Here is a 277854-nt window from a genome sequence, read left to right on the forward strand (position 1 = left end):
ATTATGCGGCAAAGGAGGAACAAATTATGTGGCAGAGCAGCTAACTAAATTATTCAGCACGAAAAAGCTAATTATGCAGTGTAATGCGGCACACTTTCACAGTTGTACTTAATTTACTTTCTAATTTTCACCTATTTTATCACTACCTTAGCAAAGGTTTCACTACATTACCGACACTTTAACAGTCTAATGCAGTAATAGGCGTATGAAATGTGACCGCCCAGCCCTCAGCAAAGGCCTCCAACTGAGCTTTTACACATCACTGCATTTTTAGATGTTCTCATGCATTCAGAAGAATTACACATTTTGACATCTATCACATTATTAACTTTGATACCGACACTATGGGCTGCGTTATGAGCTCTCCTGTAGTGCATGTCAATTCGGTTTGCCTTTTTGAATGTTTCATGACAATATATATTGTTTTTAATGAAAACCCCAGGTTGTGTAATCGCAGCCATTCTGTAGGTCCTGTACCTGCACTTCTGACGGATTCCGCCTCCCCTCCCCTTTAAATTACAATTATTAAGCAGGGATGCAGAAAATGACAAGAACAGCCTATAAGAAATGTTTATTTAGGTATCTGTACCTTTTCAAGGTTGTCTCCACCTTTCTCAGGGGAAAACCCCGAACCCGCTGAAACACCCACTGTCCGAGTTTCAGTTTCGGTCACATGTATTTTCTCCCTGATGCTTAAGAGACTAAAATGCTTAGAAAGTAGTGTATTGCGGAGGGGTTAGCATCACACAATCTATATCCTGGAAAAGTGTCTTTATATTTGTTCAATAAACATGTTTTAGACTTCAATCAGGTTTCAAAATGGAGGGATTTTTCCTTCACATGTAGATGGTAACTCCACCCCTGCTCATCCTGGAGCGACAGTTACCAGGGTCCCAGCAACATCTGGAGGGGAGGGAATTAACAGAGGTGTAATTACACCCCCCCCTTTAGATATTAAAAAATACATGCGAAATCAATCATTCTGCTCTCTATTCCCCTGCTGATTTCTAATTTCCCTCCATGTGTCATCCAGAGGCTCCGTTATCAGACCGCCTGGTATGAAAAGGGCACGTGTAATGCAGGTTTTAGGTAGTTGGTACATTATTTGTACTGGTGCTTTAACTAAGTCCACTTCGGGCATTGTTAGGGCAAGACAAGTGTGGTGCTGTCATCTTGGCTAGCACTGGCGGGTTTTAATTCTTAGAATGAACGTATATTCCGTTATGCTGTAAGGATTGCACACTCTGTTTCAGTTGAGCCATGGGCCCTTACGTGTCCTGCATGGCCGTTCTGTTCCTAAAATAAATGACAACAGCCTCTGATCCAGACACTTCTACATTCGTGTATTACGATGTGACAGTGGTGGTGGCCTTGACAATTATACCGAAAACATATTAAGCAATATTAAATAAAATTCAATATAAAAAAAAGAAACATAACAACATAACAATAAAAAATGTAGTCAAAAACCCTTTCAGAGGGCCACAGAGCAAGCAGGAGCTACTGGGCCAAACCGTGGGGGTCGAGGCATTTCACTTCTGATATCCCAGGGCTCGACTTACTATGGGTCCCGAGCAACTAGGACAAGTATCCATCCCTTCAGCACTTGATGCCCAGTAGTAGCGTGGGTTATTGTGTTCTGTCCACGTGTCGTCTCCCCCTCTTTTCCTAATGCTGTGTTTGTTTTCTTTCCTAGCTGCCACGGCGTTCCTCTGGGGTCTTTGTGGTGTGGTAAATAATTTAATTACCGGGACTTAATTTGATACAGAAACATAATAAAATAGCTCAGTAAATAAGAGGCAGAATCCGTGGTATTAGAGGTTCGGAATGGGCTTTATTCCAGTGGTCGATTATAATCGGTTGCTCCAGGTTCCATCACCACGAAGGTTCAGGAAGTGAAGTACATACGTTATTGACAATCAATTACTTTTATACAATAGGCATTACAGTGAAGCAAATACAAGAGGCGTAACAATTGATAGTGGTGATGATATATTCGTACGTAGCAAAAATAGGCGTAACTGGGAGTGATTTAAAGAACGTCATCAGATGTGATGTCATAAGAGGGTGGTTACATGAAAGAATTTCGCAATGTCAGCAGAAATACTTGGCAGATATGCGCGCGCAGCAGCATGACGTGTGATTGACGTGCAACTAGGGGGTGAAGGGGACTTGACATTTAGCTCTACATGTGGCGACAGAAGTCTGGAGGGTCAAGTCAACCTAATCCCAAATCATATCTAACATCCTATGTTTAAAGAACTGTGTTATCCAAAAAGAGAGGTCTCTTAGGATAGAATCTTATTCTATACTGACTATACTGACTAGTGCGTGTACAAGCGTCTAAGTGTCTACACTAAATGCGAGGGGGTAGGAATACTCCATGGTAACAGGGCTATGAATTACTTGCATGAGGACAGAGAAGCCGGGCCTTTGCTCGGTAGCTGGCAGAATGTTTACTTAAACTACTAGACAGGAATGCATCGGGCAGGGAACGGAGCAGATAATTTCGAAGGTGAAATACAGTTTTTGGCAGACAGCAGGCTGATGTCAGGCTTCGTGAGCCGCGCAGAGAATGAGACAAAGTTCATGGTCACAGATGCAGGCTCAAACTGGAGCTTTCAGAGGCAGAAGGCAAGAAGAGTTCGATGACAGAATCAGGGCCTACTTGCCTGGACTGTAAAATGGCATAAGTGAACCATATAAAGCCGGTGGCCTTTTGTACTTATGAATGGAATATCCGGCCTATTCATGGCGGATCTGAAAGAGGACATGTTAACGGTGGACGCACATGTGTTTGCGTCTTCATAACTGGAACTGGAGGGAACATACATGTACTTGTAACATGTACATAGAACCGTTGGGGTCCAAGATAGGGGACATAACTGATCAGAAAAATCCATATTTCCACATTCCCTCCTTGTCCCCTACTTGCCCGTCAAGAGACATCAATCTTCATCAATCCATTGATCTGTTCATATAGCATCATTTGTTCTTCTTTCTTCTTCCGGGATTTTGAACGAAAATCTTGATGTGGAATGCACGATGTGGCACACAGACCACAAATCGCTGGTCCACATTGCAGGCATAAGCAGCAACTGAATAATATGAGAAGGCCAATACCTAGGAAGGATAGAACTCTCCATCCCCAGGCTGATAACACGCTCCAAAACCAACCGGACCAAGTCCAGGTGCCTGGATTCTGGTGTATCTGGCTTACAATCTTATGAAGGCGGGTTATGGCTTTATATACAGATGGCGAATTTTCTGGTATGAATATGCAACAGCTTGATCCGATGACCCTACAAGCTCCGCCCCTATCAGCCAGGATGACGTCAAGGACAAGACGATTTTGAAGCACAACAATCCGCATAGCAGACTGTTCTTCTGTTAAATTGCCTAAGGCAGAAATAGTTTCGTTCACTACTGCTTCAAGGGTTCTAGTCAATCTACGTATCAGTTTACTATTAGTAACGGTACCTATATAGGGAAAGAGACATTTATTGAAATCTGTGTATTTTTCCCATGCCGTTTCAGTGTAATCGACTATTGGGAGATCTCTCCTTTCTCTATTGTGTACTAAATGAGTATTTCTGTGATAATCAGGAGGAGCTAGGAAAACAGGTGGCAAAAGGAATCCAATGTAGCAGGTACCATCCCAATCTAGAGGCAAACGTACATATGCTGTCTGACCACATATAAAATAGGAATGGCGGGAAGCTCTAAATGTAGACTTGCCTTGATCACTAAATTCTACTACAGTGGTGCATCTACTATGGCCCATATGTATGGAACCATTCTTTCTTACACATAATTCACCTTTTACTGGAAATACTGACATGGCGGGCAAGCTTGGAGTGACTTCGGATTCGACATTCAAGATCAAGAGATTAAGCGTAAAATTACCTAATCCATATACTTCATTTTCTAGATCAGTTCCTGTTCTTTTGGGAAGTCCCTCCTTGTTGGGGTGGCAGACTTTAAGTAAAACTAAGTTCAGATTTCCCCATACCCAGTTATCTTGATAAACTGCAGAATTCGAATCAAGGGAATTAATTAGACTAAACCATGCTCCGCAGGAGCCATTGTGTGTGAACGGGTATGGAAAAAGAGGTAGAATTCCTTTATAGTTCTGATAGGGAGGGAGTCGGCCACATATCCAACAATTTGTAGCATTGCTAACCTGATGGGAATGATGTAACATACTAATAAAAGTGTTATTGCGCAGCGCAAATCTGTATGACAATTCAAGCGGAGGTAATTCACTAAAAGAATGTTCAGCAGTAACATTGTAAACATGTCTAGAAATAGGATAATATATGTGCAACAATATACTTGCGGTAATTATTAAAAGACTTAAGAAAAACAAAATTAATAACGTCACTATGCAATGACTACGCAGTGATTTACAGTACGCCTGTCGTTTCAACATTTTTCGGGTGCTTTCTCTATTCAGGTCCAAGGGATACATGTCAGAGACAATTCAACCGCTTCACCTTGGAGAGGACTTAAACAATCAAATTGCTCGACTGATTGGGCCTGAGCTTTAATTTATAATGTTCGGAATCACTTTTTTCCACAAAAGGAAGTTTTGAGTCAATGGGCGAAGACACACAAGGTGTGGTATTCACATCTGCTGGTAGTCCATGAAATTTCTTGATATGACTTGAATGAATCCATCCTTTTCTGCCTTCGATCTTCACTGCTGTTCTTGTGGTGAGCAACACCAGCTGAGGTGACCTCCACCTAGGTTCCAGCTGAGTCTTTCGATCAAAGTTCCTCACGAGGACCAAGTCTCCCGGAACCACGTCATGGGGTTTCACCTCATTGTTGTCAGGAAAAGCTGCAGCTACCTGTGAACGACAAGATTGTAGTGCAGACATCAAGGAAGCCAAGTAATCTGTCAGCATGTTACAGTCAATATCAGTTATTTTGCGTGGTATAGGCGTCCCCCACATATTTGGTGGTCTGCCGAAGATCACTTCATACGGGGATAGCCCTGTTCGCGAGTGTGCTACCATTCTTGTGTAAAAGAGTGCAACTGGTAATGCTACTACCCAGTCGACACCTTTCTCTCTGCATATTTTGGATAATCTTATTTTCAGAGTCTGATTATGTCTTTCTACGAGACCTGCTGCTTCGGGGTGTCGGACACAGTGGAATTTCCACTGATAGCCTAACAAAAGTGAAACGTGTTTCATTAATTCGGATGAGAACGGCTGGCCGTTATCTGAGTGAACAACACGTGGTAAACCGTATCGTGGGAAGAATTCTCGAACCAACTGTTTGGCAGTAGTCGGGGCAGTGTAATCTGAAACCGGGTATGCCTCCGTCCAACGGGAAAGAGCACACACAACTACGAGAACATATTTGAATCCTCTACATCGTTCCATCTGGATATAATCCATCTGGAGGACTTCAAAAGGATGATCAGGAGGATGAAATCCACCCTGTTCTACGGGAACGCTTTTTCCTGGGTTGAACTGGCAACAGATCATACAGGTACGAACTTTTAGTTTGGCTGCAGCTCGTAAATGTTTATTAAACCAAATGTGTTGAATGCTATCTAGCATAGCTTTTTCTCCTAGATGTGCTGGACTATGTACAGTGTTAATTATAACTTGGACCATTGAATCAGGAAGGAACCACACAGACTTTTCCTTCATCATCCATCCTTGATCGGTTTGGATCCCTCCTAATTCAGTCCATTTCTTTATTTCTTCTGGTGTAGCATGTGTCTGTATATCAATTACGTCAAGAGTAGGATCTTTAACCGTCATACAATGTGTTGGCGTCGGGACTATTGTCTTTGTCATGTCGGATGTTTGAGTTTGAGCAGTCTGTTTAGCTGTTCTATCAGCTAAATCATTGCCTTGAGAAATGATATCAGTAACTTTCGTATGAGCTTTACATTTCATAATTGATATTGCAGTGGGTAGATGTATTGCATCTAATAAAGCATGAATGAGGGGTCCGTGCTGAATGTGGGCACCGTGAGAAGTTAAATAACCTCTCTCTCGCCACAGCACGCCGAAGTCATGTACGACTCCGAATGCATAACGTGAATCAGTGTATATGTTGACTTTTTTATTTGTGGCTTGAATACAGGCTTGTGTCAGAGCGACGAGCTCTGCTGCTTGAGCGGACAAGGTATTTATGCAATTTGTTTCAATGATTTCAGTGTCTGTTGTGACTGCGTAAGCGGCCACTAGTTCTCCTGTACCTTTTCTCATACATGAACCATCTACATACAACGTCAGGTCTGGGTCTGATAATGGGACATCGGTTAAATCTTGTCTGGGTTTCGTCGTGATTGTAATAACTTCAATACAGTCATGGGCTAGTGGGTCTGTTCCATTTACAGGTAAAAGTGTGGCAGGATTCAATGTGTTACAACGTCTGATTTCTATATGTGGCTGAAACAGTGTTAGTTCATACCCTGTAAGTCTTGCTATAGTCAAATGTTGTGTTTGCGTTCGATTCACAAGAACCTCCACTGCATGTGGTACTTGTACTGTCAATGGATGTCCTAACACTATGGCATCGCTTTGTCTGATTGCTAAAGCTGTCGCTGCCACTGATTTTAGGCATGCAGGCAAAGCCTGAGCTACGGGATCTAATGTACTAGAAAAATAAGCACATGGTTTGTGTGCTCCTGCTTGTTCCTGTGTGAGTACTGACAAGGCAGTACCTTCTCGTTCTGTAACAAAGAGTGTAAAATGTTTTCAGTAACATGGTGTTGCTAAAACAGGTGCTTGGCATAGAGCTTTCTTTAAGCTTTCAAAAGCTTGTGTATGTTCCTGAGTCCAAGGGAGAACAGTCGATGTGGCTGCCTCCTGTGTTGTCAACTGAATGAGTGGTTTTGCTAGAAATGCATACTGAGGGATCCACTGCCTACAATATGAAGTGAGGCCTATGAAAGCCCGTACCTCCTTTTGTGTCTTGGGTATTGGCATGTTAGCTATTAACTGAATGCGGTCGGGTGTAAGCTGCCTTCCCTCCTTGGACAGCGAGTGTCCAAGATAAACAACTCGCTGGACACAGAATTGCAGCTTAGAAGGGGACACCTTGTGCCCCTTTTCGGCTAGAAATTGTAAAACTGTCAGTGATGCTTTCTCACATTCGGGTTCGCTTCTAGCGGTGATCAGCAGATCATCGACATATTGAAGCAAGGCAGTGTTAACTGGCATGTGGATACTGTCGAGTTCTCGTTTCAGTGCTTGGCTATAGATGCTGGGGCTTTCTGTAAATCCTTGAGGTGCGCGTGAGAATTTGAAGCTACGTCCATTTAAACTAAATCCGAACAAATATTGGCTTTCCGGATCTATTGGGACGCTGAAAAAGGCATTTTTGAGATCAATTACAGTAAAGAATGTTGCTTCGGAATCAATAGCTGTCAGTAATGATGAGATATCGGGGACCACAGGGAATTGTGGCACAATACACTTGTTCAATTCGCGCAGATCAATAACCAATCGATATACTGGCGGGGCCTTCGGATCTGTTCGTTTGAGAATCGGAATTATCGGTGAATTACATACATTGGAGTCTGTTTCTACAACCACTCCTTGGGCAATGAGTTCGTCAATGATTTGCAGTAAAGCCACTACAGCATCTGGTGGTAACTTGTATTGTCGCATTCGTGGTAGTACCACTCCTGCCTTTAGTGTAACTCGATATGGTGTAATATTCATGCAACCAACATCAGTAGGGCCTTGTGCCCATAGATGTGTAGGTAAAGTCTGCAATCGGGGATCCATGTCTCTAGACACATAATGACCTTTAAAATCACGTAAAAACAATCTTACTCCTTCCGGAGAACAACATATTATAGCTCCTAGAGCTTTCAATGTCTTTATTCCTAACAGGTTTTCTGGACATGATTTAGTAAGCAATAAATCTGTAGTTCGAGTCAAAGGTCCTATCGTAAGTGGAAGAGGTTGTGACACTTCATTAACAATAGGTTTTCCTGAAAAACCAAGGGAAATATTCTGTGAGCCTGAGAGGGGTGCCCCTGGAACTTCACTACGTTTTATGGTTGTTCGACTTGCCCCTGTATCGAGTAAAAATTTTCTGTCTTGGCCTAATAATTCACTATGTACATAAGGTCCTTCTTGGTCTACAGGGACCTCGATAAGGGGTAAGTCAACTTCCCTCTCCAGGCTGGTTCATGCGTATCGTTGATAATCAGGATAATCATACTGTGCGGTCTGGTACAGTTGTCGTGTCGTGGTTTGTGCGGCAGCAGCCGGCAGCGCTGGTGCGGCTGGCACAAACTGTATAGACTGTGGTGGAACTGGCATGGACTGTGCATGTTGCGGAGCTCCTTGTTCATTCTGATCCTGTCTGGGTGGCCGTGGTCTTTCTTTTGTATTACCTATGGCGATATTATGTTTTAAAACTGGACAATCGTGTACGTAATGACCTGGCCTTTTACAGTAATTGCATGTCCCTTTTACAGGTCCTGGTGAATCACCGGAATGTGTCGTACCCTTTTTATGTCCTTCAGCTGGAACTGTCTGAGAGACTAGCATTTTCATTTTCGTGTCTTTCATGCGTCTTTGTTCATGTTCTTGCTCTTCTCTAATTCTATTGTAATGGTACTGTAACATTTGTAACATTTGTGATGGAGTGTTACCTTGCCAGGTACTCTCGAATTTTAATACTCTATTCTTCACTTGGGGCAAGGAATTTTCAACTAATTTTGTCACAAACAGATGTGGGTATGATTCGCTACTTGCTTTTATGCCACTATTTATACCGAAACATTTTTCAAATCGTGCATAGAAATCACTAGTGTCTTCATCTTGCTTTTGTTTACAGGCTGAAATTGCACCCCAGTCTTCCTTTTTCGTGGTTAATAAACCTGGTAGTGCTTTAGTTTTGTCCCCAAGCCCCGAACCTGGACCTCGGGCCTTTTCTTCATTTTCTAATGCTGTCCAGTCTATCTTTTGGTCTCCCACCTCCCACTCTTTTTCCTTGAGTTTTTCATAAATGCCAGCAGGCATCAATACCTTTAATATGGTCATAATGTCGGGATAGGTGTACTCTCCCATGAGTAACATGTCTTTAATTTCTCGGTGGAAACCCGCTGGGTCTTTGTCATGACTGGGTACCACTTTCTTCATTTCTAACAATTCTATTTTTGATATGGGCGTATATACATATACACGTTTAAACTGATTGTCCTCGCCCTTTATTGGGTGTACTTCTCGTAAGGGATTCTGTCTGTCCATGTAATACATCGGTCTTTCCTTGATGGGCAATGAAACATGTTCTGGACATATAAAAAGAATGTACTGCTTTCTTGATTCTAGTATTTCTTTAATTAGCTTAGTACCTGAACCTCTCCATCTATTCGTGAGTAATTCAGTCAATATATCAGGTAAGGGACCAGGATCTGAATGTTGGCTTTTATATAGTATAAGAAGTTGTTGAATCATATAAATCCCAGCTAAACGCTGTTCATCTGGGGTGAGATTCAAAAATGTGTGTGCTACTGTATCATCACTATACTTTCCGGGACTGTCAACCCAATGGACAGCTGACCTGGCTAATTCTTGTTCATCCATAGAATCGAGAAAATGATAACCCCTTCGTTCTCGGAGTAATTTGTCAGCTGCTTGGAATGAATGCTCGGGGGACCTTATATTTATTATAGGTGTTTGAAAATTCCTGTTATTTTCTAGACATATCGGACGTATCGGATCAGTAAGACATCTAGTACTATTACAAGATCTTCCTCTACCTACATAGGCTATGGTTTCTGACTGTCCTGTGGGCAGTCCTGATCCTTCCTCCTCCTCATTTTGTTCAAACTGGTCTACCGCTAATCTTTCTTCGTGTAGGCGTTCTATTTCTTTACGGATCTTTCGGCACATGGCTATTATACAGTTTTGTTTATCATGTCTCCCTTCTGATATATTCTGGCTCCATCTGGTAAGAATTTGCATTGCTTCCGGGTCTACCCCCGGTCGGTCTTGATTTCTGATCACACAATTTATGAGGAAACGTAACAGTTCCCCCTGTATTTCCACTTTCTGGTATTCCATAGCTCTGTTAATACATTCAGAATCTCGCCCTGTTTGGACAAAATGGTATATATTATCTAGATGCACAGTCATTCCTGGTAACTTCCCTAAATACACCGCGGCTCGTCTGATGCGTAATGATGCCAGGGTCATTTCGTCCTCTTTTCCGGGCACAGGGTCATATCTACAATCTATAAGAAGTTCCTTAAGCGTACGGGCATTTATGAGTTTGGGGGTACGTGAATGTGCTGACTCTTGAAAAGTAAGTTTATTTATTCTGGGTGGCGTAGAAAAAATATTGGTAGCACCTCCGGTAGCCCCGTCTGGGGTATCGGGTGTGAAAGGATTCGTTGAACGTGATACAGCAACTATAGGTGTGGATACAGCTATAGAAGTAGCTGTAGGAACAGATGCAGAAACAGATGTGCTTGCCGGAACTTGTGTCAGAACTTGTTGCTGTAGGGATACGGGTACTGGATCTTGGCGTTGAACCTCCCTGGCAGGCGGTCTATGTGGGGCGGGATTAGCATACTCGGGAGCTGCGTCATCTAAATATGAGGAAAGAAAAACATCTTCTGCGGTTCTAGGATGCCCCTTGGGATGTATCTTTATTGGAAATAACGGGGGTGGCAGGTCTTTTGGTATCCCCGGAGTAGCCTTAGGTAATCCTTCGGCCAGAAGGGGATACATACCCTTCATAAGGGCATGTCTTTGTCTGTTTACTTGTTCTGATTTCACTTGTGCACCTTCTTCAATTAATAGATTTTCTCGGACTTCATTTGAATTCTCTTTACTCTTCTCTTCCTGTCTACGTGCTTTTTCTGTACGTCTATGCGATTCTTTACGCCATAATTCAATGGCGTCTTTCTGTGATTGTCTAGCTTTCTTTTTCCATAACTCTTCCTCTACTTTCACGATGCACTCTGCATCCCAGGTCCCAGCTGCGGGCCACCTCTGACTTTCTGGTAATTCCTTAGTGTAGTCTACCCATAAATCAAGAAATAATATAGCGTCTAAGCCATGTTTATGATACATGAAGTGCCCTGGAGTGTCCCTAGGAGGAATAGGAACGGCTTCTTCGAGTACCCCTTTTCTAGTTGTGATCTGTCTTAATTTCGAAAAGAGCGGCATATTGAGAACTGATCTGATACTTGATCTTGAACAAACTTAATACAATAAACACAATAATGAACAGTCATTCATACCACAATATACAGAACGTATTTAAAACATTTAACATTTAACATTTAACTGGGCAACGATGATGATGATGATCTAAGAAAAACTTAATCACTAAACATAATACTCGACTTTAACTGAATTATTCTGAATTCATATACTTGATATACTAGATATACTGCTAAACAGTACAGTTACACTGCTGAAACAGTGCAGACCGGATTTGTGTACCCAAATCCGTCTTGACCGGCACAACCTATGTGCACGTCAGAACGCCTCCCCAGTAATGGTACTCACCGGGTAGCTCGGAAACGGAAGGCCTCAGAAACTGGACTGAACTTGAACCGGACTGGACTCGACTCGAACGCTTCGGACACTGGACTCGACTTGGGACTTCGGAAACTGGTGGGCCTCTGTATACCTCGGATCTTGCTCTCTCAGCTAGGCTCTGGTCGGGATACTTCGCACTTCTCACCGCCTCGTCTGGGTGTTGATCGCAGCCTCAGTCGCCCCCGCTTGACCGGAGGGAGATACAGGAAATCCTGCTGGTACGCGTTATTGTCCGTCCAGCTGTGGCAGGAGACCGGGCCTGCAACGCACCGCCGGCGCGTGAGATGAGAAAGTGTCCCTGTTCGGGCGCCATTCATGTGGTAAATAATTTAATTACCGGGACTTAATTTGATACAGAAACATAATAAAATAGCTCAGTAAATAAGAGGCAGAATCCGTGGTATTAGAGGTTCGGAATGGGCTTTATTCCAGTGGTCGATTATAATCGGTTGCTCCAGGTTCCATCACCACGAAGGTTCAGGAAGTGAAGTACATACGTTATTGACAATCAATTACTTTTATACAATAGGCATTACAGTGAAGCAAATACAAGAGGCGTAACAATTGATAGTGGTGATGATATATTCGTACGTAGCAAAAATAGGCGTAACTGGGAGTGATTTAAAGAACGTCATCAGATGTGATGTCATAAGAGGGTGGTTACATGAAAGAATTTCGCAATGTCAGCAGAAATACTTGGCAGATATGCGCGCGCAGCAGCATGACGTGTGATTGACGTGCAACTAGGGGGTGAAGGGGACTTGACATTTAGCTCTACATGTGGCGACAGAAGTCTGGAGGGTCAAGTCAACCTAATCCCAAATCATATCTAACATCCTATGTTTAAAGAACTGTGTTATCCAAAAAGAGAGGTCTCTTAGGATAGAATCTTATTCTATACTGACTATACTGACTAGTGCGTGTACAAGCGTCTAAGTGTCTACACTAAATGCGAGGGGGTAGGAATACTCCATGGTAACAGGGCTATGAATTACTTGCATGAGGACAGAGAAGCCGGGCCTTTGCTCGGTAGCTGGCAGAATGTTTACTTAAACTACTAGACAGGAATGCATCGGGCAGGGAACGGAGCAGATAATTTCGAAGGTGAAATACAGTTTTTGGCAGACAGCAGGCTGATGTCAGGCTTCGTGAGCCGCGCAGAGAATGAGACAAAGTTCATGGTCACAGATGCAGGCTCAAACTGGAGCTTTCAGAGGCAGAAGGCAAGAAGAGTTCGATGACAGAATCAGGGCCTACTTGCCTGGACTGTAAAATGGCATAAGTGAACCATATAAAGCCGGTGGCCTTTTGTACTTATGAATGGAATATCCGGCCTATTCATGGCGGATCTGAAAGAGGACATGTTAACGGTGGACGCACATGTGTTTGCGTCTTCATAACTGGAACTGGAGGGAACATACATGTACTTGTAACATGTACATAGAACCGTTGGGGTCCAAGATAGGGGACATAACTGATCAGAAAAATCCATATTTCCACAGTGGGATCCTCTTATTCTTCATCGAGTAAGTGGGGATTGGAGGCCTCCTCTGTTCACATCTCTCCTCCATTACTTTCTTCCTTGGAGATAACCTGAAAGGAAATCTACAGTGGTTTGTTTGCTTCCCTTCCGATGGTATATTTTAAATTGGATGGGTTGTATGGACAAAAAACACTAACACTATGGCATCATTTCCTTTGTTTTGCGACATCCATTCCAATGGGGCGTGATCAGTTAACAGATCAAACTCCTATCCCTTGGAGTGATATCGGAGGGTCTCAATAGCCCATTTGACTACCAATCCCTCTTTCTCGACTATAGCATATTACAGTCTCTTGGAGATAGCTTATGGTTGATATAAACCACAGGTTTCTCAACCCTATGTTCGTTCTCCTGGGAGAGCACTGCTCCTAACCCAAACCCTGAAGCATCTGTTCATAATATACATTTTTTAAATAATCAGAGGTACGCAGGAGCGGTTATGACTTAAGGACATTTTGTAACATTTTAAAAGCATTCAAGACACTGGGTGAAGGATTCCTTAACTCCTTGTCGGCTTCTCAGATGTTTTTCAATAGGGCAATCAAGTGAGCGGGCCAGTGGGAAAAGTTTGGAATGAACCTTCAATAGTATCCCACAAAACACAGGAATGCCCGTAAGTCTTTTTTTTTCTTTCAGAAAAGGAACCTGTAGGATGGCTGACACTTTCTCTGCTTCGGGCTAAAACAGTCACTTTCTCCAACAAGTACCCCAAATATTTTACTTGTTTTGTTGTTAAATGGCTCTTCATAGGTTTGATCGTAAGCCCTACTGTAGGTGTAGGTGTCCCATATGCTCCTCACATGAATAAATGTGAATAATTAGGTCTACGTATGCCGCTGCATACGCCCCATGAAGTCTAAGTATTGTCTTCATCATCCTTTAGAACATGGCTGTGTTCTATGTAACCCAAAGGGTAAGATAATAAGCTGATACGGCCTGCCAGGCTTGGAAGGCCGTTTTTTCTTTATTTAGGAAATACTTGTTCCTTTGTGCTTAAGTACTGCAGCAGAGTGCATCTTTTTCAGCTGTCTCCTGTGTGGACTTCTATTCCCTCCATGTTCTGCCCTCCCACATTCATGTTACTTGTCCCCACCACCCTCCCTCCCTCATCTGTATTGCTTGCCCAAACCCACACTTCCTGCTTCGTTCTCTGTGTTGTTGCTTGCCTCCACCTGCCCTCCTTCCAGTGGCGTGGGGTTTACCGCCCGTGGCAGCATTGAAAAGCGGGTGAGGGAGGGGGGGCGGTGCTGGCAGCTTTCCGGAACTGCTGCCCCGCAACAGCCGCAATGTAAAACCAGGCAGGGGTCTGGCAATTGCTGCCCAGCACTGCAGGTAAGAGTGGCAGGAGGCTGCTGCCCCCAAAACTTGTGCTGCCCGGGGTGGACCGCACCCGCCCCCTTTGCTACGCTACTGTCTCCTTCCTTCCATTATCAGTTTCATTGCTTTCTCCCACTCTCCCTCCCTCCTCCCACTGTATATGTTGTTGCTTGCCCCCACTCTTGATGGACAGAGGTCAAATGTTGGCCTGTCTTCTGACACGTTGCTGCTTCATCTTTCAACCTTGGGACGGTGCTCGCTTTTCTTTCCGGCTGTAAAGTGAGGGGAATTTTTAAAGTGAAGGGTGACAATCTAGCTGGGTACCGGGAGTGTGAAAGGAAAGGCTGTAGGATGTAGTGATTTGTTCTAGCGCACAACATTTGACTACCTGCAAAATATATCTGCAGAAATGAAACGCATATCTTTGGAGCTCTGATAAGGGATGTAAAAGATTGTGATCTGATCATGACACATTGTGGTGTGTAAATGCTGAATGTTCACTGAAACTAGTTTCCCACACCATTTGTGCGATACGTAGTTTGTATTATTAAAACTGTACGCCTGTGTAAATTTGGTGCCCATTTAAACAAGCATTTGCAATGCAATAGGTCTCGCATTTGCAAGAGTTTGAGCTATTGGCATTGTATATAACTATGCCTTTTATTTATGTGTTTTGAAAACCTGCAAGTGGTGCGTAAATACGCACTTTGTACAGATAGTCCTTGCCGACGAGAAGCAAGGCTGGCAGTAAAAGAGGCGCAGATATTGCCAGCCTTGCTTCTCGTAAGCAAAGGCTATAAGTACAGAGTGCCTATTTACGCACCTCTTGCAAATTTTCAAAACAGATAAATAAAAGGCACTGTCATTTATTACGCGAATAGCTCAAACTCTCGCAAAAGCGAGACCTATTGCATTGCAAATGCTTGTTGCTTCTTGTCGTCATGTGCAGCACTAGCAACATAGTGGCCCAGACCTTCAAGCTCAGAAACACCAATATCAAAGGTGAGGTTCTTGCTTCTAGAGGTTGAGAACAGCTCTAGAAATGGAGAAACTAATACTGCATGTGCACACAGCTTGCAGAACAACACTAAAGAAAATAGATTCCAATGAAAGACAATTATGTTATATGTTAAGGACTCCTAAAACACCCAAGAATTACTATGTTTTATTGCATACCCCTTCTGATATACTGCATCATGAAAGAAACCCTAATTCAGCAGAGGAGTGCCTTTCTCCCATCCTCATTATGTTAAGTGGAGCACTGTTCTCATTAAAAGACTGAAGCTAAGAAAATGTTGTTTATAACCACACGTTAGTAAAGAATGATATGATCGAGTTGTTATATAGATATTGGAATCAGGACACTGTGGGCCTGATTGAAGAAGTGCCTCATTGCGGAGATTCCACCCCAAGTGCGGAGACTCCCCACGACTGTGGGGCCTCCGCCACAAGTGCGGAGGCCCTTTGTCAATCAGGCCCCTAGGTTCTAACCTGAGCTTACCCCCTTGAACGAAAGATTGTAATAATGGGCTAAATACATTACCTCCTTTTGTTGTAAAATGTTAATTTAAAATCTATACAAGTAGCTTTCTCGTACTGCCCAAATTGCATGACTCTTTCCCATGCCATTCTAGTTTCTAGAATTAGGTCTCAACCGAACCCCACACATTATACTTTTCTACATACATTCCTGTAACTAGTGATCACGATAATCCTGCTATAGTAAACAGTTGTCTGTCGACTGTTCCCCTGCTCCATGGAGTTAGATCTATGTTCCAACAAATGCCTCAATTAAATAAATAAGCAAGACCAAGACTTGCATCTTATATTTCTATCTGCACACAGAAAGATCTCATATGTGACTAACTTGTCTCTCTTCCTTATGGACGCACTATGAGAGTGCAACGTTAATCTTTACATATTGTGGTATATTACACCTCTACAACTCCAGCAATGGAGAAATTGCTGTGTTAAGAATGGGTAGGACCATGGCATAGTAGGTTTCTGCATCTTATACTCAAGTACAGTTATATCAATGGGGTGGTACCGATATGCTAAATCACTGTAGTAAAATACAAGATCCTGCTTCTTATGGAGAGGCATAGCTATTGCAAAGAGTTTGACTTTTCGCATGGTCAGTTGCAGGTCAGATAGCAGAAGCTATTTTGAGAAACAGATACTTCTGGTGGTCTGAAAAGGCTTCTCACGTGGAAGAGTAGGTGATGCGTGTCAACTGATGCTCCCAGATTAAAGCACCTATAAACTCTGCAAGTCGTCCGAAGAAACACAGGAACATTTTGGGGGCTGGATTGGGATCCCCTTTCATATCTCACTGGGTTGACGACACCTGCAGCCTCTGTGCAATTGTGTTTTACCGGGTATAGTTGTTAATAAACTGCATAGGTTCTGGTCTGTTTTCTACAGGCTCAAGATGCATAATAGATGCAGCCTCCTGCAAGATAATTCAATAAAAAATGTTAAGCAAACAGGTATATCTCAATGTTAAGAATTGCTCTAGCAACAGAAGAGCTGCTGCTTCTCATAACGAGTCACCATTAGAGAAAGCGAGAGGTTACCAAGAACACAATAGATACAGAGAGGTTTTGCTTTTCTTGGTAAGGCATACCTATTCTAGTCAGTGATTACTCCATCTCCTACTATCAAGAAGTTTCAATAAGATTTAGCAAGAGTCATAAAATTCCACCAACTCACTTTCCTTGTACAGCTTTTCAAGGTAAAAAATATATATATTATTTGCATTACAAAAGTGAATAACTATAATAACAACAAGAGCAAAGTGTTGAGATGGTCTTCAAGGCAAAAGACAGTTCAAGTGGATGAGCAACAGAACTATAACAAACTTACTCAACACAAACCAGACTTCGATAAGCATAAAATATCAGTCATTCATAGAGTTAAGCTTTCAAAGTTCCATAATCATAAAAAGAACAATTATGATATAATACAATTTTGAGGCAACAATCTGAATCTACAACAAATTACAAAGCAGGTCAGAATTCCTCAGGAGCCCTTCTGAAGGGAATCTTTCACCAGATAGTCTTGCATCTAGTGAATCACCATTTGCAGTTGTGTCCCCAGTAATGGCCCTACTACCCACTTGTATGATGCAAGTGTGGGTTTTCAGGCATGGGCACGCAAACCCTTTAAAGCACATGTATCTTATATTGTGCATAGAGCCAGTAAAGGTCTACTTTCATGTTTCAAAAGGTTCTAATATACTTCTACAGTACCACAATACAAAGATCTATTTGTATCCCGTTAAGATCCACTACCATTATTATTGTATGAGAGACTTTGGAAATCACATTGCTATTGTTGAAAGGAATACAATTTGACTGAGGCTGAAAGGCAATTGGGCATTTCTTCTTCGAGACGTAATTAACCATCAAAATCAGTAGGTTCATAAAAAACTTTTTTCCGGCAGATGGTTGAAAAAATGGTTATAGTAGGACTACCTAGATGTATGTGCTCTTTGCTAAACAAGTGATGCAGTTAATGAGACAAGAGGAACTCACAACAGTTGGTTCTCTTGTCTTTGTGTTGTCATTTGATGGAGAAAATAGAAATAATTTTCAGAGATTCTGAAGGATGATCATGTTACACCATGTCTCTTGAAATTGACTGAAGTACGAACTATGCCAGCTTGATGTTGAGGAGAACTGTTGGGGGCGCCCTTTACACCTGACCAGATGCAACCAATGGATATGGTGAGAATGGTTCTCATACTCGAGAGCATCTGCAAGAAGGGTCTTTTTCTGCTATATCTCATGTAGTGGACAGACAAGCAGAAGTAAAGGTCACAGTCTGATTCAAACCCTACAGGGTTATTCCTTCCAACATTAGTAGTCAGGAAACCTTCAGGATTCTTTGTGCAAACTTCATCTCATGCTGTTGACTGAAGACGTGGCTGGGAGCATATTGTTCAGCTGACAGTGTAGGAGAGGTCATACTGGGTTGACATCACCATATTTCCTGGGTGATAGACGAGGATATAGTGTGGTACTGACCAGCTCATGCAAGAGGCTGTCCTTATACACAAACTCATGCCGTGGACTGATGTACAGTAGGTGGGATTGAGGTGTTGAGCAAGTCCTGCGGGAGGCTCTCACGAGCTAACTGCATCCTCCTCCGTGCCCTTTGGAATGCATCTACAAATAAAACAAGACAACATTATGGACAAGGTCCATATTCGGCTGAATAAGGTTTCTGTACTGCTGTTCACTGACACAGACAGACACAAAAATCACTGCTTCTCTCCCATGTTCACAATTTACACTACAGTGCTTCCTACAAGGAGAAAGATGCTCACCATAGGAATTTCCAATGTTGGACTATGCTCCCTGATTTTGTGCCCGATCTATCTACTGATGTGCAGCCTCTTGGGCAAAATTCAGAACTAGCCATCCAAACCAGATCTATTTTTTGTAGTATGCTTAACCTGCTTAAAGCATACCATTTCTGTCTTCTTTTACTCACTGCTCTCAACCCACCATCACAGACCAGGGATGTGAAGTGGACGTAGTACCATACCAGTAGCTCAAAGCGATTAGTCTGATCACACATTCGGCTTGCTTCCGTCCATCGATAGTCATTGATTTAGTGTCCTGGTTTTAATTTCCCTCTGGTTCTAATTATTTTCTGATTCTTGTGTCTATTTCCTGAGCTAGCGCAGTTTAGCAGCATATCCTCAGTGCTACATTTTTCCATGAGCTAGCACTATTTTCACTGCACTCATATTTCTTAACCTTCCGTTGCTTTCAGTGGATATCCTTTCTGTAATCCTGTCTTACATATTTCTTCTTACTTGCTTTAAAAATTTCCAGCATGCTGCATTCCTATCCCCTTTGCCTCAGTTACATGCTTCCAAGTGTGCTGTGTTGGCTTGTTCTTTGTCAAGTGTTACTTCCTTTTTCCCTTTGTTGCCTCACTTGCATCTTGCCTATAACGGCTATGTTATAAGTTCTCCACATGCACCCGTAATAGGATATTTTATGGAACAGATGGTAAATTCTGCAGCATAGCGTAGTTACATAATTTGAGGCATTTCGCATAAAAAGTGTAATATGAACTACTGGAAATTACACCGGCATTATGAAAATTTAGCCTGGGCCTAATATTTTTCAGGCTACCTATGATAGTAATGGTGAGTGAGAGCTTAGTAAGCTTCAGTTTAACCACGTGGAACTCCTAAGTGCTTTTACAATGCCACTCTTTGTTACCCTGCACAGGACTTCCCTATTGACCCCAATCACCTTTGACTGCCTGTGTGATCCTGGGTGCTCTCTCTTGCCAATATTATATTCTGTCAGACCTTTCACACCCCATGCATTCAGCACTGTGAAACTAACATTCAGAATTAACTAACAAAGTGCACACCAATCCAAAACCCAACATATCTCCAATCATAAGTAAGAGAGTTTTAACGTCAATAAATACACCAGTACCTATCAAACTGTTAGCGTAAATGTTAAGATGACTCCACATCCTGTAACATAGTCTACTGTTAAAGCATCCCTAGAATCACCAGCATCCGAGAAGCAACAGATAAATCACACAGGCACCTCTTTCTCCTTCATTTATGGTAAACCAGTCAATATGAAACCCACACATTATCATAGCACTATGGTGGAAGCAGGCAACGATTTCCATTGGAATGATTCTGTATGATGTAGGTTATTGTAAAACTCAAACATTCCAATTGACACACTGGTCTGTGAGACAGGAATAGGAAGGTAAGAATCACAGTAGGATGAGTTAGAGGAAGAGGACACAAAGAGAGAATCATACCCAGAACATTGTGAATTGAAGACTCCTGGCTGAAACCGCCCAGCCGGTCCAAAACGCTTTGCATCCTCTTCTTCAGTGAGCTGGAATCCATGAACGCCCTGTGGAAAACGGAACAATTTTTAGAAGGCTGAAATGTAATCTGCTGTCTAGGGAAGACAACAACTGTACTTTGCTATTCAAACACTAGGGCATCATTGCTTGGATAGATCTAGTCTTAGGGTTTGAAATCTCAAGACTCAAGCATAGCATACAGACCAGACACCTCACTGGCAATTTATCCTCTCAAGATCAAAGGCAAGTTATTAAAACAGATACCGCCTAAGACCTCCAACATCTTAAAACGTAAACGTAGTGTTCTGGGATAGATCCAGGGCCAGAAGTATAGCATGTCAAGAAAGAAGCCGGCATAATCTACAAGATAATATCAGTGAATAACTTGCCATTGAACAAGACTTGGCTAAAAAAGACAGATTCCTATCCTTTCAAGACAAGGACCAACATTGGTGTCAGACTGCCTCAGAGCTGTACCCTCGGAGGATCAGTACCCATCTTAGGAACAGCACAGGTAGTGTAAGACATACATATGGTATTTGGACTACACACAACCTCGACCTCTAAACTATGATGTACTGAGCTTAGACTGATAGGCCAGGCTATGCAAGCACGCTAAAATGTATACCTGGACGACATCTTGAAAGTTCTAATCTTAAAATATTCAAACTGTGGACACTGCTCTAGTGTTCTAGCTCTTCAAAACATGCACTGCCCTACTTGGACAAACTCCATGGCAGACACATAATCTTTAACACCAGGTACAGTATCAAAGCTGTAATCTTTCAGAAACTCAACCTAGGGGTACTCTGCAAGTGATCTTCAATGTATTAAAGTCTTATTAACTAGACATACGGGATGGCTGAGAGGGATGAGTATAGTGAATATACCTGGATTGCTGAATACAATATAACTTGAACGTGACACTTCCAGTTGTTTCAGTTCGAAAACCATAACGGCTCACACGATCTCCCTGTACATAAAAAAAGAGGATGTTTTAAATCGCAGTCCACTGTGCCCTACAGAATCAACACTGAATAAAAAATAAAATGTTGTGAGATTGTAATCTAGGGATAAAGATACATAAATTAGTCACTCGCACCAATCGGACAGAGTTGGGAACTTCTTATTAAGCTGTCAGAGCCGTGCGTTCCTAGGTAATCCATATAATATGGATTTAACACCGATCACACAGCTCTTTCTCTCTAGTCTTAGGCCCTTGTCGATAACACTACAACTTCGAAAGAGTTATTGGAAGAGTTCAGATTTCTTTAGCTCACCTAATTGGCCCTCTTAACTTTCACTACATTACCTGTGCACTTATATGCAGACCCGGGAAATTGCAATTGCTAGATGGTGCTTTCCTTTAGCAGCGAATCACCACCAAGCGCACTGAAAATACTGCAGTTAACATGCAAATTAGTTCTTCATATAAATACTAGTTGCAGTAGGTTAACTGGTGTACATGGCACTATAAGTACGTGCTTGCAAATCAGGTAAAATAGTTATCTTGTAATAAATCCTGCAGTCCAACATGAACTAAATAGGAGGTGGAATCATTTTCTGTGGTAGTACATGCATCTCCTCTATGCTTCCTCTTTCCAATCATCTTTAAAGAGGATACTAGGATTGACATGGGGCTCGAGCAAAGAAGGATGCTCCAACCAGGGCCCTCAAAGCTTGGGAGGAGGCCCACAGAGCTCCAACAGGAAATACTCCAAAGCAGAGAGGAAGAGGAGGAGGCGGATAGCAGAATGGTCATCGAAGCAGGGAGGGTGGGACGATGTTGTCGCAATCAACACCAGCCAGTGGTGAGCTACTGAGCTAGCAGTGTGAAGCTCCTTCAGTAGCAGGACGTCACTGTAAGAGGAGATGACAGCTGGTGAGATTATATGGTGTACATTGGTAACTGGGATGCACATGTGTTACTTTTTCACTTTCACAGTGAGGTGCCTACATACAATGCATATGATATACATTTCTTCAGGGGCTATGTTGATACTCGTACTTATTTCAATAAGGGGCGTGGGTTTTCTACCAGCATTTCATAATGCAGGATTGTTGCAACAAAAAAAAGAAAAAGGAAGAGCTTGAAAAATAAAATTTTTAAATAAACATCATGGGATACGCTGTGCTTTCTCCAGCTTAAGACCTTTCAACAGAACTGGATGTAGTAGACGCTAAACTTAAAAAAAATGTTTACAAAAAAAAGAAAATTGGGTTTAGTATTTAATTGCTGAGATTGCAGCTTATGAGCTATATTGTCCAATCCCAGATACCTGTACTTTTTGTATGAAATCAGTCACTCATTTGTTCAAGTTACACTTTGGTGGATGGCACTGTCGGTTTTGAAAGCAGTCCATCAACCTTTTATTGTTCTTCAGAAACACACGTCCAAAGGTGGGAGTGTGTTTCTGAAAGACAAAAACAAATAACCCCCACATTTCTTGGACGTTTCCTCCTCAGAATTGAGGGGTCACCGACTGTTTTTTTCTGATCCTCTGCTGGTGATGGATAGAAAAATAGTTCAGTATCCTGTGCACCCGAAATAGGGCAGGCAGTGTAACGTCCTTCCCCTGAAGGCCCCTACTCTGTTGTGGCATTGAAGGAATCTTTCAGTGAAAGGAGTCAGCAAAGGCTCTGTCAACAGATAGCTTAAGGTCCTCCCATCTCTAAAAGAGGCAGGCTGACTGAACGTTTGCCATAGTACTCTGTGTCCATTTAAATCAGGCCCTTAGTAACAGGAGAAGGGAAGTCATCTCTGATATTACAATCCCCTGAGATAAGTAGCCTGGAGACAGAGAGAGCGTACAGAGGGATTAAGTGAACAAAACCATAGTCAAAGGTCATTGTCGCTCCAGGACCATGGCAGATTAATACATCAGTTACAGAAGAAGTGGGGCTAGTGGAAAGATTAAAAGTAAGGATATTTCTACTTGCAAAAAACATAAGAAAAACTTTGGCTAACTTAAGGTGACGGCAATATTAACTGCCACACAACCTTCTATACTATTTTCATGGTAAACAGGAAGAATCTGAAGGGACTCCAGGACCTTGATGACAATATCAGGTGCAGGGGAGGCACAGAGCCAAGTTTCCGTCACAAATAAATCAAACCTATGATCCAAAATAAGGTCACATATTTTTATACAATGCTTAGACAGCGGTCTCACATTGAGGAGGGCTGCCAAAGGGCAGCAAGATACAAGTAGAGGGCAAAAGGGCCTTTAAATCCTAGAACAGTCTGCTCAAAGTTCATGAGACAAAGACCTCAAGACATTTGGTAACATGACTACCATTGGTTGAATTCTGTAATCAAAGGGGCTCTGCAGTTGCTAGATTGGTCGCAAATGGACGCAGATGGATGTGCCTTTGGCGTGCCCACTGTATGGATGCCCTGCTAGTGCCTTTATATAGTCCCTGGAAGGCTGGCACATGACAAAGTAAGAATGCTAACTGCGTTCTCACAAGGTATGGAACCCGTTGCAATGATGAGCTCATTTACAGGAGTCTAAGTGGAAACAACAGCATGCATAAACCTCTCTCCTACACACTCCATCACCAATGACTAATGTCACCTGGAAGAACCCAGCATAAATGTACAAATACACTTGCCTGAAAGGTCCCTGGAATGCGCACGTAGCTGAGATCCTCCAGCTCTGGAGATCCACCGATGAAGAATCTCCTCAGCTCAGACACTGTACCAAGTACAGTAGGACGCCAGGTTCTAGCAGTCAGGACGTGGAGGCCTGTGACAACATCAAAGGTACATGAGCATCTCTCTGTTGTTTGTGCAGGTATAGGCATGTGTACTTGTGTAACAATGCATGTGTGTGAACAAGGTCATCATGCAGGAAGTGAAGCATCCTCCCAGCAACATTGGAAAAATCAGTAAGCCTTCTGGGTCATTAAATCCATTAAAAGACATTACACCACTTTTCTAAAGCACTCTAAGCTGGAGGTCTATGCTCTTTCGCTGAAGTGCAGGGCATTCTTTTGGTTGTTTTTATGGCCTTATTTTGTAGGCTGAAAAATGTTAAAAGAAGGATTCAAAGATAGATGCTTTTTTTCAATAAAACTTTATTAAAATGTTTTTGACAAACACTTTTATAAAACATTGCACTGTGTGAAATAATAAAATATGCATTTGATTATAAAAATTGGTGATTTTCTGACAAAGACAATAGGTCTCCTTTATATATGTTGATATGCTGACCCCTTCATACTGCCAATAGGCTCACTTTTAACATGTTGTTGTTTTTATCCTTTGAAACAGTCAGTAGGTCTGCCTTACTTAAAATGATACCATTTATATTGAAAAAACACAGTCAGCCATGTGTGCCAGCGGGGGTTTGTGTGCCAGGCCCTGCATCCAACCCCCACTGGCAACACGCAGGCAGTGGGACTCAATGCCAATTCCAAGCCGCACACGACCATCGGCCATGAACGGCATGGGGTCAGCATTATATATGGTAATAAAATGTTTACTTTTTTTTTTAAAACTAGAAATTACCTTGAAAAAACTAAGCTTAAAGTGATGATATAGTTGATAGTAATGATATCTTACTTTTTAGTAAAAAAAACCCTTAGAAATGTAATTAAAAATAAACTAAGGTTAAGGGGACGGTATAGTTAGGTGAAGTTAGGGTATAGTTAAGTGGCCTGCCCAATTAAGATGCCCCAGGACTGTACATCTTTTTGCAGCACACTTCCAGACACTTTGCCACTGTCCAAGTGGAAGGCCCAAGCATTGCATTTTGTAGAAGCTGCCAACAGACAGAGGGGTTCCGAGAGACAAAGAAGGGACTGTCTTTGATTGCTTGATATTTGCTTAGACCCATTGTAAGGATTTCGGGCTAAAGGACGAGTGCAGGCATCACTTAAAAAAAAAAAAAACGAAATTGCCCAAATTCTATCTCTCTGGAGAGCTAAACACATCTCTCTTGTCTGTACCAGTCCTGAATTGTGTGTATTGTGCAGATTAATTTAGATATTTTTCTGGTGCAGTTTTCTTGAACCAATTCTCGGTCTTTCTTTTGCAACTTTGAGGTAGTCCATAGTTGCTGGCACAGTGCCTTTCTTCTGGTAATCACACAGTGAGTTGTATTGCCTAGCAGAGTTGAAGAATCCATCAATGTCCTGTTTCTGCACATTTCGGCACACTAGCTGATTGGTATCTTGCACGCCTGACATATATATGATTGTAATCTTTGGAGTGTGCTGCAGTATAGGTGCAGATGTGGCTGATTATTTAAGATCAGTACATCTGATAGACACATCTAGCCGCATATTCCTTAACTTTGAATTCTCTCCAGGTGCAAGAACGGATCCTTAACTTTTTTAGCAGTAGGACGGTGTTGTAGAACTCCGTGATGACGTTGACTCCGGTTGTGACGTCAATGGAGTGATACAAGTCTCCTCCGGCCTGCATACATCAGTTTCTTCTTTTCCGCGCTGTAACGCGGCTCCGGTGAAGCGGTTCGGGCCCACTTTTTCAGTTTTTGTCGATTGTAAACAGTGCTCTTTTCTTAGGTCTTCAGAATTTAAGCCTTGTGGGACTTGTATTCAACAAATGTTGGTTATCGACCACACTCAGTTTGTATGTGATATTTAGGTTAACACCAGGACTCTGAAGACTGCGGCTCCTGCCAGAAGCTGAAGCCGAAGGCGCTAAAGGAACACTGTATGTACCGTTTAGCAGCGCAGATGTCGCAGTCTACAGAGACTTCACGTCGCCTCGGTCTCCTTCTCGTTTTGAGATTTGCTCCTGGGGCCATTCCAGGAGTCTGCGCCGTTCACAGGGATGCCACTCTCTATCAACGTTCCAAGGTAAGCACAGGCATTTGAAGTTGTGGCACCCCCAACTTTGGCGCATGGACAATCTGTCTCCCATGGCTCCTCCCGCTTGCTGGTTGAGTAGGCCTTACATGGCTCCGCCCCACGCCTCCCCGTCTTTCCAGGAGCTGGGGCGTCGATGGCCTAGATGAGAGAGTACTACAGTTCTCTACATCTTATCTTTGGGCCACCACCTTCCTCTGGTGCACCATGGGCCCCATGGAGGTGAGAGGAGCCACACTGGTGGGTTCGCGCGCGGTGCAATTTGGACTGTCGGAGTCATTGGGTCAGCACTGGCTGACTTAGCTTTGGAGCCTCCACCTTCGGCATCCATCCTTGATCAGCCGACTCTGGCATTGATGTCGGCGGCGCAGATCGAAGTCATTTCCCCTCTTCCTCTCGATGTTGCTTTCTCGGTGTCGGGTATGTAGTTGGTAGGGCCAAATGAGGAGAATTTTATTTTTCCACTTCCCTCTCATGGTTGGGCTTCTGGAAGTCGCCTTGTAGTGGGTGAAACAGAAGAGTCTGGGCTGTTACAGCCTATTCTGGAGACTGTTGCACCTCTTATAGAGGGGAATTGGCTACCTGCACTTGGTGAGGCTAATGGGCCGGGGGTTACTTTCCCCTCCTAGTCCTAGTCGAGTGGCTATGATTTTGGAATTATCTCTGCCTACGGCGGAGTAGTCCACTGATCCCCTGAGAGATGTCCTTTATCAAGGTCAGACAGGAGTGAAGCCTGTTCTCTCATGTAGTGAGGCCCTATACAACATACTGTTGGGCACTTGGGCCAAGCCTGATGCGGGGGTCTTGGTGGATTGGGCTATATCTCACAGATACTTGCCTGCTCCAGGAGATCCAGCTCATCTCCAAAAACATCCTACCCCTCGTAGTCTGGTAGTTCAGGCTGCTTCAGTTTCAGAAAATATGGATTCTCTACCATTGGATAGAGATTACAGGAGACCAGATCTGTGTGGCAAACATATTTTATTTCTCGACTAGTTCTGCTTTAAGGCCCACCAGCATGTCTCGTGTTCTTGGGCATTTTTCTCATGGCTAGGCTATGTCTGTACCAGATAATGCGTTACCGAAGGTAAGTAACTTGTTCAATACCATACATTTGATTCCCCTATTTGTCAGCAGCTTCCATACACATTTGCTTTGCCTGTTTGTACCCTTTTTAGATTCCTATTTTACACTCTCAGTTTACACCTTTACAGGATTGTTTGTTAAATCTGTCCCAATTACAAATTCTGAGTTTGCTTTACCATATTATTCCTCCACACATCAGCATCTTACACAAAAGGCCCTTGCACACAGCCTTTGACAGGTCGTTCACTTGCAAACTGTTGCATTCGTGGCTACATTATAGGTGGTCCAGTTGCCCTCTCAGAACTTCATTTTGTGGCTATGGATGGTGAGGAAAGGGAGACTGATAACGACATATGATAACTAGAAAACTATAAATACAACATGTCTATGATAGAAGCACTGTAGCCAACTGTATACACTCTACAATAGGGCTACACAAAGTAAGGATGACAAAGAAAATGGTCTTCAAAACCTAGATCAATACTTAATGGTACTGCATAGAGTGGAAGTGTGACTGGAATGCTGACAGGAGTCTAGAGGTTCCCAAAAAACTGGAGTTACGAAGAACAGCAGGCTATAGCACCTCTTGTATTACCTGAACAATGGGGTAACCCTGTGTCCCTCAGAACCTGGGTATGAATATTATAGAAAACAATGGTTCTGTCGGGTATGATCAAACAATTACTTTGTTCTACGGATGGATCAAAAAACACTGAATTTATCAATCAGAAAATGAAGAAATCAATCATAGAGAAGAGTATTCCCTTTTTGAAAGGACCACATAAATTATAAGGTACACGGCTGACGTCAGGGTAGTGCTCTCAGACGCTCACGATGGCCTTCAGCTGTCCCAGGATCTTGACGCGACCGGGGTTGCTTGGCAACCCTTACGGTACGTCACTTCGCCTACGTCATACAGGGTGGAACTAGCTTGCTTACATATAGCAGCCGCTTTGTCATTTGCGGTTCCCCACCACAACGAAAGTTGGCTTGGGAGCGTGATTAGATACCGCTTGACAGCAAATCTTTGAATTCCCTCAAAGTGAGTATTATCCTAAAGCGTTTTACTTTCTTTTTTCACTTTGCCACGAGCGTATCATTAAGCGTGCATTTGTCGTTTTTTGTAGACGCTGGCAGATTGTTTTAACGACTTTGACATCAGATTGGATCTGACAATATTCAACCAACATAGCTTTGCAGCCAGTAAGTTGCAGTTAGAGGTGAGCTGCTTTCAGTTTTTTAATCCGTTAGGGCTTGGGTTTCGTAATTTATATAACGAGACTGTTACCGTTGGCTTCAAAATCGAGCCTCCTTATAAAGAACTCAAAAATTCTTGGCCTCTTTTATTTAATTTTCCTGAGAGCAGTCCGCTTTTCAGCATGGTCATATTAACCCTAATATGTCACTTATGTGTTTAGCGACGGTTCTAACGGGGCTATTTTGTTTGTTTAATCAGATACCGTTTTCAGACGCATTTCTTGCTCTGTACTGGTATATGAGTTTCCCTTCAGTGTATAACGATGCACTAGGGGTTGTCTGAATATTATGAGTCCCCTTAATCGCTGGTGGAGCCCCTCAGTAGTATTATGACTATTGGTGATGACGGGATGATGATTTCATATCTAATACCATCCCATTTTTAATTTTCAGATACCCCATTGGATGAGTGACTCGTTTCTATAATACTTGAATGTTAGGCCTTCCTAGACTAACGGCTAGGTGAGTTATGGCTCCTTTATTGCATCTTTGTAGACTTAGGACCACATACATTAGACTATTAAGTGCTACACATTGATACGCACTTTACTTGCTTCTGCAGGTTGCCATTGTTTATTTTAAAGTCCTGATGAAGACTCGCATGATGATTTAATATCGCTTGTACTGGGTTGAAACGTCGACGACAATAGTTAGGACCAGTTCAAGACCCGGTTTCACACATATCTTGATTTATTCGTGGAAACTGGGTCATTGTACCTTTCTTCATAACTGGCCCCCCTTTTTATATCGTGTACATAAAAAATCTTTTGTATTCAATTTTTGTACATATTATGCACAACTTTGTCACTTATGTCACTATTTCACTGATTCACGAATTCACTTTATGGTTTACTACTTTGGTAACCGTGCTTTGTTATAAATGATATGGGTGTCAATATAAATGATGCAATTTATATATAAAGAACAGCATGTCACCCACCAAATTTGATTTCACCGTGATTTGTATTTTGTATTTTGTCATTTGTTTATGCCATGTGTACCTTATAATTTATGTGGTCCTTTCAAAAAGGGAATACTCTTCTCTATGATTGATTTCTTCATTTTCTGATTGATAAATTCAGTGTTTTTCGATCCATCCGTAGAACAAAGTAATTGTTTGATCATACCCGACAGAACCATTGTTTTCTATAATATAGCACCTCTTGAGCACTAGCTGGATATGACCCAGGGGCACAGGGAGTCCTTGCTTACGAGGAAGCAAAATATTCTTTTGTAACCAGCACCTGGTCCTCCCTCGACTAGAAACAAGCATCTTAGGACCAGTTTCAGGGTATCACCCCCTCATCAGCCAACCTAGCTTGACTCCAGTGGCATGGAGAGCACGGGACCCAAGCCTGGGCATACTCGTCACACTCGGGGTGACAAATGCAAGAAGAACAATTGATGGAAATAATGCTCCAGTAGAGAGCTGGAGTATGGTGAATGGCCCAGAGACAATAGTTGAACCTTGTTTACACCCCATACATACTTTGCAACTGTGCGAGAGTAACTTTGACTGTTTAGGCATAGGTGAGATAAAGAAATATCTGTTTCCGTCATTGCAGATGAAAAAAGCCTGACAAAACTAGATACCCAAATTCTAAAAGGCAAATTAGAATCTCAACATACAGTTAAGCTCTGTACTTCCTTCAGCAATCTGCTTATAGGCTCTGTAAATTGTGAAAGGGATACTTACATATTACTAGTACTTCAATCTAAGAACAAATTAATATTGACTCAAGCAGTCTTCATTTTCAGGCTTTATCCTGGTTTATGACCTGCCTAGTCTACAAATATACTCGCCAAGCTCCCGCTCCACTACCTGATGCCATGGTTCATGGCAGTGCGGTGGAGCAGGTTTTATTGTAGAATTTTTGCAATGGTGCTTGCTTCTTCCTGGTTATCCTCAGTCGGGAATCCTGGAGAGCAGGCATCAATGTTCATATCCACAGGATACTCTCCCCTGAGTTACGCCATCACAGGCATCATTTTGGCAGGACAAATAATTGCAATTGGCGGAGACAAAGTGTAAACGACAAATATCAACTTTTACGCCTTTAGAGGTCTCCTATGGTAGATAAGATACTATTGTGTGGCATTTGTTGTGCCACTGAGGGAGCAAGCCCGGGACTGGTATCAAGTCTGCTAGAGTTGCTGGTCATTATTCTTTGCCCCGGACACAAACTATGGTATCTTAGAGCTTCTGGGAGCCCCTGGACTTGACTTGGTGCCAGAGCTCCAGCATGGCACATCCACTATGCCTCCTGACTGGCTCTGCTACCCAGAGCGTGATTCTAAATGCACCATAACAACAGAGAAAGGCACTTGAGACACATCCAGAAACACAACTTGACAGCTGCCTCCTACTAGTATAAGAAGAAAGTTGTAAGGTACAAGAAAAGGCCACAAATTTTGTGACCATTCGGAACAACTCTGAGGATACTTAAAGTATGTAATGTCTTTCTTTGGTAGAGTACATTCTATTGTTTAGCTTCTGTTAGGTAAAAATTGAAATGCTTCTTTATCTCAGTAAAAAAACGCTATCTTTTTCTCACATATCACATGCGTCGCACAACATTTTGAAAATAAAAAAATATGAGAGACTTCCAGGGTTCTTACCTGGCGACGATGGAAGCACAATGGATCCATAGCCCTCCACACGATACCTTTGCCAGAAGTCTAGAGAAAGGACTTCAAAGTACAGCACGGGCCACTGAGGGAGCGAGCCTGGGAGCAATGTAGAGAGGACATGAATAGGCAGATAGAGGGTAGGAGCAGGAGAGGAAATAAAAAGGTGCATGAGGGGAAAGCAAAAGAAGGAGAGTGGAGACGGACGGAGTAAGAAGGAAAGAGAAGGATTTCATAGAGGAAAGATAAAAAAGTAAGGATAGAGATCAAAGAGTAAATGGAAAATAAATAAGGGAAATTAAAGGGGGAGAAATTAATTGAGGATGAGGACAGACATAGGGAAAGAAACGGAGAAGGATGAGATATGGAATAGAACAGAGAATGGAACAAGAGACAATGGGAAAGAAAGGAGAAAGAAAAAGTAAGTAGTAAGTAGGAATGGGAGAATTACATATTCAGTGAAAATAGAGAAAGAGAAACATGTGGGAGGGCAACGGAACAGTAAGTAGGCTCAGAAGGACAAAATAAAAATGAGAGTAAGATAAATGTGAAAATAAAGACAGAAGATGGATAAGAGAAGGGTATAGTGAGGAGACAGGAGGGAAGACAAAACGATAAAATAACAGGTAGAAAAGATAGGAGGCAGGAGAAAAGAAGAGTAAAGTGAATATATTAAGAATGTATGATAAACAAATCCAGGAAGAGTGAAAGAGGTTGGTAGGTAACAATCATGATAGACATAAGCAAAAGATGAAAAAAATGTATGAGGGAAGAGGAAAGAGTGAGGTACAAGGGTGAAACAAGCAGCGTGAAGAGAGGAAGACAAAATATAACTTTGCTTATACAATATTAAGATATTTAATACAATTACGTCAAAGCTAACTCAATCAACAGGAAGGTCATTTGTCAACTATGATACAGTTCTTGCATTGTTCATGTCCAGCAGATCCCACATATGAAATCGGTACTGGAAAAGACCAGAAATATTGCAACTTGACTTTCAGTAGTGATACGGACCAAGAGACTTGCAACTCCTGCTAGACATCACTGTTCTACATGTATCCAGTCACAATTTGTGTGCTTAGTTTTACAGGATGTCAAGGTCAACAAACCAGAAAGAGTGTGTAAAAGGGAAAAAGAAAGATGGAGGAGAATCAGTCAAGAAGATTTAGAGGTAGAGTCTGCAAATCAAGGTGTTTTGTAAAGTATCTTTACCACAGACCATTTTACTTTTTTAGCACTGATTGCTCCCCCAAAATGTGATCCTGACTGCAGAGTTCTAACAGTAGCTCTGAAAAGGTGTACAGGATCTCAACGAAGGTCATTAGCAGATCTCCCACAATGGCCCATGCCCTTTAAAGAATGGAAAGTGGTCTCTGGTCTTGGGGACACTGGTGCTAAACTTTGATGCAAAAGAAACATACAAAACTGTGGAGTCAGCGTTAACCTTATAATTAAAGTATTTATTATGTTTGGAGCATGTCTTATTAAGCAGTTATTCTGATATAAAGGATCTAAGGTTTTTTGGTTAGCCTAATTACGGAAGGACCTCTGAGTAGGTCATGCTCTCTCTCCATTGATGTACTGCAGCTCCAAGCAAAACCTGTTACAAATGGTCTGTGCTTCTGATCTGTGTAGTCACACACCAACATAGAAAAGTGATAGTCTGAGTAAAACAAAAATCTAATCTAGAATTAAAAAATAAAAGCATGAACACCAAGTGCGAATATCTACCTATGGTGGTGGGTAGGAGTAGGGAGAATTGATATCTCACAAGCCCTGTGTGCCTGCTTGAACATCTTCAGATTAAAACCTTCCATTATCTGTACTTCCCAGCTCAGCCAATGTACTGCAATACTGATGTGCAAAATCTCATAATACCTTTATTGTCATTCAGTACCCCAAAGTAAACAGGTAGCGGTATGTCCAGATGTGTCACTTACTTTCTGATTCATCCTGGTGTGTAAAGAAAGCCTCAAATGTGAAAGGGTAGCAAAAATAGGACACATTCTCCTAAAAGGAAAAAAAATAAATCATAAGACCAGATGCTCCGGTCAGTGGGACTACATAGGCAGAGGTGGTGGCTGAATGTCAGATATATGAAGGAGATGAAGAAATCAGTCACACAGTGTTCTAGTTAAAGTCTGACAAACCTCATAACATTTTATCATGGTGATAACGCATTTCCTCAAACATACCTGCATCACCGATATATTTATTCAGCTATGCCTTGTTAAAGTGTCTTTAAGTTGGATTTTCGAGCATTTTTTCTCTATACAGAGTATAACAAACTAAATAAAATCTTCTGAGAATAGTATGTTAATCCAAAGCTCTACAGTACCAGAAACTAGAAAATGACACACAGGAAACCTTATGGCAAGCACAGAAGGCTATAAGTCTTATCAATTCCATCTCAATTAATCAAAACATACATATTGGACAATCCATGTTAAAAAATATGATGTCTAAAACCACGCCATTGTTTGCTGCTGGAACAGGGCATCAAATACAAGACAACTCCACTCAACACCAACCACATATTTCTATGTACCATCTACCCGTGAAGCTAGAACACTGCATCATTCCCAGCTTGGATCTTCACTAATTTGCCAATGCTCTCATTCAATAAATCCCACAGTCTAATTACAATGCTCTGGGAAAATCCTAGGACCCCACAAAGGTAGATGGTCAGGTCAGAAAACATTATTTTTTCATTTATTGCAAATACATAAACAGGCTGACAAGTCAACAAAAGGCCATAATTAAATGGATTAGGAGTACGAAGTCTATCTTTTTGTGGATTGTTTGGTTCACTCACCACTCTACTCCTCATAGAGAAATGGAGCCATATATAATAATCTAACCTGCTTGGAAGGAACATGTTCAATCCATGCAAGTTAAGGGAATACCCCAATCTTCTTTTCTGATTAGCAACCCAGGCATCTGATTATGTATGGACCATGGCATTGGCATGTAGGATTCCACCTCTGCAAAGAATTAATTAATCTACCCTCTGTGACTGGCTACAATCCCAGGGATGGTGGCCTGCAAGGAAAATGGGCTGATTTAGAAAAAGTTTTCAATTTCGAAAAATATCACTGAGGGTTACCATTAGACTCCTGAACCACTGTCCATTCCCCTCAAAGTTGACACCCCGATACACAAAGTGGAAGGGGCCTGAGGGGGGACCCTTCCCCTTTATGAATCAGTTACCACCCCAACTTTTTGAAAATCTGTTATCTTGCCAACTTGGGCCAGCAGCAACACATCCGTACAGGCGGAGAGGTCCCACTCACTTTTTTCCTGACAAGAAGAGCATCTGTCAGGCTGAGTGAAGGTCTGCCTGACAGACACTCTTCTTGTTCAGGTCAGGCAGCTAGGAGCTAGACATGCGCTAAATGCCCTCAGCCTGGCAAAAGTGCCTCATGATGGGGAGGATCATCACTGATTGCCTTGGACCTAGAGCTTCAGTTTTATGAATTAATCGTTTTTATTATCAGAAGACATAGTTAGTAGACACAGCTTCCTGCCTACAACGTCACGACGGCAGAGCGATCATACAGTAGAGTACACAGCGTGTAAAGCCAACAACCCGGAGGCAAGCCGCGTATTGAGCAGGGCCGTTTCTGAATCATATGACAGCTTCCGGATTTTCAAACATAAGGAAGAACATCACCTGAAAACAGTACAGATGAAAAAACTAAATCTCTCCCACTCCACCCGGCCCACCCTACACCTTCTCCACACCAGCCGTTGCCTCATTACTAAAATACAATTTGTAGTCAGAATAACAAGAGTTGCTAAACAGATTATGCAGCCTAAGACTGGGCCTTTGACTCCTGGTCCAATGGTATCAATTGAAAAATTTGCAGATATTTGGGGCAAGTAACTTCTCTCATGTCTCTCGTCAGCAAGTCCAACAAGCATTTGCAATGCAATAGGTCTTGCATTTACGTGAATTTAAGCGATTGGCATTGTAAACGACAATGCCTTTTATTCATGTTTTAAAAAACAAAAGAAATAGGCATTGTCATTTATAATGCCAATAGCTTAAACCCGTGTAAATGCGAGACCTATTGCATTGTAAATGAAATGCTTGTTTTAACTCGCACAGCAAGAAGGGTCCGGAGAAGAAGGGAGAAAAGAAACATGAGGGCAGTGATCCATCCCTACTCCCGTTTCCCTCATAAATTGTAACACTAAAACAGTCCCGGATGCAGAAATCCTGCTTTTCCCAATAAGAGCTGCAGTTCCCGTCATTGTTTCCTGCCCCTCGTCTGTGAAATCTGTCAAAGTCCAGTCACAACAAAGTAAGTTCATAAAAAAAGGCAACACAGCTGGCTCGACGCACAAGTCCGGGCAGGGTGCGAGGGTGAGTTGGCATTGATGTCAGGCTTCCCCTCTTATTATTATTTTATGATCATTGTTCATTTTCACCCGCATATTTTTTCTCTCCCTTTGTCTATAGAGTGGAAAGCTTTCTCGGTTTGTTGGAAGTGTTATTGTTGTGGTTCTGCAGTCGGGATCCCAGACATCAGTTGTGTGCTGCAGCGGTGGTGGATTCTGCAGTGCTTGTTTGAGCCAAAACGGGACAGCAGTGATTTAACCCGAAGATATGTGTCTTTATTGGGTGCAGCCAGGGCCGCTAATTTTGTGATAAAACTTTTAAAGAAATAGTTACCCATCTCCGTGACAGAGTGGCGCGATTCACAAATATTGGCACGGAAGGGAGTAATCAGAAAAAATAAAATAACCTTCAGCCTCAGCAGTAACAAAACATCAGTGGGCGCCTCGCGCTGAAAGTAAAAAGCAGCAGGGGGAGGGGATAGAGGAGGGAGCCTGGGCCCGTTTCCCTTGCGGAAGCGAGCAAGTTAATTACAAACATATGGTTTGAAAGCTCGCTCCCGCAAGGGAATCGCCAACCGTGCACACGTGCATGTTTTTGCCCGCAAAGCTGTGCCGATTACTAAAGGTCTTTTTCCTATGCAGCGCATGCGCACTGTGTATGCGAGACCTAAAAAGGGCACCTACAGTTTAGCAAAGTCTTTACCTACTCCTGCCACTCTCATAGACATACGTTCCATGGCTAACAGGTGCCATGGAGCTTCAGTTTTAAGTCCTGAACTGCCCAGGGCCAAGAGTCAATCAGTGCCACCTCGTCACAAAGTGGGGTAGGGTCCACTCTGTGACAACGTGAGGGACTGCTGCCTCTTCTCATTGGCTGGCCTAAGGTCAGCCAATGAGAAGAGGCAGAAGTCCCAGGCTTCGGTCTACGGGAGCTGCAACGTAGATAGGTTTTATGTTTTTAAATGTTTGGTGCGTGCGTGCATGTATGAATTTGTTGTGAGTGAGTGTTGTGAATGGGAGTGAATGTGTACATTTGTGAATGAATGGGTGTGAGAGGGAGTGTATATGTGTGTGTGTGTGGCCCACCTGACCCCTCCCTGCCAAAATTACCATCCACCGCTGAAGTAGGCATCAGTAGCTGTGCTATGGTTTGCAAATCACTGATACATATGGAACCGATTTGCAACCTGGAAGGATCGCCCAAACAAGCCCCTTACAATTGGTAACCATTTCTACACCCATTGTACAAGTCGGTATAACTTTACCGATTTGTAAAATGTGTAAATAGGAAAAACTGATCTTGCGGTTGGAAACCCTGTGAATTTGATAATCGTAGGATTTGCAACCATAAAATCCATTAGTACATCTGGCCCCAAGTCTTCATTAGACCATTATTATGCAGTGATTCTCAAATAAGAATCAGAAAGGGTTATTCCACACCCACCTGCCTGCATTTTTGAAATCCGAGTACCTGGTGCGCTTACATAAAATTTGGATTTAAATTACTTGAGGATACTGATACAAGGAAGCGATGTCATACAATACTATCTGAAAGAGGCTGTCTGGTACTGATGGAAAATTATCACATGACCAGGTGCCTTCAGATTTCCATGGTTGTATAAGGAAGCAAGAATGACCAAACAGCAAAGCAGAACCCCAGGGCAGTGTGCCTTGATACCTAACCAGCAGCAAGGGTACTTGGGAACGCACACCGTGGCCGAGGCCCTGTATTCGCTCATTACTCTTAATCTTAATGATGGAGGTCAACAGCTTCTTCAGGATTGATGCACCCTTAATCTTCATGAAAGACAGGATTGGTACACTGTCCACACAGACCTCCCAACAATAGTGGCAAATAGAATGCAACTGTACTCAGATGACTGTTCCCCCGAGATGCAGAAGTGATCGGAGTCAGCTGCACGGCACAGTGATGAAGGGATGTGCACAGCTTAAAGCTGAAGCATTGTACTGTAAGTTATCCAAGCTGAAAGAATGGAAGAGGAAAAACAGCTGGAAGAGACTCAAAAAATGCAGACCGTATCAGGGCCAGGGCTCTGCATAGGGACCTGCTGGTCGTGGAAAAAGAAGTTTACAACTCACAGTCTGGAAAAAAAAAAGAACTGATGAAGTGATACTGTATATACATGCGGGAAAAGGATAGGCCTTGTGCTATGCACACACAAATCCTCTGTAATAGTGCAAAGTTTGGACTTAACAGCTTTTGAACTACTTTCCAGTTCCGCCACTAGATGGCAAATGGGAAAGAGTTAGGATACAAAAGAATACATACGAATGGGTGAAAACAGGATGTATGACCTGATATTGGAAATATCCTAAATTGTGTTATTTATGGGACACATCATTAAGCTACACTTTCATGTTCAACAGATACTTTTCTCGCAAAGCTTCATATGGGTGGTGGGGTAATGCCTTCATTCCTTACTTTTTCAAATACAAAAAAAATGAGAAACTGTACAGCTGGCAACCTGGTATTTTCCCTTATTTTCAATAAGTCTGCCCAAGAAATGCTAAATATTTGACTTGATAAAAAGGAAGTTCGGAAACAAAAATATTAAATATGTAAGTGTTTTTCAGCCAAATGGCCCAGCAGGATGGTAAAACTCATTGCCACATTTACTCAGAGCCAGAGGCAGCGAAGTACGATGTGAAAAGTAATAATCGCTGGTAGCAGAAAGAAATGAAGCACAGAAGGGAGAGGTATGTGGGATATTGAAGAGAAGTTTTCCCAAAAGGTAGGAAGTTCGGCACTTCCTCAGGAACACCTAACTGATACCAACTGTTAACTACATGTATCAGATTTTTCTGAACATAGAGATTTAAAGGAGATGTACTAGCTAACCCAATTCACAGATTTCATCTCTCTGACTTTCTATAATCTTTTCCTCAATAATCTATTTAGCTCCCACCTGCTTACACAAGGCACTCTTACTGTGGCACTTTTACCAATTTATCAAACATGAAGATTGCCGTGAACCCCTGTTTGGTGCCAGGAATCATTTTCTTTGGACACCTATAGTTATTATCAGTATTATCACCTACTGCTACACTCCTTCCAAGTAAAATGAGGCAATTCCAAGAATTAGACAAGGTAGGCTCACTCACATAATGGCACATGCTTCATCACTTGCCACCCAGCTAAGGTGATACTGCCAGGGCGGACTGGACCTCAGGTTGGGGCTGACCTAATGGAGTTCTTCAAAATTACTTATATTTTCTGGATCAAATTTGGATCCAGTTCAAGTTCCAATTTCACAGGTAACAGAAATTGCACTTCTTCATATTTAGCTGAGCTAAATGTGATGACTAAAAGAATCCAGCAGCTCCTACTTAACCAATACAGCAGGATCAATAGGTGCGTGATTTAACCAACGAGGCTACCGAGTCTTGTTTCTTTGGAAATGGTACACAGTCTCATTAGTGCAATCCCAGGAATAAATGTTAGCAGAAGTATTTCCTCATCTGGATATGGAAGAACACCATACATTTGAATGAATAAAAAGTCAAATGAAAGGGAGAGTATGCATCAAGTGAATGAAAGCACGTTTCCTGGGTTCGGATACTGAAAAATGACCCTCGCCGTTCCTGCACTACCGACTCTGTTCTTAATCTGGAGCATGAACAAGATAGAAAAGTAAATCAGTTAACGTAGAGAGGCGAGAACAGCAATGAAAGTAAGAGCTTCAGCACCTAGAGTGACATGTCAATTTCTCATTTTCATTACTTTAGAATACAATAATCTTCGGGTAATTAAAATGAGAAACCCCAAAAAAGAGAGGAAAATCAATTCGGATACAGGGAAGAAAAATGGTATGGAGAAGGGTAAAACTAATACTAATGGAAAGCTACAAATTAAAGGAAAGGTTTACTTTAAAATGAAAATATTAAGTATGAATTAATGGAGTACAAGGGGTATCCTTCAATGAAGAAAAAGAATAGAAAAACAATAAAAAACGAGAAGGGTGCAGCAGAAATAGCTATGTATACAGTAATAGGCCAAGCGGAAAGTATAGCATTTGGGAAGAGTTTACTTTAAAATAAACATGGAGAGGTAGAGGTTAGGGGAAACAGAATTGTACAGGGATGCACCCGTGGTGAAGAAGAAAAAAAAGGAAGCATACACATGAATAGTAAGCTTGATGGGTAAAAGGGAACAAGCATTTGCAATGCAATAGGTCTCGCATTTACACGAGTTTGCGCTATTCGCATTGTAACTGACAGTGCCTCTATGTTTTGTTATTTATAACAAATAAAAGACATTGTCAATTACAATGCTAATAGATTAATCTCTCGCAAATGCGAGACCTATTGCATTGCAAATGCTTGTTATTGCACACTACAACCACAAAGCCAATAACAAATGGAGAGATTAAAGTGATTTTCACAGAATCTATGGTTGATGTTAATTTTGAATGAAAGGTCCTAAAAGTACAAATAAAGACATTACAAATTATAAGGGAACTAACGGCCTTTGCTGCGAACGCAAACACATGGATTTTATTTCCACGCTTGTGATGTTTTTCTTTGCATGTAATTCTGTAGATCAAGTACTTGCAGACTTTAGTTCGTTTTATATTTTAATGCCTGTCCATTGCTTTCCTGCCACCAGCCCTAAACATTCTTTGGTTCTCATTTCACCCTGGACTATGCACTGACTTTAAAACATGACAGCATCTCCGTGAGGCCTGATAAATATCCCATGATGCGATGCTCTGCTCTGTACATGGGGCTCGCCATCTTCAAGGCGCCAAAGCAAATTAATTATTCCGACATAGTTTGGCACAGCCTAGGCAGAAAATACCAGTGTCAATTCGCTTAGCAAATTTAGCTCTGCGTCCATCTAGCACATCCCTGGATATTAACTGTACCTAACTAACCAAGTGACAATTGCACAACAATTTGGATGAGACATTCCAAGAGTGACAAGAATACAGGCTGGAATGAATTGCATGTCAGAATACCAAGCACAAAAATATTGCGATGCAAAAATATCATACTGACTGGGTCTAAAGTAAACGAAGGTGGGTGGTGTGCAACATAAAGATGGATAGGGTTGATATTAATGCAAAAATATCATAGCCAGAGTATCAGACTGCCAAAATACCGGTAAGTAGACATAGGGCAATATAGATTTAATATAGGTAAGCCCACATGTACCTTCCAGAACGTACGTATTTGTGGAGTTAAGTATTATGAAAGTATACTTAACTATGTATATTTTCCTTCACAAAATGTTGGTAGCCGAAATTCTGGCAACCATATTTTTGTAAAACAATATTTAAAACTCTTTTCTGGTAAGATACCTCTGAGGAGCCAGGGTCCTCCCTGTAAGGCGATTCAGAAAAGGCTTTTATATGTGGTTTAAGAAAGCTGGAGGTTATATTGATAGGCATAAAGAGCATAGAAAAGGCTATCTACGAAACGCTGCACGGTAAGAACTCGCGTTAGCATGTACAGCCTCGGGGAAAATCAGACGGCTGGACATTCAAGATTTGGTTCGGTGAGAAGGCGTAGGCAACCAATTCAAACAGGTGTGTCGATTGGCTAGGAGTGCACGCTTTAAAAAAAATCATTTTTATAGTAAACATTTTGTCGATTGAAAACACATTCTGTGACAAAGCATCATCGCTCAAGACAGAAAAAGAAACTATAATAAACATTTAGCACATCACATCGGAACAGTATTTCCACTCGGAAAAAATATGACGTCAGGTGGCCTATTAAGCATGAAGGCGGGGCTACCTCTAAATTGCCCAATAATGGGTATTTATTTGTCTGGCAACAGGAGAAGGAATATATCAGAAAAGGCAAATTTATGAACTTAACGTTGGAAACGGATTTCACAACCTGGAAGCGGTAGTCGCCATTAAATATTCTTCACTTCAGCGGGCCATTCTTTGGGTAACTGAAAAATATGCAACTGGCTTCAGGTCAAATAAAACTAAAAAAGGGAGCGCAAGCAATCAGCCATCCCAAAGATGGAGATGAGGAGGAGCGGATGTCACTGACGGCTGGCGACAGCTGCGACACCACGAGAGATCAGAACTGACAGTAAAAGAGCATGCAAGACAAATACGAGACCTGCCTGTTTATCCTGAGCACCAAAGCGTCTCGCGACTTCCAAAGATGGCTTAAATACAAGTGACTGGTGCAGAAATAAAAGATCTCCTGATTACCATATCAATAGCAATGGCGATAGACATATGGGTAAGGCCAATGATAAGTGTGCCTTTTGGAAGATCATAAACTCCTTGTGCTTTAAATAAAGTGTATATACACCTGATCAAATGGCCGGCCTTCCTGCAGTCTTCCAGCACAGCGTTGAGCCTTTTACACGTTTGTGCTGCTTGAAGAACAAGCACGGAAAGACAACTATACGCTGCTCTCGGAGGGCGAGGTTGTGGTTCAGCGGTCAGAGCTGCAGACTCGGGCGCTGGGGACCAGTGTTCAAGCCTTATTACCAAATCTGAAACCGGATCTAGCACTTTAAATTACAAAAATAAATAAATGGCATCTCAGAAGGGCAGGGGTGGGATAAAGATAAAGCAAGCGAGGGGCTGCTTGGTAACTGAAGCACGCATCGTGCGCTGAAAGCATGTGGTGCCTGCAGTAGGAAGAACTCATTAAAGAAAGCAGTGCTTACAGATTAAATAACATGAACCGTGTAACAGAAGTAAAACGGCCAGTAGCCATGGGAGACTACAAATGAAGCCGAGGCTGTACTACGGAGGGACTAACAAACCGATAACTGAGTTAAAAGCCAGCAGCATTTACGAAGAACAAAGTCACAAGACAATGAAAAATATGGGTGGAGAGTGAGTGGGGCTTCTCTCCCATACTCTACTGCAGAAGTCTCGCTGACCAGCGCATAGAGAAACAATCTCTCGGCATGCTGTGGCGGGGGCGGGGGAGCGCATTCCAGGCGGGGGAGCGGACCCTTTGAAGTATGATGCCGAGGCTGTGGCTACACGTGCACGCGCCAGTGGGCTGAAGCGCTTCCCCAAACGGATTGCATGGCGGCACGATGCACGTGATTGTGTGCGTGCTCGCCATGCAATCCACTTTTGGGAGCACTTTGAAATGCTCCTCTTACTAGAGTCTCGCATAGCGATTGCGTAAACGCAATAGCTAGGCGAGACCTAAAAAGGGAGTAGCGTTAATTAAGGGAAGAGAGGGAGGGAGGTACAAGCAAGGAAGATCTCCCCCATAAATAAAGATGAATAAGATAGAATTCTGAGATTTAGAACGAAGATCCTGAAAAAAACAGTGATTAATGAACAATTAATCATTCCTTGACTAATCAAATAGAAAAACATAAACTAATGTATCAACCGGAAAAAGAAATATCACATAGTCCTGTTGATAAATAATGATACCTTGGCACATTTCCAAGTTTTGAGAGGTGGAAACAATGGGTCTGACGAGAGAGGAAAGCAAGGGCCTCACAAGAGGCAGTGGGAGGGATGCACGGAGAGTCTTTTTAATTGGACTTTGACCTCTCTACTATGGAACTCATGTAGGAACCAATGGGTGGCAGTGCACCTATCGGCTGAGAATACATGAGGGCAAAAGACATTGAATACCCATTTTGGCAGGGCAAATGGGTATTCATCACAGTAATGCTCATGATGAAAGGCAAATCATGCTGAAGAGGAATGTCTGGATGTTGCAAAGATTCTCTTGGGTTAGTAATCAGGGGCACCAATAGTTCCCTATTGACAGAATTCAAAGAACAGCAGTAGTTCATAGTCATTAATTGATGTGAATTCTAATGGTTTTACAGTATGTTAGGAGAACCAACAAAATATAAATGTTCGTATTTCCTCTAGAGAGACTAAAGCATTCTGGGTAAAATCAATACTTTATTGCATGATTAATAAAAACCTTTCCAATTAATTAAACAAATATAAAACAAACTTAATCCCCGACTTAAGTGCCAATGTCCCAAAATAAAAACAGCAACAAAATATACATTCAAATAAAAAACATGACCATTTCGTATTCAAACATGGCCAAGATTCAATGCTATATGCAAAGAGCTGATGTGCCTGGGAGTTTGGGATTGGAAGCAAGGATAATCTAAAATTAAAAAAGCCAGATAAAACTAATAACAAAAGCACAGTCATTTTTGGGACTTAAAATTTCTTCATCCTAAATAGTAAAACTGGAGTCAAAAATCTCCTTGACTTCACTCACCATTTTCCAATTGGTTCAGTAGATGCGAAAATGCGGACATAAATTTGACCAGCCTACCATTCAAAGCGGTCTTTAGTGGGTTCAGGACTTCTATAACGGCCTGCCTGAATTGCGAATGTTCAGGAGGTTAAATTGTTGGCGTAACAAATGTCTGCAAGGTACTAGCAATGCGTTGCGGAGCACCAAACATGTAAAATGGATTCTAGCTTCTCACTGAAGAACCTGCATTTCTCCTTAGGTGGTCGGGGTTGCCATCACGATAAATGATTAAATGTTGGCATGGCCCAAAACGAAATGCCAGGAATCTATTTATTTATGTACCTTTGAAAATGTGCCGATAGGTGAGCTGGTTTCCCCAGTATGCTATATGTTGATAGTACAATCCAAGCATGACATTTCTGTGATAAAGCTTCTTGGTCAGCTTGTCTGCTCAAAGCCCTGGCCTTTACATTCACCACTTTTTAAAACTCATTTTGGCTATCATTGACCATATCTCCCGGGCATGTAAGGCAGTTAACATGAATCCATTTATCGTGTACGAGTAAATTTGCCACTGGCAAATCTTATTTCGTTTCACATTATACTGTCAAGCATGCCCGACACTGTTGATCTGATCCTATGACATAGCTTGATAAATGAGCTTCGGCTAGCTATGGTCTGCTGGAGGAGGCCGAACTGCAGCCGAACTTGAGCGGGAGACGCCGACTTTGGGAGGTGGAGAGTGTGTTTATAAATTTCTATCACCAAAGCATCTAACACTCTGGTGTAATTTCCGAGCATAATATCACTTGCATTAGTAAAATCAGGTAAAATGTTAACCTGAAATATTTGTGAGATTGGATCCATATTAGGGCTCCACAATTTCTATCCCAACGTTCGGAGGGGGGCCTGGAGGACGAGTGCTTTATTTCTAATGAATCCCTCTTGCTTATGAAAAGAACCTCTCATCTAACCGAACTTCTAGATACTTGTATTCTGACACGTTCTTAATGCTCGCTCCTCCCATATGCCATGAGCCTGGTTTATTCATTCTTCTCCCAAAGATGATCATTTTAGTCTTTTGTCGATTCACATCCAGCTTATTTAACTTTGTTTATTCATAGAGGCCTCTGTAGGCCCACTCTTGTACGACTTAACAGTACTAAGCCATGCGCATAAAGTATGTTAGACAGGCATTGAATTCCAAGTTTTTATGAGTGTGAATTAACTGTGCTCAGCTTCCCTGTAAGGTCAGAGATGAACAGATTAAAAAGTAGGGGGATGAAGACACATCCTTGCTCAAGTCCTTCGGTAGTCAATATCTTCCTTGGGAGAAAGGTGTTATCTCCTATTTTCATATGCAGCCAAGTTTCAGACTATATTAGCTCTTTCGCTCATAGAAGATTTGGTGGACCACTCCAGGTTCTTAACTTTCCCCAGAGGTTCTTTCTTGAAATTCTATCAAATACCTTCTTGAAATCGACAAAACGCCCACACAAAGCTGAGTGTTTCTGGGCTGAAGGGGTTATTAACATGGAGATGGCCAACAGGTTTGATGTGCTGTCCTGATTCCAACGGAATCCAGTTTGATTCAGAGGAATACTCCTTTGTTCATTTGCCCAGGTTTCGAGGTCAGTTAACAACAGGAGTGCGAAGTATTTAGCTTCAGCATCAATCAGTGCAATCAATCAGTAATTGTTAGGATTTGTCATGTCTCCACCTTTATAAATTGGCTGAATTATCAAACCCCTCCAAGACTCCGGAATTTCTTGTGTCTGTAAAATATGTCCGTAAAGTACATTGAGCCTGTCAGCCTAAAGATTAGGGTCTTTATAAATAGCAAATTAAGTCACCAATTTGGGCCTCGCGCGCAGTCAGTGCATGATTTTGTGATTTCCTGAATATCTTCGCTAAAGAAGCTTAATGAGTCATTGTCGAACCTACTGCATTCCAGCTGGGCCTCCATATTTCCTTTAGGCGCAGCTAGATTTTGAATTGTTCGACACTCACAAGTCATTACGTCAGCTTTGACTTCGTTTTGAATTGTTTTATACATGAGGGTGAGGTATTCATCCCACCTGCCCATATATAACTGTTCTTTTTTTATATGGTGTAGATTGCTTGGTTTATCCTCAAATGCCGACAAATGGTTTGTTAATGGCTTGCCCAGGTCTCTTCACTGAAGTTTGCGTTATTGGATTTCCTTTGTGCATGCTCTTTCATATTGATCATTCGCCAGAAGCTTGCGGTGTCCTTATTTTTACTGACTAAATGAGTTTTGTCCAGAAGTCGTGTTTTGCTTTCTTAAACTCCCAAAGCTCTTTTTTCAATTTACTCCTTTCTCATTTTATTTCCATTATTAACGCTGGGCACCTGTGGAGTAAACTCTTAGTTGCCGAAGCAACCGAGTCATGAGCTTCTTCGAAGGCTTCACTTCCGGAGGCAGTCGCTGTCTTGCCAAAACCGTTAAAGAATGGGCTTTATTACAGCTTTTCCTAGAGTATCCCTTTATGATGTAGTTTGTAGATTCCAGCTAGCTACTAGTAGGGTACCCCGGATCTGTATTATTTTGCACAAATGCAGCAGAGGAATCTAGTATTTCTGGGGCTATAGCTTCATCCCATCAAATTCTCTTCAGACTCGTAGCATGTCCGTCATACAACAAAGTTTTTGACTTGTGATAGCTTTGAATGTTTGTCAATAGAGTGATGATTTGTGGAATGTGATTGCTTTCTGAGCACTGGAATTATGCGATTGTGCAGCCGCAAATTGTAAATTTGCCACATTTGGTACATACTCCATTATCTGCTGCATAATCTGCAGATTTTAACAAAAGAATTTTTTGTAGTTCAAACGGTTCCAAAGATAGAAAAAATGCAGCGACACGTGCTGCCACACAGTGGAAGACCCTTTGAAAAGGCTGACAGGTCATTTTTCTGTTACCTATTGTTATATTTGGATGTCTAACTGTTACTAATGAGGTACAACTAATGCCCACATAGTGTTAAAATTCTTTAAAATGTTAACGTAATGAAGTAATATAATCACAAAATGTGCAGCATAATCTGATTTTTATTACTGCATAATTTGCCACTCTGCTGCCGTGTAATTCCAGTGGGCTTGGCAATTGTCAATACGAAACTCTTGGATGTAACTAAAGAGAGCTATATTTATCAAAGTATAATCCAAATGAGAGATTCAACGTTCTATTATCCGGGTCCATACTGAGGGATTATCACTAAGAAACCTGCCTTTAAGGTCCCTTAGCCCAACTGAGGAGCAAGAGTTGAATGGTTTTTTGCCAAGTTTTTACAACTTTTTGTCGGTGGAAGTGATTGGAACTGGAATTTCTCCTCCAGTGCCCAGTTCCTGCAGGCCCGCTTCATCTTCCTGAATATGAAATAGGGTCAGATGTAAATCTTCGGTTTTAACTCTATCTGCGTCAGGATGGGCATCCTTTAATTCCATTATGACTCGGCACACCTTCTCAACCCCAGCTCTTTTTAGTTTTTGCGGGATTTAAATAGATGCTTAAAAACATAGGCCAGTGTTCCCTTCTCCTTTTCAGCCTTTTAGAAGGACTGCAAGGAGGCCGGGTTCTGATAACACAAGAACAGGGTTTTTTATCTTCGTGGCCTGGTTTACGTATAGAGAATTGTCCTTTGGGGTAGGCAAATTGTTTTGCCTTAATCGCCGAGCTGAGATATTCAATGTATCGTATTAAAGGCACTACTGATTGAGAGCACTCTTCTTGAAGAGCTACGATGTAGAATTGCTGCAAGAATGTTATGAGGTTGATGTCATCAATTTTATTACTTAAACCCATGATGTTCCATGAGCAGATTAGTGCCCATAATTTTGTGACTAGCCGACTCCTGGTGTCATTGACTTGTTAATGCGTTTAGACAGGGCAGCTGAAAGCCAGGTCCAAATTAGCTCCTGGAAGTTTAGCTGTCTTCATTTATGTTCTTTTTATTCACCACATGGTCTCACCGCAACAAGGAATTTTGTCAACTGGTTCCCAGGGCATTGAGATGGATCCCACTGCACCCCTCAGGGCTGAGATCTTATTATGTCGACCCCTGCCAGTAAGGTCCTGAGTTACTACTGGCAGAGGGGATTCCCAATGCACCAATTGATCTTGATGCCCCAGTTTCTAAAAATGGTTTTATGCATATACACTTGTGCGGTGTGCTGGCATGACAGAATAGTACAACGGTGGACTCCGTTTGCTAAATTCTACGCAGCGTTATAAATTATATGAAAGCTATATTGCAAGATATAATGCCTGCCTGGTCCAGGATTCCCGTCAAGATGTTAGTGTGATTTAGCACGTCATGGTTGCCCCTTGTTTTATATCCCGGGTACCATAAGACTTTATTTTTCTGAGTTAATATGGATGGTTCGTTGGCTGCCTTTCGCATGTCAATTTGTTTTTCCTAACACTGGAACTTGCAGTCCTTGGTGAAATGTGTTGTGGAGTTTGCAATCCTTCTTGTGAACTTTACATCAAGAAGTCCTGTACAGTTTGGAGCTATGGGCTTATGCTCTTAGACGCATGCATCTGCGATTATTGAACAATCCTACTGAGTGGGCCATTCTGTTTGGCTTTCTGTAGTTACTGAAGTGGTCAGCTCTGTTTAAATTTCTGTTGTTGCACGTGTAAGGGTTAAATTATTTTGAATTTCTTTCTGGCAGGCTATTTTGTTTGCTTGTGGAACCAGCTTTTGATGATTGTAAAGTGGTCATTCACAGCTCGTTTGCTTTGTCTTCGACATCAATCTAGGGGACTGACTCCCCTCTTTCTTAGGGACAGGACCACTTACGTTTTCTTTATTGAAAAGGGGATACAACCTTCCCGTGTTATTTTCTACAGTTGATTTGAACTGCCTTTTCCTACTGTTACGCTGCTTCTTCCTCTGCCCCTTACTCAGGCGTAAGGGGACTTCTTCAGTAGCTGTGCTTGTGGTGTTCCCTGATGGATTCCATGAGTGGTTTCCCATTTCGTGATTTGCTCATTCATTGTACAATAGGTACATTCCTCAGCTTTCTTGTTCTGTAGGGCTGTGTCCTGTTTAGTTCTTACTTGGCTTGCAGGAGTAACCTCACCCTCAGCACCTCGCTTATTGCTTTTACGGTTTGCTTTCCTTGACGCTGCGTTAGCGAGCTTTGCTTCTTGGATCCTTGCCCCATGGACTTCTGCCGTGATCGTTATTTGATGCCAGGAGAATGAGTCTGGACATACAGGATTTTCACTCCTGTTCATGACAAGAAAGTCTTCCTCTTCTCTCTAATTGGCTGGATTGCATCACCCATGGGGTTAATCCGGTTTGATTTTACTTCCTCAAAAATGCCTTTTACAATCGTGGGTCAAGTTGTTAGTTTATCCAAGATGGGCCACAAGAACAGGGGGCTTTTTGATTTTAGCTGGCCACCGTCTTAGCTCTTGTAATAAGTGAATTAAGTTGTCCTAATTTTTGGCCTATTCCTGTCACATTAAGGGCCAGTGTAGCTAGCAGATTGACTTGGATTTTCATTTAGTCTGAAAGGTAGTGTATTGCCTCAGCCGTGGCCTGCATAGTATCTGAGATTGCTAGCTAAAACTCATACGCTTGGGTAGTGTGTACTCATACACATGGCTGGGTAGTGTGTAATGGGGTCTTTTCAGCTTCTTGAAGAACACATGACTCAGAATAAACTTTATCGGATGAGAAGTGCCATGACTTTCTGCGGGCAGCCAAGCCATCTTCCATTGAGTTCAGGCTATTCACCAGTGTGGTACTCCGGGCTCTTAATTATGTGGGTTGAGAGGCTAGATGCTGCTTGAGACTCTTCGGTTTCACCTTTCACCCCTCTCTGGTTTGTTAGACTAGAGTTGGGAAAGCCAAATCAGGATTCTGCACGGTCTGGCTGGTGTTTTTTAAAGGTGAAGCGGTGTAGCTTAGTTGCATTTTTTCTTGTTTAGCTGGTGCGATCTCTTCTTACAATTCACTTGATCTCGACTCATTTTTCAGGATTGTTGATTGTTTTTCATGCATTGACTGATCCTTATCATTTTCGTTTCTTAGGGGAGGTGAGTGAGGAGTCAGTGGTTAAAATAATGTAAAAATCCTTGGCATACTCAGAGACATAGTAGAAGCCACTCCCAATGAAGGTTTTGTTAAATTGGTTTCCTTTACATATGTACTCTGCAAGCTTGCCAGACTGTGCTGCAATCTTCTGCATTTTTTACCTGCTATAGGTGTTGATTGAAATCTTCCAGAACGCATTTCTTAGAGGTCTTAACTGTACTGAATGCTAGTTTATGGCCTGTTGGTTAATTACTTAATAGCTTTTAAGGCTTTTAGTCAGGATTGTGCTGAACTGCTACCTCGGCTTCATAGTTTTTAGGTGTTACGCACCAGAGGCCGCATTATATATGCGGTGCTTTATCCTTTTGAAAGGTGCGCCCAGTGCAATGAAGAGAAATGCGCCTTACTGTGATGAATGCGCTGCCCTCAGGGCAGCCACAAACTCAAGCTGCCCTGGGGCAGCGCATTCATGAGAAAAACGGAGCGCCTGCTTTGAAGTCGCTCTGTGTTTTCACAATGAAGGCGGTCACCCGCCGCAACCTTTAACAGGGATTAGAGATCCTCTTGCATGCTGGGTGCAGTCAGTGACTGCACCTGCCAGCAAGGGGATTTCTGGGGGTGTCCATAGGAACCCCTTCCCCCTCCAGAGGGCTGTGCCCGCGTCTGTAATATGGTGGGGGCGCAGAGGCAAAGGGATTCCCTCATTTGCCTAGGGGCAATCCCCCATGCAAATGAGGGAACGTTCCCTGAATATAGCACTGGAGGTTTATGTGTACCAGCGCTATCGGTATTAGGAAGGGGCCGCGCAAGTGTCTGCGCCCCCTTCTGCAATACCAAAGTGCCCCGGGGGCGTGCAAAGCGGGCACTAACACCTGTTACGCCCCAGAGCACTTTGTGTAATACAGCCCCTGAACCTTTTACGGTGTTCCGTGAGCAATCCTGGCGATGGAGTACTTCAACAACGTTCCTCTGTACACCCTGCGAAGGCTCCCCAGTAGTGATGTAAGCTGTCTAAGGTAGCTGCTCGCCACCTCAAGGGGGCCACTCGTTTGCCACTCTTCACGCTATCCGCTTGCCGTCTGCAGACTCCGTTCTGCTTCCACTATTATCTGTACTCCTCCTCCTCAGTCCTTCCTTGAGAATGTGAGCGGGGCGCGAAAGTGCAAAGGTGCAAGGTGATGAACAAGGGATGCGCCAGCAGCCACGTGGACTATGGAAACAGGGCTCCAAAAGAGCACAAGCTTGTCCAGCCACCACCGCGCACCTACCACCCTCTCTGGCCTGCAGCACCAAACACTGCCAGGTAGTAGCCACCTCTAACACGTCGCTCTCTCGTGCCCATTGGGGATGATGCGTACACACTAGAGATGATGTGTGAGGATGAGGCTGAGAAGTGCGACTCATGCATGCCTGGACCTTAGGTGGGTTGACAGCGAATAGAAGGGGGTGAGGGAGAATTGGATCGGATCCGATAGTGTTGCCAGAGCAGCAGTGACGTAGTTGCTGAGCACTGGGCGGGTGGAGGCAGAGGCGAACGCAGATTCCGGCACCACCAGGGTAAGGGCCCACTGCTTAATTCAAGCAGGCAGTTTTCGGTGCTTCGCACTGGCACCTATGAGTCTGCCACATGGTGACGCTGTCTGCCATATTGGAGTATGAGCACAACAACAGCTATTTATTAATTTAATATGCATTAACAATCACTAATACGTGCCACACCCTTTGGGGGCCTTGTATACTATCAACTGTCACACTTGTAGGAGTCTGAAGTTTACTAGCTGTGTTGGTACTGTAACTGGCAGCGCTGGCAGGGTCAATGAATGGTGCAAGCTGCCTCTACCTCCAGACGCGGGCCCTTCACATACTGTTTTACAAATTAACCACTGTGTCAGGCTCTGGTGCTGTGGCGCTGTATACCCGGCACCTGACTCACCTACTGCCTCCCCCCTCCCCATCACATACTTCGCCAGGCCACGCGCAAGCCCCGACAAGAGCACAGAAAGCACCAGCACTATAGCAGCCTGCACGCCCTGCTCTCATTCCTCACTCTTCCTCCACCACTCGCTTCCACTTCCTGAGTCAAACTCCTATTGCCAAGGCATTCACGGATCCTACTGAGATGAGGCAAGGATGAGCAGAAATACTATGTGAGGGCCGTACTATTTGTAGTCTGCACCATTGGCGGGATAGCAGACAGCTTTCCTCTCCCAAAAAAAGAGTGTGGTACTATGGACAATCTACTGCTGGAGATCAACGTTTGGTAATGTTGATAATCAGTGCATGATTTAAAGATAAAGAAAACGAAAATCCACATCATAATAACAATTGTAAAAGAACCAGAGAGGAGCAACCATGTCTACTATGTTGAGCAATCTGGTAGACTTAATGCTACATTGTGCAAGGTATAAACCACCTCTAGACAGCCTTGCTTGAAGCCAATATAGTTCTATAACTGACAGGCAGGAATCTGTTCTAGCTGTGGACATGTTGCACATCTCTTTACATCCCTTCTACAAAACATTGTCCTTTCCGTCCCTTTGCATTGAACTCTTACCCGGCCTAGGGTCTTGCTGGCACAGGTCTGAGTAACACCAGAAAGCGGCTGAAATGGCGCACTTGTCCAATCTGTCATGCAAGAAATAAGGAGAGAGTGAGAAGGTGGGAAAGTAAGTGAACGACAGGTAACAAAATAAAGACATATAACAAACTGCATAGGCAGAAATCACATTTCACACGAGCATTAGATTATTACTGACACAAAAGAAGACAATTAAAAAATGGATCAGTTGTCAAGATCTAGAAGTTGTGAAAGACAACTAAAAAGGTTTCCTTCAACTGTCTTTTGATAGAAAGAGGGGGACATATCTGATGCAAACAAGCAATTTGGTTTCAGCCATAACATTATTAATTTATATAATTGAAATTTCAAGATATGTTGTCAATTCCATGTGTTGTTCTCCACATAGCCCTGATGAAGAATGGTATCTGTGACCAGAGTAGCACCAACTAACAGATGACTCCAGTAGAGGACAAATTAAAAGAGTTTGAGGTGGAAAACTAGGATTGTAACAGCTTGTAAGGCTGAGTGAATCATTCCACTTCAGCCCTGGAGAAGAACAGAGGACCCAGCAAGGAGACAGCAGTAGCATAAATGCAAAGTGTGCACCCGCTCCACTGTGGAGATCATATAGGATAAAAGAGGATAAACAAGGGCTAGAAAGAACACAGGTGTAGTTGAGAAAAACTGAAATGGATGCAGTCTCTCTTCTATAGTACTGATTGCCACTATTATCTTGAAATTATGTGTCAGCCATTTTGAATTGGAAAAGATAATCACTGCTCTCTCAGACAAAATGTCACCTACATTATCTTCTGCAAAGACAAGGAGCAAAAAAATATAGGGATGCAATTTTGAAAGGAGGTGAAACACTGCACTACAGATGTTGTAGTTAGGGTTTATAGAATATGTTTAATCTGTTTGTTATTTATGAAGAGATCATCACTAAAATAGAACTACAGAATGGCTGGTGTTTGCAGTTGTGATATTGAGGCATCTCCTGTGGTAATTAACAAAAAGTGAGAAATGCACATGAAGAACCTAAAAAACTCCACAAATAGCAGGAAAGCACCGGTGCATGGCATCTATCTTTCTTCATTTTGTCACCAGTCTCTCTGCCATCTCAAATGTACTACTGCTATATTCCCCAGTCGCAAATCTTGAATGCACAGGCTTTGACTGTCACTCCACAAACAGACCAGTTTGCCACTGTCCTGTTTCGTATGATAGATTTGATCACCACTGTCCTGTTTCACATGGTAGAATTTTTCACCACTGTCCTGTTTCGCATGGTAGAATTTTTTGTACCTTAGCTTTTATGCTACCTTTAATGCACATAATCCTAGCGGTATCAGCCCAGCTGGTCATCCATTTAACAAAAATAAATTGAGTATCATTATAGTGGCAAAGACCGTGGTAGCAAGCAATATGCAAGAAACTTATTATTGCTAAATATATCCTTAGCATTTTTCAAGTGTCTAACAATTCTCCCACTTTTAACTTCCACAAAGAGAGTAGATATTTCAATGGAGTTGCATACGGTTGGTTTCTGTCTCAGGTGGCATAGTGGGTGAAAACCAATGACTGGAATGCAGTTCGAGCGATTAATGGCTGAAAGCTTTGAAGAATTTCACGCATCACCTCTGTTTTCCTCAGTGTGGCTGGTATGTTCGGATGTGTCCCATGCATCCTATGCCCCAGGATTAAAGCTGTACTTCACTGATGACCAATTAGGGGTATGCTGTGTTCCAGTTCAGAGAGGACCTGGCCTGGCAGTTCAGGCAGGCTTGTTCCTAATAGAGCAGGACCAAAGCAGGTTTGCAAGTAGCTGATCACTGTATGGAGTTGACTAAGTGGATAAAATTGATAAACTGAAATGTGGCCTCGACTGACTGACAGTGATGGAGACTTCTGTAAGTGTTGAATCCATCAATGTGTGTGCTTTCCGTATTTTTAGAGATTGCTTTCCTAGGTGTCGTCAATTTGCCATTTCATGTTGACTCTGATAGAGGCTTTTCATTTATGGGCTTTTATAAGGTTTTCAGGCAGAGCTATACTTATTCCTGCCCTTTGCCTTGTCATGCAAATCACAAACACCTGAAAGTCCCTGGGGCCTAGAAGAAGTGGCCTTTACACCATTATAATATTTCTCTCTCGCATGCGTGTCCCTAATTTTCATTTTTTGACCTTTAGAATATTGGACTTAAAAACCTGGAGAACCTGCGGCCTTCATAGGTGGGGGAATCATGTTACTGTAACATGTTATACACAAATCGTGTCATTCGTAGTTACCTTTCCCCTGCAGCCACAGCAGCTGGACAGAAAACTAGAGATGATAATTTAGCCGGAGGCACTGAGGAAACATGAACTGTAATCTGACAGAGCTTAAAATACTTACCTATGTTCAAAACAATGTTGGGATGCTCACAAATTAAAATAAAATAAAAAAACACCCAAGTCTATCAATGGCCAACAGCATTAAAAAGAGAATGTGCCACATAAGTATCAGGTACAAACACCTTCTTATCCTTTTCAAAATGAAAAAAATACAATGTACAGTGGAGGTAGAGTTGGAGGAGGTGCACCCATAGGTCTATCAACCCTTGTTCAATGTCTTTAGCTTTTAAACTTCAGTCTATAACTGAGCATAGAGTTTACCACTGTCAGTGCCAGTTGCAATGACCACAGTAGAGTGTCTATCACTCCGAGTCGCGCGGTCAGATAAATCATCGAGATCCTGCGACTATAACTCAGTCCCCAATGAGAATTAAGTAATCCTACGTTCTGCTTCGGATCAATTACATCAAACTCATTAGCAGAACACTCCAGACAGGTAGACTGAGTTGAGGTCTTATCTTGGTTGGTTACCTGCACAGTGGCGTAACGAAACTTGAGGGGGCCAGCCTCCAGACTTAAACAGGAGCTCTCGGGCCAGGGTACTGTGCTGAGGGGGACCCCTGGAGCTCGGGGGTGGGGAGCAGCACTGCGGGGGTCTTTGTTACGCCACTGTACCTGCCTTTTTGTGTGGCTCTGTAAAAATCTATCTTGCAGCCTAAATTAAGTTTCTAGAACACTTTTGCAGTCTACGGTGCAGCTAGCACTATAAAAGCTGAAAACAGGCTGCCCAGCACTAGGAGCAAGATGTGCACCCAGCGGAAGAATGCCCCTCGTCCTCGAGGAATCAGTCCTCCCACAAGTGCCCAACTGTATGAAAATTAAAGGGTTTGCATCAATCAACCTGGGGCAGCTCCGTTTCAGCAGAGAAGCGTCGCCCCACAGAGAAAAGCCCCAGTCCAGGGCTGACAAATATAAAGGAGACAAAGTTTATTTATTACCATTTTATTTTTCAGCAACCAGCCTATCCCAAACTGAGTGACAGGACGAGGTGGGCCAGTGCTGCCGAGTGGCAGCAGGGACCTGTGCGCTAAAGTTTAAAATGTGCATGTCACTTTGGCCGGCAGTCTTGCGACGGCCAGCCAGATATGCACATTTGAAACTTCTCTAACCTAGTTATCTTAGATAGCTGGGTTAGAGAAAGTGTAGGCCCTCCAGTGCTCTTGAGAGCGCTGAGTGAGGCTGCTCCCTTCACTCCTGGCGCTGCTCTCATGCTGGTGAGAGCAGCAGCAGGATTTTTTAGGAGAGTTGGTTGGGTCCCACGTTGAAGTCTGCCTTAAGAAAAGACCGAAGGAGGAGGACGTCGTGTAGGAATGTAAATGTATTTTTTTTTCTTTTTCATGCATCACCCACCTCACCACCCTCGATACAAGCCAGCTGCCACTACAATCAACCCGAAATAGTTATTTCTTCCTCCAGCTTTCTCTTCATATTTATACTGTGCATGAAAACGGAATAGAGAAATCCATGCAAGAAGAGCCTGTCTGCAGTGTATGTCTTGTCATCTAGGTTTTGACTTCTGAGTTATCCTCACAGAAATAAAATATGCCGTAACATCCAGAACGGTTATATAGTTTGACCTAAACGGCTCTAGAAACAGCAATCTAAATATCTGTTTGCGCAACATTTAAAAAATATGTTCATATACAAAACCTATTATACTCATGTACTATTCAAGTCAAGTCAAGTCAAAATTGCTTTATTTCGATAGCCAATATCTTAAAAGCGTTTCTTACAACTTTCAATTTATAAAAACCATAAAAATATTTAAAAAGAGACAACAATTTAAAAGGAATAAGATCCAATAAAACATTAAGTCATTAAATTCATCAATTTCTAGTTGCCCTAACGACTGCAAAAAAATAGTGGTAACAAGAATGAGCTTGGGTAAGTAATATATAAAAATTCATTGCAAGCCCTTCTTCACATAAAACCCTCTTCGCCGCCCCCCACTGGGTTGTTCTTGGACCAGATAAAGGGAATAAAGTGTCAGTGCATAATATCATGTGCAAACCTTTAAGATGAGAATATAGAGACATAGTTCATTAAAAAGCTCCATGCAAAAATTTGAACCTTACAATCCAGGCACAAACAAGATATTTGGCTACACCACAGGCAAAGAGAGACCGCGCGTCGGCCTTTAGAATACATAGAGCAATGCGGTATTCGCGCGTCTTCAACTCTCTGCAAATGGGTTTAAGCCATCTGGTTCTTATGCTTTTGTAAGCAGGGCAGGCAAACAAAGTGGGCTATGGTTTCTACCGGTGTTTTACAACAGGGGCACCCTAGTGGTGTCTGATGTGGGGTGCTCCATTTCGCAGTTAACTCTCTAACCGGCAGTGAGCCTACCCTAAACTGTATATAGAGTGCTCTGTCCCGTGGTATTTGGATAAAATCTAAATACGGTTCTAAAAATGTATATTGCTTGTGGAGATAAAACTCCTCCGTCAGTCTGCCTACTCCTGGATTGTTGAGCTCTTGGGCATTAACCCAAGTCCAGTAGCATCTTTTGAGGTCGGCCTTGCTAGGGGGGGGTTTGTGTATCCCAAGCTTCCTTTAGGCCTAATGCGTTGAGAGATTTTTTGAGATTGTATACCCAACTAATTCTTTGGTTGACATCTAAGGCCATGACTTCTGTTAGCGCGGCTGCGTAGCTAGTTAATTCTGGGGTACGGCATAAGCGAGCCCAGAATAACAAGGGTCGTAACCTAGCTATGTCTTTAAAGGAATGCCTACCCATATCTTTTAGCAACGGTTTCAATGGCACGCTGCGTGGAAGCATCACTAAATTTCTTAAAAATGTATGTTCAGACATGGAAAGACATGTACTATTCATATGCAACAATCGGAGCCACACTACCTACAGTTTTAAAAATGAAGGGCCTGATGTAAGAAAGGTTTTTGGGGTTCGAAAGCCTTCGTTTTTCATAAGTGAAGACACACTATGTACTAAAGGTACATCATGACTCCTGAGGAACCACTAGGAAATGGGGCATGAAATGTTGTCTCCCTTCCTAGCAAACTGCGGTCAGAAACCACTGATTGGACACTAGCATCAGAAAAGGGGTGGTATCCATCTACAAACTGAAAGTAGATAGGAATTTGCACTTAGGAGAGCACTGAGCCACTTAGAGGACAACTGCATGCTCCTCACAGAACCCCTTGTCTGCCATTTCTAAGGAACAGCTTCCATTCAGGGAATGCCTGTTCATGATTGGTGGTCTTCTGTCCCTCGCAGGAGTCTATTCTTGTGTTCACAGCCATTGCATGGGATATAGAAAGGGAATACTGACTCATTAAAAAGCATGAGGCCGGATGTCAAGGAATGAATGTCAGTTTTTGCGCTGTGACTGGTTAGTAAATTATTCCACCACAAAAATATTGTCAAGTTGCAAACCAGTCGCAGTGCAAGCCTGAGAATAGTACAATAGGACCTATTTGAGTTGCTTAGTTTAGCAATAAATATTCTACCAAAGCAAATCAAACATTTACATACATGCTGTCATGCAATATCATGATTGCTTGTCAATCTGCTCATAAATGCATGACTTTCGAACATTATATTTCGGGTTTGTACCCAGACCTATTTTACCACTATATATACACCTATGCAACTGCTAAACCAAATCAAGATGCTATTAATTATGGACTGAAGGTATTTTGACGCTGGGGAACACTTCGTCTATCTCCATCAAATTCTGCTGTCTCCAAGAACTCCTCCCTGAAGTATTTTATTCTTTTTTCACGGATATTTTTCGTCCACCCCAGAAATGGTAAATACACTCCAGGGTACCAAACATTCACATTAGTCACCTTAAGGAACGTATGTATTACGTTATTATGACTCGATATCTATCACTAAATTCAAGTGTTCTCCGCATACTTGGTGAAGCCATGCTTGTATGTTTTACCGGTCTACATCACTACATATTAAATACTGCCTGATCCGACAAATTATACTCCATTTTCCTTCCTCATACTTTTTAATTTTGATGCATTTTTTACTGCAGGCTTTTGACTTTTGTTTGTGGACACCTGACTCCTGCCACGACACAGGGTTATCGGCATTTTGCTTCTCTGCCTTATTTTTTTTTTTTTTAAGGAATAAAACACTGATTCCGGGCTGTACTTTTAGACGACCCACACACAGCCACAAAACAATACACATACTAAGAATGAGAAGATTAGACCACAGCAAGACCTTTTCCTTGAGATGGCTAGTATGCACCTATTTTACGCCTCCACTTTTTTGGACTTGATCCTCACATTTAACCAATAGAGAGGTGCACTGTGGTCTCAGCTTCATGCCATGGGGTCAGCCATGCAAGCATAAAATTGCTTTTGATAGATGTTCTTATAACCTTTTTCTGAATAGCTCCACTTTAAGTGCACCCCATCAAATGATTTTGCAACATACTGTCAGCATCACATTATCATGTGACTCAAAGCCAAAGTGCCTGTTTTGACAGAAGTTTGGTGAATATTAGTCTTCAGGTATTAAGTTCCTCGCTATTGAAATGCTACACATTTAACCACTGTTATGGCGTCATGCGTTTGGATGTACATGTTAGGAACAGTAATTTCCTTCTTTTCCCAAAGTGAGATGTCAATAACAAGTAAAGACAGATTTTTGGGACATCCAGTAAGTATATAAATTATTATCATTTACATTAATTGTGCCTAAACGTAGTTCATATGGAAATTCTCTAAGAGCAGCATAGTTCTATCCCTCCAAGACCAACGAAAAGTAACCTTGCTCTATGGTTCATGGTTAAAAATAAAATATAAAAACTCCAGTAGCCTAACTAGATAGATAGGCTATTGGAGTTCTCCACTATTTTTAACCAAAACACACACACACACATACATACATACATACATACATACATACATACATACATACATACATACATACATACATACATACATACATACATACATACATATATATATATATATATTACCTACTGGCGGTCGCCAGTAGGTAGTTATAGTTAGGACCACGTTTCCATAGGAAATCCGCAACATTCTATTTTGAATAACTTTGGCGCCGGTCGACGAATCCTCGCGAATTTTTCGAAATAGGTGGGGCGCTACGCTCCGCTCCTACCCTGAAAGTCTCGGGGGGATTCGTCAAGCGGGGGCTGAGATAAAAGGGGGGTCCCAAAACGCGTTTTTCCCATGCATTTTTCCATAGGACCTTTAGACACAGCTACAGCCCGAACGGCTGAACAGAATTACTTGAAATTTGGCAGAGAGGTAGTCCTCAGGTCAAGGAAGTGCCTTTTGTAGGTTTGGTGTAAATCTGTTCAGTAGATTCTGAGAAAATAGCCTTTAAACCAATATATATATCTGAGCCAGCTTACGGTGCGCTTACGGTGCGCTTACCGTACGCGTACGGTGGCGTGCGTGAGCGCGATTCTGATTGGCTGTTAGATCTTAGTAAACATTCGAATCGGTCGAAACCAGGAAGCGGCGGCCGCCATTTTCTCTCTCGCTCTCTGAGTTGGGCAGCAAAAACGAAGCCCAAAAATGTGTAAAGAGGCAGTTTCTTGAGATCCTAACCACCCAGGATTGATATAGGGGTCCCCAAACAACCCCCAAGCCCAAAAAAAAAAATTTTTTTTTTCGGAAATTCGCCGATTACGCTTACCGTACGCGTAAAAAAATTTTTTAAAAAAAATTATCCACATTCTCCCCACCCCGTGTGCAAATGGTGCCCGCAGGGCACCATTTGTGCATGGCCTATCACAACTATGAAATTAACAAAAAATACATTTCACAAAGATGCGCATAATATGTCCCCCATGTGCGCACAACGCACATGGGGGACGTGGTACGCGCAGCGCACCGCGTGACCACCGTGCGTGCACGGCACTAACTGCGTAAAGTGGGCGCGCGGTGCGCGAAGCGCACCGCGTGCTCACTGTACGCGCACGGTGCGCGAAGCGCACCGTGCGCGCACGGAACGAACTGCGTTAACTGGGCGCGCACGCCACCAATGGCGTAAAGTAACTTAGCATTTAAAAAACCGTACAAATTCACTGAAAAAACCATAGGTTTCACACACGTTATAGTTAGGAATTAGCATTTAAAAAACCTTGCAAATTCACTGAAAAAACCATAGGTTTCATACATGTTATAGTTAGCTGTACATTTCACTCGTAAAAAACCAATGAAATTCCCCCGTTATAGTTAGTGCAGGCAACTATAACTCACGCGACCGCAATCTTCTGCTGATGACATATGTGTCTTTATGAAAAAAAAATATTTGTAATATATGTATAGCTAAAATTTAATGGAAGAAGACAGGGGCAAATAAGTGTCTAAATACAGTATTAGCATCAGCAGAGGATTGCGGTCGCGTGAGTTATAGTTGCCTGCACTAACTATAACAGGGGAATTTCATTGTTTTTTTACGAGTGAAATGTACCACTAACTATAACATGTATGAAACCTATGGTGTTTTCAGTGAATATATATATATATATATATATATATATATATATATATATATATATATCGTGAACAAGGTATTTGGAAATACAGAAACGCGTAGGTCATCTCGCCTGTATCCCTGTTAATGGAATGAAAAGGAGAGAAAGTCTGCGGGAGTGTGGCCCATTTTCCCTCTTGATAGAAGGATTGTGTGTATATGTGAATATATATATATATATATATATATATATATATATATATATATATAATCTACTGGCGGTCGCCAGTAGATAGTTATAGTTACAACCTAGTTTCCATAGGAAATCTCAAAAATTCTATTTTGAATAACTTTGGCACCGGTTGACGAATCCTCGCGAACTTTTCAAAACTAATGGGGCCCTCCGTTCGGCTCCTACCCTGAAAGTCTCGGGGTGATTCGTCAAGCGGGGGCCGAGAAAAAGGCCCCCGCTTGACGCAAAACGCGTTTTCCCCATGCATTTTTCCATAGGACCTTTAGTCGCAGCTACAGCCCGAATGGCTGAACAGAATTACGTGAAATTTGGCAGAGAGGTAGCCATAAGGTCAAGGAAGTGCCTTTTGCAGGTCTGGTGTAAATCTGTTCAGTATTTCCTGAGAAAATAGCATTTAAAAGCATATCAATATCTATACGTGCGCACCGTGCGCGCACTGTGCGCGCACCCTGCCGTGCGCGAGCGCATTTCTGATTGGTTGTTAGATGTCGGTAAACATTCGAATCGGTCGAAACCAGGAAGTGTCGGCCGCCATTTTGTCTCTCGCAGTCTGAGGGGGTGAAAAAAAAAGGTGGAGAACGTGAAAAGGGGGCAGAGTGGACAGTTCCTGACCCCCTAGCCTTGGTCAGGGGGTCACAGAAGGACCCCCAAGGGCGAAAAAAACATTTATTTTTTTTAAATTGCGAGTGCGCGCACGGTGAAAAACCTAAATAAATAAATACATAACTTAGCATTTAAAAAACCGTACAAATTCACTGAAAAAACCATAGGTTTCACACACGTTATAGTTACGAATTAGCATTTAAAAAACCTTGCAAATTCACTTAAAAAACCATAGGTTTCACACGTTATAGTTAGCTGGACATTTCACTCGTAAAAAACCAATGAAATTCCCCCGTTATAGTTAGTGCAGGCAACTATAACTCACGGGACCGCAATCCTCTGCTGATGACGTCAGATATTACATCACTGATGACATATGTGTCTTTATGAAAAATAAATATTTGTAATATATGTATAGCTAAAGATTAATGGAAGACATGGGTAAATAAGTGTCTAAATACAGTGATGTAATATCTGACGTCATCAGCAGAGGATTGCGGTCGCGTGAGTTATAGTTGCCTGCACTAACTATAACGGGGGAATTTCAGTGGTTTTTTACGAGTGAAATGTCCAGCTAACTATAACATGTGTGAAACCTATGGTTTTTTAAGTGAATATATATATCACAGTTAATTATGGCAAAATACGACTGCCTGAAATTAGGGCTGAGGGCAAGTTGAAACAAATCAACCTTATTCTGGCACAGGATTTGTTGCTGTAAGATATGGCCACAGTGCATGCCTGAGTTGTAGGTGACCATGGAATTGCGATGGGAGAAGCCTAATTTCTTCAGTATTCCTGCAAAGGATTTCATGTAAAGTACTGTAAACTCCTTATCCACTTTGGCGTTTCCTTTGCCAGTCAGTTTGCCCAACCCATAATGCTTAGGGCCATTCTAGACCTAAAGAAAAAGCCTAGAGGCTGGGGTGATGCTTGGTGGTGGGTACCCATTAAATAGGAAGTGTAACAGCCTATTCTTATTTTGCAAATGAGTTTACAGTTGGATTCACAATTTGCAAATGTAATCGCAAATTGTGAACAATTGTCTCGAACCAAATGATAACATCACAACCAGGAAGTAATGCAGCACATGCTCCATGCAGCCTAGGACAACCAACTGGAGAGGAGGAGAGCTTGTGTACAATCCACTGCAATCACTTCTAACCCTGCACAATCCCTGTGTATCATGGACAGCACAAATCCACCAAGAAAAGAAGGTGCAAGTGAGAGAAAGCCTAAGTTCAGTGACAAAGATTTAGAGATCCTGAAGAGATTTATATAAATATAAATGTTTTGTTATATGATTATTTTAATAATTTCAACAAATATTTTTTATAAATATATCTAAATATATGTGTATACATTTATATCTAAATATATGTGTGTATATATCCACATATATGTGTATATATTTATTTCAACATATATGTGTATAGAAATGTACCTATATAGGTGTGTATCTATATATATGTATCTATATATATATATATCCACCAAGAAAAGAAGGTGCAAGTGAGAGGAAGCACAAGTTCAGTGACAAAGATTTAGAGATCCTGAAGAGATTCATATAAATATTTTGTTATATTATTATTTTATTAATTAACAAAAATTGTTTTTGTATATATATATATATCTACATATATGTGGAGATATTTATATCTACAGAGAGAGAGTGAGAGAGTGAGTGAGTGAGTGAGTGTGTGTGTGTATGTATATATATATCAAACACCATGTTGTCCCCAACTGACAAAGCCACAACTCGGCGTGGTATTCCATATACACAGGTAAGTAGCAGCCCAGCGATGTACACATTTCTGCCATACGCGTTTCGAGCTAGGTTCAGCTCTTGTTCACTGGCGGCAAGGAGACAGGAAACGGGATGCAAGAACATGTGGTTTATTTGAATAAAAAGTCCCGCCCTAATAGGCACAGTGGAATGCTGGTCAAGGTAGTCTCTGTTCATTAACCAAGTGGCTCCGTGCCTGTCTCCCCATTAAAAATAAACACCCGATTGGGCATGCGCTCATTGCCAGGTTTGCAAAATTCATCTTGCCTGAGTCGGCCACGCCGTCCCTCCAGTGCCTCTGAGTATCCTGCAGAGAGGTCCCGCATGTGTAGCGGTGGGGCTTCGTCGCGGCTGGAACTGCCGCTAAACATCAAACACCATGTTGTCCCCAACTGACAAAGCCACAACTCGGCGTGGTATTCCATATACACAGGTAAGTAGCAGCCCAGCGATGTACACATTTCTGCCATACGCGTTTCGAGCTAGGTTCAGCTCTTGTTCACTGGCGGCAAGGAGACAGGAAACGGGATGCAAGAACATGTGGTTTATTTGAATAAAAAGTCCCGCCCTAATAGGCACAGTGGAATGCTGGTCAAGGTAGTCTCTGTTCATTAACCAAGTGGCTCCGTGCCTGTCTCCCCATTAAAAATAAACACCCGATTGGGCATGCGCTCATTGCCAGGTTTGCAAAATTCATCTTGCCTGAGTCGGCCACGCCGTCCCTCCAGTGCCTCTGAGTATCCTGCAGAGAGGTCCCGCATGTGTAGCGGTGGGGCTTCGTCGCGGCTGGAACTGCCGCTAAACATCAAACACCATGTTGTCCCCAACTGACAAAGCCACAACTCGGCGTGGTATTCCATATACACAGGTAAGTAGCAGCCCAGCGATGTACACATTTCTGCCATACGCGTTTCGAGCTAGGTTCAGCTCTTGTTCACTGGCGGCAAGGAGACAGGAAACGGGATGCAAGAACATGTGGTTTATTTGAATAAAAAGTCCCGCCCTAATAGGCACAGTGGAATGCTGGTCAAGGTAGTCTCTGTTCATTAACCAAGTGGCTCCGTGCCTGTCTCCCCATTAAAAATAAACACCCGATTGGGCATGCGCTCATTGCCAGGTTTGCAAAATTCATCTTGCCTGAGTCGGCCACGCCGTCCCTCCAGTGCCTCTGAGTATCCTGCAGAGAGGTCCCGCATGTGTAGCGGTGGGGCTTCGTCGCGGCTGGAACTGCCGCTAAACATCAAACACCATGTTGTCCCCAACTGACAAAGCCACAACTCGGCGTGGTATTCCATATACACAGGTAAGTAGCAGCCCAGCGATGTACACATTTCTGCCATACGCGTTTCGAGCTAGGTTCAGCTCTTGTTCACTGGCGGCAAGGAGACAGGAAACGGGATGCAAGAACATGTGGTTTATTTGAATAAAAAGTCCCGCCCTAATAGGCACAGTGGAATGCTGGTCAAGGTAGTCTCTGTTCATTAACCAAGTGGCTCCGTGCCTGTCTCCCCATTAAAAATAAACACCCGATTGGGCATGCGCTCATTGCCAGGTTTGCAAAATTCATCTTGCCTGAGTCGGCCACGCCGTCCCTCCAGTGCCTCTGAGTATCCTGCAGAGAGGTCCCGCATGTGTAGCGGTGGGGCTTCGTCGCGGCTGGAACTGCCGCTAAACATCAAACACCATGTTGTCCCCAACTGACAAAGCCACAACTCGGCGTGGTATTCCATATACACAGGTAAGTAGCAGCCCAGCGATGTACACATTTCTGCCATACGCGTTTCGAGCTAGGTTCAGCTCTTGTTCACTGGCGGCAAGGAGACAGGAAACGGGATGCAAGAACATGTGGTTTATTTGAATAAAAAGTCCCGCCCTAATAGGCACAGTGGAATGCTGGTCAAGGTAGTCTCTGTTCATTAACCAAGTGGCTCCGTGCCTGTCTCCCCATTAAAAATAAACACCCGATTGGGCATGCGCTCATTGCCAGGTTTGCAAAATTCATCTTGCCTGAGTCGGCCACGCCGTCCCTCCAGTGCCTCTGAGTATCCTGCAGAGAGGTCCCGCATGTGTAGCGGTGGGGCTTCGTCGCGGCTGGAACTGCCGCTAAACATCAAACACCATGTTGTCCCCAACTGACAAAGCCACAACTCGGCGTGGTATTCCATATACACAGGTAAGTAGCAGCCCAGCGATGTACACATTTCTGCCATACGCGTTTCGAGCTAGGTTCAGCTCTTGTTCACTGGCGGCAAGGAGACAGGAAACGGGATGCAAGAACATGTGGTTTATTTGAATAAAAAGTCCCGCCCTGATAGGCACAGTGGAATGCTGGTCAAGGTAGTCTCTGTTCATTAACCAAGTGGCTCCGTGCCTGTCTCCCCATTAAAAATAAACACCCGATTGGGCATGCGCTCATTGCCAGGTTTGCAAAATTCATCTTGCCTGAGTCGGCCACGCCGTCCCTCCAGTGCCTCTGAGTATCCTGCAGAGAGGTCCCGCATGTGTAGCGGTGGGGCTTCGTCGCGGCTGGAACTGCCGCTAAACATCAAACACCATGTTGTCCCCAACTGACAAAGCCACAACTCGGCGTGGTATTCCATATACACAGGTAAGTAGCAGCCCAGCGATGTACACATTTCTGCCATACGCGTTTCGAGCTAGGTTCAGCTCTTGTTCACTGGCGGCAAGGAGACAGGAAACGGGATGCAAGAACATGTGGTTTATTTGAATAAAAAGTCCCGCCCTAATAGGCACAGTGGAATGCTGGTCAAGGTAGTCTCTGTTCATTAACCAAGTGGCTCCGTGCCTGTCTCCCCATTAAAAATAAACACCCGATTGGGCATGCGCTCATTGCCAGGTTTGCAAAATTCATCTTGCCTGAGTCGGCCACGCCGTCCCTCCAGTGCCTCTGAGTATCCTGCAGAGAGGTCCCGCATGTGTAGCGGTGGGGCTTCGTCGCGGCTGGAACTGCCGCTAAACATCAAACACCATGTTGTCCCCAACTGACAAAGCCACAACTCGGCGTGGTATTCCATATACACAGGTAAGTAGCAGCCCAGCGATGTACACATTTCTGCCATACGCGTTTCGAGCTAGGTTCAGCTCTTGTTCACTGGCGGCAAGGAGACAGGAAACGGGATGCAAGAACATGTGGTTTATTTGAATAAAAAGTCCCGCCCTAATAGGCACAGTGGAATGCTGGTCAAGGTAGTCTCTGTTCATTAACCAAGTGGCTCCGTGCCTGTCTCCCCATTAAAAATAAACACCCGATTGGGCATGCGCTCATTGCCAGGTTTGCAAAATTCATCTTGCCTGAGTCGGCCACGCCGTCCCTCCAGTGCCTCTGAGTATCCTGCAGAGAGGTCCCGCATGTGTAGCGGTGGGGCTTCGTCGCGGCTGGAACTGCCGCTAAACATCAAACACCATGTTGTCCCCAACTGACAAAGCCACAACTCGGCGTGGTATTCCATATACACAGGTAAGTAGCAGCCCAGCGATGTACACATTTCTGCCATACGCGTTTCGAGCTAGGTTCAGCTCTTGTTCACTGGCGGCAAGGAGACAGGAAACGGGATGCAAGAACATGTGGTTTATTTGAATAAAAAGTCCCGCCCTAATAGGCACAGTGGAATGCTGGTCAAGGTAGTCTCTGTTCATTAACCAAGTGGCTCCGTGCCTGTCTCCCCATTAAAAATAAACACCCGATTGGGCATGCGCTCATTGCCAGGTTTGCAAAATTCATCTTGCCTGAGTCGGCCACGCCGTCCCTCCAGTGCCTCTGAGTATCCTGCAGAGAGGTCCCGCATGTGTAGCGGTGGGGCTTCGTCGCGGCTGGAACTGCCGCTAAACATCAAACACCATGTTGTCCCCAACTGACAAAGCCACAACTCGGCGTGGTATTCCATATACACAGGTAAGTAGCAGCCCAGCGATGTACACATTTCTGCCATACGCGTTTCGAGCTAGGTTCAGCTCTTGTTCACTGGCGGCAAGGAGACAGGAAACGGGATGCAAGAACATGTGGTTTATTTGAATAAAAAGTCCCGCCCTAATAGGCACAGTGGAATGCTGGTCAAGGTAGTCTCTGTTCATTAACCAAGTGGCTCCGTGCCTGTCTCCCCATTAAAAATAAACACCCGATTGGGCATGCGCTCATTGCCAGGTTTGCAAAATTCATCTTGCCTGAGTCGGCCACGCCGTCCCTCCAGTGCCTCTGAGTATCCTGCAGAGAGGTCCCGCATGTGTAGCGGTGGGGCTTCGTCGCGGCTGGAACTGCCGCTAAACATCAAACACCATGTTGTCCCCAACTGACAAAGCCACAACTCGGCGTGGTATTCCATATACACAGGTAAGTAGCAGCCCAGCGATGTACACATTTCTGCCATACGCGTTTCGAGCTAGGTTCAGCTCTTGTTCACTGGCGGCAAGGAGACAGGAAACGGGATGCAAGAACATGTGGTTTATTTGAATAAAAAGTCCCGCCCTAATAGGCACAGTGGAATGCTGGTCAAGGTAGTCTCTGTTCATTAACCAAGTGGCTCCGTGCCTGTCTCCCCATTAAAAATAAACACCCGATTGGGCATGCGCTCATTGCCAGGTTTGCAAAATTCATCTTGCCTGAGTCGGCCACGCCGTCCCTCCAGTGCCTCTGAGTATCCTGCAGAGAGGTCCCGCATGTGTAGCGGTGGGGCTTCGTCGCGGCTGGAACTGCCGCTAAACATCAAACACCATGTTGTCCCCAACTGACAAAGCCACAACTCGGCGTGGTATTCCATATACACAGGTAAGTAGCAGCCCAGCGATGTACACATTTCTGCCATACGCGTTTCGAGCTAGGTTCAGCTCTTGTTCACTGGCGGCAAGGAGACAGGAAACGGGATGCAAGAACATGTGGTTTATTTGAATAAAAAGTCCCGCCCTAATAGGCACAGTGGAATGCTGGTCAAGGTAGTCTCTGTTCATTAACCAAGTGGCTCCGTGCCTGTCTCCCCATTAAAAATAAACACCCGATTGGGCATGCGCTCATTGCCAGGTTTGCAAAATTCATCTTGCCTGAGTCGGCCACGCCGTCCCTCCAGTGCCTCTGAGTATCCTGCAGAGAGGTCCCGCATGTGTAGCGGTGGGGCTTCGTCGCGGCTGGAACTGCCGCTAAACATCAAACACCATGTTGTCCCCAACTGACAAAGCCACAACTCGGCGTGGTATTCCATATACACAGGTAAGTAGCAGCCCAGCGATGTACACATTTCTGCCATACGCGTTTCGAGCTAGGTTCAGCTCTTGTTCACTGGCGGCAAGGAGACAGGAAACGGGATGCAAGAACATGTGGTTTATTTGAATAAAAAGTCCCGCCCTAATAGGCACAGTGGAATGCTGGTCAAGGTAGTCTCTGTTCATTAACCAAGTGGCTCCGTGCCTGTCTCCCCATTAAAAATAAACACCCGATTGGGCATGCGCTCATTGCCAGGTTTGCAAAATTCATCTATAAATTCATATATATATATTATGTATACATATATATAAATAAGAGAGAGAGAGAGAGAGAGATATAGATATTTATTTATTTTTTGGTAACATATACAACAATGTGAAGAAGAACCAGGAGTGAAGGATCGGGATATGGATAAGATGCCATGAGGTAACAACTCAATCAATAGACACTCCATTTCTATCAAGAATTATCCCAGCAGCCTCCAGTGAAGATTCACATGATCAACAAGACACTCAAAGAATACAAAGATATGCAAGACAAAAGCAGTTTCATGCAGACATCAGACTTTATTTAAGAGATCTGTAAATAGAGGACATGCCAACAAAAACACTGCGGGTGAGGTTGGAGTCTTAAACAATGCAACAACATTTAAAAAAAATTATAAACTAATATTGTTCGTTCAGAATAAAACAATGTAATGTGTTGGAAGACAGTCCAATAAAAGTAAGTTGGCTTTCCAAATTCCTTCAACGTGGATAGCGGGTGAGCATTTCTGTGTAATACTGCTAACTGTTTGCTGTTGTATCAAATTGTATAACGTGACATACTGCCCAAATTCCGTAATGTTTAGGATGAGGTGTACTGTTACCCATTGGAGGAAATAAATAAGCGGCTTTGGCCGCTTGCCATTATTCTCTTTCTCAGCTGCGGCCGTGTAGTGCCCTGTACCCTGTGTCTGTCATGTACTGATATATGTTGCAAAATTTTAAACACTATTCTGGCCTCCTAGTTTTTATGTTATTATGTTGATATTAAACATGATTAAAAAATATTATATTTGTTACATACTCTAGTTTTATTAAAAAGTATTTGTATACATTGTATATACAAAAATAATACACAATTACATTTATAAAAATAAAGCAGAAACCAACGTAAGCATTTAGTTTAATATGTAAAATGTATTTGACTTTTATAACGTGAATAATAAATGTAACATTATAAATGTGACAATACTAAAGAAAAAAACCTGATTTATAGATCATCTAAATAAAATATGTTACTTAGTCATTTATAAAATACACTACACATAAGTAAAAATATGTTTTGTAAAAATTATATTTGTAAGAATAATTATCAATAATAAAAAGATATTCTAAAATTATACATTAGAACATATTCAAAAATAAAAAATGACAATCTGGGAAATGTTTATTATTTTGCAGACATTTACCACTGGTTTCAACTCCAGGTTGATAATCCATGGTAATCTGCAAGTGCAAAATCATGTGTTTGACTTCCCTATTAGCGAATCTCTAATGCATATTGTTACTCATTCCTTAATATGAAATCAATTTTAGGAAATGTAACAAAATAACGATTTTGTAAAACTATGGTTTCTTTCGCTATTTTGCGACTATTCCCAACAAAATACTTTGATGCATAAGAGATATACGTTTTTGCGGTCACAAACAAGTTGCCGACTGGTTTGAGGGTCGTGAAACTTCACACAACTAGCCCCAAATTACTACAAAAGTGTATGTTACTACTAAAGTGTAAGGGACTGCAAGTGTAAGGCAATGCGCGAAGCGCACCGTGCGCGCACGGAACGAACTGCGTTAACTGGGCGCGCACGCCACGAATGGCGTAAAGTAACTTAGCATTTAAAAAACCGTACAAATTCACTGAAAAAACCATAAGTTTCACACACGTTATAGTTAGGAATTAGCATTTAAAAAACCTTGCAAATTCACTGAAAAAACCATAGGTTTCATACATGTTATAGTTAGCTGTACATTTCACTCGTAAAAAACCAATGAAATTCCCCCGTTATAGTTAGTGCAGGCAACTATAACTCACGCGACCGCAATCTTCTGCTGATGACATATGTGTCTTTATGAAAAAAAAATATTTGTAATATATGTATAGCTAAAGTTTAATGGAAGAAGACAGGGGCAAATAAGTGTCTAAATACAGTATTAGCATCAGCAGAGGATTGCGGTCGCGTGAGTTATAGTTGCCTGCACTAACTATAACGGGGGAATTTCATTGGTTTTTTACGAGTGAAATGTACAGCTAACTATAACATGTATGAAACCTATGGTTTTTTCAGTGAATATATATATATATATATATATATATATATATATATATATATATATCGTGAACAAGGTATTTGGAAATACAGAAACGCGTAGGTCATCTCGCCTGTATCCCTGTTAATGGAATGAAAAGGAGAGAAAGTCTGCGGGAGTGTGGCCCATTTTCCCTCTTGATAGAAGGATTGTGTGTATATGTGAATATATATATATATATATATATATATTCACTGAAAAAACCATAGGTTTCAGGGGTGTTATAGTTAGCTGGACTTTTCACTTGTACAAAACCATTGAAATTGCCCCGTTATAGTTAGTTCAGCTAACTATAACTCGCGCGCCCGCAATGCACTGCTGATGACGTCACATATTACATCACTCATGACATGGTCAGTGACATCACTCATGACATCACTGATGACATCTCAAATGACATCACTGATGACATCACTGATGACATCATCCAGTGAATGTGTGTTATTCTGAAAATTAAATATGTTTTATATATGTATATCTCAAGGTCGATGGAAGAATAAATGGGTATATAAGTGTCTAAATGGATGATTTGTTTTTGAAAAATTGATTGTGTAACTGACTGATTAAGTGTATCATAGTGAATACATGGCTTAGTGAGTAATGTTTAAATATGTAAATATCTGTATCAGTCTCTCACTTTGTGTATAAGTGGCTGCATGGGTTGGTGAGTAGCTACATGGGTGTCTATATAGGTTATTAGTTGGTTTTTTGAGTATCAGTCTGAGTGTCTGCATGGTTCGGTGGGGGGTATTACGTAGTGCATAGGTGCATGAATGAGTGACTCACTGTTTGTATGTGTTGAACACAGTATGTGTGCAGGACTGTATGGGTGGATGAGTGTGTGTATGGGTGTGTTAGTGAGTGAATGACTGTCTCAATAGTGTCTTTATGAGTAACTACATATGTTTTAAACTAGTATATGTGACTATTGGTGTATATATGTGAGTATATGTGAGAGTGAGAGATTGAAAGAGTTCCTGTATGAATAAGTATGTGTTTCTATAAGTGATTGTTTAAAAGACTAAGTATGTGTAAGTTTCTGTAGAAGTAAGTGTGGTGGTGTGTGTATAACTGTATATGCAAGTAAATGTATGTTTGATTCTTTATTAGCATGAGTGACTATGTGTGTGAGTAACTCTATGGATGAGTGGCATTGTGTAACAGGATGTATAGGTGTATGAGTACATATGCTGAGTGAGTACATGTATGAGTGACTGTATTGGACTGTTGGTGAATGAGTGGATGTGTATGTGGATCTTAGAATTACTGAAGAGGTTGTTGTAACTGGTATTGGTATGTCCATTGTTTTGAAAATTTTAGTCTCTATTTTTGAATGTGTGTATCAAAGGTTATATTAGGGTGAGAGGAGGTCTGCCACTCTATCACAAGGATGATGTCATCAGTGATGTCATCAGTGATGTCATTTGAGATGTCATCAGTGATGTCATGAGTGATGTCACTGACCATGTCATGAGTGATGTAATATGTGACGTCATCAGCAGTGCATTGCGGGCGCGCGAGTTATAGTTAGCTGAATTAACTATAACGGGGCAATTTCAATGGTTTTGTACAAGTGAAAAGTCCAGCTAACTATAACACCCCTGAAACCTATGGTTTTTTCAGTGAATTTCTGAGGTTTTTTAAATGCTAATTCCTAACTATAACGTGCCTGAAACCTATGGTTTTTTCTGTTAATTTCAAAGGTTTTTTAAATGCTAATTTCTAACTATGCCTACAGAGATAGGACATGTGAAGAAAGAAGAAAACATGCACAGAAAGAAACAAAAGAAGTGCAGAAAGAAGCAACAGAAGTCCTCAAATACGAAGATAAGTGCAGGAAGAAGGATAACGTGCAGAAAGAACAAAAAGAAGAGCAGAAAGAAGCCTTGTTGCAAAATCATCCTGTACCCTCAACTTTTTCAGACGGATACTGGTGGTAACTGAGTCTGACTAACCAGTCCTAGAGCCAGTGCTATGTTAAAAGACACTTAGAATACAGTGAAAACACCTACATACACTAGGGAACATTATGCGTTGGGGTCCCCCTGTGATTAGCCTTACCTCCTCTATAAGCCCCTAGTATATAATAGGGCATGGGGATTAAAACTACCTCTTAAAACAGGCCACAGGGCGTTTTTGCACACGTTAACTCAGGCCCCGTCCCCTCCTTTCACCATTGTGTAAACACGCCCTGTGTCCGTTTTTAGTTGGGAGATTAAGTTCATTTGAGTCCTGAGGGTCCCTAGGGTCCAACTAGCCCACTAGGTACCTCCAGTAAGTGCCACAGAGCTGCGTTGCAGAGAGGTGTAAAAAGTGGCACGGCCTGGACCACCTCTCTGCAATGCAGCTCAGTGGCGCTTACTGGAAGCACTTGGTGGGCTAGTTAGCCCCCAGGGGCCCTCAGTATTGAAGGGAAATTATATCCCCAATTTAAAACGTGCCATGGTGCGTGTTTGCACACGTCACCTCAGGCCCCGTCGCCTCCCTTCACCACTGTGTAAACGCGCCCTGTGGCTGTGCTAAGTTGAGAGATTAAGTCCCCTTGAATCCTAAGGGTCCCTAGGGTCACACTAGACCACTAGGTACCTCCAGTAAGTGCCACAGAGCTGCGTTGCAGAGAGGTGTAAAAAGGGGCTTGGCCTCAGAACACCTGTCTGCAGCGCAGCTCCCTGGCGCATACTGGAGATGCCTGTTGGGGGCGCGTTTGCAGAGTGCTGCATGGAGGGGGCATGGCCTCCGGCAAGATGCCAGTCTTTTATTTATTTTATTTTTTTAAGAAGGGGGGCTGTGTGGTTCCCCTTCTTATTCTAATTTATTGGCCCTGATGACCCCATCCCCCAGGGCCTGTCTCCTAATTATATTTTTTTGACCCCAATCCCCAGGGCCGGCCACTGTTTTTTATTATTTTTTAAAAATATATATTTATAGACACACCTAGGACATGCTGGACAAACCGTACGTACCTATCACCATGACGATTTGCGTGATATTCATTAAAAGGCGACTATGCATGCAATTAATCCACGTGGAATGTATTTACACCACTAGTGAAGCTCTGACATGTCAGATGCTCTACCGTGCCTAATCCCGGTAGACACCCTTGTCGTTTATTTATACAAACATGGGTAGCTATTGATGGGCACATTTAATACACATGCACACCAAGCCATTCAAAGGGGATTCGACAAAAATTCGACCAAAACTATGCAAGAAACCCCCCTCACAGTTAATAAAACACACATCCACTGCCGGATGTGTAATACTTTTTATTTTACTCTCTGGAAAGGGGACGAACATCACTTGCGAGTCACAGCGCGCTCCTGACAGAGCCCAATGCTGTGTTACACCCACCATTGCCTGCCGAGTGCCACACACCTCTGTATTGTATTCCACTAGCTAGTGCATATGCTATGACACTCTCTAGCCCATGTGCACTGGAACACCACCCCGTGAAAATGTCATGCCACACTTGTCTTCGCACGGGTTATATTGCCCCATCTAACGTGCCTTCCTCGATGCCTATGTTATAACGCACAGTGCTATGCCATACATATTACAATTTGGGATCCATATCTTTGTCACAGTGCATATGCAACGTTACACTCCCCAGCACATATTTTACAACTTTAGAGACTAGTTAGGTTACACAACACTGCCCTGTGCATATTACACTCCAAGGCGCATATCGCATAGCACGCGCTAGTGCCTGTGCTATCTCGCGCTCTCCAATGAATCTGTCATTGCGCACAATGTATTGCATATTATATTTCACGCCTGGTTCATCTTATATCACACTTTTTGGTGCATAGTTTATACCATACACTATATCTAGTTTTCATTTTCAATCGTGCTCTCAGGACTATGTTCTATATAACACTGTGTTCACCTACCCTTTTCACGGGCATTACATTTTGCGATAGGGGGTGGAGGGTCAGGGGGTGTTTTTGCCAAGTGAGCCCGGAGTCACAGTCACTAACGTCTTCTTCTTCCTGAATAAAAGTGAGATTATGCTGCATACTTGTTCATATTTTAAGTAGTTTGCACAGACAAAATGTTTTAAAAACAATAAAGTTTCTAATACCCGCCTTCTCTGAACAGTTAGCTTGCTGCCCCATCCCCCTCCTCCCTATCCTCTGTTGTGTGAATCCATGGACTAGCCTCCTCCCTCCTGCCATGCATGGTCTGATGTGCTGCCACTGCCCTCAATTTAGTATGATGTACCAGTCCACTCCTCCTGCCCTCCATTGCCCAATTCTATGCCCCATCATTGACCTCCTGCTTAAACTCTGTGCTTAGCTTGCTGCCCCTATTCTCCTTCCCCCTGCCCTCCGATGTCTTTGTGCATGCCCCTGCTCCATCCTTTTTGCCCACCATGTCCCATGGACCTGCCACTCCTATCTACTCTGAGTGCTCTGTTGAGCTGCCACTCCCCTCCCACCTGCCTAGCATTGTCAGATGACTGTAACCTGTCCCTGCCACCTCCACCCTGCCTGTCCACATGCCATGCCTCTATCCTCTTGCTCCTGTCCTACATGGTCCATTGTACTGCCACACCCTTCTGCCCTCCCTGGTCTGTTGTGCTGCAACTGCTCCTCCTGCCTGCCCCGTGTGGTCTGTTGTGAGGCCCCTTCCCCTGAACTTTCTTGTCTGTGCACAGGTCCTGACCCTCCCTTCTATCCTCCATCGTCCTTTGTGCATGCCCCTGCACCCTCCTTCTTGCCCATCATAGCCATTGTGCTGCCACTAACCCTCCCACTTGCCATGCATGGTCTTCTGTGCTGCCATGGCCCCTCCCACCTTCCCTGTGTGGTCAGTTAGCTGCCCCTGACCCCCTCCCACCTTCCCTCCATGGTCTGTGTGTATGCCATCACAGTCTCACTGTTGCTCTTCATGTTGTGTCTTGCTTCTAGTGCCCATCCTGCCTGACCTCCATGGCTATCTTGCTGCTCCTGCCCTGCCCCCTTGCCCCCAGCCCTCTGTTTACATGTGCAGACCCCTACTCCCTCCCTCCTGGCTTGTCTGTTCCATTGTAATGCCCCTGATCCGTCCCTCCTGCCCTTTATGGTCTGTTATGCTGCAGCCTTCTCTCCTGTCTGTCCATTATGGTCAGCTAGCTACCATTGCCTCTTGCCCCTCTGTTCTCTGTTGTCCATGTGCATGGTCCTGTCCCCTCCCTCTTTCTTTCTATGGATTGTTGTGCTGCACTCCCGTCCTGCATGCCCTGTGTGGTGTATTGTGCTGCTGCAAACCCTGATGCCTGCCCTGCAGGGTCAGTTTGGTGCACCTCTCCATGTCTCTCCTGTCCTCTGTTATCCAAGTCCATGTCCCTATCCCATTTCCTTCCATGATCCAATGTACCATACTTGCGAACATTTTGAACTTGGTAAGAGGGAGATTTTGAAAAAAAACTGGGGTATTGATTTTCCCCTTTGAGTTACATTGAAAAAGAGGATATTGTAGACAGGAGACAGATCAAATAAAGCCCATTTGAGCTTAAAAACATTGGACGTTTCCTGGCTGAATCGGGTCTGTTGGCATGTATGGTTGTACTACCATTGCCTCTTCCTTCTGCCCACAATGGTCTATTACATTGCCACAGCCTTGAAGGAGGGTAGATTTTGTATCACAGGGGGCCCCTGGCCCGTTCTGTCCACACCTGAAGTATGAGACCCTTGTCCTTGCCCTGCCAGCCGCATTTGTAGGCCGTATTAAATTGACCAGCGGGTCCTGTGTTGCTATATAATTATCCTGAGACATCCTTACCACTCAGCCAGCATAAAACCCCTGTGTAGGCCCTTCTGTTCAATATGTAGGCCTCTTTGTTAAATTGACCATAGCTCTGCAATTTTAGTGTATAGCAGTCTGAAGGCAGGTCTGCGAGGCCTTCTGCTCCAAACTAGTAGCCCCCACCCTACCAGAGTGCTCCGTGCTCGGTATCAAAGTTCAACATCCCCCTGAAGCTGTCGACATACAGTAGGCTGCATCCTGGACTGGTACTTGCTTCCTGGGCAGGTTTCCCGCTTTTAAGGAAGTGGCAACCGCAGAGCGTCAAGTTAGGAGAACTGAGGAGATTTTATACATGAATATATTGAATTCCTGTACAATACCCATTATTTTCTGCTTGCTCTATGGAACTTACGATAAGCGATTGGCCTGAGAGACTGACCTTTTCACCCAGTCCATTGTCAGCATTAAGTGGGTAAATGACGAAATGTCTGGTAAAATCTGCAGACGAAGCTTTTGGGTAGCATACGTAGGTAGATGTAGCGTGCAAAGGAGCCCACAAAATGATATAAAAAGGGAGCACCCACAGATATCGATGGACAACCTCGCCGTCTGTATGTAGGTTAACAGGCTGTGCAGGTTTTCCCCAAGAACTGGGAGCTCTTGTCTTCCTTTGCTTAAAATGTCTTGCTCTGCTTTGCTTGAAGTATCTTATTCTATTTTACCTATATGAAATGTCATGTTATGTTTAACCATTGTTCTCTTTACTTTTGCATTTAAAAGATGTTGTATTTTAATTGCAGGAATGCTTGCTCTAAGAGTAAATGTGAGTGTCCCTAGGTAACATTTTCCTTGGTGTAACTTGTTTCTCATGATGCATTTATAGATGTGTTTTCTCTCTCTCTCTGTCAGTCCATTAATTGAGATACAGAGAATATCATGACAGCTGTATGATTATCTGGATTCTGTATTTTGTACTTTATGTCTCTATTCTGCGGTTTCTTTGAAGTTGCATCTTCTCATTAAACTGCCATTGTATTCTGCCTCCAATTCCATGTCTCATATGTCTGTTTTCTTCATTTTTGGAGCAAGCGTTCCTAGGCACCCCGGCTCAAATTAAGGTGCCCCTTTTGTCCCTGACTCACTCTCCTGCTCAGTTCTGTGGTGGCTCCCGGGGCTCTGGGGACCGCCCCTAGCTTCCTTGACCCGTAATAGATCTTCCCTCCAACAGCCTCTCTTGCAAGTCCTGTATTGTTGGTTTGTTGCCCCTGCCCCCCTTTCCACTGCCCTCCATAGTCTGTTGTGCTTCCACGGCCCTTCCTGCCTGCTCAGTGTGGTTAAATTGTTGCCTTTGCACCCTCCTACCTGCCTTCAATTTTCAGAGTCCGTGCCCCTGGCCTCTGCCTCTCAACAGTATCCTAATGAACAACTAGATTGCTAACATTCTATATTTATTACAAAAGTGTGGAACGCCTGACATCATCTTGATGTAATCAAAACTGTAATACCTAGAGCATTCCTTTAGAAATTACATATATGAGAGGGTCTTATTGGCATCAAAATTATGGTTAGTGCTCTAAAAGACTAAAATAAGGACATATTTTCTGAGTTTTCAAATAGCGACAAAGCACTTTTAAATTATTTGTTATCTTTATGTTTTTTTATCTAGTTGACAACTTGATTAAATGTTGCACTTAGGGGAGAGGATGTGGTGTTACTTCCAGAACTGCAGACTTTGCAACTGGGGAACCAGGTTGAAGTTTCTGCTTCAGCTCGACATTCTGTGATTCTGGTCAAATCACTTAGTCTCCCCATGTCTACAACCAAAATGAATTTGTTCTTGTGTGATGTAACCAATGCTCATGTAAAGCACTCCAATACCTGACAAGTCTGCACTATATAACACTGCAAAAACACAAAATAATAAGTGTTTTGCACACTTCTGTCATTGGGCTATATTTGGGCTATATCTGGGTGATTTTGGGCTACATTTGGGCTCTTTTGTCTCCGGTGGCCATCTTGGGAGATTTATTTGTTATGAAGTTTCCTAATTTCCTCATGTACTGCAGTCTCCTCAGTCGGAAATGCTTTCAGTTTTTTACTTTGATTCCATCATGAAGGTATTCAGATATGTCACACATTTGCCATAAATTCTGAATGTTAGCACTCTAGTTGCTCATTAGATCACTGTAGTAAAACTACTGTTCACCATGGAAGTCTGCTCCTGGTATTAAAAGTGCATGTTTCAGTCTGCATGTCAGAATTTTTTAATGAAATAGAAGAGGATTTGAGAAGTCACTCAAAATGTGCCCTCATTTTCTTTCTTCAGCATTAATCATAATTTCTATGGCAAAATGAACCCCCTCATTGTGTTCCTTTTTAAATTAAATGTTTTAAGTGTTACCAGTTTATTCCAATCAAGATGGCTTCAGGTGTGCCATACTTTTGTCATAATGAAGACAGTAAGTGCTCTAGTTGTTTTTAAGAACATTCTTGGACATTCTGTCATTGGGCTATACTTGGGCTACATCTGGGTGATATTTGGGCTACATTTGGGCTCTTTTGTCTCTGGTGGCCATCTTGGGAGACTTATTTGTTATGAAGTTTCCTAATTTCCTCATTTACTGCAGTCTCCTCAGTAGGAAATACTTTCAGTTTTTTACTTTGATTCCATCAAGAAGGCATTCAAATGTGTCACACATTTGCCATAAAATCAGAATGTTAGCACTCTTTTTGCTCATTAGATCACTGTAGTAAAGCTACTGCTCACCAGGGAAAACTGCTGCTGGTATTGAAAGTGCATGTTTCAGTCTGCATGTCAGAATTTTTTAATGAAATAGAAGAGGATTTGAGAAGTCACTCAAAATGTGCCCTAATTTTTCTTTCTGCAGCACTAATCATACTTTTTATGGAAAAATGAACCCCCTCATTTTGTTCCTTTTTAAATTAAATGTTTTAAGAGTTACCACTTTAATCCAAGCAAGATGGCTTCAGGTGTGCCATACATTTATCATAAGTAGGACGGTTAGCGCTCTAGTAGTTCTTTGGAACACTCTGGAAAGCTGCAGTAGAACACAAAGGAATCAACTGACAGTCTCTGCCCTTGTTGGATGTACATGTTTTACTGAGAATGTCAGACTTCATTCTCACATGACTGAGAAAGATAATGTGAATTTACAGAAAATAAGCTCTCAGTTTAGCTTATAGATCACCTTCCAAACCTCTGTGGTAAAAGCATGAGAAAATATTTTTCTCTCAATCATGATATCCCAGCAGAAGGCTTTTTCACATGGTGAAATCACCTTAGAACATACCACAATTCCTAAAATGAGTATGGTACCATCAACAAATGATTTATAATGTAACTAAAGTCTTAAAACCTTCTATTAACTGCAATGCTTTTTAATGAGGTGCTATCATGTATATTGGTCCCAAGATGGCTGCCAACACTTCTTGGATGAAGTGCTGACAGCCAATCAGATCTCAGGATGAGATGTGTGGTTAGGCTCCGCCCACATATATATATTGATTTAAATGCTATTTTCTCAGGAACTACTGAACAGATTTACACCAGACCTACAAAAGGCACTTCCTTGACCTGAGGACTACCTCTCTGCCAAATTTCAAGTAACTCTGTTCAGCCGTTCGGGCTGTAGCTGTGTCTAAAGGTCCTATGGAAAAATGCATGGGAAAAACGCGTTTTGGGACCCCCCTTTTTTCTCAGTCCCCGCTTGACGAATCCCCCCGAGACTTTCAGGGTAGGAGCGGAGCGTAGCGCCCCACCTATTTTGAAAATTTCGCGAGGATTCATAGACCGGCGCCAAAGTTATTCCAAATAGAATGTTGCGGATTTCCTATGGAAACAGGGTCCTAACTATAACTATCTACTGGCGACCGCCAGTAGATTATATATATATATATATATATATATATATATATATATATATATATATATATATATATATATATATATATATATATATATATATATAATCTACTGGCGGTCGCCAGTAGATAGTCATAGTTACAACCTAGTTTCCATAGGAAATCTCAAAAATTCTATTTTGAATAACTTTGGCACCGGTTGACGAATCCTCGCGAACTTTTCAAAACTAATGGGGCCCTCCGTTCGGCTCCTACCCTGAAAGTCTCGGGGTGATTCGTCAAGCGGGGGCCGAGAAAAAGGCCCCCGCTTGACGCAAAACGCGTTTTCCCCATGCATTTTTCCATAGGACCTTTAGTCGCAGCTACAGCCCGAATGGCTGAACAGAATTACGTGAAATTTGGCAGAGAGGTAGCCATAAGGTCAAGGAAGTGCCTTTTGCAGGTCTGGTGTAAATCTGTTCAGTATTTCCTGAGAAAATAGCATTTAAAAGCATATCAATATCTATACGTGCGCACCGTGCGCGCACTGTGCGCGCACCCTGCCGTGCGCGAGCGCAATTCTGATTGGTTGTTAGATGTCGGTAAACATTCGAATCGGTCGAAACCAGGAAGTGTCGGCCGCCATTTTGTCTCTCGCAGTCTGAGGGGGTGAAAAAAAAAGGTGGAGAACGTGAAAAGGGGGCAGAGTGGACAGTTCCTGACCCCCTAGCCTTGGTCAGGGGGTCACAGAAGGACCCCCAAGGGCGAAAAAAACATTTATTTTTTTTAAATTGCGAGTGCGCGCACGGTGAAAAACCTAAATAAATAAATACATAACTTAGCATTTAAAAAACCGTACAAATTCACTGAAAAAACCATAGGTTTCACACACGTTATAGTTACGAATTAGCATTTAAAAAACCTTGCAAATTCACTTAAAAAACCATAGGTTTCACACGTTATAGTTAGCTGGACATTTCACTCGTAAAAAACCAATGAAATTCCCCCGTTATAGTTAGTGCAGGCAACTATAACTCACGGGACCGCAATCCTCTGCTGATGACGTCAGATATTACATCACTGATGACATATGTGTCTTTATGAAAAATAAATATTTGTAATATATGTATAGCTAAAGATTAATGGAAGACATGGGTAAATAAGTGTCTAAATACAGTGATGTAATATCTGACGTCATCAGCAGAGGATTGCGGTCGCGTGAGTTATAGTTGCCTGCACTAACTATAACGGGGGAATTTCAGTGGTTTTTTACGAGTGAAATGTCCAGCTAACTATAACATGTGTGAAACCTATGGTTTTTTAAGTGAAAATATATATCACAGTTAATTATGGCAAAATACGACTGCCTGAAATTAGGGCTGAGGGCAAGTTGAAACAAATCAACCTTATTCTGGCACAGGATTTGTTGCTGTAAGATATGGCCACAGTGCATGCCTGAGTTGTAGGTGACCATGGAATTGCGATGGGAGAAGCCTAATTTCTTCAGTATTCCTGCAAAGGATTTCATGTAAAGTACTGTAAACTCCTTATCCACTTTGGCGTTTCCTTTGCCAGTCAGTTTGCCCAACCCATAATGCTTAGGGCCATTCTAGACCTAAAGAAAAAGCCTAGAGGCTGGGGTGATGCTTGGTGGTGGGTACCCATTAAATAGGAAGTGTAACAGCCTATTCTTATTTTGCAAATGAGTTTACAGTTGGATTCACAATTTGCAAATGTAATCGCAAATTGTGAACAATTGTCTCGAACCAAATGATAACATCACAACCAGGAAGTAATGCAGCACATGCTCCATGCAGCCTAGGACAACCAACTGGAGAGGAGGAGAGCTTGTGTACAATCCACTGCAATCACTTCTAACCCTGCACAATCCCTGTGTATCATGGACAGCACAAATCCACCAAGAAAAGAAGGTGCAAGTGAGAGAAAGCCTAAGTTCAGTGACAAAGATTTAGAGATCCTGAAGAGATTTATATAAATATAAATGTTTTGTTATATGATTATTTTAATAATTTCAACAGATATTTTTTATAAATATATCTAAATATATGTGTATACATTTATATCTAAATATATGTGTGTATATATCCACATATATGTGTATATATTTATTTCAACATATATGTGTATAGAAATGTACCTATATAGGTGTGTATCTATATATATGTATCTATATATATATATATCCACCAAGAAAAGAAGGTGCAAGTGAGAGGAAGCACAAGTTCAGTGACAAAGATTTAGAGATCCTGAAGAGATTCATATAAATATTTTGTTATATTATTATTTTATTAATTAACAAAAATTGTTTTTGTATATATATATATCTACATATATGTGGAGATATTTATATCTACAGAGAGAGAGTGAGAGAGTGAGTGAGTGAGTGAGTGTGTGTATGTATATATATATATATATATATATATATATATATATATATATATATATATATAGATATATTATGTATACATATATATAAATAAGAGAGAGAGAGAGAGAGAGAGAGAGATATAGATATTTATTTATTTTTTGGTAACATATACAACAATGTGAAGAAGAACCAGGAGTGAAGGATCGGGATATGGATAAGATGCCATGAGGTAACAACTCAATCAATAGACACTCCATTTCTATCAAGAATTATCCCAGCAGCCTCCAGTGAAGATTCACATGATCAACAAGACACTCAAAGAATACAAAGATATGCAAGACAAAAGCAGTTTCATGCAGACATCAGACTTTATTTAAGAGATCTGTAAATAGAGGACATGCCAACAAAAACACTGCGGGTGAGGTTGGAGTCTTAAACAATGCAACAACATTTAAAAAAAATTATAAACTAATATTGTTCGTTCAGAATAAAACAATGTAATGCGTTGGAAGACAGTCCAATAAAAGTAAGTTGGCTTTCCAAATTCCTTCAACGTGGATAGCGGGTGAGCATTTCTGTGTAATACTGCTAACTGTTTGCTGTTGTATCAAATTGTATAACGTGACATACTGCCCAAATTCCGTAATGTTTAGGATGAGGTGTACTGTTACCCATTGGAGGAAATAAATAAGCGGCTTTGGCCGCTTGCCATTATTCTCTTTCTCAGCTGCGGCCGTGTAGTGCCCTGTACCCTGTGTCTGTCATGTACTGATATATGTTGCAAAATTTTAAACACTATTCTGGCCTCCTAGTTTTTATGTTATTATGTTGATATTAAACATGATTAAAAAATATTATATTTGTTACATACTCTAGTTTTATTAAAAAGTATTTGTATACATTGTATATACAAAAATAATACACATAATTACATTTATAAAAATAAAGCAGAAACCAACGTAAGCATTTATTTTAATATGTAAAATGTATTTGACTTTTATAACGTGAATAATAAATGTAACATTATAAATGTGACAATACTAAAGAAAAAAACCTGATTTATAGATCATCTAAATAAAATATGTTACTTAGTCATTTATAAAATACACTACACATAAGTAAAAATATGTTTTGTAAAAATTATATTTGTAAGAATAATTATCAATAATAAAAAGATATTCTAAAATTATACATTAGAACATATTCAAAAATAAAAAATGACAATCTGGGAAATGTTTATTATTTTGCAGACATTTACCACTGGTTTCAACTCCAGGTTGATAATCCATGGTAATCTGCAAGTGCAAAATCATGTGTTTGACTTCCCTATTAGCGAATCTCTAATGCATATTGTTACTCATTCCTTAATATGAAATCAATTTTAGGAAATGTAACAAAATAACGATTTTGTAAAACTATGGTTTCTTTCGCTATTTTGCGACTATTCCCAACAAAATACTTTGATGCATAAGAGATATACGTTTTTGCGGTCACAAACAAGTTGCCGACTGGTTTGAGGGTCGTGAAACTTCACACAACTAGCCCCAAATTACTACAAAAGTGTATGTTACTACTAAAGTGTAAGGGACTGCAAGTGTAAGGCACTGCGCGAAGCGCACCGTGCGCGCACGGAACGAACTGCGTTAACTGGGCGCGCACGCCACGAATGGCGTAAAGTAACTTAGCATTTAAAAAACCGTACAAATTCACTGAAAAAACCATAGGTTTCACACACGTTATAGTTAGGAATTAGCATTTAAAAAACCTTGCAAATTCACTGAAAAAACCATAGGTTTCATACATGTTATAGTTAGCTGTACATTTCACTCGTAAAAAACCAATGAAATTCCCCCGTTATAGTTAGTGCAGGCAACTATAACTCACGCGACCGCAATCTTCTGCTGATGACATATGTGTCTTTATGAAAAAAAAATATTTGTAATATATGTATAGCTAAAGTTTAATGGAAGAAGACAGGGGCAAATAAGTGTCTAAATACAGTATTAGCATCAGCAGAGGATTGCGGTCGCGTGAGTTATAGTTGCCTGCACTAACTATAACGGGGGAATTTCATTGGTTTTTTACGAGTGAAATGTACAGCTAACTATAACATGTATGAAACCTATGGTTTTTTCAGTGAATATATATATATATATATATATATATATATATATATATATATATATATATCTATCGTGAACAAGGTATTTGGAAATACAGAAACGCGTAGGTCATCTCGCCTGTATCCCTGTTAATGGAATGAAAAGGAGAGAAAGTCTGCGGGAGTGTGGCCCATTTTCCCTCTTGATAGAAGGATTGTGTGTATATGTGAATATATATATATATATATATATATATATATATATATATATATATATATATATATATATATATATATATATATATATATATATATATATATATATATATATATATGTGAATATATATATAATCTACTGGCGGTCGCCAGTAGATAGTCATAGTTACAACCTAGTTTCCATAGGAAATCTCAAAAATTCTATTTTGAATAACTTTGGCACCGGTTGACGAATCCTCGCGAACTTTTCAAAACTAATGGGGCCCTCCGTTCGGCTCCTACCCTGAAAGTCTCGGGGTGATTCGTCAAGCGGGGGCCGAGAAAAAGGCCCCCGCTTGACGCAAAACGCGTTTTCCCCATGCATTTTTCCATAGGACCTTTAGTCGCAGCTACAGCCCGAATGGCTGAACAGAATTACGTGAAATTTGGCAGAGAGGTAGCCATAAGGTCAAGGAAGTGCCTTTTGCAGGTCTGGTGTAAATCTGTTCAGTATTTCCTGAGAAAATAGCATTTAAAAGCATATCAATATCTATACGTGCGCACCGTGCGCGCACTGTGCGCGCACCCTGCCGTGCGCGAGCGCAATTCTGATTGGTTGTTAGATGTCGGTAAACATTCGAATCGGTCGAAACCAGGAAGTGTCGGCCGCCATTTTGTCTCTCGCAGTCTGAGGGGGTGAAAAAAAAAGGTGGAGAACGTGAAAAGGGGGCAGAGTGGACAGTTCCTGACCCCCTAGCCTTGGTCAGGGGGTCACAGAAGGACCCCCAAGGGCGAAAAAAACATTTATTTTTTTTAAATTGCGAGTGCGCGCACGGTGAAAAACCTAAATAAATAAATACATAACTTAGCATTTAAAAAACCGTACAAATTCACTGAAAAAACCATAGGTTTCACACACGTTATAGTTACGAATTAGCATTTAAAAAACCTTGCAAATTCACTTAAAAAACCATAGGTTTCACACGTTATAGTTAGCTGGACATTTCACTCGTAAAAAACCAATGAAATTACCCCGTTATAGTTAGTGCAGGCAACTATAACTCACGGGACCGCAATCCTCTGCTGATGACGTCAGATATTACATCACTGATGACATATGTGTCTTTATGAAAAATAAATATTTGTAATATATGTATAGCTAAAGATTAATGGAAGACATGGGTAAATAAGTGTCTAAATACAGTGATGTAATATCTGACGTCATCAGCAGAGGATTGCGGTCGCGTGAGTTATAGTTGCCTGCACTAACTATAACGGGGGAATTTCAGTGGTTTTTTACGAGTGAAATGTCCAGCTAACTATAACATGTGTGAAACCTATGGTTTTTTAAGTGAAAATATATATCACAGTTAATTATGGCAAAATACGACTGCCTGAAATTAGGGCTGAGGGCAAGTTGAAACAAATCAACCTTATTCTGGCACAGGATTTGTTGCTGTAAGATATGGCCACAGTGCATGCCTGAGTTGTAGGTGACCATGGAATTGCGATGGGAGAAGCCTAATTTCTTCAGTATTCCTGCAAAGGATTTCATGTAAAGTACTGTAAACTCCTTATCCACTTTGGCGTTTCCTTTGCCAGTCAGTTTGCCCAACCCATAATGCTTAGGGCCATTCTAGACCTAAAGAAAAAGCCTAGAGGCTGGGGTGATGCTTGGTGGTGGGTACCCATTAAATAGGAAGTGTAACAGCCTATTCTTATTTTGCAAATGAGTTTACAGTTGGATTCACAATTTGCAAATGTAATCGCAAATTGTGAACAATTGTCTCGAACCAAATGATAACATCACAACCAGGAAGTAATGCAGCACATGCTCCATGCAGCCTAGGACAACCAACTGGAGAGGAGGAGAGCTTGTGTACAATCCACTGCAATCACTTCTAACCCTGCACAATCCCTGTGTATCATGGACAGCACAAATCCACCAAGAAAAGAAGGTGCAAGTGAGAGAAAGCCTAAGTTCAGTGACAAAGATTTAGAGATCCTGAAGAGATTTATATAAATATAAATGTTTTGTTATAGGATTATTTTAATAATTTCAACAAATATTTTTTATAAATATATCTAAATATATGTGTATACATTTATATCTAAATATATGTGTGTATATATCCACATATATGTGTATATATTTATTTCAACATATATGTGTATAGAAATGTACCTATATAGGTGTGTATCTATATATATGTATCTATATATATATATATATCCACCAAGAAAAGAAGGTGCAAGTGAGAGGAAGCACAAGTTCAGTGACAAAGATTTAGAGATCCTGAAGAGATTCATATAAATATTTTGTTATATTATTATTTTATTAATTAACAAAAATTGTTTTTGTATATATATATATCTACATATATGTGGAGATATTTATATCTACAGAGAGAGAGTGAGAGAGTGAGTGAGTGTGTGTATGTATATATATATATATATATATATATATATATATATATATATATATATATATATATTATGTATACATATATATAAATAAGAGAGAGAGAGAGAGAGAGATATAGATATTTATTTATTTTTTGGTAACATATACAACAATGTGAAGAAGAACCAGGAGTGAAGGATCGGGATATGGATAAGATGCCATGAGGTAACAACTCAATCAATAGACACTCCATTTCTATCAAGAATTATCCCAGCAGCCTCCAGTGAAGATTCACATGATCAACAAGACACTCAAAGAATACAAAGATATGCAAGACAAAAGCAGTTTCATGCAGACATCAGACTTTATTTAAGAGATCTGTAAATAGAGGACATGCCAACAAAAACACTGCGGGTGAGGTTGGAGTCTTAAACAATGCAACAACATTTAAAAAAAATTATAAACTAATATTGTTCGTTCAGAATAAAACAATGTAATGCGTTGGAAGACAGTCCAATAAAAGTAAGTTGGCTTTCCAAATTCCTTCAACGTGGATAGCGGGTGAGCATTTCTGTGTAATACTGCTAACTGTTTGCTGTTGTATCAAATTGTATAACGTGACATACTGCCCAAATTCCGTAATGTTTAGGATGAGGTGTACTGTTACCCATTGGAGGAAATAAATAAGCGGCTTTGGCCGCTTGCCATTATTCTCTTTCTCAGCTGCGGCCGTGTAGTGCCCTGTACCCTGTGTCTGTCATGTACTGATATATGTTGCAAAATTTTAAACACTATTCTGGCCTCCTAGTTTTTATGTTATTATGTTGATATTAAACATGATTAAAAAATATTATATTTGTTACATACTCTAGTTTTATTAAAAAGTATTTGTATACATTGTATATACAAAAATAATACACATAATTACATTTATAAAAATAAAGCAGAAACCAACGTAAGCATTTATTTTAATATGTAAAATGTATTTGACTTTTATAACGTGAATAATAAATGTAACATTATAAATGTGACAATACTAAAGAAAAAAACCTGATTTATAGATCATCTAAATAAAATATGTTACTTAGTCATTTATAAAATACACTACACATAAGTAAAAATATGTTTTGTAAAAATTATATTTGTAAGAATAATTATCAATAATAAAAAGATATTCTAAAATTATACATTAGAACATATTCAAAAATAAAAAATGACAATCTGGGAAATGTTTATTATTTTGCAGACATTTACCACTGGTTTCAACTCCAGGTTGATAATCCATGGTAATCTGCAAGTGCAAAATCATGTGTTTGACTTCCCTATTAGCGAATCTCTAATGCATATTGTTACTCATTCCTTAATATGAAATCAATTTTAGGAAATGTAACAAAATAACGATTTTGTAAAACTATGGTTTCTTTCGCTATTTTGCGACTATTCCCAACAAAATACTTTGATGCATAAGAGAGAAACGTTTTTGCGGTCACAAACAAGTTGCCGACTGGTTTGAGGGTCGTGAAACTTCACACAACTAGCCCCAAATTACTACAAAAGTGTATGTTACTACTAAAGTGTAAGGGACTGCAAAAGTGCAGTTTGTGAGTACTGAAAAGTAGCAAGTAGTAGACATTCAAAAGTGGGAACTTAATCAAAAGAGTAAGTTACCTTTGTGAATGCGGCCCAGAAAATGTATACAATTAATGTGTTCTTCTGGTGTGATTCTATAAGCATACTGAAGTGTTAACAAAATTTGAAATGATAAATAAGAACATTTTGTAACGTCACTAAACAGAGAGCAGTGTGCAAAACCTTTCAAATGTCTATTCTGCAGGGAAGCGGTAAACTGCCTACACTAATTTAACACATATGAAAGACGTCGAATCGGATTTGATTAATGCTTTAAAAAAATTCAGGAACATTTAAGTAGCAATTAGCATACAGATTCAAAAATACTAATCCCAGAAGTAATTTTAAGAAGCATTGATTTGACAAAAGAAAATACAAAAAAAAAAAACAGAGCCATAAACATAAAGGGCTCATTTCAGCATTCCTTATCAACAAAGAGAGGTCATGGCAGGCTCAATGTCATACCATGAAGGGCGCAGTACTTTGATGGCAAGTTCTCCAAAGTACTGCTTAATATGCCATTAATAGACTTTTTTTTGTCAAAGAATTATATCAAATAGCAATGCTATCCTAAATTTTGTTCAAAGTATGTGAATTTGTACTGTTCCCTTTCAACCAAATGTTTACTCCATGAAAATCTTTTGAGGTTATGGAGGGAAATCAAATGGACATGATTTGCCCTGAAAGGAAGCAGAAACAAGGGTTCATTAATCTTGTAATCCAAGGTGAGAAGCTATTTAGTGTGTAGTTTTCCAAATAGAGACTTTTTTTGCTATTTTTTTTACAAGAAGCAATGAAGTACACTACACAATGTGGGCTGTTGGGAGACTATCTACAAGATTGCCTACATAAAGTGGGGATTTGTGCTCCAACTTCAAAATGCATCATCTGTATCGACAAAAACCCAACTTATAAGTAAAATGTAACCAAATGGAAAAATATTACGCATGCAATGGAATGCAACCTGTATTTTCAAATGTGAAGTACCCACTTGTGAGTATAGAAAGATACTATACAGAATCGTGACATTTTCAGTGTCAGTTTACAGTAACTGAAAGACATTAACATGCCTAGTAAACTCACCACCTTGGACAAACCAATTGTGTTTAATACACACAGAAGCAATCATGCTCACTTACGTTTAGGAAACTCAATGAAGAAGTGGATGTAGAGGTTCTCAAAATCGAATTCCTGAGCGGAAACTGAGGGAACACAAGAAAATTAGAAGGAATTACTGGTAAGAAATAAGATCCATTAGAGGCCACAAAGTGAATAGTCAGAGAGATAAGAAAGGGCTGTGAGGATGAGTCACAGAGGAGCCAAAGGCAGTGAGGAACAACTAAATTACCGAGAAGAGATAGGAGCACTGAGGAATAGTCACAAAGAGGGAAGAGGTATGAAGCTGATGATTCAGTGAAAAGAAAGCAGTTCCAAGGAGTTCTCATTTGAAATTAATGAAGGCCTTAAGAAATAGTGAAACATATGAGACAGTGCATTAAGGAGGACTATCAAGGGCCCTAGGGCCACAAGGAGGAATCTCAAAGAGAAGACAAGGACGTTTAGGCCAGATTGCTTAAGTCTATGCTGGGGCATGGAGGACATAATGAGTCAGTGAAGAAAGAAAGAAAGAGGTGTGAAGAGGAGAAAGGAGCATCTGGGAGAGCAGGCAGGAAGAAGGAGTCGTTGAGGACAGGAGCAGCCACTATGAATAGCCACAATGAGAATACAGCAATTGTGAGCAGTCACTGAGAGGAGAAAGTTGTCATGATAAGGAGTCACAGAGAAGAGACCGGAGTCATAGAAAAGAAAAAGCAGCTTCTTTGAGCCACTCAGTAGGAAGAGGCGTGAAGGAAGATCTTCCTAAAAATCAATACCCAAGAACTCTTTTCAGTCAGATAGTAATAAAGAAAGGAAATAAACTGATGCAATTCAAACACAGAGGTGTCATTTTGACCCACAGGCTTCACATATCTACTACACATGAAATAGAATTAAAGCATAGGGGCAGCATCCACGATTCAGACATATCACATTTCGTATAAATAAAAATCAAATGTAATAATTTAGATACTTACCTACCTCGCCATTTATAAGAAGGCGCAGGGTGCCAGGCTGGGGCTGAAGGAGAAAGAGAAACCATGAGCAGAATGCATAGACTATCACTCCATCATACTTAGAGACACTAACATTTATCACTCCTTCGCAGCCCCTGCAACACAACCAGTCTCTGAACAAACTGGCAACTCTGGGGCTAAGGAAATGGTGTAGGAGCAGTAGCTGAAGGGAAGCAAAAAGGGATCGGGCAGCAGCGATGGATGATAGGGTGGAATGAAATAAAATAGGAGTAATAGCTATTAAGGAGCTGAAGGGAATAGAATCTGAAACGAAGGGAAAGTTGAAGAACATTGGCTTTAAGGAACTGTGAAACAATTTGGAGTACGGCTTGTCAGGGTACGTAAAGGAACAGCGAAACGTTGCTAGCCATGGTGAGGCTGTGAGGAATAATGAGGAACTGCTGGCTCTTGGGGGATTTAGAGGGAACAGGTGGCTAATGGCAAATGCCATAGTAATGATCTGCTTGGGAAATGTTTAAACAAACATTATATTGGTGGACTACTAGCAATATGTGGGATTGTCCTACAGCAAAACATTTTTAGATTGTGGGTTCCCTACAGAATATTGCCTTTCCGCCAGTGTTAGATCTGTATTATGAGTATTCTATCACAAATTTACTTGATATAATTTGTTCTGAATCACTGTGCCTCAGTACATGACCAACCGAGTTATACATCATAAAGGTTGAGTGTATACTAAACAAAAAAATAAAATACAAACAACAATTTGAACTGCAAAAAATAGACTATTAAAAAACATTTTCCTAGAAAAGTTTTTCCTTGTACTTAATTCCACAAACAAGCATTTTCTCTATACATGCCACAAATTCAGCTGGAATAATGATTAACCTTTTTCTGTGGGAAAGGCCATTGAGCGATTGGTATCCAAGATCGCTCCCAGGAACACAAGCATCCTGGAGGGGATGAGAGAGGACTTTTCCCTGTTGAGATTGAGACCCATGGAGCGAAAAATTAGAATACAGGCTTTCGTAGATTCCCTGGTGCCATGAAGGGATGGGGCCTTTACTAACCAATCGTCCAGGTAGGGAAATACCTGGTGACCAGATCGCAGGAGAAAGGCTGCAACCGGCGCCAGGCACTTAGTGAAAATCCAGGGTACTGTTTAAAGCCCGAAAGGTAGTGCACTTGAATTGATAATGGCACCCTGCCACATCGAACCTGAGAAAGCGACGATGCTTCTGGTGTTTGGGAATATAAATAAGTATGCATCCAGAAGATCCAGGCAGGTCATATTATCTCCCACATCTCCCATATCCATGAGTAGAAGAATCTGCTGGAGCAACAACATCCTGAAAGGTTGACTTTTGATGAAGTTGTTCAACAACTTGACTCCATTTTCCTGTATTTTTCTTGATTAAAAAGAAATGAGAGTAGAAGCCTAGGTTGTGCTGACAGCGTGGCACCTCTTTGATTGCTTGTTTGGCGAGAAGCAAACTGATTTCTTTTTTGAGAAGTGCAAGATGACGTTATGCTGTTTTCCGTGGAGGGAAATTCGGAGCCGGTTGAAATTTCAGGATGTGACCGTGTTGAAAGATGTCTAACACCCATTTGTCGGAAGAAATAGTGTTCCATTGAGCAAAGAATTTGGAACAAGTTTGGGCCAATGGAAGTGGGACAGGGTTGATGGGTGCCTGCATTTTTTCATGGTCTCCTGTTGACATCGTGAGAGTTGTCTCCAGACGCTGGGCATCTGCGTGCTGGTGCTCTTGTATATGCTGGCATTCAAGTTTGCCGAAAAGACTGTGCCGAATATTTTGTCCGAAACCACTACTGGTAGTAGGGCTGAAAACGCTGCTGGAGCTGGGGGTCGAGAAAGAAACTGACCTTTACCTCTTCCTCGGAACGAAGAAAATTTCTTTTTCTGCAAATTAGTCAGGGATTTCGCTGTGTCCGTGTCTGATTTAATTGACTTTAGCGCCTAATTCACGTGCTTGCCAAAGAGATATTCGGCATCAAACGCCATATCGAGCACTTTAGCCTGAAAGTCTAGGCAAAATGTTATTGCCATAAGCCATCCCTGCCTCCTCAACACGGCAGCTCCTGCCATTTGCCTAAAGGTGGTACAAGAAATGTCCAGCGCCACATCGATGATCACCGAGGAGGTTCTCTCTCCTTTTGAAAGTATATATTTTGACTCCTTCCTATCCTCGGAAAGATATTTCAGCAAGGGGGAAATGTTGGAAAACATTTGTCGAGCATATCTCCCGAGGATAGCCATGGCGTTAGAGGCCCTGATGGCTTTTGCTGCCAGCGCGGAGAATCTCTTGCCAATATTAGGCAACCTGTGCCCTTCCTTATCCGATGGGGCAGCACATGGCAGTGCAGGATTCTTGGATCTTCTCTGGGAGGCCTGTATAATAACAGAGTCAGGTCTTGGATGGCCGATAAGACAAGTAGAAGAGTCCTCAGGTGCTCTGTATTTCTTATCCAATTTTGGGATAAAAGCAGGAACGAAGGCTAGAATCTTCATCAGCTCAAGGCCCTTCTGCCACAGGTAGTCCACTATGGGGATGGCTCTGGTGGAGCGCTGTGTAGAGGCCTTAAAGTCTTACAAAAACCACTCTGTCTGCTTGACGGGCATGGGAAGATCAAATCGTTTTGATGCCCGCTCGAACAGGTCATGAAAATCGCCGATTTCCGCCAGTGGAGAATCGGCCATCAGCAGAATAGGAGGAGGTGGCGTGTGCGCTACATAGTCGCTCCTCTCATCCCTGTCATCCGGGTCCAACTGCAGCTCTCCATCTTCTAGCTGCTGGTCACCACTGTCAAGCGGCGAGACAGGAATTTGCAAGGGCAGTAAAGTTTGTGTCTCAGCAGCGTAGGCATGACCTGCTGATCTGGGATGACAGTAGGTACCTCCTTTGTGGGAGGTGGCTTTTGACTAGCATTGGCCTCAGGAAAACGTTCATACTAGTCACTGTGCATCAGACGCAATTCAATGACCAGTGAAATAGGGATGATGATAGAGGGCTCTTGCAGACGCTCCTCCTCATGTTCATCATAAGGATAATGTCCCTGAAAAGTGTCTAAGCGTTGCACGCTGGGACGTCCCGTGTCCGTGAAGGGATATTCACCCTCTAGATATGTAGAAGGTTCATCCAGCACTTCCTTGTCCTCAAATTATTGGCATTTGACCCTAAGTTGCGAAGGAACATGCAGGATGGTAAGGACCATAAGGACCTTCATTCTCAGATTTCTGGAAGTCCAAGAGGCGAGTAGGAGGCAATGGGGACATCTTGGAAAAGTCCTACAAAAGAGAAGGAATCGTCTTTGAAAAAGCCATATCTTTCCCCTTTGTCGACGGGGCCATCAACAGGGCCATAGACACCATCGTTGACAGTATGACTGACTGCGTCGACAGGGTGGAAACGGTAGTCGATGCCGAGTTGGACCGTCGACAATGAAGTTCTCGTCGACGGAGAAGGTCTCACAATTTCTGCCGCCAACGACATCAACACTTCCGTCTTCGACGATGCTACGGTCGTAGTCGTCCTGACCGTCTATATTGTAGAAGTCACCGATGATTCCGTCAATGGCGTACCAGATCCATCAGACGGAGGTCATAGATGGAGAGTGTCTCGATAACGAGGCAGTCAACGGGTGGATTTTCTCTCAGGGAGCATCCTTGAAAGGAGTATGTGGTGCAGATTGAGGGGCAGAGCCAGATCTTTACTGAATGCGTGAGGAGCAAGGCTGTTCTTTTTGATCCTTTTTCCTCCACAGATTTTTCCTTACTCTGAGATCTGGATTTTTTGGATCTCTTTGGACAGAAGAAGAATCTTTCTTCCTCTTCTTGGACGAGGTATGAGGCTTCTCCTCACTCTGAGTCTGAATCCATCACAGACTTCCTCTTTTGTATCCAGAGGAGCAGTCTTCCCTCACGATCCTTGAGGGTTTTTAAAGAGAAAGTTAGGCAGTGCTTACAGTCCCTGGGCTTATGATCGGGATATAAGCAAAACAGGCATCCCTTATGTGGCTTCTCAGAGAAAAGCCTGGATTTAACACAAGTCTTGAAGTGCCTAAACAGCCCTTTCTTAGACTCAGACATTCTGAATAAAAAAGCAGAAAAGGTACACTCACTTTCAACAGTACTTTAGCTGAAGACATGGTTGAAGAAAAAGAACTAACAGCTGGAAGTTGAAAAGGGTACTGTGACTGAGCAGAGCTCAGGGAGACTCCCTAACATAGGACATGCGGTAAGAAATCGGACGTATGGAGGCCCTGCTGGGTATGGATACTCTGGGTCTATGCTCTGATTGGCTGGAGATTGGATGTTCTAAAATAATGTTATCTGGTTACTAAACACTATTGAATGCCAAGGGGAATTATGTTTAAAGCTCAATACTGCTATTTTACTGTTACCGTGGGACTCCCACCATGACGACTGGGAAGATTCAAGCATGTGAATCTATAAAAGATACATTACTGGAGAATAGTGCATTTCTAAGGACACTGGTCAAAACATGGAAGGATTTAAAGACGATTCTCCTTAGGTGGGACAGTAGGATTGAGGTTTTCTCAGAGGATTTTTTTAATGAACTGCAAATGAGGGGGAACTAACTAAAAAGTGGTACTATTCTTCACAGGCATATAGGACTTCTAAAAAGGTTACTAATGATCACTTTAAAAGGGTTTTGATAAGTAAGTAGTTGAAGAGATATTTCAGAAATGTATACTGAGCCAACACAGAGCCAGTTTGCACCTTTAATTTATTTCAATAATTATCCCATCATGCACACTGTGCAATTTCCCATCCACAGTAAACATGCTATCTAATTTAAATGATAGACCCCAGAATGAGAAATCCTAGGGAACTCTCCTTCACTGCGGGAGAAGTGATCTATCTTGATGAGGACCATCAGTCAATCAGACTATTAAGTAAAAACATTTCTTTGAATGCAATAAACAAATATCATTGGCAGAAAAATCTTTCATTTAGACATCATTTTAGGGTACTGCTTGCAATCTACCCACAGTGAACCGTTGTTTTAGATCATATGGACCTAGGCCTGCTTTGCAATATCACTACATTGAGAAAGTACATACTACCCAAGGGCAAGAGGGATAGAGTTTTTCCTTACCCCACTTTTATTCAATCTTCGTATTGGTGCTCTAAATTTCTAGCCATCAATGGATTCGACCCTAAAATCAGCATCATCCATATGTAGGAGTTTTTTTACGAGGGTGATAAGCTCAATTTAAACCATACACCCTTCAGACTACAACACCAAATAAATTGCTGGGAAGGGTATTGTTTCAGGAAAAGATTATGGCTGACCCTTGAAAACGCAAGATAAAGATAACATGATTAAGCAGTAAAAAAAAGATATACTCAGTGTTACATGAGTTTGCTGTCCAGTACAGTCTACAAAAATAATTATCTTGGCTTGTTGACTAAAGATTGGTTAGCATAGACGGATCTTCGAATGACTAGGTAGTCCATGGCTCAGTCATGGAGTGGCTGCTGAAATGTAGTGGATCACTGGGAAAACCTTGTGTAGCTTAGTTCCAGTGACACAGAGTGTATAGTACCCACATCTGGGCATACCCATGCCACTTAGTGTGAAATACTACACTATACAAAAATTGATGGATGGAAAGCTTAAATTAATCTCAGCTGCTGATGATTACTCTGACTGCATTCCAGTCCATCGTTATTTTGTACACCATGCCACCTCAGTTTGCTATATTCAATATAGGGTCTCTTGAGAAGGCACACTGAGGACCACCTTGAATAATAGCATGAAAGACTGAATTTAATTTAAGCAACTCCTTAAGAAACGATCCAAATGTGATTATATCATGTTGGCGTATACTAGGCTGAAAGTCTTGTGTTTTAGTTTTTGAAAATTCACCTTTTGTGTGGGCTACCACAGTAAGACACCCATGGACCTGATTTGAGGAGGCTGTTTATGCTATTTAGACTTAACCAGCTACCTTTTCGGTTTTTGGAAGCAGATGGCTTGATGCAAAGGTGGATGACTATCGATGTAGGCTCTATTCGAGGCCAGTAGAAACCACTGAGCATGTGTCACTTGAATGTTCTTAACTGGTAGAGCATAAACGCATTACATCACCTCCAGGTTGCCTACTCTCTAGTGTTATTTCTAAGATCTTGTTACATTACTTGTGTGTCATACATGTGTACCCCACATGTAATGAGGCAAAATATTTTTGCTTTGTTTTAATTAAGCTAAATCGTTGAACTTATCATATTTTATTGAATGTTTGTAATAACTATTTTTGGGAGTATATGTATACCAGTATTTAAGCCTGAATAAAACTAAGCATTACATTTTTTTTTTTTAAACTTGTTTTTATTTTATTCATTAGCAGCAGTACAACACAGCAATCGAACTCGCAGTTTTCCATAATGACGAGCAATGCAGTGCCACTGATAAAGACAAATTTGCAGAGAACAGTTCCACAACAGTGCACATCCTCAATATCCACCACCCCGCTCCCATACCTCTGGGAGCATTACATTTAACAATAAAATTGTAGCCACAATTTTCTCTATTTGTTCTTGGTGGAGTAATTCCTTCTAAAGGGTTGCAGCATCTGTAAGTAAATGGCACAGAACTAGCATCTACAAGTATACAAGTAAAAATATGGTTGTACAGGAAACACAGGTTAAAATTAAAGCCATTAAATCCCGTTAAATAGGACTCTGGTACAATGTAGGATAGTTCTTAAACAGAAAAAGAAACAATTAATATGGAACTAAAACTTAACAACTGAACCTGTACCAACACAATGAGTCACAATAAAATCAAGTAACATTGCAGTAAAGAGGACAGATCATATAAAAAACACTTAATGAACCATAATCCATCCCTTCTAGTTATTTACCTAGTAGAAAATGAATGATAGGTTAACAGAGAATTTTTTATGGAGATTTGAGCAATTGGTGGGGGTATGGGTGGGTGATGGTGGAGAGAGTGGGAAAAGGTTCTGGCATTCTAGGAAGTAAACAGAACAGGCAATGACAAAAATAAAATGTTATAATCATTTCACAGTTACAATTAACCCTTAAGGAGTCACAGTACTAATGCACACTATGTGGTCAGAGGACAACGTAGACCAATGTTAAACTCTGGATTTTGACAGCGCAGAAGGAAACAGTGAAGGAAACCTGAGTGTGTGCAGAACTGTAAGAAATTGTGCAGAAAATGTCACTGTGGTATGACTGTGGCAATAGCTATATGGAATAGTGAAGAATCACTGACTTGGGGGCAAACTGTGTGGAATGATGCTGGAGCAATGACTTCAGGTAGCTGTAAGAGTGCTCATAATTGGGTGATTGGTAGATGTAAGCAGTATATTGTCTTCATACAGAAGTCATCTTTAGTAAGACATCTTGGGATTTGTGATATAGGTACCAAACTCAAAAGACAGATGAGATTTTGAGGTTTCCCCAATGCTGGAAAATTGGGAGTGGAATGTCCCACACCGTTTGCAGTCTGTGTTGAGGTGCACTTTACACACAGGATGTGACATGCTATCATGAGCTGTACTCAGGGCACAGCTTGTTCTGTACCCTGTTTATATACTTGAGAACATTATGGTGCTTTGCACAGGACAAAATCTGCTATTGCATGGCCAGGAAGGAGGGCAGATGGCCACTGTCCTTGCAGCATGTGAGGCTGCTGGGTCCAGAAACAAATACATGATTCTCTAACTATGTATTTCACCAACTTGCCAAAGTCCACATTATAAATGAATGTCATTATTTCTATAATGCCCTGGGAGCAAGCTTGTCAAGCACATACTCGTTGGCAGAGGATGCAAGATTTACATTGGAGAGAAACTTTACCAGAAAAAGTGAAGTGGGCCACTGTCGGAGTGAAGTGGTATTCAATGGGGGCATGGCAAAAATTCCCATGGCTGAAATGGTAAGGCATTAGTGACACCCCGGGAAACTGCAGATCACAAAGACAGCCTATCCACACTTTGTGTCGCTGTGATCATCTGTTTTCTTCTCTTAATTTGCTGGGATTAATTACCAATGGCGTGGCCAAAGACTTCAGACTAGCACATTACAAAACCATCATGCAAAGTGAGCAGCAATACAATTTTGTCTTTTTTTTTTTAATAATGTATTCATATCGGATTGTACATGACAATACGATTTACAGGCAAGTGGCAAAGGGTGATAGCAATACATGTTTAACAATAGACATGTAGTATAAGAGCTTTTGATTAAAATGTGACGTGGCAATATATGGACATGTATTCAATTTTTGACATACACCATTTGGCACCTAGTGTACAACTACAAGAAATGCAGGAGAGATCCTATGAATGCAAGTTAGACACTCACCATTTCAAAGTCGGTGCCCACCAGACTGCTTAGATATTCTCTATGTCGATTATACAGCTGGAAAGAGAAGAGGTAATGAGTGATAAGATTCTTAAACACTGCTTTAATCTGACGATACATGGATTAAGTGGGCTTTAGCTGGCTCCTTTTCCCAAGGCCAGTTCTAGACACAGGGTGGCCATTGCACCCCTTCTGACTAGAAATAAACAATTATGCTGTCAGCAGTGGTAGCACAATGCATATCCTAGAGTTCCTAGTTCTTAACGCCCATCCGTTACTGTATATTTATGGTGTAAGGACCGCAGTATCCAGGCACACTCTCCATTTGCCCCAGTGATGGCTGATTGGCTCTCAAGAAAGTGGAGTGAAGGATACATCTGACAGTGCTGGAGACCAAGGACAGCAGAAATGAAGCTATAAACATGGCGGGTGGTTGACTGTTAAAAGGATCAGTGCGGGTTTTCACTTGTTCTTCAAGTTGCCTTATCCCTCTATTTTCACCTCAGTTCTCCTGTCCAGTGCAGATGATGGTATAGTCAAGATGCTGAAGCAAGGAAAAGACCAATACCCCCATTCCTAAGCCTTTGTGACCCTCTTCCCCGATTAATCTCATGCTGATGCCAGAACTGTCAAGATGCTGACAGTGGGTGTGATACAATGCGGATATGTTTCTGCCTGTATCGTAAAATGGAAAGAATGGATACTTTATTAACTGTCTTCCGAGAATATGGTATTTGTGTGAAGGCATGCTAGTACTTTTTGTGATTTACCTACATAAAGGGACATCTAAAGAACCATTCCTGCCTGTGTGATTTGTGTTACATAAGCTGCCTTTCAAGCCGTATAACTTACATTCTGTATTCTTTGAGCCCCTGCGTACCCCGTGTACATTTGATTAACTTGACTGAATGAAACTGTATGGGGTTAGCTTCTCTATGCAGAACAGGAACTACTTTTCAGCCAGTAAGTCTGAATGACATCTGTTAAAGCAAGCTATGAACAGCAAGGGGGGACTCTGCCAACTCACCTACCATGCGCAGTTGTCACTATCACTGAATAACTTTAACCCTCTTTCTCAATCCTATCGGATATTATTTAGCAGTTTTTGTTCAATACTAAGTCTGCTTGTTTGAAAAGAAGATTTCCAAAGGTGGAATGCAGCTCTCGCTCAAACCAGCCTTTCTATGGCTTTGTTGTGGGGCTCCAAGTCTGGCCCTATATGCCACATTGGGTAATCTTGCTCTCCTAGGCTCTCAGGAAGCCTGCAGAATCTGTCTACTTTTCACGTGTTAAGCCAGGAAGGGGGCTGAAAGCAAGCCTTACCTTAGCCTTTAAACACCTATCAGACAGGAGATCCAGGGTCCCCTCAATTATACTGACTCAAAGGAGGTGTCGCCTCCATATCGTTTCTCCCACAGAATTACACTATCTTTACATTTTAAAAATACATTAACTGCGAATGGTCGTATCACATTTCCGGCGTATCTACAGTCTTTTTTTAACTGAAGATGATATTTCTGCAATCTTTTCACATGCTGCCATACAGGTCTTGTACAACTGTATGCCCTGTGTACTGAGAAAAGGTACTAGTGTACCTGTTCGACTCATGATGTGCGGCCCCAGTGCATTGCTTACATTACTGTAAGCTTCACTAGATACCACCTTACAGAAGGTAGCAAGGGGTTCCATTGGTTGATAAGACTTCTTACAGTGTGAAATACTTCACTCCACTAAAGCAGCAAAGCACAGACAACTTCCAGATTGCCATTGCATGCCCTCTAGCTGCTTCAAGCCTGGTCATGTCACACAGCACACTGACAACACACAGGAGAAGGAACGCGCACTGAAGCCAAGCCAAGGTGCCAACTTTTCCTCTTAGCATCTGTTCTTGGAAGATATGTTATTGCTGAGATCCTACACTCAGAGATCTGCTGGTGATGCACACCCATGGCATATGAAAGGCAGGCAGATTTGGTGGCTAACACCTTGTTTGGACTGCACAGTCCTTTTCCCAGGCTTTCATATACTCATGGTTAGTGCACTTGTGCTTTCTACGCATGTGCTGGGCGTTTTCGCTTTCCCCTCCACGTGTTCTTTGTGTACACAGTGAGCTCCTCCCAGAAAGGCTAGCAGGCTGACTCGTGTATATTCAATATGAGTGTTTAACTTCTTCCTTCTACCTAATAAAACACCCAGCCCTGCTGTCGATAGTTAGAAGCGCAAAGAAAAAGCGGTTAGCCCACATCACTCCACATAACGTGGGCTATGCAATTATAAGCTGGTATGTAGTGGGGATCAATTATGGCCTATGTTAATCATTCACAAAGAAACAGTTAATTGGCATCGGGAACCTGTTTTATTCAACCATGATTAACGTAATTTACAGAAAATGGCAACCAAAATATACATACAGTTCATCAGAATCTATGAATATACACATACATACACATTATTCATGAAGACACAATTAACACATTTTGGAGAAATCGCCCCTTATTTCTTAGCTTCTTGTTAAGCAACTAAGGGAAAGAAATCAACAGGCGGGTGCAAGCATATCGCTCAACTTAGACGGTGTCCTCGTGCTGCAAAATGGATTTCCATGGTGGCATAAATCCCACTCCCATTGGAGTCCACCAGAATCACGTTTGTATCAAAACCCGCTGTTGTGCTCAGTATTTGTGGAACCTGTTAAAAGTTAACTGCAGTCAGCATGAGCGGTATGCTTGAACCGCCTGTTGACTTCGTTCCCGTTTTCCACACTCTTTCTGGTTTCCTCTTGTCTTGAGGAGGCCAGAATATTACACGGCCGAAACGTATTGACTTCCACAAAGGAGGGGCCTTTTTAAATGGACTTTTGTGCTAATTTAGTTGCCTGACAAGGAGCTTGGAAATGAGGGGAGACTTCTTAATTGACTCCTTGATTCTAGGACCACGTTCAAGGTAGATTATGGAATGAAATCACAACATAAATAATACAGCAAAAAGCATACTAACACTGTGTAGATATATGGTTGTATCTTTGTGTCTATATTACATTGCTTTTGCATATATTTTGTATTAATGAATTAATATGTATATGTGTATATTTGGACACCGATATCATTTTAGGAATAGTTAAGACGAAGTTCCCACGAGGAAGGGGTAAGCCCTAGTAATTGCATTTCGGGCGCTCCTTTGGGGTAAAGTCAAGACAGATTTGCATACGATTTGTCTAGTTCTAGAATCTAAAAGTTTAAGAGCATCAGCTGAAGTTTATCTATTCATACAAACACCAGCAAGACCAGTCCTTTGCCAGAAAAGTGACAAACGCAGTTGTCCCAATCTTCTTGTGCCAACTTCTTCCACGGTTGGAGGATCCTCAGATTCCAGGCTATCATGTCCCTGCTCATCCAGCGGCCTCCCCTACTATATGCTGCCTCTTCAGCCCTACTGCTGAGAGAGACAGAGTAAAGAACAGACCATCACACTGTGTGATAATAAAAAAAGGTTTACAAAAACAAAAACCCAGGTGTATATAGGCAATAATAGCAGAATTCAGAAAAATGTTAAGAAGTAGGGTTGGTTGTGGACTAAATCACGTGTAGTCACTAAAGAGGGTTTGTGATGTGGAAAAAGGTCTTTAGAAATGTGCTGCATTTAGGTGTGCCCACAAACATATACAACTCTTGTTTAGTTATTTACAGCCCACAACATTGAAAGGGAGTGAAAGAATTGTCAAGCAGCTAAGGGGAGACAGACATGGGGTTGGCCAATAAAAATGAGACTGAAACTTTTCTAGGATAGTGTTCTTTTAAAAAAAAGGCTAGAATTGGATTTGTAAACTAATTACTTGGTAGTTTAAAATAAGTCAGGTATTACTTGGCAAATGGCTGTTTGGGGTAACGTTTTACAATAATTACATTTGTTTTACTTCACACACAACTTGTTGTTGAAGCAACAGGCTAAAATTACAATTATACCACAATGAATAAATCCTCTTTATGTGCATGGTTGTAGCAAATCTGTAAAAATGTCTTGGTAGAATATTGTTTATCCTCTGGCTGTTGGAGACCTCTTAAATGGATGTCACTAAAGGATAACAGAATGCAGCGATACAGAGGTCATTCAAGTTCTGTAAGCTTCTCTCCACTCAACCCAAAGCACAATGTTGTCAGTGAGTAATCAAAAAAAGGGGGGAGTTACCCTATTGCAAAGCAAAGGGACAGGGTAAGAGAAACTGTTCAAAAACAATAGAGTCCCTATTAGTTTTTTAGCATTCAGGAGGAATCAATGCACTCCTAGAATACAATTGTATTCAAATACTAATGTTGCCCTCTGGTTCAGATCAGATCATTAGAGAACATGCAAGCACAAAACCAAATGTATAAAAAAATATTAAGAATTTATTTACAAAATCGATGATGACAATTTTTACTTCTGGCCACTTTATGTTTCGGAAGATATCTTCCTTTGCCTCCTTTAATCGTTTACAATCTAAGTCTTTCAACATCTGTTAAAAATAGACGGACTGTGTATCAGTTTGAAATAGTCAGTACGCATGTTTAAAAACAATAATGCAAATACAATATACAAAATTAAAATCATATACAGATATACAGTTCTTTTATTCTTGTCTGTGGGGTTGTTAAAAAAGTGTCGGCGCAGCGTTTCGGTGATTTCTTTATAATAAGCACCTTCTTCAGGACTAACAACATTCAACATACATCTCTCTATTTGGGAATATTCTTGTTTATTTGTGGTAGCGTGTCTGTATTATTCTTATACTCCGCCACCGCTGTATATATCTTTATCTTATATTTCTGTGATTTCTGTTTGGATTCGTAGGAGCCACCGTATAATTTCCTCTTGCTTACTGTGTTTCGTATTTTCTAATTATCTTAACTACTATCTCTTCATTTTCATTCCATTGGATCCATGGATACCGATCAGATGGCCCAGAATTTGTTCTTCTTTCAAGATTCCCACTTGGTTCTCGTTTGGGTTCTTGTCTGTATGCGCTTTCTCAATTTGCGCTTTGGGTGGCGATAATTCCGTTAGGATAGTGTCCGATATGGTTTCTGCGGCCTCCCTGCTCCAAACGAATCTCCGGAAATCTTCTTGTCAAGAAGATTTCCGGAGATAGAAGTTAAGATAATTAGAAAATACGAAAAAACCTGTGTGGGGGGGCTCGAGCCCACACGCCCCGGGCACCGCCACCTCCCCGGGCACTAATTATTTAAAATAGGGGGTCTGTTTCGGACCCCCAAGCCCCGGGAACCACCACCTCCCGGGGCTTTGACAAAGGTGGGAGAGGGGCCGCGCGCCCCCCCCTGGAGCCAATGATGGCCCTGGGGACCGCGACCCCCCAGGGCCGGATCCTGCAGTGTCCCGGGGTGCCCACCCCGGGACACTGCTGTTTGCAATGGGAGGGCGAGAGCCTCGCGGCTCCCACCCTGCCATTGCAAACTGCTTTGCTTCATTGAAACGAGAGCAGGGAAACCTGCTCTCGCTTCAATGAAGCAAAGCAGATTGCTTTTCCACATGGGGAGCAGTATGTTAGCTGCTCCCCATATGGAAAAGCAGTGCCGGCTCCCGCAGGAAGTGGGGAGCCGGCGGGACCGTGGGGGGATTGGGACCCCCCACGGTCCCCAACGAGATGGCCAGGCCTTGGGGGATGGGGTCCCCGGGGCCAGTCGTGGCCCGGGAGGGGGGCCACGCGGCCCCCCTCCTAAAAATGTAAAAAAATAACGGCCCCGGGGGATGGGGTCCCTGGAGCCAAAAGGGGCCACAGGAGGGGGGCCACGGAGCCCCCTTCCCGATTTTTGGTTTTTTTATTTAAAAAAAAAAGAAAATTGGGGGCAGGCCCTGGGGGATGGGGTCCCCAGGGCCAATACATTAGAAAAAGAAGGTGTAGCCCCCCTTCCAAAAGAAAAAGACCGGGATCGGGTCAGAGGCCACGCCCCCTCCTTACACCACTCTGCAAACGCGCCCCCTTGAATACTGGGGGTCCCTGGGGGCCTACTAGCCCACCAGGTACCTCCAGTAAGCGCCACGGAGTTGCGTTGCAGAGTGTTGTAAAAAGGGGCTTGGCCTCTGAACACCTCTCTGCAATGCAGCTCCCTGGCGCATACTGGAAGTACCAGGATTGAAGAGGAATTAATTCCCCAACTTAAAACGCGCCACAGGGCGTGTTTGCACACGTCACCTCAGGCCCCGCCCCCTTCCTTCACCATTGTACAAATATTCCTCTAAAATCAGCCGAACTACGAATTCCTATTTACTCACCTGTTATCAGGAGAGAACCCAGGGCTGCATCTTTTAGCCCAGCAATGACTCTGAAAAGTAATTCTAAGCGTACTTACCAGTAACTTGTCTTTCCTTCCATAGGAATCCATTGTGTGGTTTTCAGCAGAAATGAATTACTTTAGTTTAAATACTTGGCAAATAGGCAACAGACGTTTAAGTACAGTACAGTAGTTACAGTTGTTGCAATGGGCAACACAATTTCAAACACAAAGCATCATTGAGCTCAATGTGAATTTCTAGTTAAATGCAATTAGTTACTTTATGGATTACTTTTCGAACCACAGGACTGGATCCTAGATTCAGTCCTTGGATTTCTCCTGTAAACAGTTGAGAAAAAGCGTTTTGGTTACAGTAGTAATTTTTAAGGAATATTATTGTATTTTAAAAGTTGGCACTTAGAAAAATGTTCACATAGAATCACCAATGTTATCCTATAGCAGAAAATTCACTTAGCAGGTAAGTAGTGTTACCGTTACTTTTACTTACTCAGTGGTGGATCCTGGATCCAGCACTGGCCAACCTCCTGTAAACAGTTGAAAGAATGTGTTTAAGTCATACCGACGATTTTTTAGGAATATTTTTAGTTTGTGAAAATAGACACTTAGAAACTTTTCTGCTGAAAACCACACAATGGGTTCCTATGGAAGGAAATACAAGTTACTGGTAAGCACACTTAGAATTACTCTTCAGGGTCAGTGCTGGGCTAAAAGATGCAGCAGTGGGTTCTCTCCTGATTACAGGTGAGTAAATCGGAATTCGTAGTTCGGCTGATTTTAGACGAATATTTGTACGTTTCAAAAATGGACACAAAATTTTCTGGTGAAAACCACACAATGGATTCCTATGGAAGGAAATACAAGTTACTGGTAAGTACACTTAGAATTACTTTTCAGGGTCAGTGCTGGGCTAAAAGATGCAGCACTGGGTTCTCTCCTGATTACAGGTGAGTAAATCGGAATTCGTAGTTCGGCTGATTTTAGAGAAATATTTGTACAATGGTGAAGGAAGGGGACGGGGCCTGAGGTGACGTGTGCAAACACGCCCTGTGGCGCGTTTTAAGTTGGGGAATTAATTCCTCTTCAATCCTGAGGTCCCCTGGGGGCCAACTAGCCCACCAGGTACCTCCAGCATGCGCCAGGGAGCTGCGTTGCAGAGAGGTGTTCAGAGGCCACACCCCTTTTTACAACACTCTGCAACGCAGCTCCGTGGCGCTTAGTGGAGGTACCTGGTGGGCTAGTTGTCCTCTAGGGGACCTCTGGATTGAAGAGGAATTAATTCCCCAACTTAAAACGTGCCACAGGGCATGTTTGCACAGTATCACCTCAGGCCCCGCCCCCTACCTTCATCACTGTGCAAACGCGCCCCCTGGCGCGTTTTAAGTTGGGAGATTAAGTCCCCTTGAATCCTGAGGTCCCCTGGTGGCCAACTAGCCCACCAGGTACCTCCAGTAAGCGCCACGGAGCTGCGTTACAGAGAGATGTAAAAAGGGGCGTGGCCTCATTACAGGAGGGGCGTGGCCTCTGGCCCGATCCCGGTCTTTTCTTTTTCAGAAGGGGGGCTGTGTAGCCCCCCTTCTTTTCTAATTTATTGGCCCTGGGGACCCCATCTCCCAGGGCCTGCCCCCAATTATTTTTTTGGGTAAATAAAAAAAAAAAAAAAAATCGGGGCCATATTTTGCCCCAGGGACCCCATCCCCGGGGCATGGCCCTTTATATTTTTTTAACTTTTTATTTTTTATTTTGGAGGGGGGCTGCCTTGCCCCCCTCCTGTGGCCCCTTTTGGCCCCGGGGACCCCATCCCCCGGGGCCGTTTTATTTTTAATTTTTTTTTTAAACATTTTTAGGAGGGGGGCCACGTGGCCCCCCCCCCCCCCCCCCCGGGCCACTACTGGCTCCGGGGACCCCATCCCACGGGCCTGGCCATCTCGTTGGGGACCGTGGGGGGTCCCAATCCCCCCACGGTTCCGCCGGCTCCCCGCTTCCTGCGGGAGCCGGAATTGCTTTTCCACATGGGGAGCAGCTAACATGCTGCTCCCCATGTGGAAAAGCAATCTGCTTTGCTTCATTGAAGCGAGAGCAGGTTTCCCTGCTCTTGCTTCAATGAAGCAAAGCAGTTTGCAATGGCAGGGTGGGAGCCGCGAGGCTCCTGCCCTGCCATTGCAAACAGCAGTGTCCCGGGGGTGGGCACCCCGGGACACTGCAGGAGCGGGCCCTGGGGGGTGGCGGTCCCCAGGGCCATCATTGCCTGCAGGGCGGGGGAGGGGGGGCCGCGCGGCCCCCCTCCCACCTTTGTCAAAGCCCCGGGGGGTGGTGGTCCCCGGGGCTTGGGGGTCCGAAACAGACCCCCTATTTTAAATAATTAGTGCCCCGGGGAGGTGGCGGTCACCGGGGCGTGTGAGGGGGGCTCGAGCCTCCCCCTCACAGGTTTTTTTTCTTTAGAAAAAAAAAAAAACCAAGCCCCGGGTGGTGGTGGTCCCCGGGGCTTGCGGGGGGCCTTTGAGCCCCCCCACTCATGTATATTAAAGCTCTGGGGGGTGGCGGTCGCTGGGGGGAGGAGGGGCTGAGAGCCCCCCCCCCCATAATTCAGATTAGCCCCGGGGGTGGCGGTCCCCGGGGCTGGTGGGCCCCTCTGGGCCCCCCATTATAATATAGTTTTGCCCCCGGGACTTGGCCTCCCCCGGGGCTAAATAAAAACGAAGCGCGGGAGGCCGCGCTTCGGTTTTTTTCGTCAGCGGGATGCGCGGACCCTAAGCGCATTCCGCAATTTTTTTTGGGCCTTGTGGGTCCTTGTGGGACCCCTGAGCAGGCCTAGGGGGTCAGGGTGTTTCTACCCTGCCCCCTTGTTGCGTTTTGCGCCTTTTTTTCGGTTTTCTTGTGCCTCGGTTCTACCGAGGCACAAGATGGCTGCCAACACTTCCTGATTCAGAGTGTTGGCAGCCAATTAGCATTCAGCTCGTGCACGGCCGGGTGCGCGCTGGGTGCGGGGAGGGTGCGCGGATCCTCCGAGGCCATAGATATACATCTTTCTAACTCTATTTTTCTCAGGAACTACTGAACGGATTTACACCATTTAAGCAAAAGGCACGAGTCTGAACTGAGGATTACCTCTTTGCCAAATTTGGTGTAATTCCGTTCAGCAATTCGGGCTGTAGCTGCGTCAACAGGTCCTATGGGAAAATGCATGGGGAAAACGCATTTTGGGACCCCCTTTTTTCTCAGCCCCCGCTTGACAATCACCGTAAAATTTTCAGGATAGGAGCGGAACGGAGCTAGACAAAAGTTTGGAAAATTTCGCGAAGATTCGTCAATCGGCGCCAACGTTATTCCAAATAGAATGTTGCGGATTTCCTATGGAAAATAGGTCCTAACTATATCTACCTACTGGCGACCGCCAGTAGGAGATATATATATATATATATATCCAAAAGAAAGGTGCTCTCACACTTGAAGGTACTACACATGGCGTTCTTTACTTCTTTTTATTGCAGGGACCGCAAGGCAAACAACTTCGCATTTCCAGCTATAAATTCGCCATTGTCACCATACGCGTTTCGGGCGAGCCTCGCCCTTGATCACTGGCATGGCTTCTCAGGGGGATGGGCAGCAGACAGGTAACTTTGCATCTCATTAAGTTTATATATCCCGCCCTATTGGGCATGTATAGGAAGTGCATGCTGGTCTTGGTAGTTCAAAAAAGGTCTTCAACCTCTAGTAGGTGCCGCAACCTTGTTCCCCTCACCTATGTTCGACACCGCAGTGGGTTGCTGCAGAAATGCCAGGTTAGTGCCAAGCCTCTTAATTGTCACTGCAACTAAATTTATATATAGTCGCTCCACTCCCACCATAGATACGGAGCACTCGCGAGCGGGTGCCGGCAGCACGGTGGTGGTCCGTGTCAACATAAACGCTCCAATGCACCGGTATACCAGAACACAAGCCAGCCTCGCGGGGCAAATTTTAAAGAAACTTTATTTTCTTATCAGAAACAACAAACGCGTTTCGGCATTCGCGCCAGGAGCATTGGAGCGTTTATATAACTATATATAAAAATAGCCTGGCCATTTGGTGGTGATTACCCGTCAATAACATCTCACTGCTTTTCAGCAACTAAAACAACGTTCTGCAGACTGTTTTCCTGGAAGTGAGTATCAGGCCAGGGTTTGGTGTCTTGATATATCTATTTCTAGATATATCTATATTATATCTATATCTATATCTATATATATATGAAATGTAGGAACTCCCACAACCTCCGAACGGGCGGCGAAGAAGGAGAGACGGACCACAGGAGTCTTCAGGCAAGAATATTTATTCAACCATTACGACCATTTCTCAGCAAACCATGACGCGTTTCGGGCTCGAAAGCCCTTGTTCACATGCGGAGACAAGTTGCACTGAATGATTTTTTATGCGCTGCAAAGTGTACACCCACTTCCTGATCACGTGCTACTAGACCAGGAAAACAGACTTCATGTGATATTCTGAGAAACAGTGGAGTCAAATTGCACGATGATTATAGAAAACGTTATACAAATGTAAAATACGTATAGTTGGTATTTCATGCAATCTGAAGTACGGAAATGTAATGATAAACATTGTAATAGGCAGCCAGCATAAAGCTTATACACGTGACTGAACTTGTTTAAGTATGTGAGTGTTGGTATAACAGGATAAATCCTTAAAAAACACCCAACCGACAAGAAAAATAAAACAATGCCATTAAAACCATATACCGTATAATATCATCATATAAGGACACTCAAAATCTGTACCAATGCAAAAAGGTACATAGCAGCATTTTCAATGATTGTGCAAAACCGTGCGAATGTGCAAAATATTAGGGAATATGTGCAAATATAACAAAACAGTAAGATTAAAATAGGAATGAATAAATATTAATAACAATAAAAAATACAGTCCTGATAGTTATTGTTAAAATCATATAAATTTCATTTCTAAGATTCCATCATCTTACTGGAGAGTGCTGATAAGTCATAGAATAATGTATATTATATATATGACAGCAGAGGTATAGGGAAAAATCTGCGCTGTGACCAGATAGCTAAAGTGCGTAGTGCAAGAGATAACCACCCAAGAAGATGTATAGTACACAAAGCCCAAAGCAAGAAATAAAAATAAATATCAAAATATATATATGTATGTACAAAGATATGTACACAAACGAGGCTCATTATGAAAGGGGTGGAATGAAACAAGGAGATTACTGAGATTTATACATATGTAATCTCTCAAAGGTTAAGTCATCAAATCAAGACATCATTAAACAAAGTTATGCATGTCCTCAGTATTATTGAGGCCATTAGGCCATTTGCTGTCAAACTCTAAGATCTTACGAGTTTCTAACTGCCTTAGTAAAAGTTCCCTATTGCCGCCCCTTCGGGGTTTGGGAATAGCTGCTATTACATAATATTTAAGGCAGTTGACATCACTGTTGTGAGTTGAATTGAAATGGCGTGCCACCGGATACGCAGGATCATTGTGTAAGATGGCTCTCAGATGTTGTAAAATCCTAACATGCACCTGCAGCTTCGTACTACCAATGTAATTAAGGCCGCAGGTGCAAGTCAGGATATATACAGCAAAGTCAGTTCTACAGGAAAAGCTCCCTGTGATAGCTACTTCTTTAGTGCTAAAAGGGGTGAGGTAGTGAGTTTTATTAATGCCAAACTTACAAGCTCTACAAGAAGAGCATTTACGGAAACCAGGGGCAGATTTTAACCACATAGCTTTCTGTCTGATTTCAGGGCTGCTTATATCAATATATATATATAGATAGAGTTATATATATAAATCCCAGAAGCCCGGAGACTGACAACATTACAAATACTGGTAACATTGCGTGGCAGCCATCGCATCATCACTAAACTATAGAAAGCCCTACAACCAAACAGTTCAAGAGTCCCCTCAATGTGAAAGATAGTTGGGAAGAAGACTTGGGTGCAGATCTTTAGCAACTACCCTCAAACATGTAAATAAAATGTCTTGGAACGCAAAACTAAAATGTATAATTTCATTATTTACGCTGCTCCTACCTCACCCCATTCAAACAATATAACGTTTCCAGCTATCACCATTAATTGTCCTATATGAAGCAAGCAACTCTTTACTATATGACATGGTCATATTGTGTTATTGAGTCCTCCTGGGTTGAGGTGAAGAGGCAGCCAACTCTCTGGACTGGCAAACAAAACATGTATAATGCAAATGGTTTAATGCCGACGCCAAAGTCAAGCGAGTAGTCAAGTTGCTTCACTGACATAGTTACAATTCTAGTTACAATTCTAGTTAAAAGGGCTATTGCATTGTGCTGCAAAATCTATTCATAACCAAAACATGACGAAATGGTGGACTGAGCACCATAAGTGGGTTCAATCAGAAGCCACTGTGACTAGACTATTAAGACAAAGATCTAAGAGCCATGTTGAGGCATCATATTGGGCTGACTTATAACTAAAAGCTTACTCAAAATCAAAATGTAAACCATTGTGAACTATTTGCATTGAGTATACTATAAAACCGAATTTTTTGCCTGTCTAAACAGTAACTAATTAACTGGTTGTTACCATCGGTCAACTTTTTACCATAGATGCATCGATCACTGCCCAAAATATGGTTGTATTTTTCATTTAATAATGCAAGCCTTCTTGATTTAATGTTAAGGGCACGAATACGGTCTCGCTAGGAAACCCTTTTGTACGACTCGGATCCGGAGGGCTTTCCTAGAGAATTGTGCTCTCAGAGTCTGAGCAACCGAATACAATGCACCAGTATGGTGACGGACTCTGTTCGCTCGGACTCCCATTGAACTCTATGGGATCCTGCATACTGAACACGTACACAGGCTCCGATAGCAAAACCGGGTGGGTGGCAAAAAGCGTACACCCTGTGGCGGGCACCCCATGGTGCCCGACACACGGTGCATGCCTAGAAAGGAGGGACACCCATGGGTACCCCCCACGGGACAGATTCAGCGGGCTGGGGGTTTTGGGGGGCCAGCTACAGCCCCCAGAAGTCCGTATCGGACAGCCACTTCGTCTCGCTGAGACAGAGTCAATACGGCTGTCCGAATCATGCACTGTACTCGCTCGTTCGGAAGCCGGCTCAAATGCGTGGCACGATTTGGCTGCGAATTTGTAGGACTGACAGGATCAGGTTTGGAAACCATTCGGTCGACACGGATGACCTTTTCGCATCGTACTTGGTCGTTCAGAACAGGGGACGATTCGGTCGGAAACATTGGCTCTGAATAGGAACTGCTCGTTCCAGAAGCAGTCTGGAGGCCTTCCTAGCAAGATCGTACTCAGGCCCTAAGTTGTGAATTTCACTCTGTTTTGGTGCCCTTTCATTTTCCTGTTATAATCCTTGATGCACAGGTGGAAACAATTGAGGGGTTCTTTGTTGAAGTTTAAAATGTGCTGTGGATCATAGAAGAGAAACATTTCCACAAAATCATGAAGGGCTAAGGGCTGTCTAATCTGTTCAGGACATTGCTGTTTAGGTCAAATAAAAAAAATGCTTGTCAAGACAGGGAACAAAACTGCCATGCATTACTGACTGAAGGAAGAAATATTTAAGCGCTTATTCAACTTTTTGCTGGTCTTGGGAATTCACCCCAGCACTCAGGAGCAAATTGTGTCACTGGTAGCTCGTTATCATGCAGAGAAGGAGCATTTGTAAGCACACGTCTTGAGCAGAAAAGCCCAAAAGAAGCTATATTCCTCTATGTGGACAATCAGCTAGGCTTCATTCAACATATACACACATTAGGCTCAGCTTTCAAGACCTCTGCTGACAACCGCAGCCCCCATCAAAAACCACTACCACAGAACAACCTCTCAAAAAACACCTCTAACACACATTCTTCCTTCCTCAAAAACCTCTATGCCATACTTAAATATTGCACAATAACGACAATGGGCCTGAGGCACTGCTAAACTGACATGAACGAAAACTGGTGAAAAATTAAGAGATATGTTTTCAGTAGGGTTTGTGTTTGAGAAGGAGAGGGGCTGAGCCTAACTGCAAGTGGGAGAGTGAAGGAAGCTAGCTCTTTATACAGTGGACCAAAACAAAGTACACTGTGTAAAGAGTCCAGGCAACCCCCATTGGTTTACGGAGGCACAAATTATATCCCAAATGCTCTTTTACAGTAGTGTGGGTGAGCAGTTAGGCGTATCAGAGCATAGTGCTAAGCATTTGTTGACACACACAGCGGCAATAAATAAAAACACACAATCAAGAATAAATCTTGAGACCAATTTAGAAAAATAAGTTGTATTTTTATATACATTTTGATACCAGGAACATCAACAGCAAGTATATACTTAAATATTGAATTTTGCAGGCAAGTAAAACAGTTACTTAAATGCACCTTTACGCACAATGTTTTTCTAAGGGAGAAAAGGCATAGAAGACACAGGTATTTATGGTCGGCTTCTGGGAGTCTCCTTTGGTTCCTAGGGTCGTAGGGGCCAAGGTCCAAAGTACTACCAGCAGTTACTGTACTGGGGCGTCAGGGTGCAGAAGTGCTGTTCACGTTGGTAGCGGTGCGCGCTAGGCTGCTAAAGCGAAGGGGGGCCACCTAAAAGCAAGCTGCAGAGGGGGACTTAGGGACAAGTCCGAGAGCTCCCAATTTGGGGCTCGAGTCAAAAGGGTCCGGGGGACACGAGAGCACATTCGGTTCATCGGTACCCTGGCTGGGGGCCATGAGTGCAAAACAACGAGGTCGGCTAGGCTCTGTGCGCCCTGGAGCCTTGCGGTTGTCAGTCTCGCCGGTTGAGGGTGCCAAATCAGGATATCTGGGCCCCTTTCAAAGTAGGTCTCTGCAGTGCTAACTTCTCTTGATGGCTGCTCTGTGTCGTTGCAGTCCGGATTGGACTTTCACGTTCTTGGCTTGCTGCAAGGAGTACCCCGGGTTTTGGTCCTGTGCGGCTCCGGGTTAATCCTGGTGTCCTCTCACTTGGTTGGGATGGGGCAGATTTGACCTTCAGGAGCACAGGCACCTCTTACCTCTTCCTGGGGGGCTGCGGTGTCAGGCTGGCAGGTGAGCGTCAACTCGGTGAACCGGACTTTGCTATTCGGTGCCTGTGGACTGCAGGGGAGTAGCTCCTCTACTCCAAAGGAAACTTCTTGGTAATTTGCGAAGGGCTTGCAGTCTACTGGGGTTCTTGGAAGCTGGTCAGCTGCAGGACGAGTCGCTGGTCACGATTATAAAGACAGTGCAGGTAGGCAGGGTTAGCAGTAACAAACTACAGGACGATACCCATAAACCCAGTAGAGACCAGGGTAGATAATATATAGCATACAACAATTTCTCAACAGGTATTATTTAGCAGACAAATTGTAAAAAGCACAATGAATTGCAACATATGGGGAAGAAAGGACAAGAGACCAAGAAACATTGAATGGAGAACTTCTTTTTGCATATATTTGGTTGTAGGATCAAGAAAACAAACATAAAAGCACTGTGTTACATTGAATGTCATGTAACCTGTACTAAACTGTGCACAAGTGCTCGTGAAAAGGTGGCTGGCGCTGGTGACACATGAATGGGTATATACAGCGGGAAATGAGACGCAAGAACAACAATAATATATACAGTGAACTCTATTAATGCCCATACACTTGATACATTATGAACCAAGGTGTTTTTTTGGGAACCACGAGGAAGGCGCCAAGAATTACGCTGCTGAAGTCGACGGCATTTCGGCCTGTATGCAGTTTAGTCCTTTGTTAGGACCAGGTTACGAATTTTTAAGAAAACAACATGGGTGGGAGCAATTGTGACACCTTGAGAAAAGCACTGTGAATGTGCTAGAGCTCGGTGGTGACCAATGGAGCTCAGGGATGGTGGCGAGAGAGAGCGTGCCTTGCAAAGCTGGGGCTGGAAGAGAAGTGGGAAGAATGGCACCGGAGGCCAAGGATCTGTTAGTGAAGTCGGATCACTCGGAGAGCAGGAATGAATCTGCTTCAGGGGGTCCAAGGATTCTGGGGATCCCAGTCACGCTGGTGTGAGTCTGGAGGAAGGATGTCAGGTAGGGTTTAGCTCCAAAAATCCCCAGCAGTTTACAGTTCTCGGTTTTCTTGCTGCTCTTCTGTGTCCTCTCTTCGTGATCCGTTGAATTTGAGTTGCTGGCACCAGGGGTGCCACCTAAATACCCAATTTAGGGTGTTACAGGGAGTGATAGGTAGTAGCCAATGGGCTACTTACCCTGAGTGTGTCTACACCCTCTATATAACACCTACCTGTGAGAAGTGAGCATAACCGGGACCCGGAAAGCTCAATTCCGACAAAATTAAGATGGTGGGTTTCTAAAAGTCGTGACCACTTCAGGTAGCCCACCTTAGGGGTAGTACTAGCCTGAGAGGGGGCACACCTCCTGACTAGCTAATTTTGCCCGCCTGTCCTGGTGCCAAATGGGCCTGGGACAAGGGGTGGCATTTACCCTGTCTGGGGAAGCCTTGGGTTGCATATCAAAGGCAGCAGAGGCCTTTGAAGCCTCCTGCCATGATTTGCTGATTACTTAGCCATCCTGCTTGGAGGAGGTGACAACACCCCCAGCCAGAGCAGGCATTGCTTCCACCCTCACAGAGTGGCATCTCACCTGCAGAGGGTCAGAAACCCGTCTATGGTGGCAGGCCGGTCTACACCAGTCAGACAATACACAGGTAGTCGGTAGGTTTTCAGGGGGCCACCTCTAGGGTGCCCTCTGGGTACATGTATCAATAAATCGATCACTGGAATCAGTGTGGGCTTATTAATATGAGATGTCTGATATCGAATACTTCTAGGTTCAGTGAAGCCATCATGTAGCTGGAGAACTCGTAAACACCAGTGTCCATCACACGCACTTGTACTCAAAATGGCTTCCTTGTCCACTTGCAATATCTAAGAATCGGCTTAGACATCATAGGGGCATATCTGTTCATGGAAAAAGGGCTACACATGTAGTATATTGGCTGCTGTAGGGGTGGCTTACCAACACTGCATGCAGTGTCTGCAGGCATGGCACACAGGAGGTTGGTCATGTCGTATCTTTTCTTTTCTCTGCATATTGGCACAGCTTGCAATAGCAGTTGGCATGTTGGTGCGAAGGGGTCCCTTAGAGTGGCATAATACATCCTGTCGTTCTTAGGGCCCCTCTTTAACCGCCTTGCCCTGGATACCAGGGGTACCATTTACTAGAAACTTACAAGGGGTGCTAACGGTTTTGCCAATTGGGGGAACAATTGTACAGTTTTAGGGAAGAGATCTGGTTCATGAGACCTGGTTAGCAGGAACCCAATGCACTTCTGTCAAAATTGCATCAGATACAAGGCAAAAAGTGGGGGTGACCATGTCAAAAAGGGGCACTTGTCTACAAAGGGCAATCTAGAACTAAGTGGAGCAAGACATACATCATCTACATAAAATAGGCTCATAGATGTTTAACCTTGTGTCCCAGGGCAACAGGTTGACGGTGACTCTAGCTAACTGGATTTTATCAAGCTGATCCTTTTTTGCGCCACAGACGCATTCAGCTCCAACTACCTGTTGCTGGAACCACCGGGAGACATCTGAAAGGGAGGGATTAAGCCTAAGAAACTGTGAATATCACCCAAATTCTTAAGCACTAGTAGCCGGTGAGTCATCAGAATATGTCTCACAATAGAAGTTGTAGGGCCTAAATTAAGCCTAGCCTGTGTTTTACATAATGTTGAACATGCGTCACCTGGGCTTTTTCCAACACTGTGTCCGAGATGTCCAATATGGCAGCGTCTGTTCGGTGACAAAGGTGGAAATTAGCTTGGCAGTACTGAAGAAACTCATGTTTGTTAAGGTGAAGCTTGAGCAACTGGTGACGATTTATTCAGGCACTCTGCTGGTAATATCTTCTTTCACTTTCTGAAATAACTCACACCCTCGCCATGCACTGCTTATGACCTCTCATATTGCATCACTCATGACATGTTCTATGCATCATTGACAACATCATTGATAACATGTGAAATTGTATAATTGATAATACTGTGCATGGTGGGGGCGCGAGTTAGAGTTACTTTAAATGACTACAACCGATTAATTTAATTTTTTTTGTTGAAAATGTTACACGTAATTTACCTAACTAGAACGTCACTTGAACCTTTGTTTTTTTCCAGTGATTTTCTGAGTTTTTAAAATCCACACTAAGATATTATCATACCAAACTAGATTGTCACTGGAAAAAAACCCAAATACACACACACACACAAAATATATATATATATATATATATATATATATATATATATCATTATTATTTGCATTACGCTTCAAGAGTTAAAGAGCCCCTTTACCCATATATAATTATTGCAACTTTTTCATTGCTGTGAGCTCATTCTGAGGAGGAAGCTGCCTTGTACACCTATACCTGAATGATTTGTGTTCTTCAAACCTTACACTTTCTCAGTTAATGTGAATATTTCTACAAACACGGTCTTCCTTAACACCATATAGTTCCCCTACTAAGGCTTACGATTCCTATCCCATTGGTCGTACCCGTAATGATCTCTGTGCAGGCAACTGTTAGTATGGTCCTTCCAATACAATCACTTCATACCGGTTTCAACCCTTTTATCGAACTCCCAGTAATCCCTTTCAACATCTGAATTCACTGTAATCTCTCAGTGAAACAGTTTCATCAATACTTAACTTGCAATCCATTCACTCCCGTTTCATGCATCTAAATAAAGCCTGCAAATCCCTTCGCAGACACTAAACCTTCTCACGCAGAGCCTGCACATTCAAGTATGTTCAGTAATCCCTGCTTAAACAGTAATCACTGGAAACAGCAGAGACTGTACATAAACCAGTGTGCACCATAGACTGCTCAGCAATTACAGCACAAGTCTTACTGGGTGAAATTGTGCACTTGCTATGTATGTTTACCAATTATTATTGTACAATGTTTATAAAGGGGTATTAGGGATAAGTGCCTTCTGGGGCCAATAATTTCTACAGTCAACAACTATTATAGTTGTGAACTGACACAATGAATGCTGCCCTCAGTAATGAAAGCAAGCCGTAGGTGCTAGTTCAGCAAGCCAGCGGAATCTGCTGAGCAGTCGCTGACAACAGCAGCCATTGTGCTATTGTCCCAAGAAGACAGTGTGGGAGACACCATTACCCTTAGCACTATGCCTGTAAGCATTGATAGGGTAGACACTATTTATATAGTTTCTGTGCACAGTGCATCAAGTAATGACTTTACCCAGTAGCAATATCATTAATAAACAGCCAGTAAGGATTACACCTCCTCACAAAACAGTGTAATTCAGAGTAGCCCTAGTGCTCTGTAACAAAAACTTGCAACATTTAGATCTGACTCAACACAGACCGTGCCAATACGCGCATTCCTAGCAAACGGTAATCCCACAGATAAATACAATCAGCCCTATTTAGAGTGTGGCAGACAGGGTACTCCACCACAAACATCGTTCACTACCCTGTCCACCAAACTGTTGGCTCACCTGCTCGGTTAAGAGTTGGTGAACTGTCATATTTCCATCAGAAACTTTTGACGGACGGCCCACTGACCCCTTTGAGGTGGCCGCTCTAGCCGTTAGGCTACCTCCTTTTTTGATTTCCAAAAACAAACTTCCATTTTGGGACTTTGTTTTAGAAAAACACAAACCTTTGCTGTGAGGCCAGATGAAACATGCTGGTTGCACAGCAAAGCGACAGTGCCTTTAGAGGAGCCTGCTTGGAGGCGATCTCAGCATATGGCAGGCAGTCATTCGCCAGGGTGGTGAAGGACATCAGCGAATCTTAAATAAAGCCCAACGTCTTCAACATACATTCCATCAGTAAGCACTTCTGAATGGTAGATGTTTTACTAGCAATCAATGATCTGAAAGCCTGGACCCCAGCATACATATCATGAGTAATCATCCCACCCTGGTATTACTGAATCCCACAGTAAAACTGTACAGGAATTGCTGAGTCCAGGAGAGATGCTGCTCCCTTGCCTGAGATTGTCGAGTCCTACTCAGAATAAGACTCACAAGAATTCTTTCCTGCCCTCAGCACTTATATATGCCTTGGATGCAACAAAAAAGGAGCTAGCTATCTCATAGACATGCCTCTATGAGCAGGCAACTTGGATAGGAACGAGAGGCTGTGTTCCTTTTCAAAATGGAGCAAGAGGAAAAGACAAGCGCTCATTTTCCTTCTAACGCCTTTGTACACAATTCCCCGTTAGCACCAAAATTAACCTAACACAGCTGTCTGTAGGTAACAGGGTGCTTAGGGCAGGGTCTCGGGTTAGGAAACCAGAGACAGATGCATAACCAGGCAGTTTGTTAAGCCAATTATTGAAATGACTCCTTAATTAGCTGAATAATTTCCACTTCCAAAGGCCATTCTAGAAAGGTACAAGGGTAAGGAGGCATTAAATAGTTACAGCAGATCATCTGCCGGATCCCATCTGACAGGCTGCCAAGGCTGGCATTTACACACAACACTTTGGGTGACCCGAAGACTCAGAGAAAAACTGAAAATCCAGAGTTCAGTTCAAATGAAGAGTTCATAGGCATGGTCACCAAATCCACGACGTTCAGTTTGCTACCTTATATTGTTTCTCTGTATTCATCCAAGTCTCATACAGAGTTGAGTAATCGCTCTCTCTTCCTGTTGGCCAGTAGTAGTTCACATGTTATAATACCTTATAAGATGATTCTTACATCCTTATATATGTGTTGCTCCCGCTCCTGCTCTTCTTTCTGCACTGCCACCGATGCATTTTCTAGAGTGTATTTCCATAGTTCTCGCTTCTCACCCTCCGTCTCGATCCTGGAGTTACCAAGTCCCACAAAAACATAGAAGAGCAAAAAAGTTAATTAGTGCAGTCTGCTCCCTCTGTGTTCCACAGGCCCTTTAAACACAGACTTGTATGGCACTGGCAACTTCATATTAACTTTCACACACTCAGCGATTCCGCTAAGATTATTTCTTTACCAGCTGCAAGAAATCAAGTGTCACTGATGTGTATGAGGTGACTGGGTCTTCATGGCGAAGTAGTATCAGAGTAAGGAAGGTTGGGTGCCTAGGAAATGGAGTAGTTTGTAGACATCATTGGATTAAATAAAATAATAAGCAGAAAAGGAGTTAGATGGTTTTATCCGAAATTCTTTCATCCTCCTCCCAGGAGTAACCGGTAGACTGAAAAGGAGGAAGTGGAATCGTGGCCATGAATGGCAAAATCATTTTTAGACAGAATGGGGTGAGAACATCAGGAAAAACCCAGAATGTCAGAGAGGACCAAAAATGAGACAGATAACGGCTGAGAAAAGTTGACCTGTTCAAAGGAGGAGGTTGGTAAAGCCACAAAATAGGACATGGTGTGGAATGAGCAGCATGGAATGTTAAAAAAAGGTAACAGTTTTCCTGGTGGATACTCTAACCGTTGATTCTCCAGGCAACAGACTAGAGCAGCAGTGCTCCCACGTGCCACCGGGTGACAGAGAGGCTCCATACTGGCCTCGTTCAACCCTCGAAGTGAAGGAGCACAGCCGCACATAACACCACTCCTGTGCACCAACATCAGTTAATGGGTTCACTCTTTCCGCATGCTCTGGCACGGAACACAAAACAATTGTCGGTACCAGTGTGAAGATCTCTAATTTGGGACCTTTTTGAAAAGTAAATAGAAACCACTCCAGATAGGAGGGCAGTTAGGAATCTGCGGTTAGGTAGAGTATTTACCAGAAAGAACATTACCAAAGATAAGTAACTTGGTCTGCTGATGGATACTTCTAATTGCAGATTCCTCACCTTAGAATAGATACCGAAGCTGTACCTCCTAAGATGGGGGGAAAGACCAAGAGGTCCTCCAAGACCAAACAGACGAAATTAACTTTCAGTTGAACCTGGCTGTAAAGGCATTAGTAGTATGCGAAAGTGTGCACGGATGCCCACGTCGCAGCCTGATAGATGTCAAAGACAGGCACTCCATGTGCCAATGCAGTGATGGCAGCACTTGCCCTGGTGGAAAGGGTCCTCAGTGCTTCCGGACGGTGCTTCTAGGCGAACGCGTAGCTGATCTTAAGGCAAAACACTATCCAGATTGACAGAGTCCTTTTCTGCACCACCTTACTTTTCTTTCCCCCCAGAGTACCCTACAAAAAGCTGATTGTCTACCCAATAGTCCTACGTGCGATTGCTGCAAAAGCTTAAAGCTCTTTTGGAGTCCAGCCTATGGAGTCTCTCCTCCTTATTTGAGTGGTGATGCAGGGCAAAGAACATTTGAAGGATGGTGGACTGTCGAACATGAAAAGGAGTTACGACTTTCATCAAGAAGGCCATCGGGGTCCGCAGAACCAGTTTGTCTGATTAAAAGGTGGTGTATGGCAACTGTTTTAAAAGAGCATGGAGTGAACTCATTTGACAAGCTGAGGTGATCACAATGAGGAAGACAATTTTGACAATCAGAAGAGATAAACAGTTGTGCCTTGACTCAAACCAGGTACATATGTGGTACATCAGGACCAAATAAGGTTCTACTGTGGCATTGCAAATGGTTTAGCAGGGAACATGTATGCCAAACCTTTGATACACTGCATCACAACAGGTGATTTAAAAAAGGACAGTTGGTCCGGCAAATACAAAAAGGCCAAAAGGGCAGAAAAATAACTTTTAGCGCCAACTACAAGACCTTGCTGAGCCAAAGACAAAACAAATGATAAAACATCCATTGGTTTGGCTTGAAAGGGGTCAGTGTTGCGGGCTCCACCTAAGGCCATAAATTGTTTCCAGCACTGGGAATAAATTGACTTTGTAGAGGGATGACTGGCAGCTAGGACCGATCCACAACTTCAGATGGTAGATCAGATGCAACTATCTGCAGCAGCTCAGTCTCCATGTGTGGAGGTGTAGATTGCACAGGTTTGGGTGCAGAACCTTGTCCTGCTGCTGGAACAGAAGGACCTTCTGAAGAAGTTGTTTAATCAGAAGACAGATGCTCATGCCCACACATTCCAGGTGCCAAACTCTCCTGCCCAAATCCGGAGCCAACTGGATGACTTAGGGCTGGGTCGTTCTTGATCTTCTTCAGGACTCGGGGCAGGAGAGACAGGGTGGAAAGGAGTCTCATGCTCCACTCTAGCTGGAATGCATCTCCCAGAAAGAGCATTCTTAGGCACTCCAAAGTGCTAAAATTATGACACTGCCTGCTTTCACCAGTGGCAGAATAAATTCTGCTAGGGTTCTACACACTGTTCATAGATGCCTTCTGCGACCATGGGATCAAACCGTAATTTGTGATCTGCCAGGCACAGTCTGTTGGGCTTGTCCACTCTAATGTTTAAATATCCCTCCAGGTGATGCAATAAAATGGGAGATGCTCTGACACCCCATCCCACTCCAGAAGTGCACAGCCTCTTGGTACAGAATTTCACCCCACCCTATTTAATGAAATACCACATAGTGGTGTCTGTGAGAACTTGCACCAGCCTCCCTTTCATGGACAGCAGGTAAACTTTCAGTGGCAAGCGAATGGCATGCATCTGCAAGAGACTGATATGGAGCTGGGATTCTGCAGGGGACCAGAGTCAGGGTTCCTACACGGGTTTGGGGGTGTGGGATTGGGCGGTCCCGCACTACCAAACTTGTAATGTGGTCCTGAGGATGATACGTTGGGATTACAGTCTAAGTGTCCTAAATTCATTGTAACGAAGGAAGGCGCTGAAATGTACAGTATCCAAGACAGCTCCTATGAGAAGAAGCCTCTGCAAAGGAGTCAGGTGTGACATTGACATGTTGATCGAGAACCAAATTGATTTTACAAGGTTCGCGGTCGCCTGGAGGTCTTCTCCGACTCACTGTGGTGAGGCCATCTTCAGCAGTCTGTTGAGGTAGCAGAAAACTGGTACCACAACCTCTGAAGACGAACGACAACCATCACTTTTGTGAACTCCTGAGGAGTGCTGGTGAGCTCAAAGGAAGCACAGGAAATTGAAAATGCTCCTGTTCTACTCTGAACGGCAGGAAACATCTGTGGGACTGCAGGATGTGTATTTCCACATAACTTGTCCAAGGCTACAATCCAGTCGCCCAGGTACAGAACAGACAGAACTTGGTCAATTATGAGTATTTTGAATCTGTCCTTCCACAGCAAAGAACTCGGAGAGAAGATTTAAAATAGTACAGAGCCCTTCATCCTTCTTCAGCACAAGGAATTAGCAGGAGTAACAACCCATAACGAATCAATCGGTATCTCTGAGGCCAGAACACCTTAATGCCGCCTTTGGAAAGTTAGGCACTCACCACTTGCAGCAAGATGGAATGGTGCTCCTCTGAAAGCTGCTCTGATATGAGAGGACGCTGTGGTGGGTTGGAAAGAAATGGAAGGAAAAAGCCCTGCTGAACGATCTGAAGGGTCCATCTGTCAGGTGTGATTGTTTGCCACCCTGGAAGAAAGGGATGGATGCAGTCTCCCATTGACTGGGTATGAGACACTAAGGAAAAACTGAGGCAGCTTGGCAGCTGATGATGCAAGGGAGGGTGACTGGGAAGATCGGTGCCGTTGGGGACCGGTATGGTGCATGCTTGCTCCCTTCCCCAGCCACGGAAAGACCTGGGGCCTGGCGCGACCTGTATTCCAACCCCCCTTGATGGTATGGAATGCTACCAAGAGCGATTGGCAGTGATTATACAAATATACAAGCATTCCTTCCATCAATTTGTGTCTATGTTTTTGCTTGTTCTCAAGATCATGTCCACTACCTCTCGGTTTAGTTCCCACTAGTGGACCATCCCTCTTGTCTGCCTCTGTGTTTTATGTGGCTGTATATGTACTACTAATAGTCTTGTGCATTTCTTGGTAGTACATAACCATATTTCTAGAGCAGGTTTCGAGAGCAAGCAGGATTTTGATAAAACTCTATTGATAGAACATTGTGGTGCTATCCATTTGGATTTGAACAGCCGCCCCTTCTATTTGTGAATGAAAGGTGTTTAGAGTAAGGAGCAATGCTTTCAGTTGAAGGAGCATTACGTTTTTTACAGTCTACTGTTGTGTCCACTGTTTATATTTTGACTTTACCCATTTGTGTACAGTATTCACCCGGTGTGCGATTCACTAGGTGATCGTCATAATAAAATTGGTTCTGCAAAGTGCTTGCCTTTTGCCATATTTTCCTGTCACCACCATTTCTGCCCCTTTTGCACTATTTACATAATCACTTGATCATGCTTGCCAATCCCTAGTTGACAATGGCCACAGATCTATGAAAGGCCTTAGATCTAACTTGGGTTTTAACTTTAAGTCTTGCTTAGGAATCAGAAAGTAAACAATGTAAACTTTTATACTGTGTTCCTCTTTGAGTACTATAGCGCTTTTTACCAATAGGGCCTTTTTTGTACTGCTGTTTCTTTGGTAGCATGGCTTGGGGTTTCTTCTCCAATGCTATATAAAGGCCAGGTATTGCTATGTTTAGTACCCACTTGTCAGATATTTTTCTGCCATTCCTGCAAAAAAACAACATTCTACCACTAACTATAATGGTGTGATCAGATAAACCCTGAAGTGAGTCACTTGTTTTGTCACAAACATCTGAGCCATCGGGCCTTTCCTCTTCACCTGACATAAAAGGGTTTGTTGTGGCTGGTTTGTTGCCAGTGAGAAGTAGGCTGTTGGTTGTAATTTTTGCGAGGTCATTGTTTGAAAGCGTGATCGCCTTGACCTTTTCTATTTAGTTATAACCATTCTAAAGGGAGGGTTGCTTTGGAAATCTCCCAGTAGCTTTCACACTGTTAGCTTTTTTATGTTATTAGCTTTTTTAGTTTGTTCTTTGGGGTCATCCAAAACACATTAAAATATAGTTTCACCTCTGAATGGTTTATTGATCATATTAGACTGTACTTCTGACTTGAAGCCTGATATTCTCAATGAGGGGTGTCTCTTGAGAATTGTGCCTGTGAAAGAAGCAATCTATGTAGATTTTAAGCAGGCATTTCACTTCACCTTTTCCCCTTGTACAACTGCTTGTGCACTCTTGCTGAATTGTTTTGAAAGGTTTTCATTATCCTTACATTGCTGATGTCCATAGAGATGAAGGAGGGGGTTAGTGTTTACAACTTACCATTATCTGCCTGCTGAACTCTCCATTTTCCTCCAATCAGCATCTAGTCTCTTGCTGTCTTCATCTGGACCTATAGATGCTGGTACATTCTCCTTTTTCATGGTAGGTGAGACAATGACTGAGTCAGCAGGCAGGTTACCTCTAATGTAAGTTGGGTCTTGTGGACATTGTTTATATAATCTGCCTACCCTAGGGGTCAGTGCTATTGATGATGAAGGCTCTTTGAAGTCTCCCTCCTATGCGAGGTAGCAAAGAATGGTTTAGTTATTCCTCGACATTGAGAATATTGCCTCAAGCAGAAAACAGGTTTCTTCTTCCATCAACACCCATATGTAATAGCTGATCTCCCACTTAGTGTGTGATACAAGGATAACTCATCAGAAAAAGATGGTTTTGATGGCTAGGCACCTATCTCATTTGGATGGGGAATCTGCATCTTTCCCAGTGTCAGTGTTCTCTTGAATAGGCATGTAAGTGTCTTCTTCAAACTATGTGTGTCCCTTGTCCTGTTATTCAGGTAATGCATGATGTGTTCTCCGCCCCACGTTTTTCCTAAAAGACTTTTATGCACTGTTTTATGTGGTGCTTTATTTTTATTTACAAAAGTATGTCATCAGATAGATTCTGTTGTTTTTGTATTAGGGCAGCAACGTCAGCCTCAAGGCATTGTTTTCTCTCAGCAACACTGACAGATGTTTCTTTTGCTAAGACATCATGTGTAGAACTTGTCTTCCTTTTAGGAAGTGGGGGAGTGTCTTTAGCCCTCCTCCGATCAAGATGGCCCTTTGGTGTTGAGACAAATTATGAAGGGTTGTCCGCACTGTTGTTTCTTTCTATCAACTTAAAGGGCACTTTTTTTGTATTTGCTTCTTTCAATTGTGATGGAGCAAGGACTCGTATTAAAGAGACTTGCTCGGATGCAATCCTCTCATATAACTCATAACACTGTATTAATTAAGTATTGTGTAAATGAACATGCACCTCGTTACATTTCTAGCAAGATGAAGCTTGCATACGTGTTTTACTAACAAGTAACCAGAGTGAGACTGAAAATGGCTGCTAACGCGGAAAACTGTACTGCGCATGTGTCAACTGCATCTACGCAGTATGACGGTCTTTTGCTTGGAGGAAATTTTCTGCAGCTGCGCATAAGCATCTAATATGGCCGCTTGGGAGCTCACATGCTAAGCATCTGCCTTGCTGAAACTAAAACATGCTATTTACTAAATGCTCATGCGGGGAGAGCTATTATAAGTAAATGGGATTAGAGTAGAGATATGTGGTATACAGTGAAATCATTTTATCCTGAAATTAATACGTTTCTTTTTGACTTCTTTATTAGTACGTAATTGGCCACTGAGTGAGACAGAAGTCCATGTCACACGTGACCCCTCACGCACACGTAGTAATGACAAGTCGGGAAGCCGTGATGTAGAACTTGAAACCCGTCCAAGGCCATCATCGCTACATGGCCTGGGAACCTAATGGACATCCTGAGAGCAGTATAGAAATGAATATCAAAAGTATACATTTGACTGATAAAGATGTGAATACGGGTGGGAAATAAAGCTTGGGAATCAGAAATAAGGGGCAGGAACATTTAACAAAGAACCAAAGAACATTATTAAAACTTAGCATGGTGTGATGATCATCCCCCCTTGCCTGTCCAATCAGAATTAGGGCTTCCATGAAACTGAAACATTAATGGGTGGTACATAACATTAGAAAGATATAATTAAGGTAGTTTAGTTAGTTAGTAAAGCTCGTGTTGCCGAGATGCTGAGTGACCGGGATGCTGTCCGAGAGCTGAACAAATGCTGAAGAAGAATCGATTTGCAGACTTAGAATTTAAGCTAATTAATCAGAAGAACATCGCGGAAGAATCGAGGAGGGAAAATTAGGCAAATAATGAGTAGAAGATCGCGGAAGAAACGAGGAGGAAGATGGTGTCAGAGAGGGGTGCGACGCAGCAGTCGTATCTAGAAGAGGTCATCTATCCTGTCCTGAATCCTGTCATGAAAACTGTCCTGAAGTCGTTGTCACCTGATCTTTCCCAGGGGACCCTCCAAGCTCCTTGTCCAAGGGATTTGGTTTCCACAGCATCCTAGGTAACTATAATTCTGTGTAGTATGTCATTGTACTGCTCTCTCTATCCTCTCCTTTCTGAAGTGCTGATATTGTGAAATATCAATTTAATATAGGTGACAGAGTAAAGAATTAATTGACTTTTCTTCCCTGGAGAAACGGAGTTAGTACGGTAATCTTGTTTGGCCCACATGAATTAACTAGAAAAAAACATTTAAAACATCTCCAGAGTCTGTGGTTATTTCAGAATGGTAAGGAAAATAAATAACACTGATGTCATTTCACCGCCAGCTAGTTCCAACCAATAGGTCCATTGACCAGAGGAAAGAATTTTTTGATCAGTGAAAGATTAGTTACATTTTGACATGTAACTAATCTCATAAAACATTATAAAAATGGACCCCCAGCGGTATTTACTAGCCTATGCGAGTGTGTGTGTGTTTATGGGCCCAGGTGAGTATATGGTGTTGGAGTACCTGAGGTTGGTAACCCGCTGGATCAATTGCCAAGTGTTTTTCTTTTGGAGTCGAGGGAATTTTTTCTTCCTCACTGAGTCGGCCAAGCGTACCAGCTTAAGAGGCTTTCCTTCTGAGGTGAGTTGAGATAAAAAGTTTTTAGCACCAACTCATTATATTGAATATCTACCAATGCTTAAGCCATGACTCACACTGTTCCACCTGAGCCTCTTCAGGTTCGTCTAGCACATTTGAATGTTCTCCCGATAATAGGTACAGGCCCTCAAGGGAAACCGCTTTGATGGATGCTAAAGCGTTATGTGACAACCTTTGTTTGTCCCTTGTTCTTAATATCTTTGGCTGGAAGGAAGGCTGTGACTGCGTGGCTCCTTTTGGACCTATGGTCCTTGGGCAGGCATAAATTATACATTTAATGCAAGTCTTTCCTAGGTAACGTTATAATGGCACTTGGGGAAAAATCGAAAGTGTGTATTTTCCATCACACCGTTCTTCAATATCATGAAAAAACTGAAATAGCGGATGGTCTCCTAATAAATATTCTCTGTCCCCCTTAGGTCATTGTCTCCCCAGAATAACCTATTTCCTTTGGCCCTTGATCAAGGCCTTGATGAAACACAAACTTCACCCCTAGTTGTGGTAGTTCTTTTGAGCTTGAACTCCAGTAACAAGCGATGTTGTGGTTAATTCATGACTACTTCTTTGTGTTCTCGAGCTCCAGGATTTCTCCTTGATGACGCCAATGGTACTCTACGACTTGAAGAATCTCTTCTGATTTCAAACCCAATGGCAGAAAAATGATCTGCAGATGGTGATTGTATACTAGGTCATTGTGGACTTACGTTCTATGTCATAGTGAAGTTACATGTGGTTGACAGACATATGGAGCATGTTTTAGCGTTGTATACAGTTTCCGGAACCCAACTGCTATATGTTGGAATAATGGACAGCCGGTGAATCTGAGCAAATTTGTGCTGCAAAAATATCTTTGTTCGTCTCTAATGAAGCAGATTAGGTCATAGAGCTTTCGATAACATTTGCCCAGGAAACTATCTATTAGTGGGTACTTGTTGCTCTTAGTTCCTGATCTAGTATCCATTTCAACAGTGTGAAAGTTTAACCACCTCACTGTGAGGCGGATATAGCAATACTATTAAAGAGAGAAACAATTAGGAGTACATTCAAAGCATGGTGCAATTTTTTGAGAATAGCAGAAGGATTTAGCTACCGTCTCCGGTGAAAGACATGTTTGAGGAACACAGATATATTAAATGGGAAGGATTTTGTAGCACAGTTAAAACTGGCTCTACTCCAACACAATGTAGATGCTGACAACTGAAGAGATTACAACCATATGCTACCATCACGTATCAGAAGAGCATTAACTTACGTCTTTAAAGATATACATAATATTTTTGCTGTCAAGAACCAAGTAAAGGCATTGTTTAGCATGACAGTGTCTTACATGACTACATTTTAATGTGAACCAATGAAATATGTTTAAAGAAAGGTTGTGTGCCAAAAGAGACTAGTTTATAGGATACTATGTAACCACAACAATGAATAGTCAGAAAACTGTATGGATGAAATCTGTGGAAAGGAAGAAAGTCAAGTCCGTACTGTAGAAAACAGAGAAAAGGGTTGAGACAATCAAAGGATACATCACGTTAAAGTAGTAGTGAAAAATGCTTCATGTACATCCCCCAGGGAGCAAGGATCTTCATACTTTGTACTTCAACACTATAGTAGCCGGTGACTCACAAATGACACGGACGGAACATACTCCTATGGAAACTCAAACATGATGACACAGTCACGCACACACAGCAAATGGAAGCCCCAAAACTATAGCAGTGGCCACAAGGGGCAGGTCATCAATTCATGCATTATGATGTCCAAATGTAGATGAATGGATAAAGTAACTTTGATGTCCCACGACTAGAAAATTTGAGAGCTTTTCATTCTTTTGTACTAATGACGAGTACACATCATAATAACATAAAATTGTACAAGCTACACCTTCACAAGCTTGTAAACTGTCAAGGCAATAACATGCTTGGGTACATGGAAAAAAAGAGAGAAGATGTATTCTGGAATGAAAGGGTTACTTTTTCTAGGCTGGTCTAAGGAAGCTGACGCTGGAATGAAATAGAAACTTCACAAGAACTAAGTGAGAAAAAAAAATCACTTGAAATGAGCTTTTAAAAACCAACTAGAAAATTGCAAAAATTTCAAATGACATACATCCTGCTAAAGGTAGTTGCAGTTCCCATGTGACATGCGGAGGATGGTTCCACTACCATTCAGGTGGAAATATAGTGACATGTTAGAAGATATATGTAGGTAGGACATCAAAGAACCAAGTTCTGTTATGGAGGGGCAATAGAAACTTGGAACTACCTCCACATCAGGAATTTAAATGGAAATATATGAGTGAATACCTAGTCTACCCACATGAAATGCTGCAGACTACAGTGATTTCATCATTTGACTTGGGTTGGGTGCACCATCGGAGGCTCCAGACAAAAAAAATACGGATAAAGACATGATACTATGTTCGTAACTGCCAATGGTTCCCGTTTACATGTATGCAATCTGAGTTAACCTGTGGGTTAGCATTGTTCCAGAACATTATGTTTAAGGTATCAAATAACCACGCCAGTTGCTTCACAGGACAAAATACATTCTCCTCAGGCTTCCAACCTTCCTATATATTTTATATCTTCCCCATTTCCGCTGTTTTCCTCCCTCATCCACCATTTTCTCTCTCCAATTTCTCTTACCCAGTCACCTTCTCTAACTTTCCTGACCTTTCTTCCCTCCGTCTCCCACCTTCCACTCCTTTTTATGTCACCATGCCACCTGCATCTTCCTCAACTTCTATTTACCATTATCGATGCTCTACATGCTTCTTACTGTCCCTCTATTTTCCTCCTCATTCTACATTTTGTTTATTCCATTCTCAGTTCCTTTTAAGACCTGTTATGTACTGCACACTGTGCCCATGCCCTATATACATCTGCTAAATAAATTAATTAACTGTGAGAAAGCCACTGAGGATGCCAGGAGCTACCAAAAAGACAAAGCAAGTTACTTTACAAAGTAGCCAAGTAATTTCACCAGAAAATTAGTCAATAAAGGAATTGTTGAAACTTCACTATGTGGGCTCTTTTGAAAGTAACGTGATGTAAAAGCTGCTTTGGAACGAAGAAATTAGGCAGCAATAACATTAATCAATTACCCACATTGTAAAGTCACAGGTACTGCTCACCTAATCCCAGGTTAGCAACTGGGATACTAGCAGGGACACAGGCTGTAGAAGTGCCTCTTTCCTCCACTCTACTGGGGCAACCGCAAAGCGAATTCTGCCCTCCAAGGTCATGCCAAATAGAGCAAGCACTCAAGCCACTCGTGGCTCTATTCAGCTTCTGGAGTATGGGCCAGACTCACCAGGCTCTTACAGCTGCCCGGTGCACGGATGTTCGAGACTATGAGTTGGAGTGCTTACACACAAGAACAGGGTTTGCCCTTATGAAATTGCACTGCAAATCTACTGCAATTGTAGTCAGCACGATCAGCCCACTTATCCAAAACTATTGATCAATCAATAGTAGAAGAAAGCCTCTTTGTGTTTGGCGGTGCAAGTGAGCTATAAGACCCATTTTTTGATATTTTCTTTTTGATTGTCTAGTTGGGGGTCAATGAAATTTGTGGAGGATTTCAGAATTCCAACATTATTTCAGAGAAGATTTGATTGCTCACATTTCACCTCGACTTTGTATTAAATCTCTTCTAAAAGACTATTCTGCTCACAGGTGTAGTAGCAAGCCACATACAATCATACTCCTTTACTTGGAATGTGAGATCAGCTACTTGTAATTAAGATGTTGTCCCATGGGATAGTTTTTACCGGAACCTTGAAATCATCTCACTATTAATTATTCACCTCCAATCGGAGATGAACACACATCCTCCCTTCATTTGGAGGTGGAGGTTCTATCATTGTTATTTTAGTTCCCCATGTAAGAGCTAGTTTGAAAATTAGGACTTGTATTTATTGCAAAATATCTGTGGAAAGGGCGCACCTACCTGTAGGGTCCTTTAGTGCCTGTCATATCTGGTTTCATGGTGATGACCCCATTACTATCAATCTTGATTGTGCAAAGAACCTGTTCATTTTCTCGGTGGCCGAGCCTGAGAGGGGAACCAAGGAAAGAAGGAAGACATCAGCGGTATCTGTGATAGAATCAATGAAAGTATGACAACATTAAAAAAAAAGAACTCTGTTGAAAATATAGACTAGAGACTGCATAATATGGAGTTACAGGTAATGGATGAATAACTTAACAACACCCTCACGTGAGCTAAGGGTTCAGAAAAGAAATGATTAATAGATTCTCATCTGTAAACTAAAACAAGAAAATAAAGGCTACTTAAGAAAAGAGCAACAAAAGAGATAAGGCACTGTTGGGGTGATCAGAAAAAAAGGAAACCTTTAACAAGACTAAGTTCAAAGACATTACAGGATACACAAATCTGAAAACACATTGCAGGAGCAACAAAGAAAGTTAAAGAAGGAAGGAAGACATCTGAAACTCTGTGTTGGAAACCAATTGATGAAAGAATAAGTTAATTTGGAGAGAGGTAAAAATGAAGGAAAGGAGTGAGATGTGATGGCAGCGGCATAATGTGGGTTGCCAGCGCCCTTTTCTTTTTAAATTATGCACCCCTAAGAATGCCCCAGCGCCCCTAAGAATGTTGTCCCGGGGCATGCACCCCTGTAGCCCTGCCCACGCTACCCCACTGTGTGATAGAAGTCTTAAGGAAAGATGAAGATTATGTACAGAAGATTAACAAGCATTGGCATAGCCAATAGGTCTCGCCTTTGGGACCTTGTAAGTAAAAAAAAAAAAAAATGAAGCGCAAGACTTCACATTAACATTTACTGCATCCTAAATACGAAGTAAATGTAAACGTGAAGTCTTATACTTCATTTTTTTTAACTTTTACTTACAAGGTCCCAAAGGCTATGCCAATGATTGTTTAAGTTTGAGGCACAGCTCTGTCTACATGTCGGAACCGTCTTTCAAACGTGTTTTTTTTTTTCAAAAAGTACATCCTAAAGTGGGATTTTCTTTTTTAAATAAAAAAAAATAAAATGCGACCCTCGCCAAGGGAGCTATCTCCCATGGCGAGGGGGGCATCCGATAGTTTTCATTGTCCCCTCCCACCAGAGTTTTCCTGGCAGTGATGCACAGTGAAAACTGACCTGTTTGTCTATCCATCTAAATTAGGTGGGCGGACTTAGGGGCCTAACCATGACGGAGTAGTCTCCATTCTGATTACACCAAAGATCCATCTGCATTTAAATTGGGCGTGCAGCTATGTTGTCAGAAAGGATATTCGGTCGCCAGTGTGACAAAACATCTTTACTCCCATCATATACATTGGGCCCTATGTTTCTTGACGTACAGAGCCGTGAGCGTACAGCATTATTTGGTTCAAGCTGGCTATACAAACCAAATTCTCGCTTGGAATTTCTTTTAACTATTTTAGGCCTTTTTATAGAACACTGGCAACTCCATGACGCAGCTAAGCCATATAGAGAGTTTGTTATTGTGACAGGCATACTTTAAATATTACCTATTTACCACGGCTCAAATTATGACCCGTGCTTGATGGCAGAATGTGCAGTTTATTATTACATATTGGCATTAAACACATTTCCAATTTTACCCTCATAGACACAGAGATTTAGCGCAATTTGTCTAGAGTTACATAATTTAGCTAAGTGGCGATGCCAAGGAACTCACGTCGGGGGTCACAGGTCAGCTCAGGAGGGTCTTTCTTAAAAGTTGAATCATACATTTCTAAAACAAGCTGGCGACGTGCCTTCACGTGCGCAGTGCTTTGGAGTGAGCGCCTCTGCCTGGAACCCGTCTTCTCAAGTTCAGTAACCCTCCTTCTGTTTGGATTAGATTAGGGTCCTTTAAATGTCGGACGGGTTCGCCTTTCCGCATCACCATCTGCGGCAGAATTCCTTTTTTTAACAATTCAATATTATCATAGGATTGATTGCATTGTCCGCCATGTGTAGGTGAGGTCTACCGGTGAGTGCGTCAAGGTGAGCCGTCATGGACTCACCATCCATGTGTAGAGTCAGGTCGCCCTCTGCCGGAGAGTGCGTGAAGGTGAGCAGTCATGGCCTCACCATGTGTAGGTGGGGGGTGTGGGTTCACTTCGCCCTCTGCCGGTGAGCACGTGAAGGTGAGCAGTCATGGCATCCCCATGGCCCCAGCAGGGCATACCAGTCCCAGCCCCCTCCCAGGCGAGCGGTGGCGGCCAATGTCATTCCTAAGCAAGAATCCGAGCCCGTGCTCGGCGCCTTGAGGCCTGACAGTGATTTATGGAGCGGTTGCGGGGAGAGGCCGTGCTCTTCCCGGGCGCCAGGGCACAAAGTGCCACCTCCTGGGAGCGCAGGTAACATGAGTGTGAGCCGGAGCAGGTGGTCCGGGCACGGGGAAGAGAGGACAGGCGAGGGGGCAAGGAGGAGGTGCGGGGGTGAGCAGTGACATTGTGTTAAGGCACACACACAGGGAGGGAAGGACAGGTACTGAAGGGTGAGAGGAGGAAGGGGTGAGAAGAAAGTCACATTGGAGAATGAAGGATAAACAAGAAAGAACAGTGATTGGAGAACAAGGGAGATAGTAATGAAGATATAAGGGGAAAAAGAAATAATAACAATGGAGAGATCAGGGAGTGAAATGGGGGAAAGCAGAGAGAATGGGAACACGTGGTGCAAGAGGGGAAAGATGACCTAGAAATACCTAAGGTTGGCGGCGAAAGTGAAAGTGCTGCATTTGTATCAAAAATGCACCAGGTCCAGCGTGACCGCCATCTGTTTCCAATTAACGCGACCGCGAGACGTGGGTGCAATAATTGGAAACAGATGGCGCTGCTGCTCGCTACTGAGCTCCCTAGGCCAGGGGAGAGAGAAGGCGGGACATGCAACCAGCCTTTGGCCAATTGCGTGCTGTCTTTCTTAGAAAGACGCATGCAAAGGCCAATAGCGGATCGTGTGTGTGTTCAGAGTTTAAAGTCCTTACTAAAAGCCTCGAAGAGCAGCGCATCGCGCTGGCTCAGGCGAGACCTAAAACGTGAGCTGCCAAAAAGGCCGAGAAGGTACTTTCTGGGTGATCTTGTGAACCAACCTATGTACTAATAGGCAGTTCAAAAAATTCCAGAGTTCATAGTAGTTCACAGTCCAAGCTATCGCATAAATATTAATTAGGTAGGTCTCAAATTGTGACTTACTCTGACTGAAGGCCATCACAGGGATAGTGGCCAGCACACCCCCATGTCTTTCAATAAAAAAAAGAAAAATAATTTTCTTTTTATTAATTACAGCTTGCTTTCTTTAAAGGAAAAAGGGCTGCATTTGAAGAGTAAGGTTTTCTTTTATTACAAAAGTTTCTTAAAGAATTGGCAGTGGTCATTGGTCCCTTGGACTACTAGCTAATCCCCTACAAATTCTCTTTGCAAACGTTAAACAAGCATTGGCATAGCCAATAGGTCTCGCCTATGGGACCTTATAAGTGTACAGCCATGCAGCACATTATCAGCTAGTGTCCGCGCAGGGTGAGCTAAGGTGCACTACCACAGGTAGTTACTAGAGGCTCATGGATAGGAATATACAGCACTGGGTGCACTATGTTGCACTACCACATGTTACTATAGGTCAAAGAGAAGGAGTAGGAAGAGGAGAGGTGTGCACAAAGAGAGAGGGGGAAGAGGAGAGGTGTGCCCGAAGAAAGGGGGTGGGGGAATTGGGGAGAGGGAAGAGGAAAGGGGAGTCAACAAAATTCCAACAATTCCGTCAGCAGAACAAAATATTTCACCCACCCCTACTACTGATTGTGTTGTTAATAGAAATAGCGACTATGCTATCAGTTTTAATGTTTCTAGCCATTGTACAAACATTTACTGCGGTCTCTGCATCAAAGAATGTGGTGAAGGTGAAGTTCATGGAGGGTTATCGAGGATTTGAATCGGGACCTTCATTTTCATCTAGGGTGAAGTGGAGTTCACATTTATGGTTGTGGTAAACTGGGATAGTGATTTTCTTTTGTGTTCTTTGAATCTAGGAAGAAAAAAACGAGTCTGTCCAGGAGCATATGTCCTCAATAAAAATGTAAAAACATATATGGAGCCCAGTTTGAGATTATGGTATTTGTCACTGACGGAGGTTTCTAGGTTACCAGCAGGGCTTTGCATATTAACATGCATACAGGGGTCAGAGGCTGATCTTGTATGAAGCTCTTTTCGGTTTAAACCAGTTGTCAAAAATAAGATCATATAAAAAAATGTGATTACTGTTGGTCTTAAGAGCAGATTCTATGGGGAACAGCCACAATATGCAGTCATGGAGTATCAAATAGGACAGAGAGTAGTGAGTTATTGTTCATTACATATAAAAGGTTGCATCAGTAAGACCCTCCGCCCCCATTTGATTGGAAGCATATCAACGTGCAAAAATCACTATGACTGTTGACAATTTTTAAGAGCCCACATCATGTATACATGCAAACATTCATTAATCGAAAGTAATCAGTGTTGTGGTATCTAATATGGGAGCAGCAGCACTTTTGAATAAATCACATTTATGTACAAAATAACCCTTGGTCCAAAGTCAACTGGAGGTTGGCACCACATACAGATGCAAAATGACTAGAGAGAGGACAGTGGCAATATTATTAGCATACTGTTGTTTAACTACAGAGGTGCGAGAAAAAGGCACTCTGTTATATTGCACTGCCGCAAACCATAAATTGAGACAAAAGGAGCGAGAAACTCAGCAGAGGCAAGCGACGGAAAAGACCACCGAGGGAGGAGAAATAGCACTGAAGGGGATGAGGAAATTAGAGAGACACCAGAGAGAGTACGTGATTAAAAAGAATGTGACTGAGGTGCTGCAGACGTAAGGTGAAAGACTACTTGCAGCAGTGAACTCACAGACATCGCAATGGACTGAGAGACAAGAGAGGGGAGACAGAGCTTCCCAAGTATGTGAAGAATCAGAGGCTCTCCATATTTTTGCCCTTCACAGCGCACTAATTTCAGTGCATGCCCTTTGATGCACCTTCTTGTGGCGTGAAACCGCCCTTTGTCGAAGCAGCGCACCGAAAGCTACACACAGCTACATTCTCTAAACCTGACCTCCGTTGTACGTAGAGAGAGCTGCGCGGCGATCAGAGGAAGCCTGAACTGTGTGATTACAGTGGGCTGAGACCTCCAACCTACCCATAGCCACGAGCTGTAACCCCCGCCTAAACAGAGCAATCAAGTCACTTGGAAATGAGATCAGAACACCACACTTTTATAAATATAAAAGCGGGCATCGTGCTCAAAGTATGGTGCCCGAGCATATAAAAGTTATAAGCATGGCGGCTGGCATGGCATAAACAAGTACTTTGCTGAGGAGCAAGTGGGAAGGGGGAATAGGCATCAAACTTAATAGAAAAAAAAAAATGCGGGCCGCAAAAGTGAACGCCATCTGTTTCCAATTAATGCGACCGCGAGACAGGCACATGTAAACAAGCGCGGGCGCGATAATTGGAAACAGATGGTGCCGCTGCTCGCTCCCAAGACACATAGGCTATGGGAGGGGGACTTGAAAAGATAAGGCTGGACATACCCGAGCCTTTGACCATTTGCGTGCTTTCTTTCTGTGAAAGCCTTACGCGATGGCCAATCAAATGAGTGGGCGTGAAAAAAAACAACACGATGAAAAGCTGTGGGAGTTGGAAGTCCTTACTAGAAGCCTCGCAGAGCAGCACATGCGCACTGGCTCAAGCGAAACCTAAAAAGAAGGGGCCCAGTGAGAGCTCCTTCCCTTCTGTGAATGAGTTAGCAACTCCTTTGAGGTGTCAATATGTTTCCAACCGATTGGAAATCGCAGCTGCAAACCACTAATGCATCTGATACCAAATGGTAATTATGAAAGGGATGCGCTTCTTTCCAAATTGCGATTCAATATCCATTTATAAATCTATTTTTTGATTTGGTAATCCCTTACCAAATCGCAAAATGGGTTCATAAATACCAAAAAGGAATTGGTAACCAGCTAATCTTGCACATTTACACTGTTTCTTCCCAGTTAATTTTGGTGAAAAACGTGTTTTCAAAGCACATTAGATCAGTAACTTGATCAAAATTGAAAGAATTCGAGGCTGCTTAATAAAGCGGGGTGATGGCCTCATCAAGCCCTTTATTTAGGAACCCTGCCCAAAATAATCTTTTCAAAGAGAAATTTTGTCATTAACATTGGCAAGCTTCTTAAATGAATTTTTGGGTTTCTCCACTAATAAATGCTGATAACATTTACTGGCTAATTGCGTGCTTTTTTGCAATCGTACCAAAACTTGGTGGACTTTAAATGTTTGTATATTGTATGTACTGGTAAACATATACCAATAAGGAGGGTTCTTGAAACAAATTAAGGGAGTGGGACAGGGGAACGACAACAAAAAAGCAACTCGCCTCCCCTTGAAATAATGAAAGATTTTCTAAATAGTCATTTTATACTAGCAGCTGTTTCTTACCTTAGACTTATTTCATTTGAAGTCGACTGATATTATCAAAATATCATAACATAACTTAATTTATCACAAATTATTAGATCACCACCAACAAAATTAATTAACTCCTCCCACATCACATACAATCACCCCCTCATAAATATCATGACAACATTCGCTATGCATACACCTCATGCATACTACAACATAACAATTTTCATATACAGGCTACCAACCTTATAACTATCATGTTTATATTCAGACTTACAACTTAAAATCACCTCACCAAGTCCAATCCATTTCCTGTTAATCTACGCATTTACATACGATTCTCCTTCCACTCTCTCATTTATGTTTTATCCACACAGTGTCTGTTACAGCAAATATTAAAATATTTTCAGTTGTGGTTCCTATCATGTGCCGACGCGTGTTTCAGTGAAACCCAACAGGCACCATGCACCTTCCACTAACAATCACCCTACTAAAATCAAGTGGGGGTGACGCTGGAGGTAATATGTTTACCTATAATGAGAATAAATTCAAAAACAGACAAAAAGAAAAGACTCCAAAATACCTTCACAAAACTAACAATAAACCCCTACCTACTCTACCTGAATTTGTTATCCCATTCACCATATCACCCCAATCGTGATTAGAGAAACATACACTAAGGGTACACCATAGTGTGAACTATTACCAGTGTTTATTTACAACTATGTATAAAACACTCCTTACACCAAAACTAAGTGCACCAATACCTTACCTAATCATAAAAACAGTCTTCCTTTATCAAAACCTTACTGAACCTCTCTTTATTTCTGTAAACAACAGGACTGATATATACATATCTACCTTCCTTTTCTGGATGACTAAAGTAAAAGGGAACAAGATCCAATTTAACTTACATCCATTTGATTGAGCGTCATAAGAATAGAGGCAAACCTTATGGTATCAGCTAACTACCTCAAGTATTTATTCCTTGTAATTTGGCATACAACGCACAAAATACTCAAATAGGATTCCTACACCCCAATCTGGTTGCTGTCAGTGCAGTACGCTGCTGCATACAAGCCATGTACCATTCCTATTAAAGAAAAGGCACATACATAAGTACAGCCTTTTTCCATTCACCTAACAAGAGGGGAGGCTCTCACTGAAACTTTAAACAATGCCGAGAACACCTAACTCAAACTGATCACATAAACTCAAAAATGGCCAAATCTATCCAAACACGGTACATCTACTTGACTATCCAAATAATACTCACCTGTTTAAGGATCAGCACGAGGTCTTCTAACGAGGATTAACGTCAGTAGGAAACAGAGGAACTGACTTTCCTGAAAAGTCATGCGTAATACCAGTTGTGGCTCTGACATCACTTAGGATGAATCCTTAGGCCATTGCTGGTTCTAATGTTACTCTGGCAGCCATCTTAAAGTAGTTGAACTGAGTCCAAAGAACAGAAAATTCTTTCCACTCCCATTATGAGTACAGCCCATCATACAAAACATTATGCAATCTAATCATGGTATCTATCAAAATCTATGTGTATCAATTATAGATACAAAATTAAGACCAGGCAAATGCACCCTATGGCAGACAAACCGGTAGGAGTAAAATATACGTCAGAACTCTTACATCATCAAAGATGAACCCCAGGGCATCCCTACTCATGATGCTAACCACGGCAGCCATCTTTAAATAATTTTGTTGATTCAGGATGAACACAGATATTGTTCACCCACGTTGTAGGCAAGGTTAGTGTTTACCAAATCACTGCACTACGTATTCTATCATCTGTTACCTGTCCATGGTTAAAAGTAGATCTACATCATCCTACAAAGCAAAGCCTACCCTCTGTGCCAGACAATTCTAGGAGCCATCCCAGGCTGAATTATTAACTGCCAGATACCGCCAATCCTGTAAAATATGAAAGACAATAAAATTGTACCGTAGTGCACATCCACCCCTACCAATAAATTGGAGAAATCTTCTGCCAACTAAGTAACGTAGAAGTTTAAAAAGAAGAAAATAACAGAGGCCTCTACTATGGCAACATGCATTGTGTTATATGGCATCTTTCCATGGCATTGTATCATTTAGACTCTGCTTATACATGCCAAAGGTGAAAATCCAATATACTACCTCTCTTTCTTCGATAGGGGGTGTTACCTTTCCATTCAGTAGAGCTAATTCTCCCGAGTATGACCCACTTGAGGCTATTATCTTCATGGTCATTTTCAATACAATGGTGTACCAGAGGATCCTGCAAACTGCTGACTTGTGTTTACTAAATCTATCCCAGAACTCATATCCTGTTTCTCCCACATAGCCAAGGCCACACGGGCACAAGATCAGATACACCACATTACATGTTCTACAATTGGGCATGTGTTTCAATATTGTCCGTGTACGATATAGCTCATACTAGCAGTAGTAATAGCTCTTTGACACACATGGCAATGCCCACAGCGATGAGTCCCCATCACTGGGACCTCACCAATTATAGATTTCTGTGTAAAGTTAGATTCGGTAGTGATTCTTGACCTCACTAATTTGTCCTTCAAATTATGATTTCTATGGAAAGCAAACAAAGGTCTTGAAAGTTTGAGTTCTTCATCACAGGTATTAATATGTGCCACAGGGAATTGACAATCTGTATAATCTTCTGATTCAGGTTAGAATGCCAAGTGACACACACTAAACTGTCATTGCTTTTCCTTTCCAAACTGTCATTGCTTTTCCTTTGTTTAGGTCTAAACATAAAGACCCTATTGTAATATTTGCCCCTCCTATTGTAATATTTGCCCCTCTTAAAAGAATCTTGTACTAAAAGTCTAGGTTAACACCTTATCAATAGTTTCTCCTTTAGAATGTTCACATTACGAGTATAGTCCTGCAGATTAGAAAAATTCCAGAGGCATTGGCTAAAGGGTATACCCTGTTTCTGGCAGTGTGGATGAAACTTTGAAAGTGGAACAAAGTATTTCTTGCTGTGGGCATCATATATAAGGAAACCTCCAGCCTACGTTACCCATGTCTTCATGCTGTACCTATATATCTAAAAATTCAACTTTGATACTGCTCACTTTGGGGGAGAATTTTAAATTAATGTTGCATGCGTTAATCTATGCAAGAAATTAATTCAACTGTTCATCTTCTTCATCCCAAATGAAAGTAATATCAATGAAACGGGACCAAAGTCTAAGATTGTTTTTAAATGGAGCAATCCTATTGTAAATATCCCGCTCCTAAAACAACCCCATATATATTTTTGCTATATTTGGGCCACATTCCGCTCCCATACTCACTCCTTTGATGAGTTTATACATTTCTCCATCAAATTCAAAGTAATTTTCCCACAATACTATTTCGAAGTGTGCCAACATATCACTGACAGCTTGAAACGCCCCCTAAGGAATGTTCGTATAAAGAGCCTTGATATCCATAATTACTGAGGGGGTGATTGTATGTAATGTGAAAGGAGATAATTTTGTTGCTGGCGATCTAATCAATTGTGATAAATGAAGTATGTACGTTATGCCTAAACCATGTATAATAGAAATCTGTTTTGTATGAAAATATGGTATTGTGTCTCAATAAATATATTTTGATAATATCTGTTGACTCTAAATGAAATAAGTCTATAGTAGGAAGCAGCTGCTGGTATAAAATGACTATATAGCAAGTCTTGCATTATTTCAAGGGGAGGCGGGTTATTTTTTTGTTTGTACTTGTATTTATACAGCAAAAATATAGCTGGTGAGAAACTGAGTGCATTGGAATTTTATAATGACACTACGTGGCATATGTTTAAATGAATTATATTTCACATAGAAAAAGGCAAATTAAGTGATAGATTTGCCCAGTATCATACTATTTCCAGCCAAATGCTGTAGTTAAGATTTGAACCCAGGTCTCTAGGTTCCAAAATCAGCAGGTTAGCCACGAAACCATGTGGGACAACTATGGCAGGCATGGGTGCCACAAACCATTGTTTTTCAAACGGTACATAATATTTACCGCAATCATATGCAATAAAAAGATGTCACAATTTCTGTAGTGGAGCAATAGAACAGTGTTGGCAACAGGTCTCTAAGAGTAACAAAAATATGTTATTTTCTGTATGTAGACAATACATTTTCAAGGTTTAAGCCATCATTGCATAAATGGGACAAATTAGGTAGCCTTGGCCATAAATCAACGTCGATACAACTTTCAAGTCAATAGTTTCATAATGCAGGTTTCACATACTTATACGGCTATACTTCAATAATTGTTTTAGTGGAACTCTTGCTCAACACCCTAGTGCTGCAAGTAGTGCATTGTCATTACGTCTCCATAAGTAGCACTTTACACGTTTCCCAAGGGTCTCTATAACCACTGTTTAAGTTTCTAATATCCCCAGCTAATAGACTTTGCAGTTTTCATTAATGCCCAGTCTCATTAATTCTAAGGTGAACAATCTTCATTTTCAAGTTCCATAGTGTGTCAGCTATCACGTTTTGCTCTTTTCCATAAAGCTGCTAGTAGGCACACATGGCAAATTTCAAAATGCTGCAGTTAGCAGATTGCAAGAAAACAGAGTAATACTCCTTGAGGTTTACATACATTCAGTCGTGGCTGTATCATTCCATATAATTGTTTACACAGAGACGTGAAAGGAAGTTTCATAGTCTTATTGTCTTCAAACCGATGGATCTTTCTGACTCTATGGGAGACTTTGACAGAAAACTTTTGGTTTCCATTGAACAATCACAATTGACCACTACAGAGGTTGCAGAATACTCTCAAGGGCCCTGGGATACTGTTTCTGCCTTACCATGCCCTTTGGGAACAGTTATTAGAGAGGCCACTGAGAGGATGAAATCTGAAAGGTTCACTATGCTCTCTTTCAGAAAAAACGTGTTGTGCTGTGTAGCACTTGCAGAATAAAGCGGAGGTCTGGAACCACTGGCGAGCAACATTGTCGGGTGCAGAGAACAACACGCTGTTCACAAGTAACAGGTTGGGGACCACTGGTCTATTAAGTGTGGCCTTTTTTGCTAGCAGTAGTAGTAGTAGTAAATATACTTTATTGCATTAATCATTTGATTGCAATAATAGAGAAAAAGCAGGCATTAAAATAGAATAAAAGGTCACATAATTTCCATGCGTGGTATCCTATAAAAACATACATAGATCATGATACCTGTTTTTACATCTATATACATATCCATATATCAAAGCAGTAAACCTGGTGTAAATAGTAAATGCAAAGAACCAGGTTATACGCACTGTTATAAAAAGAGATAGCTGGAAGAAGACTTCCTGCTAGAAATCCCTTCAGACCCTTTAAATAACAAGAATAAAAAACAGACTATCACAAGACAACGCAGTATTATATACTGATCCTTGATCACGGAATTCCAACAGAGTAAATACACATGATGACCCAAAGTCCTGCCTGAAAGTGCCCAATCATCTTGGAAGGACTCACATCATTTTATAGCTGATCAGGGAGAGTGATTGCAGAGTCTGGATGTAGAAGAAGTGTGGAGCAGGAAGCTTGTAGCTCACAAAAAGCACTGAAAGACAACTGAGCTCTAGAACATTGCATCAGGGTTGGGAGTGATTGAAGTGTCCACCTGGCTGACTCAAGAGAAAGGTCACTTAGACGGCAGCCAGAACAACTGGCGCACAGGCAAGCAGTGTTCATCTCCAGGATCTGCGTAGTGGTAGGATGCAGGAGCATTGAGCAGGGCATGAAAAACCAGGGAAATTCTCTACCTTGGGCCCTTGATCTGAGAAATTAGGCAATGCAGCACTCAGACCCTCGGTTTTGGAAGAATCAGAAGACTTGGTTTTTCTAGATAGGTTCCTTTCTTTTTCTGCTATTGGTGAGTTGCTTCTGACCTCTTGCGTGGGGCACTCCTTATAGGAGCAGCTATGTGCTTTATAAGACTCAAATTCATTCATTCTTGGGAAACAATGTGTCCTGCTGCCACTATGACAGTGAGGTAGAGAGGACACAAAAATTGCTGGAAGGTAGTCACATTCTCCCTCATTTTGCATTATAGATCAACAAAGAAATCGCAACTGAACTGGCATACAGTCCTACGTCACACATTTATAGTTCACAAGTAGAATGGTGCACACAAGTAGAATGGTGCACACAAGTGGATGCATTGAAGACACGGTGAGGCAGAAAGCACTGGTGGAGGGGAGTAAGATTAAAGAATCGAATGGCCTTATTCTGCACCTACAACAGAAGGAATTAATGGCAGAGGAATTTCTAACTTGTCTATAATATAGAGGTAAGGTGAATTAATGACTGACAAGTGAACAGTTGAAGACTGATGTTGTGGATATTATGAAGGCCGCAGCGTTTGCATCCTTTTGTCAGATATGCATAGATTACAAAGGCGCATCGCTGAAATTTAGACATATTGAAGCCATGATGAGCATTATTACTGAGAAGCCGTCACAAGCCTCACAAAAGTGTAAGATAGATAAATGCACATTTATTTTCAACCTGCTGATTCTTTTTAAGTTCATAATGCCTTAGCAAAGAAATCAAAGCAAGAAGAAGGTGCAGCAGCAATCTTCAGAGGACAAATGCTTGAGGGAATACAAAACACGAGGCGGTCTCGTGAAGGATACATGGAAAAGGTGGGATCGAATACTATGCTGCAAAGACTGAACATGCTTAATGAAACCAGAAATAGAACAGTGACAGAAAGAAGAATTTCTGAACTTTGAAGTAATGCCTTGATAGTAAACCTATAGGTTCTTACCACAGAGGCACTTGCAATAGAGCCGAAGACATGGAAGGAAACTCAGAACATTTAGGTGGTGAGCATACCAGAGCGAGCCAATAAGAACAATAGCAAACAATTTCTTGAAAACTGGCTAAAGTAGATGGATGAGGAACTGACATCCACAACGCCACAGGGGCCTCGTAATGGGCTGAAAAAAGTGAAACCACAACAGGGTAATGTGATCACAGGACCACACAATTCCAAGGAGGAGCCAATATAAATTTTAAAAAAATTAGATAACACTCAACTGATATGTGGAGGGGCAGATCAACCTAAGGGATCAAAGTATATTGATAACTGGAAAATGGCAATGAACAACATATCGAGTTGCAGAGCCATATGTCGAAAGGTGCTGAACAAGGTGTCACTGACCAACTTGGGTAAGCACTGTTGAGTCCTGAAGTGAACCAAGTTAATTGAAGTGGCATTTGACAAAGGATTCACAAATTCCTAGGTTATATACACACAGGAAAGAATGGCTGGAGGAACTCCCTGAAAATTGTTTTGTTCCAACCCAAGCATGGTGTGACAGAGATGTGTAGAATGCACAGCAAGTTTAGGAAATCTACATGTCATGTTTGGTACATCTACATGTCTACATGGCATGCTCAGTGACACCACAATCCATGCTGGACCAAGTGCTGTACTTTAGGCTTAATTGTTGGAGTAGATAAAAGAGGAATGGAGCCTTTACTTCACCAGCAGTGATATAATGTAGATGCACACTCTTACTCGGAAATGTTCTGTGTTAGTCTGCACATCCACAGAACCAAGAGGCACTGTAACCCAATGGAAAACGCTGAGCAAAATCCGGAATAGAAAAAGGAGCAGATGGTAAGGACAGTACCAAGACTAATTAGTCATCAGTCACTAGTAGACATTCGGCTTCCCAGGCAAAGATTGCGTCACTCAGGATTACACTGCGAAGGACGTACAGAGCTATAAACAGGAACCTCCATAGGCGATCTCTACCCTATGAGTGGCGATACCCACATATGTGCTACATAGACCAAAAAGGGAAATAAAGGAAAAATATCTTTCTTAGGAATCTGGAACTTACCGGGATGTTATTTTGAATGAATACTTCCCACAACAGTAGTTAAACAATGTCTCTTCCACAAGATGTGCCTTAGATGGACAGCCCTGATTAAGTAACTGTGTTATTTATATTTCAAAACTCCCCAATATGAATACCTTTGGAAATCATTACATTGTTGTGTGGTCCGGAGGAATGTTGTTGGTCGATCTATATGCCCACAATGAAACGTGCTTTGACCGTTTTTAGAACAGGGATCCCAGCCCAGAACATCTCAACAGACAAAAATGCAATCTGTTTGTTCATTTTCGTCGGTCTAATGTATGTGTAGTATGCTGGGACGTGGTATAAATGTTGAGTCTTGGAGAGTGCGATATCGGATGCATGTAAGAGTGAGTGGATATGGTATGTGGGGGACTTTCTCTGAATTGCTGCATTCTTGTTTTTACAGAAATGACAATATGTCCTAATTTGTGATACAAATATTATGTCACAGTACATGGAAAGAATTGCTAAAATGTACATGTAGACTGTTAAACGATTTTACAAATATATGTGTTGAGAACAGAATAAACTTGGTTTGTATAAAAAAAAAAACATTGTATAGCTATCAAAATTTCATTTGGGGTATAGAACCTTTGTAGGTAATCCGTAGGCACACGGGAAGAAATACAGGTCAGGTGGGTGTCTTTCTTTATATAGACCTAGACTAATTAGAGCATGTAAGGGTGGTACGGGTTACTGCAAGAAATATCGCCATAGGAGTACACGGATGTGTTATAAATACACTAACCTGTGACTGAGCAATTGAGGGAGCTATTGTGTAATAAATCCATGAGGAATGCTGGTAACTCTTTTTTAATCTTTTCCCATACTGAAAAAGGTTGGAAATTTACTCCTGGCAGTGGTAGACGTAAAACTTCTTCAGGGTTGGGGAAAAAAGTGGTTGGAGGAAAAGTGATCTTGAAACATTCAGATTTTCACATGAGCAAATCTACACAAGCACATTTGCTCATGCTAAAATGCAGTTCACAAATGTTACAGTACTATTTCTTGGTCTACTTCTGTAAATTCTTGTGAATTTACGGAGACTGTATATATGCACTTAATGCATGGATATATACCATGGATGCACTTTTGAGACTTTCTTTAATAATTGGGCCTCTAATTAGGCCTGGGGTTAACCATGACCTTTTGTGTTTAGTAAGATTATGTCTTTCTCTCTCTCTCTCCTTCTCTCGGTCTATCAGCTGGCTTCACTGTGAGTGACAGTATTCTGCTCTATTACAAGCAGCATATTGGCACACAAAGTAGTTTTGTTCAGTGCCTGGAAGTGCTGTGGCAATGTGTGCTTTTTGAGACCAAAAACAGTTTTTTGCTTTTGCCAATGCTTGTTAGAATGGCAAGGACCCTGCAGCTCCCACACAGTTAAGGTTTTACAAAAAACAATACCTAAACAAGTCACGCATTGACAAAACCAAAAGCCTGACCACCAATTTCAGACCTACTGGCTTTGCCAATGCTTGTTTATTTCTGTTTCCCAAAATCGTATTTTAACTGGTTACACTGATTTTCCATTATGAATATTTTTGGGAAATACAAGCATACATCAACATGTGACTAAATGATGTTGCAAAGATATGGTACCTAAAATCTTACAGTAGTTTAGCAAAATATTTTTTTCCTGCTTCTGCTAATATTTGCATATAATCAGAGAGCATTCTAGGAGCATTATACATAGCCTCATATTACTAAACTTTGAAAACGTGTGTACACGTTTATACTGGAACCACCGTCAGTAGTGCAGGTAGAGCTGACAACATTTACTTTTTGTGCTCACCCTAATAATAAAGGCTTTGCATTAATGAACCATAAATACAAATTTGAACAGTGTTAACACATGGACACACATATTACCTTAACTTTAGACAATGCTCTTCCTTGATCCATAATGTGGTATTGTAAACTGGCAGCTAAAGGGTTTGTGCTGTAGGGGGTTGGGCCTACTTGTCCCAAGGACAAAATAGACATTAAAACTTATTGCCCTTGACCCCAAACAATATGTCCCGGGCGTCGGGCTATAGAAATTCCACATCCCTGCTATTGCTTCCTGAAACTATGCCTGGTGCCAAGAACTGCCAAATATATATATGCTAGCCCCCATCATAAGAGTGTTATCTTTGGCATAATTGTGTCCATTCCTGGCATAAAAGTGCCAATGGCATAATAATGGCCATCCTTGACTACTTTAGTATTTGTGGTCTAGTTGTGGTATACTGGCAGCCATCATAGACCTACTAAGGGCATGACTGGTCTTTATGTACCTATTCCTGGCATATTAATGGTCATGACTGATATATGGTCTTATCCCTGATCTGCATGGTTTCCAGCCTTGGCACAACTGTGGCCCTAGTATAATGGTGGACATTACTGGCATAATCCAGGTGCTATGGTGAGCATCCATGGCATATGACTGTAATACCTGGTAATTCAAAGTAGTCTGTCCATATGAGGCATTTGTACATGGGAGTACATGATGAAAATGACAAGCTAATGTTTTGGCACTTATGTCCTTTGTGCCACTGGGCATGTCAAGATTTGAATGTTACTTCATAAGTCAAGGGGAGGCATTTAATATTGATGAACTTTTCCCCACCATTTCTGCTGGTAACCGTACTTGGTATACATGGGTGGTAACTACTGAAAATCTTGCATTGGGTGGTCATAGTGTAGTCACTATTTTACAGTTATAAAACTGTTCTGGACACAAATAAGAAATCATTGGAACATACCAATGTTCCAATGCACTACTTTGTCTCACCCTATACTTCTCTCAATATATCATCTACCTCCAATTTCCGACTCATCCCAAACCTCATTCTACTACTATGATCTCCAAAATCAACCTTTCTAGACTCTCACCCACCCCCTGGATACTCATTTAACTACTATGAACTCCCAAGCAACACTTTCTACATTCTTTCCTCATGTATTCCTCCTTTGACTCATCCCAAACCTCATTTTACTACTATGATTTCCCCAATCCCTTTCAAAAGACTCTTCCCTCCTCCATCTCTCCTTTTACTCATCCCCAAGCCTCATCTTACTACTATGATCTCCCAAATAACACTTTCTAGACTCTTCCCTCTACTATCCCTCCATTATCTTATTCAATCCAACTAACATACCCACCACTCATATTAACACATATTTTCCTATTCTAATCCTTTTTGGGTTCCGGAGTAGCAAGCTGCTCGCCAAAAAGCGCTTTGACGCCTCATCGGGGTAGTAAGTGATATATAAATACAATTTACAGTTACATACCAATTATAGACTTTAGTTATTTTGCACAAGGAGTGAGAAGGTATCACAAAGCTGTAGTAGTCAGTAGATGTATACAGCTGTTTTTTTTTTTAAAAGAGATGGTGAGTGGGACAAGGATAGATCACACCCCAGCTGTCAGTCCCTGTCATAAGACAGTTTGAGTCATGGGCAATCACCAGTAAAACCAAATCCTAAAGTAAATGAAAAAAGCCAGGGACATGCATATAACGGACAGGCAGGTCAGGTCAAAACTAAGAGAGCAACAAGATCCAAATCAGTAAGTGGACTGAGGTAAGGAACATTTCTAGGCCAATAGCACATAAATACGAGTCCAAGTTAGCAAGCAAGCAGGCAGGTAGGGAACAACAGTAGTCTAAGGTACAAGAAAATCCATTCAGCAAGTGAAATTAAGCTGTACTGACAGAAGCAGAGCCTGGCTTTTCTATGTTTGCTGATTTGACCCCCCTGACATCTCCTCTATCTCAAGTTGCTGTGAATTGTAATCCTTTGGCATGTGGCCCTATTTGGTGCCCACGCTGACCTATGCGGACCTGGTGGCACCATGAAAGACCTCTGATGGCACAACAGCTAACTGGACAATTGTGGGCGCTACACTTCTACCAAAAGGTGTCTCTGAACAGCTGGTCGTAACAGAACCTCCCTCCAAAGTTACAGATCCCCTGAGGTGACTGAGGCATGGAATACCCAGATTCCTTCAGGAGCATTCAAAGAACCCCTTGAACCTTGTCAGGACCATGTTCCTAGTCTTTGAGGTGACAGACTTTATGAGAGATACATGGACCTATGATTGCGGGTGGAGGGGTGCTGCAGAACCCCCAAAATAATCATGCTGGAGTTCTGAAGGTGAATGAGCAATACAAATGTCTTTAAGTTTTGTTTTTATCTTATCACATTTGGTGTGCTTCAAAGACAGAGGTCAAATGTCAGGCTATGTCATGTGGCAAATTGCTGCTTATTCTTTTAGCATGGAGACTGGTGTTTACTTTCTCTAACTGCAACGTCAGCGGATTTTGTAAAGTGAGCTATGTGACACTGTTGCAGGGGTACCAGAAATGTGAAAGAAAATACTATAGGATGCCCTACTTTGCCTAAAACAAGAAAAGTTGAATGCCTGTAAATGAACTCTACAAATGTTTCAGAATATATCAGCAGTTAGGAAAGGAAAAACAAAACAAATATTTTTGTATTTTTTTTAATTCTAAATTATGATAGAAAGAATGAGTTAATTGAATCAATACAAATCAAATCAAGACACTTTACTTGGTAATGCATAAATGATAATACTTGCTGAAACTCGATTTCCACACATTGTCGTTTGTGCGCTAAAACTCCTTTTTTGGGCAGTGTGATATTGCTATTGAATGTCCACTGTGTATCCAGGTGGTCACAGAGGGGCTTTTCTGCTGTAAGTACAATTATTGTTTGTACCCTAGAGTCGAGATGTCTTTCAATTGGATTGCAGAGTGAATCTCTGCAAAAATAATCTGCGCAGAGACATAACGTTTCCCTGTTCTTATTCTTACCTCTGAAATACCCTAGTATAAACTCAGTGTGCCAGCCCCGTTCTTGCTTCCTTTCTCCGTATGTACACACTAGAGTTGCTTTGCATTCTCAGGCTTGTTCTTGCTCCCTACCCTGCAAGTTCCTGGTGTATGCCATCTGAGAATCCCTGACCCCAACGGCTGCTCCTCCCTCAGCCCGTTAGCCCGTGCACAGTATCAGACAGAGGGAAGGATTGTCCCGTTAGCTCGTGCACAGTATCAGAGAGAGGGAAGGATTGTCCTGCTCTACCACAACCCTTATGATGAGATTCACCCTCATGATCTTCACAACACACTTCCTTTCGTCCCACCAGTCCATCATTTTGAATCTGGCAAACAAGCAACCTCCTAGTGTACATGCATGTCTGTGCGCATACGTACGTACACACATACATGTACACACACGTGTATATATACACACACACACACACACTATGCTCCATGTTGTCATAGTCTTAAACTACATTTACCTTCCTTAGAGAGGGATTCCTATGAAACTGCCTCTCCAAACCAGGATGCAATCTAAGAGGTTCAGTACCCCCATGATGCTGCACTATGAGGGTCACTTACTTCCCATATGGTGCCAGGTCCCCCATGATGTACATGGTCTGCACAGGTGTGTTGATCACATGGTTGTTCTTGATAAACTCCTCAGATGGGTTCCAAGTGATGATGCGAGATTTTAGTCCACCTCCATCCCTACAAACAATACATAGAAGACAAAAGAGAAAGATCAACACCAGTGATTTGCAGTGATGAAATGTTAAGCGAAGTGGGAGTTTACAGGGGAAGATGGTACAAGGAACGACAAAATAGGGAAAGAGTGAGAAAGACAAATACTGAAGATTGATAATAGGTCAATATACCACAGGAAAGTCACTGCCGCATACACCAACACTGAGGATTAATAATAGGTCAATAAACCACAGGAAAGTCACTGCAGCATACACTATGTTTGTGAATTTTCCACTGGGTATTTCTGACATGTCCTCAATCCACAAACCACCTCACCCATCTTGTGCAGTTTTTGATCTGCTGCTTTTCCCCTGGTATACTCTGCCAGAAAGGAACAACTGCCATGGCAGAGTGTGATGGCCAAGAAACTCTGATCTGTCCAGCTGTTTGAACCCCCATTGAACGAGTTCGGATAGAAAAAGCTGATTAAAGTGCCAAAGATACTGAGGTACAAGAGTGGCAATTTGTGGCCACTCCCCCAATTCTCTACCTGAGAGAAAACATCACATTGCACCAATAAACCTGTGCCCCTAAGACTGCAATGAAAACTGGAAGGTATTTCAGCAAATGGCTGCAATAATTTACGAGCTAGTATCATGGGTTACCCAACGTTACACATTGCCAGAAGCCAGATATTTAGGTCATTACAAACCCCTACTAAAGAAGAAGTAACCCAAGGGTTTTTATTTATTCAAATGTTTGTTTCAGACCTAGCTATTTTTAACAAGGCACACACATCTTCAACTATAGAAAGAAAGCTAGCACCATGCATATCTCACAAAAATGGGTTTAAGTAAACAAATTAATAAATATTAAGTGCCACAGAAGTCCTATTCCAATTTATACAGCTGACAGACACTTTAAGGCCCTCATGTACAAATATTCCAGTTAAGGAATCTTAAATTGCGACAAATAACAATTTTGCAATTCCTTGAATAGAATGTACAAAATAGATTTGCTAAAAGTGGTCCCAATTTGTGCACCAACATCTAACGAACCCATTAGTATTTTGAGAACCAACCTATGTATTAATTGATTGTCAGAATACGGATTCCTATTGGGTTGCAATTCGACCTACCTCATTAATATGCATGAGGTAGCTCGTACATGGATATCCACTATGATTTGCAGCAATGACAGACATGGTGGACTGCTGCCATTTTGCAGTCAGAAAGGCTCTGATTTTATTGATCTGAGCTTTAACGACTGCAAAATGGCATGATACATGAGGACCTAAGTGTTTTAACAAAAGAGGTTTGTTTTACCTCAACAATGGAAACAACAGAGCTATATATTCAGCTAAGAAAGACAAAACACTGGCTTGCCTTTTTTTTAAAATTAATTTCACAATATCAAAAGTCACATACATTTTCCACTTGGCCTTTCGATTATTCGTACAATGTTTTATCGCTATATTAGAGGGCAGAATGGTTACAATCATGATACGCCCACACCTTGCTCTCCAATGTGCTGCATTTCCATTTCTACCGAGGGGGATATACACAGGTTGCTGCGGTGTACTTTCCATTTGCCCCATTTCTTGTCCCATTTCTTCGGACACCTTCGTGATTTAAATACTTCCTTTTCTGCAACCATACTTTCATCAAACTCTCTTACCCACACACTGGCCTGACTTTTAAATTAAACTTGACATACTATTTACTGAGCAAAACTTTTTTTTCATAGTACTTTTTTATTGGTATTTCCCCAATATATAACAATTGCCACAAGGTATACCATCAAGAATGTTTGGCAAAAAGAACAAGATAATAAGATGCAACTTCTCGGTGTAGGAAAGTACCTCTTTTTGACATTGTCGCCCCCACTTTTTACCCACTTGTAGTGATGTTTTTGATTGGAAGTGCACTGGGTCCCTGCTAACCAGGCCCCAGTGCCAGTGCTCTTCCCCTAAAACAAGACTAATGTTGATTGTGACCCCAATTGGCAAGGACTTTAGCATCCCTGTAAGTCCCTGGTTAATAATACCCCTGGTACCAAGGGCATGGGGTACTGAAGAGGGTCCAGAAGGGCTGTAGCATGTATTATGCCACCCAAAGGGACCCACACACAAACTGTATGAAGACTCACATTGCAAGATGCGTGAAATGGTGCAAACCATTCTGAAAATATGACATTGCACACACCCTGTGTGCAATGCCCACACACATGGCAGGTATTATATGGAAGTCACCCCTAGAGCAGGCCCTTTGAGCCCTAAGGCAGGGTGCATTATATTACATGTGAGGGCACATCTGCGTGAGCAGATATGCCCCTGTGATGTCTAGCTCCATTTCTAGGTACTGCAAGTGATCAGAAAGTCATTTTAAAATTATGTACAGGGTTACACTGGTTATTATGAGTTACCCAGCTACATAAATAATGACTTCACTGAAAAGAATGGTTTTTGGTATCAAAAACCTCGTCTTAATAAATCCATACTGTTGCTAGTATGAGATTTATGAAGATATGCACCCAAACGGCACCTTAGAGGTTCCCCCTGTAGCCCTTCAAGTCACTTAGTGTGTTGGCTGACTGGAATCTGCCAGTCTACCACCACAGGCGAGTTTTTGGCGCCCTGCAAGGGAGAGCCCACATGCTCTCAGAGGTCAAGAACAATGCCTACTTGGCAGAATGTGTTCTCATCTTCTCCAGCAAGATGGCTAGTGAATTAGCATCTCAAGGCCAGAGGCTTCAAAGCCTCTGCCGCCTCTGATATGCAACCCTGGCTTCACCCCAGACCAGGTGAATGTCACCCCCTGCCCTGGAGCCCAACTGGCGCCAGATCAGGCAGGAAATTAGATATCCATCTAACTCACTCACATGCTAGTCACACCCCTATGGTGGTCTACCTGAAGAGAACAGCTAAAGAAGGTTTTCAGCATCTTGCTTTTTTGGTGAAATAGGATCTTTGGGGTCAGGATTATGCTCACTCCCCACAGGAGGATGTCATTTAGGGGGTGTAGTCACCCTAGTGGTACGTAGCCCATTGCCTACTTCCATATACTCCACTAAACGCCCCTAAATTGAGTATGGGTCCCCCGACACTAGGTCCTCAGATTAGACTTCCTGGGAACTTAAGAGGACAAAGAAGAGACGATACTGCAAGAACTAAGTACTTGAACCAAGTCGGTCACCCAAACCCTGCCTTGATGCTTGCTCCTCGACAATTGCAAAGGCCCGACTCGTCCAGCAGCTGTGCATCATCTCCAACACTTGGACAACCAGAAAACATCTCCCTTGGGATGGAGGAGGCATCCCCCTGCATCTGCAGGCACCGACCGCATCTGTCCGGTTCATCGTGTTGCTGGCTATCATGCCCACCGTGTGAGCATCACATCAGGGGAAGGTATTTGTGGCTCCAGGAGGTCAGCCCGTCTCTCTATCGAGTTTGGAGATGCTAAACCCTCAAGGAGCTCCCCTGCACCAATACTCGGAGTACTGGGCCATGTAAACCAATATGGGTCGACTGGACTTTTTATTAACGGTGTGCCTTGCATTGGCATTACTTCATAAAAAGTCAGCTTCCTACACTCGGGTAACACATTAATGTTAACAATAAAAATAATACTGAGGTGTTGCATTTCTTAAACATTGATAACCAAATAAATCAAAGCTAAACAATCTGTGTGGGATGAAAGAGATAGGAGGGGGGAGGAAGACAAACCATGCACTGGAGGACAGTGTTATGATGGAGGTCCGGCTGCTGCTGGAGGAATGGAAGGGGTAGTGAGGTGAATCATCGCCAATGTGTGGGAACAGTGTGAAAAGGCATACCTAGGTGGTGAGTATGGTAGGGGAAGGGTCATCTGTCCAGGTGCGATCTTTCATCTGTTTTAGCCTCTAAGTTGTTCCGCTACCGTTCCCAACACAGCAGACTTGGGGTCTGTGCAGTAGTGTGGGTGCATTGTGTGGGCCTCAATTTCTGCATATGCTCCTTTCTTTAAGTCATGAAGTCAGTGCCCCGGCTTGGGAGGGGTGGGGGTAGACAATAGGCAGAGGTGGCAAAGAGGACTTCCAGGTCATAGATATCCCCAGTTTGGTAAGTGCTAGGGTGAGATTGATAAAGTTGTGCATATTTTGGGTATGTTTTGAGCGCTTGGTTAGCCCTTATAAGCAATGTGGTGCCACACGAGGCAACTGCGTCCCATTATGTTAGATATATGGCCATGATTGCCCACCAGTAGGCGGAGATTATCTATCAGTGCCACAGAATATGAATGAAGTCTGTATTGACCTTGGGGCACCAAACATACTATATATCCATTGGGGCATCAGATAGGTTTGGTGTAGATAGTTAAATTGTAAATATTTGCGGCATGAAGGAGATGATTTTAAATTTAAGTAAGTATTGTGCCCAGTCGGTGTCAGTGAGTTTCTGGCCAACATCCACCACCCATTGTACCCCTAGGGCCGGAAGTAGTGAGTATAGAGGCACGTCACTGTGTGTCTGGCACACTCGTGTGTAAGAAGTGTTTGTAATGGTTGAGAAATGGTTGGCATATTGTGTGTTCTATTCCAAAGTATGTGTAGAAGGTGTGCAATTGCTGTGTAGAGGAGAACATTTCTAGTATTCCGTCATTTAATTGTCAAACAGCCTTAAAAGACCATCCACAAATAGGAACCCCCCTAGGTGAGAAGAGAGACTTCGGTCCATGGTTGAGTGTTAAATCAAAGTTTGAGAATTCTACAGCTCGGCATCACCCATAGTGGGAGGACAGAAGCGAACAGCTCTGGTCCCTTCTTTTTGTAGATGCCCCTTGTCCAGCTGTGTCTAGCTACCCTCATTAATGCAGTGCCCTCGACTGCTGCGGTAGTCGGATTCGATCCTAGGAGCCCTTCCAGTGTACTGTTAGGGTGCGCGAAGCCAATTGTTGAGAATCACCAAGTCATGATGAAAGCCAGGCAAAAAATGACCATCTACACATCATCACAGAGGTCAAAAGAACACACTTGGAGAGTTGAAGACAAAACACAATGAGATTTGTTCCATATGGCCCTGAAAAATAATTGATGGATAGCTAAATGAATACTAAGAGTCTGTCATTCTACCTTCAAGAGGAGTTATTTGACTGTTAAAAATTAAAGACCTCACATGGTTCTTTTATTGGATCCTCATTGTATATGATGATTTTCAAATGACTGTACAAAATTCAAAATGAGGTGAATACATTTTAGAACTTCTTCGGTGAAAAATTGTGACAATATATTGGAACATAGATTGTACACAAGGGTGCTTGTCTGCTCCCGCACTGAATGTTTTAGAGTGTTTTATGATAGAGGTATGCTATTGTTTATACATGGTATCAGGACGTGTATCATTAATTATATAAAATAATTAATAGCTGGATAAAAAAATAGGCTGGATACGAAAAGGCAATTCTTATCAGAATATAAAAAAAAATGTGATTTATGGTTGATTTGGCTATATTTTTTTGATGATATTCGGAGAGGGCCAAGGCTGTGGAGCCTGGAACATATTAAGGTAGGGAAGCATTGGATGTCGGATATAAATAGGCGATGGACTAAACAATGGGTGTGGAAGGTTTGTGGCTTGAAGTAAGGTTGAATGAACTGAAAAGAGGATGTATGTGCTTGCTGGCTTAAAAGTTAGCCCATCTAAACTTTCAATACCTTGCAACTGAGCCAATTGATACCCCAGTGTCTTAAACCAAAGCCAGTTGACACCCCAGTGCCTTAAATTAAAATCCAAGCACTCACTGTCTTAAAGCGGAGCCTGTTGGAGCCCTGCTACATCATAAACTGTTAATACCCTCTACTCACATGGGCTTGCGCTCCTGCCGTCTCCTCCTCACATTGGCCATTCTCTCTGCAAGGTATGAAGGCATTTCTTTGGTGGAACTGGTGACTGTCTGGCAATGCTAGAAATCAGAGACAAGACATAGAGAGGTTAGTATTGACACATGGTACCAGTGCACAGTCTGAGGGTTTGGAGAACACTTCACTGACAGCAAAGTAGATGCAGCAACCAAGTTAGGCTCGCCACCCCATGTCTCGGCAAGTGGAGACCCAGACTGCCTGACACTGTCAGCCAGATGCTGACCTCCCAGTCAAGCCTCCTCACTGGTGTGGAAAGAAATGAGAGGGTGGGGAGGAACAGGCAATGAATACAAGGCAAGGGACACTCCAGCTTCCTTGATAAACGCAAAGCCCCAGAAATACCAGAACCATGGAGGGAGGAGGGGAACTAACTTTACGTATAAGCAGCTTCCCCAGAGACAAACAAGGACACTCCTACATAAAGGAGGACTTGCCTCTTTGCCAGGCTTTATTGGACTCTTCTAGGATGAAAGCGAGAAGGCAGATGAGTATCTCAAAATGGATGGAAGCGCTAGGGTACTTCGTCAAGCTTAAGAGAGCAACAGCAGTTGCAGACTTGACAACAAGCATGTAGCCCTGGAAGCACTCAATAGACCCTCACTCTCTTGCTACACATAGAAAGTGCCATTGTCTTTGCAACATCTTGTCTACCAATAAGGAATGGCATATAGCCAATCCATTGTACTTTAATGTGATACGTAAATGTATTCTGGATGTTGCAGGATACGTTTGCCTTGATTAAGTTAATTAGACTAACACACCTGAGACCAGTGATTTATGGGGTTAAAGACCTGGTCCGGAAACACTGTGAAAGAGATATTTCTAAGTATGTTTACTGACTGTAGCCAAGTGAGTAGATGTCGGAATAGGTTAATCTATTCAAGGAGAGGTTCAAATGTAAAACAATTTCAATAACAAGTAATTTAAAGAATAAAACCCAAACGTTATATGTCAAGAGTCTTCCATTGTTGAAATCTTTAAGGACCTTGCATGTCCAGTACTTGATCATGTCTGATTCCTCATTTTGCCTTCGGAACACTAAAGTGTACTGAGGAATGGAGACACCTACTTCAGGTATTCAGATGTTGGGTTTCTTTTGCTTTTGACTATTTCCAAATCCCAGTGAGGAGCAATTTTCTTGTATTGATACTCTTCATCTAGCCTGACATCTTACTGCCATCCATGAGGTCAGTGCCCTTCACCTTTTAATTAACAAAAATAGGAAAAATCCACTTATAACCCCTAATTCTCATTTCAGAGAAATCTGTTGATTCACCTCCATTTCTCCAAGATGGGTGGACGGAGTGGGAGAGGTTGGGGGAGTCGGAGTGGGGATGGGGCTGTCGGAGGGGAGTTTGGAAGGTGATGGCGTCCTGCTACCTTCTGGGGCTTACCACTTTGCTAAAATCAGCTGTTGTGACAATTAAGTAGCATGCAACATAGTTAAATGGCCCAAAATGGAAAAGTTAATGGCTGTAAGTATTCCATCCAATGTCTGCCACCTCTGTCAGTTCTTTTTGTGTAAATCATAAACCACAAACTCCAAGTCAGAAAGAGCCCCAAGCTGTAACCTATTGTTGAAATACAGTGACCAGAACTGACAACAACAAAAGTTTAAAAGAAGAAAACATCTTTGAGTCTTATCATTGTAAGTAGAGATATTTGAAAGGTCATAGTACGTTATTTAAATTAGTTACTTCAATGAGTGAGAAAGGGCTGAGGAGAGTTAAAAATATAAAGGAATACTTTCCTGAAAGAATATGTATTACATTTTCTCAGGAGCAAATAAGGAGGACCTCTGGAAAGCGAGTGTTCCTGCTCAATCCTGTATCACAGTGGGAGGCAACATAGTCTCCTGCTGGCTCTATGAGTTCCAGGAGTAGTCAGGATGCACTAATTCATAAGGTGTAGTTGATCAACTTAAAATAAGGGATAATTGTCTTAATCAGCATTGTGTCTGTGGTCTAAGGGAAGAAGGGTGTTTTGTTTGCTCATTGGAATAGACCATTTACCTATTGGATAGCTCTTTTAGTCGGTGCTATCACCAGGAAGCCAGATCATGCTGCCTGTAAACACAATAAACACAATAATAATTGCCAACTTATCAGGGACTGACTTAGTTTATCTACATGTCGACTATCACATACACCTCAGGGAATCCCTCTCTGTGACTCCATTTGACAAAATACTAGTTTGATATCTAATCCTGTTCATTTATTGAACACCCTTGTTTCACCGTATAGGAACAGGCCATTCTACTGGTAAAGATACTAATCTCACCTAAAAGCACTCTCTAAAAGGCGAATAACGGAGGTACAAGGGAATAGTGATCTGCGTACACCTCTAAAACATTAAGCAGGTGTGAACTCGATTCTAATAGAAACCCAGTGCCTCATCATTTAGATCACACCTACTGGAAAGAATCAGTAAGAAAATGTATCTTGACCAACTAGCAATAAACTGGGCATTCTTAGAGCCAACATATGTGGTAGAGGAAGCTATTAAGGTACAGACATGAGGTAAGATCAGGAAATCACGAATAAAGTGAAAGCCAGGCAAAAGGCCCAGCATCTTAGGTATTTGTAGACAACAGCCTCATACGCCCAGGCAGGTACCTCCTCTAGGTTGGTGTAGCGATCGTAGTCTGTGTAAGTGAAAATCCTGCAGTTCTTCCTCCCACCTGCTTTTTCCAACTTCAAGATTTCCTGGTGGTACTGGCGGTCGAGTGGGCTCTGGCATGAACCCTCATGCTGGTATAGATCAAACTCAAACTGCAACAATGAGAAACAAGGGAAGGTAACCATTGAACCAAAGGAGTAAGAGAAAAATTACAAAGAGACTGCCCTTAACAGTTAATATCCACTACTGAAGAAAGAAGGATTCTTTCATTGATGAAATGACAAAACACAAAAAAGCACCTGCGCATTCCGGAGCATAGAGATGGTTGTAGTTGCCTGCTTGGTACTGTGCATTCACAGGAAGGGAGTCTCTTCAGAGAGGAAAGAACATCCCAACCTAGTAAATAACTAACCAGAGAGAGAATTTCATATGCACCCTGCTACTGACCAGGGGAAGAGAGAGAGAAAGAAAGGGAAGAGAGCAAAAAAAAGGCTGTGAAAAGGGGAAAAAGATAGGGGAGGACAAAGACTGAGAAAAAGAGAAGAGTGAGAGGGCTCAGAAAGAGTAGGAGATGGAGGAGAGAGGGGAAAATATGAAAGAGACAGTTGAATACAGGGAGGAGGCAAAGCAAAGACAGGCGCAGGGAGAAAAACAAAGGGCCTGGAGACAGAGAGTGTGCGAGAGGATGGGAACGTCCCCTGCATGGTCTACAGATGGATTCCCCTACCCAGAGTCACCGACACAGAATCAGAGATTCTGGTTTCTGATTTTGGCAGAAGCCTCACGCTAACCTAGCATGTACACAAAAGCCTTGGTTTGTTCCTTCATAAGAAAAGAGTTCCTGGACCTGTCTTTTGACATGGAGGGGCGCACCAAGCATGCTCTCATTTGACTGAGAGTGGACTACTGTCCCCATCATGTGTTTAGCATGCAGAACGGTGGTGGCAACGCGCCATGTTTTGTGAATTAACAGTTGTGATCAGACCTTTTTTTCAGCGCTAACTCGGGTCCTAGGTTTAACATCCCAAGTGAATATATCAAGTGTATGAAAAGGTTAAAGATTATTTTCTTTGGGTTGTATATGGTAACCATAAAGGTACACTAAAAACAAGTTCATCAACGACAAACCGATCAAAAACTATTTATAGAAGAGCAAGTCGTAAGTGAATAAAATCACATGCATCAATTACTGAACTCATTGATCATTCTAGCAAACACTTGATTCTCAACAATTCCGTGAGAAAACCGGATTCAATCAGAAGCATCACAGTCATACAGTGCATATATAAAAAAACAGAATGCACATGAATAGAATTGCAAGCATTAGTTGATACCTCATAAGGCAATTTAGATACGCTCCGATGAAGAATTAACTCAATGTTTTCTTTAGTAAAAGGCACTCTAGAGAAATTTTGCCGCAGCCCAGCAGATCTGTATTGACGGTTAGATTTGTACGAAAATCAGAGCTTATTTACACTGCCTAATGTCTCTAAAAAGTACATAAATTTACAAAAAATGCAGGGCTGATTGAGCAGGTTGATGATCACAAGGAAAAAGTGGTAAAATCACATCATGTAAAACAGGAATGGGAAAAGCCACCATGAAATGCACCATATTAAATCTCAAACATGTTGGTAGATACCTAAGCTAACTAAGATACCTGAGTGCTAAAAGGAGTCCAGACAAGATATGAATCGGTCAGTGGGCTGGTAGTGTGCGGAGTGTAATTGCTCACACAAACTTTCCTAATTTCTTCATGCATTCTCAGACAGCGGAGCAAGTGTAAAACGTGGTCTTTAAAATCATGCTTAAAAGAAGCTGCCAACCAGGGTGAGGGACTGGGAACACGATATGGACTGGTGCCAGCAGGCAGAGAATGTTATCTACCAAAGCAAGGGGTGCCCCTAAAAATGGGAAAAGATTTGGGCCCATTGGGAGGAATACAAGCACAGTTAGGTAATAACTGGCAATGGGCACTGCAAAAGAGAATAGGACTTGGGTGGCAGAAAGGGGCATCGCGGGATGGTATTGTCCAAGTGAGGTGGCCTCTCAATATGTAACCATCCTCCCAATTTAGGGACTGTATTATACCTCTGTATTGCAACAACTGTAATGTGTGACAAGCAAATGTTCAGTAAAAAGAATCTTAAAAAGATTTTTTTTTTTTTAAAGAAGCGGGGAAACCGTTAAGTTTATCAAACTATTCAGCGATACGCAAACTACAGCTTAATTACTCAATATATGTCAGTCATGGGTTAGAGCTGGATGAAGTCTAATAATATCATTGATGTAATCCAACCCCAATTCAGTGTGATACAAAAAGGTATAGGTGCTCTAGGGAACTGGAAACAGAAGTCTCCGAAATCTATTTCAATTTTCTGTATGATATTATACTCCCACAGACCTCATATCCCTGCACCATATGTGTCAATAGAAAGTCACTTAAATGTATACACTGTTGCAAGTTCCCTAATCAGTTTGGTGCCAAAACTAGCACACCCTACTGAGGCCTACAGTAGACCAACCACAAGGGCCATGAAAGAGGTCTCCTGAAATAGTAGAGAGAGAGGGCTAATCTTGGTATGGTTATCAGTAAATAACTTATTCTTGAAATGTTTGTGCCCAAAAACCATTATGTTTGTCTTTGCCTGGTTTGTGGTAAGATCAAGATTTGTCTTAAATTTGGCTAAATCTATCCAGCAGCTTCTTCTGAAGCCCAAGCGGGGTCCGGGCCATGAAAACAATATCATCTGCATATAATAGTGCTGTATTACGGAAGTTGCCAACATAGGGTACATCAATGGGAGAATTAAGAAGTTTTTTTCCAGCCCATTGATGTACAAAATAAACAAAAATGGAGCCAGGACACAACCCCGTCTGACTCTCCTAGGGCCTGAAAAGACTTAGTTGTCTACCATTTGTGCCATATCTAACACTGGCTGCCACCTCGCCACATAGTTGCCTTAAAAAATGAATGCTATCAACCTCAACCCCCAAATTAGTCATAACGGCCCAGATTTTATTCCGATTCCCATGATCAAAGGCTGAAATAAGATCCATAAACGCAGTGCCTACAGATCTGCCTTTCGCCACAGCATAATTGATGATTAAAAGCAAAAATAAGTTTATTGTCCTTTGCCTAAGATTCTAACCGATCCAACAGGATTCTGCCTAACACCCTGGGTGCGTAATCAATCAATCAAAGATATAGGACGGTAACATTTTGAGTCGCCTTTGTCACTTTTTTAAAAATCTGCACTATTATGTGGTGTGTGACCAAGACCTTGGGGGACCCATGGCAACAACTGCCTGCAATGTGTTGGCAAGGAGGGGTGCAACAGGTTGATATTTGCTTTAAAAAGATTAATTAGGACTCCATCCCGGCAGTAACAGAGACCTATGGGTTCTATTTTGGAAGCCCCTGGCCTACTCACAGAGGTGAGGTTGTTTTCCCAGTGGAAGTGTATTGCTAACATTCCTGAAGCGGGAGGGAGGAGACCAAGACACTGAATGGGGGGAAAGGGAGACAGTGTTCCTTTTAAAACTTGAATGAAGCCCTTTTAGTAAGAGGGGCTGCAAATTAGTCTTCTTTAATGCTGCCTTTTGGTAGATGGTCAGAGTTAAGGTAGGGCTACAGTCCCCATTATTTAAAGTGTGAATGCTCTTTAGGTGAGACTAGGCTTTTGTCTCTTTCCTGATTACTGCCAGGTGCAGACATATCATGCCTCTCTGTGTCTCTGTTGTGGGCGCTCCTAAAGGGAGACTAACTGGACAAGGAGAATCACTCTACACAAAGGCTGTATCTGGAAGACAGCCTAGAAAGAACACACAAAAGATGAACTAGCCCAACTGGTCTGGAGAGCAGTGCAATAATATGAGCCGGAGGTTTCTAGTGCTCAGCGCCGACACTTAATTGTGAACACCAGCATTTATGACAGTCTGCCACATGTTGACCCAGTTTGTCTTATTTAGAGATGAGCACAACAACAATTGTTTATTATTTCAACATACACTACAAATGACTAATACCTACCACCAAATTCATTCTTATAGCTTTGGGGGCCTGGAATAGTCAGAATTGTCACAGTTGTAGGAGTGTGATAGTCAGTAGTTGTGTTGTTGGAAAGAACAATCAGAAGTGGTCTCCCGACAAGGATGCACTGGAGAGCAGAAATAGAGAATACCTATCCCATGTTTATTTTGAATGTATAAAAGTGAGAGCTGCAGACACACTTGTTGCTCAGTTCCACGTTCTCTTTGATCGAAGAAGGAAGTGCTTCAAAGATTACTCAAAAGATTGCTGAGCAATCAGAGCCAGTGCATGTACGACATCAAGCTTTCCAAAGGTAAGCGGATCTGGAAGGAAGAGCTGTCTCCCTATACCCAAATGACTGGAGGCTGGCCTGCCGGAGAAGAAGGGGAAGGAATGCACCAACCCTATATGAGGTGCAACCAACTAGTGCAAATAGAAGCACCTGACCCTGGATTTGAGAGTCTAGCCACCCAAAGAGACTCAAAGGAGAGAAATCTGTGTTGGTCCTGTGATTGGAGCACAGACAGATTTTCTTGCCCAAGCAGCCTGCACTGTGGCACTGCTCTGAAGTTGTGGCTGAGCAGACGGCGCCACCGTGATCCTAAAGTGGCCTTCACTGCTGCACTGTAGAGTGCCCAAGCGGACTGTGCCACTGTGACCATGAACACTGTGCCTGAGCGGACCGGGCCGATGCAAGTTTTGAAGTTGTTGCTGAAGCAGATTGCACCACTGATGACTGCCTAGACCTGTGCGGTCTGCACTGCTGTTGCATTGCTGTGAGCTGAGCCAGAGCTGAGCCAATAATAAAGTGCCTGCAGCAGCCCTGGGACCTCTCACCCAGCCACTCACTGCCAAACTCTTCCAGAGCCTGAGGCGGGCCTGCGACCGGCTACAATCCATTGATGCCAGAGATGCCCGCAAGTACAGACTTCTGGTGACAGTCACTGCGGCTGCTCCCAAAAGCTACACCCAAACTTGCAATCGGTGTGCCTCCACCCGGGGTGCGGGTGGGGTGGGGGGGTGAGAAGAGGAGGAAAACCAGTCTGACACTGCAGGTCCCAGCCGTGATACAGCTTGCATTTCTTAGATATAAACATTGGGACGGAGATTGTTAACTGAGCGTACTCTATATGTGCCCAAAACATACCATACCAGTCCCAACCACTAATTTATGAGAGTAGAGAAGGGAAAAAAAGGGAAGTAGGAAACCCTCATCTCATTAAGTATCTGCGTAGCCTGTAGTATTTTATTTTTGGGTCATTAAAGAACTTTCTTCTTATAAAAGACTAGCACAGTGCTGGACAATCTATTATTGAACTACTGGGTGATTTTTGACATCTGAGCTAGCAGCACCCCCACACTACTTCCCAGATAAGCCTATGACTGTTCGCCACCACTATCACAGTCAAATGGTGAGGGGGTTGTACTGGTCCAGTTTGCAGAGCTATATTAGGGTGGAATCCATCATATTAGACTCAAAGGACCTCAGCTGCCACAGCTGAGATCAGTAGCCCTCAATAGAAAAAAATGACTTTACTAGTGACACAGGATAGTACTAGAGGAAATGTGTTTGTATAAACCGAATAGTCCTGCCTTTAAGTGTTCTCATTTCAGTCTTAGGCCTGATTTAGATCTTGGCGGATCTGGTTACGCTGTCACTTTTCTGACAGTTTCACAGCCTGACTACTTGGTGGTCTGCCCACTATATTTAGATATTGGCAAGTCTATGGATGGTAGTCCGTCCCAGTGCCGCCGTCTCCACAAGAATTTTCTTCCCGCGCCATAGGCAAAAGCGGCTGTTGGAGGCAGTCCTTCCAAGGTTACCACCGGGCCAATCATGATGTGCCTTTCCGTTGAGGAAACTGTGGTGGGGACACCTCAACTTGAGTTGGTAGAATCGAAGGAAATGAGGTTGGAACTTACCTTTTTTCTGCTTTCCACTTCAGTTTCCATCTTGAACCCCACTGTCCAGGTCCTTCCATTTCTGCTACTGCTTTACTACGACGCTAATCAACTCGCCAGGATCAAATGTAAGATTCTATTTCACTTGTCTTACTATGAATCATGTGTTAACATGTGTTTTGACCTCATGTATTTTTATTTTGCTCTTGCATGTAATTTTTTTCTTATGTGTAATGCAGTAGTGTTCATTTTACAGCATATCAGGGTAAAATTAACACACCTGTATTGACACAAAAAATATTTATTACTTGTGGTGCCTGTGGGTGTTGTGCTTGTGGTGCCTGTGGGTGTACATACAGTAGTGTGTGCATGTTTGTGTGCTATACTGTATGTAAAAAAGGCGCATAACATTACCTACATATATTTATGGAGCAAACACAACAAACGTGTAGTGTCACATTAATAAGTAGCACTTATCAGTCTCCACCCCACCAGGGGCTTACTCCATCAGGAATCCACAGTTAGGACAATGCCAGTACAACAGAGAAATCTAAATAGGCTCAGTGCAAACCTGCCGACCTGGTGTCGACAGAGTACTGTTAGCCAGCAGAGGAGTCCGCCACGTCGATAGAGGTGTGCCGCTTACACAACGGAAGACAGACAGTCTGTTGATGTGGACAGCGGTCCAGCAATCCACCATCTAAATATGGCGGGCGGGACTCCATCAGCTCGAAGGAGTACTTGGAACCGTTGCCCTGGAAGGACGACGGGAGTCCCGCCAAGACCTAAATCAGGTGCTTAATCTTTTGGTGATAATGCTACATACATACTGTTGCAAGAACTAGTAATGTGCTATACAATTGGAATAATTGTATTTTATTTGTGCTCGAAGCATAAATAAAAAGATGTGTTTGTATATATATATATATATATATATATATGTGTGTGCGTGTTCCTTGAATAGCACTATGAAGATGATGTCATTATAACCTATTTGATTACTATGTATATATTTGTAGTAGGATTGCCCCTCTGATTACATGAGCCATGTAATGAAAAAATCTATGTGGCACATTTCTTCTTGTGTTGGCGGCTGAAAAATGTATCCCAACTAAAACGGAGCATCGACAACCAATGCTTAAAGCTTAACCCAAAAATCTTAGTCTCCCACAGACAAAAATGCTGCACACTAAATAAAAGAAGGTAAGAATAAAGGGGGTACAAATAATTGTAATTGATAATATCTGATAGGAAAGCGGTTTGTCATTTGCACAAAATCTCAAATTGTAACTAATTCAAGGGGTGGGAAAAAAGCGGACATAGTTGTATGCACGTACACGTATATGTATTTAGAAAATGTTAGCTATATAAGAGTAAAATGAATTCTGATGAGAATCTTTAAATTTTAGTTCAACACACATTCAACAGATTTAGTTGTGTATGATGGCAACATGACAAGAGCGTGTTATATAGTAGAATAAACATCCTTAACCATCCAAGTCAGTTTAGGGGTACCCTTTATTAGACAATTTTGTCACTACAGTAGGTGGGTATGTTTTAATAGACGTACATGATTTATTGGCTGTAGCAGATCAGTTATTTAAAACAGTGATAAGAGAAATTAAGCATCACTATCCCCTAGCAACACCGAAATTCCGACAGCAAACAAGTGCACATATAAATACAGAAATCAACATTTAAAAAGAGATACAGATTAATGAATATGTGTGGAAAATGTACAGTGTCACTGACCATGTGTTCCAATAACAATGCAAGATTTAATTATACTGCATGGCTTTCAACAAATGCCTCTATCCTCAATACCAGATCTGAAATCCCATGTTTCACTGCCCCGACATAAAAGCGGTGAGGAAAAAATATTGTTTTTCATTGTTCCTACATCTGACCAGAGAAAATACGGGTTTGGTAGCCGATATACCACTTTCCCAGGCCATAAGAGACTTGAGAAAGCTGGTGGAGCGGTGGATGACAGTCTGCCGCTTCTCTAGTCTCTCTGGACCAATGGTCATAAGGTAAAGTGGGTGGAGCGCTTGCATCACCAACCACTTTCGTCCCCATCAGTTACGAGTTTGTCCAGACTCCTGGGTGACAGATGTCTATGCCTCGTGAGAGGCTTTGCCACATCAGACAGTGCTGCCACCAGCATCGCACCAGCTACCAGCTCTTACCCTAAAAGCAGTGAGCTCAGGCTTTGGATGAGGAGGGGAAAGGGAGAGGGAAGGCACACGACACCACAGTGGGAGCCAAGCACAACATAGACTTGTAGACAGGCTACTATCAGTACCAGGGAGGAGGATTCCACCTTGTAGCTCTAAGTGATGACGTAGTCTGTTTAATGACACATGAATGTCCTCAGTGGGAAGCAGTCCTTCATTGATAATTACAATCTAGAATTCTATACATAGATCTACATGAGGTGTTAGGCAGCGTTACCCTTCCCAAGCAACCACAAACAAGAGGGCTAATGTTTCAGAAAGCTGTGGGGAACCAATGCAGCAAGCGTGTTGGAGGAGCAGCAAATAGGGGTACAAGAATCAAAGATAATGACAAGTAAAGTTGTCACCATGATTTTAACAAGTACTTCTTGAGCCACTGGATCATTAGGTTGTCAACACTTGAGAAGTGGAGAAGAGACAGTGAGCAGGCTAAAAATAAATATAATGGGAGGCAATTGGCATGTGTGTGAGGGGGCAGTGTCCTGTTGAGGTGGGTGGAAGTATAGAGGGCACAGTTGGCGAGGGGAGGGACAGAGGGTGTTGGTACTAAGTAGTAATCAAGTTAGCCGAGTTTCTAAAGTGACGGAGAACAATACACTGATCTAAAATGCAACCTGAAATCACCCCTACCCAACGTTACTAAATAGGGTGATTTGGCAACATATTCACAGTGAGTTCTTTACCTGGCTGAAGAGCTTCTCCTGCCACCCGATCACAGCCTCCTCATCATCATCCGGACGGTATCCACCTGAAACAACACATTTCAAACTGGTTTACAGAGAGTTGTGCCATCGGACTGTATGATGGGGCGGAAACGCTATTTAGAATCCTACACCTAATGCAGTGCAGTTATTTCCGCCGGAAGGCCCTCCTTTCCAAATCATTTAACCTCATGCTTACAGTACAGATCTTCCGTTGAACTTAGCCTTTCCCAAAAGCAGCAATGGAACAGTGTGTTTTCAGCACTTGAGGGTAATCTCTCGAATTTTCAGCTTTACCCAATATGTAGAATTGAAGGGGATCTGGTCTTTAAGAAAGCAGCCAGAACCAGCGCCTTGAGACCCTCACGGGTGAGTAGCGCGCTTTACAAATACCATGATCGATTGATTGATTGAACTGGCCTATGTCCAAATAGTAGGGAATAGTCACAATATTTGAGTGTACCGTTTTACAATGAAAAATCAGCCATTTATATCGCAGGCATAAACCTTTGAAAGGAATGTTATGTAAAGCGCTCTGATATCCGCAAGGATCTTGTTCGCGCTCTATAAAACTTTCTAAAGAAATAAATAAAGAAATAAATAAATACACAAATACCATGCAATGAAGGGGCAAAATCTGTACATGCCAAAAAAAAAACTATATAAAAGACATAGACTAGAGAGGAATATTTGCTGTCCTCAGTAGCACAATGCATCCAACTCCAGGGATCCATGCTTGCGACCATGGTCACAGGTTCAAATCGTATCGGTTCTACTCAGCCTTTCATTCTCCCAGGATCTATGAACCTTAATTGGATAACAAAAAAAATCAATTTTCTGTGAATAGAGCCAAGAGAGTCCCACAGCATTGAAAGCGCACTCCACACATATGCTTTTCATGCTATTATGATAAGTAATGCTATGCCTAACATCATGTTGCAAGAAGCACAGCTTGGGGAAGAGCTTTTGTCATGCAGTTGAAGCCCACACCCAAAGGGCGTCCCTGACACCACTCATTAAGTGAGAGCTGCACAAGTGGTCCGCTTCAATGACAACACCAATGCAGTGAGAGTTGCATTCAGAAGTGCAGGCCCCTGGCATCATTCGGAATGTACACTCTAAAAGTGCTTTACTACTCTGAATTAAAAACTTGTAGAGTAGAGTTGCATACAGTGGAGTAGAGTGTCGGACAATGGAGCTGCATTGAGCGGAGTATAGTACAGTGGCGTAGAGTGGGATAAAGTGTAGTGCAGTGGAATACAGTGGGGTGGGGTAGTGTAGAGTGAAATTAAGTGTCAGAGTAGAGTGGCATGTCGTACATTATAGTGGTGTGGACAGCAGTGGAATGGTGTAGCACAGAGTCAAATAAAGTTTCATAAATTGGAGTACCATGTTGTACAGTAGAGTGTAGTGGCGTGTCGTACATTATTGGAAAGTGATGTAGACTACAGTAGTGTAGAGTGACATGCAGTCTAGTTGATTTTTGTAGCGTGGAGGGGTGTACAGTACATTGCTGTAGAGTGTGGTACAGTGATTTGGCATTCACTATTATAGAGCAAAATGGCACTGAGTAGTGTAGTGGCGTACAATGGAGAGTGGGGTACTATATCAGAGTAGAGTGGTGTAAAGTGGGTGCAGTGACATACAAAGTTGCTTACAGTGTTGTATAATGGACTAGAGTATCAGAGAGAAGAGTGGAGTGTTGTACAGTAGCATACAGTACAGTGTTGTACAGTAGAGTGAAGGGGTATAGACAGGAGTAAAGTGTCAGAGAGTGGCACAACGTGTAGTAGAGTGCTGTAGAGTGGAGTTGCATAGAGTACAATAGTTTGCAAAACAGTGGAGCTGCGTGGAGTGTATTGTTGTATAGTAGCTCAGAGTGAGATAAAGTCTTGTACAGTGGAGTAGAGTCGAGTGGTGTAGGAAAGCGAGTAGTAAAGTTCAAAATAGTGTATCAGTGTGTCGCAGAGTAGAGTTGTATGGGGTGAAGTGTAATGGCGTAGCGTAGGTAGTAAACCGTTATGCCTTAGCTATATTTTGGGCCATGGTAAACCGTGATAACTTTGCAGTATACCGTGGCATATGGCGATTACAAGCCACTAGAACATTGGGCAATGGCTGGTTTTAGAGAATGAAAAGGCAGCCATATTGGTTTTACTACACTTTGGCTGTGTTCAGTTTTAAGTGCTACGCAAACAAATGTTGGACGGAATGCTGAATGAATCATACATTCACCCCCAGTCAAGAGATCTGGGTTAAATCCATCATTCTTTTGCTCACCATGCCACCCCAGTTTAGACCCAGTCATATGCAAATCAGTCTTGACCCTGTGCCTCATGGGAACAGTCCAGACCGAACTGCCAAGCCAGGTCCTGCCTGGACCAGAAACAAGCATCCTGGGACCAGTTTCAGGGTATGTCACCCTTCATCAGCCAGGCTTGCTTGAATCCAGTGGCACAGTGAGCAAGGAACCCATGTCTGGGCATACCCATCCCACCCCACATAGGACGAAAAGTGCTACGCAAACAAAGCCTCAGATACATGTAAGTAGTAGGTCCCAAATATTGCCACTTTGTTAAAATGGTAATAGGTAGGGGCATTTATATATACATTTTAAATATATTTTTAAACACGTTTACGGCCATGTGCTGCGGTAGTTTTACAACATTTTGAGAAATTCTGCGAAAGTACAGTGGTGACAGATATCACTAAGTTTAAATGCCTTAGAACTTTAAAAATACTTACCCTACTTAACTGCAGTACCCAAAAAGCACCATAATGTTTCATTCTGCCAAATTCCATGTACATCCATTCAGCTGTTTTTATGCTACGTTAAATACAATAGTCTATGGAAAATGCATTGGTGAAAAAATGTGTTTTGATACCCCCTCTTATCTTTGTAGCCTTTAACAATTCACTAGAAACATGTACATAATCTTAAAGTGTAGAAAATGCTATAAGTCTGGAACGTTTCGTGGCGATTCATCAAATGGGTGGAAAGTTACTAGGGAGCTAATATCAGAGGGATTACTATTTTTGGGAATATTAAGTATAACTACAGCGTGGGAATCAGATTTAATGTGATTTCTTTCTTTTTATTTTTCATTCCCTAGTGGAGGTTGGATTTTGCGGTGAGGGGGTCCTTGGTGAGGGAGAGGATCAGTTGCGTGTCGTCGGCGTAGGAGATTGTGTGGAGGTCGTGGTGTCGGGCGATGCATGTGAGAGGCACCATGTAGACGTTGAACAGCGTCGGGCTGAGGGAGGAACCCTGCGGGACACCGCACATGATCTCAGAGGCTTCGGATCGGAACGGGGGGAGGCGGAGTTGTTCATGTAGTACTTCTGAAACTTTACATATGCAGTCTAGTTCATTTTTTGGATTTACTTGCTACTTTTGGTAGGATTGTGCTACATATGAAGCTCAAAGTGAATAAAAACCAATCATTGTTGTTATAGTAATTAAGATTATGCTTTTCTTTCCCTAATGGCCAACTATCATGTCCTTCTTATAGTAGTTAGTGTAGCTCACTGCTAGTCACTTTTCCATTTTGTTGCACAGGAGTATATAAGGAAGAAGGTTTTTGTTTGGCTTGTTGGACAGAGTTTGATTTCGTGAGCCAGAGAGCTTGTAAAGAAAACTTATATAGATTAGGATGTACTCTATTTGTATGTATTGGTTTATAGGTTTCAATTATCATGTGACCATAATTGGGTCTTTCAGTTGATCATGTAGTTAATCTGAAACTTTACATATGCAGTCTAGTTTATTCTTTGTGCTTTTCTGCTACTTTTAGTAGGATTGTGCGACATGTGAAGACCAAAGTGAAGGAAAGGCAATCATTTTTATTGTTATAGAAATTGAGATTATTAGGTTTTTTTCCTTAGTGGACAATTATCACGTCCCCCAAATAGTAGTTTGTGTGGCTCAAAGCTGGGTAATTTTCCATTTTGTTTCGCAGGTATGCATACGAAAGATGCTTTTTGTTTGCCTTGTTTGGACACTTTTATTTTGTATTTGTTTATAGGTTTCCATTTGCATGTGACCATAAATGGGTCTTTCAGTTGTTCGTGTGGTAAATTAAAAACTATACACATGCAGTCTAGTTTATTTTTTGTGCTTCTTTGCGACTTTTAGTAGTATTGTGCTACAGGATATCACTAAGTTGAAAAATCTTATAACTTAAAAAATACTTACTCTACGTACCAGGACTACCCCACAGAATCATCTGCGCCCCCTAACATGTAATACTGCCAAATTTCATAAAAACCAAGCTGGCAGTTTTTGCACTACGCGGAATACAAAAGTCTATGGAAAATGCATTGGATTTCAACCCCGTTTTGGGACCCGCCTTTTGTCATTGCAACCCTTGACCAAACATTGTGAAACTTGTAGTCCCCCCGAAAATGAAATGGGGGCAGCAGGTCGGCAAAGTTTCTTGCACATTCATCAAATGGGTGTAAGGTTATTAACTGAGAAATATCCCTATCTCTTGTCACCCTAACTATAGAGTAGCTACTACTACTCTGTACTGTAATATATATATCAAAGCAACATCTCAAGGTTCGGCCACGCCGGGACAATGCACGGGCACTGACTCCAGTTAGGATGAAACTTCTTTATTGCAACATCAAGTCCAAATACATATACAAATATTACCTACTGGCGGTCGCCAGTAGGTAGTTATAGTTAGGACCACGTTTCCATAGGAAATCCTCAACATTCTATTTTGAATAACTTTGGCGCCGGTCGACGAATCCTCGCGAATTTTTCAAAATAGGTGGGGCGCTAAGCTCCGCTCCTACCCTGAAAGTCTCGGGGGGATTCGTCAAGCGGGGGCTGAGATAAAAGGGGGGTCCCAAAACGCATTTTTCCCATGCATTTTTCCATAGGACCTTTAGACAGGGCTACAGCCCGAACGGCTGAACAGAATTACTAGAAATTTGGCAGAGAGGTAGTCCTCAGGTCAAGGAAGTGCCTTTTGTAGGTTTGGTGTAAATCTGTTCAGTAGATTCTGAGAAAATAGCCTTTAAATCAATATATATATCTGAGCCAGCTTACGGTGCGCTTACGGTATGCTTACCGTACGCGTACGGTGGCGAGCGCGATTCTGATTGGCTCTTAGATCTTAGTAAACATTCGAATCGGCCGAAACCAGGAAGCGGCGGACGCCATTTTCTCTCTCGCACTGAGAGTTAGGTTGTAAAATAAAGCCAAAAAACATGTAAAGGGGCTGTTTAGACAGCTCCCACACACATAGCCATGTTGAGGGAGTCCCCAAAGAACCCCCAAGGCCAAAAATGCAATTTTTATGTTTTCGCTAATTTCGCCGATTATGCTTACCATACGCGTACGGTAAAAAATTATAAAAAAAAAAAAACTATCCACACTCTCCCCACCCCGTGTGCAATTGGTGGCCGCATGCCACCAATTGTGCATGGCTTATCAGAGGTGTGATAAACTAGAATATTTTAAACAAAAATAATAAAAGAAAAAATTATCCACACTCTCTCCACCCCGTGTGCAAATGGTGTCCGGAACGAACTGCGTTAAGAGGGCGCGCACGCCACGAATGGCGTAAAGTAACTTAGCATTTAAAAAACCGTACAAATTCACTGAAAAAACCATAGGTTTCACACACGTTATAGTTAGGAATTAGCATTTAAAAAACCTTGCAAATTCACTGAAAAAACCATAGGTTTCACACATGTTATAGTTAGCTGGACATTTTACTGATAAAAAAACCAATGAAATTCCCCCGTTATAGTTAGTGCAGGCAACTATAACTCACGCGACCGCAATCCTCTGCTGATGACATATGTGTCTTTATGAAAAAAAAAAATTTGTAATATATGTATAGCTAAAATTTAATGGAAGAAGACATGGGCAAATAAGTGTCTAAATACAGTATTAGCATCAGCAGAGGATTGCGGTCGCGTGAGTTATAGTTGCCTGCACTAACTATAACGGGGGAATTTCATTGGTTTTTTATCAGTAAAATGTCCAGCTAACTATAACATGTGTGAAACCTATGGTTTTTTCAGTGAATATATATATATATATATATATATATATATATATATATATATATATATATATTATCTACTGGCGGTTATAGTTAGGATCGTGTTTCCATAGGAAATCCGCAACATTCTATTTGGAATAACTTTGGCGCCGATTGACGAATCCTCGCGAAATTTTCAAAATAGGTGGGGCGCTCCGCTCCGCTCCTTCCCTGAAAGTCTCGGGGGGATTCGTCAAGCGGGGGCTGAGAAAAAGGGGGGGTCCCAAAACGCGTTTTCCCCATGCATTTTTCCATAGGACCTTTAGTCCAAGCTACAGCCCGAACGGCTGAACAGAATTACTTGAAATTTGGCAGAGAGGTAGTCCTCAGGTCAGGTCAGGGATGTGCCTTTTGCAGGTCTGGTGTAAATCTGTTCAGAGTTTCCTGAGAAAATAGCATTTAAAAGCATATATATATCTATAAGCGCGCACCGTGCGCGTACGGTAAAACTTACCGTACGCGCATGCTGCCGTGCGCGATTCTGATTGGTTGTTAGATCTTAGTAAACATTCGAATCGGTCGAAACCAGGAAGTGTCGGCCGCCATTTTGTCTCTCGCAGTCTGAGGGGGTGAAAAACAAAGGTGGAGAACGTGAAAAGGGGGCAGGGTGGACAGTTCCTGACCCCCTAGCCTTTGTCAGGGGGTCCCAGAAGGACCCCCAAGGGCCAAATTTCCTTTAATTTTTTTGCGCAAAATCGCGGAGTACGCGTAGCGTGCGCGTACGGTAGAAACGGAAAAATTCCGCGAACTGCGTAACGTGGGCGCGCGTTGCGCGAGGTGCACCGCGCGCCCACAGCCCACGCACGGTGTGCGAAGCGCACCATGCGCGTACGGTACGCGAAGCGCACCATGCGCGTACGGTACGCGAAGCGCACCGTGCGCGTACGGTACGCGAAGCGCACCGTGCGCGTACGGTACGCGCACGGTGAAAAACCTTAAAAAAAAAAAAAAATACATAACTTAGCATTTAAAAAACCGTACAAATTCACTGAAAAAACCATAGGTTTCACACACGTTATAGTTAGGAATTAGCATTTAAAAAACCTTGCAAATTCACTTAAAAAACCATAGGTTTCACACATGTTATAGTTAGCTGGACATTTCACTCGTGAAAAACCATTGAAATTCCCCCGTTATAGTTAGTGCAGGCAACTATAACTCACGCGACCGCAATCCTCTGCTGATGACGTCAGATATTACATCACTGATGACATATGTATCTTTCTGAAAAAAAAATATTTGTAATATATGTATAACTAAAAATTAATGGAAGAAGACATGGGTAAATAAGTGTCTAAATACAGTGATGTAATATCTGACGTCATCAGCAGAGGATTGCGGTCGCGTGAGTTATAGTTGCCTGCACTAACTATAACGGGGGAATTTCAATGGTTTTTCACGAGTGAAATGTCCAGCTAACTATAACATGTGTGAAACCTATGTTTTAAGTGTATATATATATATATATATATATATATATATATATATATATATATATATATATATATATATATATATCGCAGCAAACCATTCCTACAAGCGATCGTTTTCACCATCGATCAAGAAAGGGACGGACTCCACTTCACTGTTCCCAATTTGTTTTATTATTGTTCGTGTGCTATGCCGCCATGACGCGTTTCGGGCTCAGCAGCCCTTGATCACATGACGTGCCTCTTACATTTCTCCCATTTTTAAAGTGACAGTGCATTGTTAATTGCCATAGACAGACAACCATGATTCAGGCGCTTTTTGTTGTTTGTGTGTGCGCAGATTCATCTTATATTCATAGAATGGTTTGTTATAATTGTAAAATACATAACATGATAATTAGCTACAAAACTACTGATTTTGTACAGATCGAGCTGGTGGCTCGCGTATTGTAAAGTGCAATTGTCTTTGTATAAATACATAAATAAATAACTTGCACATTAAAAATCAAGTAAATGTATAAAATCATGTTAAAAACCATTATATGGAAACGTCTTGAAGAGATCTCTAGCAGCATGGTTAAATCCAACTGTGCAAATATGGCAAGTGTGTGCAAATTTGTGCAAACCTGTGCAATTTAGCATTCGTGCAAATTTGAAAAACAATTCAATAAATACCTTGTTTCAACCATCTATAATTTTTTGTTTATGCAGATGGAGAGTAAATCAAGGGAATGAGAAAACCAGAGGGGAGGGAAAGAGAAAGGAGAGAGAGGGAAAGGAGAAGGGGGACAAGCATCATAGCAAAGATAATAATAATCACTGTACATTCCTAAAGATAATCTCATTAAATTTGTATTAAGATTGATATTGGAGAAACATTGGGCAAGGGAAGTCTATTTTTGCTCTTGCTACTTTGATTATTGTTACAATGCCGAATTCATGTGTAAATAGACATCCTAGAGCCACGTGTATAAATCTTCTGTGGCATTTAACCCATTCGGGTTTTTACTGTCCAATTCTAATATATACTGTGTCTCCAATTTTCTCAATAATGCCTCACGATCGCCGCCTCTTCTAAGGGGCGGAATACAATCTATTGCAAAATAAGTGAGAAATTTAGTATTGCTTTTGTGGCAATCCCTGAAATGTCGAGCTACCGGGTAGGATGTGTCAACATTCGAGATTGCACGCAGGTGTTGGAGAATTCTCTTGTGGACCTGCAACTTGGTGGATCCCACGTATTGCAGCCCACAAGAGCACTCCAACACATAAATAGCAAATTCGGTTTTGCAATTCATGTTTTTCATGATCGTGTGTGCTTTGTCCTCAAAAGGTGTTTTGTAAGAGGATTTGTTGATTGCGTGCTTACAAGCTTTACAGGTAGAGCACTTTAAGAAGCCTTTGCATTTGGATAGCCAGTTAGTACCTAATTTTATTTCTGGACTACTGCTTACAAGAAAATCACTAGTGGAAGGAGCCCTTCTAAAAGTGATGGTCGGATTAGAAGGAATAATTTCACTGAGTTGTGAGTCCAGATGTAAAAGGTGCCAATTGTCCTTTATGATTTTAACAAGGGTGTTTTCTGTCTATTGTATGTTAAAATTAACCTTATTTCCTCTGTCTTGTTGATGTTTTCAATTTGTGGGTTAGATTTAACTTTCTTTCTGTTTTTGGATGGCTTGAAAAGTAATTCCTCACGGTTCATAGATCTGGTCTTTTGTATGGCCTCATCAATGCTTTTACTGTTATAGCCTCTTTCCATAAATCTGTTTTTACTTTTCTGTTGGGAGATTATTAAATCCTCATTGTTGCTACAGATTCGACGAATCCGTAACATCTCCCCGTAAGGAATACTGTGAATGGTATGTTTGGGATGAAAACTGGAGGAGTGCAGAGTTGTATTTCCTGCTGTAGGTTTACGGTAAAGTTTTGTGTGTAACTGGTTGTTAGTAACATATACCTGCACATCTAGAAAGCACACCCTTGTTTTATCAATGGTACTGGTAAAATGCAAATTTAAATCATGGTCATTGATGGCCTCTATAAAATTCAGAGCCTCCCTTTCACTGCCCCGCCAAATTATAAAAAGATCATCAATATATCTCATCCATTTCATCACATGATCAGACATGGATCTCGCATGCATAGTTTTTAATATAGTCTCTTCCCAGAAGCCCATATGGAGGCAAGCGTAGCTTGGAGAAAAGCTCGCCCCCATGGCTACTCCTCTCAGTTGTTGGTAGACTTGGTGATTAAACAAAAAATAATTATTGTTTAAACAGAACTGTATGAGACTGATAAGCATTTTATTGTGCTGGTGGAATTGGATCAGTCTACTTGATAGAAAGTACTCTATTGCTCTCAACCCGTCTTTGTGATTGATTGAGGTATACAGGTTGGAAACGTCCAAGGTTATTAGTACGTAGTCCTCTTATCACTCATAATTGTGAATTTGTTTTAGGAAATCAGATGTATCTTGGACGTATGATGGTAGTCCTTTAACCAAGTCTTGTAAGAAGAAATCTATGTAAATTGAGACGTTTTCCAGTAGGCTTTGTTTGGCAGAAATTATTGGCCGCCCTGGAGGATGTTGAATGTCCTTGTGGATTTTGGGTATGAAATATATAACTGGCATTATAGGATGATCTTTCTTTAAAAATTTGTATTCATCTTGATTAAGGAGGCCGATGCTCTTCCAAGCCAATAGTTTAGAAAATAGTTCATTTTGCGCCAAAGTTGTTGCTTGCCTGTTACTTAACTTATAGCATGACCTATCATTGAGTTGCGACAAAGCTTCTTGAGAATATTGGTGCAGGGGCCAGAGCACCACATTTCCCCCTTTATCTGAGTTACGAATAACCACCTTGTCTTGCTCTTTGAGTTTTTTCATTAATTGATGATATTTTTGTTCTTGATAGGAATATTTCTTTCTTGTGCCCGCTGTTTTATAGTTAAGTTTCTTAATTTCAGCCCCCACTGTCTCGCTGAAGATATCAATGTTGTCTCTAGGTAGAATTGGCACGAACTTGGACTTGGGTTTAAAGTTGGTATCTGGTTTCTGGTTTGTCTTGAGTAGCTGTTGCTCAAAGATGGTCTGGGAGGAAATGGAAACAGCACTTGGAGATACATTTTGTTCTAATTCTTGCAGTGTTCCTAGCATGTTAACATCAGAGATCGCCAGCTTATTGGTTTCACTTGGTGGAATTGTTTTGATAGGGTGCTCAAATTCTTTGTTAGATCTCTGAGAATGAAACTTGCGTAATTTGAGCTTCCGTATGAATTGATAAACGTCTGCTCTGGTTTGTGCATAATTAAAATTAGTTTCGGGACAAAATGATAATCCTAATGTGAGAAGTTGTAGTTCCGCTTCATCTAAATTGATATTGGCTAGGTTGATGATGGTATTGGATGCCTTGATATGTGGTTCTTTGTTTACCGTCTCCAATTGTGTCTCTGTGTTCGATTGTATCGCCCTTTGTTTTGTACGTCGTCGTTTCCTTCTTTCATTTCTTTTGAAATTTCTTTCTTTGTTCCTGTCGCTTGTTGGTTTCTTGGGCGCAAAGTTTGGCGCCGCTCGTCTCTTAAAAAATGAAATTCATCGACTAACGTGTGTTTTTCCTTGGGGATAATGTTTCTCCCGTTGCTCCTTTGCTTGATTCAATATCCGATTCGCTATCGATGGCTGAGCTGAGATCGGAGATTGACGACACTTCCACTTGTACGTGGCTTGGTCCTGCTGTGGTTGTTGGACCAGCGGGCTTGTTATTTCTCGACGAAGCTTTGATGGCATCGTACTTGCGTGCAAACGTAAATATTTGGCCACATTCGTAATCTTTTTTTTTTTTTTTTTTTTTTTTGAAAAACCTTTATTGACATTTCGATCATTGACAAGTATGGGCCTACAACCTCCCAGGGCCGGCCGCTAAGCAATCAGAGCAATAAGGTCAAATATAAGCATATGCGGCACCTCAGTAGCAAAATCTTCATACTAGGATAGTTCGGCCCGGGAGCCGCGCAGGTAGGACACCAGGAGAAAAGGGGTTTTTCATTTTATAATGAAACAAAACAGTAGGATCAGGTGCCATACAATTTCCCAACAGCGATAAAGGGCAGGCCGCATGATAGACGTTAGCAATAAACAGCAATCAATTGAATCCATGGCGCAAACACAGGAAATGATGGGGAAGAATAGCAAAAACAGTTGCGCCTGCAGGCCCCCATACCTAACGCCCAGAAAACCCCCGGAAACTGTGGCACACACGGAGAGGCAACGGTTCACAGCAAAAGAAGCGTACCACGCTGATCCCAGAAAAGAAACAAAAAGAAACGGAGAAGAAAAAGGAGGCCATGGAAAAGGAGAGGAAGACTTAAGAAAGAAAAGAGTACCCCCCCAACCCCCCACCCTGCACCTCTGCAAATGAGTATGGCCCCTCCCCCCAGCAGTGTGCCTGTCGCCCTGGAACTAGACCCGAAATATAGAAGAAGCAGGGAAAAAGGAATAAGAAAGAACCCCACCAGGCGGGGGGGTGGAGAAAATATAATAGACTGGAGGAGGGCCTTCAGAACATACCCCCGGCTTCTCCCTCCCGCACCGTAAGGTATCCCAGCAGCAAACAATAAGTAGCACCAAATCGACCATAACAAAAAGGGGGAATGGGGAGCATTGCGCACCGAATATGCTAGTAGCTATGTCCTGGGAATACACAACCATGAGTCCGCCCGTCTACCAGATGACCACCCCGAGGGATCAGCATCATCCCTGACCACTCCTGGCGATGCTGCCCATGCCTACCCCTCGACCCAGCGCCATGTCCGATGTTCCAAGGTGAAGGGATGTCCCAAAACAACCGGGAAGCGACGCACACCGGTGGGGTGGAGGTCTCAGAACGCCAACACAGTCCGCATCTCGGAGGGACGTCTTTCCCAGTGCTGCCCCAGGATCTGTACTGCACACAAGGTCCGGGAAGGCTAAATCATCCAAAGTAGACAGACATTGCTGGTAAAGTCCCTGGGTCACCGGAGGTCGCACACGGGACGAGGCCACCACCTTCCACTCGGAACCACTACCTCCGGAACAGATCAAACCCTCAGTCAGCCGATCATACGGTAGCATACTGTCCGGAGCGTCCAGCTGCGCACTAATCGCAGGGACGGCCGCAACATTATCCTCCTGTGTGCAGTGTAGGAAGTCCCTGTGCAACTGTGGACTAGCATGCCGCCATTGTCCCAACGCTGATGCCACACCGTCGATCTTACTCCCCAAGACCTCGATGCCACGAGCCAAGGAAAAATGAAGGGCACCAAGGGCCTCAAGGAGGTCGCCGTACCCCAGAACTGCTCCCCGCGGTCGCTCCGCCACACTCCCAAAAGTCACGCACTCCCAATCCTGCTGCGACCCGGTGGACAGGATACGAGGCCGCATCGCAACAAGATGGCCGCCGGGGGAGGCCCGGCTCGTATGGGGGCCGGGACCCAGGGACAAGCAACTCGGGGTCCACGTCGCTGGAGACAGGGGTCCGGGGGCAGGTGCAAATTCAGCCGTTGCGTGGACTCGGGCAACAGTCGTCTCCACCAAGGACCAGCGGCCGCGAAAATCCGGGAGCAGTCTGCAAGGGTCAGGGCGAGCTAGGGGCGGTGTCCGGGCAGCTCACCGTCAAAGGCAGGGGCAAACACCGAAGAGTCTGAGAGCTGCACCCCCGGGCATGCCCCCGATCCACTACGCGTCAGCAACGGGAGCGGCCGTGGCGAAATGCAGGCCGGGGGGCAGCACCGCTCCGGTGGACCGACTCCACCCAGTCACCACAAGCCGTTGTTGTTAAACTGCCACCCGGCCAAGGCGTCCACTCGAGGTCCCGGCTCCGGGGCCGCACGGGCCGCAAAGTTCATCCGCGAATTTCTCAGGCGGTACAGTAGCCAGAAACCCCGGAGTCACACGATCGGTTGCCACTCTCCTTCACAAACACGATCCCATGGCGCAAGCTGAGGATCTAGTACAGGATATCCGTGCGGGATGCGGAGGTTCACGGAGCCGGGAATCTACGCTGCCGTCTCGGTCGCCATCTTGGCTCCTCCTCCCACATTCGTAATCTTGTTTATCTCGTTGGAATTTGAAACTTTTTCTTTGAATGATAATACCTTCTTCTTTCTTGAGTCTAACCATCATTTCATCTCGCCATTTATTTTTCACTTCTCCAGTTTCGAGTGCCGCAATTTGTGCATTTAATTTTTCTATTTCAGTCACCAGTTCCAGTCTGTCAATGTGGGCATATTTAATTAGTACTTTCATTAGCTCACTAGACGCCGTTAAGTTGCATTCAGCCCACTCCTTAAGCATCGCAGGATTAGGTTTTTCATAACTGGGAGACAAAAAAATCCGGAGCCCACAAGGGACTCTGTTGACTTCTAGATAGCTGGTGATGGATTTGTGCTCCCACCATTTGGCTTGTTCAGCCTTCATTTTCTTTTCTAATGTTTTGTACAGTTCTTTTAGATTATTTTTGCCTTTGCTAGATCCTTCATTGGTGGTTACTTTTGAGGCTTGTGCAGGTGTATTCTCCACAAAGATTCCCTCCGCGATCTCTCTCCCTCTGAGCACGTCGGCAGACATATTTAGCACTTATTTTATACTTCGTGTAACGTGGACCAAATGATCCTTCTACACTTGGGCAAAAACCTCCCACCAGTCGATAATGGCCGCCGTACCTTATGAAGCTGCTGCAGTCGCTCACCTCGTCCTCCGACTCGGGAGTCCACCGCTGCTCGCCACACCCGGTTACAGCAATCGTGCCTGTTGGGACTGGGGGTAACTCCAACCTTCTCCTCCCGGAGAGCAAAAACACTTCCGAGCCAAAACCCGGAACTCAGCTTCACGTCGGAGTGCCACAGATGGGAGGGGGTCCGTCAAACACCAGGGAAGCCGATTTCCTGGTTCATATCGCAGCAAACCATTCCTACAAGCGATCGCCTTCACCATCGATCAAGAAAGGGACGGACTCCACTTCACTGTTCCCAATTTGTTTTATTATTGTTCGTGTGCTATGCCGCCATGACGCGTTTCGGGCTCAGCAGCCCTTGATCACATGACGTGCCTCTTACATTTCTCCCATTTTTAAAGTGACAGTGCATTGTTAATTGCCATAGACATAGTAAACAGACAACCATGATTCAGGCGCTTTTTGTTGTTTGTGTGTGCGCAGATTCATCTTATATTCATAGAATGGTTGGTTATAATATATATATATATTCATATTCATATTCATTCAAGAAATCACCAAACTTCCCATCCGGCAGCAACAGGTATCCACAGCACCCCAATCAGGACTCGAGGCAGGTTTTGAATCGTTTTTGAGTTCATTTCATCAACAAAGTGGAGGATACAGACGGTCTACGCGTTTCGGCGATGTGCCTTCAACTGGACCATAGAGTTTTATACGTCTAGAATGTCTTTTTTAAAGGGGTAAGTGCAATTTTAAGTCCATTTTCTATTTTTACATTTAAAAAAAAAAAATTACACACAAAACTTTATTTAACATTCACTGTTAACTTTAGACGCATCGCTATTACACTCCACATAAGATTTTATCATTATTGGCTGGTTTAAAATTCATGATAGTAAAGTACTCAAAACAACTCATGTAAAAAAGGCTGCATGTGATTTATAAAGTGCATGAGTGTCTGTACAAAAATTTGCATAATCTTAAAGGTTGAGAGTAGAATATTTTCCATATTTCAACTGGTTAATTTAATGGTCTCATGGCAATAAATGTTCGTTTTGGATCTTATATCATTTCCTAACCTCTTCTATATGGTGTAGATCAATATACCATTGGTTTAGGGTTTTCTTAATTTGTACAAATTGGCAAAGTTTCATTTTAGTAGATTTAGGGATATATTTGACATACTTCAACAATTTCTATGTAAAGTACCATTCTATCGAAATTGTTTATATTTTTCAATATTTTCTATGTCTGGTTATTGTGTTCCACTAATAGTTGCTGACAATTTGTGCAAATTCCGCAATTATAAATATGTATATAGTAAGGAAAATAGAAAAAAGAAGAAGAAAAGAAAGAAGAGGAAGAAAAAATGTTCAATGTAAAGTACATAACTTCAAGATCCAAATAACAATCATGAAATCGAGTTAATGTTTTGCCAAAGAAGCAATTTTTGCCTTATGTATATTATCTCTATTTTAAAACCACTTGACCAATTCTATTTCTTAAGATTAGGCTAGCACTGATAGGTAAACAAACAATTCCAACATAAACAGGGGCAATGTTTTTTTCAATAATGTCCACGTTGGTATTTCAGATCTATGGCTTAATATAGAACAAGAGTAAAAATTGGATATAATGTCTCTCTTCATGATGTTATTATTGCAAATGTATATACAGTTCAGCATCTAAGTTATGACCAAAGGGGGTCTCTGTACCAATTTTTAAAATGTACCTTGATTCCATTTTTCTAAGATCTAGAGTTCTGTCTCCCCCTCTGTTCTTATAGGTGGCAATTTTGATTCCAAAATACTTCAACTCTCGATCATTACTCTCATGGTGTTCAAAAAAATGTTTTGCAATTGGGTAGCTGAAGTCTTTATTTTTAATTGCTCTTAGATGTTGCAATATTCTTAATTTCAATTTGTTTATAGTGCTTCCAACATATTGTTTCTTACATGGACATTCCAGGATATAAATTACGTGATTTGATTCACAGGTGATGTGATCTTGAATTTGTTCTAATTCACCATTTTGTAATTTAAAATTTTGTTTGTTCTGGCCATGTTCACAGGCCTTACATTTCTGGCATTTCCAGAGTCCTGGAATGTTCAGCCAACTTTTATGCCTTTTTAGGTTTTTTTCTTCATAGTGGCTTTGTGTAAGAATGTCCCCCAGACTTGCAGTTCTTCTGTAGGTCATATTTGGGTGGGTTGGGAGCTTCTTCTTGAGAGTTTCATCCAATATTAAAATGTTCCAATTCTTTTTGATCATCTTTTTGATTTCAGTGTTTTCATTGTTGAAATCCACAATTAATCTGATTGTGTCCTGCTCATCGATGTGTTCAATTTCATCTTCCAAATTAAATCTAAGTAAGGATTCTCTTGATTTCCCATTGACCTTGGATCTAGCTGTTTTAATCACTTCGATGGGGTAACCTCTTTCTAGGAAACGGGCGCTCATTTCATTTAGTTGTTGATTCACATCTTCAATTTCTGAGCAATTCCTTTTTACCCTTAACATTTGACCGTAGGGTATGCTCCATTTTAGGTGTTGAGGATGTCCACTGTTAGCATGTAGAATGCTATTACAAGCAGTAGGTTTACGATGTATTTTACTGCATATTTTCTGATTTTTGATGAAAATTTCCACATCCAAAAATAGAATTTTTTCTCTGCCGACAGTGGATGTAAACTTTAGATTGAATTTGTTCTCTTCTAATGAAGCAATGAATGTTTCTAGATCTTCTTGTTCCCAGTTCCAAATTATGAACAAGTCGTCTATGAACCAACACCATTTAATGATATTCATGTTGTTGTTTTTTGATAAGACGTCTTGTTCCCATACACCCATCAGAATGTTAGCATATGTTGGGGCAAAAGATGTCCCCATTGCCGTTCCTGGTCGTTGAAGGAAAAGATCATTTTTAAAAAGGAAGATGTTATGTGTCAAGCAGTATGTTAACATCTCAATAAGCATATTCGACTGTTCCAAGTAGCTTAATGATCTTGTATTTAGAAATTCACTAACTGCTGCTATACCATCTTGATGTAAAATTGAGGTGTATAAGGAGCAGACATCAACAGTTGCCATTATAATTTTTTCATTCCATTGCACATCCTGGATTGTCTTCAAAAAGTCTGTTGTATCCTTTATGTAAGAGGGGAGTGAGGTTACATATTTAATGAGGAATGTATCGATAAACCTTGATGTATTTTCCAGGAGTGACCCTATTGAGCTCAAAATTGGTCTCCCTGGTGGTTTACTAGTGGATTTATGTACCTTCGGTAAAAAATATATTGTAGGCACAACAGGATGGTTTATTTTCAGGTACATATATTCATTGAAATCAATTAGATCGATTTCATTCCACATTTTCAATTTTTGATGAAATTCTTGTGTCCATTGTTCCATTGGGTTTTCCTTCAGACATTCATAGTGTTCTTGATTTGAGAGTTGCCTCCTAGCTTCCTCAATATAGTCCTCAGTGTCTTGCACAACTATATTTCCTCCTTTGTCTGAGGCTTTAATTATCATTTCAGGATCACCTCTCAGTTCTTTTAGAGCCGGATATTCACCTCTTGTTAAATTCCACTTTCTGTTTTGATGGTTTTTCAATTTATTATTTTTCACTCTCTCTTTAGTTTGATTCAGAGGTTGAGGTTCAATGGTTTTGGAGGTTATAAGTTTGTTAATATCTTCAATCATCAACTCTTGGAACACATCTACTTTATTCCCTGGTGGTAATTGGGGACAAAACATGGTTTGTTTTTTCAAACCACTCCTTCCTCCTTCTCTAGTAGGTATTCCCATTTTCTGGCACAATTGGAGGTCAGTTATTTCCTCCGTGGTGTTGTTTAGTCCCTCTTCTAGGGCATCTAGTGTCCTTAGGTTCACAAGATCATTCCGATCCAATGGGGAAATTGTATTGAGACTATGGGTATCTGATCGATGACTAACTATTTTTTCAGTGTAATATTTTTTTAATTTTAGCTTGCGACAGAATTTGTACAAATCAATCCTGATGTTTGGGATGTCCAGGTTCTGATTGGGACAGTATGATAGACCTCTATTCAATAATTGAATATGATTTTGATTTAAGGTCTTTTTTGAGAGATTTATAACCAGATCTCCTTTGGTTGAAAGTTTCATTAGTTTTTTTATTTCTTTCCTTTTTGCTTTTTGGATCTTAATCCGCTTTCTGCTTCTTCTTGTACCTGTGGTACTGCTTGTCCTCTTCCCAATGTTGAACCTCTTCCTCTCTGCCGCGTCACCATTTGCATTAGCCGCATCTCCCCGAAAACATCCAAACCAGCGTTTTGTTCTTCATCTTCAGAGCTTACATCTGAGCTCCCTGGTGTGACAGTTGATCTTTCTCCTGTGTGTTTTTCCATCAATGCTCTGCTTCTTAGATAATCAAATTTTCTAGCAAAGGTGTAGATGCGCCCTGACGCATAATCAATGCGATCACGGTTAAATTTAGATGCCTTCCGTTTTTCAATGTCTTGCTCATGTTTCTCAATTTTCTTTTCCATGGACCTTAATAATTCCTCCTTTTCATCATTTTCCGTAAATTTATCTAATTCACCTTCTAATTCTTTAATCTTCTCAATCATATTTGACAACTTCCTTTCTGCATGGATTATCAGGTTATGCATCAATTTAAAAGAGCATTCATTCGTGTCAATTTGTCATTGTTTAATAAGATCTTGGTCCAAATCATTCAGTGTTGGCATTATTAAAATTCTGTGGTACTCTTTTAAATTCAATGTATTTTTCCAATGTGGTCTTCTCCCACCATTTGTTAACTTCCATGATTCTACATTGCTGCAACTCCCTGACAACACCTTGTAGAGATTTCTTTGTACTATCTTTTGATTTTTCCAGGGTGTGCAGGCTTCCCTTGGAGACCATATCATCATCCAACAATTCATTTGCCCGTAGTGCTCTATTTTTGCTCCTTTCAGCCATTGTTCATGAATTTGTTTCGTTTTATTTATTTTTTTGTTTTTTATTAATTTTCTGCCAATATTTTGTGGTGAAGCGATATTTACACTATCCTCTACCAAGAAGATGTATTTATTTTTGTTTTACCTTCAATTTTGTTTAATTCAATTTACCGCCGGGTCCTGATTGTTCTTGGCTATTCGTATAAGGGAGTAGCCAAAATTCGGGAAAATGTCATTTGTGTTCAATTTTCAGTATTCCGCCTAGGAGTTTACGCCATTATTGTTTTCAAGCCCATGAGTAGAACCTCACGTGTGACAATCGAGCCTGTTGTAGATCTCGCTCCACACTTGGCTGTTTGTTCGGTGTGGCAGGTTTTCCTTAGCACCCGGGACTCGGTAGAGGTGCAGCGAACTCGCGCCACCTCCGTGACCTACGCAGGTCGACACACCCACCACTTCCCCCAGGCGATCCGTATTCACCATACACCGCTTCCGTATAACAGCCTCAGCTCCAGGGCAACTCCGTTCGCTTCTCCTATGTCTGTGGTTTATAAGCGTTGCATCAGTATGACATCGGTCGGAATTTCTCAACAGAGGTCATGACGGCAATCCTTCACCGCTTCAATTCAGCTGTACGAAGCGTCCGCCAATTACCTCGACTCCCGAGTGCTCGTGGTGTGTGTTATCAGCTTCCACACGATATCTTCAAGAAATCACCAAACTTCCCATCCGGCACCAACAGGTATCCACAGCACCCCAATCAGGACTCGAGGCAGGTTTTGAATCGTTTTTGAGTTTATTTCATCAACAAAGTGGAGGATACAGACGGTCTACGCGTTTCGGCGATGTGCCTTCAACTGGACCATAGAGTTTTCTACGTCTAGAATGTCTTTTTTAAAGGGATAAGTGCAATTTTAAGTCCATTTTCTATTTTTACATTTAAAAAAAAAAGAAAAATTTACACACAAAACTTTATTTAACATTCACTGTTATCTTTAGACGTATCGCTATTACACTCCACATAAGATTTTATCATTATTGGCTGGTTTAAAATTCATGATAGTAAAGTACTCAAAACAATTCATGTAAAAAAGGCTGCATGTGATTTATAAAGTGCATGAGTGTCTGTACAAAAATTTGCATAATCTTAAAGGTTAAGAGTAGAATATTTTCCATATTTCAACAACAATATATATATATATATATATATATATATATATATATATATATATATATATATATATAAAACAATTTTAATTAAATATTAGTGGGCTATATGTTCCATGGAATATAAATGGATGATGGACTAATTGTGTCTAAAGCTTCCAAACAATTATTTTCACTGCAATACTAACTTTTCCACACTGTGTATAACAAAATGTATCTATCCTAAGGAGAACATTTTTTATTTGACATAGTTCATACCCAGGTCTTGATGGGTTATCCAGATATTTCTCTTTGTTCTATGAAAATGTTACACCCGCGTCGCTCACAGGCATTAGAAGCTGTGGTCACTGCAAGAATATTAGGTTCATACTTCTTGCAGTCCTGGACAATCCATGCTTACATTATTGCATTCCCCACCGAAGAAGTTACAATACTTAATACGGCATTACTACCACTCCTAGCAAAGAGGCACCTCTATACTAAACATATTTAGCTGTAATGCTGCCTTAAGAAACAATCAGAACCTTTGTGAGGGTGGACCTTCAAAGTCACTACATTAACCCGAGCTCAACCTCTTGGTACTATGGCACCGAGCAGACAGACATAACTTAGGTCAATGTGTAAAGTATTTATGCAGTACCAAAACACTAATAAAGTCTAAATGCAAAACAATAAATATCCATAACTGAATTAGAAAAATAGAGTAAAATATAATAAACAAAATTACATCAAAATTACAAAAATCCAGGAGGGAGAACCATAGGTATAATTGTTTAAGTTTTAAGTAGAAGTAGCTCCAAAAAGCACAAGGCACCAATAATAGTCACTGGTCACTGGAGGATAACCGTGATGGAGAGGGAGTTTGATATATCAACCAGGTTTGTCCTTGTTAAAGATTGTACCCTCTGACGTTGTCCTTTATGTCCCAAGCCACCACAAGAGTACACTTCTAAAGCACAGTATTAGTTCAGGGAAGGCACTCAGATACTCTTAGGTTGTCAGGAAGAGACCAACAGCAGGGTCTAGTCCAGCCCAGTTGCCACTGATCATCTGGGTACTTCCAGGAAAGGCCTCTTGAACCTGTTGTATCCCTGTAGCTTGAACAGGAGGTCAGCCATTTGACCCTTAGGCCCTAATTACAATGGCGGGCGGACCGCCACCAACAGGCCATCGATGGCGGCCCGCCGGATATCCACGGCATCGGTCCAACTGCCACATTTTGATGCAGCCGGTCAAACAGCCGCCTCCGACAGGATCGAACAACCCAGTCTGGGCGGCAGTCAGACTCCTATCCCTACAATGGAGGTGGTGCCTATACAGGCACCGCCACAGGTATCAGGATGTCCCTTTCTAACTGCTGTTTTTTCTTGGCGGTCCGACCACAAAGAAAAGGCAGCCGGAAATTGACTTTCGGGGCCGCAAGCAGGGCCCCCAGCCTCTGTGGGCCACTGCTAAGTGGCCCTGGGGGCACATGTAGTGCCACACTACACATCCATGCACCGTGTGCCAGACACACTGCAGGGCTCAAGTACACCAAGGAATATGTAAATTCCAGGGTCTCAAAAAGTCCGGAGACCACATCTAAGTTACTTTAGACATTCTTTGAGGTTTATGAAATACTTGCTTAAAAAATAAAAAAGCCAACATGCTGAAAATGACTTGACTGAAGCTATAGAGACCCCATAGATAAAACAATTACATAAACTGAACTGGATTTACACATTGTTGTGTGTGTGTATACAGTATAGGCAGGTTTACTACAAATTCATTAAAATTATTAAAAACCTCTGTGCAACCAGTCATGCAAAGCTTCACAGGGATTTTTTTTTTTAATATACCCGTATCATACGAGCAGGAACACCACAGAATAACACGGAGATAATTCTTCTGGGCGCAGTACACAGAAGAAGTCAAACGTTATCAACAGATGATGGTCTGGTCTCATTCAATTGCTCGGTTTATTTCCTTAAAGCAGACATTTGAACACATATTTTAAAGCCTTTTTCACATAATGAGAAGGTGGCAATGGCATATTTCTGTTGTGAACTTCTTGGATACTGGAGATAAAGCAACCAACATATAGCCCCAGACCATAATAGTCTGCAGATAACCTTGTCTACTTAGTCACACCTCAATTCAGGATCTTGGAAAGAGGTCATACAGTGGATGCACTGTTAAACAGCAATACGATTTAGGGTTCTATTTCGAAAAAAAAAGTGATGGCCTCTGGGAATGCAAGAAGTAATGTATATTCTGCACACAGTTCAGTGCCCCACCTTATATTTTCTGTATGGACTATTCTGGCAGAAGCACAAGTTCCCATTAGTAAGGTCTCATGATTTGGTATATGTCAACATTAAAAAAGCAAGGATTCTGTGTGAATGTAAGCAGCACACCTACTTGCTGCATTGGAGTGGGAGGTGAACGTGGAGAGTTCCAGCAAGCCCTTCCCATGCTTCACCACGGGCTCTTGCACCTTCTTCAGAAGAACGCTTGTAGATGTTACCCGTTGCAGGTGAACCCTATAGAAATGTAAAACAATGATAAGAACAAGTATAAAATCTGAGACAACTTGGCACATCATACTCATACCCATACCTGGTGACCAACATTCATCTCTCACTGACATTTTGCATCTACCACCTGTGCCACATTAATCACAGTAACTCTATATCCACTTAAACACAATTTGGTTACATCCACTCTAGTCTCCAAATCTCTCACTGAAGTCACATTAATCTCCTTCATCATGTCTATTACGGATAGCCTGCATCCATCCCCATTTATTACAGCATCCAGTATCAACCCATAACCACATCCCACAGGTTTTCCTAATCTACCTACAGCGTCACCTCCTCATTGACAACTCACATTCTGCTCTGTCTAAATGCCATTCTGCATAAATCCCCATTGCCACATTTCTCACATGTATTCAGAATTCCTGAGTAAGGAAGTGCATCTCTTGGAGTGTACCTACCCCTTTTTTTAAACTGAATTATCAAGTACGTTTGGCTCTGGTGAACTGTTGAACACCTCCCAGTGCATGAGCTCTGACCCTTAAAACATGTTTCCACTCGTTAATTCTAAGTGGCATACATGACTGTAGGACGGAGGACGACTCGGCACGGCGGAAGTATGAAGATCCGGACGGAGCCGTGCGGGAAACGCCGGAAACTGGACTCGTTCTAGTCACCCTGGGAACAGGTGACGTCAGGACGCCTGCAGCGGACAAAAGGGGCGGAACCCGGAACAAGGACGAGAGGAGCAGGACGGAGGACGAGAGGAGCAGGACGGAGGACGAGAGGAGCAGGACGGAGGACGAGAGGAGCAGGACGGAGAACGAGAGGAGCGGAGGAGAACGGACAGCGGAGACACCGGATAGGAGGACCGAAGGCGCTGGAGGAGGAGAGACGGAGGTCGGAAACCCAGGCGTAGGAGTCCCAGAGGCCACAACAACCCCAGAGGAGGGATACACTGCGCTCAAGCCCGGCGGCTCACGAGGAGGATAGGACGCCCCGGGTACGACTGCCACGGCCCGGTACACGGGTCGTGGCCTCAGGCAAGTGCCACTCAGAGGGTCTTTTTGGTGGGGTAGCTGGGACATTCGTTAGGAAGTATACACTACCGGAACCCCTACTCCCTCACACCCCTGTACAAAGTTCCTTGCCTGATAACCCCATACCCTTCCCTCACGTCGTTATGGTGGAGGTGGCACAACCAAGACTGGATCAGGACAATTCCTAACCGGAGCATTTCTGTTCTTTTATTTTCTTTTGGTGGCCTGGTGAGGAACCCTGGAGAGAATCCCAAGACCCCAGAAGAGGGCGGACCAGGATAACCAGGAGTAGAAAGTGGTAGCGGGACAGCTACTCCTCGCAATCACCAGAATTCAGAAGCCTGATTTCTTGGAGACTGTTATCGTATTCCTTTGAAAAACACTTGGTCACATAGACTTCTTGCCTATTGCTGTGGCGAATAAACAGTACCCCGTATGCAAAGAATAAATTGACTGGTTTCTTCCCTACCCCTAGTCTGCCATCGACCATCCTTACAAAGTGGTGTCAGAAGTGGGATAGTTAGTCCCCGTCCCGGTGTGTCGACGCCATGACACAACCCGTGCCTATTGAGGATGTGCTGACACAATTGGCTGAAGGACAAAGACACCTACAGTTGGTGTTTGAACAACAGCTACAGGCTGCTAGAATTGAGAGAGAGGCGTTACAGGGAGCTCTGAAGGAGCAGGCAACAGTGGCTGCCTCAAACCAACAAGTACAGGACACGGCGATCCTACGTCTCACGGACGCTATAGTCCATACTCGGGTCCACCCCACGGTACCAAGCACGGTCCTACAGAAGTATAAGGAAGGCGAAGACCCTGACTACTTCTTCCTGAATTTCGAACGAGTGGCGTCCACAGCAGCCTGGCCACAAGAAAGGTGGGGCCAATACATTGCCCCGCTCCTTTCTGGAGAGTTACAAGCCGCCTATCAAGCCGCTAATCCCGATGGGACTACTGCCTATGTGGACGTAAAAAAGGCAATCTTAGAGAGATTAGGGTTCGATCAAGATCACTATCGGAACAAGTTCAGGAAAGAGAAATGGACTGTGGGGGATAATCCTCGGGCTTTGTATTACCGAATAAGAGACTTAGGGAACCGGTGGCTGACCCCGCATATTTCCACCATGGAAGAAGTCGTCGAAAAAGTATTCCTAGAACAGTTTCTGGATGCCCTACCACCCACCACGAAGTCATGGGTGAAACAACACCCGCACCTCACTGCAGCCTCAGCAGTGGAAATAGCGTGCGCCTTCCATAGGGCCCCTGATTTTAGAGCAGGCACCATACGAACACAGTCTCCATTTCCTATCTCACGACCCCAGTTACAGACCTCTACCAGACCGCCCCTAAAACCCGAGCTAAAGCCCTTTTCACCCCTGCGAGTTAGTCCAAAGCCCTCCCCTACTTCTACGGGTACTAGTGGACAAGGCCCTCAGTGTTTCAGCTGTGGTGAATGGGGCCATATAGCCAGACTATGCCCCCAACGGGTATCACCCACTGAGCCCATGGACGTAGGGTACACCAGAGGCAGGATTTTGTTAGCACAGGGGGGCTCTCAACGCTACAGAACAGAAGTTTATTTAAACGGGAAGAAAAGACAGGCCCTGTTAGATACAGGGTGTCACGTCACAGTAGTTGACGGATCCCTGGTTGGGGAACAGCAGTTGCAGACCACTGAGCAAGTAAAGGTAACTTGCGTTCATGGGGATACAAAGTCGTATCCCACGGCAGAAGTCGTCCTGGACGTCGATAACGACCCACATCTTAAAAGAGTGGGGGTGATCCCCTCTCTACCAGAACCCGTTATCATAGGGACCGACCACCCAAAGTTTGAGATCTATATAGAGGGAACAAAGAAAAATACCCACACATGGCTAGACGAAGCTCCTTTTCATACTGCAGAGATAAAAGCCCTAGAAACTCGAGAAAAGAAAAGTAAAAGGGAAAAGCGTAATGAGAAAAAACAGTTTTATTGTTCGCAAATATCAAGGAGTGCCTTTCCCCTTTCCCTTGCAGATACCGATGGGACACCTCCTTATAGCTACCGGGCAGCCCAACAGGATGACCCCACGCTCATACATGCCTGGGAGCAGGTCCAAGAAGAGCCTCCAAACCAGGTAGGACCCTATTTTCTCGTAAAAAGGGGATTGTTATACAGAGCTGAGCAAAAGGACACAGGCGAAAAGACACAACTGCTTGTTCCCCTATCCTTTCGGGAACACGTGCTCCAGTTAGCCAATAACAAAATGGGGGGTGGGCACTACGCCAAGGAGAATACCCTGAAGTATCTGTTAGAAAAGTTCTATTGGCCAGGGGTCTACAGGGACGTTGCCAGACACTGCGCTGCCTGCGTGCGCTGCCAATACACGAGCTCAGGGCCCGTTGCTAAAGCACCCCTACAACCACTCCCCATCATAGACATCCCCTTTAAACGGGTAGGAATGGACTTAGTCGGGCCTTTAACTCCCTCATCCCGGGGCCACAGGTACATACTCGTTATTGTCGATTACGCCAGTCGATACCCCGAGGCTTTCCCTTTGTCAGGTATGACTACCCCAGCTGTGGCACAAGCCATGATAACATTGTTTTCCAGAGTCGGTTTTCCCTCTGAGATCCTGACCGACCAGGGCACCCCGTTTGTGTCACGAATGATGTGCCAGATTTGTGGCCTACTCGGAATCAAGAAAATAAGAACTTCAGTGTATCACCCCCAAACAGACGGCCTTGTGGAGCGGTACAACAAAACTATCAAAAACCTGCTCCGCAAGGTCGTCTCTGACACTGGGAGAGACTGGGACCTGAAGCTTCCCCTGGTTCTCTTCGCCTTACGGACGCATGAGCAACGATCCACAGGGTTTTCCCCGTTTGAACTGCTGTTTGGGAGACAGCCACGAACCTTATTGGATATGGCCAGTGAACAGTGGGAGGGGGAAGAAGAGGAAGGGAAGCCCCTACTGAAATATGTTACTGACCTAAAGACATCATTGAACCACATATGGGGACTCGTACATGAAAATCTGCAGGAAGCACAGGGGGCACAAAAGAGGTATTACGACCGTAACAGTCGACTCAGGGTATTTCAACCCAGGGATAAGGTCCTTTTACTACTCCCGACCACAGAAGATAAGTTGTTAATGAAGTGGCAAGGGCCGTATGTGGTGGAAAAATGTATCACCCCTGTCACCTACAGTATACTACTGCCGCATAGAACAGGGGGGAAACAAATATACCACATAAACCTCCTAAAAAAGTGGGAGGAACCGCAGCCACAGGGAGGGCCGAACCCCGCCTTGATGGCCTGCAGCTCCCCGCAGCTAGATATACCTCTACCATCGGTGCACAACCCCTCGAGTCCCTCCGTTCCCTTCGGAGAAATACTAAATACTGAACAGAAAGCGGAGATAGGCACTTTGACACACTCCTTCCCCCACTTGTTTTCCACAAAACCCGGTTTAACATCCCTGGTCCACCATAAAATAGTACCACTGAACCCGACAGTCATAAAGCAGAAACCATACCGTATTCCAGAAGCCCGCAGGGAGGCAGTGGAAAAAGAAGTAGAGGACATGCTCCAGGCAGGGATCATAGAACCGTCCCAGAGCAATTGGTGCTCTCCAATCGTTCTCGTACCAAAGCCAGACGGCAGTCTGCGCTTTTGTATTGATTTTAGACAGGTGAATGCGATCACAAAGTTTGACACATATCCAATGCCCCAAATAGACGAGATGGTAGAACGCCTGGGATCTGCCCGGTATATGTCAACCCTTGACCTAACAAAGGGGTATTGGCAGATCCCATTGGAGCATGCCTCCAAGGAACTAACTGCGTTCTCCACACCATCAGGCCTATACCACTTCAAAGTACTCCCGTTTGGGTTGCATGGGGCCCCAGCCACATTTCAGAGACTAATGGACCAGGTACTGAAAACACACCAAAAGTATGCAGCCGCATATCTTGATGATATTGTGGTTTTCAGCCACACCTGGGAGGAACACCTAGTACACCTCAATTCCATATTTTTAGCCTTACAGGACGCCGGCCTTACAATCAACCCAAAGAAATCCCTCTTAGGGACCAATCAAATACAGTATTTGGGATATTCCATACAAGAAGGACACATCAGGCCCCAAGTTGACAAGATTGAAGCCATTCGCACCCTTCCCAAACCAGTAACCAAGAAGGACATTCGATCCTTCTTGGGATTTATAGGTTATTACAGGCGGTTTATTCCCCACTTTTCATCCGTAGCCAGCCCACTCACCGAGTTACTGTCCAAAACACATCCCACACGCATTCAGACATGGCACGCAGCACAGGAAGCCAGCTTTGAGGCCCTTAAACACGCTATTTGCACCGCCCCAGTCTTGCGCTGCCCTAACTTTGGTCGTACCTTTGTCCTTCAAACAGACGCCTCGGACTGTGGGTTAGGGGCAGTCTTATCCCAACCAGATTCAAGTGGAGAACTGAGGCCCCTGTTGTATCTCAGCAGAAAACTGTTTCCCCGCGAGAAGAACTACTCAACAGTGGAAAAGGAATGTCTGGCTATTAAGTGGGCTATAGAATCATTACAGTACTATCTGTTAGGCCGACACTTCTTGGTCCTTACTGATCACGCTCCCTTGACCTGGCTCGCGCGGAATAAAGACACCAATTCCCGCATTCTACGATGGTTTCTTGCTTTGCAACCCTTCTCATTTCAGACCCTCCACATGCCGGGAATGAAGCAACTGAGTGCAGATTATCTGTCCAGACATCCGAGTGGTGAATGGCCCCATCGTCCATTCCTAAGGGGGGACGACTGTAGGACGGAGGACGACTCGGCACGGCGGAAGTATGAAGATCCGGACGGAGCCGTGCGGGAAACGCCGGAAACTGGACTCGTTCTAGTCACCCTGGGAACAGGTGACGTCAGGACGCCTGCAGCGGACAAAAGGGGCGGAACCCGGAACAAGGACGAGAGGAGCAGGACGGAGGACGAGAGGAGCAGGACGGAGGACGAGAGGAGCAGGACGGAGGACGAGAGGAGCAGGACGGAGGACGAGAGGAGCGGAGGAGAACGGACAGCGGAGACACCGGATAGGAGGACCGAAGGCGCTGGAGGAGGAGAGACGGAGGTCGGAAACCCAGGCGTAGGAGTCCCAGAGGCCACAACAACCCCAGAGGAGGGATACACTGCGCTCAAGCCCGGCGGCTCACGAGGAGGAGAGGACGCCCCGGGTACGACTGCCACGGCCCGGTACACGGGTCGTGGCCTCAGGCAAGTGCCACTCAGAGGGTCTTTTTGGTGGGGTAGCTGGGACATTCGTTAGGAAGTATACACTACCGGAACCCCTACTCTCTCACACCCCTGTACAAAGTTCCTTGCCTGATAACCCCATACCCTTCCCTCACGTCGTTATGGTGGAGGTGGCACAACCAAGACTGGATCAGGACAATTCCTAACCGGAGCATTTCTGTTCTTTTATTTTCTTTTGGTGGCCTGGTGAGGAACCCTGGAGAGAATCCCAAGACCCCAGAAGAGGGCGGACCAGGATAACCAGGAGTAGAAAGTGGTAGCGGGACAGCTACTCCTCGCAATCACCAGAATTCAGAAGCCTGATTTCTTGGAGACTGTTATCGTATTCCTTTGAAAAACACTTGGTCACATAGACTTCTTGCCTATTGCTGTGGCGAATAAACAGTACCCCGTATGCAAAGAATAAATTGACTGGTTTCTTCCCTACCCCTAGTCTGCCATCGACCATCCTTACAAAGTGGTGTCAGAAGTGGGATTGTTAGTCCCCGTCCCGGTGTGTCGACGCCATGACACAACCCGTGCCTATTGAGGATGTGCTGACACAATTGGCTGAAGGACAAAGACACCTACAGTTGGTGTTTGAACAAGAGCTACAGGCTGCTAGAATTGAGAGAGAGGCGTTACAGGGAGCTCTGAAGGAGCAGGCAACAGTGGCTGCCTCAAACCAACAAGTACAGGACACGGCGATCCTACGTCTCACGGACGCTATAGTCCATACTCGGGTCCACCCCACGGTACCAAGCACGGTCCTACAGAAGTATAAGGAAGGCGAAGACCCTGACTACTTCTTCCTGAATTTCGAACGAGTGGCGTCCACAGCAGCCTGGCCACAAGAAAGGTGGGGCCAATACATTGCCCCGCTCCTTTCTGGAGAGTTACAAGCCGCCTATTAAGCCGCTAATCCCGATGGGACTACTGCCTATGTGGACGTAAAAAAGGCAATCTTAGAGAGATTAGGGTTCGATCAAGATCACTATCGGAACAAGTTCAGGAAAGAGAAATGGACTGTGGGGGATAATCCTCGGGCTTTGTATTACCGAATAAGAGACTTAGGGAACCGGTGGCTGACCCCGCATATTTCCACCATGGAAGAAGTCGTCGAAAAAGTATTCCTAGAACAGTTTCTGGATGCCCTACCACCCACCACGAAGTCATGGGTGAAACAACACCCGCACCTCACTGCAGCCTCAGCAGTGGAAATAGCGTGCGCCTTCCATAGGGCCCCTGATTTTAGAGCAGGCACCATACGAACACAGTCTCCATTTCCTATCTCACGACCCCAGTTACAGACCTCTACCAGACCGCCCCTAAAACCCGAGCTAAAGCCCTTTTCACCCCTGCGAGTTAGTCCAAAGCCCTCCCCTACTTCTACGGGTACTAGTGGACAAGGCCCTCAGTGTTTCAGCTGTGGTGAATGGGGCCATATAGCCAGACTATGCCCCCAACGGGTATCACCCACTGAGCCCATGGACGTAGGGTACACCAGAGGCAGGATTTTGTTAGCACAGGGGGGCTCTCAACGCTACAGAACAGAAGTTTATTTAAACGGGAAGAAAAGACAGGCCCTGTTAGATACAGGGTGTCACGTCACAGTAGTTGACGGATCCCTGGTTGGGGAACAGCAGTTGCAGACCACTGAGCAAGTAAAGGTAACTTGCGTTCATGGGGATACAAAGTCGTATCCCACGGCAGAAGTCGTCCTGGACGTCGATAACGACCCACATCTTAAAAGAGTGGGGGTGATCCCCTCTCTACCAGAACCCGTTATCATAGGGACCGACCACCCAAAGTTTGAGATCTATATAGAGGGAACAAAGAAAAATACCCACACATGGCTAGACGAAGCTCCTTTTCATACTGCAGAGATAAAAGCCCTAGAAACTCGAGAAAAGAAAAGTAAAAGGGAAAAGCGTAATGAGAAAAAACAGTTTTATTGTTCGCAAATATCAAGGAGTGCCTTTCCCCTTTCCCTTGCAGATACCGATGGGACACCTCCTTATAGCTACCGGGCAGCCCAACGGGATGACCCCACGCTCATACATGCCTGGGAGCAGGTCCAAGAAGAGCCTCCAAACCAGGTAGGACCCTATTTTCTCGTAAAAAGGGGATTGTTATACAGAGCTGAGCAAAAGGACACAGGCGAAAAGACACAACTGCTTGTTCCCCTATCCTTTCGGGAACACGTGCTCCAGTTAGCCCATAACAAAATGGGGGGTGGGCACTACGCCAAGGAGAATACCCTGAAGTATCTGTTAGAAAAGTTCTATTGGCCAGGGGTCTACAGGGACGTTGCCAGACACTGCGCTGCCTGCGTGCGCTGCCAATACACGAGCTCAGGGCCCGTTGCTAAAGCACCCCTACAACCACTCCCCATCATAGACATCCCCTTTAAACGGGTAGGAATGGACTTAGTCGGGCCTTTAACTCCCTCATCCCGGGGCCACAGGTACATACTCGTTATTGTCGATTACGCCAGTCGATACCCCGAGGCTTTCCCTTTGTCAGGTATGACTACCCCAGCTGTGGCACAAGCCATGATAACATTGTTTTCCAGAGTCGGTTTTCCCTCTGAGATCCTGACCGACCAGGGCACCCCGTTTGTGTCACGAATGATGTGCCAGATTTGTGGCCTACTCGGAATCAAGAAAATAAGAACTTCAGTGTATCACCCCCAAACAGACGGCCTTGTGGAGCGGTACAACAAAACTATCAAAAACCTGCTCCGCAAGGTCGTCTCTGACACTGGGAGAGGCTGGGACCTGAAGCTTCCCCTGGTTCTCTTCGCCTTACGGACGCATGAGCAACGATCCACAGGGTTTTCCCCGTTTGAACTGCTGTTTGGGAGACAGCCACGAACCTTATTGGATATGGCCAGTGAACAGTGGGAGGGGGAAGAAGAGGAAGGGAAGCCCCTACTGAAATATGTTACTGACCTAAAGACATCATTGAACCACATATGGGGACTCGTACATGAAAATCTGCAGGAAGCACAGGGGGCACAAAAGAGGTATTACGACCGTAACAGTCGACTCAGGGTATTTCAACCCGGGGATAAGGTCCTTTTACTACTCCCGACCACAGAAGATAAGTTGTTAATGAAGTGGCAAGGGCCGTATGTGGTGGAAAAATGTATCACCCCTGTCACCTACAGTATACTACTGCCGCATAGAACAGGGGGGAAACAAATATACCACATAAACCTCCTAAAAAAGTGGGAGGAACCGCAGCCACAGGGAGGGCCGAACCCCGCCTTGATGGCCTGCAGCTCCCCGCAGCTAGATATACCTCTACCATCGGTGCACAACCCCTCGAGTCCCTCCGTTCCCTTCGGAGAAATACTAAATACTGAACAGAAAGCGGAGATAGGCACTTTGACACACTCCTTCCCCCACTTGTTTTCCACAAAACCCGGTTTAACATCCCTGGTCCACCATAAAATAGTACCACTGAACCCGACAGTCATAAAGCAGAAACCATACCGTATTCCAGAAGCCCGCAGGGAGGCAGTGGAAAAAGAAGTAGAGGACATGCTCCAGGCAGGGATCATAGAACCGTCCCAGAGCAATTGGTGCTCTCCAATCGTTCTCGTACCAAAGCCAGACGGCAGTCTGCGCTTTTGTATTGATTTTAGACAGGTGAATGCGATCACAAAGTTTGACACATATCCAATGCCCCGAATAGACGAGATGGTAGAACGCCTGGGATCTGCCCGGTATATGTCAACCCTTGACCTAACAAAGGGGTATTGGCAGATCCCATTGGAGCATGCCTCCAAGGAACTAACTGCGTTCTCCACACCATCAGGCCTATACCACTTCAAAGTACTCCCGTTTGGGTTGCATGGGGCCCCAGCCACATTTCAGAGACTAATGGACCAGGTACTGAAAACACACCAAAAGTATGCAGCCGCATATCTTGATGATATTGTGGTTTTCAGCCACACCTGGGAGGAACACCTAGTACACCTCAATTCCATATTTTTAGCCTTACAGGACGCCGGCCTTACAATCAACCCAAAGAAATCCCTCTTAGGGACCAATCAAATACAGTATTTGGGATATTCCATACAAGAAGGACACATCAGGCCCCAAGTTGACAAGATTGAAGCCATTCGCACCCTTCCCAAACCAGTAACCAAGAAGGACATTCGATCCTTCTTGGGATTTATAGGTTATTACAGGCGGTTTATTCCCCACTTTTCATCCGTAGCCAGCCCACTCACCGAGTTACTGTCCAAAACACATCCCACACGCATTCAGACATGGCACGCAGCACAGGAAGCCAGCTTTGAGGCCCTTAAACACGCTATTTGCACCGCCCCAGTCTTGCGCTGCCCTAACTTTGGTCGTACCTTTGTCCTTCAAACAGACGCCTCGGACTGTGGGTTAGGGGCAGTCTTATCCCAACCAGATTCAAGTGGAGAACTGAGGCCCCTGTTGTATCTCAGCAGAAAACTGTTTCCCCGCGAGAAGAACTACTCAACAGTGGAAAAGGAATGTCTGGCTATTAAGTGGGCTATAGAATCATTACAGTACTATCTGTTAGGCCGACACTTCTTGGTCCTTACTGATCACGCTCCCTTGACCTGGCTCGCGCGGAATAAAGACACCAATTCCCGCATTCTACGATGGTTTCTTGCTTTGCAACCCTTCTCATTTCAGACCCTCCACATGCCGGGAATGAAGCAACTGAGTGCAGATTATCTGTCCAGACATCCGAGTGGTGAATGGCCCCATCGTCCATTCCTAAGGGGGGACGACTGTAGGACGGAGGACGACTCGGCACGGCGGAAGTATGAAGATCCGGACGGAGCCGTGCGGGAAACGCCGGAAACTGGACTCGTTCTAGTCACCCTGGGAACAGGTGACGTCAGGACGCCTGCAGCGGACAAAAGGGGCGGAACCCGGAACAAGGACGAGAGGAGCAGGACGGAGGACGAGAGGAGCAGGACGGAGGACGAGAGGAGCAGGACGGAGGACGAGAGGAGCAGGACGGAGGACGAGAGGAGCGGAGGAGAACGGACAGCGGAGACACCGGATAGGAGGACCGAAGGCGCTGGAGGAGGAGAGACGGAGGTCGGAAACCCAGGCGTAGGAGTCCCAGAGGCCACAACAACCCCAGAGGAGGGATACACTGCGCTCAAGCCCGGCGGCTCACGAGGAGGAGAGGACGCCCCGGGTACGACTGCCACGGCCCGGTACACGGGTCGTGGCCTCAGGCAAGTGCCACTCAGAGGGTCTTTTTGGTGGGGTAGCTGGGACATTCGTTAGGAAGTATACACTACCGGAACCCCTACTCCCTCACACCCCTGTACAAAGTTCCTTGCCTGATAACCCCATACCCTTCCCTCACGTCGTTATGGTGGAGGTGGCACAACCAAGACTGGATCAGGACAATTCCTAACCGGAGCATTTCTGTTCTTTTATTTTCTTTTGGTGGCCTGGTGAGGAACCCTGGAGAGAATCCCAAGACCCCAGAAGAGGGCGGACCAGGATAACCAGGAGTAGAAAGTGGTAGCGGGACAGCTACTCCTCGCAATCACCAGAATTCAGAAGCCTGATTTCTTGGAGACTGTTATCGTATTCCTTTGAAAAACACTTGGTCACATAGACTTCTTGCCTATTGCTGTGGCGAATAAACAGTACCCCGTATGCAAAGAATAAATTGACTGGTTTCTTCCCTACCCCTAGTCTGCCATCGACCATCCTTACAATGACATAGTAAGGCCATGTTCCAGTTGCGATGTGATCCGAGGTTCAGGGTGTCAGAGGTTCCATATTTATTCCCAGAAAGTGCCTTGGGGGGGGAGATGATGCAGTCACCAGCCAATGGGCTACCAGGTCCCCTCCCTTTTGGTGAAGACTTTCCGGCTATGTGTGGCATCTAGCAAACCCAGAGTGCACTAATCTGCCCACTCTCAAAAGGTCAGGACCCTTCCTTGGATGTTAGGAGCCTGGTAGCCCACCCTAGAGGTGTGGCTACTTAGTGGCTATACATCCACAGGAAAACCGGTTTGGGCACTAGTTTCACTTCTCTGAGCCCACCACCAGCTTGTCTACCTGAACAAAGGGCAGCCCCTCGACAGTGTGATCGCCATTTGCCCAGCAAAAGTGGCTTCACCATTGAAGCGCGTCTTTTGGGCTAACACCCCAAGTGGCTTCCAGCAAAGGGGAGGTAACACCTTGCCCTGTAGCAGGCTGCTATTGTTCCTAAGCCAAGGAGTCATTCGCATGACTCATCAGGAGATAAGAAGTCTGTCTAGAGGCCAGTGACCGTGTGAGGCTAATGGACAAACTGGGTCACAGAGTGGCAACGTTTCAAGTCAGGTTTAATGCCATGATTCGTTAAATACCATATAGTACACATCTTAGTCCCATTCAGAAGTTGTCAGCTGGTACTCCTGTGTTAGCCAATGGGGCTACTAACTATCCCCCAGAAAAAAGATAATTTGGAAGTATTGACGAGGACATAATATCTATAAAATACATGTCCTACTTAATAGTATACAGCTCCCTGCCGTAACGTTCAATAAGACTTCCATAGGGGAGACTTACATTTATTGTTGAGAGAAGTGAGGGCTTTGCCATTGGTTTGAATGGCAAAGTCGAACTAGCAGTGTTACCAGTGCCCTTCCAGCCATTCTATACTTTATCACACGCAAGGTGGCACAATCAGTGCTGCAGCCCCCTCGGACACTCTGCCTTACATGCCCTGGATACCATATACTAGGGACTTAAGTAAGCAAGACCCTGCCAATTGATGGTAGCCAATTCGACATACTTTGCATGGGTTAGAACACTGGCACTGAGGTCTGGTTAGCAGGCCTAAGTGCACTCTCAGAGTCGAAAAACAATCAGCATCAGTCCAAAAATGTGGGGGTGAACATGCAAAAAAAGGCATTTCCTTACATGGTCCCTCTCCAGGCAAAAGGTGAAAAGTAACTAACCCTTGTCCTGGTGGTTTTCATCATCTAATTTGAAGTTCCATTGAAAGGCCATCTGCATTGGCATGGTCAGTCCCAGGTCAATGTTCCACTGTTGAGTCCATACCCTATAGGAAGATGGACCAGCTAACAGTTAGGGGCTCTCTCCTCGGATCTTCATCACCTATCTGAAAGGTGATTTGGTCACTTTGAACTCTCAAGTGAGTCCCAAACAGCTTCTTTAGGAACTAAACCATAGCCAAGGCTTCCCTCTCAATGGCATTCAATGCCGCTCTCTGGGGAAGAGTCGCCTGCTGATAAAGGCAATAGGTTGATCCTGACCCTGGTCATTCAGCTATGCTAGTACTCCTCCAAACCCATGTTCTGAAGCAACAGTTTAGGCAACAAACTCCTTGCTAAAGTCAATGGCGGGGGGGCGTGGTGGACGCATGAGCCCTGAGCTCTACAGCAGCCCGATATTTATCCTGCACACCCTAAGGACCGGGCCGCACTGGGCAAGAACAGATAACCTCCCGGAGGTGGGTAGACAATTGAGCGCTATATGGAGTGAAAATGTTGCAGCGGCCCATTCCGCGAAAGCGGCAGACGAAGACTGCGGCTGCGCTCCCAGGAGCTGTGAGGCGAGAGCCGACGGCGCTGTGAGGCCACGACGGACTGAAGAGACAGACCTGAGGCACTGCAGCGGCATGCCTTTTGCTTGCGCAGCTGAACGGTGATGGGCGCTGTAGGGGGTGATTAGCGGCGACGGTGGTCCACTGCAGAACCGGAAGGTTGCTGCCTGACTGTGCCTGGAGGAGCAGGCCTGGAGACAGCAGTAGCGATTACACGAACCCGCAGGTTATGACATCAGTGCACCCTTACGGCCATAACTGGAGCCTGAGCGGGTTGGGGAGGTGCTCTAGCGCAGATAAGTGCAGGCCGAGAGAGTGGGGAGCATGGGCTTGAGCTGGCAGAATGGGTAAGCGAGCATAAGGAGCGCATGAAACAGATCCCCAACAGCGGAAACAACAGTCAGAAGTGCGACGGGGGTTTGAGCAACAGCGAGCGGGGGCACGGAGGGGAAAGACATAGCGAGGCCCCAGAATAGATGAGCAGCATAAGCCCACAGCGTGGAGACCACAACACAAGATGGAAACAGGGCTGGCACAAACTTTGGTGAGAGGCTACAGCAAAGACAGTAACTTGACCCACCGATAATTAAAGTGGCAGCTGGGCTACACAGGAGAAGCTGGGAAAGTGACGTGGGGCAAAGTAAGCTGAGATAAGAGAAGAGGGTGCCACCCAGACGCAGAGGCCTGATGATAGAGGCAACCTGCCGACATCCGCCCTGGCCTCCTGGAGGAAGCATGGCCTGACAAGAACGCCGCTACTGGAAGTGGTGTGTAACACAGAAAATAGGGGAAAACATTGCTCGCAGTGGGAAATACTGCACAACATCTCCTGTATAAAGGTTTATCTGAAGGGGCCACCAGCTGGCTGTAACATGGGTAAGACCCGGACTAAAACGGCAGGAGCCCCCCCCCCCCACCCGATGCAAGAAGATGACTCCCAGGCCTTACAACAACCAGATATTCAAACACAGTTGCCGGCGGACAACAGCAACAGACCAAGATTCTGGAAGCCATAGCAGATACCAAGGCCACCCTCCATGAGGATATCAGCACTGTCTCGGTGGGACTTCGGCTCCTTCATAATGAACATCAAAGGTGATCGGAGGGTGTAAAACTTGCAGAGGCAACAATAGCAGACCTGGCCTGACACAAGCGGCGGCATCACACCAAATCCAGGAACTAGCGACTAGGGTGGAGATACTCAAACGTAGAGCGGAAGACGCAACAGGCGCAATAATATCCGCGTAGTGGGCCCACCTGAAAAAGTAGAAGGTAAAGACATGATTGGTTACCTCGAGTCTTGGCTCCAGACAGTAGTGGCGCCCGAAGGGCTGTCTACCTTTCATACATTGGAAAGAGAGCACCAGGTCCCTGGGAAACCTCCGGCTCCGGGTCGACCCCCACGTCCAGCGGTAGCCAGACTACTACAATTTAAGGATAGGGATTTGCTCCTGCAGAAAGCAAGTTTTGATGGCCGGTTCATGGTGCAAAACAGTAGATTCTCCATTTTCCCAGATTACACGCTTGAAGTGCATCGACAAAGAGCGTCCTATCTCGAGGTAAAGAAGGCCCTAAGGGACGAGGGACTCCAATATTCACTGATGGTCCCTGCCCACCTGCGCATATCAGATGAGCAATCCCATTTTTGCGATGATCCTAAGTCAGTCTGGACCTGGTTGGAAACGTACAAAACTGGGGCTTCGATGTGAGATGGAAACCAGGCGCGGAGACAGTCAGAAGGAGACACAGGAGAAGGCCCGCAGAAAGAGATAAAAAAAAGCCAAGCCCCTCACAGACTGAAAAAGAGAGAGCAGCAGCTCTGCAGGTGGTGGCAGACTTTATGAATAGCACAGAGGCCTCCCCTGGGGTCAGATCGTGCTTAACTAAAGAGACAGAGAGGTCTGAATCGGAGGCCTCAGACATTAGCAGCATGGTGCTGCGGGTGATGACCCCTGGGACAGCGGATGACATTATTTAAAACCAGTTCAGGGATGCTGGGAATGGCCAGTCGCGAAGGAGAACCTACGCAGTTGGGCTCTGTGCGAGCTGAGAGTCAGACTGAAATGGGCTGGTGCGGAAATAGGGCAACTTGTTCATTTTCATCGCTGGTTGGATTCCCCCGACAGGTGGACACTGTAGCGGTACCCGTCCTGCAAAGACGGTTAGAAGTAGAGACAATGTTTGGGCAGCGGACCGTTGTTGACCTGCTCTGGGAGAAGGTGTTTGTAAGTTATGGTGAGAGTTTGTGTTCCTTTTTTAGTTTACGCCAACATCCTTCCTGTTCACCGTATATATGATTAAGAAGTTAGAGCAGCCCTCTAGAGAGGTTGTGGGGAGCTGGGCGCAGCCCAGATACCAGCAGGCATGGCAGCGGATTCTAGAACTGTTGAGTTCCTCACTTGGAATGTGAGGGGGCTGGGCTCCATGAATAAATGATGGGCTGTACATGGCTATTTGAGGAGGAGGGGGGTCCAGATAGCCCTACTCCAAGAAACACATTTGAATCAAAATGAGGTTACAAAACTCCACAAACGATGGAGAAGGTAGATCCATGCTTCAGGTTACTCAGCATTTGCCAGAGGAGTCCTGGTGTGGATAAGGGCTGGTGTTCCTTTGGAAGTCTCTGACCCCAAGATAGATAAGGAAGGGAGATATGTGCAACTGCATGGAAAGCTGAACAGTAAGGCTATAACTATCGGAAACATATATGCCCAAAATCACGAACAGGTGGCTTTCTTGCAGACACTCTCAGCCCAACTGGCGGACTTGCCGCCGGAAACTATAATAATAGGGGGAGACTTTAATTGTGTACAAGATGTGGGGCTAGACAGGTCACACCCTCCCCTGCAGGGGACACAGCCGCACCGTATGACAGCAGGGTTTCGTGATTGGGGAGATCGCTGGGGCCTATCGGATACCTGGAGAGTGCAACATGCGACACACAGGGAATATTCTTTCTTTTCCTCTATACATCAGTTACATACTCACTTGGACAGGTTCCTCTGCACTGCAGACATTAATGAGGCTGTCACACACACTGAATACTTAGGGTGTACTTGTTCAGATCACAGCCCTCTCCTGTTTTGGTACCGCCCCCTGAGAAATAGGCCTCTGATCCCGATGTGGCGATTTAGATCGGAAATACTAGAACATGGCTCTTTCAAGGAATCCCTGAGCTTTTGTATCGACACTTACTTTGCAATGAATGTGCGCTCAGCCTCCTCCACACTGGTGGAAAGGGAGGCCTTCAAGGTGTTAGAATGGGGCCACTGTCTGAACCAGTCGGTTAGAGTGCGGAGAATTCTGTGCAGAGAACTCGATGAGTTAGAGGGGAGGCTACACGCGCTTGATAATAGACATGAGATGGAAGTGTCAGCCTCGGCTTATCTCGCAGATACTAGAGACCAACATAGGAAGGCGCTAGAGAGACTCAGGAAATTTGATAACAAAGGCTACCTGGCCAGAGCACATAAAGAGGAAGGCAAATCAAGCTGGCTATTGGCAAGGCTGATTAAACCAGAGGCAAGCGGATCCCAAATAACACATCACCAATGAGGCGAATACTATCCTACATGACCCAGAAGACATAAACACCTTCTTTAGAAAATACTATGAAACACTGTATGAGGCCCCGGCCCCACCCCCTCCGGATAAAGTAGGGAGATTCCTGGCAGCAATTCCAATTGCCAAGATTTGAAGATCACCATAGGGAAACATTGGGAGGCCCAGTGACGCTGACGGAAATAAAGTACGCTATAGCATCAATGGCAACAGGAAAGACACCCGGTCCGGATGGTTTGCCAGCAAAATTCTATTCAACATTTGGTTTGAAACTGGCACCCCATCTGGAATCTTTATATGCCGCATTGCTGGAATTGGGGCGTCTCCCTGACTCCAAGCAAAGTGCTGTTGCGATTCCCCTCCCCAAGACTACACCACCGGGGACTGGAGTAGGAGACTACTGGCTGCTGTTCATGCTCAATCTAGATTTTAAAATTTTGAGCAAGATACTGGCACTGAGACTACTCCCACACATGCCAACATTGATACATGCTGACCAAAATGGATTTATTCCCTCACAAAATATGTTATATAACCTCAGAAGACTGTACTCCATTGTGTACCACCCAGAGGCCAGTACACTTGAGCAAGCTACAATTTTATCGATAGACCTTGAGAAGGCTTTCAACACAGTTAGCTGGAGTTACCTCTTTGCATGTAAGGAGCGGATTGGATTGGGGGAAAAGTGGGTGCACTGGGTCAAAATATCACAGAGCTGCCCACCCGCTAGGGTTTGAACAGGGAGAACACTCTCTGCCCGATAGGAGATCTTCAGGGGCACAAGACAGGGCTGCCCTTTGTCACCTGTGCTCTTCACCTTGGTGATGGAGCCACTGGCGGCTCTCTTCTGTGAGGGTGGGATGGGGCTGGGGCTGACCCTAGATGGAAAACAACATATTGTCTCCCTATAAGCAGACAACTTGTTGATATACCTGAGGGAGGCAGTGGCCGGATCAGAGTCAGCTATGCGTATACTGGATGGATTCGCAAACCTGATGGGACTGAGAGTAAATGAGGCAAATACTTATCTTTGGCGGCACAGCTCCTGAGACCCCATACGCTCTGAATAGATCTTAACTGGACTCCAGCTACGTTTAAATACCTGGGTATACATGTCTACCATTCTTTGACTGATTTGCGCGAAGGCAACCTGGACAGAACATTGCGCTCGCTTAGATCCTGCGTAGCGTTTTGGAGCTCGCTGAAGTTACTGATAATGGCACACATATCACTAACTAAGATGGTAGCTCTATTATTTCGTGAACCTTCCTCTAGTGCTACCATTGGGCTGTTTTGCTTCCCTGGAATCGCTGGTAGTTGACTTAATATGTTGGGAGGGACGTAGGAGAGTCTCGCTGGCGACATTGAAACATCCAATACGCATTTTAGGGCTGGGGTGCCCTATTTCGAGCTGTACTACCTGGCCTCCCAATTGCAGTGGCTGGCCCAGTGACTAGAAGGAGCCAATGCAGAGGGGACATTCATGGGAGAACTGGGAGCTTGCCCCACCCTGGTGTTGGCCAAGATATTGGACCACAGAGTCAAAGCCCCCTACCACCGGACCTTACAAACTACAGCATTACAATGCTGGAAGAAAAGCCTGGCTAGGCTGCCTGTGGCCCCTAAATACTCCCCTTGGTGGGTCTACCACATCGGATCCCTCGTTACATCTTCACATCTGAGCACATGGCAGAAGGGGAGGGAGCGGGCCTTGAGATAGTTGGCGACCTCTACTGGGAGGGGACGTTGATCCTTTCGCGGCACTTGTAGAGCAATATGGGTTACCTGTAGGCCTGTTCCTCCAATATGAAGCCCTCGTTTCCACCATTAGAGACCTATTGGGAGGGGAAGGAGTGGAACTGGAAACGCATCTTCAGCAACATCCGCTATTTACTTATGAAGGGGCCAGACATCAGGTGAAATGGTTCTACATTACATTGGTAGAGGCATCACTAACGACAATGACCAAAGTTAGGGAGCGCTGGGAACAATCAATAAGAAGGCAATTTACAGATCAAGAATGGAACAAAGTTCTGGCCTCCCCAAGACCACAACACAAGACTGAAATATATCCAGTTTAACTATGCTCCCCTAGACCCCCCACTATCTGGTCTCTTAATCAACTGCCGATCGGCAGTTAAACATGCAGCCGATATCGCTGACCTCATCTTGAACAAAAACTTGGACTTAGCAATACTAACTGAATCTTGGCTCAATGAATACTCTTCCCCTTGCCTGCTCTTATTAGTCCCTCCTAACTACAACATTGCTAGACTAGACAGGCATTCTAGCGGGAAGGGTGGAGGCATCGCCTGCATCTACCGATTCTCCCTCCTGGTCACGGAACTCGGAACGGACACTACTGACTCCTGCGAACACCTCGCCCTCTCCATCTCCAGCAACGCCTTACATCTTTGCAATTTGCACATCTTTTACCACCCCCCAGGTTCAAATGACTTTCACCGATCACGTCCTGGAAGTAATCACATCTAAAATTTCCTCGAATTCCAAAGAGATCTTCCTTGGCGATTTCAACCTGCATTGAAATGACCCCAAAGATCCCTACGTCATCACCATCAAAGACCTCCTAACTGACCAAGCCCTGACTCAAGCCTGCTCTCTACCAACTCACTCAAAAGGAGCCACCCTTGACTGGATCATATCTAAGGAATCCTCAGTCAAGCTCATCTCCATAGACCCTTGTGACTAGTCCGACCACCACGTTATCTCCTTCATCTTACCTGGATCACTCAAGACAAAGACACCGCAACCAGTGATTCCCAAACATTGGATTAGAGACACCAAAAAGCTTGACCTTATGAAGCTGGAGGCTTGCTGCAAACTTGACCTCCGCCCCCCCTCGAACATAATTACAGTCGGTGACCTCTATGAACATTACTCGGCGTCTATATCGAACATTCTGGACGACCTTGCCCCTCTAAAACTAAAAAGAACACAAATCAAAGACAGAAACCCCTGGTTCTCCGCTTCCCTCAACTCAGAGAGGAGATCCCTACGACAATCTGAAAGAATCTGGAGACAGCACCCTTCTACTGAGCACCTTAAGCTTCTCCGTCAGGCAAGAAACTCCTACAACAAGCACATCCTCAACTCAAAAAAAGAATACTTCAGATTGGAATTGGGGAATGCCACGAATAGACCCCGGAAGCTCTTTGAACTGGTCAAACACCAATCAAACAAGCTGGCCAAAACCCCAAAAGAATTCCCTAAGTCTCTTATATCTTTGGAGGAATTCTCCTCCTTCTTCGCTGAGAAAATCGCCTCTCTAGGAATCAAACTCAGTACTGCCTCTTGCTCTCAACCCCCTCATGACCAACCCCCTATTTCTGCAGTACCCTCACTGACCTCACCTAAAAACGAAGCTCGCTGAACTGACTTTGAATACTATGACGAAGACTCCATTGCTAAAATCCTCTCTACCTTAAACACAAATAACCACTTCAATGACCCGCTACCATCCAACTGCCTTGCCGCTGCCTCCCATGCCAATGTTCCTTGCTGGACTGCGATAATCAACGCCTCTCTCCAGCATGGATCGATTCCGGACCCCTTGAAAGCCGGCCAAGTCCTCCCTATTCTAAAAAAACCAACGCTGGATCCTGCCTCACCAGACAATTTCAGACCCATCTCCAATATACCTTTGTTAGCCAAAGTGTTAGAGAAGTGCGTACAACACCAACTAAGTCAACACATCAACAACTTCCACCTACTCGATGACTTCCAATCTGGATTCAGACCGGGGCACAGCACGGAAACTACAATGCTTCACATCGTGGACGACGCCCTCCAAGCCCTTGACCAAGGCAAAACATGCCTCCTAATCCTTTTAGATCTATCTTCCGCCTTCGATACGGTCAATCATGAAAAATTACTCGAACCCCTTAAACTCAGGATGGGTTTGGACGGCGTTGTCCTAGAATGGTTCAGGTCCTTCCTCCATAACCGATCTCAGAGATTCCTCATTAACGGCAACCTATCAGCTCCCACCCCGGTCACGGTTGGAGTCCCCCAAGGCTCAACCCTGTCCCCCACCCTCTTTAATCTTTAGTTAGAGCCACTCACTGAAGTTCTTCGCTCCGCTAATATCTCCTACCATATGTACGCGGACGACACCCAAATTTACATCAATATTTCATCACTCGAGGAGATCCTCGCCCTGAACGAGACCCTGAAACTAACTGTCCAGTGGCTAGCCACTAACCAACTAAAACTCAACGCTAAGAAAACTGAATTTCTCCTGATCTCCCCCCCTAAAGTCAACCCAGAGATACAGGTGTGGATCAAGGCCATCACAGCCTTAAATTGCCCGCCGGCCATTGTGGACTCTGCCAATTCACTGGGCATATTCTTTGACTGCAACCTGAACATGCGAGACCAGATTAACTCAATGGCCAAGTCAGCCAGATTCCACCTGAGCTACCTTTGGAAACTAAAACCCTTCATCAATGCTCCGGACTTAAAAATGGCAGTCCAAGCTCTAGTCATCTCCAGACTGGAATTTGGATGTTCCACCCTCATAGGATTACCCAAGATCTCCCTGGCACCTCTAAAAGCCTGTCTCAACGCGGCAGCCAGACTACTCACAGGCACCAGGAAATTCGACCACATCTCTCCACACTTGAAAGCTCTAAACTGGCTCCCTCTAGCGGCCAGAATACAGCTGAAATTGGCATGCATTACACACAAGGCCCTATACGCAAACTCCCCTGCATACCTGGCACAGAAACTTGTGTTATCGGGAGGAAACAGAAACTCCCGATCCGACAGAAATCTCCTGCTTCGACCTGCCCATTTTCGTAAAAAAAGAACCAACAATAGGGCATTCTCTGGGTTAGCACCAAGAATTTGGAACTACTTCCCGCCCAACATCAGAAGAATCCCCTCTCTAGCACGCTTCAAGAAGGAGGCCAAAACCTTCCTCATGGGTAAATTCCTGATCTAAGACCCTCTCTCAGCCACTATGACATGCCGGTTGAATCCAAGACTATTGCTTCTTCCACAGTTCACCACATTCACACCGCCGAGAACACGTGGGGCTACGGTTTTCACCAACTCTAACCTGAACTGTAACCTCACATTTGTGTCCCCTTTTGCCCCTATGCTCCCTGCAACCCTTCCCCCCTATATATTTCTGCTCTTGAGACTTTGCTGTTTTTCTATTGTTTTCCTCTGTTAACCATGTAAAGCGCTCTGATACCCTCATGGGTCAAGTTCGCGGTCTATAAAACATTAAAAATAAAATAAATATGTCCACATGACATATTTGACCCCACACATAATTAGAATGATACATGGAGGGGAGCCACGGCCATGCCCAAGGTGCACCCAACCAGGTGTAGATTTCTTTCATATGGTCTAGAGTTGCCCCGCATTGACCTCCTTCTGGGCGGAAGTAGTCTGGCAGACGAAAACGACACTGGGGAGGGACCTCAATAATGCAGGGGAGGCGTGTCTCTTAGGCCTTTTTACACGCCCACCGAAACGGAAGATAGGAAACAAGTTTGTCGACCTAGCCATGGCCCTCGCAAAGAGACGAATAGCAAAGGAGTGGGAGGCAAGTATGGGGCAAAGGATAGAAAGCTGGAAAAGGGACCTCACAAGTTGGGCAGAGGCAGAGATGAGAGCACTTATTAGGGAAGAAGCGAGGGGGTACGCAGGGAGCCAATAGCAGACCAGTGGAAGGAACTGACGAGAGACTGGAAAACCCTAGGGCTCGAAAGTGATGTAACAGAAGATGAAGAGGCAGCAGCCCCCCCTAAATAATCCACCTGCCCAGTCACGGAGAGAAAAGGGGTAATAGACCTAGATAAGGTAGACTTAAGCAGGGGTGGGCACACATTAATAGATGAGCCATACCTTAGAACAGAGGGGACTCAGCGGTTACCAGAACTGCAGACAAGACACTCAGGGTGCAGACTCAAAGCTCACATCCAGGCCCTCCGCAGCACTGATTAGCAATAAGAAGACCATGGGTGGGAGCGGGATAGAAACGAGTTGTAAGGCACAAAGTTTCTAGTTAAGGTTGCAACAGGCATAGATAACACTTGGTGATGCATATATAAAGACATATTGAGTGTGAAATGAGAGAAACACGATGCTAATCAAGAAGAGATGTAACAACCCCTGTGGAAACAGAGCTTGTATATTGCAGGAAAATAAAGGTGTAAACCGTAAGACGCTGTTGCAGTAAGGAGTAAAGTATTGAACACCTCTGGCCGTATTACGCATTGGCGTCGTTTGCGCCCGGCACACTTTTGAAAAGGTGCACCGGGCGCAAACAATGCCAATGTGCCCCATTATGGTTAATGTGCACCCCCCAGGGAAGCAACGAACTTGCGCTGCCCCAGGGCAGAGCATTCATGTGAAAACACGGAGCAGACGCTCCACGTTTTCATAGTGCAGGCGGCAACCGCATGCAAGGGGATGTCTGGGGGGTCCAAGGGACCCCCTTCCCCCCCTGCAGAGGACTGCTGCCAGGAGGCACACTGACAGTGCGCCACCTTTTAATTGGCGCACTGTCAGTGGCCTCCTGAGGGCTTCTTTGACTCTGCACCTGCATCTGTAATATGCCGCGGGACCAGTCAAAGGAATTCCCTCATTTACATAGGGCACGCCCCTATGCAAATGAGGGAACACCCTCTGTTGATAGCGCTGGCACATTAAGTGTGCCAGCGCTATCAGTATTATAGAAGCGTCTGCGTCCCCTTCTATAATACCAAACTGCCCCAGGGGTGCGCAAAGCAGGCACAAATGCACGTTGCGCCCCGGGGCACCTTATGTAATATGGCCCCAGATACAAACATTAGATTGAACATGGATATGTACACTGTAAATAAGAACAGATGTAATAGAAATGCATTTATCTGGTGCTGTATGTTACACAATTGCGGAAATGCCAATAAACAAACTTTGCCAGCAGAATTCTATTCGACATTTGGTTTGAAACTGGCGCCCCACCTGGAATCATTATATGCCGCATTGCTGGAATTGGGGCGTCTCCCCGACTCCACACAAAGTGCTGTCACAATTCCCCTCCCCAAGACTACACCACCGGGGACGGGAGTAGGAGACTACTGGCTGCTGTTCATGCTCAATCTAGATTTTAAAATTTTGAGTAAGGATATTGTGCTGCATAACTAAATACTTATAAGGTCCCAAAGGCGAGACCTATTGGCTATGCCAATGCTTGTTTCTTGCTTATGTTGATTTCACCTGTAAATGTACTGTGCCCTGGCACATCGCCAACCACTTTGAAAAAGAGACCCTGTGCCATGGCGAGAGGCTACTGGGGCCACAGACATGTACGCGTCTTTTTTGTTTTTCTGTTTATACTTTGGTGTCTTTCTTTCTATGCAGAAAACAATAATATGTGTTATAAAGAGAAAACAATAATAATAATTGTTCACATCTTGGGTTGGAGAGGTTGTAAATGGCCTCCACCCACGCCCAAGTACACTACAGATTATTCCCCTATCTGGTACTCGCTTCCCTTAATAGTCAGCCCTACCTATTGAAGGGCTTTGAAGCACTTCCCTGAGGTGGACTGGTTGATCCTCCCAGGTGAAACTAAATCCTGCAGATATGCTGCACTAAAGTCCTCCAAACTTGAAAGTTCTCTGTTCATCAACCTCTGGAAGCTGGCAGATTTATTTTTCACCCCAAAGGGCATCTTTTTGAACTGAAAGTGTCCTTCAGGGGTTAAGAAAGAAGACTGCTCCTGGTGTAAGGGTTGTCTGCAAATAACCTGAGGTCAGGTCAAAAGGCGCTCAGATATTTTGCAGCCCCCGGCTTATCAATGAGCTCATCAGCTCCTGGAATGGGGTGAGCATAAGTCTTAATGACTGCATTCAATCTTCTGTAGTCCACAAAGAATCTCACTTCTGCTTCTCCTCTATTGGAACTTGGCTTAGACACCAAAACTACTGGGCTAGCTCATGGACTGCTAGAGGGCTCAATCACACTCAATTCTAGCATTTTTGTAACCTCAGGTTTGATACTAGCCTTGATCTGGTCTGACAATCTGTATATCTTGCTCTTGACAGGTAAACGGTCACCGGTGTCACATCATAGGTATACCATGTTTTTAAACCTGGGGTCAATGAAAAGAGGTCGGCAAACTGACTGATCAGATTGTAACAGTCTGTTTGCTGTTTTCCTGTTAGAATGCAAGAGAGGACTATTCCTTCCATTGAGCCATATTTGACATTGGTCAACAGGAGGTCAGAGAGAGATTCACTCTCTTCCTCTTCCCTCCATCTGTCACCATGAGCATAGTGATGTCAGCTCTGTCATGACGGAGCTTGAGCCTATTTACATGTATCACCCTGTGGTGGTATCTGAGGGTTCCCAAATCAACCAGATATGCGACTTCACCCTTTTTCTCTAAGAAAGGGTAAGGCCCAGTCCACTTATCTTGGAAGCCCCTAGGGGCCACAGGCTCTAGGACCCACACCAGTTGTCCAGGTTTGTATTCAACCATAGAGGGCCTCTGGTCATACCAGTGCTGGACAAGCTCCTGGCTGGCCTCTAAGTTTCTGTTTGCCTTTTTCATGTATTCAGTCATTCAGGAGCTAAGGCCAAGTATATAGTCCAAAATATCTTGTATGGGTTCTTTGAGAGATCTCTCCCAACCTTCTCTCACCAAACTCAAAGGACCTCTTACATGGTGTCCAAAGAGCAGTTCAAATGGACTGAAACCTACTCCTGTCTTGGGGGCCTCCCTGTAGGCAAGCAACAGGCATGGTAGGAGAACATTCCATCTCCTGAATTTCTCAGGAAAACCCTTCATAATGCTTTCATGGACTTGTTGAATCTTTCTACAAGGCCATTTCTTTGGGGATGGTAGGAGATGGTGAACTTATAGGTCACTCCACATGCATCCCACATGGCTTTTAGATAGGTGTGCCCCTATCTGAGATGGCATCTTTAGGGAACCCAACCCTGGTGAAGATGCCAAGGAGTGCTCAAGCTAACGCAGGAGCAGCAGCTGTTCTTAGGGTAATAGCTTCACGGTATCTTGTGGCATTGTCCACTACCGCCAAGATAAACCTATTGCCAGAGGCAGTCTAGGGGACCAAGAATATCAATCCCTACCCTCTCAAAGGAGGTCCCCACCACAGGCAAGTGGTATGAGGGGGCTTTGGCTAGTCACCTGCCTTGTCACTGGCTTGCCAGGTAAAACAAGAGTGACAAAACTCCTTTACCTTTTCTGACATCGGTAGAGTAGAAGTGATTGACCTGCCATTCCCAGGTCTTGGTCTGCCCCAGATGTCCAGCTAAGGGGATGTCATGGGCTAGGTTTACAAGGAATTCTATGTGCTGCTGAGGGACCACCACTCTCCTGGTTACTCCTGGTTTGGGGGTCCCTTGCCTCACTGTACAGGATTCTCTCCTCCCAGTATACCTTATGGGTTCCAGTAACATTATCTTCCTCCTGTTGGGCAGCCAACTGTCTCAGGCCTCCTAGAGTGGGACAAGTCTTTTGTACCTGACTAAAGTCCGCTCTGGAGTGTCCACATGCCTCTTGGAGCTCCGCCAGGTCAGGCAAGTCTTTTGGACTATGTGTGGCCCCTAGCAATCCCAGAGTGCACTAGTCTGCCCAATCTATCTCAACATATCAGAACCCTTCCTTGGATGTTAGGAGCTTGGTAGCCCACCCTAGAGGTGTGGCTATCTGGGGGCTACATGCCCACAGGAAAACCGGTTAGGGCAATGGCCTCCCTTCTCTGTTCCGACTGCTAGACTGTCTTTTTGAACAAAGGGCAGCCCCTCAAGAGTGTGATCACCGTTTGCCCACCAAAGGCCGCTTCGCCTATGAAGCTCGCCTTTTGGGCTAACACCCTAGGTAGATTCCTGAGAAGGCGAGGTAACACCTCGGTTTGTAGCTGGTTGCTATTGTTACTAAGCCTGGGAGTCATTTACGCTACTCTTCAGGAGGGCAGAAAGCTGTCTGGTGGCCACTGACCATGTGGGTCCACAGAACAAAGTGGGTCAAAGACTGGCAACTTTCTAAAAGATGTATTTTGATAATAGAGACATTAAATTTGACTTGGCCATCAAGTCGGGTTTAATGCCATGGTTTGTAGTATAGCCGTTAGGGTCATTGTCGATATTGCTAAGTTAGCATGAGCTCTGCTGCCATGATGCTGCTTTTGCGCACGTTACTACATGACTTTATTTTGCAAGACTCTGTTTGTGCCTTTCACATGAGAACTGTCTGCTTTCTGAGTTCTCTGCCTGTTTCTGGAGTTTAGTCTGAACACACTGTGCAAGGTCGATAAACAATGTCCCTTGTTATTCTGTTCTGGTCAGTCCGTAGCACTTAGACAAAACTTGCTACACAGCTGCAGATGCTGGAAACCATGCCACAAATAAGGACAAACTTCCTTATTGGCTTGCTGAGAAATTTGGACAACTCAAAGCTGTTATTCCAAATACCACACCTGTAGAGAAACACAGAATCTTGACAATGGGTTTACCTAAAGGCCTGGTTCGCGAGTTAGCGGATTCTAACACTTGGGGTGTTTGCAGCGGTTTATTCGAAGTGTTTCGGCACCCCCTCAATGACCATTCTCCCTTCCGTGATTAAACGTGTTCAAGATGAACATAGGGCCGAGGTGGCCCTGGAGTTGGGAATGAGACTGGTGGGGGTGTTTGATATTGTTTGCTATATGAATCTTGCTAATGTTTAGGGTGATGCAGTAAGCTTGCAGGTGGTGCAAGGCTTGGAGGCTGTTCCAGATGCAGATAAACAGCGCGAATTGCCAAGGATTATTGCTAAAGCTTATAAAACCTTAGGGCACAATAGTCTGGGAATTAAGGCTTTTACTCAACCTCAAAATCAATCTCAACAAAAAGCCCAACCTGATAAGGAAGGGTGCCCGTTCTTTCCTAAAAAGAACTGGAAAACAAAAAACAAGAGCCGCAACAACAGAAGCAGGGTTTGCATGCTGGCTCACCGACACACGAATCTTCTCAGCGTACTTACGATTTACGCGAAAATTAAGTCTCCTGATAGATTTCAAGTCACGAATCTGCGCTCTCCTCGTTCTTTACAGGGCTCATCGGATTCTCAAATCGTTGGAGGGGAGCGTCAGGATCATGGGAAAGGTGCGACCACTCAACAGGGACGGGACCAACCTCGTCAGTTTGACGTGAAAGCCAAACAAGAGGGACTACCTCGTTTTGGACCTCCGTATCAAAAGCAGAAAGTTGCTGCTTTAACAGTGAAATATGCCTCCTAGACTGGCGAAGGGCAGTGACTCTGCTCAACAGCGCAGCGGAGGTTACCATAGTGCAGGAGGCACTGCGTCCCTGTCTGGAGGCGAGAGCAACGGATACATTTATTACAGTACAAACAGCAGATACTCAAGTTGCTCCCCCGGATAGACTATATGAAATAGTCCTTCAAATTGAGGGTGATATACAGTATACAATTACAGTGTTTTTTGGGGAAAATCTGACTTCCTCTCATTTTGTTGGCGGAGGCGGATTGTCCTCCACCATTTGTTTTGGCCACTTCTAGAGGGGAGGACGTGATACTTCCGAGTTTTTCACCATATGTCCCGGAGGAGCATGCAAAAGCTTTTGCAGCTGAGTGGGTTTTGGTCCTTGCCCCGGCATTGTACCGTAATCAACTGGGCTGGGATAGAGATTCACCGGCACGTGAGATTCCATTACGGTCTATGCCGCAACCACAACTGCAATATCCAATCAGAAAGGAAGCTTAGACTCCTGTTTGTGACATTCTGACTCAATTGGAATATCAAGAGGTAATTGAATCCTGTATATCCCCGATGAATAATCCTCTTTTTCCGGTATCGAAACCGGATGGTTCATATCGCATTGTATTAGATTTTCGCAATTTGAATAGTCATTGGCGTACATTTGCGGTACAGAACACCCACAGCTCTGCGCTAGTGAACAGGATAGTTCGTAAAAAATTTAAGACGAGACTGGAAATATCCAATGGTTTTTATTGTCACAACTTGGCTCCTGAGAGCCGTGACTTGACAGCATTTATCGCTGTTGGAAATCAGAAAAAATTTACAACGGTTGCCTATGGGGTATACGAACAGCCCTGTGGCTTTTGCTGCACATGTGTCTTTATTGCACAGCATAGACCCTGATGCATTCTTGTACATTGATGATATTTACCTGACAGACGACGAGCTGATGCCGCATCTGGTCTGAGTCGACAGAATTATATTGTCATGTGCTGACTATGGATACAAATTTAATTTTGCAAAATCGCACATCGCTTGCCTGGTGGTACTCTTATTGGGCTACGAGCTCTACAATGAAGGTAGCGGGTTAGCCCCCCACTTTCTGGAGAAATGTGCACAATTGCAACCTCCTTCTACACTGAAAAAAAACTTCAGTCTTTGCTGGGATTTTTAAATTTCAGGAGGACGCACATTCCCGATTACGTCCAGCGTATCAAACCGCTTTATGCGTTGATACAACCTACATTTACTTCTGCCTGCTGGTTACCGGAACATACCTGTATCCTACGATCTTTGCAGTCTGATCTGCTAGAGACTAACTTCTTGTTGTCACGTGATAATTCTACCAACCTGGTTATACGTTTTGTGCCCGGGACGGTGGGTTTCACGTACCTAACGTTCAACAAAGGAGACAGTACCAATTGCATACAAATCACATTTGTACACGGGAGCGGAAAATTCGCTTCTCGAATGTTGAAAAGGTTTTGACTGCGGTCCAAATGGAGATTCTGAAAGAACGCTCGCTGGCGCAAGGTAAACGCATTCTGATGGTTTCGCCTATCCCTGCTTTGGAAGCAGTGACTAAGGCAAGTGTACCAAACTCTAAGGCTTTACATCCGCGTTGGATTCAATGGGCTACTTCTTCGACATCGGTTGATGTCACATTTATCTTTGATTCTGCTCTCGACACACAAGAGTTTTTACAATATGAACATGTTCATCCTCCTCCATTATCTTTGCTTCCTTTGGATGAGTACAAATGTATCATCTATACCACCGGCTCGGCTCAACTGGCCGTCGGGTCCAAACATGCTTATTCCACGGCTTGCGCTATTGTTGCTGGTTCAATTGTAAAAGGTGAATTTAAGTCTTCCGTAGTGCATACACAGGGACTGTACGGCGTAATTGGCGGAGCTGCGTGCTCTTATTCTAGCTCTCAAGTTTGCCGATCCTAATGTAAATACTTTTATTGTATGTGATTCTTACTACTGTGTCCAGTCTTTCAATGACAACTTATTCTTTTGGTATCAAAATAATTATTGAGACTCTAAGGGCCGCGCGATAAGGCATAAGATACTATGGGTTCAAGTGGCGGAGCTTAAAAAACCTCTGCCGCTCACACAAGTTATTCACACTCTTGGCCATCAGCGTGTGGGAGCACATGCTGTTGGTAATTCTTTGGCTGACGAGGCAGCCAAATCTGCAGTAGCCACATGTTCCGTTGCAGCAGTTACAAGGTCCATGACTTAGATAGATAATGAGATCCGATCAGCTATAGCTGCTACGAAGGATGGAACTGCTTACCCGCAGGGCTTCCCTTCTAAATATTCTTATCATTTATCTCCCGAGCAAGTTCCTTATGCATCAATTCCATCAGTTGGGGATGGGCTGATTCCCAACATGGACCGCAGACTTCCATTGATCATAGCAGCTCATGAAGGCATGGCTTCTGCACAGCTGGGGTGTCTGCGACAGTGTTTATTCTACAACAACATTATTGGTGGCGTGGTTTTTATAAACAAACTCGTAGTTATGTGCTTTCTTGAGACATTTGTCAACAAATCAAACCGTCTACAGTTTCACGTCCAACGCAGACACCACTATATATATTAAATCAGCCACTCAGCTGTATATATCTTGATCACTGGGGCCTTTTGACTTCAGATACTGCATACAAATATATTTTTGTTGCAGTTGATTCGAGCACTAGGTTCCTCTGGGTTTGGCTACAACGCAGTGCTGACGCTCAAAATGTCATTAGGGATTTGTGTGTCTTTGTCGGGACTTTTGCCTGTGGCACCTTCCATTCTGATCAAGGTCCAGCGTTCGCCTCTACGGCATAAAAGGACGCAATGAAGTCTTTGGGGGTGCTGGTGCAGTTTTTGTCTCCATACAGGCCTGAGAGCAATTCTATAGTGGAGCGAATGAACCGTGACTTAAAGCAATCTTTGACAGCTAGAGTCTTAGGTACTGGCAGGAACTGGCTTGCCCATTTGTACGGGGTTCAATGTGCACTTAATAATCTCCCACGAAGATCTCTGGGTGGGCGGACCCTGTACGAAATGCTCTATAGCATCAAAATGTTTGTGCATGAGCTTGATGGTCTAGACGTGGTGGCGGCAGCTGACACTTTGGACGTAGATAACCATTCTACTATGTTAAAGGACCTTCAAGAGACAAGTGACAGCCATGCTTCTGAACATATGCCCTCATCCACTGACACGGCGATGCTGATTCCAGCCGCTGGCTGGTTTCCTAAGATTGGCAATCTGGTACGAGAAAAGCTGGAGAACAAAAAGGAACTTGGTCCCTCTTATTGTGCACCGGTCCCAATTCTTGGATTGAAGGGTGCTCGTACAGTGATACTGCTTCCTTTGCCTGGACAATTGATACATTTCAATTCAAGCTACACCATCTGGCCGATTCTGAATAGCGTGACTGAGTGTTTTATGCAAAGCTCTTCCTTTGAAACTGGCGAAGTCTGCCACTTTGACTAATCCCTGTGTCATTGATGGTGAGATGGAAAGTCCAGCTAGTCTTTTGCCTGCTGTGCCTTCATCCACGGTGCCTTCCAACGCGGACATTGAGTATACTTATCCTGCTGATGACTTCTATATTGAGGTCCTGGACAGTCCTTTATAACATGATGCTGATAATGCAATGCCACCGTTGCTGAACGTGGGTGCAAGCGGTTATTTTGAGGACAGTACGAGTTTCTCTTAGGACTCTTCTTCGTCTTCTTCTGTGACATCTCTACCATCAAAGACAAGTATTTTTTTCTCATGGTTCAAATAAACTTATCTGATCCCACCCTGGACCTACATCTGTTTGGTGCTTATCCTGATTTTCCTTTTTATGTCAATTGGATAAGTGACGGTGTTCTTCTTGCTCATCAATGGTCATTATTTGCCAGAACGCTCTGCTGTAAAATTGGTCGATGGTATTCTGGCTCCACACACATCATCCCATATCATGAAAAGTGATCAAGCCCTTGTAAACATTTCGGCTTTCGCTGTTGCAGATGGCATTGTTTGGAATATAGTGGCATTCGAAATTCATGGTCCGGCGGAGGTCATCAAGATACCATACGTGTTTCGCATCTCCTTAGGAGATGTGGTAACACAGGACATACATTCTGATGATCGGGATGTACAAGCTGTACATTCATTGTTTTCTGATTTGAAATATTATGCTGCTTTTGATGCTGAAGATTTGTATTTAAATACTGCCAATTATGTTGATTTATTCTGTAATCAACGTTATGGCCACCATTTCTTGCACAAAACGAACACGTTAAAACCCTTTTTTAACTACACACAGTGGGAACATTGCCCAACTCCGTTACAGGGTAGTTCAAAAACACTTAAAAATAAGTTCACTTATTTCACTGATTAGAACACGTCTAATCTAGGCCCCTTTTTTTAAATTAAAATTTGCCGTCTCAATCAAAATTCATTTTGACGCAAACTAAGTTAATATATTCGAACTCTTTTAGAACTCAATTGGCTTTACATAGTTATGATCACAGGAAAAATACCATTGATTTAAAATGGATTTGGGGCACTAAGATTTGCAGGTGCAAGGAACAGAGGCTTTGCATCGTACATGTCTAATACCGACTAAAATATTGTTTTTGAATGACACGGTGCACCAGACTACTTGCTTTGGCCTGGCTACTGCCAAAAATTTGAATACTCCATCAATTCTGTCATTGGCTGAATTGGATGATTGGCGTAATCACACCACTTATACATTAGATGTCATACAAGCTCTGTTTCAAAATGAGAGTTTCAATATATCAGATGTTGACCCTTCGGGATGGTTGGTGTGGCAGACCGATTCTAATGCTATCAACTGCGTTTTTATAATGTGACGACAGGTTTTACACAAACTAGACCTGATCCCCGATACCCAAAGTTCACAATCTGTCACCACATATTCAGTGGGAAAACTGTGTCAACAGTGGTTAGAACATTGTCATCTGTGAAACAACATCTGTCACTCTTGTCTAGTGACATTAACTTGTCTAATTTTCTTTTGGGTCCTAAATCTCCTAGATCTAAAAGATTTATCTATGCAACATACAATAAAATATGGAAACTTTCTCAAATTGAGGCAGCAACCCGTCTGCGCCAAATTGACAAAGCCAATTTGGAAAAAGTTCTTGCCGAGGTAGATAACAGCATAAATACACGGTCTTCCCGCTTTTATACTTTGGATAATATTGTTTCTTCTGTTATTGATATTGTTCAAAATTATGTTTCCGTGCTATATCATGGTCAAAATCGATTACGATCTGTAATGCAATTTGCTTGGACATTACAGACGCTCAAAATGGGTAAAGTACATAGAATTATTTGAATGCTTCTGCCTTATTTTCACCTTTTAGTCTAACTGAGAAACAGAAATTCATGTCCATAAAGGATGCTACATACACACTGTTACATATTGAACAATTGGAACACTTGCCGTTTTCTGTAGCGGATGTGGATTCGGCTGTATGGTTAATTCATGGAGTTATCTCTCTGCCTTTTTCACCGTTTGAATTTAAATCTCGCATGAAACATTTCCCGGTTGGCCATTTTGAACCCTTGGGTAGTGCTTTCTTACATGAATTATGGTCCCTTCCGTTTACTTACAGATGTCAACGGGAGGATACAGAAGTTTTCCTATCAGGGGATCAGGGGAGGACTGCGATTCCACAGTGGCAAACTCCCTAGTTTGCAAACAAGTTAGATTGCACAGCGCTTGTAATGTGTCCGCATCTAATCTGGCTTGTTTTTTTTAAAGGAATGCCAGTTCCGGCAATAATTCCAGCTCTCACATTGCTTTCTAACGGCAGTTATTTTATTTTGAACAACAACTGCTGCGGCTTATGGGCAGGTATCCCATATATAGTAACGGTTTCCCACTGTGTTACTTGTTGTAGCAATGTGCTTTTTCCACCTTCACATGAGGCTGTAGATAGTTCCCTTTGGCCTTCCATTCCAACTTTGAAAACAGATTTCAATAAAATAAGCAGTCTCAAAGCGCTATGGTTTCAACAAGAAGTGGCTCTCACTTCGGCTCGAGAGACCTTCGAATTGCAGGTGGCAAGAACATCTAGTGAGATTCAGTCACTGCTGAACACGAAACTCCCACTACATTTTGGAGAACTGATACATAGAATTTTTAATGCGTCTGATACAGAAGGTCTTGCTCATTTTTTTAAACTTGAAGGATCTGGCCTTGCGATTTCTTTTCAGATGATTTTTGGAGTCATATCAGCCTTTAATACATTGTATTTTTTCCTGCGCCTTCGGATGCTTCCTTTAATACTGGCTCTGGTGGCTGATGTGCTAATACTTCTACTCCTCACACGCAATAGCTGCCCATCTTGTGGCAAAGCACAGACCTGGCCAGTTACAACTGTACTGTGACCGAATGCAGCAGCTTTTTGGATGTTTGCCATTGGCAACCCTCAGCGTGAGTTATGGATTAACTTTTCGCTTTGCTTACTTCACTTGCGTGCAACCTGAAGTGCCCTTTCTTTGGGGCTTTGGATTTATGCCTTTCTAATACGTCATGCACTGACACAGATTATCATCTGCTAATGGGTCCCTTAGTGGCCCATGATCAGGCCTGTTCTCGGGATAACCGTATGGTGTGTGCGGCTGCACTTGGAGTACTGGCTGAATGGAATATCTGCGCAGCTGTACAGCATCCCTTGTAAATGAGTTTCATCAAATATCACGCAAGTTGACCCTATATCCTCATGGAGGCATCTGAGTATGAGGAGCATGTGTGTTCTTTTGAGCTACTTGATTGGATGGCATTCCTTTTTGCCACGAACGATAAGGATGTCCTCTTGGAAGACATTGCATTCTTGCGTTCAAGTGCTTTGATGGATTTTCCGACTCCGAACTGATCCCGTTCTCAATGAACGACTACATTACAATAAAAAAATATATATTATTTTTTTATTTTTTCCAAATTTGTTTTTTTGAGCGCTTCTTGACTTTGCTTACCTTTGAACTCTGTTTAAGGTCCTTTCATCTATATGCTATGACCTGGCCATGGGAGGGTGTAGTATAGCCGTTAGGGTCATTGTCGATATTGCTAAGTTAGCATGAGCTCTGCTGCCATGATGCTGCTTTTGCGCACATTACTACATGACTTTATTTTGCAAGACTGTTTGTGCCTTTCACATGAGAACTGTCTGCTTTCTGAGTTCTCTGCCTGTTCCGGGAGTTTAGTCTGAACACACTGTGCAAGGTTGATAAACAATGCCCCTTGTTATTCTGTCCTGGTCAGTCCCTAGCACTTAAACAAAACATGCTACACAGCTGCAGATACTGGAAACCCGTGCTTTGATATTATGGGATGGCATGTTGGTTTAACACACACTTGACAGGAACCTTTCCAGGGATTAGAGCTCTGCTGTTCCTATGATGTAAAAACTGCAGTCTAGGCACTAAGGTATGGAGTCTGCTGACAAAGCCCAGAGATCTTCTTTTATATAATAAAACTTCTTCTTTCCAAGGGGAGGGTGGTTAGGCCTTATAGACCTTTAATCCACTGTCTATATACAATGGTTTCCCTTTTCATAGTCTATGGACTTGCTACAATGCGGTTTTAGGTTTATGCGTTTAGCTGCTGGTAGTGGCTTGTGTATTGCATTATAGAGCACAATAGTTAAAATAAAAATGTTGAACTATAACCGTGACTGTCTATTCTTATTGTGGACAAGTATGATTGAGCGAGCAAAAGGGTACGTCTTGCTACCGCGATTCCAGAGACAGTCGGGAGTGTTGTGTTCTGGGTTGTCTAAACATTTGTAGTTTTGTGATTATGTAGGAGAACGAATGAGACACTATAGCTAGTCAGTTCTGGGATTGTGGGTACTGAGGCGGTAGGAAGGCTTAGCCCCTACACACTGAGGTCTTGTTTTCCTATGCATAGTCCTGTGCGTGCAGAATCCCTGCAACAGGTTAACTTGGTACCTTACAGTACCTATCTCAGTAGTCCCATTCAGAAGTTGCCCAGGGTGAGTGGTCAGCTGGTAACTCTGTTACCAATGGGGACTGCTAACTCTCTGACAGTAAACGACAATTTGGAAGTGTTGCTGCCACGACATGAATGTATAAATACATGCCCTACTTAATTATTCACAGCTCCCTGCCATAGGACTTAACAGGCCTTCCTTAGGGAAGACTTACATATAATATCTAGGGAAGTGGTTGCACCGCTATTGGTTTCCAGTCTGCAGTGTGAGATATTTTGTACTTTGTCACACTCAAGTCGACAGAAGCAGGCCTGGATGGACATTCTGCTGTACATACCCTGGGTACCATATACTAGGGACTGATAAGTAAACCAGACTCTGCAAATTAGGGGCAGCCAGGTCAACATAAACTTTGTAAGGGGTTAGAACACTGGCACGGAGGTCTGGTTAGCAGCCCTCCGTGCACTCTCAGAGTTGAAAAACCAGCAGCATCACTTCAGAAATGAGGGGGCGAACATGCAAAAAAGAGGCATTTCCTTACAAATGCCTTTTCCGCAGACAGCTAAAAACTGTTTTCCATTGAACCATGGCCTATTTGAAGCAGAGCTCACGCTGTCATAAATTGAAGAGAGCTCTTCAAACCTGGTTTGCAGCATGGTAATATTTATAAACCAACTAATTAATTAGTGACCAATGATGTTTGGTAAAAAAAAGTTACTTTGCAGAAATAATGCAAACCTGTGCTTGGAGTCTGACCAATCTTGGAATTACAGCCAAAGGTGGGAGAGCTTTTTCGGTCCTTTTGCCACAACTCTGGAATCAGTTGCCCAGAGATCTCCGGAAAGAACCCAGACTCCTACCTTTTCGAAAAAAACTAAAAACCTTCCTTTTCAGAGAAGCTTTAGATACGGCCCTGAGGCCCTCTATTACGTAAAGATCTGGTCCGTCTCTTTGATTATGTTTTCTCCCTCTTCCAGAGCGCTAAGAGACCTGGCGGTGTTTATGCGCTATACAAGAGTAAATTAACATAACATAACTGGTACTCCTAGGATTTCTTCCCTTCAGTGTGTGATCAAACTTACCCCTCAACCCATCCACAACTGACCTGAGATTAGTATAAATTACCCTTTTCAGGGCCCAAGGGAAAAACAATGGGCATTTGCAGGTGGCTGGCTTGCTGAGGATCTGACAGGAAAATAGGAATAGGAGAAAGAGAGAAACATTAATAATCTGTAACCAAGGAATGTGAGGAAGAGAGCAGTATACAGCAAAAGGTAGAAACAAGCACCAGACTGAATTTTGGAAGATTTCCTGATTATGCTATCATAGAATTATTGTGTGGAACGGCCTTTGATGTGGGCCTGGCCTTGGCCAGGTTAGCATCTCTTGGTCAAAGGAGTAAGATAGACACATAACCATTTTAGATGGGTTGGCCAATGGTATGCTGGAAAGGTACATCATTTTAATAGACTTACCTGTACGCAGACTGACAGTGGAAACAGTCTATTTCCATTTTGAAAACTCCCTGGAATAGTGCAACCATGCTTCTTTATTTACCATAGGTTGGGAGAACTGCTGAAAAGTTGGACATGCAGAGTGTGGGATTGGCTCAAGTCAGGTGATGGTCAGAACCACCTGGCCTAGAGTTAATAAACACTCCTCCATGGGAATAGCAAGACAGGTACCAAGAGACAAAGGAGGAGGGCAGAATGCTCTGCTCAAAAACTGCTCACACAGTGAACATATAGGAAAAATACTCCAGGATACAAAAGTAGCAGACAACCTGACTGACTTAGCCCGCCAGGGAATGACAAAAGGAGTAGCTTCACTAGCCAGTCGGTTATTCTATGCTTCACCCGTCCTCAGAGAAGACCACACACCAGCGTGATGAAGGTAGAGATATAGGAGTGGGATACTTTGGATAGTCACTCTCCCAGCCAAACCCAGGAACTGAGACTAGGCCTGAGAAGGAGCATCTGTGATGGATTGCCTGTAGACGAAATTTACAAGTTTGACGATAGGAGCTGGGCTTCAGCGCACTAGAGAAACGGTTTTGTGGCATCCCAGCAGAGAACAAGCTCTCTGTGAGGATTGTTGAGGGGGTTGTGGAAGGCCAACTACTTTGAAACACAAGGGAACTCCAGGTAGCTACTCAAGATAAGGAGACTTGCTGTACATCAATAACAAGGGAGACCGAGGAAGCTCTTTACCATCACTTCAGGTGAGACTGCTTCACCCCAACTCCTCCACTGTGCTGTGGAAGCCAGTGGGTTACCATCCGCAGCTGGGAAAGATCGCCCTGTTGAAGAACTTACCTTTTAATCCCTTGGTCCCTGCCCAGAGACTTGCCTAGTCTCCAGCTTTCAGCCTTGTTTCTCCTCCACTAATAGCAAGTAGCACAGTCCCTATGGATGACCTACTATTAGAAACTCCAGATTTGTAACAGTTGACTCTGTGGTACAGGCCCTATCCCTTTTGTGCCATTGAAAGGGATCAGGGTGTACTGGCACCTTGACCACTACAGCAAGCCCAGTGGCTACGGTACTAGTGGGACTTCAGTATTTCCACCTAAATACCAGGCACCCTTAAATGGTCCCAGTGTCCTCTCCAAGGAAGTGTCTTCCTCGGGCTTGAAGGGGGACACACTATCCTCAGAGCTGACCCAATTCGATGCTGCTAACCTGAGTTTATCTTTCTCCATGGCTTTTTCTCCAATTCCCTACCTCTCTTTCTCCTGCCTCTTCCGCTGCCGTTCCTTCTCCTTCCTGGGCCACTGCTCTTGTCTGGTTTGTGTAGTGTTATTGTCTCTAGAGGAAACCATTCCCTGCATTTACTTACGTTTCTCTGTGGTAGATGGTATTAATATGATTTGGCTGTAATCACTAGTAGGGGTATGTGAATACATGCAGATGGTTGGTGGGAATAATAAGTGAGTTCAAACAAAATAGATTGTTCTGAAACGACCCCGGCCAACACCATCAGATCACATGGATTCAACATCATTCCTATGCCAACGACACCCAGTTCATCATCTCGCTGTCAGAAAATCCCTCTCCAGCCAGAGCCAACTTCCACTGATGTATGATGAACATCGCTGACTGGATGAAGGACAACAGTCTCAAGCTCAACACACAAGACAGAAATCCTCATCTTTGGGAACAACACCTCGTCATGGAACGATGCATGGTGGCCTGCTGAACTCGGCCCACCCCCAGCCCAGACAGACCATGCCTGCAACCTCTGCATCATCTTAGACAGCAAGCTATTTATGAAGAAACAGGTAAACGCAGCCTCATCCACCTGCTTCCACACCCTACACATGCTCCGCAAGATCTTCAGGTGGCTCCCAGACAACACCAGAAGGACAGTCACGCAGACATTCATCACAAGCAGGCTGGGCTATGGGAACACACTCTACGTATGAATCCCCGTATGTCTCCTCCTGAAGAGACTACAGACAATACAAAACTCAGCTGGAAGACTCATCCACGATCTCCCCAGATGGACCCACATCACACCCAGTGGTGGCTGGTGAGATTTGAAACTGGTGCGGCATAAACTTTCTGTCGGAGTGCACCGTGGCGAGCGAGTGACTCATACACTGTCAGCCAGGGGACACAACACAAAGACATGTTGTGAGCTTCCACAGTGAGCTCAGGACACAGCCTACTAACCTGCCCTAATGGGGGGTGTGCTTCAGAAGTGCACTCACTAACCATCACCTGCATTCTGTGACCCACACACTGACAGCCAGGGTGCTGAATACTAAGGTGGTCTATACTTTTTTCACCTCATGCCGCTTTTCATCCACCAATGTACTCTTTCTGTCCCTGCCATCCTTGCAGATGTACTTTTCATTCCTGCATTCTCCATTTCCAACTATTTTGCTGTCTTTGACTTCCTCCTGCTTTTACATATTGCTGCTTTTATCACTCACTCTCGCTCTTGGGTAAAGTCTGATGATTAAAAATAAGTCCCGGTCCCCCGAAAGAGTACCGGTGTGTCCCACCAGCAAACACAGTTCCAGTTAAGCATTGCGCTTCCCACAGTAGCAGCCTCTTTCGCTGTGACCAGGGGGCTCTTCTAGCACCATCATCGGTGCCACACAAGTTAAAGAGGGGGGATACATGACTCCACTTGTCATGTCTGTTAGAACATCCTGTCTTGTCTACCTCTTTAAGGTGTTGAATCGATGACGGTGCTAGCAGAGCGTTATTCAGATCTGCTGTTATCTAAAGTCCAGTATTTAAGTTTCTGTCTCGAAATGGTGTTTAATGAGGGCAGGTGAGGAGCAGTTGTCGCTCCTGGATTTACAAATAGCCCTCCTGGTCACAGTGAATGAGGCTGCCACTATGCGAGAGTCGGCGCTTACCAGCTCAAATGAAGTAAATAAAGGTCTTTGCAAAATTGACTAGAATATACTTTGCAGTGAAGTTCAAAATGAATAACAAAAAGATGAACTTGCATACTTTCACTGATAGAAGTGAAGCAAAAATGGCGATAAGTAACTCGGCTGTCACCGTACAGGTGTGTCGCTGCATGCTGTACACCAACGCCTGCCCAATACACCCCACCCCGGCTTCCCCCCCCCCCCATGGCCATCCAACCTCGCGAGGTTTCACAAACTTAAAAAGATTACCGTGTCAAAAGTAAAATACTAAATACGCAACTCGAGCTGACCCTGTTACACCCGGCATTGGGAGCGGGTTCTCTTAGACATGTTAGCTGAATAAAAAAAACATTATTACTCGAAGGCTACAGAATGATTACTGTACAGTACGGAAATAGTGTTTTCAAGTGCTTATGATTTCTGCGGATACACTTACAAACTGGTTTAACATTTTGTTTTCAGTGATGTACATTTAATTTAAAAGAACAACGTGAAAAGTTTCATTAAAAGGAGCATGATATCACAGAAAAACACTCTTAAAATTATTCTAAGATAAACATGTTGCCTCAGGAAATGTAAAATGGAATATTTTACATGTGTAAAGAAACCAAATGTCTAGGCAGTAGACAACTTAGAATTCAAGTTCTCTGCAAGCAGTCCATTAAAGAGGCAAAAATTATACAATACAACACAATTTCAGGCGGGTAACCCAAAATACTTTTTCCTGTTCGGGAATGCCAGGAAAAGCCTGGTGGTCTAGAACAGGGAGACAAATAATTGGCCCTAACTTGCTGGGAGAAAACTCTGAGTCAGTCGGCAACATTTATTTTTTGTTCTTTACACACGATCCTCCTTAGGGATTTGCCGATTTCACAGGTTGGGGTTTCTGGCAGGTGTAATTGAGCGCGTTGTTTCCGCATCAGATAAATCTGGGTGTGGGGACACCAGACCCGCTAATAACTGTGCAGAGTGGAAACCCCCCCTCCCCCCCTCAATTCCGGGAATTCTGCTCCACACGTGATAATCGGGTGAAATCGGATTTTATGACTGATAAAATCGGGTGCGTTCTTCCTGCTCCAATCTGGGTGCGAAAACTTTACTCATGATGCGCAGAGTGGAATTCCAATCCTCAGAGGTTCTAATCTGGGGACCATGGCTGTCTGCAGTTACTCTAGTTACAATATTTCCAGCAGCCAAGCACACTGGGAGCTGCCCTCCAACCTTTTTAAAAGTCATTCCCTAGTGAAAGCAACAGTAGAGCATCAGACAACGGTGTGAACTTTCTACAAGAGAGAGCTCTCTGTCTGCAGCCCAGCACGAGAACAGTCCTACAAATGGCCATGAATTGGGTTGAGGAAGGCACATTTCGGTCATTAAAGCATATTTGGTGGCAGTCGCGGCTCGCGCTACAATACTCGTGGAGGGGGTGGGGGGGGGGAGTTGTTGGGGGTCACGTGCGGGTCCCGGGGTAGATTAAAATAAAGCAGCATGCAGCATTATTTGATTTATTAAGCAAACTAAACACTTGACTTACCGGGTCCACGCCGCCTCTGCGAGTCCTGAGTCCTCCGAGTACTGGGCCGGAGTCCGACTCCCGCGTTTGCGCCTTGGCAAGTACCGCCTGCGTCGGTCTCAGCCAATCCAGACGCTGCTCCAGCAGCACCTCCAGGATTGGCTTGAGCAGTAGTGCGCATGTTCTGTTTAGGGCTTAACATTTTTTGCGACCAGCCCGGACATACGCACTAGGCTGCTCATTAGAAGAGTGGCATGGAACAACCCTCGCTTTTCTAATGAGCACCGCCTAGTGTGCATGTATGGGCTGGTCGCAAATTTTTTAAGCCCTAAACAGAGCATGCGCACTCTTGGTGTTGTGCGCTCTGCCGCCGACCTCCTGATACATGTGGATGACATCATCAATCATTCAGACTGACTAACACTTGCAGCAGCTGAACTCTGTAGTGCTGCCCCGCCCCCTTCTGAGCCGACTGCCTCCGGCGGCCTGCTGGGATAGAATGTGATTGCATTGTGTGAGACGAGTGACTGACGGCAACGCTCAGTGGGGGGGCAACGCCCAAGCGCCCTAATGGACGCATCGCCCCTGATCACACCCCACCTCAAGAAGCTACAAGAAAGAGATGCCAGTTCAAGATGTTGACTCACGCATACAAAGCCATACACCACGAAGGATCAGCATACATCAACAAATGCATTACCTTCCACGAACAGACCAGACACCTACAATCTGCCTCCCTCTTTCTCGCAGACACCCCCCGGATTCCCCTAGCCAACAGCGAAGGATGCTCTTTCTCACACCTAGCGGTCAAAGCTTGAAACAACCTTTCCCTGCACCTCAGGACCGCCTCATCTCTCCAGCAATTAAGGAAAGGACTCAAGACCTGGCTTTTCAAATAATCAAATCACCACACAGCAGCTAGCAACTCCAGCGCCTAGAGACCCTCACTGGTGATTTGCCACCCTTTATAAATTGGTTGATTGAAAGGAGGTGTGAGCAAATTGCAGAAATGCAATAAATCAGAGTAAGGTAAACATGTGACAGAGCAGGCTGTGTTCCGTGAAAGAAGATGTACAAGTATGCCAAATAGGAAAGTGTCACTGAAGGGAAGAAAAAACAAAAGAGGTGATAATCAGTCGCTTTGAGAAAAGGTTGCTTTTCATGCAGGGTTTTAGGAATGCAGAGAAGGCTTTTTCAGAAAGCATGCAATCGGAGGATACAACACTGCTGAAAGAAAGAACATTATTTGCATGTGACATAGTGCTTCATTAGATACTTTTGCTTGCCACTAAATTAAAATGAACAGTATGTTCACTGCTCAAATACCACTGCACCACTGTTTAAGCAAGGGCAGCAGATGGAAGTCTAAAGTAATGACTGTCAGCATGCATTGGAAAATATCAAAGCTTTAGCCAGCGCTTACAAAAAGCAGTATTCTCATGAAAAAAAAAAAGGGAAAAAAAGTAAAGGGGGAATAAAGGGGGAAAACGCAAATTTTGAAAGGTGCTGCTGTAAATCCTGAAGCAGATATATTTTAATGTTTGTGAGAAAGTGCCCTTTTTCTTGCATGGTATGCCCCGACTTTTTGCTGAATTGCTGATGTACTTTGACTGAGTGTGCCCTGTGCTCCTGCTAATCAGGTACCCAGGGCCTATGTTTCTTCCCTAAAACTGCATTGAAGCCTAAACCCAATTGGCATCTCTGGCCACATGTCAGTCCTTGGTAAATGGTACCACAGGTACCCAGGGCACTGTGACCAGAGAAGGCCTCTAAGGGCTGCAGCACTTATTGTGCCACCCTCAGAGGCCCTGTACCCCGACACTCACATACTGCCTTTGCAGACTGAGTGCCTTGGTGCAGAACAAAGTGAAGAGTCGACATGGCACACATCCCTGTGTGCCATGCACACAAACCACTGCCCTGGCATACATCAGTCACCCCTCTAACTGGGTGCCCTATGCCAGTGGTGAGGGTACAGGTGCATGAGCCCTGTGCCCCTACAGTGCCCAAGTCCATTCCTGGGCACTGTAAGTGCAGTGCTGCCATTAATATATGGTGCTCTGAGTTTGTCATTACGAACTCCACGGCACCATAATGGCTACACTGAAGACTGGGAAGTTTGGTATCAAACTTCTCAGCACATTAAACCCACACAGATGCCAGTGTGGTATTTAATGTAAAATGCACAACAGAGGGCATCTTAGAGATGTCCCCTGAAACTCGACCAACTCCTATTGACCTGACTGAGTGGCTGCTTAGGCTGCCACCACCAGAGATGTTTCTGGACCCCTGGGTCAAGAGCTTGCTGCTCTGGGGGGCATGAAACAATGCATATCCTAGGATGAGGTGCCAAGCCTCCTCCCCCAGGATGGGCAGGGTTCACGAAGGAGAAGCTTCTACGGCATGCCGCTTTTGTGAGCCTCTCCAGACCATTTGCTGCTTTCAGCAACTGGTCCCCACTGATTCTACCCCCCACTTTGGGGGGGGGGGGGGGGGGGGGACCGGCGGGAAAAACAAGTGAGGTGAGGGTTGGGGAGGCGAAGCACAACCTTGAGTCCCCGCCATCTTGAGGATGGGGGGACTCAGCCAATCAGGGACAGGCTCCTGCCCCCTCCCACGGGAGAGTGGCAGAAAAGGGGGTGTACGCACCCCAGGGAAGGAACCCATTGGTCCCTGCCCTTTACCTACCTGTAATGCCCCGACATTTAGTATTTAGGGGGCACCCTGAACCTTCCTTCCTCAGATCCAGCTTACCTACAAGAAGAAAAGAAGAAGAAGGATGATGAAGAGCCGCGCAGAGATAACAAGAGCACAACGCCCACTGACTTGTCCCCAGCCCTACAGGCCCGTCTCCCCTCGAACCTGCTCCTGCGAAATCCCGGCGTGTCCAGCAGCCAGCAACCTCACAAACCCCAGAGGACCTGCTTGCCTTCACTTCCCAGACTGTTTCTCCTGTGAACACCGGACGTGTTTAAACTGCAGCTTCTGGTGCCAGCCAGAGACCGCGAATCCAGCCCACTCTGCACCCGCTGAACCCGGCCCGAGCTAGAGTAGAAAAACACCACGATGAGGTCCCCCCGGCGATCCTGACCCGAGATCTGACAACCCCTGACCTGCCTCAAGCCTCCAGACGACGCCTGCAGCCTCAATCCAGAGGACCCCACCTACCGCGACCAGAGTGGGTAAGAAAATCAGACGTCACAAGGCACCCCTGCACCCGATGCCCCACAGCCTTGTGTGCCCAAACCAACGGTGCATAAGCAACCCACGACATCCCAACTTACCCCTCGAAGTAGTGGTCGCACCCAGAAGATCCTCATCCCCGAGCCTGCAGTGCTTCTTTGTCCCGGAGGTTCTCCATTGAAAACTGGGCACCCGACCTCAAAACAGCACCCTGCACCCGGCCGTACTAGTGCCGCTGAGGGTAAACCTTTGGTGCTACTTTGGTCCCCAACTTGCCCTGAGCTTAACCCTGGGAGTTTTGCTCCCACAACAGAGTGGCCTGCTTGCCAGCAGCCACCAACCGGAGGCCCTCTATCCCTAATTGGATAACATTGGGCCTCAACACTCTGCACCCAGCCGCCCAGTGCCGCTGAGGGCGCAACAACAGTGCATCACTGACCCTGGGAGACTCCCGAGTCTAACCCCAGAACCTTAACTCCCACAGTCGATTACTTAACTGTGAACCGTTAACCTGTTTTCCTTCCATAGGATAACATTGACACTTTTTCTCCAAAAAGTTTTGAAACCTACACATATTCTTTAAAAATCGTACAAATAGCCAAAACTTGTTTACTCACCTGTTTGCAGGAAATGTCCCAGTGCTGAATCTATGTCTCCAGCACGGAGTTAGAAAAATAACGTGAAAAGTAACTTACCTGCAATTTATTGTCGAAGCCCATTCATTTCAATGTACTGCTCCAAATAGTTTTCAAGTGTGGAGTTTTGAAAACTGAAAATATTCTTTAAAAATCATGCGAATAACCAAAACGTAATTACTTACCTGTTTCTAGGAAATGTCCCAGTGTTGAATTTAGGTATCCAGCACTGAGTTAGAAAAGTAACGTAAAAAGTAACTTACCTGCAATTTACTGTAAAAGCCTTTTCATTCCAATGTACTGTATTTGCTAAGTGTTGCATACTATTGCTCCCCTGCAAATCAAACGAAGTACAATTTCTATTGCATTTTCAAACTGTCCTATATCCACAAACCTATTACTGAAACATATTTAATGCTTACCTTTACCAGGCCTGCTTGGTTCTAAAAATAAACAGTATATTTTTATACAACAACAATTGGCCTAGAGTTCATTGTGTGTGAATTCATTTGCTGACTGAGTGGGTACATCAAATGCTTAACACTGTCCTCTGATACCGCCTTACTGCTCGACCAAGCTACCACTATTAGAGAGTAAGGTTCTATCTAACTTTAACCTCTGCCTACCTCTGCAGACTCTTGTACTCTATATACACTGTACCTCACTTTGGTGCAGTATATATAGAGCCAGTTCCTTACAATGTTCACCCTTGAAGTTTGGCTCACAGTATTGAAGGAGATCCATTTGGTTGCTCCCGATTTAGCATGTTACAAAATTAGGGAGAGTTGATACTTCCCAGACAATGGAAATGTATTGCCTGCATTCCTGTGGGTGGAAGGTGTTTGATCCAGATATTGTGAGGAGGGAGGGGTGGAGAATGGCAAACCTTTAGAAATGTGTTCTGCTCTTTGTTAGCAAAAGGCTGCAGATTAGTTCTTCCTGCGCCATGCTCATCTTCCCTCCCCCGCAGGTGCGGTGGTGAAGTGGGGCTGCAGTTTCTGTTGCTCAAGGTGAAGAGCCTTCCTTGGCCAGGCCTGTTCTCGTGTCTGTCCCCAACGGCTATGTCAGGAAGGTTGAAATGAAGAGATTTTGCATCTCCTTGTGGCTCTGTTGTGGGCTCTGCTGGCTGGAGCCAGCCCCGGGGCTCCCCGCCCTGAGAAGTATTTTATTTACAAAGGCTGTGTCTTTGGGCGAAGGGCACCAAATAATTTATATCCAAAAGAGGACAACACCAAACGTGTTCTGTAGTAATGGACAATGGATGCACTCTCCACGGTATGGTCTGCCAGATTAAAGGGGTTTTTATATAGCTTCTGTCCTGATTCAGGATCTTTTCAGGAAGGAGGACAAAACTTTATAGTGGAGATTCTTTGAAGAATTATAGCACCAAAAGGAGGCAGTGGACATATACATGGGTCTTGAACTCGGAGTAAATTCAGTAAGTATTTTTTTAGCCAGCGGTGAGGCGGTCATGCTCAGACTCTCATATCTTGTATTCCACCGTGTCCAATACCTCCTTGTGCATGTCAGGCCCTCTTAAACTCCTATATTACTGTGATCTCCTCACCCCCTGTGTTTCGTAGATTGCCCCAGTCACACACACTCCTCTGACCGCCTGCACCACCCATGTTCTTTAGGCCCTGTCACTGTTACATCTTTTTGCTCATCACAGTTCATGACCGTTCTTTGGCTTTCATGGAGATTCTTCTTCAACGCTATGCACCCCTGTGCAGAGGCGCAACTAGAGCCAAATTACGGGGGGCGGGGGGGCTGATTCTTCCAGCAATTTGCAGAGTGGAGATGCAGGGGCTCTAAGAAGGGGTGAAAACACAACAAAGCCTTGTTAGCAAGTAAATGGTCTTTTAAAGACCTGTGAAGTACTCGGGTGAGGCTGTGTCTGTGCCCAGGAAGCTGTTGCAGCTGGGCTGACACACACGACGGAGGGGGCGGGGGGGGGGGTGGTGCTGAAGCCCTTTGAGCCCAATGGGCGTTGCGCGCCTGCCCCTGTGTCCTTCGTAGCACTGCTGTCATGTGTCTGCCTGCCCCCATGGTAATCCTAGAGGCTTCTCAACCGATGCACGCTTTGCTTCGTTTATCCTCTTTGTGCTCCAGAATCTCGAGCACTCTAGGTTCTGTAGGCCACTTTAATATCCCTGAACTCTTCATGCTTCTGTCCTGGACTTTGTTGTTCGGGTCTCATTACAACTCACACTCGTTACTCCTTAAGTCTTATCCTCTTGTCTCCTCAGATCTTCTAAGACTCTACACCTCTGCTTCTCTGACCTTCCAGACCACCTTTTCTACTGTAGTAAATCACTTCTCTACTATTCTCCACTGAACAGCTCTGTAGAATGTACCATGACATCATGGAATACCTGGGTGTCTCTCTGTGCTTACAGTGTCAGTTGGTCAACTCAGGCTAGGCTGCTAGGAGCCTGCTCCTGGTGGGGCTGCATCTGTACCTTCTATCTTCTCCTACTCATCTGCCCTAGAACCAAGCTACAATAAAGAAGTATCCAACTAATACAGCTGGACCCTGCGTCTTCCTTTACCACATCTACCCAGCCCTGTGCTCCTAAGTCACTCTTCCCGTACTGCAACCTCCTCGGACTCAACAGAGTCCTTCAAGCTGGCTACATCTCTTTACTACTAGTGTGATAAGTGATATAAAAACATGCTTGAAAGGGGTATTCTAAAAGACCTACGTAATTACTGGCGTGGTTTAAAACATGTGAACTAAAGCCTGTGCTTCACAGTCTGTCGCCTGGCCAGCATATATTTTCCTCTAGGAGTTTTCTGTTATGGAATCCACATATATCACACCAAACAAAAAGCCTAAACAAGCCAGACCTATTGTCTTTGCTAGTAAGTATTAGCAGTTTGACCTAAATAAGTAATAGAGATTTTTAAATGAATTATTAGAGTGTGGCAATTACGGATAGCACATATGACCAGAGAATCCAAACGTGTATAAACATGTATTGTGAAACCCATTTTGACCCTCTGAAAGGCACTGAGAAACTCACACTGTCTTCAGCCTCAACCCCAGAGGTCTCAGTCGTGATCGGTCATAAAACACCCTTCCACAAACTGAACTCAGTCTTACCCGCACCCCAGGTGGCGACTCCGTTTACAGTATGCACTACACAAGAGGCCCAAGTTGCATGAAAAAACCTTCAGTAACATAACATCTTTAAAAAGTAAATATAAGGGGGTGCAAGACTGAAAAGCAAGTGAAATGTGAATTAGGGCAACATTTTGCATGCTTTTCAAGAGCGTGTACAGCCATTGCGATCAGTGTTTTTGTCTGAAAAGTCAAAGACACGAACATAGGGACCAACTGCACCCCTTTTCAAAAGTCAGTTTTTAATTACTGCCAGCTGTGAAACGCGGTACGACCCGTCCCACTTAAATCCCTGCAAGTTCCACTATCCCTACCACAACTTGTAGTCTTCAGTCCTCTGGGGCTTATTATTCATATGCCCGCTGTGCTCAAATCCTTGTACTTATCTGTCTTCACTGACCCCATGCTCGTATGTTCTAGTATCTCCATTTCTTCTCATCATGACCTGGCTTTAGACCTTTGTATTTCTAATGTTCAAGTTCCCCGCAGACCAGATCACCACCTTGGCATCGCAGACTGAGCCTCTCAACACCTTATGCACTCTAGTCTCGATGTGCCCCCTCAGCCATTAAGATGCCAAGATGCGCTCAACTCTCAGTCCCCTGCCGCTGGTTTTACTCATCAAAACACCGCATATTCTCTACCCTTACCGAATTCTTAGATTCTTCACAGGGTCCCTAGACCTGTAAACGGCCTCGCCGGTGTCCCGGCTCCATTGCTCAGCCATTCCCGGTCCGACGACACTGCCGTAAAACGAAATCTCGACCCTCAGGGTAACAGCGTCCCATGTTACCACAGCAACGGACGGCGCTCCACTATTCGCTCACCAGAAACGAAACAAACGAAGGCGGGATTAAATTTGAGACGAGGCTTGAAACGCATCACTGTTTCCCGCTAGTCCCCACAGATTAGCTATACGCATGTGCTTTATATTGACCAACCACAGAATTCTACTTAAAGAACTTCTGTGGTGGCGATTATTACGTCTCGCCTGAGCAAGCGCGTTTAGCGCTGCTCTGGCGAGAGTTTTAGTAAGCGGGTTTTGGAAGTGCTAACTAGTAGCTTTTTCAGGCCTCCAGCTACAGTGCATGTGCACCGGCACGCGCACCATTTGTCAGCCTGCTGATCACTTTCCCGCGGCCGCTTTGATGTTCTCAGTGAGCCGTGGAGCCACTGAGAACATCAAAGCGGCCGTGAAAGTGCACACCATTTGCCAGCCTGCGTGCCTCTCTCCGCCTTAGTGCGCGCAACGTGCCCTACCCCCTCCCTTATCCTACTTCCTGCTTGTTTCACTTTACTGACTGTCACTTTCTTCCCTTTGTTAGTATTCCCCTCTCTCTTTCCTTTTCTGTCTCTCTCCCTGCCACGTTTTACCTAATATCTGTTTCTCTCGTGTTAGATCTGCCACTTAAACCATGTCCCTTGTGTGGGCAAATCCTATTCCCTCTGCACCATCTCAATTATATGTGGTCACAATCCCTCTGAGCGTTCACTTTGATATCGTCTCTACCAGTCCTTAAGCAAGGGATTCCTACCTCGACCTCAGGCATCCTTTACCCGTTCACATCCTCTACTTGGTGGCAGCCTCTTGCACAAAGATAAAGCCTGGCACTGTCACACTTTGTGATCACTTTCGTGGCCACTTTGATGTTCTCAGTGAGCCGCGCGACCACTGAGAACATCAAAGCAGCAGCGAAAGTGCACACCATTTGCCAGCCTGCGTGCTTCTCTCCGCCTTAGTGCGCGCGATGTGCCCTACCCTCCTCCCTTATCCCACTTCCTGCTTGTTTGTTCGTGGGAGTTGCTTGCCATTAGGCAGTCTCACTATGTCAGTGTAGCACAACCTGCAGTGCTGGGGTCGTCCACGTCCACCCCCTCAATTACCTCATGACATCCAACCTCAGTTGTTTACTTTTCACGCAGACCCTGCTGCTCTTGGGATGGGTACCTCCTTAGCGTCTCGAGGGATGCATCAATATAGCGCAATGTCACCAGCGTGCCTTCTGTAAGCGCTACATCTGCCTCTCCCAGCTGGGAACCCCGCCAACAGCCGCAGGTAATTACAGGCTAATGACATCTTACTGATAGTAGTAACCACGAGTTAGTTTACCCCCCCACCCATCCCCCTTCGGCTTCAGTGTTGAAACCTGAGCATTAAAGGGGGGTTCAATAGCCGCCCTGGCACCGGTCTGATCAGAGTGCACCATCACCAGCCACTCCTGAAAACTACACCAGGCTCACTGGTGCAGTCACTGCTTTCCATATAGGGAGCGATTAATTGTATTGTAGTGTATTTGCATTTATATAGAGCTTACAACCGCTGACAAGGCTTCTAATTCATTTCTTTAAACCATACAGAAGGCAAGAGGGATCAGCGAGTTAACCGCTCTCAGCTGACACCTGCTGCAAGTTCAAATCTGGGCAAGGCCAAGCCAGTCATCCATCCTTCCAAGGTTGATACACTGATTTGGCTTACAGTCACACGTATTGTATGTAGTGCGCATAAAGAGACAAATGTAGTACGAAGTGTGACATAAATAATTTGGCTCCCAACAGACCACGCTGTACTGGGGGATGCGTGTGGGTTTCTGCAAGTTTACTGTCTGCTTGAGGATCCGTTAAAAGTTCCCACTAATGATACATTAACAAATGATACATTAACGCTCTAAAAAGATGCAAATAAGTACGAACCGCTCAGGCACTAAATATTTCGGTGACAATGAGCATTAGGCAGTCTCACTATGTCAGTGTAGCACAACCTGCAGTGCTGGGGTCGTCCACGCCCACCCCCTCAATTACCTCATGACATCCAACCTCAGTTGTTTACTTTTCACGCAGACCCTGCTGCTCTTGTGAAGGGTACCTGCTTAGCGCTTCGAGGGATGCATCAATATAGCGCAATGCCACGAGCGTGCCTGATGCTTTACGTGCGCTTTTGCCTCAAGTGCAACCATCCTCCACATGTGCCAATAGCTATGGCTAAACACTTATAAGGTCCCAAAGGCGAGACCTATTGGCTATGCCAATGCTTGTTCTGCTAGTGACGGGGCAAGTCTAAGCTTCCCGTGGGTAGGCCACGTCTACCCACTATTTTCACCACAGGGTGGAAGGACACAGCTTAACTACCGAGTGTCCTTCTTCCAACTGCCACCAAGAACAAGGATTGGCATAACCAATAGGTCTCACCTTTGGGACGTTATAAGTGTTTAGTCAGTCCACCACTACCTAAGAAGTCATGGAGGGGGCACTGGCTAAAAAAACACCACTACTCTCCACCATAAAACACTGCCTCCCTTCTCCTGGGAAGCTTGCAAAATGTGAAATACATTCTTACTCTACAGAGCCCCCACAAACTCGCTCATAACCTACCCTGTGTGCGGGTCTCCAGTGCACCTTGTGTTTGCTGTGTGATATTGACTCTTCCCAGGTGGCTGAGGGATCAGATGGGAGCACTGTGTGAGTTGGCAGGCCTGATTCCAGTGTCTAATTTATGAAGGTAGTTAGGTGGTGGGCACAGGTAGAAAGCTGCCTTGTTCTTCAACAAACCCGGCATTCACCAGCCCCGAGCGTCTAAAAATAACCTTTAGCCCATCACACTTCCCCCTACTCCCCTCCATCCCCCCACAAATTAAGCACTGATACTACTTCAAAATCAACTGAGTAGCCACTGTTCCTACTCGAAGTTGCACTTTTTTCTGTAAAGGTATTGCACTTTGTAAAATTACTAAAGTGACGATTCCACTGTAATAAACCTTCCTTGCACGACCCCCTAAAAACAAGGTCAGCTGCAACAGGAGTGTGCAAATCCACAACAGAAATACTAATGGCGCACATTCAGCTACGGTAGTCCGGATAGACCGTTCATTATGACAATTCTGCCCCTCGGGTCAACACTGCACCGATCTGATGTCAGCGCTCGGCCTGTTTTGTGAGGTGGCATAACCTACAATTAAAAGCGACCTTCACTTAAAAGACCCTGGAGCCCCGGGAGTGACCCTATACTGACACTCTGCCTCTTTACTTAGCAAGCTGCTGAAGGCTAATAAACCCAAACAAACTCACATATCCAGTGAAGCTTATCGTACTGACAGCCTCGAGGCAGCCGTGCAGCCAATCTCCTCTCAGCCCCAAAGCTCTTACAAAGCAAGCCAGGTAAATGATAGAGTGGCAAAACTGAACTTCTTCTGGGTCGGTGGGTCACAAGGTCTATCATGTCCATTTATTTGCATTTGTTACACAGGGTGAGCCAGACCCATAAGAGGGGTGGCAGGGTACTTCATAAAACAAGGTGACAGGTTATTAAGGAAATAGGTATAAGGCCGGTGCATACTGTGCAATAAGTGACGAGAAACTCCTAACAAAACAAGGGAGGGCGAGGGTGAGACAGGCAAGGGAGCGAGAGTAGAGCAATGTAAACCAGCGCGTGCGGCCACGATAATTGAAAACAGATGGCCCCTGCGCGCCGCTGCTCGCTCCCGCAAGGTGTATGCCACCACAAGCACGAGTGTTTGAAAAGAGCAGACCGATTTCTAAAGGTCATCTCCTACTGCAGCGCATGCGCGCTGCTCTAGGCTCGACCTAAAAAAACTTTAAGACAAACACAAACATTCCAGGAATGCCATCTAATCAAGGCATTCCTGCTAACCAAGCAACACAACGCTCCCCCCCTTTCCATTCAAACCAAATTAACATAACACATGACAAAACAATAATAACGATATATACAGATATGAAATAAACAGTACATCTTAGAATATAGATCATAAAATAATGCAGTCTGCACTAGATAATGCAGCCTGCAACCTAACTTAGATTACTTATTATTCACAGTATATTCTTTCAACCAACCGGGAGCCTTCCTTTTCCTTACCAAATTTTGCTTACGGTCCTGGTTCGTTGTCAAATCCGACTCAGCAACAACATCATCCAAAGCACCAGATGTGCTTGCATTGACCGGCTCCTTTGACATAATAGTCAATCCACCACCCTTAGAGTCATTCACAGCATCTGCATGAGTGGCATTCTCCCTCAAGGCTTGTTTACATCTTCCTGAGCAACGCCCTGACTCATCAACACCAACATCATCAATAAGCCAGTCAAAATCAACTTCCTTACTACCATCCACCTTCTTTCCCTTGGCAATCCTATTCAAATTCCAAACCTTCCTATTCCTAAATCTCACCGCATTCTGCAACACTCCTACAACCTCTTCAGCATCAAAAAACGATTCTCTCACTTACAAACCACATACATGCCAATATTTTAGGACAGGGAAGTGGGAGATTTTGAAATAGAAATAGGGAGAATGTAATTTCCCCTTTGACATCTATTGAAGACAATGCAATTTCAGTTGGGAGATAGTTAAAGGAAAGCCATTTTTGCTTGAAAAATAGGGAGTCTCCCGCATGAATCGGGTCTATTGGCATGTCTGAAACCATTCCAGGTTTTTCAACATGCACCCAGTCACCAACTTCTATTTTAACAGGTCTCACCCCACATTTGACATCGTAAAACTCCTTACTCTTGCTATGCATCTGTTCCATTCTGTTCCGCAGTTTTCCCTTGACCATAACTCTACCCCAGAAGAACACAATCACACAGGGTTAAATTTTGATCTAGGCTTTGTCCCCTCATAATCACAAATGGTGGCAGACCTCTTGCATCATTGGATGTGACACGATAAGCCCAAACCATGTTCCCCACCTGTGTAATCCAATCTTCATTCTTCCCCATAGCTAACTAGATGGTTCCCTTCAATGCACGGTTAAAGCTCTACCATTCCATTGCCACTTAGAATATAAAACAATGTGGTCCTATGTTTTATTCTAAGCCTCTCAAAGATGTTTTGGCTTTGTTAGACAGAAATTGAACACCACTGTCACTCACAACGGACCCTGGAATACCTTCACACGTGAAAGTATCATCCAAAAATTCCAAAACAGCATCAGTATCTGCCCTGTCCAGCACTCTAACTACAGGCCATCGTGAGAATAAATCAATTAGCACCATTAAATACTTCTGTGGACCACCTACAGGCCCCATGATATCAGTCACCACAGTCTCCCAGGGTTCTTTAGGAAAGAACCCACAACACAATGAAGGTCGCAAGGTGTTCAATGACTAATCTGCTGTAAAACGCACTGCACTCCCTCACCACTCTTTCTGCAGTCATATCCATCCCAGGACACCAGAACAAATTCTTAAGAATGCACTTAGTTCTAACAATGGCCCTCATGGCATAACTCCATAATCATCCCACGTAACCCTCAGGGGGAATGATTCTAGACCCTTGTTAATGGCAGAATGACCCTGATCATGTATCAATGCCACTTATGCGGAACTTATGCAGGGCAAGAGTCCCTCCCCAGAGGTGGAGTCCCGCTCCTCGAGAGAAACTGAGGAGAATGAGTCGAACACGTCCCGCAGTGACAGTGTGAGGTTGCCAGTGGTGACACCGAAGATGGCTGACAAAATTATCTGAGGCAGTTGGAACGTCGAGGTGACCGTGGAACTGAGAAGTGGCGCTTAACTGCTAACAGCCAACCCAGGTCCCAAACTGGTCTACATAGCATGGGGCCGGTGCACTCCGGACAGTTTGTGCACCCTGAACTATGTCTTTATCTGGTCACACCCCGCTGAATGCCTTACTAGGTTAGGGTCTCATCTGGTACGCAATGTTTCACATGCTGTTTGGGCGGCCGACCGTTGACGGGCTGCCCTGGAGTTGGGGACTTGACCAACATGGGGGTCCATCTGATAAATTACTACGTTTTGAAGTTTGCAAAGGAGGATAGTTGTGCATGAATGAGGGAGTGGGTAAGGAAGGGGTTCCCTTAGGGAGGCTGTTAGGTGATGCCCAACAGGAATGGCAAATGCACACAACACTTTGCGGTTCCTAACATGGAACATCCGAGGTATAGGGGCCATCGCCAAACACCACAACATTTACTCGTACCTGAGGTGCAGGGACATACACATAGCCTATCTCCAGGAAACACAGTTGAACAGGGAGGAAGCCGGGAAGTTGAAGAGACGATGTAAGGGGCAGGTCTTTGCAACCACCTCCTCAGCCTTTGCCGGGGGGGTACTGATTTGGATCAAACCTGGGGTCCCCTTTGCCCTTAAACAGACGTGGCTTGATGTAGAGGGACGGTATGCTTTGATCAGGGGTAGACTTGGAGGACAGGAAGTGACACTAGGTAATATTTCTGCGCCTAATCAAGACCAAATCGATTTCCTAGAGTCCTTCTCCGCCTCAATGGCTAACCACTTAAACAGTCACATAATGTTTGGGGGATATTTTAACTGTGTTGCGGACATCACGAATGACCGCTCGCAACCTCCCCTACTGGGGACACAGCTGCATCACACGGCAGCGGGATTCCGTAATTGGATATCTCACTGGGGCCTCGTGGACACCTGGAGAGTGCAACATAACAGGGACAGGGAGTACTCCTTCTTTTCGCTGGTCGACCAGGTACACACTAGGCTTGACACATTTCTCTGCACCCCGACCTTCAATAGTTCTATCACACACACTGAGTACCTAGGGCGCACATTGTCAGAGCATAACCCACTGATAATGACACACCAACCCCAGGGGAGGTGACCTCCGATTCCCACATGGAAGCTGAACCAGTTGACACTAGATGACACACCCTTTTGAGTTTCGCTGCACACACTCATTGAAACATACTTCCCCATCAATGTTAACACAGCGTCCTACGCCCAAGTGAAGTAGGAGGCATTCAAAGTGGTCGTAAGGGGCCACTGTATGGGACAAGCGAGTGGTGCGCATTGGGAGCTTCATCAGGAAATCCTAGTCCTAGAGGGGAACATCCGCAGGTTAGACAACGTTCAGGGAACTGACGACGCTGATCGTGTGATACTACAGGAAACACGCGCAAGATATAAGGATGCACTAAGCAGACTGAGATGCTACAACTACAAGGACTACCTGAACAGGGTGCAGAGGGAAGAAGGGAAAGTGGGTCAACAGTTAGCAAGACTAAACAAACCAGAGCTGGGGGGAGCACCAATCACACTACTCAGCTTGGAAGCGGGGGAAGTGGTGCATTATCCAGATGCAATCAATGACTCCTTCCTAACATATTATGAGGGACTGTACCTGGCTCCGGCCGCGGCCCCCTGCCTGACATAAGATGCTTTCTGGGCCTTCTACTGCTCCATACCTTGGAGGCTGCTGCGCAGAAGGAATTGGGAGACCCAGTAAATCTGCAGTAAATCAAAGCAGCCATCTCGGCATTGGCTCCAGGCAAAACGCTGGGGCCAGATGGCCTCCTGGCGGAATTCTATCAACGTTTCGCCGACACATTAGCACCGCATTTAGTCAGGCTGTCTGCAAAGGCATATAACCACGGGGGATTGTCCACCTCCACCCAAACTGCACTAGTGATCCCTCTCCCAAAGACCAAGCAACTAGATGCTGGAGTGAAGGATTAGAGGCCTCTCTCCATGCTTAATCTGGATTTTAAAATCTTGAATAAGGTGCTGGCAGGTAGGCTAATTCCACACATGTGGTCCCTAATCCACCTTGATCAGAATGGGTTCATCCCCTCTCGCAGTAACTCCTATAACCTCTTCAGACTCTACTCTATACTCTACCATGTGGAAGCTCCCACCAAATATCAGGCAGCGGTTCTGTCAATCGACTTAGAAAAAGCTTTCGACACAGTGAGTTGGGAGTACCTGTTCGAGGTGATGCTACGCATGGGCCTGGGGGAGGACTGGGTGCGGTGGATGCGGCTCCTCTACACTTCACCCAAGCAAGTGTTAAAACAGGTAGAACGATCTCCAGGCAATATAAGATCTCCCGCGGGACCCGACAGGAGTGTCCCCTCTCTTCCCTCCTGTTTACTCTTGCGATAGAGCCACTCACTGAGAGGATCTGTCTGGGATGGGGTAGTACTGTCAATAGGGGGCAGCAGCATCACGTCTCTCTATATGTGGAGAACTTGCTGATATACCCGACGGAGGCAGTCGTGGGCACCTCTACGGCTATACAAATCCTGGACGGCTTTGCGCTGCTCTCGGGCCTTCGGGTCAACAAAACCAAGAGATATCTGTTCCCAGTAGCAGGCCCATTGCACAGGTCCTAGGCATTAATGGCCGACCCACTCTGGGCTCAGCGTACATTTAAGTACCTAGTTATACACATTTTCCACTCCTTAGATGATTTGAAGGAAGGGAACCTGAGCAGGGCGCTGGGTTCACTTAATTCTTGTGTGCACTTATGGCGCACACTGCAGTTGCCCATCATGGCCAGGATTACCCTGTCCAAAATGGTCATGCTGCCCCGGCTGTTGTATTTTTTTGTAAACCTTCTGGTCCTGATTCCAAGCAGCTGGTTTTGCTCCTTGAATACCCTCTTACGAGATCTGGTGTGGGTAGATGGGTGCTCGAGGTTGTCCCTAAAGACGCAACAACACCCTATGTCGGGGGAAGGACTAGGTGTACCGAACTTGGAATTTTATATGCTGGCTGCCCAATTACTGTGGTTGGTGCAATGGGTAGAGGGAGTGAACGAAGAGGGCATGTGCCTAATGGACCCAGGATCTCGTCCTAGTCTTGTGATGGCAAAACTGCTAATCCCAGCAATGCCTACCCCTTATTGTTCATTATTGCAATGCACAGCCCTACAAGCCTGGAAAAGGTGTCAGACTAAAGAGCAGTGATCCCCCAGATACACTCCCATGTTACCTCTTGTGGGGTTACCACATAATGACCCTCAGACTGTATTCACAAGCGAACAATTAGTTTGCTTGTCAGATGCAGTGCTGGATAATGTTGGGGATTGCTACCTAGATAAAGAACTGATCCCATTTGTAGAGTGAATAGATAACTGCGGGCTCCCCCCAGGTCACTTCTTGCAGTATGAGGTCCTGACAGGTAAATTTGCACAACTATGGGACAGAGGGAGGGAAGAACCAGAGACGCACCCTCTGCTGCATGCCTTATTCACCCTTGACACAGCGGGACACCCAGTGAAATGGTTATATGCCACGCTACAATCAGCATCCATCGGTCCCTTGAGTGAGCTACGGGCAAAGTGGGACAGAGTTGGGGGTAGAGAACTTACAGTCGCAAAGTGGCATAAGATCTTGCTGTATCCCAAAAAGATCTCCTGGAATACATGCTTAAAAGCTTAAAATACATTCAGTTTAACTATATACACATGTCCTATATGATGCTACATCGACTTCATGTGACCTATGGGGGGGAAGTCCGACAATGCCCCAGATGCACACACCCGGACACAGACTTTGGGCACATGACCTGGGACAGTCATTACTTGCGCCCTTCATGGGAGGCTGTGCTGGGCAAGCTCAAAGGGTCACTTGGTAGGGTGCTGGCCCCCACAGCACAGGTATGCTTATTAGGCCTTTCCCCTCGGCCACCAAAGTGTAAAGTTGGGAACAGATGGATAGATCTTGTACTGGGACTCGCTATAGCTGAATAGCGATCGAATGGAAGTCAGCGAGGGGGCCCCAGCTCGAAACCTGGAACAAAGATGTCATCACGTGGGCTGGGGCAGATGGCAGAGTGCTAAGCTGGGAAGAGGATAAGGGAACGAGAAAGTGCCCAATGGCTGAACAGTGGATGGAGGCGCTGGTAAAATGGGAGAAACCGGAGGGCACCAGTAGTGAGGAGGAAGGGCCAGGACAAGGGTCCTAACACAGAAGCGCTGAACATAACAACCCCTCACATCCTCCAAGGAGCCCAGGGGACTGATTCAAGTACGAGATGTGTACAGGCCGTTGATTGTAAGGGACCCGATGACCAGGAGAATGAGGAATAGCGGCAGATGGAGGCCCCTCCTTGGTCCTCATGCGGGCTATCCACACTGAGACTCCCTTTAGGGTATACTGGTCAAGATCGTTTACACCACTCCTCTGCACAGGATTTTTTCTTTTTTGTTATTTGGTTTGTGTTAAGTAGTTAGAGCAGCATTTCAATAACCATGAGTGGTATGCTTGCATACAGGACCGATGTTGAAAGTACTAGATAACGCAGACACTCATTAAGGATGTGAGCAATTTATTGGACTACTGCTAATGTCTGCTATGTACTGAGATGGTTATTCGATGAGTAGAGAGTTTGCTATAATGGCTGATGAAGGGTGTTACCCAGAAACCGGTCCTCCCAGGATGGTTGTTTCTGGTTCAGGGTAGACCTGGCTTGGCAGTTCGGGCTGGACTGTTCCCATGAGGCACAGGGTCAAGACTGATTTGCATATAGCTGGGTCTGAACTGAGGTGGCAAAGTGAGCTAAAGAATGATGATGGATTCAACCCAGATCTGTGACTGGGGGTGAGTGTCTGAAAAGTTTCAGCGCTCCGTCCATCATCTCCTTGTGTTTGCTTTGTTCGCCCAAAGCTAGGGAGGCCGGAAAATTCAGGACATGGACAGTCGTGTCCCCATGGCATCCAAGTATCATTGATGACACCAACTGACCCATCGAGACCAAGCCGATCGATATCTTGTAATTGTGTTACCTGTCAATGCTTTGAAGAGAAGGTCTGCAGCTTGGAATGAAAGTCCTGGGACATACCATCTTCCCCGATAATTCTACACACCATGAAACACAGTGAACCCTCCAGGACTAGATGGTGGGGATTGCCGGAAGGATCCCAGTGGAGAGCTGGGAACAGGAGCAGACTGACTGGAGAATCACAAGAAAGTTCCACCAGGAACCGGAAACCACACTTGAGACCTCCCAAAGGGGAGTGATCACTACCACCTCCGCCCTCTGTCAACGGACCTGGGTGGACAGCCTCATTATCATCGTGAATGGGGGAACTCATAGCCCTTTTCCGTCCCCCAATATTGTTGGAAATGCATCTGTCGCCTGAGCCGAGGCATCCGGTCTCCAGATCAAGTATTTGGCTACCTTATGGTCTAGCCTGGAGGCAAAGAGATCCCCTGATAAGGGGCCCATCACAAGTCTATTGCCCAAAAAACAGATGGATCCAATTTCCGAAGACTGAGGTCCCTCAGGTATCGGCCAGATCTGATAGAGGATTGGAGCATGTGCCCCCAAGATGGTTGATGTACCTGACTGCTGCCTTTTTCATATCTTGAGAAGGACATTGCACTGTATTTGACTGCAAATGAGCTAGCCATCAGCTCTAAGCAATTGATGTGCAGAGAAATTCTTGTTCTGACCATTTCCCTCCTGTGGAGATTTCTCCACACCGTGCCCCCAGCCTACTCCGCTGGCATTGGATTCGATCAGCTAGTCTGGTTAGGACCCAAAGATAGCATGGCATTTCCACTCCTCCATGTGGGCTAGCGTCCATTGAATTTCCTCCTTTGCGTCGTCTGATAGAGGTATGCCCTCTGATACGTCAGACCCTTCGTCAGGTGTGAAATCTTCAGCTGTTGAAGGGCCCTGTAATGTAAGGGCGCAGGAAATATGGACTAGCTAGACAAGGAGAAAAGCCAGATCTGTCCAAGGGATGTGACCAGCCTTGCTAGGGTGCACATTCATTTGTGTATGATTGTCATAACCCCCCCTGGCGAGCGCTGGCAGCGAACTTACGTTGTGCGCTCACAGCGCCGCCCGAACTACAGTTCACATGGGGCATAGCGCGTCTCGCGAGACTAGGTGCCCCGGACGCATAAAGCAGGAAGTCACCGGTCTCCCGATGTCAGAAATTTCTGCATGGAGACTTCTCCCTCGTCCGATCCTTGTTGCCAGGCCGTTGTCTAGAGTACGGTAAGGGTGCTTGCACCATCATTCAGTTGGAACCTCTGTAGTCGAGCGGGCACTCCTACGGAGCCTCGAGGAAGAACCTTGAGGATTTGCTCGGCCTGCATTTGTCGGCAGGCGGGGAGAGCGAGCCTCTCACCTTGGATGTGTTCGGCCTGCTTTGTCGGCCGGCGGGGTGGGGGCGCATAGCCGTATTCAGACCTTGTCACTATTGCACGGTCCAGTGCGACCAGAGAGCACGGACCAAGGAAGCTCATTGGCGCAGGGCCATACCTTGTTTCACGTAACGCTATCCACAAACTTTACGATATCAGTGCTGATTGCACACGAAGGGGAGAGTGTGGTGAATGCTTGATGTGGCATACAGTGATTGACACAGTACATTGTCGTGTTGTCTAACTGGTGTGTTCTTGGCTCTATCTTAACAGGGGTTATCACGAGTGGTAGAGGGCTACGCTCTACCCCTGTGAAGCATGGTGGAGTCAATTAGAGGGTAGGTGCTGGTTCATGCTGTAGGGCCTCGTTGTTTAGAGTAGGATCCTGTTGTGGGGGTTTACCTTTGTTTATTTTGTCATTGCTACAGAAAAACCCTCCCCACCACAAGCAAAGTCTGCCCACCTCTCAACCAACCCTCATCTTTACGTTACCATCGCCATGATAAGAATGAATGTTATTTTCCTTTACAGGTATAGGGGCTAGGGGAGATATCAGGTCCAGGAAACAGTACTGATTCATGCACATGTTCGGGGTGATCCTTATTGGTGTGTGTTCTGTTCTTTCTCTTTACAGATCTCCCTCCCAGGCGTTCCCTACCTTTCCTTCCCTCGCTTGATCCTTCCGCTGACCTGTGCCGTCACGGCAATCAGGCTTGGTTAGATCAAGAGGTGGACCCCTCAATCATCAACCCGCTCCTGAGGACCGGTCGGCGCAACAGAATTTCCGACCCACGAATTTCGGTCCTCCCGGTCGGTTTGAGTTTGAGGATGGCCACTCTTGAAGACGTGTTAGCCGTCTTGGCTACCATGCAGGGTGAGCTAGGGGCCTCACGACAAGAGACCGCTGATTTGCGAGCCAGGATGGTTTAACATTCAGAGAAACCCGTTTACCATAGGCCCGGTGGCAGGGCCGGCCGCTTCTGTAGTGGTAGAAATGCCCGTATCCATCCCGCTAGCCTCTCCAGAAAGGTATCATGGGGGTCCAGACACCGTACAGGTATTCCTCACGCAAGTGAGGCTACACTTCGCATGCAAACCCAAGTCCTTCCCCACGAACCAGGCTAAGGTGGCGTTCTTGATCTCCTATTTAGTAGGGGACGCGGCCCAATGGGCAGTACCACTGGTGAGTCGTGACGATCCGCTGCTACACGATTGGGACGCCTTCATGGCAGAGTTCCTAAGAGTGTTTCATAGGCGAGCAGACTCCTATACCGCAGACAGGGAGTTACTGGAGCTCAGACAGGGGGAGAAGGACCTGGTCGTCTATCTGAATTCCTTTCGACGGCTGGTGGCCGAAACCAAGTGGCCAGAAAGCAAACAGGCGGCCCTATTCCATCAGGGGTTGCGGGAAGACCTTAAGGATGTAGTAGCCCAGATAGACCCCCAGCCTTCCTCCTGTGAGGACCTGATTAGTTTGGTGCTTAGGTTGGACCCTCGGCTGAGTGAAAGGAAAGGAGGACGGAGGGATAGATACCCGCACCCGCCGGAGAAACAAAAGGCCACGCATAGTGGTCCTTCTTCTTCCGGCGAGCCTATGGACATCGGAGCGGTAAGAACGGCGTTGACCTTTACCGAAAAAGAGACTCGCCGTAAGCAGGGTCTTTGTCTCTATTGCGGCAAACGAGGGCACTTCGTTAGAGAGTGTCCCGTGAAGCCTAAACCAAGCCGTTTTCGCAACCCTCGCTTAGCCACCGCGAGCGCAGAGGCTCTAACGGAAAACTAGCGGGCTCAAAGAAAGACGAAGGGGTTTCTTGGAGTCCAGCGTTTATCCCTTCTGTGGCGGGAGAAGAGACGGTAGCCAGGGGGCATTTGTTGATTCAGGTGGATTTGAGCATAGCTACAGAGAGAATCCGAATGTCAGCCATGGTGGACTCTGGGGCTACGGGAATGTTTATGGACTTAGGGGTGGCACAAAGGACGGGTATTCGACTAGTGCCTAAGGACAAACCTGAGGTGGTATACGCCGTGGACGGCCGTCGATTGAGTACTGGGCCGGTGGGGTATAACACGGAAAGCCTTGAGGTCTTCTACGGGGACTCCCATAAAGAACAGGTGATCTTTAGCATCATACAAGTCCCACAATACGAGATTATACTTGGGTTGCCCTGGTTACAGCGACACAATCCGGTGATAGATTGGGTGGACAAAACGGTTCATATGTCTTCCTTGTATTGTTTGAAGCACTGCCTTGACAAACTGGTGGAACCAGCCCTGGCGTTAGCCCAGAGTTCCGTGATCGCCACCGCTGCCGAAAAGAACGTTCTGTTACCCGAGGTCTATCATCAGTACCAAAGAGTGTTTAGTGAAGTCCAGGCCGAGGCGTTACCGCCGCATAGACTATACGACTGTCAAATAGACCTGGTTCCTGGGGCTGTGGTTCCTACAGGTCGTATCTACGCCCTGACGGAGCCCGAAACACGGCATCTATGCGACTATCTGGACAGACTCCTGGAATTGGGCTTTATCCGCCCGTCCAAATCCCCGGCCGCATCCCCACTTTTTTTCACCCCGAAGGCCAACGGCGAGTTACGGGCCTGTGTGGACTACAGGGCGTTGAACGCGATTACCGTAAAAAATCGGTACCCGCTACCTCTGATAAGTGTATTGTTGGAGCAAGTCAAGAAGGCAACAATATTTACCAAACTAGACCTCAAGGGGGCTTATCACTTGGTCCGCATGAGACACGGAGACGAGTGGAAGACCGCCTTCAAGACCCGCTACGGGCTGTTTGAATATTTGGTAATGCCGTTCGGGCTGTGTAACGCCCCGGCGGCATTCCAATATTTCCTCAATGACGTTTTGCGGCACATTTTGGACCTCTACGTTGTGGTGTATATTGATGACATTCTGGTGTACTCCAACGATGAGGTCTCCCACGTACAGCATGTAAAGACAGTGCTCGGCATCTTACAGGAGCATATCCTCTTCTGTAAACTAAGCAAGTGCGATTTCCACGTTCGGACAGTGGAGTTCCTGGGGGTTATGCTGAGTCCCGCCGGCCAGGAGATGGCTGAACGAAAAGTTGCAGCTGTGAGGGAGTGGCCGCCTCCTCGGAATGTGCGGGACGTTCAATGCTTCATTGGCTTCGCCAACTTTTATAGGAAATGTATCCATCAATTCTCCAAGCTGGTGGCCCCTCTCACTCAGTTGTTGAGGAAATCGCAGCGTTTTGTGTGGGACGAGGCTGCCCACAGGGCTTTTGAGGCCTTAAAAACAGCCTTCGTGTCGGCTCCCGTCCTGTCGCACCCAGACCCTGACAAACCGTACGTGGTGGAGGCTGACGCCTCTGACGACGCGGTGGGCGCCGTCTTGTCACAGAGACATGCCACCACAGGGCAACTTCACCCGGTGGCATACATGTCCAAGAAGCTGACTGTTGCGGAGAAGAATTATCCGATAGCAGAAAAGGAGCTCCTGGCAATCAAAGTGGCCTTCGGGGAGTGGAGACATTTCCTTATGGGAGCCAGACACGTGGTGACGGTCTATACCGACCACCGGAACTTACAGTTCATGGCCACCGCTAGACATCTGACTCCCCGGCAGCTCCGTTGGACGTTGTTTTTTGCCGGCTTCAATTTCATCATCACCTACCGGCCCGGAGCCGAGAACCGGAAGGCGGATGCCCTCACTCGGCAAATGTTCCCCGTGAGACCGGTGGGGGTTCCTGTGGAAAGCATCTTTGCCAAGGGACAGGTGATTGGAGCCATACAACCGGACACCTTCCTTCTCGGGGTCCAGAGGGGAGTGGCTACTGCCAAATGGAGGACCTGGCTTCGCTGCCATCCGGAGTGGCATCTCCATGGGGGGTTCCCCATCCGAAATAACCGTCTGTTGCTTCCTTCGGTACGGTTGAGAAAGCAAGTATTCCAGTGGTGTCACACGTCCCCCAGTGCGGGGCACCTTGGAGTGGACAAGAACAGAGACCACGTCTTGCGACAGTTTTAGTGGCCCTCTAGAAGAGGCGCCGCCATGAAATCAGACCATAGAAGCCCGCAGGGGTTGCTACAGCCGCTACCCACGCCTACGAAGCCATGGGACCACATTTCCGTGGATTTTATTGTTGGGTTACCCTTGGATCAGGGGTGCACATCCATATTGGTGGTCATTGACTTTTTAACAAAGATGGGGCACTTCGTAGCCTGTAAACAGGTGCCCACGGCGGGCCAGTTGGCAGGATTGCTGTTGAAAAACGTGGTTCGATTGCACGGACTGCCTAGCGTGATTGTGTCGGATAGGAGATCGCAATTTACGGCACAGTTTTGGAAGACGTGGTGCTCTGCCCTGCATATCAGCACAGCCTTGTCCACCAGCTTCCACCCACAAACTGACGGTCAGACAGAGCGTCTGAATCAATCGCTCAAGCAATACCTCCGCTGTTATGTGGACGTCAGTTCTAACAAGTGGGTGGAACAGCTATGGTTGGCTGAGATAGCCTATAACAACACCAGGCATAGCTCCACCGGAGCTTCCCCCTTCTATTGTAACTATGGCCACCATCTGCGTTTTCTCCCTTTCGTTACTCCGGGGATACAACACGCCCTGCCGGAAGTATCCGCACGGGTGGCACATATAAAGGAGACTTTGACTCGGGCACAGGAGCGTCTTCGAGCCGTGAAGGCTCGCTACAAGGAGGCTGCTGACAAACACCGTCGGCAAGGGCCCTTGTATAGTGCCGGGGATACCGTGTGGTTGTCCACAAGGAACATTCACTTTCAACGACGTAGCGCATTTAACCCCAGATACATTGGGCCGTACAGGATCGTGAAAAGAATCAGCCCGGTGGCAGTGAAACTGAGACTGCCGGCGCACATGCGCATCCATCCGGTGTTTCACGTTTCCCTCTTGAAACCATCCACTGCTGTGCTCCGAAGGCCGCCCCCGCCTGTTCTGGTGGAGAGCGAACTGGAATACGAAGTCTTGAGGGTGCTGGACTCAAAAGTACGCCGCGGGAAGGTGTGGTATTTGGTGGCATGGAAGGGTTACGGTCCGGAGGAAAATTCATGGGAACCTGCGCTGGGCCTTCATGCTCCGCGGTTGGTGGCGGCCTTTCATCGCGCCCATCCGTCAAAACCCGGCCCTTAGGCGCGCTCTCGTTGCGGGAGGGGTGTACTGTCATAACCCCCCCTGGCGAGCGCTGGCAGCGAACTTACGTTGTGCGCTCACAGCGCCGCCCGAACTACAGTTCCCGTGGGGCATAGCGCGTCTCGAGAGACTACGCGCCCCGGACGCATAAAGCAGGAAGTCACCGGTCTCCCGATGTCGGAAATTCCTGCATGGAGACTTCTCCCTCGTCCGATCCTTGTTGCCAGGCCGTTGTCTAGAGTACGGTAAGGGTGTTTGCACCATCATTCAGTTGGAACCTCTGTAGTCGAGCGGGCGCTCCTACGGAGGCTCGAGGAAGAACCTTGAAGATTTGCTCGGCCTGCATTTGTCGGCAGGCGGGGAGAGCGAGCCTCTCACCTTGGATGTGTTCGGCCTGCTTTGTCGGCCGGCGGGGTGGGGGCGCATCGCCGGATTCAGACCTTGTCACTATTGCACGGTCCAGTGCGACCAGACAGCACGGACCAAGGAAGCTCATTGGCGCAGGGCCATACCTTGTTTCACGTAACGCTATCCACAAACTTTACGATATCAGTGCCGATTGCACACGAAGGGGAGAGTGTGGTGAATGCTTGATGTGGCATACAGTGATTGACACAGTACATTGTTGTGTTGTCTAACTGGTGTGTTCTTGGCTCTATCTTAACAGGGGTTATCACGAGTGGTAGAGGGCTACGCTCTACCCCTGTGAAGCACGGTGGAGTCAATTGGAGGGTAGGTGCTGGTTCATGCTGTAGGGCCTCGTTGTTTAGAGTTGGATCCTGTTGTGGGGGTTTACCTTTGTTTATTTTGTCATTGCTACAGAAAAACCCTCCCCACCACAAGCAAAGTCTGCCCACCTCTCAACCAACCCTCATCTTTACGTTACCATCGCCATGATAAGAATGGATGTTATTTTCGTTTACAGGTATAGGGGCTAGGGGAGATATCATGTCCAGGAAACAGTACTGATTCATGCACATGTTCGGGGTGATCCTTATTGGTGTGTGTTCTGTTCTTTCTCTTTACAGATCTCCCTCCCAGGCGTTCCCTACCTTTCCTTCCCTCGCTTGATCCTTCCGCTGACCTGTGCCGTTACGGCAATCAGGCTTGGTTAGATCAAGAGGTGGACCCCTCAATCATCAACCCGCTCCTGAGGACCGGTCGGCGCAACAATGATCTTTGCTACCTTTCTGGACGGTAGACTCAGAGTGGCTAGACTAGAGTCCACTACGAAACCCAGGAAGATAATGGATTGTTGTGGAGATAAAGCCGACTTTTTCTTGTTGATGCGAAAGCCCAGGGACTGCAAGAGGGAGACCGTACACTGATGGGGGATCCGCAGTGTCGTCGGGTTCTGGATTATCAACAGAATGTCGTCCAGGTAGATGATCAGGCGAACTCCTCTGACTCTGAGGTTCTCCACACTGTTCGAAGGATCTTGATGAAGCACCACGGAGCTGAGCAGAGGCCGAAAGGAAGAGTTGTGAACTCGTACGTGGCATGAAGCCATTGAAACTGGAGGAAGTGTTAGCAAGGAGGGAAAATCGGGACCACAAGGTATGTGCCCTTTAGATCCAGATGTGCCAACCAATCGTTGGGCAGAAAGAGATCTCAGAGTAGATGAATGCCCTCCATTTTGAAGTGGTGATAAACCAGCCACTCGTTGAATTGTTTGAGGTTGCTAACCCGCCATCGCATTTGTCCACCACAAACAGATCGCTGAGAAAGCCGTGGGGATGTGGGATTGTCTGGACAGTGGCCCTTTTGTACAGGTGAGCTTGAACCTCTGCCTCAACCAAGGAGGGTTTTTCTATGGCAAAATTAAGTAGTGGCAGAGCCCTGGATTGGACGGGAAAGCCGTAAAACTCTATGTAGAACCCTTGAATGGTCTGTAAAACCCAAGCATCGGGAATTGGGTATTTCCAATTGTGCGCAAAGTGAGCCAACCTGCCTCCTGACTTTACTTGAGGAAAAGGAATTACACACACAGTGAGAGATGCTCTGTTGGTGTTCACCTCTTGGTCCATCTCTGGAGCCTTGGTGTCTGGGGTATACGCGGGTGGGATACAACTCCCTAAACCTGGACTGGTCTTGGTGGTACTCTGTTCTAGAGGCTGTTTCCAGGAAAGAGGCCTGCTGTTGCCCACAACCGGCTGAGCACCCCTGTGAAACCTGGGTGGAAAAAAATCTTAATTGACAACTGCGCTTTGTCCAAATAGATGAACGTGGCAACGATTTGCTGAGCTCCTTGATAAAGGGCTCACCAAATAAGCCGCCTTGCGCCACGGGACCCGTTTTAGAGGTGACTAGATTGTCTAGTTTGGGATCAATTTTGATTAATAGAGACCGTCTGTGTTCAGTGCATAGGGTGCAGTTGGCATTACCAAGGAAGATTATCACCTCCTGTGCCCACCCTGACAGGACCTCAGGGGATATGAGGGTGCCGGAAGCCTTGGCATCCTCCGCCATGTCTAATATTTTGGTCACAGGGCCTGTCACATCTAAAAGCTTGTCCTGACAGGACTGCCATGACCGATCATTGCCCTTTTTTGGGTCGTGGATATAGTTGGTCAGGAAGGTTGCCATGCGCGGATCTATCTCCGGCGTAACAGCCACTTTGTCTGGGCGGGGGCATTCCACCTTGAGGCGATTGCAGACTTCTTTATCCAGAGGCTTTCACAGTTTCTCAACCACATACGTGGCTACTTTGACCGCGGAGGCCCAGTCAGATGAGCAGGGGTGCAGAAGGTCATCTTGATCAAGCAAATCAGAATCTGGACCCGGTGTGGGTCTATTTCCATCAGCTGACTTAGGGTCCAATTGCAGGTACCAGCGTCTATCTGGCTCCATGTCTCCATCAGAGGCTGGAGAATAATCGCCGTCCGGTGAGTGGGGAGCTGGTGAAGGCTGAATAAGTATGGTGAAAGGACCTGCTGGTTCCAGATAATTAGGGTTACAAGAATGAGCGCTTAAGGTGGGCAAAGGCGTCTAAGTTTACACTAGCGTGCTTTTTGTCAGAAGGCTGGGGCGTCTCAGGTTTGCCCAAAGGCTTAGCGGGGAGGCCCCTTCGGTTCTGCCCTCAGATCGAGGGGTCACAGGCACTGTCCTGCCAGGTTCATTATTTTTTGCTCCGGCGGTGCCATGGCTTCCGAGAATTCCCTATAGATTGAGGCATCCATGACTTCATAGAAGTCATCTTCAATGGTGATGTAAGTGATCACCTTCTCCGTATAGGAGTTGTGGATCTGCTGCATGATAAAGGCGCAATATCGTCTGGACAACACCAGGTAATGGAGGGGCCTGACAGGCACCAGTCAACAGTAGGACACCAACTGCCCTTTATTTCACAGGGTGAAAAACCAAAGGTTTCAGGTCAGGTGTGAGTAACAGCAGCTGTTATATCTATGAATTAGCAGGAATATTGTGATTTTCTTTTTCTTTTAGTCCTATTTAGAGGCTTGGATGAGGTGTCCCATAGAGAGGAGAGAGAGCGCTTTGCGCAGGTTATAATACAAGGGAAACAACCTCGAATTAGGACCCAACTCGGGCACTTAATGCGTGCGCTGAAGTGAGTTCAACAACCTCTAATATGGGCCTGCAGGGCATGGAGACTCACACAAGGCGCAAGAAATGCATTGTCGCCTAGCGGCAAAATAACTGACCCCTGTGTGGGGTGCAGCACTCCAGGCCTGGGGCTTGGAAAACAAGCATTTGCAATGCAACAGGTCTTGCTGTTACGCAAGTTTAACCTATTGGCATTGTAAATGGCAATGCCTTTTTTTTAATGTTTTTAAAACGAAAACAAAAATAAAAGGCATTGTTATTTGCAATGTCAATAGCTCAAACTCGCGTAAATGCGGGACCTATTGTATTGCAAATGCTTGATTTTATTGTGATACTCGGGTCATGTTTGGCAAATTTTAATTCCGTCAGTGAAACTCATTGCATTACTCATGACGGTTTGCCATATTTTCGTAAGCTTTTGTGATTTTTTTGTAGAAGGACCAAAACGTATTTAAAATCAAAGCAAAAAAGAGATTACCTCGACCCATTAATAAAAAAAAAAAACTCTTAGGTTATAGTTTGGCCAAAAGTCTTATCAGACACACTTCAAATTAGATCACACACATGTTCCTACACTAGTCCCTTTCGTCAAAAAACATTGAGGGACTACCAACATTCAGTCTAGATTATTCATCCCACACAATACGAGAGCCTGCTAAACCTGTGAAGTAAAAAAAAATAAACGCATCTCTGCTTTCAACGATTAGCTGAATAAAAAAGCTACAGAGAAATGATGATGCCATAGCATATCGAGGCACGCGTGGAAAGGACCTACGCCAATGTGCATTTGTCATCATTCGGTGCTTTCATGAGGCTATTTGGGTTAGAAATGGCTCTATGCTGCTAATTATATGGCAGGCAGGATATTCGACATGCACTTACGCGATCTCAGGTTTTGAATATCAGACTTTGCACTCTAATGCAGGGGAGGACACGGGAATGAACTGCCAAACGGAAAGATATAATAAATGGAAACGTTTTTGAAAAATAAATGTGTGTTGATCTCTGACGCGAAGGCAATAACATTTAAAGAGTGATGGTCACAGTAAGCTGCAAAGTCCACGTATCCTCCATTACTCAAATTCAGATGCTGATCAGAAGCCCTACAACCGAACCCCATCTGTTGCACACGCACGCACGACTCGAAGAACATAAAAGAAATAAACAATGTGTAGAAATAAACAGACACGGAGATCGAACTTTGACAGACCCCTGACAACGAGCGCACCTTCGGCCAGTGTGCGTGTGTGGACACCGATGTAGGAATCAGCGCCGCTGCTAAGCAGTGTACGGTTGTAATGAAAACAAGCATTTACAATGCAATGGTCTCGGCATTGGTAAAGTTAGAGCTATTGGCATTGCTTATGACATTATTTTTGTTTATGTTTTTGCTTTCAAAACATTTAAATAAACTGCATTGTTAAAAACAAAAACAAACAAAAATAATGTCATGAGCAATGTAAATACAGACATGGCAAGGGAATAGAGTGAGGGGTGGGGCACTAACTGAAGACTATCCAAAAGAGGAGACAGCATAGGGACAATCATGAAATACCCATGCAATAGGATGAAAAATATACAGGCATACACTTCTTCACAGGAATATTATATGGACACAGACGAGTACAGAAAAGGGTCTAAAGAACACCGGGGGACACACGGAGAGGCTGCTGCCTGTAAAGTACAGAAACCCACTGTACAGAAACAGTAGGGGGCATTGTAGTACGTGGGAATGCCCACACTTATAAAATTACACCTGCATAATATGACATCGCACCCTCCCTGTAGCTCAGTGCGTCTCCTCGTGCAGTGTATGCATCGCCTATACATAGGATACCCAACAGTACTGGGAAGAGGCACACGCAAGCAGGGCAAAGACAAGTGCTTACACGAAATGACTAGAAACAAACTGAGGACACATATAGGGACAGAATGTGGCCCGATACCCGGCAGTCAATAAAAATAGACAACACACATGAAGGCAAATTACATGTGGAAACGACAAATACAATTACCAGTCACCACGAACCAGTTGTGCAACGTGGAAAAACTTGCAAATACAGGAGAAACAACAACACGGGCGGGACGGGCTGTGAATGACATTTTCAACGTGGACACGACACAGACCGTCACCACCCCATCTCCCACACCACACAAACATCTATCCGATGACGGGCGCCGCTTTCAGTGTCCAGGCGAGAGCAGCCTGTCGATGTTACCACCACACGTCCCCCCACCCCACCGTCCAAGAGGCACCGACCGGGCGCGCGCGCGCCTCTCCTACCTCCGCAGACATTCCCTGTCTCCCTTCCTGGCAGTGGGGGCGGCGGGGAAGGACAGAGGAAGGGGTGGGGGCGCTTAAAGGGGGGTTAGGGAGGGGGGGCGTTAATGCCTTCCTGTGCTGAGTCACCAGACAGCAAACACACAGAGCGCGCCGCCCCACCCGGCCCCCGGAGGAAGGCGCGAGGCCTCGGCCCCTGCAGCCCTGGGCATCACCAGGAGCAAGGAGCTGGGCGGCTGCGCACGCGCGCCTCTCCTACCTCCGCAGACATTCCCTGTCTCCCTTCCTGGCAGCGGGGGCGGCGGGGAAGGACAGAGGAAGGGGTGGGGGCGCTTAAAGGGGGGTTAGGGAGGGGGGGGGCGTTAATGCCTTCCTGTGCTGAGTCACCAGACAGCAAACACACAGAGCGCGCCGCCCCACCCGGCCCCCGGAGGAAGGCGCAAGGCCTCGGCCCCTGCAGCCCTGGGCATCACCAGGAGCAAGGAGCTGGGCGGCTGCAGCCCCCGTCCTGCAAGTTTGGTTTCAAGAAATGAGTTGCTTGTTTTATATTCACTTCAACCTACATTAACCACATGAATGGTTAAACTACAAGTCCCAGCGTGCAAAGCTGGAAAAAAAAAAGCAATGAGCTACTCGTGTGTCGCGTGTAGCAGCGCGAGATATCGGGAGGATTGCTGCTTGGACTGTGACATGACACTGTTGCCACCCGCTCTATCTCGTGCGGGCATCTTTTTTTGTGCAAAGCTGGAAAAAAAAAAGCAATGAGCTACTCGTGTGTCGCGTGTAGCAGCGCGAGATATCGGGAGGATTGCTGCTTGGACTGTGACATGACACTGTTGCCACCCGCTCTATCTCGTGCGGGCATCTTTTTTTGTGCAAAGCTGGAAAAAAAAAACAATGAGCTACTCGTGTGTCGCGTGTAGCAGCGCGAGATATCGGGAGGATTGCTGCTTGGACTGTGACATGACACTGTGCCACCCGCTCTATCTCGTGCGAGCATCTTTTTTCCAGCCGTTTTGAAAACACATTTAAGGAAAAACAAGGCAGAGCAAAAGGCACACCACTGCTTTTCTCCGAGGTCAAGAAGAAATGCCTCGGAGAAAGGCAGCGGCATTTTCGGATTCGGGGGCGTGTTTGTCCTTTCTCTCCTCCAGCCATTGGCTGGAGGAGAGAATGAGACTTTTTGCAAAAAACACGCCCCCCGATCCGAAAAGGACGGGGTCTAATCGGAATGACTGACCTCTTCTCCAATGGCTGGCCAGCATTCAAGAGGCCAGCCAATGGAGAACAGGGGAGAAGAGGGGCGGGTTCAAGCCCCTCTTCTCCAAGTCATTAAATCTCGGAGCTAGACTGCGCAAGCGCAGCCTTCGCAGCCGAGACCTAAAAAGGAGTTCTTACCCTCTAGTTAAAGGAGACCTTCTAATGCCGCCAGTACACGATCGAGTACAGATGGGCCGTCCGACTAAGAGACAGGGCGGTAACAAAAAAGCCTCATTTTCAATCCGAGGCCAGCGTTTAGCATAAATGATGACGCCAGCCAATGGGAATGATGGGCGGAACTTCACGTCCCCTTCTGAAATGTTCTCGATGACAATAAACCTCGCAGAGCGAGCGCATGTGCGCTCCAGCGCTAGGTCTGCGCAACCTAAAAAACGCAGAGGCCAGCCTCGAAACCGATCCGATCGCTACCCTCTTGGAATGCGATCGGATCAGCTGCCACATTTGCCCTGAGGGAGTCTCCTGAGAGACGTGCGAGGGGCGGCTACTCGTTTACTTTGTTATAAACAATTTTCTTCCGTTTATCAATAAAAAAAATTAAGCTGTGGCCTTCGAGCCCAGCGATCATGCTGGTGGTTGTTCACAGAGTGTTGTTTTCAAGTCTAGATTCTCGGTAGAAAGAATTCACTTTTTAAACATAATCGTCGATCTCACTGTACATATTTTACTCATCTGTTCAGCATGTACAAGCAGCGCCACACTTTAGTTTCCTCTCTTGAAAACGTGTCTGCTCCAACGCCCCGTTTCATATTCAGTGCAATACCATTTGTCTTTTAGTCTCACCTTCAATTCCGCCCTTGCTTTTTTCATGCTCTTTACTTGATTCAAAATCACTGAGAAGAGCAGGGGCTTTTGGGATATTGAATACAAAATGATCGAAACACAGCTGCAAAGGTTCTCAAGTCCTGAAAAGAAGTGGGGGGGACTCAGCAAGATAGGCAGAATGGCTGTGACATCACCGCGCGTGACATCACAGGAAGTGGCATCACAACCCATGACCGCTTTGGGTCATGGGTTTTTTAAGATCTTAAGACCTCACATATGTTCAGCAGGTCTATCAGGAGTACGTTTGAACACATTACAATATTTAACAAATTCGATTTTGCATTGGGGTTGCCAAAATTTTGACCCAACCCAGACGCAAAACCTGGGCCTCAACTAATACATTTATGTTTTTTTTAATTCTGCCACACATAGAAATTGGCAACAAGGAGAAACGTGGCAGTAAATCTGTTCTGATTCATTGGTTGCAGGGTCTGCATTTTAAAATATCTTATGGGGTTAAGGCTCCTGCTGCAGTGGTCTTTGTGTGCCAGCTAAATCTCACGGAGTAATAATAATGGTAGGATAACTCTGGCAGATAACGTATTCGCTGGAGGGATCTGTTTTTCGACTAGTCCTACTTTTGAATCAAAGTAGCATAGAGGGTTAATATGTCTCCTGCAAAGCACAATATGGAACAGGCAGATGACAGATTTTTATTTTATGTAAATCGTGTGGGTCACTGCATTTAAGACAGCGATTCTTTTGTTACTTGCAGGTCATAAATTGTCATCCTTCTAATATAGGACAGTGAGGTATGAAGGGAATGTGGCTCCTACACCTTGTAACCCTCACTGTCTTCTGTAGCACACCCTTTATATTGATGTACACATATATGATTTATTATCAATGTTTAATTTGTACGTATGCTGTAAAGCGCTCTGACACCCTGCAGTGGGAAGAGTAGTGCTAAAGAGCTATAAGAAGTGGAATAAAATAGTGATATATAAATTGTTATTTGTGTAAATACTGGGGTGACTAACACATCTGACATTCTTACAGTGTGTGCATATCAGTGTATGCATATCTCTTATATACAGGGACTGAACAAAGTTAAAAGCATTTCTCTCTTAAGTACCTTAAGATATGAGCCTTTGTTTCCCATCCATTGCATCTATTTGTGGGGCTCCCAGTCAAGGTACCCCAACAAAAAGAGGCCTAATTGCCCCTCAGCTCTGGCTTTTGTTATGGGCAAAGCTGGAATTTAATAAGCCCCTTCCCCTACTGTGCGTTGCTGCTCAGGACAAAAGAAGACAATGTGCAGGCACTGCTGAAAGTGTCCAGGTGTCAGAAAATGACACCCCTACGAGTTCAGCATATTTCTGTGAATTCCGGGAGAAGTAGGAAAGGAATTCGGCACTCAGCTGAAAGCTTTGCAACAGGGTAGACGCATCTACCGTCTGAAAATAGTGGGTAGACGGTGTGTACCCCTGTCGAGCCCTGTCCAGGGTTATTGCTTTGAAGTCTTTGGACTTGTAGTCCTGTTTTATAGTGGAATAAACTACAAGTCCCAGAAAGAAAACGGACTGGTGCAGCACATCAAGCTTGAACTATGGAAACTGCTGTCATTCAGTGTTCAATAACCCTGTACTCTCTGTTCGTCTCTCTAATTTTGCCTCAATGAATAACTGTGAAAAGAGCAAAGTCTGCGGGGATATTGCAGACAGATTCAGACACCGCAGGCTGCTCACTTTACTGCTAAGAGCACCAGTGGACAGCCGCTTTGGTCTGCAACTGCTTCCGGCCCATGACTGTGCCCTTGGCCGATCTCATCTGCCATTGCCCGGTCTTGGGATCCCGCTCTAAGCTCTTGGCAGCATACGGGGAGAGGCCTGGCTCAGGTGTAGAGAGCGGCGTGCCCCCAGAAATAGACAGGTTGGCTGAACACCTGACTGCTGGATCAGTTACTGGGGTTATTGGAGGGGTGGATTCAGGCACATGTGATAATCACAGGGCTGGGTGATGGACAGACAGCAATCATAGTATTTACTACAGACATGCTGGTCTCATATATACTAATGGAGTGATTGCTGTTGGCTGTTTACTGAAATTCCCTAATTGAATTACCAGAATGAAGAAGTTTTTTACTTATAGTTCCACTTGGGCACAATACAAATGCCTCACTTGAATGGCCATCAGCCCTTCTTTTGTTGATGTGTTACCCTTGTTGGAGGCTAGCTGGGCATTAACATCTGATGCCAATACAGTCAAGGAAACAAATTCAGCCTCTGACTTCACTAGTGCTTGGCTAAACTATGATTTGGAGGAAGGTTTTTGAGATTCCATGCACATAAGAGATATGAATGCACTGAAATAAGGTCATATATATCTTCATCTATGGGCAATTATTCTAATAACCTTTTATTTAACATTTAATAAGTCTTAGTACTACCCAAGGGAACCCTTTGTTAGCAACTTTATTATAATAACAACATGATAAGGTAGGGGTGGGCGGAATTTGCGAAATCCACTTTCGCAAATTATTGCGAAAATGTTAAAAATTATCGCAAACACGCAGAAATATCGCGAAGATGCGGAAGTTTTTTTCCCGCATGTTCGCGAGATTTTCTGCCTGGTTGCGGCTCGCCAACTTACCCATGTAGTTGCTCGCGGGCGCGGCCATCTTGTTTTCAGTTGTCTCGCGGTGCATGATCGCGAGAAGAAAGACGTGATCGTGCGACGCATGACGTCACTGCGGGCGCGAACTGTCGTGAGACAGCGCAAATGGCTAAAAACAATGCAACATCTCATGGAGAACGCGACCGGATCAAGAAAACTTGTCGGCGAACGCAGGGATTCAGGTAAGGCGATCGCGCGCGCGCGAGAATGTATTATTTTACAGCGCGAGCAAGAACCAAATTATCGCTAAGCTGCGGAATGCGGAAATTTTGACATTTTCGCGCTTTCCGCGGAACGCGAAAATGTCAAATTATCGCAATTTCTGCGAACGGAACGAAATTTTCGCCCAGGCCTAGTCTACGCCTATGCTTTGCACGCAGCTCGTTGATACCTCTTCTTAACTCACTGAGCTACATTACAAGGATTCTGACCTGCAGATAACACAAGGATCTCTGCAGCTAAAGCAGTAACCAACTGATCTATCTACATAAAATACAAATCTGTGATCTGTGTGTCAGATGTTGTGCTTTGTAGCAGGAACTTTAATACCCTGTGCTATTTTATGATGAGTCAAACCTTTGAGGAGACCTCATACAGATTTCTCCAGCAAATCCACTAACGACTAAGTAAATAAATAACCTTCCATTTCAGGGGTTTGCAGAAGTTTCCATGTGGTTTTAGAGCGTCTCATTTTTCAATTGGGGATAATTTCTGATAATTATCAGGAATTATCCCCAAATGAGCAATGGACTTCATTGCATTGTTTTACTCACAAAAAACGTATAATTCAAATTTGTCAAACATTTGGTGGTAGAATGGATGCTTGCCTAGACAATTAATGATTGGTTTTACAGGATAATGCTGTTAGTCTTAAAAAATGCTAAACTAAAATTGTAACGATCAATTTTATCGGATATCAAAAATGCTAAACAAAAACGTAATCCCTTAAATAGTTTTTGAAGTTTTGTGCATGGCTTTGAAACAGAAGTTTTAAAAGATTTTAATTGCTAGCAGTAATTGGGTAAATCCCAATACCAAATCAATTATTTGCTTAGTGTGGGCCTGTTTCAAACAGGGAGAAAATATTCTTTTTTTTGCTGCTAGATGTGAGAAATTGCACAAGTGCACTTTAATATTTTCTGCTAGATGTAAGCCATCGCATAACTGCACTTTAATAATTGCTACTAGATGTAAAACATTGCACAGGTAGTTTTAATTATTGCACTTTAATTATGGTAGTTTTAAGTGTGAATTCTCTCTCTGGGAACTCGCTTCCCCTGACAAAACAGTTTGTAAAGTTCATCTTTATGGCAGAAAAAAGCTATTCTTAGTGTGTGACACCTGACATTAGATGCTTGCCTAGATAATTAATGATTGGTTTTACAGGATAATGCTGTTAGTCTTAAAAATGCTAAACTAAAAAAGTAATGATCGGTTTTATTGGATATCAAAAAATGTTAAACGAAAAATGTCATCCTATAAGTTGTTAGTGACGTTTTGTGCATGTCTTTGAAACATAACTTTTAAAAGATTTGAATTGCCATCAGTAATTGGGTAAATCCCAATATCTAAATAATTATTTGCTTAGTGTGGGCCAGTTTTAAACAGGGTGAAATGAACCTTTTGCTGCTGCTAAATGTAAGAAATTGCACAAGTGCACTTTAGTAATTGCTGCTAGATGTAAAACACTGCACAGGCACGTTTTAACTATTGCACTTTAATTATGGTAATTTTAAGTCTGAATTTGAGGGTAGTGTAGGTAGGTAATTGTCATCTAAAGATGCGATATTAGATAGATCGGATTGCTATAATCAAGTGCACTTTAACTATTGCTGCTAGATGTAAGACACTGTATAAGTGCACTTTAAGTATTGCACTTTAATTATGGCATTTTTTCAGTATGAATTTAAAATTTGGGGGAGTGTAGGTCGTTTCATCAAGAACATTTTTATTATCAATTTGAAGTGATGTCTTATGTAACTGGCTTGGTATATGGAACCGAAATATAATGTACCTTGATATTATTTTCTAGCAAATGTATTATATATGTTTTGATATTTAAAGACACGATATTAGCCAGAACAAATTAGAATAATTAAGCTCTTGACGCAACCCAAAGGACTTCTTTTATTTTTGTTCGTAATGATTTTTATTACTCAACAATAAAGAATTTCTACTTCTATATGGTGGTAGAATGTCATTCATGCATACACCGAAACCCTGGAAATGTCACACATACATAATCTAAAAACTTGTCAACTATGAAATTACAGAGTCCCTTGATAAGGAATATATCGACTCCAAGATGGCTACTTTTTGTGTTTCATCTTGGACAGCATATGCGCTGCCATTTGAGAAAATCTTTTGTTAACAAAAATAATTTTAAAAAAAGGCTTAAATCCCCCTCATTACTTACCATTGGTTGGCTTAATCTGCACTCATTGCCTTGTTTCCTATTGGTCAGTGAATGCCAGTGAGAAACTTTTATATATAATAAATGTTTTGCATCAATATAGACATGCTAATGCCATTTGTAGAGAGAAAATATGTTTATTCGCAAATAGTTTTATTATAGCTAATATAGGCCTGAATTTCAAAATGAGAACTTTGATTGTCATCATTGCTTTGTGACACACAAAATGTTTTATTCTAGGTAAATTGGAGTTCTAATATTAAGTGCACTGTTCTTTCTTTCCTTCTTTCCTATGTGAAGAAATATATTCTTTTCTTAGTAGTCATCGTGTATTAGCACATTGAAGAGACACCTGTAGTGTGGAGACTAGTCCATGTATCTTATCTTGTTGCAGATCGTGTAAGTTTGAAGGATGCAGTGAGAGATTGCATTTTAATTTTGGGCATGGCCTGGGTGGCCAAGATGGAGGTGGTCCTGTGTTGAGCTCTGGGCTCTCCATGAGGATCATCTGTCTTTAATCCTCGTTGCTGGCCACTGGACTGAGCCTGGACGTCTGGCATCATTGTTGGGACGCCCGCAGCGGTACCGGTGATGCACCCTGATTGAGAAGCGTCCTGGAGGAATACCCCCCTTGTCTCTGGAGAATGAGCTGCGACAAACATGGTGGCATTGAGAAGGCTGCCGGGATCACGACCAGAGAGGATTGCTGAGGAGTATGGGCCTATGGCAGACAAAGGCTGCACCTGGGGTCGCTGTTGGAGAGGGAGCCGCTGGGACCAAAGTAGAGTGGAGCAGAACCTGGTACGAACCGTCCGGTGGGCATGGGGTTGCACAGAAAGAAGATCTTGCCCTTTGGCAGGTGCATCTCCTGGAGAGTGGTCTGCCTCAGGAGGTCAAACTTAAACCAGATAGCTCAACTTGGTGAATCCCTGCGGGCCCACGAGCTGGATGTCGGCCCAACTGGACCATGGGGGTAAGAGGCAAGCCTAATAGTGAGTTTGCTCCCCCTGTCCACTCTGCTGGGTGTCTCGGGCAAGGAATTCCCAGATTTGCAGACCAGACAGCTGATGCTTAGGGCTGGAGGGCCTGATCAGCTTGCCACACTTATGTCTGGACCTGGTAACTTTTCACAATGGATTGCATGTATGCTGAGGCTGAAACTGTGGCAGCTCATGGAGGCCAGATACAGCGCGTGCGCTGTGAGTCAGGCGACAGTTAGGGGACCCATGTCCACCACACTTTGACTGTGCTGCAGATTCTTGGCTGAGTAGAGGGATCGGGCAGCCTTCAGAGTCGGTGCTGGGGGCGCTGACAACTGTTTAGCAAGGTAAAAAACCATTACAACAAATCTTTTACTCCGCATACTATCACCCCGCATACCATGACAATGCAACTACCATTACTCCGCAATGCCATTACAACGCATGGCATTACATTTTATATGCTTTTACCACGCATGCTTTTACAACGAAATTCGTTGTAAATGCATGAATGGTAAAAGCATATGTTTTTTATATGTAAGTATAAGGTAAGTATAGGTTTCTGGGTTTGGGGTGTCGTGGTATATGTTTTAGGGGTTCAGGGGTAGTTTTAGGGTTAAGTGTATGTTTGGGTTTTGGGTTGCTGGGTTATTTTTAGGGTTTAGAGTGGGTTTAGGTTTTGGGGTGATTTTTTTTTTAGGGTTTAGGGTGGGTTTAGGGTTTTGGGGTATTTTTAGGGGTCAGGGTGGGTTAGGGTTTTGGGGTGCACGGGGTATTTTTAGGGTTCAGGGTGCGTTTAGGTTTTGAGGTGTGTGTTTTTAGAGTTCAGGGTGCGTTTAGGTTTTGGGATGTTGTGGTATTTTTAGTGGTCAGGGTTGGTTAGGGTGGGTGTAGGGGTATTTTTAGGGTTCAGGGTGCGTTTAGGTTTTGGGGTACTGGTGTATTTTTAGGGGTAAGGGTGGGTTAGGGTTTTGGGGTGCGGGGGTATTTTTAGGGTTCTGGGTGGGATTAGGTTTTGGGGTGCAGAGGGTATTTTTAGGGTTCTGGGTGGGATTAGGTTTTGGGGTGCTGGGGCATTTTTAGGGGTCAGGGTGCGTTTAGGTTTTGGGGTGCTGGGGTATTTTTAGGGATCAGGGTGGGATAGGGTTTTGGGGTGTAGAGGGTATTTTTAGGCTTCAGAGTGGGTTTAGGTTTTGGGGTACTGGGATATTTTTAGGGGTCAGGGTGGGATAGGGTTTGGGGTGAAGGGGTATTTTTTGGGTTCAGGGTGCGTTTAGGCTTTGGGGTGAAGGGGTGTTTTAAGGGTACAGAGTGGGTTTAGGATTTGGGGTGCAGGGGTATTTTTAGTTTTCATGGTTTGTTTGGGTTTTGGGGTGCAGGGGTATTTTTAGGGGTCAGGGTGGGTTAGGGTTTTGGGGTGCAGAGGTATTTTTAGGGATCAGGATGGGTTTGGGTTTTGGGGTGCGCAGGGTAATTTTAGGGTAAAGGGTGGATTTGGGGTGCCAAGTGTATTTAAGATTTTAGTGGGTATGGGTATTGGGGTGGGTAATTTTTAAAGTTTTGGGGAAGTTTAGTTTTTGGGATACAAATGGACATATATGGGTTTTAGTGGGTATTTTAAAATAAGTAATATATATGTATATATCTCCAAGACCACGGACGTGGTTGAAACGCGTAATCTGTGTCTGTCGTGAGAAATAAACTGCTTTGATCGACCGAGTGGGCTCCTTTTCGTGTGATATATATATATCTATATGTATATATATATATATATAATATTTATATAAATAAATAATTTATATATTTACAAATATATAAAATATAAATACATACATACATATACATATACACACATATATACATACATATATATATATATATATATATATATATATTTAGGTAAAGTACTTTTATACAGTTTATGCCTTCACCACGCATGCCTTTGTGTTGTAATGGCATGCGTGGTAAAGTTATATGCGGAGTGAATGTTTGCGGGGTGATGGTATTGCGTAGTAATTGCACTTGCATTGTAAAAAATGCGGGGTGATGGTATGCGGGGTAATGTCTTGCGGGATAACGACACATATTCGTTTAGCAACAATCCTGGGTGAGGCCTGCTTGTTTGAGATGAAATTGAACTTGATCCTGACTGCTCATGCTGCCCGGAACCCCTTTTTTGGCTTCTGCGAGTAAGGTCGGTGGAGGTCGGCCTGGTGGATAAGGGTGAAGTCTGATATGGGGACACAGCTAACCACCTTGGTTGGACTGTGTGTGGATCGGAGGCACTTCGACTAGTGACTGTTCCCACGAGTGGAAGTCTGGAGGGCCCTCAGACTCTATTAACTTTCCAGTGGGAGTTCTGAGGGCCACAGGCCCCTGCCCCTGCCAAACACATTGGCTCTTAACATCCCAACAACCAGCCACTGGATGTAACAAACCCTCTGAATCTCAGATGCAGACCAAAATAGATAAATTCACCATCCCTACAAATTACATGAGGAAGGCCAGTGGTTATGTGGGGGTATCCTGGCGCGTCTCAGACCCCACTGATGCCAATGTTATTCTTTATGCTATCCAGGCATCACGAACGCTGTTGGAGATCAAGATTGGGGACGTAGGGGTGGTTGTTGCGCTACTAAGAGAAGACCTGTGCAATGTGGTAAACAGGGTCTCAGGAGCCAAAGGAAACATCTCTGAGCTGGAGGACACTGTTTATTAGCTACAAATCACTGTTGCATAACTATTCATCGCCTCTCGCACGCTTGGAGGAGCGAGTAGAGAATGCTGAGAATGCTGAAAACCAGGCTGAGAAGAGCAATTTGTGCTTTATAGATTTCCATAAGGCTCCAAAGGTAATGCCCAGGAACCATTCCCTGAGGAGTGGATTAAGTCTTGGATCCCTTACCTTCGGATAAACTCTCACCCTGCTTTGTCATGGAGCGAGCATCCAGGACTGTGACAGTGCAGTCACTGCCCAATGATCACCAGAATCCTGAACTATAGGGACAGTGATGCGATCCTCATAGTGGCCAGGGACCAATAGGTGCTTCTGTTCAGGGCCGGACTGGAAACCAAAACCGGCCCTGACAAAGTGCTCGGCCGGCCCCCCCAGGGGGTTGGGGGAGCGGCCGAGCTCTTTA

The 277854-nt window shown here is 44.0% G+C and overlaps 1 protein-coding gene across 2 annotated transcripts; it reads right to left on the reverse strand.

The window, feature by feature from the left end:
- Window positions 1-17116: 17116 nt before the first annotated feature.
- On the reverse strand, window positions 17117-243528 carry MKS1 (MKS transition zone complex subunit 1). Of its 2 annotated transcripts, none has more exons than XM_085649666.1 (18): window positions 243379-243528; window positions 193084-193205; window positions 170345-170409; window positions 161486-161641; window positions 158814-158911; window positions 152868-152996; window positions 133088-133192; window positions 121044-121152; window positions 100039-100095; window positions 91656-91698; window positions 90720-90782; window positions 52234-52304; window positions 33012-33081; window positions 31060-31167; window positions 23875-24008; window positions 21150-21232; window positions 20209-20306; window positions 17117-18569 (listed from the first exon to the last, which is right to left on the reverse strand). In XM_085649666.1, exons 1-18 carry the CDS (start codon window positions 243453-243455, stop codon window positions 18463-18465), a joined length of 1695 nt encoding a protein of 564 aa, XP_085505792.1. In that variant the 5' UTR covers window positions 243456-243528; the 3' UTR covers window positions 17117-18462. The 2 variants fall into 2 exon arrangements, with proteins under 2 accessions (XP_085505792.1, XP_085505793.1); XM_085649667.1 differs by having other exon boundaries at window positions 21150-21228; window positions 23871-24008.
- Between the last annotated feature and the right edge of the window lie 34326 nt (window positions 243529-277854).

Source organism: Triturus cristatus, chromosome 3_2, assembly GCF_964204655.1.
Source record: "Triturus cristatus chromosome 3_2, aTriCri1.1, whole genome shotgun sequence".
Lineage (NCBI taxonomy): Eukaryota > Metazoa > Chordata > Amphibia > Caudata > Salamandridae > Triturus > Triturus cristatus.

Excerpts from the sequence above, each read along its gene's own strand:
- MKS1 (XM_085649666.1), bottom strand. The coding sequence starts at position 243,455 with ATGGCTGAGCAATGGAGCCGGGACACCGGCGAGGCCGTTTACAGGTCT. Across the intron at positions 91,699-100,038 it reads TGGGCACCGACTTTGAAATG|CCCCAGCCTGGCACCCTGCG; the intron begins GTGAGTGTCTAA and ends TTTCTCCTTCAG. Across the intron at positions 90,783-91,655 it reads TCTTATAAATGGCGAGGTAG|TTTCCGCTCAGGAATTCGAT; the intron begins GTAAGTATCTAA and ends GTGTTCCCTCAG.